This window comes from Schistocerca gregaria, chromosome 2 (assembly GCF_023897955.1).
Source record: "Schistocerca gregaria isolate iqSchGreg1 chromosome 2, iqSchGreg1.2, whole genome shotgun sequence".
NCBI classification, from domain to species: domain Eukaryota; kingdom Metazoa; phylum Arthropoda; class Insecta; order Orthoptera; family Acrididae; genus Schistocerca; species Schistocerca gregaria.
The window spans coordinates 262822539-263110896 of record NC_064921.1 but is presented as its reverse complement, the minus strand read 5'-3'; the positions used below and the strand labels follow the sequence as shown (position 1 = coordinate 263110896).

Here is a 288358-nt window from a genome sequence, read left to right as displayed (position 1 = left end):
ACCCACCGATTCCATATTCTGGTAACAGTCATTGGATCTCGACCAAAGCGAGCAGCAGTGTCGCGATACGTTAAACCGCAATCGCGATAGGCTACAATCCGACCTTTATCAAAGTCGAAACGTGACGGTACACATTCCTCCTCCTTACACTAGGAATCACAACAACGTTTCATCAGGCAACGGCGGTTAACTGCTGTTTGTGTATGAGAAATCGGTTGGAAACTTTCCTCATGTCAGCACGTTGTAGGTGTCACCACCGGCGCAAACCTTGTGTGAATGCTCTGAAAAGCTAATCATTTGCATCTTCATCCTGTCGGTTAAATTTCGCGTCTGTAGCACGTCATCTTCGTGGTATATCAATTTTAGTGGCCAGTAGTGTACATAGCTGGCAGTTTGCCAAGCTGTAATTGAATATCACTACAACTACTAAGGGTTGCTTTCCTATCCAGTAAGATATTAATGTCTAATGTGACATTATTTCTGCGTCTATAGATAACCTGATGCATTCTGCCTGTAAATAACTTTTCAGTGCAATCGCAAAAAAAAAAAAAAGTAATTGTCTCTTATGAACGTATTTTGTAACATAAATGACTTCGGTATGATACCCAACTAAAGCCTTTGAAAATCTAGAAAGACCGAGTTTATCAGATAAAGTGACAGAGTGCAAGTGTACATTTTGAGTTCTAACGTTCCAGCTTCTAATCGTTATATCAAAGACGGTTCCTTATGTAACACCTTCTGTCGCGGTGTTCTAGTTGCAACACCAAGTCTCACCCATCGCTCCGATCACTGGACTACGCTACAAATGGCGTCATGGCAGCACTGAGTCTGTTTAGCACCGCCTGCTTCGTATATGTTGGCACCGATGAGAAGAAGTCAGGACACTGGGCCCCTGTTGCAATCCTTTATAGCTACCGTAGCCTAGTCGTGCGTTATAAAACTTTTAAGCATTTAAACAAGTCACGACTTTGGTTAGTGTCGGTAAAAAATGTCAACGTCATTGGGGTCAACAAGTCGCACGCTCGCATTCCCAGTCGGGTCTCATGATAAGGATCGTAACGGATCTGCTTATAAGAAGTATCCGTAGTGGCTGACTAAATAAGTAGCTGTTCTCTAAGACTAAATTATTGCAGAACTCATAATAAGGAGCAGCATCTAAAAGCGAATGGCTATTGAAACTATAGTTACAACCAAATTACAACTATTTACACACATAATCGCCTTCAGTATTATTCCATTAAAATAAATATAATATAACTGCCCTTTGAATAACGTAATTCTTTTTAGTCAGGATTCTTCTGATGGTCTGTTGCGACCCGCCAAGAAATCCTCTCCTGTGCCAACCTCTTCATCTCAGTGTAGCACCTGCAACCCACATCCTCAATTATTTGCTTGACGTATACCAGTCTGTGTCATACTTTACAGTTTTACTCTCTACACCTTCTTCTAGTATCAAGGACTTTATTCCTTGGCGTCTTGACACATATTTCCCTTCTTCTTGTTACTGTTTTCCATGTGGTCCTTTCTTCGACGACTTTGCGTAGATGCATCTCATTCCTTCTCTGTGCATCTGCTTTTCAGTATCTATAGCACCACAGAACAAACGCCTTGACTCTCTTCCGTTCTGGTTTTTCCTCAGTCGATGATTCGTTATCATAGAATGCTGTGCTCCAAAAGTACACTCTCAGAATTTTCTTCCTGCAATTAAAGTCTATATTTGCTACTAGTAGAGTTTTTCGGCCATGAACGTTCTTTTTGCATGTGCTAGTCTGTTTTTATCTCATTCTTGCTTCGACATCATATGTTGTTTTGCTGCCAAGGTGGCAGAATAGTTTAATTTCGTCTACTTTACGATCACTAATTCCAGTGTTACGGTTATAGCTAATGTAGCTTCTGCTACTGCTTAGCAGATGTAATTGAAATGGTAAGTGCATGGATCTGGAAGTGGTATGGTGCTCAGCAAAACTTTTTAAAAATTAATAATTCTTATTTGATTCATCGGCGTTTTAACATCGGCAGAAAACAAGTCCCAAGGGGCGTTATAACAGGCACTATAAAATCGTTAATAATTCCAACCATGCAAATAACAACATGTGCCAAATCTGTAAAGCCTTAGACACGACTTACAGATACTATAAACAGTCACAAGTTTGCGAAAACTAAGTCAGAAAAGAGCTGAAAACAAATTGTGCGCTAACATCAGGCTGCCAGCTTGAGCTTGCTCAGACACCACTCGGTGCCTTCAAATCTAAAACCCGTACACAGCGTAAAAATTAAAATAACATAACCACAAATCACGCCAGAAGATATTCCAAGGCCCAAACAATTTTAAGTAAATAATACGAGTTTACCCACCAAAGCACAGACTGTTTTTATTTGATTGACGGCTAGTTTCGGATTTTAGTCCATTATCAGGCCATCCACGTAAGTTCTACCATAACACCATGCGTGTACGCCGGCCACATTACTTATATGAGAGATTAAGTGCAAGGTACTACTTGCGTACGACAGTCCAAGCCTGAATGCAGGAAAACAATCAAGGATATTTAGCTGAGAAACCGACGAGGTGTTGTTTTGCAACCAAACTGGAAATACTTTTCTTATTCTTGCGTAATGGCAGCCTCGAAAGGTGTCGGCCTTGTATCTTACGTGTATCTGTGCTTTGTAAATGGCTGTGTTGACTAAATGCAGTTTAGTTCTTTTCTGCAGGGCAAATTGACTTTGGAAATAAACTAGTAAGATTTAATTATCTCTATATTTAAGGAGGTAATTTAAAAAAAAAACGAAGTTTAAACAACGAGACTGTGACGAAATTTTATACACTGAAGAGCCAAACATTATTGCTACCTGCTTAACTGGTTGTTAGCCAAAATTTGCAAAGCAATACAGAAGCGATTCTGCCTTGGCATGGATCCGACAAATCCTTGCTAGATTTCCAGAGGTATGTGGCACCAGATGTACACATATAGGTCACACAATTCTAACATTCTGCGTGGTGTCTGTTTGTTCTAAGTAGTGTCTCCCTCCCACTTTCGCGCAACGACGCTCTGAGCGTGTTTTTTAGGGAATTGACTAGTTTGAACCTGGGACCTGTTGCTGGTAAGGAGACGCCAGACCACACATGACACGTAGAGTTCAAAAGAGTTCAGTGAGACTGGCGATGATATAATCAAATACTTAGTTATTTCAACGTCAGCTCCATTGCACTCCCTGTAAAAGAATCTTAACACTAATTACATTTAGTGGAAGGGGTTCAAGACTTTCCTATTTTTAGTTAGCTGGTAAAACAACGTCCAAAAAACAGTTAAGTTTACCTTTGGAATTTTTATTCTACTCACAAAACATTGTTTATAAATTGTACTGTTGATAAAAGGAAATATTTTTATACAGGGTGATAAAAAACAACTGCGATCAACAAAAATGTGAATGAAAATTTCCTGAATGGGTTTCCAAGTTCTATAATGCATCTAAGGATGACCTACGCCATATCACACCTATAATCTAGGTTTAAATTAAGTTTCATAAAAGAGAAAACTATCAAAAATGGTCTACAGAGACCCTCAATTATTTTTAATTACTTAATTAACTTGCCGTAAATTACAGTGGCTGATGTGGCTTCTCAATAATTATATAACAGAAAAATCATCGCATTTCAGATTTTAGCTTCAAGTAGCAAATGTGAATACCACGAAGTTTAATTGACGATCGACACTAGTATTCCATAAAAAGGGGATGTAGCAGATGAGACTTCTGCAGTTCTGAGTGAGGCCGTATGCACTCTTATGTGGCATCGCGTGCGTTCATTACCTTGTCGGTGATTAGGCAGCGTCAGGGGCGGCTGGCGGCGCAGCTCCACACACTTTGCCATCTTGGTAGCAACTCTCTCGAACTTATCCTTACTACTGTTTACTGATGTTGGTTTAAGAAAAAGGTATCTGCCTGTATTTTCAACTCACCAGTCAGCATCTCAGTGTTAACCTTAAGTCCCGTCTACAAAAATTCTGTTTATCCAATAATAAACGTTATACTTTTCATGCTGGAGCAATGTTTTAAATGTTTGCTATGTAACAGAGACACGTATAGTCTCACGTTAAAACTTGTAGCTGTTGTGGCCCTTTTAGTGTTATCGTAAGATCTATACTGTTCTTCTGGAGGGCTCCATCTTTTAATATGGGCTGGGGGATGGACCTCTTGGCGGTCGGCCAGTGATGCCGGTGTCTCATTGTCCCGCTCTTATCATAGGGCCTTCTAGCCTACACAACTCTGCTCTCGGCTTCTGTTCTCGTTTCTGCCCTCGGAACTGCGTCTGTTTCATGGTGGGAAGGTATGACATGCATTTAGACATTCTTGTGTTAGTCTGTGGTATTTCGTTTTCTCACACGTTGATCGTATTACTTTGGTTAATTTCATGTCATGATTTATTCGGAGCTAAGTGATATGTTGCCGGATTTCCTATCATGTCAGGGTTTTCTTGGAAGGTGTTGGATTTGCCTGACACCTTACACATTTAAAATAAGGGCCGATGGTTTGTGGCTGCAGATATGGCAAGTGACAGATTCCAGATGTCTTCCGTCTGGTAAATATCAGGCGAATGTGATGGTCAAGACATCAACGTGAATTCACCAAACGCTCTCCAAGCTACTGACTTTGTGACGCGGACAGTTTTAGTGCTGGAAGATCACATCGCGGATGGGGAAGACATCAAACATACAGGTGGTCCTCAATATTGTTGACGTAGTGCAGCGGTGTCACAATACCTTCAATTACTATCACAGGTTCTACGGAAGCCATCAGTGCCGCCCTTGCATTATGTTGCCCCACCGGGCTGCAGATGTGACACAGTGCGTGTTTCTGGTAGCCATTCGCTTGGATGGCATTGCATTCGCACGCGACCATCGACCTGGCGTAAAATGAAGCGTGATTCAAGCGATCAGGCGACACGCTTCTATTTATATACGGCCCAGTCGCGATGATACTGTGGCCACTACGAGGCATTTGACGATGTCGTTCGGTCAGCATGAGGACACACAGGAGTCGCCTGCTGTGGAACTGCACTCTACATTGCTGAACGGTGAGCTCTGAAACATTTGTGTTTGCACCAAGATTGTACTCTGTCTACCACGGATCACCAGATGTCCTACTTTACAGAGCGGACAGTACCCTCCTTCACGTTCTATGACGTGGACGTCCAAGACCTTGTTGCCTGGTCATACTTCCACTGTCCTCCCACCACTTCCCGTAGGTGTTCGCAACAGAAGAATGCGGTGATCCGACTAGTTTCATCAAGGTGCCTGTTCCCGAGCCCCAGGCCACCACTCTTTGCTCTTTGTCACAGCCACTTGTATCAGCAGATTTCCAACATCTGCTGCTCAATGCTGGAATGACACCTTATTTGGCGCTGCTCCCCTTATATACACTGCCCGGCAAACACAATGAAGTACCGTAAAGACATGGTCGGAAGCCAGAGTAACTTCTCTATTAGAGGTAGAATGTGCACCGGAGTGCGGTATGGTTGTTCGTGTTTAGTGTTTACCAGTCCTCATAGAGTATATAAGCAGCATAAAAACGCCTAGACTTGTGGGGTATTTAGATAGGAGAGTGGCCAGATGTAGAATTGTATGGGTTCGTGATGGCAAGCATGCTAGTCGCCAAGGTTCTGGTCGATTACGTCTGACCACCACAGTGGAACGCCGCCATATTGAAGAAATACCGGCTGATCAAAAAGTCAGTATAAATTTGAAAACTTAATAAACCACGGAATAATGTAGACAGAGAGGTATAAATTGACACACATGCTTGGAATGACATGGGGTTTTATTAGAACAAAAAAAAAGTTTGCGGGCCTTTTTCCTTCTAGGAAATGCGTGATTCTGGTTTAGTAGGCTTTGTAACTGCTACAAAGGGTGAGAGGTACGCCGATATGTTACAGAATCGCATCATCCCCATCCTGGCTGATATACACCTGCTGGAACGCACGATGTTTGTGCAGGATGGCGCTTCACCCCATATTGCTAGACGCGTGAAAGATATCTTGCGCGCGTCGTTTGGTGACGATCTTGTGCTCAGCCGCCACTTCCGTCATGCTTAGTCTCCCAGGTACCCATACCTCAGTCCGTGCGCGTATTGGCTTTGGGGTTACCTGAAGTCGCAATTGTATCGTGATCGACCGACATCTCTAGGGATGCTTAAAGACAACATCCAACGCCAATGCCCCACCATAACTCCGGACATGCTTTACAGTGCTGTTCACAACATTATTTCTCGACTATTGTTGAGGGATGATGATGGACATATTGAGCATTTCCTGTAAAGAACATCATCTTTGTTTTGTCTTACTTTGTTACGCCAATTATTGCTATTCTGATCAGATGAAGCACCAGCTGTCGGACATTTTTTGAACTTTTGTATTTTTTTGGTTCTAATAAAATCCCATGTCATTCCAAGCTTCTGCGTCGATTTGTACCTCTGTATCTACATTGTTTCGTGATTTATTCAGTTTTCAAATTTATACTGACTTTTTGATCACCGGGTAGACTCCCTGCAACATTCTGTCTCGTTGCTTGGAGACTAGCAGCAACCAGACTATGGAACGAGCATCCCAATACCAGCATAAACGGTGCATTTAAATGGCGTAGTGACCGGGAATCACAGACTGCTGATGTATGGCGTCGCATTGTGTTTAGCGATGAATCGTGGTTCTGCACTATCCCAGATAATCATGTCGGCCAGGATGACGGTGACCTAGGGAGAGGCACAATGCTATTGCTTCTGACATGATACGAAGAGCCATCAAGTATGACTTGAACTGTTAGCGATTACGGGAGCACTGAAAGTACAGCGGTATATCACTGACCGACTGCATCCTCGTGTGACAGCATCATGGTGCTATTTTTCAGCAGAACAATGCTCGTGATCACGTGTCTCTGAGAATATTGCGCACTCCCGTGGCCAGCAGGATACCCAGATCTATCATCAACAGAACATGTGTGGGACAGTTTGGACATCGTCTCCATACCAGTGCCTCTATTAAAATATCAAGGACCAGTCACAACAGTTGTGGGACAGCTATCCTCAGGAGAGGATTCAATGGCTTTATCACACCCCTCGAAACCGAATCAATGCATGAACCCAAGCCAAATGGGTTGCAAAATCATATAGATAAATGGGCTCATACGAGGTGCGAAAAACAAATATTGCTTACCGTTTTAGTCAAGTTTAGTGTTGTGTCCTTCAAAGTAGTTCCCTTCTGATTGCACACACTTTTTCCAGCGCTTCTGGCGTTGATGGTAACATTTCTGGAACTCATCTTCTGTAATATCCTCCAAGACCCTCGTCACAGCTTTTTGGACATCTTGTGTTGTTTGAAAATGATGTCCCTTGACCGCCGTTTTGACTCTTGCAAATAGAAAAAGTCGCAGGGAGCGATATCTGGTGAATAAGGTGGCTGTGGTAGTACTGAAATCTGTTTTGAGATTAAAAATTGCTGTACTGACAGAGCAGTACAGGATGGCGCATTATCGTGATGCAAATCCAATTATCAGCTATGATGGCACGGACACGAAGAACTCTTTTATGAAGTCTTCCTAAAAATTTTTTTGTAGTAGTATTGGTTAACTATTTGTTCACGAGGCATCCACTGTTTATGAACAATTCCCTTGGAATCAAAGAAGCATACAAGCATGCATTTCACTTTTGACTTTGACATGTGAGCTTATTTTGGTCTGTGTGGTCCCTTTGAGGACCATTGCGAACTTTGGCGTTTTGTCTCCGGATCGCACTGAAAAAAAAAAACAAAAAAAAAAACAACTTTCATCACCAGTGACAACAGGGCTCAACAATTATGGATTGATTTCCGTTTGCTCCAAGAGATCGGCTGCCACATTTTTCCGTGTTTCTCGCTGTTGTAGTGTGAGATTTTTGAGGACCATTTTGCACAAATCTTTCTCATACCAAGATCTTCAGTTATTATTAGACGAATAGTTTCTCGACTGATGCTCAGTTCTTCTGCAATCATTTTCACGGATAATCTTCGATGAGATCGTACGAGTTCACGCACCCTGGCCAAGTTGACATCCGTCCATGAGGTTGATGGTCGTCAACTGCGGTCTTCATCTTCAACATTCGTTCTGCCTTCACTAAACGTTTTAAGCCCACGAAAAACTTGAGCCCTTAACATAACCTCCTCTCCAAAAACCTTCTAAAGCTGCCGGCCGCGGTGGCCGTGGAGTTCTAGGCGCTGCAGTCCGGAACCGCGGGACTGCTACGGTCGTAGGTTCGAATCCTACCTCGGGCATGGATGTGTGTGATGTACTTAGGTTAGTTAGGTTTAAGTAGTTCTAAGTTCTAGGGGACTGATGACCTAAGATGTTAAGTCCCCTCGTGCTCAGAGCCCTTTAAACCTTCTGAAGCTTACCATAAGTCGTCGTCGCGTTTTCATCCAATTTAACGCAAAAAGAAATGGCATACTGCTGCGGAATATTATGCGGTTCCATTTCCGTAACGAGAGACACAAACACGTGTTAACTTATTACAGCACAAGTCACAACTGAGCAGTTGCATCGATATGCCGTTTGACTAGAAGCAACTTACAGACCAAGGTCAAAGATATTGTGCGTACGCAAGCCTGCAGGGTTGCCACATCTTGCAAAGAAAATCAGCCTCATACTTTATTGTCGCACCTCGTGCTACCAAACTTCTTTCTAAATTTCACTAGATAACGTAATCATTGAAATAACGTCACATTCTATCTCAGTCCCATGAGCTTTCATTTCGTTTCCTCCTCCCCAAGTGGGCGATGCACTTTTTTTGTAAGGAAGTGTAATTTCTTCATCGTGTGACATGACCAACAAACAACCAGGCGGCACTCAGAATCGCAGTGGATGGTGATTATAATATTTGGCTCAGCAGTGTAAAATCGTTATCACTCCTGCTTTGTTGTACGGTAGTAAAGCAAGGACTCAGAAGAAAAATGCAGAATTTGAAGGTAGCAAAAATGTTTCTTAAGAAGAACGGCGGGCTATACAAGAAGCAATAGGAAAAAGAATAGAGAAATGGGGGTGGGGCTACAAATACAAAATGCAAACGAACTCATGAAGAATGAAATGGACAAATCAGTTAGATAGATCTGCAAAATTGTTATTCGGGGATAAAATGCACAGTTACTGTAGTTCAATTCTTTTACCTTGGTGGCTCGCGCATGCCCGCCCACACGCGGGAGATTGCTGCGTTGCCAGTTGCACACGACGCACGCGCCAAGAGAAGCAGCGCCACAGTATAGCATAGTACGCAAGCTTACATTTAGTGGGGGAGGCGCAGTTTATGAAGTAAAGCCACCACGGACGCATTAATCCTTTCGCTGCTACAGAGACTTGCTCCCCGCATTCGGCGCTTTGCGCGATTTTGTCAACATTGAGCTGCTCGCCTGTGCAGACACATGTTGTTCCAACTACTTTGACACTCTTATTATTCGATTTCACAAAAACTATTTGGTCCAAAAATTTGATTTTTACACATCTCCTTAACTGATACCTCCCCCACCCCCACCCCCACCCCACCCGCCATAAATGGCTTAATTTTGTTTCGCTGTTCAACGCAGTTACTGTGCAGCATTAAGTGTAGTAAACCATTGCACGAAATTTTGAAGAGCTTGTAGTGGTAAAAGTCCGTTGCGTATACTTCCCGTATGGTCGATTTTAGTTGCCACAATGTTGAAAATGAAATGTGGACAATATACCTAAATTTCATATAAAATTTTCTGTATAACAATATCTCATTTAATTTAAGTACCAGATAGGAGTCATATGTAATATTGAGAAATATTCCGTCTTTCGCGACTGTAATAAAAATTTTATTTATACCAGAGTCACTTCGCTTCTTTTTTCCCTAAAAAGTTCTGATTAAAACAAAATTGGCGATGTACACAAAACTGAATTGTGGACGTAATAATACATAGAAACTAAAATATATTGTCAGTGAGGCGCAGCACGCAAACAATCTCTGTTTGTCACAACGGACAGCAAATGCTTGCCAAAACATAGATCAGTCGACGAAAACATTGAATATGATGATGTTGCTAAAGCAGCGAAGCAAAGTATTGCGTCAGACAATCAAGTAGCTTGGCAATGTATTCTGCTCTAAATGATACTTTTAATACTGTCGCAAAAGAATATATCTCAATATGAATAGTAAAACAGCGATTGCGGAAGAGAAGATGTACAAACAAACAGACAACATGAATATTGTATGTGTGCCTTTTCATTGTTTTTAATTGCTCTGAAAAGAAATATTGGAGTACAAAATTAGAAAAACCGAAAACTTTTATGATTATAGTGAAAAGACAAAGAACTGGAAATTTCAAAAAAATTACATTAAAACGAATAAAATTTATGAAGTAAGACATTTTGATATTTTTTTAAATAAAGAAATTATTTAGCACTGGGCAAGATTTGAACTCAGAACATCTTGCTTAGCAGCCAAACACGTTAACCATTACACTAACACAGCTTGTCGTCCAATAACATACCTGGAGGACTCTAAAATACCACCCAAAATACTGACAAACACTGTTGGTATGATTATGAATTACTCACATTTCGTCGAAGTACAATAGGAAATAAACAATTACCACTGTTCTTTATTGCGAGAAAGTGGTTCGTGAGAATGATAGAAACACCTTTCCTTGCTATTGCCTGAATTAGGAGGTTTACTGCTTGTTTGGTTTAATTAATTAATAGAATATGAAGCAGTTGGTATAAAGAATGCTTTTTCCAAACTTTTCTATAAAAGAAAGTCTGCTATCAAGACAGTGCTTTTGTTCAATTACTTTATTTATTACTGAACGTTTCTAACACTGAAGCCATTCGTCCGTGCTCTGCACTGCAGTCGAGGTCTGTCAACGTCGTTCTCTGTCCATTGGCTGATTGTGTTTAGTAACGTCAGATGCGCAGAACGAACCTAAACTCGGTCGCCATCGTAAATGACGCGCACTATAGCCAAAGAGTCGAAGGCTACTAGGAAAGGCAATGGAAAAATGGAAAGACCAAAACACGACGTTAGAAATTTTGCGTCAAGCTGCACAGCCTAAAGCGGGAAGAAAGAAGAAGAAGAAGAAGAAGAAGAAGAAAATTTTATTTTAAGGTGCGATCTTTCGTAAAGCGTGTTGTGTAATACGCGATTCGGCTGCGGTTCTGAGAATCGAAATTTGCCGCCCTGACAAATAACTTTTTACGGGGAAACAGAGAGTCGTTGCATAAAGCGGTCGCTTCTCTCTCGCCGATAAGTATGGAAAAAGGGATGGCAGCGGGAAGTGGTGGCGGAACGTGGTGGTTGCTTTCGCCGCAGCCGCAGAGAAGACGGGGGAGGGTGTAAGCGGTTCGGGCGGCGCGCTGCTGCTGCGGCTGCGGCTGCGGCTGCGGCTCCTGCCGACACGGTTCCTGGGTTTACCATCAGAGCACAACGGCCCAGTCAGGCGGCGCGGCGGCTGGCCACGCTCGGGCTGCGTAGCTGCTACAAGTTTTGTGACGAGAGGAATTACGCACTGATTTTTAAAAGAACAGAAACCCTAATACAGCACATACGCTATCAGATCCAAAGGAACAATATTTAATGCGGAATTGAACACTAGACGTCACGGCCGGCCAGGGTGGCCGAGCGGTTCTAGGCGCTACAGTCTGGAACCGCGCGACCGCTACGGTCGCAGGTTCGAATCCTGCTCGGGCATGGATGTGTGTGATGTCCTTAGGTTAGCTAGGTTTAAGTAGTTCTAAGTTCTAGGGGACTGATGACCTCAGAAGTTAAGTCTCATAGTGCTCACAGCCATCTGAACTAGACGTCACGAGACATAGATTCGCCATTATAGACGCAGCTGGCGGTACTGTGTTGTCAGCAGACAAGGCGTAACTATAGAATGGGTTGGTCAGGATTGCTTAGTGACATCGACCTGAGATGTTAAGTCCCATAGTGCTTAGAGCCATTTGAACCATTTTTTGAACACAGTATGTTGTTCTCAATGGAGAGACGTCTACAGACGTTAAAGTAACCTCTGGCGTGCCGCAGGGGAGTGTTATGGGACCATTGCTTTTCACAATCTATATAAATGACCTAGTAGATAGTGTCGGAAGTTCCATGCGGCTTTTCGCGGATGATGCCGTAGTATACAGAGAAGTTGTAGCATTAGAAAATTGCAGCGGAATGCAGGAAGATCTCCAGCGGATAGGCAAATGCGGCTTTTCGCGGATGATGCCGTAGTATACAGAGAAGTTGTATCATTAGAAAATTGTAGCGAAATGCAGGAAGATCTCCAGCGGATAGGCACTTGGTGGAGGGAGTGGCAACTGACCCTTAACATAGACAAATGTAATGTATTGCGAATACATAGAAAGAGACATCCTTTATTGTATGATTATATGATAGCGGGAAAAAAACTGGTAGCAGTTACTTCTCTAAAATATCTGGGAGTATGCATACGGAATGATTTGAAGTGAAATGATCATATAAAATGAATTGTTGGTAAGGCGGGTGTCAGGTTGAGATTCATTGACAGAGTCCTTAGAAAATGTAGTCCATCAACAAAGGAGGTGGCTTATGAAACACTTGTTCGACCTATACTTGAGTATTGCTCATCAGTGTGGGATCCGTACCAGGTCGAGTTGACAGAGGAGATAGAGAAGATCCATAGAAGAGCGGCGCGTTTTGTCACAGCGTTATTTGGTAACCGTGTTAGCGTTACGGAGATACTTAACAAACTCAAGTGGCAGACTCTGCAAGAGAGGCGCTCTGCATCGCTGTGTAGTTTGCTGTCCAGGTTTCGAATATATTGCTTCCCCCTACTTATACCTTACATCACGAATGTAAAATTAGAGAGATTACAGCGCGCACGGAGGCTTTCCGGCAGTCGTTCTTCCCGCGAACCATACGCGACTGGAACAGGAAAGGGAGGTAATGACAGTAGCACGTAAAGTGCCCACTGCCACACACCGTTGGGTGGCTTTCGGAGTATAAATGTAGATGTAGATGTAGATTTCACCTGTTGGTGACGTGATTGTGAAGTGGAAACTCGAAGGAACGACCACAGCTATAACAGTAGCAGGCAGACCTTATCTGCCGTCGGGCAGGGACATTCGAGTATGGAGGAGGGTGGTTGTAAAAAAATCGGCTGAAATCGATGGAAGGAGTCACTCGCAAATTCCAAAGTGCTACCACCAATCAATCTGGCGCAAAGCCTATGCGTAGGGTGTGAACCTGTGGCCTAAGGAAAACGCCAGTGGCAGTGGCCAAGTAAAACTCCAGTTGCACCATTTCTTGAAGCAAAATTCTTTTAGCTGAAATAGCGCACGCAATATACGAAGTTACACTCCTGGAAATTGAAATAAGAACACCGTGAATTCATTGTCCCAGGAAGGGGAAACTTTATTGACACATTCCTGGGGTCAGATACATCACATGATCACACTGACAGAACCACAGGCACATAGACACAGGCAACAGAGCATGCACAATGTCGGCACTAGTACAGTGTATATCCACCTTTCGCAGCAATGCAGGCTGCTATTCTCCCATGGAGACGATCGTAGAGATGCTGGATGTAGTTCTGTGGAACGGCTTGCCATGCCATTTCCACCTGGCGCCTCAGTTGGACCAGCGTTCGTGCTGGACGTGCAGACCGCGTGAGACGACGCTTCATCCAGTCCCAAACATGCTCAATGGGGGACAGATCCGGAGATCTTGCTGGCCAGGGTAGCTGACTTACACCTTCTAGAGCACGTTGGGTGGCACGGGATACATGCGGACGTGCATTGTCCTGTTGGAACAGCAAGTTCCCTTGCCGGTCTAGGAATGGTAGAACGATGGGTTCGATGACGGTTTGGATGTACCGTGCACTATTCAGTGTCCCCTCGACGATCACCAGAGGTGTACGGCCAGTGTAGGAGAGCGCTCCCCACACCATGATGCTGGGTGTTGGCTCTGTGTGCCTCGGTCGTATACAGTCCTGATTGTGGCGCTCACCTGCACGGCGCCAAACACGCATACGACCAACATTGGCACCAAGGCAGAAGCGACTCTCATCGCTGAAGACGACACGTCTCCATTCGTCCCTCCATTCACGCCTGTCACGACACCACTGGAGGCGGGCTGCGCGATGTTGGGGTGTGAGCGGAAGACGGCCTAACGGTGTGCGGGACCGTAGCCCAGCTTCATGGAGACGGTTGCGAATGGTCCTCGCCGATACCCCACGAGCAACAATGTCCCTAATTTGCTTGGAAGTGGCGGTGCGGTCCCCTACGGCACTGCGTGGGATCCTACGGTCTTGGTGTGCATCCGTGCGTCGCTGCGGTCCGGTCCCAGGTCGACGGGCACGTGCACCTTCCGCCGACCACTGGCGACAACATCGATGTACTGTGGAGACGTCACGCCCCACGTGTTGAGCAATTCGGCGGTACGTCGACCCGGCCTCCCGCATGCCCACTATACGCCCTCGCTCAAAGTCCGTCAACTGCACATACGGTTCACGTCCACGCTGTCGCGGCATGCTACCAGTGTTAAAGACTGCGATGGAGCTCCGTATGCCACGGCAAACTGGCTGACACTGACGGCGGCGGTGCACAAATGCTGCGCAGCTAGCGCCATTCGACGGCCAACACCGCGGTACCTGGTGTGTCCGCTGTGCCGTGCGTGTGATCATTGCTTGTACAGCCCTCTCGCAGTGTCCGGAGCAAGTATGGTGGGTCTGACACACCGGTGTCAATATGTTCTTTTTTCCATTTCCAGGAGTGTATTTTAGTTTACACCTTGACTCATAATTTTATTTAACTTTCTCTTTTACAGAATTTCATTTGTATTCATTTACCATTAACAATCATGTAATCAATAAATAAACAAAACATATTGTAGACCCGTCGAGCCTATCACCTTGGAAGAATTTTTCTGAGTAGTTGGGGGCAACTCCTGAACAGGGATAGTTCATTATTTTATGGTAGGGTTAAAGTGGCGGTGCCAAAAGGGGGTAGATTTGATTTTGCTTTCTCTTTTAGAGATTAAACTTAGCTTAGATACGGAGATCTCAAAAGGGGTAGTGTATTTCATTAGTATTAGTCCCTCGGTCCCGGTATCGAACCGTGCTACCTCTAAACTTTTGAATAGAAAGCATCAGCATTGGCGGCCGAAGACTTCCGGCGTAAGTCACCCTCATTCAGCCAGCGACCATGTCAAAGAGTGACCAGGAGCGGACACGGGTTCAGCGCATTCTATTACTCTTGGGGTAGGAAACTACCCCTTAACGTTTGAAAAATCACCAATGATCAACGGCATGAGGATGCAGAAGGCAATGGAAACCACTGCATTAAAGTGAGCGTGTAACGACAGGACATGTGGCCTGTAATGGAAAACAGTATCAGATGATCTCTCAATTGCCAAAAGATCCTGGACTAGCTCCACTATCGTATCTCCAGGAGGTAACTGCCGAGGGGTAGGTGATCCCGAGGAAAAGGTTGAATAATGAATAATGAACGAAAGAGTAACGTGCTAGGAATCGGGGCATGGAATGTCAGAAGACTGAATGTGGCAGAGAAGCGAGAAAATCTGAAAAGAAAAATGCTAAGGCTCAGTCTAGTTATAGTGAGCGTCAGTGAAGTGAAATGGAAAGAAGAAAAGAACTTCTCATCAGATAAGAATAAGCAGTACAAAATGTTATAACGGGAGTATGGATCGTTAGGAATAGGAAGGTAGTGAACAGTTCGGTGATACGTTGTTCTCATCAGGACCGACAGCAAGCCAATACCGACAAAGATAGTTCAGGTACACATGCCGACGTCGCTAGCACATTATGAAGAGACAGAGAAATTATATGATGACATTAAACGGATAATTCAGCAAGTAAAGGAAGATTAAAATCAAATTGTCGTGGGGGAGTGGAATGCGGTTGTAGGGGAAGAAGCAGAAGAAACGGTTATGAGAGAATATGCGCTTAGGCTTAGTACTAGGAATGAGAGAGGGGAAAGAGTAATTGAGTTCTGCAGTAAATTTGAGCTAATAGAAACCAGTATTAGAATCATAATTTAAAAGAGCTTTGGAGGACTTAAGATTAAATAAGACGGATGGGATCGATAACATTTGCATCAGAATTTCTAAAATACGAGTTGCAACAAAACGACTATTCACGTTGGTGTGTAGAATCTATGAGTCTGGCGACATACCATCTGATACTCGGAAAAGCATCATCCACACAATTCCGAGGACAGCAAGAGCTGAAAAGAGCGAGAATTACCGGACAATCAGCTTAACAGTTAATACATCCAAATCGCTCACAAGAACAATATACAGAAGGATGGAAAAGAAAATTGAGGATGCGCTAGCTGACGATCAGTTTGGCTTTAGGAAAAGTAAAGGCACGAGAGAGGCAATTATGACGTTGCGGTTAATAATGGAAGCAAGACTAAAGAAAAATCAAGCCACATTCGTAGGATTTGTCGACCTGGAAAAAGCGTTCGACATTGTAAAGTGGTGCAAGATGTTCGAAATACTGGGGAAAGTAGGCGTAAGCTATGTAAGCTATAGGGGAGACGAGTCATACACAATATGTACAAGAGCCAAGAGGGAATAATAAGAGTGGATGACTAAGAACGAAGTGCTCGTTTTAAAAAGGGTGTAGACAAGTATGTCGCCTTTCTCCTCTACTGTTCAAGCTGTACATAGAGGAAGCAATGGTGGAAATAAAAGAAAGGTTCAGAAGTGGAATTAAAATTCAAGATGAAAGGACATCGCTGAGCGGAATGAATAGTCTAATGAGTACAAAATATTTATCGAGAGAAAATCGAAGAATGACGAAAGTAATGGGAAGCAGCAGAAATAAGAACAGCGAGAAACTTAACATCGTCATTGGTGATCACGAAGTAGATGAAGTTATGGAATTCTGCTATATAAGCAGCAAAATAACCAATGGCGGATGGAGCAAGGAGGATATCGAAGGAGAATAGCACTGGCAAGAAGTTCATTCCTGGTCAAGAGAAGTCCACTACTATCAAACATAGGTCTTAATACGAGGATGAAATTTCTGAAAATGTACGTTTGGAACACAACTTTTTACGACAGTGAGATACGGACGGTGGGAAAATCGGAAAAGAGGAGAATAGAAGTATGTGAGATACAGTGCTGCAGAAGAACGTTGAAAATCAGGAGGACTGATAAGATGAGGAGGTTCTCCGCAGAATCGACGAGGAAAGCAATGCACGGAAAAAGGTACAGGACGAAACGACATCTGTTAAGACAACATTGGACAACTTCAGTGGCACTATAGGGAGCTGTGAAGAGTAAAACTTGTAGAGGAATACAGAGATTGGAATATATCTGGCAAAAAATGGAGAACGTAAGTTGCAAGTGCTACTCTGAGACGAAAAGATTGGCACAGGGGAGAATTTCGTGGCGGTCCGCATCAAACCAGTCACATGACTGATGACACCCCCCCCCAAAAAGAACTCTCAATTTTTTTAAAAAAAAATCCTTTAACACTGTTCCAGAACACACATTGTACGCAACATATACTAGTGTTTGATCAGGCATTGGCGTCATGGTAATAAATGAAAAAAGGAGGATCACACTCTTCAGCTTCAGTTAAAATGGTTAACACATCCCCATAATCTTTATTAAGATAAAATAATAATTACTGAATGGATGTCATGATGGTGATGTGATTCCTTTCTATTCTATGACGGTAATGGTTGTTGGGGTTCCTGGTAGCACTAGTAGGGAGGATGTGGATATCTGACGACCTCGTTCATGGAACAGAATGATGATCAGAAGAAGTGACAGGAAACGAGAACATGGACGCGCTATCATTGTTCCGAAAAAGTAAGAGCATCTCTGACGTTTGCTGGCTTCCTTTTGGGGCATGTTTGACTCACGATCAAGACACACGTGTGAAAGGGAACCGGATATTTGTATAACAGTGTCATCTCTGCTGCAGGCGTCTGGACTGCAGAGCGCTACCGCGAATTAGCCAGCGCATGGTGTCGAGTGCCTTCTAGATTAGCCGAGCAAATTGACCTGCGCAGTGCCTAGAAAAGTGATGCCCTCTCCGGACGCATCTGCCACGCGCGCGGACTTCGGCAGCCGCATTGCTACTAACAGATGGTCTAGGTCCTCAGTAAAAAAGAACTGAATAACGCAAGTCTCAGTTTTCAGCCAGCCTAAATACGCTCTCGGTTTCATTTATCACTGACTCAAACTAATTACTTCCTGTGACGTCCTCCGTCTTCCTTCAGTGCCAGACTGGCCGTCACCAGATACCGCAGTTAACAGTTCTGCCGTTCCGAGAGTGACAGTTGTGTCACGGTCTTCTGATTAACTGCTAACTTCGAAGTTACTCATCATACATATTCGTCACAAGAGACAACCGATGATTATTAAATTACTACTAAGCGTGCGAAGAATCTGTTACAATAAGTTGCTAAAATCGTTTCGGACGTTGTCGCTTTCAATTTGCGAACATTCTGGAATAATTGAAATCATAATTACCTTTATCATACACTCATGGTCAAAAGTTAAGTATAACACAGATACATGGTGAAAAAACGATCTGGTGGGCGGTTTGCGTGTTTAAATCACCTCAGGGTACGACCACGCGGTGCATTTGACATGCGGTCGTCGCACGGCGGCACTGGCAGCAGTCCACATACGCAGAGGTGTGTTGGTGATGTCAGAGTACGGTGCAGCGACTAAGTGTGCGTGCAGAAGTTTTCAGACGTGCTAATGGTGACTGTGTGTTGAAAATGGCTCAAAGAACACCTATTGATGACGTTATGAGGGGTAGAATTCTAGGGCGACTGGTGGTTGGTCAAACACAGCAGATCGCATCACGGGCCCTCTGTGCGCCACAAAGTGTGATCTCAAGATCATGGCAACGATTCCAACAGATAGGAAACGTGTCCAGACGCTAGAGTACGGGACGTCCACAGTGTACAACACCACAAGAAGACCGATATGTCATCGTCAGTGACCGCAGACTGCCACGGAGTACTGCACGTAGCACGGGACCTTACTGCAGCCACTGAAACAGTTGTCTCCAAACACACAGTCTACAGACGACTGAACAGACATGGTTCCCGGAGATCTGCAAGGTACATTCCACTAACCCCTGGTCACAGCAGAGCCTGTAAAGCCTGGTGTCGAGAACACAGTACATGGTCATTGAAGAGTGGTACCAGGTTATGTTCACAGATGAGTCCAGGTATAGTCTGAACAGTAATTCTCCCCGGGTTTTCATCTGGCGTGAACCAGGGACCAGATACCAACCATTCACGAGCGAGTCCAGGTATAGTGTGGACAGTGATTCTCACCGGGTTTTCATCTGGCGTGAACCAGGAACCAGATACCAACCCCTTAATGCCTCGAAAGGTACCTGTATGGAGGTCGTCGTTTGATGGTGTGGGGTGGGATTATGATTGATGCACGTACACCTCTGCATGTCTTTGACAGAGGAACTGTAACAGGTCAGGTGTATCGGGACGTTATTTTGCACCAGGATGTCCGACTTTTCAGGGTGCAGTGGGTCCCACCTACCTCCTGATGGATGATAACGCACGGCCCCAGCTAGCTACCATCGTGAAGGAGTACCTTGAACCAGAAGATATCAGGCGAATGGAGTGACCTGCATGTTCTCCAGACCTAAACCCCATCCAGCAAGTCTGGGATGCTCTCGGTTGACGTATCGCTGCACTTCTTCAAACCCCAACGACACTTCAGGAGCCCCGACATGCATCGGTGCAAGAATGGGAGGCTATACCCCTGCAGTTGCTCGACTCCCTGGTCCAGAGTAGGCCAAACCCGTTGCGCGGCCTGTGTACGTGTGCATGGTGATCATATCCTATATTGATGTCGGACTACATGCGCAGGAAACAGGGTCGTTTTGTAGCACATGTGTTTCGGGACATTTTTCTCAATTTATCAGCAATACCGTGGACTTACAGGTCTGTGCAGTGTGTGTTTCCTATGTCCCTATGCTATTAGCGCCAGTTTTGTGTAGTGCCACGTTGTGATGTGTACTAATTAGAAGGCATCTGTGACAAAATCGGATTTCCTCGACAAGGGAACTAATGGGTAAACATAGATACTAAGGCATTGTTCTCTAACTTCACAACATCTTTCCTAAGGTTCCTCACAGAAAACCTTCCGCCTAATCCCTATCATTTATCAATGCATCTTGAGAGTATTATTTACAACGTATAAAAAAGTTTCGCAGTTTTCATCAATTTCTTAATTCCGATTTATCTATCGGTTCGCGCACGACAGTGGACGGTACTAATATGTTTGCATATGTTCCAAAAATGCGATTTGTCAGGGCACCATATCCCTCGTTCTATTGATTACGAAATATGGTGTTAAATGTTTTGGCCGGCCGGAATGGCCGAGCGGTTCTAGGTATTACAGTCTGGAACCGTGCGACCGCTACGATCGCAGGTTCGAATCCTGCCTCGGGCATGGATGTGTGTGATGTCCTTAGGTTAGTTAGGTTTAAGTAGTTCTAAGTTCTAGGGGACTGATGACCTCAGAAGTTGAGTCCCATAGTGCTCAGAGCCATTTGAACCATAAGTGTTTTGGATAACATTTCGCCTAGCGACCATATTTACAGGAAGAACGGGCGTGCTATAGGAATCTTAAAGTACACGGTCAAAATTTAAAAATTGCATAATTTCCCTAATCTAATCAACGAGCAGATCGGTTGGTTTATTTGCATTAGATGTGGGCGAGGCTCGACCTTAGGCGGCTTGTAAAAGCACCTCTTTGTTCATAGGTAAAAACTGTGAGCGCTGGTTTCGCGACCAGTGTTATTGCCTCTCTGGTTATCGATGATTGTCCGTGGTTTAATCCTCCGATCAGAAGCGCTGATCTGAGGGACCGACGAGAGTACTGCACTAGACTCTGAGGGGCCAATTTGCACTGGTCTTCACAAACAGCAGTGACCGATTAGGGTTTAGTGGCTAAATGGCTGTTTAAGCCATAAGTGTGTCCAACAGCCTGCTTACAGTAGGAGTATAGTTACGGTACTGTGTGTTATTCTATGACTGTAGTGCACTACTCAGCATATATGTTATGAAACTGTTTGGTCTAAGTGATTTAATATTATTAATTTGCCCACGTTTCATTGTTCAAGTTTCTTTCCTCCGTTAAGAAATGTCTGAACTTCAGTTGGCTGTAATTTAATACGCTGTTTATATTTAAGGAAATGTCATGTGCTGTTGTTGACCGCCCGCTGTTTCGCCCGGTTCTAGGTGCTTCAGTCCGGAACCACGAGGCTGCTACGGTCGCAGGTTCGAATCCTGCCTCGGGCATGGATGTGTGTGATGTCCTTAGGTTTAAGTAGTTCTAAGTTGTAAGGAACTGTGAACTATCTGTTGACTTACTGAGTGTGTGTGTGTGTGTGGAATACGAGTAACTGGCTTAAACTGTTTGCACTGCTTTTGATGCGGAACTGTTTCATAAAGTCAAGTGCTCTTTCTTGCATTGGTTAAATAACTACTTCCTACTTGAAGTGTCTGAAAGTCACTCAAGTTTTCTCTGTGTGTGTTGTGTGTGTGTGTGTGTGTGTGTGTGTGTGTGTGTGTGTGTGTGTGTGTGTGTGTGCACGCGCGCTTGTGTGTGTGTGTGTGTGTGTGTGTGTGTGCGCGCGCGCGCGCACTGCGCTTGTGTGTGTGTGTGTGTGTGTGTGTGTGTGTGTGTGTGTGTGTGTGTCCATGGGATTAAGTACGTTTGTTGCCGTTATCAAACATCTTAATTAAGCGCTCTGAGTTCTTGTCTGGTGCTGACAGATTTATGTTACAGGTATCATACGTTATTCTAACCATAAGGGCAAAGACGTGGTCTATTGTAAAGAGATAGACGAGAAAGTGCACGGAAGACCCTACCATTTGTAAAACTAAAAACTAATGCCTATATTGCGTTGCATAAACTCCATCCCTCCCCACAAGTTAGGTACTGTTGTTTATCCCTTGGTTGTCAATGGATTAGCATGGACAGTATCTGTTGTTTAATTGATTGTTTTGATTTATTTCTCGAGTCAGCCGTTTGTGAAATTATGATTGTAATTATCTGTCTTGGGAAATAAGGTCATACTTGAAGATTATTGGGATTCTTTGTACATATTGTTTATTGTCAGTATTATTTTACCATCAGTAATCATAGCTGCCGCAGCAGTAACATCTGTTCCCGTCAGGTCACCTTAGTTAAGCGCTGTTGGGCTGGGCTACTATTTGGATGGGTGACCATCCAGTCTGCCGAGCGCTGTTGGCAAGCGGAGTGCACTCAGGCCTCTGTGAGGCAAACTGAGGAGCTACTTGAGAAGTAGCGGCTCCGGTCTCTTAAACGGACATACGGCCGGTAGAGCGGTGTGCTGACCACGTCCCCTCCATATGCGCACACAGTGACGCCTGTGGGCTGAGGACGACACACCGGCCGTTAGTTTAGTTTAGTTTAAACATAGTTCTAAAGTTAATAATGTTCCTTAATGCTGGTTAGCAGAGTTTGTTTAAAGTTTTCTGAACTGACCGTCTGTGTTCAGGTGTTTAAAGTTTTGAAGAGACTACAATAAATGTGTTTTTAAGATATGTTTGTAAAGTGCTTTGGCACCTTACCACTCCCCTCCCACTCCTACTGTTTCACTGGTAGCGGAGCATGATTCTAGGAGGTTGGTAGGGCTTCTGATCCAGAGCTACGGTAGGACCAAGTTGTGACTGATATTTGTCCTTGATAACCCTGGTGTATGTTTCACGAGTTATCTGGGAGAAATTTGGAGGCCAGGAATCTGCTGGGAATATCATATTTGAGCAAACTCCACCTGGAATATGAACTTGCAATCAGAGGTGAAAAACGGGAAGGCAGTACAGCTGAATTGAAGCAACGCTTGCGCGGAGTGCTGCGGTGTTGCCTTGTGAGCAACAGCGACACCGTGGCCCAGGTGAGTGACACCTACGCTTGTTGCTGTAGCCTTCTCGACGATGTGCAGGCTGGTTTAAAACTGTTGCAGGGTAGCGTTCCAAGCCGAGCGCAAGTAAATTATGTTCAGGATCTAAACACTGATTATTGATGTTAAACAGTAGGATAGTATTAACGAACGGCGCGATAAGGTAATGGAATTACAGTTGGATAGTAGTCTACTAAATTGGCAGGTTAGTGAACGCGGGGAAAGTATTCACGTATCTGAGCACACAAGGGAAGCATCAGATATGTCAAGCATACTGGAAGGAATTTCTAAGTCTTGCGACCAAGTAGTCTAACTGTTCTGGTTGAATGTGCGATTGCAAAACTCCAGTCAGGTACTGAGAGTATCGGATGGCGGAATACTGCAGATTTTGTACTCGGTTGCTGGAGGCAAACTTAGGAGAATAATCACAGAAGGCATTAATGAGAACTTGTCCTTGAGTGGATTATCAATTAAACTTTACAGAGACAGCTCTCAGAACGGTGCAGTTCTGAATTCGGAAAGTCTTGTGCAGTACACTGAAGACGTTCGTGTAGCCACATCAGCGTTATATTTAGTGATTTCTGAAGGAGATGCCGTGAAGAATACAGTGCAAGACATTAGCGCGCAAGCCGGTCACGGGCTGTGTTTTTTCCTAAAACTCAATCGTCTGCAGAGTTGGAAGAGTTGCTTTCGCCTATTGAGCAATTTAGGTTTAGTGATGAAAAACATGATGTAGGGGAGGAATGAGCTAATTGCAACTGGGTAGAAGAGCCAATGAGTAAACAACCTGATCAAAAACTGGTCTTGCAAGCAACCCGGTCTGTTTTCGATGTAATAAAGAAGGCCATATCATGCGTGACTGTGACAATGTGCCGGCTACCAGAGAAAATCGGTCTGAGAACCGCTTCAGATGCTTGAGTGTAATCGGGAAGAACATTCCACGTGCGAAAGGGACGGAATGGAACTAGTGGAAGTTGACTCCAGAGGAAACGGAGGTGGTGAAATAATATTTCTCTTATTGAATTTCGCCGGCCGGTGTGGCCGAACGGTTTTAGGCGCTACAGTCTGGAACCGCGCGGCCGCTAGGTCGCAGGTTCGAATCCTGCCTGGGGCATGGGTGTGTGTGATGTCCTTAGGTTAGTTAGGTTTACGTAATTCTACGTTCTAGAGGACTGATGACTTCAGACGTTAAGTCCCATAGTGCTCAGAGCCATTTAACCCATTTTTTTATTGAATTTCCCTCCCCTGCTCTGCAGCCTACCGAACAGATTAAAAACATAACGAGTAGAGAACAAACAATAAAAACAGGTGATAAAACGGTGACTGGTTAAAGCTGGAACAGGGCGAAAAGTTGCAGAAGTTAAAATATAAAAATAAAGGATTAGTTATGCTGATTAAAACACTTACTAATTAGGCACAATATAAAAAACTATGGTGACAGTCTGGCTTCTGTGCGTTAGAGTTAAAAAACACTCCTAGTGACAGGATGGTGTATGTTCACAACACATAAAAAACGGGACGCACAACACTGACATATCACTTCAACACTGCACTGTAAAGTAGACACGAAGGCAGATCGCATATGGCGCGGGGGGGGGGGGGGGGGGCGCACAGGAGAGGGGGCAGGTGGTGTAATAATATTAATGCCATAGTTAAAAAAAAACGCGTAAAGTTAGACCAGGTTCGTGCACCATCCTGCCTTTTATCTGTGCTACTAGTCATGGCGAGCTCGTTTGTCCGCTGTTAGACTCTGGTGGTACGATTTCTCTTATTGACGAATAATGGTACACTGTGTGGTCAAAAGTATTCGGACACCCCCAAAAACATAGGTTTTTCATATTAGGTGCACTGTGCTGCCATCTACTGCCAGGTACTCCATATCAACGATCTCAATAATCATTAGAGATCGTGAGACAGCAGAATGGAGGGCTCCGCGGAACTCACGGTCTTCGAACGTGGTCAGGTGATCGGGTGTCACTTGTGTCATATCCCCGTACGCGAGATTTCCACACTCATAAACATCTCTAGGTCCACTGTTTCCGATGTGGTAGTGAAGTGGAAACTGAAGGGGCACGTACAGCACAAAAGCGTACAGGCCGACTTCGTCTGTTGACTGACAGAGACCGACGACAGTTGCAGAGGGTCGCAATGTTTGATAGGCAGACATCTATCCAGACCATCACACAGGAATTCCAAACTGCTTCAGGATCCACTGCAAGTACTGTGACAGTTAGGCGGGAGGTGAGAAAATTTGGATTTTATATTCGACCGGCTGCTCATAAGCGACACATGATGCCGGTAAATGCCAAACGACGTCTCGGTTGGTGTAAGGAGCGTAAACACTGAACAGTGGAAAAACGTTCTGTGGAGTGACGAATCACGGTACACAACGTGAGGATCCTATGGCAGGGCGTGGGTGTGGAGAATGCCCGGTGAACGTTATCTACCAGCGTGTGTAATACCAACAGTAAAATTCGGAGGCGATGGTGTTGTGATCTGGTCGTGTTTTTCATGGAGGGGGCTTGCACCCCTTGTTGTTTCGCGTGGCACTATCACAGCACAGGCCCTTCTTGCTTCTCACTGTTTAAGAGCAATTCGGGGATGGCGATTGCATCTTTCGATACGATCAAGCACCTGTTCACAATGTACATCCTGTGGCGGAGCAGTTACACGACAATCCCTGGTCTGCACAGAATTCTGACCTGAATCCTATAGAAGACCTTTGCGATGTTTTGGAACGCCGATTTCGTGCCAGGCCTCATCGACCGACATCGATACCTCTCCTCAGTGCAGCACTCCGTGAAGAATGGGTTGCCATTCCCCAAGAAACCTTCCAGCACCTCATTGAATGTATGCTGCAAGAGTGGAGGCTGTCATCAAGGCTAAGGGTGGGCCAACACCATATCGAACATATTGAATTCGAGTATTGCCGATGGAGGGCGCCACGAACTTGTAAGTCACTTTCAGCCAGGTGTCCGGATACTTTTAGTCACATAGTGTATCAACATCTGCCCGTGTTGAAGACTCCGTGGGTTCAGACGTCTGGTTTACTTTGTTGTAGAGTGAATGAGGAGATCATGCCAGTGTTGGCACGGTGTTTTTTCTTCATGTTAAGATTGAGGAACTGGATTGGCCCATTGAGTTTACTGTAGTAAAGGTGTTAGTTATGCATGCCATTCTCGGCAGTGATTTCCTTAAGAACACCGGCTGCTTGTCATATTACGCAAACTCTGCTGTTCAGTTTCAGTTTCAGTTTCGTCAGGGGTTAAGTTTTTGTGGTGTCAACATCAGTGTCCATCGAGAAAATGTAGCTTTCAAGCTAGCAATCCCAAGTTTGTAACTTCACATTTAGATCTGAGGCAAGGTAAGGTCTTATTAAGGGTATTAGAACGTTTTCCTGAGATACTTACGGACAAGTTGGAATATACCATTCAGCTGACTGTCAAGGTTTCTGTACTTTAGCCTCCGTATCGGCTGTCTCCTCCTAGAATGCGAGGAGTAAGAATGCTGGTGGATAAGATGCTTTATGAAGGGGTAATTAGACCATCTGTATCTCCTTATGTATCACCTATCCACAGGGATAAGGCTATCGACCAGTACTGGACTACACAGGCGCTTCAGTCTGAAACCGCGCGACCGCTACGGTTGTAGGTTCGAATCCTGCCTCGGGCATGGATGTGTGTGATGTCCTTAGGTTAGTTAGGTTTAAGTAGTTCTAAGTTCTAGGGGACTGATTACCTCAGATGTTTAGTCCCATAGTGCTCAGAGCCATTTGATTAATTTGTAGTTTGTAAACAGACAGAAAAATTCGGCAGAAATACTTTCTTAGTGTAGAAAGTAAGTCAATTGCAGTAGGTTTTGAGTATTTCCTGTGGTACAGTGAGGGGAGAAGGGGGCAAATTAAAATATTTAAGATAGGCAACCCAACAACTAGGCAACCCCTTCTGGGAGCGGATGACGAAAGTTGTGATGACTGTCTTACGGTGTGTGAAATAATTTTAGGCACTGTTTTCTTTTATCCATCCTGCTATCCTCACTGGAGCTGAGGAAGTATTATAGGACCTGTTCAGTCTAATGGGTGAATAATATAGAGTGAGAGTAAACCGAACAAAGACGAGAGTAATGAGAAGTACCAGAGATGACAATAGCGATAAACATCAAAATTGGTAATCACCAAGTAGATTAAGTTAAGTAATTTTGGTTCATCGGAAGCAAAATAATGCATGTCGGACGAAGCAAAGAGGACATCAAGTAAAGACTGGCAGAGGCAAAGAGGGAATTCCTGACAAAGAGATGTCTGACATTATTATAAAAGGGTCTTAATTTGAGGAGGAAATTTCTGAGAAACAGCGTTTGGGGTATGGTAATCAATCATGAAATTTTGAAAAACGGAAAATAAGAGCATCAAAATGTCTGAGATGTGGTGCTATGGAAGGTTGTTGAAAATTACGTAGGCTGGAAAAATAAGGAATGGGGAAGTTCTCCAGAGAATACATGAAGAAAGTAACATATGGAAAACACTGACAAGAAGAGGAGAAAAGATGATAAGAGATGCGTGAAGACATCAAGGAATAACTTTAATGGTAATAGAGGGAACTGCAGAGGGAAAAGGCTGTAGGCGAAGGCAAAGCTTCACGTACATCCAACAAATAATTGAAGACGTAGTGTGCAAGTGCTGCTCTGAGAGGTTGGAACAGAAGAGGAATTCATGGTGGGACGCGCATCAAACCAGTTACGAGTCTCATCTAAATAAATAATTGCAGAGCGCTGCAACACAAGAAACACAGAACCTGTTGCGCTTATCAACTACTCTCCTTCCTCTTCCGTAGCTGCCGGATTACAGAGAAGCCGAAAAATAATGATAACATTCCTACATTTAGTAGCTTTTCAGGCGGTAAATTTACAAATTCGTGAATTTTTGCTACACAGAAAGACAGTACGAAATGGTTTAACACTTAAGGTTTTGTAGTTCAACGTAACGTCAGACAAACGTACAGCATTGCAGCGCCAGTATATGTACAAGATCAGAATTACGCAGATTCTTTGAGTTTATAGAAACCGTCCATGTCAATAAATACAAGAACAACATATGAGAGAGAAGTGAACGGAATGTGTTTGTCAGTCATGGGTTCATCTGAGAGTCTTTCTGGTCTTAGCAAACTGGAAAGACCACAGGACACAAGTTGTAGTAGAAGCACATGCAAGACTGAGAGTATCTGGAAAAATTCTAAGGAAATGTAATTCACCCGCGAAGGATATGTCTCATAAAACCCACGTTCGACCGATTCATGTGTGTTTCTTGTTATCCTGCAACTCTAACCAGGCGGATTAGTAGAGGAGATAACAAGATCCGAAGCAGGGCGGCGCGTTTTGTCATTCGTTCAATTGACAAGTGCGAGGATGTGACGTAGACGCTCATCAAATGTCACTAGATAGAGCAGCAAGACCACTTTAATTCATAGAAATTCCACGTTTTGATGACTAATGTGTTAAAAAAGCTGCTACAGTATTTTATGTTTTGACGAGGACAGGTGCACGTTCGAAACTTCTAACAATGTGAAACTACTTGATGATAACGTGAGTGAATAAAGTGTTTTCAAAATTTATCACTCGCGGTAGTCTACAGTGAGAGACTGTATCGTACTACGTAAAAAATAATTTCTTCTCGGTGTCGATTAGTAAGTGGATCAACCAACTTGTCATAGCCTCTTCATTTTGTATTCGTTCTACGTTGTCCCAACCAATTAAGAGTGCTTCTTACGATAGTTAGCTCAGACAACGCTAATTTAACACAGAACTTTCTACTGGTTTATGAGTAACACGAATTACTGCCTGTTTGCTCATATTATCTCCACTATTTATAAATAAGATACGTAATGTTGTTGACAGAGTGGTGGCCACGACTGGCACCTCCTTTTTATACACGCACGCCTTACATGTCGTCGTATCCAGAGATAAAACCGCGCAGTCGTAATTGTGAGTCTGAGTCTCCCTCGCTTACATAAGGGGATTGAACGACAGCGTGAGTCACACCTGCTGTCACGCTGAGCCGTCTCAGCCGCTGTTTTCACTATGCTCTCACATTTCCTTAGAACACGGGAGACGGCTGTAGAAATCTGACAGACAGGGAAACGACGCTGATACTATCTTCCTCGTACCTCGTACTTTTCAGGAAGAATTAGTCTTGAAATTTGACTGTTTCTTTCGCAGCATTCATTTCGCATATCAGTCAGTGCAGGTTACAGCAAACATTCTGTAGCTAGTTACTGATCGCCAAGAACATAGTTATCTGTGTGTCGAAAGTTCCGGTTAGCGAACAGATCAGGTCCCATCCCAGCCTCTCGATGAACTGTGGGCAGAGAGGTTCTGGCGTGCTTACCGTGAGGTCTTATTTTATTCTCTGATCATTTGCTGTTTGCAGTTCAACTGTGCAGCAAGACATGTGACAGTGTGGGAGCTGAAAATATGTGAAATACGAGGCTGTTAATCGATCACAGAGTTCGTGTAGTTCGCGCATAATTTTTTTCTTTATTGGCATGGCGAAGTAAAGGCAGTTGATTTCACTGTAACTTTCATGAGTTGGAAGTGGGATTTCCTCGTGAAGGTCAGGTCTTGCTGCCTTTGTGAAGAGAGTGGCTTTCAATGTTTGATACAGAATCTGTTTGCTATTAACTCACTCGAATGGTAGAATATTATATCTCCTGACACTTCAAACCAATGGACATTTGTCAACGCTTTATCTGATGTATTGACTTTTTTCAGAATAAAATTCAGTAGTCAGATGCAGATATACACTGAAGCGCCAATGAAGCTGGTACATTCATTCGTATTCAAATACAGAGATATGTAAACAAACATCATACGACTCAGTGGGCGGCAACGCCTGTATGAGACAAAAGTGTCTGGCGCAGTTGTTAGATCGGTTGCTGCTGCTACAATAGGAAGTTATCAACATTTAAATGAGTTTGAACCTGATGTTATAGTCGGTGCACGAGCGATGGGAGACAACATCTCAGAGGAAGCAACGTAGTGGGAATTTTCCCGTACGACATTTTCACTAGTATAGTGTGAATATAATGAATCCGGGAAAGCATCAAATGTCCGACATCGCTGCGACCGGAAAAAATCCTGCAAGGACGGAACTAACGACGTCTAAAGAGAGACTCTTTCAACGTGACGACAGGGGAACCCTGAAGCAAATTGCTGCAGATTTCAAAGCTGGGCCATCAACAGGTGTCAGCGTGTCACCCATTCAACGAAATATAATCGATATGTGCTTTCGGAGCCGAAGGCTCACTCGTGTATCCTTGATGACTGCACAACACAATGCCTTACGGCTTGCCTGGGTCCGTCAACACCAACATTGGACTGTTGATGACTGGAAACATTATGCCTGGTCGGACGAGTCTCATTTCAAATTGTATTGAGCGGATGGACGTGTACAGGCATGGAGACAACTTCATGAATCCATCGACCCTGCATGTCAGCAGGGGACTGCTCAAGCTGGTGGAGGCTCTGTAATGGTGTGGGTCGTATGTAGTTGGAGTGACATTGGACCCCTGATACGTCTAGATACGACTCTGACAGGTGACACGTACGTAAGCATCCTGTCTGGTTACCTGCATCCATTCATGTCCATCACGTTTTCACACGGAATTGGGCAATTCCACAGGACAATGCGACACCCCACACGTCCCAAATTGCTACAGAGTGGCTCCAGGAATAGTCTTCTGAGTTTAAACACTTCAGCTTGCCCCCAGACTCCCCAGATATGAATATTATTGAACATATCTGGGATGCCTTTACAACGTGCTGTTCAAAAGAGATCTGCACCCCTCGTATTCTTATGGATTTATGAACAGCCCTGCAGGATTCATGGTGACAGTTCCCTCCAGCACTACATCAGACATAAGTGAGTCCATGCCACGTCGTGTGGCAGCACTTCTGTGTGCTCGCGGGGGCCCTACATAATATTAGGCGAATGTAAAAGTTTCTTTGGCTCTTCAATGTATTTTTATCACGCTTTACTGATTTCGACAAAATAATTTGTCATCTTCAGAAATAACAAAAACATACAATATTTACTGAAAATTACTACTAGCCATTAAAATTGCTACACCACGAAGATGACGTGCTACAGAAGCGAATTTTAAACGATAGAATGACATGAAGAAAGTTTCCAACCGATCTCTCATACACAAACAGCAGTTGACCATCTTTGTCTGGTCAAACGTTGTTGTGATGACTCGTGTAAGGAGGAGAAATGCGTACCATCACGTTTCCGACTTCGATAAGCGTCGGATTGTAGCCTATTGCGATTGCTGTTTATCGTATCGCGACAATGCTGCTCATGTTGGTCGAGATCCAATGCTTGTTAGCAGAATATGGAATCGGTCGGTTCAGGAGGGTAATACGAAACGCCGTGCTGGATCCAAACGGCCTCGTATCACTAGCAGTCGAGATGACAGGCATCTTATATGCATGGCTTTAACGGATCGTGCAGCCTCGTCTCGATCGCTGAGTCAACAGATGCAAGACAACAACCATCTGCACGAACAGTTCGACGACGTTTGCAGGAGCATGGTCTATCAGCTCGGAGACCATGGCTGAGGTTACCCTTGACGCTCCATCACAGACAAGAGCGCCTGCGATTGTGTACTCAACAGCGAACGAATGGCAAAATGTCATTTTTTGGGATGAATCTAGGTTCTGTTTACAGCATCATGATGATCGCATCCGTGTTTGGCTACATCGCGGTGAACGCACATTGGAAGCGTGTATTCGCCATCCCCAAACTAGCGTATCACCCGGCGTGATGGTATGGGGTGCCCTTGGTTACACGTCCCGGTCATCTCTTGTTCGTACTGTCGGCACTTTGAACAGTGGACGCTACATTTCAGATGTGTTATGACCTGTGGCTCTACCCTACATTCGATCCCTGTGAAACCCTAGATTTCAGCAGGATAATGCACGACCGCATGTTGCAGGTCCTATAAGGGTCTTTCTGGATACAAAAACTGTTCGACTGCTGCCCTGGCCAGCACATTCTCCAGATTTCTCACCAATTCAAAACGTCTGGTCAATGGTGGCCGAGCAACTGGCTCGTCACAATACGCCAGTCACTACTCTTGATTAACTGTGGTATTGTGTTGAAGCTGCATGGGCAGCTGTACCTGTACACGCCATCCAAGCTCTGTTTGATTCAATGCCCAGGCGTATCAAGGCCGTTATATACGGCCAGAGGTGGTTGTTCTGGGTACTAATTTCTCAGGATCTATGCACCCACATTGGGTGCAAATGTAATCACATGTCAATTCTCGTATAATATAATTGTCCAATGAATACCCGTTGTCATCTGCATTTCTTCTTGATGTAGAATTTTAATGGTGAGTAGTGTACGTCCATAAATAAAATAATGTATATACTTTGGGAGACAATGAAATGGATTGATATTCAAATATCTTTTAAATAAATTACATTTCATTTTTATTACTTTCCTATTTAAACGAGTTTATACGTTGTGGCACTTAGCAGTTAGCAGAGGCTCACTCAAGTTGTCTTCAAAAAGGGTAGTAATTTTCTAGAATCTTGCAATGGTTAATCTCAGCGTTAGAGCCGAACTGTGAACGCTATCCATGTTTGTTCTGCGCATGATTTTTTCAACATAAAAGGTAGGTGTCGGAGACTGAGACAACAGAGTCTCAGTTTCTTCATTGGATACACAGTTTCATTATTTGTGTTTGCATTTGTGTGGTATCATAACAGACTGAGTTCAAAAGTACATCGTGCAGTACGTGGCTATAAGCCGCGTTGCTAATGCGTTTTTACGCAAAGTGAGATGTTTGTTACAACTCCTTTGCTCCATGTAATTTCAACTTGAGTTTACTATGTCCGATACCAATCGTTGTGAAAAGTAAACATTCTCTGTCTGGGTAACGTTCTACAAATTTTGCACTCAGATCGCGTTATTAGTTAATTCATCGGGCTGAACACAGCCCATATGAGGGCATTTTCAGTTAAGGTATATTCTGTACAAGTAATCCGTATTCAAAATCTGGCAGGAACTTTACAATCTCGAACATTTGTATACCGGCATCAGAGACATTCTGTGCCTATGTTTACAATTATATTTGGCCTGAATCACTGTGAAGAGCGTGGAAGACAACACTTTTTATTTTCCCATAGTTTAAAGTTTCTTCTCTTTCCATGCACGACTGGAACGTGTAATAACGCTCCGTCTACACTTCCGTGTATCTGAATAATTTCTACAGCTGAATAATGTTCATAGTTACTGCCCCGAAGGACTGTTTTTAAAGGATGGATGGTTTAATGTCTGGTCAACGATGAAGACATCGGAGAGTAGTGCCGTTTGTACGGCAAGCGAAAGAGAGAAAGAGAGAGAGAGAGAGAGAGAGAGATAGCGATTTATATGTGTATGTTGAGTCCCTTCCCTTGAAAATTTTCTTACTTCATACCTCCTTTGTGTCAGCAGAGATGACGTGAAATTGATCTTATTTGTACTAAGACTGCAGCACACACGATGTGCCTAGTTGCCACCTCCGCCCTGAGTGGAATGCATGAGTTATGTATAACGTTCACAAACTTGCAGTCTTCTATACTTGTCCCCTGCGCGGAAAATAGCACATAGATCGTGAATCCGTTATCTTGAGGCTGCAATAAACTGTTAGCGAGGAAGTGGTATTGTACAAATAATTAAATTTTGAATTGGTTAGTTTTAACGGGATGCCACTCGCCTTTTATTACCAGATTGCGAGAAACTGCAAATGGTTCAAATGGCTCTGAGCACTATGGGACTTAACATCTGAGGTCATCAGTCCCCTAGACTTAGAACTACTTAAATCTAACTAACCTAAGGACGTCACACACATCCATGCCCGAGGCAGGATTCGAACCTGCGACCGTAGCACCAGCGCCGGTCCAGACTGAAGCGCCTAGAATCACTCGCCCACAACGACTGGCGAGAAACTGAAGCCGGCCGGGTTCTAGACGCTACAGTCTGGAGCCGCGCGACCGCCACGGTCGCAGGTTCGGATGCTGCCTCGGGCATTAATGTGTGTGATGTCCTTAGGTTAGTTAGGTTTAAGTAGTTCTAAGTTCTAGGGGACTGATGACCTCAGAAGTTACGTCCCATAGTGCTCAGAGCCATTTTGAGAAACTGCACAATTATAGTCTACTTTATAGATCGCTAGTGACTTCCATTCTTGGCACCTTCACAGAGAATAAACAAAATGATGAATTGTGTGTCTGCTTAATAATCATTAAATTAGTTCCCAAATTAGTTCTCAGTTACAAGTTCAAAAACCAGACATTGCTTATAACAGCGGCAGACAACACGCTTGTCCTCCGACAATGCCGAACCAGCTCTGATTTGACAGCCGAAGCACCTCGCCCGTCATCCAAGTTAGGTGCGACCCAAAGATCTCCATAGTGCTTCATTCGCCTTTTCATTTTGCAATTGTTATTATTTTGGTGATAATTAACAGTTTTGAAATAATGGAATGATAGCCTGCTACTGAAATACGCTTTTATGTGAAATGCAAGTAAAGTCACTGTTGGGTTTTTCTTATATTAATAACGGAAATTTATCAGTTTGGGGAGCTAGTTCCGAACACGGCGGCCAGTCGAGGAGGGGGACCAACATTTAGGCGGTCTTTCTCACGATTCCCCGACCGAAAGAACCATCTGTCACACGCGCCTCACATCACGTTACGTCATCTTCCTACTGTTGCCTTCTCAACTGCTCTAACAAGAGCATCGTGTAACCTAAAAACGATTGCTGCAAAGCCAGAAATATTACACTTTATTGACACATTCCTGGGGTCAGATACATCACATGATCACACTGACAGAACCACAGGCACATAGGCACAGGCAACAGAGCATGCACAATGTCGGCACTAGTACAGTGTATATTCACCTTTCGCAGCAATGCAGGCTGCTATTCTCCCATGGAGACGATCGTAGAGATGCTGGATGTAGTCCTGTGGAACGGCTTGCCATGCCATTTCCACCTGGCGCCTCAGTTGGACCAGCGTTCGTGCTGGACGTGCAGACCGCGTGAGACGACGCTTCATCCAGTCCCAAACATGCTCAATGGGGGACAGATCCGGAGATCTTGCTGGCCAGGGTAGTTGACTTACACCTTTTAGAGCACGTTGGGTGGCACGGGATACATGCGGACGTGCATTGTCCTGTTGGAACAGCAAGTTCCCTTGCCGGTCTAGGAATGGTAGAACGATGGGTTCGATGACGGTTTGGATGTACCGTGCACTATTCAGTGTCCCCTCGACGATCACCAGAGGTGTACGGCCAGTGTAGGAGATCGCTCCCCACACCATGATGCCGGGTGTTGGCCCTGTGTGCCTCGGTCGTATGCAGTCCTGATTGTGGCGCTCACCTGCACGGCACCAAACACGCATACGATCATCATTGGCACCAAGGCAGAAGCGACTCTCATCGCTGAAGACGACACGTCTCCATTCGTCCCTCCATTCACGCCTGTCACGACACCACTGGAGGCGGGCTGCACGATGTTGGGGCGTGAGCGGAAGACGGCCTAACGGTGTGCGGGACCGTAGCCAAGCTTCATGGAGACGGTAGCGAATGGTCCTCGCCGATACCCCAGGAGCAACAGTGTCCCTAATTTGCTGGGAAGTGGCGTTGCGGTCCCCTACGGCACTGCTTAGGATCCTACGGTCTTGGCGTGCATCCGTGCGTCGCTCTAGTCCGGTCCCAGGTCGACGGGCACGTGCACCTTCCGCCGACCACTGGCGACAACATCGATGTACTGTGGAGACCTCACGCCCCACGTGTTGAGCAATTCGGCGGTACGTCCACCCGGCCTCCCGCATGCCCACTATACGCCCTCGCTCAAAGTCCGTCAACTGCACATACGGTTCACGTCCACGCTGTCGCGGCATGCTACCAGTGTTAAAGACTGCAATGGAGCTCCGTATGTCACGGCAAACTGGCTGACATTGACGGCGGCGGTGCACAAATGCTGCGCAGCTAGCGCCATTCGACGGCCAACACCGCGGTTCCTGGTGTGTCCGCTGTGCCGTGCGTGGGATCATTGATTGTACAGCCCTCTCGCAGTGTCCGGAGCAAGTATGGTGGGTCTGATACACCGGTGTCAATGTGTTCTTTTTTCCATTTCCAGGAGTGTATATTGTTTCAGAAATCCAGAAACAGAGCTGTAACGTAAATGTTGCAAATGACATTCAAGCAAATATTCCTAGCACGTACAAACAGTCTTCGTGATTTGGTGGCGTCAAGAGTAGCAGGCACCCAGTGGGAATATAATCAGGCCTGAATCATAAAGTTGTGTACGGCCTTAGCGCTAGGCGACAATGTTGAATGATCCACGCAGGCTGTCTGCCAGGTACCTCTGGTGCAACAAGTGGCAATTCGTAGAGCATAATGTGGAGGCAATGTGTGGGAAGTTCGAATAAAAACGCCTTCAGTGATAAATTTTTTCGTGTTTCCTTAAATTAACTGTGCATTTTGGATATTGTGGATTCATCGTCAGGTGTAAATTGTCTAATACAAACATTCGCTCCAGAGAGAGGTGAAATGCTTTTTCCTGTTGTGAACCACTTTGGTATTAGGTTTTGTATTTCGCTGGGTGACTAATGTGAAGGACACAGGAATGCCACTTACTCAGGTGAGACAGCGTTACTGTCCTCGCAAACTAAGTTGGCACTCCCATTTACGGTCGCTCCCATCAGCCAGCGCAGCGATGATGATTATGTTTGCTTTTGTGGGGCGCTCAACTGCGCTGTCTTCAGCGCCCATACAGAGTCCCAATTTTTTAACAGTACAGTTTTTTACACAGACCAGTCTAGCCACTGTAACGAATGATGATGATCTACATCTACATTTACATCTACATCGATTATCTGCAATTCGCATTTAAGTGCCTGGCAGAGGGTTCATTGAACCAACTTCACAATTCCCTATTATTTCAATCTCGTATAGCGCGCAGAAAGAGTGAACATCTATATCTTCCCGTACGAGTTCTGATTTCCCTTATTTTATCGTGGTGATCGTTCCTACCTATGTAGGTCGGTGTCAACAAACTACTTTCGCATTCGGAGGAGAAAGTTGGTTATCGGAATATCGTGAGAAGATTCCGTCCCAAAGAGAAACGCCTTTCTTTTAATAATGTCCAGCCCAAACCCTGTATCATTTCTGTAACACTCTCTCCCGTATTTCGCGACAATACAAAACGTCCTGCCCTTCTTTGAACGTTTCCGATGTGCTCCGTCAGTCCTATCTGGTAAGGATCCCACACCGCGCAGCAGTATTCTAAAAGAGGACGGACAAGGGTAGAGTAGACAGTCTTCTTAGTAGATCTGTTACATTTTCTAAGTGTCCTGACAATAAAACGCAGTCTTTGGTTAGCCTTCCCCACAACATTTTATATGTGTTCCTCCCAATTTAAGTTGTTCGTAATTTTGTAATAACTAGTATTTAGTTGAATTTACGGATTTTTATATTAGACTGATTTATCGTGTAACCGAAGTTTAACGCGTTCCTTTTAGCACTCATGTGGATGACCTCAAACTTTTCGTTATTTAGGGTCAACTGCCACTTTTCGCACCATTCAGACATCTTTTCTAAATCGTTTTGCAGTTTGTTTTGATCTTCTGATGACTTTATTAGTCAATAAACGACAGCGTCATCTGAAAACAACCGAAGACGGCTGCTCGGATTGTCTCCAAAATCGTTTATATAGATAAAGAAAAGCAAAGGGCCTATAAAACTACCTTGGGGAACGCTAGAAATCACTTCTGTTTTACTCAATGACTTTCCGTCAGTTACAACGAACTGTGACCTCTCTGACAGTAAATCACAAATCCAGTCACATAACTGAGACGATATTCCGTAAGCACGCAATTTCACTTCGAGCCGCTTGTGTGGTACAGTGTCAAAAACCTTCCGGAAATCCAGAAATACGGAATCGATCTGAAATCCCTTGTCAAAAGCACACTCAACACTTCATGTGAATAAAGAGCTAGTTGTGTTTCACAGGATCTATGCTTTCTAAACCCATGTCGACTGTGTGATGATGAAATGATGAGAACATCACAAATACCCTGTCGCTGGGCAAAGAAAATCCCCAACCCGGCCGGCAATCGAACACGGAACCCCGTGATCCAGAGGCAGCAATGCTAGCCACTACACCACTAGCTGCGGACAGCCAGCGGCCGAAAGTTAACTTAGTTTGCCACTGCAGTATCAGTATTTGACAGAGTATGAAATGAGTGTCACTGTGGGTCACCATTTGGCTGGCTCGTCGAATGGTACAGTATTCAGACTTGTGGGGTATTCGGATGTGACAGTGGACCGATGTTGGGCTGCATGGGATCGAGACGGCAGGCACACTCGTCTCTAGAATTCTGGTCGGCCACGTCTGGTCATCACATGGTAGGATCGTCGTATTGCGTACAAAGCACATCGTAACCTCTTCACATCTCCGCCAGTCATCCGACACGAAGTAATGGACTCACTGCAAAACTTTGTGTCTAAGCACTCCGTTGGTTGCAGACTAGCAGTAGCCACCTTAGAGAATTACCGTCCCATGTGTAGGCTGCCATTAACACCAAATCACAAAGGGCTGTGTTTGGAGTAGCGCCTGACTGGGAAGTATGGAGTGCTAATCAAATCAAATGGTTCAAATGGCTCTGAGCACTAAGGGACTTAACTTCTGAGGTCATCAGTCCCCTAGAACTCAGAACTACTTAAACCTAACTAACCTAAGGACATTACACGCATCCACGCCCGAGGCAGGATTCGAACCTGCGACCGTAGCGGTCGCGCGGTTCCAGACTGTAGCAATTAGAACCGCTCGACCGTCCCGGCCGGCCGAAATGCTAATCAATGGCGTCGCATTGTGTTCAGCGATGGATCGCTATTCTGCAATACCCCGGATGGCCACCGTTCGCCAGAGCGGATGTCAGTTCCGTCCTAGAGCCAGTATAAAGTATAACGGACCTGTTACAAAAACTGTGGCCAGCTTGCCTCAGGAGAGGACACAATGGTTTTATGAAGTGCTTCCCAGCCGAATCAGTGCAATAATCCAGGGCCGAGAGAAGTGCAACGTCAGACGTGCAAGTTCTTTTTAAATATGGCTATTTTACAATCACCGAAATAACTTCACACATCTTTTTAATCTATCAAGTTTTATTTCGTTCCCTCCTTCCCTTCCGCGTGCTTCACTTCTCTTGTCAGGCAGTGTAATTTTACGCACGCATCTACAAGGAGAAAAGCACTTCTTCCAATGTGGTTCAGTCATTGTAAATGAATATGAAATCAATGTTCTAACCATTGGATCACGTTGCACGGAAGTATCTGTTACTGTAGAGTCCAGTAAGTTCTCCCTTAAAACGCAAAATTCCTATGACGAATACAAATACATAACACTACTAAAGGTGCATTCTGGACTGGTGAAAATTTGTGACTACGTAGGCTTTCCTAGCGTAATAAGGCTTGAAAGTCTCTTCGGGTTGGCTGCCCGATCGTAAAATCAACTTAACTCGATATTTCGTCGATCTAAGTGGTCGCCATCTTCACCAGAATGCTGCTTCTGCTGATGAGTCCCACTGAAAATTTTCTTCCGAAATGGGAAGAGCAGCTGTGTACACGCTTCCTCTGAAGAGAACACTAAACACCACGAGGACACCATAAGAAATAAATGATGCTTAGTACAGTAATGTATTTTAACGGTCAAAACTGACCGATAAAACATACCCGAGTATTTGATGAAGGTGCTACACGCAATGGTAAGAGTCTTCATATTTTTGTGGTATCCAATCTAAGCGATGTTTATTATGTCTCAGAGGAATGGCAGTCGATGTACACTCTATTCCCGCACGACATTTAATGGCATTGCGTATTGGAGGACCGTTAGGTTAAGCCGTCGTTTGACAAAATCACAAGCATGTGCAGTGGCTTGCGGTCTACAGATGTACGTGCAGGTATGTGAAATTAATACGTATCTGTCGTAAAGGCAAGATGAACTAAATGTTCTTTGCCACAACATAATTAGAAATATTTTACTCGTATACGGCTTAGGTAATGTATCGAATAAGAATGTTATTACATCCACAGCAGCATCACTGATGAAATGGTAGCTGTTGATAGTACGCGCAATTCGTGGCATCTGGCAATTTTCACAGTAATCGCACTTTGGATAGTGACACAAAAGGGTTCATCTCTTGTGGCGCTAAATAAATTGCTCCGAAAAAAAGAATTGATCCTTATAGGATCACTTGAAGACAGCTCGGATCAAACCGAACTGATATTCCCTGCAGAAGCTATGGGCATGCCAGCAGTCAGTGTCGGTTATTTTGAGTGTGCATGGTACCCTCTGCGATGGACCGTGTGCACGTAATACACGCCTCGCCAGATGCCTCCACAAGTGGGTGGGGGGGGGGGGGGGCAGTCAACTGCGCGCTAGCTCCAGTAATCCATCAGTGTGCTGATACTCGAAAAGAACTTATGACTATGTCACTAATTTATTTTGCTGTACCGTTTCGTTCCTCTGTTGTCCACGCCTTTGACCTAAACGACTATGTAGGAATATTATTAGCCGCGCTCTCCATATTCTGTACTTAGGACCGTCAAGACCGAGGCCTGGAACCAAAGAGGGACTGGATAACAAAGCAGGCTGCTCGAACAAGAAGAGCAATAAAGGCGATCAGACGTATCCCAAATATGTTCGATGATCGACCAGTCAAATATTCAGACTAGAGAAGCAGTGGAACCCGTCATAATGCAAGGAATGTTTACATACTCCTCTTCACATATGGCCTCCGTTGTCGAGCTAAAATATGGTGTATGAGGGAGAGGCAATACCTCGGAATCCAAAACCTCATAGAGGTAGTGGCAAATTGTCCAATGCATACAGGTGCCGAGATCGCATGAGGCAGCCACTGCAATTTCAAACTGTCGAACTTGACGTCCTTATAACAACACTTAAAACGTGATATCGTGCTTCAGACACCTGCAACCTCACTGAAATAACGTCTGATGTTCGGAATGCCATCATCAAGTAGACTTTCAGATCGCAGGATGCATCCACTGAAATATCTAACCATCAAACATGACCTCTGTGTAACGACGCTCAACAACGCGATATGCATCTGACATGAATGCGGCTCTCACTGTGGGCGAAGTTGGAGCGGTTCTCTTCCGAAATCATTTCATTTGTCCATTCAGCACGCCAGTGACGGCTTGCAGTTCAGTGCCGCGGATTTCGCCCACCGATGCAGAGCTGAGCTCACCGGATAAAAAATTAGTTACCCCAATTTGCACGCCCCATCTCTAGGTGAACATAAGGCAGTAGCAATCAGCGAGGCATTTGAATTTCAAGCGTACATTTTAGGCACACATGAGTAAATGTAAGGACGTCACAGAGTGACAAAAAGGGACATACAGTGTGTGAAGTGGCTGGACTTGTTAGAGTTTTGCTGCGAGCTGTTCAACGTGTCTGCGAGAACTGGTGTAACACTTGTGGCCATGAAACACTACGTCAGAACTGTGGCCGCAAAAAGACTCTGATTTAGAGGGACCAGAGAAGTGTTTCACAGCTTGTGAATCAAAATCGCTTCCAAAGCAAGTGCTGAAGGTCCATCCCAACATGTTAGAGAGAGAACATTGCCGCGAGAACCGCATGGGAACCGCAAGCAGTAAACAGTTGGAGGTGGTCACATCGCAAGAGGCCATAGCTCACACTGGCACATAAGTACAACAGCAAAGCTCATCGAGGTGGAAGAATAAGTGACTAGGTTTCTCAACACTCCCCCACCTCATTACATCTCGACTGACCTGCAAAACTGCCTGACTTGAACCACATAGAAAGTCAATGGGACGTGTTGGAACAGAGGATAAAATGTCTACATCAGCATTTTCGCAATTTGGTGGAACTGCCCGAAGAAATCGTCAGCAAGAGGCTTATCCTGGATGCGACGTACCTGTGCATCCTTGTGGATTCACTTGCTAACCAAATCCAGGTGGATATCAATTCATGAGGAGAAATGACACGGAATTAAATGACGCTCCTAATGCGTTCTCTAGGGCTGACTAGTTTTTAGTCAGATGACCTTATCTACACCAGTGCTTCGCCTTCAATTCAACACAGTGGATGAAGCTGTTAAGGGCACTTACACCCATGCTGGTTAGACCCACCAGGGTTGCCGAGGCCGCTATCGCGCTGCTTCCTGGATTTAGGTAGGCGCGCCGGGCCCGGATCGAATCCGCCCGGCAAATTAACGACGCGAGCTGGTGTGCTGGACAGCCTGGATGTGATTTTTAGGCGGTTTTCCAAATCCCACTAGGGGAATACCGGGCTGGTCCCCACGTTCCGCCTCATTTACCCGGCTCGCAGACGTCTGAAGACATTCGCACTCTTCCACAGCTTGCAATAAGATGCAGACAATTGGTGTACACTAGTTCTGTCCCGGGGGGGGGGGGGGGGGGGGGGGGTACGGGGTGGCGACGGGAAGGGCATCGAGCCACCCCTTCAATTAACATGCCACATCCGATTAACCATGGCCGACCCTCCATAACCATGGGACAAGGCTCAGGAAAGAGAGAGAGGCGCCCATGCTGGTTAAATATAGGGCATCATGTGCTCTTATCCAGTAAACTATGCTAGGAATGATTCACCTTTATACAGGGTAATGCATATAACAACCCAATTTACGAAGGCAAATTATTCATCGTTATTATAACTCTCTCATTTGCTAATACAACGCCATTCGCCGATGACATATACACTCCTGGAAATTGAAATAAGAACACCGTGAATTCATTGTCCCAGGAAGAGGAAACTTTATTGACACATTCCTGGGGTCAGATACATCACATGATCACACTGACAGAACCACAGGCACATAGACACAGGCAACAGAGCATGCACAAAGTCGGCACTAGTACAGTGTATATCCACCTTTCGCAGCAATGCAGGCTGCTATTCTCCCATGGAGACGATCGTAGAGATGCTGGATGTAGTCCTATGGAACGGCTTGCCATGCCATTTCCACCTGGCGCCTCAGCTGGCCCAGCGTTCGTGCTGGACGTGCAGACCGTGTGAGACGACGCTTCATCCAGTCCCAAACATGCTCAATGGGGGACAGACCCGGAGATCTTGCTGGCCAGGGTAGTTGACTTACACCTTTTAGAGCACGTTGGGTGGCACGGGATACATGCGGACGTGCATTGTCCTGTTGGAACAGCAAGTTCCCTTGCCGGTCTAGGAATGGTAGAACGATGGGTTCGATGACGGTTTGGATGTACTGTACACTATTCAGTGTCCCCTCGACGATCACCAGAGGTGTACGGCCAGTGTAGGATATCGCTCCCCACACCATGATGCCTGGTGCTGGCCCTGTGTGCCTCGGTCGTATGCAGTCCTGATTGTGGCGCTCACCTACACAGCGCCAAACACGCATACGACCATCATTGGCACCAAGGCAGAAGCGACTCTCATCGCTGAAGACGACACGTCTCCATTCGTCCCTCCATTCACGCCTGTCGCGACACCACTGGAGGCGGGCTGCACGATGTTGTGGCGTGAGCGGAAGACGGCTTAACGGTGTGCGGGACCGTAGCCCAGCTTCATGGAGACGGTTGCGAATGGTCCTCGCCGATACCCCAGGAGCAACAGTGTTCCTAATTTGCTGGGAAGTGGCGGTGCGGTACCCTACGGAACTGCTTAGGATCCTACGGTCTTGGCATGCATCCGTGCGTCGCTCTAGTCCGGTCCCAGGTCGACGGGCACGTACACCTTCCGCCGACCACTGGCGACAACATCGATGTACTGTGGAGACCTCACGCTCCACGTGTTGAGCAATTCGGCGGTACGTCCACCCGGCCGCCCGCATGCCCACTATACGCCCTCGCTCAAAGTCCGTCAACTGCACATACGGTTCACGTCCACGCTGTTACGGCATGCTACCAGTGTTAAAGACTACGATGGAGCTCCGTATGCCACGGCAAACTGGCTGACACTGACGGCACGGTGCACAAATGCTGCGCAGCTAGCGCCATTCGACGGCCAACACCGCGGTTCCTGGTGTGTCCGCTGTGCTGTGCGTGTGATCATTGCTTGTACAGCCCTCTCGCAGTGTCCGGAGCAAGTATGGTGGGTCTGACACACCGGTGTCAATGTGTTCTTTTTTTCCATTTCCAGGAGTGTACTTCTACCTGCTCTCACTTTTCCTCTCTATTTAGCAGCCGTTCTCTGGGCAAACATGGCGTAACTGACCTTTCCGGCAACACAAAAGAGGGTGTCGCTTAGCCTGCTTTGTCTCCATCTCTCTCTAGTTATATCGTTCACGACAAGTACACCTTTCTACATACGTTTCAAGTACCCTTCAAATTGGACTCTTCCATTTGTTCTATCTCGATGAAATTTTCACGAACGCAAGTGTATTATCGCCTAACAAGGGCGTATGGAAGTCGCTGTACTGCACACGTATGTACTATCGCTTTATAATTCTAATTATTTGCATTACGAACTTTTATTTCTGTTACGTGGTACTGGTATCATTTGCATGCTTCCTGCCTTCACTATTTAACAATTTTAATCGTTACTTGTACGTACTACAACAACAAATCTTGTAGAAACAGCTTTAGCAACCAATGACTACGAAACTAATTTTTTTGTCTGTAAACATATAGACAAATCATTGTACGTATTGTAAAAACACATGTTGTATGGATATGTTGTTTCTTGTGATTGAACAGCTGCAGTTGTCCTACAAATAGAAGTGGTGCATATCTTTTTCCAACCAGATAAGGGTAACTGTATCGTATGGGACCTCTCTGTTACGTAAAGAAAGTTCCTTCCTTGGGTTTCGATGTCTTCCAAGTTCAAAGATGGACCGGTTGTCAAGAATGTAAAAACATTGTATAATAAACTGTAGAGTTCACGTTGACTTGCGACTTACATTTACCAAAGCTCTACTTCGTCTCATCATTCCAGAGCTAAACAGAATAAAGCAATAAGCTATAGACTATTAGGGTCTAATAACGTTATATTTTCGTCACATGTGGAAGCTATTTCAGAGGATACGGACATCTTGCAAGACTCGTCTGAAACCTTGCATTACGACATCGCTCGAGATTTTTCGTCGCCTGAGCGCATCTTGCTGCCATCGCTGGTTGTTTCGTTGTTTATTTGCATTTGTCCTTCAAAACTAGCAAGAAGGACCAGCTGCTGAACGAAACGGTGGAAGACGTGGTTGTTTAGTCTGCTGGCGCCTGACGGAGCAACATGTCACATACGCCCGGAATCCTGCACGTACCCAAAATAAATTGGGACAAAACGTACGTGCTAGACGGCCTTCTGGGTGGCTATGAAAGCAATGCGTCTACCGAATCTCCTGGCACAGTTTAACTGCAACATGATTTCTTTAAAGCAGACGAAGGGAAAAAATGGTTAGGTGTCGTAATCCAGGACGCCACTCCAAAATCCACTCCTGCATAAGACACAGAAACCGATTCCTCTGAACTTTTTTTATTTTCAAGTACTTGGCTGAACAAAGAATTAATTCTCATATTGGTACTAAAACCAATTCGTAGTCGAACAGGTACTATTTAGTAATTTAGAAAATGTTAGTCTTTCTTATCTTTCATTTGTTGCTTAAATAATGAATCTATATTTATGCGTGCATTTCCTTAGCCTCTTTCACACATGTATGTTGTAATACATTTTGCGAGTCAGGATTCATCGGTTCAGCTTCGGTAAACGTAAATTGAGACTCGAAAAGATAGTGTTAAAATGCTAAGTACTGCTTCACAAATAAGAGTGGAAAGTAACATATATCGTCCTTTCCTCAAATATATACACTACTGGCCATTAAAATTGCTACACCACGAAGGTGACATGCTACAGACGCGAAATTTAACCGACAGGAAGAAGGTGCTGTGATATGCAAATGATTAGCTTTTCAGAGCACATTCATACAAGGTTGGCGCCGCCGGTGGCGACACCTACAAAGTGCTGACAAGAGGAAAGTTTCCTACCGATTTCTCATACACAAACAGCAGTTGACCGACGTTGCCTGGTGAAACGTTGTTGTGATGCCTCGTGTAAGGAGAAGAAATGCGTACCATCATGTTTCCGACTTTGATAAAGGCCGGATTATAGCCTATCGCGATTGCGGTTTCTCGTATCGCGACATTGCTGCTCGCGTTCGTCGAGATCCAATGACTGTTAGCATAATATGGAATCGGTGGGTTCAGGAGGGTAATATGGAACGCCGTGCTGCATCCCAACGGCCTCGTATCACTGGCAGTCGAGATGACAGGCATCTCATCCGCTTGGTTGTAACGGATCGTGCAGCCACGTCTCGATCCCTGGAACGTTTGCAAGACAACAACCATCTCCACGAACAGTTCGACGACGTTTGCAGCAGCGTGGACTATGAGCTCGGAGACAATGGCTGCGGTTACCCTTGGCACTGCACCACAGACCGGAGCCCCTGCGACGGTGTACTCAACGACGAACCTGGGTGCACGAATGGCAAAACGTCATTTTTTCGGATGAATCCAGGTTCTGTTTACAGCATCATGATGGTCGCATCTGTGTTTGGTGACGCACATTGGAAGCGTGTATTCGTCATCGCCATACTGGCGTATCAACCAGCGTGATGGTATGGGGTGCCGTTGGTTACACGTCTCGGTCACCTCTTGTTCCCATTGACGGCAGTTTGAACAGTGGACGTTACATTTCAGATCTGTTACGATCCGTGGCGCTACCCTTCATTCGATTCGTGCGTAACCCTACATTTCAGCAGGATAATGCACGATCGCCTGTTGCAGGTCCTATACGGGCCTTTCTGGATACAGAAAATGTTCCACTGCTGCCCTGGCCAGCACATTCTCCACATCTCTCACCAACTGAAATCGTCTGGTCAATGGTGGCCGAGCAACTGACTCGTCACAATACGCCAGTAACTACTCTTGATGAACCATGGTATCGTGTTGAAGCTGCATGGGCAGCTGTACCTGTACACGTCATCCAAGCTCTGTTTGACTCAATGCCCAGGCGTATCAAGGCCATTATTACGGCCAGAGGTGTTTGTTCTGGGTACTGATTTCTCAGGATATATGCACCCAAATTGCGTGAAAATGTAATCATATGTCAGTTCTAGTATAATATATTCTTTCAATGAATAGCCGTTTATCATCTGCATTTCTTCTTGGTGTAGCAATTTTAATGGCCAATAGTGTATATATAGTTGCCCGATCATTCCTTGCACAACTATCAGGTATTCTGGGACCTCATAAGTACATTACCACTGATGGAGAGGGAACAGTGAATAAGATACTTGAATTTAATCTGATAACAGCAAGCATCAGATTTTCATTCGCTCATTCACATTTAAGTTCGCAATAGTTCCCTTAATTACTGCAGTCGAACGCCGCTATGGTTCCTTTGAAGAAGGTAAACCTGATTTCCTCCCGCACTTTTAAATACGTAATCCAATTCTCCGTCTGTAATTACCTCAGTTACGAAGAGACGTTAAACTCCAACCTTTATTCACTGTATAAAATTCTAGAATTTGTATATCAGTTGGGCTTAATTCGAAGACCTGAGTTTATAGATTAAGCATGTGAAGGGCGTTCAATAAGTAATAAGTTCAATAAGTGCTTTCTGAAAGCAGCTTGGCTTTATTCAGAATTCCAATGTACCAATTTATTCTCCATTCTTTTGGCTACAAAATACTACTTTTCAACATAATCTCCTTTCAGTGCAACGGCCTTACGCCACCTTACTGGGAAAGCCTCTATGCCCGCATGGAACCACGCTACTGGTCAACGTTGGAGCCAACGTTTCGCTGCATCAATAACTGCCCCATCGTTCACGTACCATTCGACAAAAAAACGTCACGATAAGCCTCATACAGCTCAAGAAATTCCGCACAGATGGTCCTCTGTTGCTCTTATGCTAGGCGTCGAGTAACGCTGCCGGCACACACCTTTGAGTACCTCAACTGGTGGATGAGTGTGTCAGCACTGCCAACAGAAACGTCCAGCAGTGCAGCGAAGGGTCGTATTATGATCCGTCCATCACCTCGAATGAGACTGTCCGTAAGTTCCAACATCGCAGGAATCACAGCTGTGTGCAGCAACCCTGCACCAGCAAGGTCGGACAGGTTTGTGCGAAGTTGTTGCCACGATAACAGATGCTTTTGTTCACTGCCATGTCTCCGTAGACATTCCTTAGCGCCTATGAATATCTGCGATGCTCTGTGTTCGCACCAAAAGAAACAAAATGACAGCTCTCAGCTCTTAACGCACCTCCGTTACAGACGCCATTTAGAAAGCTAAATAAACAGCTGACAAAAGTATGGAATGCCTCCTAATATCATGTCGGCCCTTCGAAATGCCTTCACAAAAGAAGACGAAGTAAACATTCCAGAATTCAAATCGAGAACAGCTGACAACATGAGTAACGTAGAAGTAAATATCCTCGGTATAGTAAAGCAACTTAAATTACTTAATAAAAGCAAGTCTGCTGGTCCAGACTGTATACCAATTAGGTTCCTTTCGGAGTATGTTGATGCATTAGCTCCATACTTAACAATCATATACAACCGTTCGCTCGACGAAAGATCCGTACCCAAAGACTGGAAAGTTGCATAAGTGACACCAATATTATAATGAACTACCTCGAAGAAAATGGGCTATTGAGACACAGTCAACATGGGTTTAGAAAATATCGTTCCTGTGAAACACAACTAGCTCTTTATTCGCATGAAGTGTTGAATGCTATTGACAAGGGATTTCGGATCGATTCCGTATTTCTGGATTTCTGGAAAGCTTTTGACACTGTACCACACAAGCGGCTCGTAGTGAAATTGCATGCTTATGGAATATCGTCTCAGTTAAGTGACTGGATATGTGATATCCTGTCAGAGAGGTCACACTTCGTAGTAAGTGACGGAAAGTCATCGAGTAAAACAGAAGTGATTTCTGGCGTTCCCCAAGGTAGTGTTATAGGCCCTTTGCTGTTCCTTATCTACATAAACGATTTGGGAGACAATCTGAGCAGCCGTCTTCCGTTGTTTGCACATGACGCTGTCGTTTATGGACTAAAAAAGTGTGAGGTCATCCACATTACTGCAAAAAGGAACTCGTTAAACTTCAGTTACACGATCGATCAGTCTAACCCAAAAGCTGTAAATTCAACTAAATACCTAGGCAATACAATTACGAGCAACTTAATTTGGAAGGAACACATATAAAATGTTGTGGGGAAAGCTAACCAAAGACTGCGTTTTATTGGCAGGACACTTAAAAAATGTAACAGATCTACTAAGGAGACTGATTACACTACCGTTGTCCGTCCTCTTTTAGAATACTGCTGCGCGGTGTGGGATCCTTACCAGATAGGACTGACGGAGCACATCGTAAACTTTCAAAGGAAACCAGCATGTTTTGTATTATCACGAAATACGGGAGAGAGTGTCACAGAAATGATACAGGATTTGAGCTGGACATCATTAAAAGAAAGGCGTTTTTCGTTGCGACGGAATCTTCTCACGAAATTCCAATCACCAACTTTCACCACCGAATGCGAAAATATTTTGTTGACACCGACCTACAGAGGGAGGAACGATCACCACGATAAAATAAGGGAAATCAGAGCTCGTGCGGAAAGATATAGCTGTTCATTCTTCCCGCGCGCTATACGAGATTGGAATAATTAGAGAATTGTGAAGGTGGTTCGATGAACCCTCTGCCAGGCACTTAAATGTGATTTGCAGAGTATCCATGTAGATGTAGATGAAGAAGTGGATCTCCTTTTTCCCGGCGTACCGCAACAACTCGACGTGTGGCATGGACACAACAAGTCTTTGGAAGTCCTGTGCAGAAATATTGAGTCGTGCTGCGTCTATAGCCGTCCATAATTCCGGAAGTGTTGCCGGTACAGGATTTTGTGCAGGAATTGACCTGTCAATTATGTTGCATAAATGTTCGATGGGATTCATGTCGGGCGATCTGGGTAGCCAAATCATTCGTTCGAACTGTCCAGAATGTTCTTCAAACCAATGACAAAAACTGTGGCTCAGTGACCTGCCCCATCGTTATTAGGGAATATGAAGTACGTGAATAGCTGCAAATAGTCAATAATACGTTCAGTTGGTCTAGTGGACTGCATCCATTCCATGTAAACACAGCCCACAACATTAAGGAGCCAACACCAGCTTGAACAGTGGCTTCATCTACTTCTATATCTACATGATTACTCTGCAATTCACATTTAAGTGCTTGGCAGAGGGTTCATCGAAACACAATCATACTATCTCTCTACCATTCCACTCCCGAACAGCGCGCGAGAAGAACTAACACCTAAACCTTTGTGTTCGAGCTCTGATTTCTCTTATTTTATTTTGATGATCGTTCCTATCTATGTAGGTTTCGCTGAACAAAATATTTTCGCATTCGGAAGAGAAAGTTGGTGACTGAAATTTCGTAAATAGATCTCGCCACGACGAAAAACGTCTTTGCTTTAATGGCTTCCATCCCAACTCACGTATCATATCTGCCACACTTTCTCCCCTATTATGTGATAATACAAAACGAGCTGCCCTTTTTTGCATCCTTTCCGTCAATCCCACCTGGTAAGGATCCCACACCGCGCAGCAATATTCTAACAGAGGACGAACGAGTGTAGTGCAAGCTGTCTCTTTAGTGGACTTGTTACATCTTCTAAGTGTCCTTCCAATGAAACGCAACCTTTGGCTCGCCTTCCCCACAATATTTTCTATGTGGTCTTTCCAACTGAAGTTGTTCGTAAATTTAATACCCAGGTACTTAGTTTGTAAGTAGGCTGTTTAGGATTTTTTATTGGTAACGCCGCCGCCACGTAGCGCTCTGTATGAAAATCACTGGCTGTGCTGTGCGCAGTCTGTGTTTAGTTTGCATTGTTGTCTGCCATTGTAGTGTTGGGTAGCGGCAGCTGGATGCTAACAGCGCGTAGCATTGCGCAGTTGGAGGTGAGCCGCCAGCAGTGGTGGACGTGGGGAGAGAGATGGTGGAGTTTTGAAATTTGTAAGAATTGGTGTCATGAACTGCTATATATATTATGACTAGTGAGGTAAATACATTGTTTGTTCTCTATTAAAATCTTTCATTTGCTAACTATGCCTATCAGTAGTTAGTGCCTTCAGTAGTTTGAATCTTTTATTTAGCTGGCAGTAGTGGCGTTCGCTGTATTGCAGTAGCTTGAGTAACGAAGATTTTTGTGAGGTAAGTGATTTGTGAAACGTATAGGTTATTGTTAGTCAGGGCCATTCTTTCGTAGGAATTTTTGAAAGTCAGATTGCGTTGCGCTAAAAGAATTGTGTGTCAGTTTAAGCACAGTCTTGTATAAATGGTTCTAAGGGGACGTTTCAAGTTGAATTGACAGCCTTGAGAATTTTACTATTTATCGAGTAATCGAATTCCAACGGATTTCTTTTGGAACTCATGTGGATCACCTCACACTTTTCGTTACTTAGCGTCAACTGCAACCTGCCACACCATAGAGCAATATTTTCTAAATCGCTTTGCAACTGATACTGGTCTTCGGATGACCTTACTAGACGGTAAATTACAGCATCATCTGCGAACAACCTAATAGAACTGCTCAGATTGTCACCCAGGTCATTTATATAGACAACATGGGTCCATGGCTTCGTGGGGTGTGCACCACACTCGAAATCTACCATCAGCTCTTACCAACTGAAATCTGGACTCATCTAGTCAGACCAGTGTCTTCCAGTCGCTTAAGGTGCAAACGATATGGTTAGGACCCCAGGAGAGGCGCTGCAGGCGATGTCGTGCACTCGCGTCGGTCATCTGCTGCCATAGACCATTAACGCCATTAACAGATACATAAGTCGTACGTCTCTCATTGATTTCTGTGTTTGTTTGTTTCATGCAGTTTTGCTTGTCTGTTAGCACTGACAACTATACACAAACACCGCTGCTATCGGTCGTTAAACGAAGGCCGTCGGCCACTGCGTGCTGAGAGGTAATGCTTGAAGTTTGGTTCTCTCAGCACACTCTCGACTCTGTGGACCTCGGAATACTGAATTCCCTAACGATTTCCGAAACGGAATGTCCCATGCGTCTAGCTCCAAAGTCTGTTAAGTCCAGTCGGGCGTCCATAATCACGTCGGAAGTCTTTCCACATGAATCACCTGGGTTCAAATGACGGCTCCACTTCCCTGTTGGACCATGTGTACGCGCTACCAGCACCGTCTGCCTATGTGCAAATCACTACCCATGATTTTTGTCACGTCAGTACATAGCACCGCCTACTGGCGCTGTAGGGGCTGAAGCTGGAATATTCGTATTCCATGATCACCCACAATAAATCCCACATATTTAAACCGAAATAGGGCGAGAAAAAATGTGTTCTATTACATATTGAACGCCCATAGTATTTTACAAATTAGATTACAAAGTGTTTGCACGTAAGTATTCATCCAATTAACATGTATAAGCAATTCTCTCTTACAGTTTTTATTGTTGTAGGACAAACACAGTAACGTCACATCTGAGTCCCACACCTGCACCTATTGTAGTATTCCAATCCAGGACCTCCGATTTAAGAGGCGGTGTTAACTTGAAGTGCAGAGATACCTTCCATATTTAATCAAGAATCAGAGACTGTGGCTGAATGTGAGCAGGGGAATATACGGCTTGCGGATGATCTCCTCCTAAGTAGCGAGTGGTCAATATCTGGCAGGCTCGGACTCTATATTAATTCGTTTGTGGAACAACTGACAGAAAATGCACAACTGTTTGGACCTTTTCAGCAGGTTGTAGCAATAGTACTCACCGCACAAGCAATCTTAGCAAGTGTTTATGAGTTATTCGGCGAGGAGAAAACTGTCAGCAAAGTTAGAAAATTTGTGGACTTCACGATCACCTTATCTTCCTCCCAATGATTTTTACATTGTGAAATGTGCTTAAGGGTCAGATTTACTTAAATAATCCCCACACACAGGAAGAGCTTACGGCAGGTCGTTGGAAACGCTACTGATGCCAAACACGAGCAGAGATGCTATGCATGTCTTAGTGCTTCATAAATCACTCATACTGCTTCTTTGAACTCAACAGTGGCCATGTCCAACATCTTCTGAATACAAGTTCTCTGCTTCCGCGTCTAGGGTGACTTATTTCGCAACAAAAACATAAACATTTTCCGGCCAGTATTATTCGACCATTCAGTATAAAGAACACCGACGTTGACGATACCACCTTCAAATACAGTGCGAATCACTCCATCGTCGTGGATTTGGACGCATTATTCTTCGATTTTACAGAACTATCACAGATCGTGTTACGCGAATCCTTGTGTGTTCAGCGTACGGACCTTCTAAATGGATCCAGTTATGTATATGTAGAGAGAAGAAACAATGGTCGCCTAATAGGTCTGATTTTATTCCTTCTACCTTTAGGTTACAATTGCTGCGACGAAAATTTGCCAGTAAGCTAACACTAATCTGCAACTGGTTACTTGGTAATTTGTGGTAAGGTCTTACGGGATCAAACTCCTGAGGTCATCGGTCCCTAAGCTTATACACTACTTAATCTAACTTTAACTTATGGTAAAGACGACGCACACACCCATGCCCGAGGGAGGACTCGAACCTTCAACGGGGTGAGCCACGCAGACCGTGACAAGACGCCTAAGACCGCGCGGCACTGGTTACTTCCAGTGTAATTTGCCAAGCAATATTGAAGATCTCTATAGTGAAACCACCATGCCATAAGTACAATGGGGTCTATCGGCGCTTGTTCAGTGTTTGATTCTTAGGTGCTGTGACTATTGGCGATTGTTCTAGTGTAAAACATAACGTTGGTTTAAGACTTCACCGTCATTCAGTTTTGTTACTAAAATAAATTCCGAATTTAGACTCTGACGCTACACTGAACTGCTTTAGTAGAAAGAATGCTTTTACTTTCGCCCTTTTTTAGCCACACTTCTGACACAATTACACAAGAAAAATCCTGAAGTAACAAACTTCACCTATGGAGTGGCTAACTGCCTTGTAAATTTCATTCCTTAGGACCGAGAGTGTCTCAATAGAAACAGGCAAACGTGGGGGCAGGTTCCGTATACAGAAATAAGAAATAAGTAAAGAATTCTAGTAAACGTGGCTCAAAGTGTTCATCTTCGAAACTATGAAACATCTCTTCTACTGCAAGCAAAAAGGCTAGTAAACATGGGGTCTAAAATGCATACGTTAAGAGCTATGAGCACTTTTTCATCTTCGCTAGGGTGAAACGTCTTTTCTGCTGAGCAAGTGTTCATAGGTCTAAAGGCATGTATTTCAGAGCAATGTTTACAAGACTCTTTTCTTGTTTTGGTCCATACTACCTTCCCCAAAAACACGCAAAGCAAAGACATGCATTAAAAGAGATCTGTTCCATAGTATCGAAGATGAACAAGTGCTCATACCTCTTACGCTACGCGCTTTAGAGCCCTTGTTTATTATACATTTCTCTCTTGTTTTTGTGTAAGCAACCTAACCCTACAGCTTGTCGGTGTTTTTTTTTTTTTTGGGGGGAGGGGGGAGTGCACCTTGTATATTTCATTGCAACGTGCTGCAGTTTTTTCAGTGCCTTGAAGGACACATTCCGAATGCCTCAGGCTGCCGCAACATCGTTAGCAGTGTATTTAAGTATCCGTCCACGTGCATGGAGTAAATGTTTACTGAAGATTTTTTATATTCACACGAGTAGAGCCACTGTAACTGAATACAGCACTCCGCTCGTTAAAGGGAAAGTTTGCGTGTAAAAAGAATAAGTGGAAATAAACCTCATGAGCAAGATAAAGATGTGTATTAAACACACCATTTTGTCTAGTCGTAGCGCAAAAAGGACAGAACTGAAGCGTTTACGTTGTGCTGTTATAAAAAGATGTTGAATACTAAATTAATTGATAATATAAGAAACGAGGAAGTTCTACACAGAATCCTCAAGGAGAGGAATATGTTGGAATCACGAGGTATAAGAAGGGACCGGATAGTAGTACAAGTATTAATATATCAAAATACAGGTTCCATAGTAGCAGAGGTAGACGCAGAGCGTAAAAACTGAAGGGAAAACAGAATATACTACTTGCCTCCTGGAACAGACACTTGTGCGATAAACTTCCGTGAAAGTAGACCTCATTTACAACGAGAAACTTCGTTACGGGTTATAAAGTGTCAAAAACTGGTAACAACGAACTTTCATTACAAAAATATAATGTAAAATATTAATTAAATGTGACATGACCTACAAAGAACTGTTATGCGGGAAATTAATATATTCTTAGAACAAATGCTCGTTTTCTGATGTTGTATCTTGAGCGTGCTGGAGGCCAGACGTGATTTCTGCAAGTGTTATTTGGTCATTTCAAACAACAGATGAAATTTTACCTAATTTTGTACTCTCTTATTGTAGCATTTGCTAATCCCACCAGCCCACGCTATAGGAAATGTCTGAATATTTTAAATAACTCTTGAGAGGCGAAGATGTTATTCATATTGATGTCGGCCATCTTAGGACCGATAACGTTATTTCACCATATTTCTGAACTGATTAATAATATTCAACTCAAACTTGTTAAAAAAATACTAATAATACTCCTTCAGAGTGGATAGATATTTTTCTTAATTTCAAGGAATGCTGATAGAATCTGAGGCAAAGACGATGTTTTATTTATACTTAAAAAAGGCAAATATTTATCGACAGAAGTTTCAAATATTACGAGTTGGTACATACAGTTGTTCATGCTAGGATGTAACCTACGATAGCTGGATATTTTATTAATGAACAGTGTTTGGTATTTAATAAAACGATGGCCCTGAGAGCTTACTAGCCTGAACTTATGGCTATATCCACCAAGACAGTTTAATACCGTGTGGTTGTGGTTTGTGCGTGTTAGTGTGATGTGATTTCTGATAAAGCAAATAAACAGTTAATAGAATCTTACCACCAAAGACAACTGCTATTACGTATGTGTATGCTGTTTTATCTGCATTTTAATACATTCAAGATCCTCGCAGACTGTTTTCAGTGTATATTTTGAAAGTTTCACGTAACGTATTATTGCGCAGTCAATATTAAACTAGGCCCACATCCAAGGATTTACTATACACAAACAAGTTTCATCAGATTCAAAAATGGTTCAAATGGCTCTGAGCATAATGGGACTTAACATCTGAGGACATCAGTCCCTAGAACTTAGAACTCATTAAACCTAACCAACCTAAGGACATCACACACATCCATGCCCGAGGCAGGATTCGAACGTGCGATTGTAGCGGACGCGCGGTTCCAGAATGAAGCGCCTAGAACCGCTCGGCCAAAACGGCCGGCTTCATCGGATTCGTACGATACATTTCACAATGTGTGGATGTCTTTACAATACGTTAATACAGTAACACGATTCATACATACATTCTACACGCCAAGACACGAAAAATACCACACTACATAAACTGATAATATAAGAAACGAAGCAGTTCTACACAGAATCGTCGAGGAAAGGAATAAGCGGGCATCACGAAGTATAAGAACGGACTGGATGATAGTTCACTGTTTAATATACCAAGGTATGGGTTCCATTGTAGTAGAAGGAGACGAAGAGGGCAAAAACTGAATGGAAAACAGAGACTGGAATACATCCAAGAAATAATTGTGAACATAGGGCGAAAGTGCTACTCTGAGATGACGAGGTTCGTGGGGGGGGGGGGGGGGGGGGGGGGTTGTATCAAACCAGCCAGAACAGAAGACTAATGATCCAAAAAAAAGGAAGAAAAGAAAATCACACATTTTCATCGGTTGCAATAGTACAAACTCTAAGTTATCTATAGATATGCAGGCATTAACTCTGTTAATACGGATTTAATGAGAAGAGAAGAGTCCACGTCTCCAGAGAAGTTTCAGAAATCCAAGGTAGAGAAATTAGTGATCCCTATAGTAGCACAGACGTTTGTTAGACTTATCTAGCTACGTGCATAGTGACCTGGAGATGAGGCACGGAAACTGGAAGTCAAAGAAATAATTCATAAAATTACGGCTGTCGGTATTTATTTTCTCTAGTCTTTGACCACCTGCAGTCCTATTTCATTTAGACAAGATGGAACTACAGAAATAATAATAGGGCAGGCTCTTGGCAAAATGTTTAACACATATTACAATTGTTAAATCGTCTTATATTATCTGCTTTCGTCCAACTGTGTCTTATGCAAGAACCCTACTCGGTTCTGATAGGTACTCTCCAAAGGTGTGTAACAGTCGGAATGCGCATGAGACTTGCAACGCCAAGAGAATGTTTCTGCTCCAGTGGTGTGTGTGTGTGTGTGTGTGTGTGTGTGTGTGTGTGTGTGTGTGTGTGTGTTTTGATCGTGTAGAGTATTTTCTTGACGCTGTTAACATCCTTGTGCTGGTAGTTTTCTGTAAAGATATGCTCTGTTGGTGTCGAGTGTCCAGGTTCGTGTCTAAGTGCTCTCATGTGTTATGCATCGTGTGATACAGCTCCTGACGGGACAGTGCTCTCTGTGCCTGTGGAATTCGATTGGGCGTACATGCCCCTCTCACTACCTCAGACAAGTCGACCAGTCTAGACTGATACGTGGCTGGCGAAGGGAGGAAACTAAACTGCAAAATGTACACAGTAGTACAACTCATTTGCAGCATCATCAGTTTTCAACTGTGCTACAAGTGACAGTGACGTCTGAGAAGTTGTTATTTTCTTCTATACACGAGGGTTATGAACAGTAGTTGGAGACATCAAATCTAAACAAGACTTAGTTATGACTCTATTCTAACTGAGACATCAAGAACTCCAACAATGGCTATATCAGTGAATAACAATGAGATTCAGAACAAACGATCACAAGACGTTGTTACGTGGGTCAGAAATTTAATGAAAAGTAAGAATGGGAAGCTGGAGAGAACTATGACCTTTATATAAGAAAAAAACCCTTGATTAAAACCCTTGATTTATGTGTATTACCAGAATACTCCGATGAGCTAAAACTTAATGACCCACATGACTAATGGAGGGCATTAATGCACTGCCTTCGGAACTCGGGAACATAATCGTGCCCCAGTTTCACGATGAGGGCTGGTGGGCCGATCCGCCCAGATGTGGTTCGAAGACGGTCGATTTCCCACAGCCTACGAGGTGAATACCGGGCCAGTACCCACATTTAGAGAAACGTTCTCACACTTGCGCCTCGGATTAACTCTGGATGCAGAAAAAGGAGGTACACAGACTCCGTCCTTGGAGATTAATACCGGAGTAATGACCTTAGTTGTTTAGTCTCTTCAAACCTTTAATTATTAGCAACGGACAAAACATTATGACTTCCGCCCATTGAGAGACAATGGGATCTGGTGGTGTTGCGAACACGTGAGGCAGTAATGAAACTATATAACTGAAGCAGATACGAATGGTGAATCATTCTAGTGGTGATATGGACCGCCAATGGGAGCGTTCATTGACGTAGGCGACTCAAAGGGCAGACTGTTGCGATCCAGAGCCCGGATAAGAGCATCTCGGTAGCGAAGAATCTGATCGGCTGTTTGAGGGCTACCGATCGGAGAATGGTGACAGCGTGTAGAGTCTGGTGGTACTGTTTTTACGCGTTACATATTACTCGTTCTGGCCCGCGTAGCTTCTAACACACAGCCGTGTTAAACGTAAAATCATACAGTCTCCACACTTAAGTGTAAGAAAAAGTATAAGCAACAATGGAAATGCACCCCCGGAAGAATACTGTGAAACTGGAATTCGCCAAGGATAACGAACCGCCAATAACTCTCGAAATTCAGAAATGGGTGACTAACAAGAGATAAAGTAGACAGTGTGCAACTCAATGCTAACAAGTCAGCTTAGTATTTCAAACTTTGCTCTGACCTTTTGTACGAGCGAGTAATCTCCTGGGAACTTTGAAGTAATATTAAGAACAGGCTTTGTCTTGAAGTTTACCATTAGCCCAGTCGAAGGCAACTTGACAAATGTGAAGATGTCAAACATTCCCGTAGAAATTCTAAACTAACCAGTACAACTAAAATTGCAGACTTATGGAAACGTCTATCCATTTTGTGTCAGGACTGGGCAGATTTTTATCGTTAGCCGTCCCAAATGGAAGAAGCTCTATAAAAATGGAGGTTAAAAACACGATTCCCTCCGTAATGAGGACTGGGAGATATCAAGCATACATGACAAATATGGGGCATCTACCAGGATGCTTCACACATGTAATCAAACATACCATGTTATACGGGACTGTCCAAGACAAAAATTTTCTCTTGAAGTCAAGCTGCTGAATGTAATACCGTTGCTGTTAATGATGCCAACTTTGAAGCGAGTAGTGATGTATGAAGTGCTTTAAACCAACGTGCATGTACACCTTTGGTCTACATGGAGAGTGTCATGACGATTTAGGACGAAGAATACTGATCCCTTAGCCAATAGTCAAGCCCAGGCGAGCAGGATAACCGAATATAATCTAAATCTGTATACAAATTCCACAACCACAGCAGACGGTATCACGTTCCACTTACTAGTCAATACACTTCCTGTTGCACTCGCAAACAGAGCGCTAATTTTACGCATCTAATTTTCGTGGTCCTTACGTGAAACGTTTGTTGTTGGCTGTAGAATCGTTCTGCTGTTGGCCTCAAATGCTGCTCTCTAAATTTCCGCAATAATGCCTTGAAAAAAAGAGCCTGTCCTCCCTCCAAGGATTCCCATTTGAACTCACGAAGCTTCTCCGTAATACTCGCATGCTGTTCGAATAGCACAGTTGCAATTTCGAGTTAACAAACTGTAAACTACATGATCGTCAAATTTGCAATCACGGTCGGATAGGAAACAAGCAACTCAAAACGTCTGAGTTTACGTTCGTTCACTGAGATGTGAAGAGCGGTGCTCCGGAGACAGGTCTTGAAGCGAGATCGATATTACATCCAGCAGCAGCAGCAGCAGCAGCAGATTCACCATCTGAAAGAACAGAAAAATCGCAAATGGGCACAAGTCAGTCTGTTGGTACAGAAAATAAGAGCCAAATTTTGACGGAGGAGTCAGAGACGAAAATTTCTGCAAGTAGCAACGAAGTGCGGCAAAACGTTGTAAACAAAAGTCCTCAGCAATTTGCAACAGTGATCAAGGGGATAGGGAGACTGAAGATACAGCAAAATCTGTATAGGAGGCGATCTCCCATACCGACTGTCGGCGGATAATGGTAAAGGTGTAAGGAAATTCCAAAGAATGTGGACTGTAGGGTCAAATGAAAGCAAGCGGCATTACAGACACACGGGGCATAACCTCTATCCATAATCCACACCTGTTAATAACAAGTGTAGATACTGGAACTAAAAGAAGTGATGTTCAACCATAAAGGACGATAATTACATATAAAAATCATAAAATCTATACTTTAAATATGTAACTTGTGCACTTGATTGTAATGGTAGTTCAATAAGAAATAATTACCACAACGTAGAGAATGAAAAAGTGATTAAATTTCGACACAATATCGGAATACTTTGTACTGAGAAAAAAGTATAAATTTAAATTTTGAAGTAAAGAAAGAGACACAAGGGATTTCCGAAGAAGAAGAAAGTGCTTTAAATTTTCCAAATGAAGGACCGTATGAATTCTCAATTAAATGTGCTGCTAACTGCTACGCACAGGGATCCGAATTCAGTTTCCTGTACTAGTAGGGAATTTTCCTTGTTGTAAAGACTGTAAGTGCATACACTCAGCATTTTAAGACTAATTGAGGGGCTACCTTGGTGACGGAGAGCGCTGTGCTTGCTGCATGTTCCTTCACACCGTGTCCATATAGCGTATCATGACACGTTGGCCGGTCGTCGTCTCCTGGTTCTTGTCCTCACCGCGGAGCTACAACGTTTCTTCCATATATTTTGCAAACTAGATGGAACAGCTCTACCATTTTGTGTTCAAGCCCGTTCTTTCACCCTCCTGGTATTAAGTGCGAAATAGACAATGAATAGCAGGCAGGCTTTAAACACTGTAGATTACATTGACAGACATCGAGGACCTGACAGATTAGCACAGCGTGCTGGTCCTCGAGAGGGATATTTATCTTTTGTCGGCACGCATCAGCACGTCTCATTGCTTCAGTCGACAGCAATTTTCCCTGTTGTTCCTAACTTCACTGCTAGCAAAATATTTTAAACAGTAAGATGGATTAACGTCGACAAATTATATACCAAATAGTCTTATGTTTATTTCCGGAACTTTTACGCTTCATATGAACTTGCCTCCGTCTACTCTTTCTCAGGCTATCGTGACAACAACGTGCAGGAGCAAAAGCAGAAGCTTCAACAGAAAAAACACTGACGGAATGAAGATGTGACACAAGGAGGAAGAATTTTTCTGATGGCTCAGTTGATAGAGAGCTTTCCGCTATAGCAAATCTTCATGTTTGACACAGAGGAAGGTCGCATAGGTATTAGCAAACTGAACTCGATTTCGTGAGGACAGCAGTTTAAATATCCGTCCGGCCGTCCACATTCAGGTCTTCTTGGTTCTCTCAGTCTCTTACGGCACGCTTCCTACGTAAACGACACGTTCTATTCCCTTTCCCATTTTTTTCACCAATCCGAGTTTGTACTCCGTCTCCAACGACCTCTACGTCGACTGGACGTTAAACACAGTCTTCCTCCTCCTTTTCTCCTCTCAATTTCCTCTCTGGCCCAAGCGTTTATTCTTAGAACTGGCAAACGGTCTACCAATGGTCTGAAGTTTCAGACGCGAAACATTTTGGTAATTTCAGGCGAACGGAAAGAGGTAAAATTTTGCTTCCTAATGTAGGCTGAGGAGTTTTCGCATCGTCAGGAAGAAGACGCAACCACAGAAACCGCTACCGCAGATTGTCGTAGTAGGAGGTTTCGCCGCACAAGCCGAATAAGGGAAAATGGAACGAGAAGACATCTTGGGCGTGTTCTCTCGTGGGGAAGTCAAGGGAAGTTCTGTGCATGAACAGGTCACCAACAAACTAACTTACTAACAACCGGTGCAGAAGCACTGAGTTACCTGACTCATTTCGGGTAGGACTGCACGGTGACATTTCTGAGTCTTACCAATTGCTACAAAGTTCTTTGGATTTCTTGTAAGAAATTAAGGTACCATTCTTACATTAGGCAAGAGAAGAAAAGCTCTGAGATATGGGATTTTAGTAAGAAGTATTATTTTAATTTCATATGCGTTGAGTAAATGATACTTTTGCTCTATAGCGTAACGTGTTGTGTTCTAACCTGCGAGACAGAGGGCTCCGGTGGGTCTGCATAGCATTTATCTAATAAGTACAGAATACGGATTAGAGTAAACCGATGAAAGATGAATGTAATGAAAAGCAGCAGAAATGAGAACTACGAGAAACATCAGGATTGGTGTCCACGAAGTTGGTGAAGTTAGGGAATTCTGCTACCTAGGCAGCAAAATAACCTACGACCGACGGAGCAAGGAGGGCATGAAAAACAGACTAGTACTGGCAAAAAGGGCATTGCTGGCCAAGAGAATTCCACTAGTGTCAAACATAGGCCTTAATTTGAGGAAGAAATTTCGGAGAATGTACATTTGCAGCACAGCATTGTATGGTTGGGAAACATAGACTGTGAATAAACGAGAACAGAAGAGAATCTAAGTTTTGAGATGTGGTGCTACAGAACACTGCTGAAAATTAGATGGACTGATAAGGTACAGAATGAGGAGGTTATCGTGAGAATTAGCGAGGAAAGGAATATTTGGAAAACATTCACAAGAAGAAGGGACAGGATGATAGGACATATGTTGAGATATGACAGTATAACTTCTGTGGTACGAGGGGGACCTGTAGAGGGGTAATAATGCAGAGAACGACAGAGACTGGAATTCATAATTGGAATAATTGAGGACGTAGGTTGCAAGTGCTACTCCGAGATGAAGGAGTTGGCACCGGAGAGGAACTGGCGGGAGGTAACATCAAACCAGACAGCCTTTTGAATTATACAGATCTCAACACTTCACTGGGCGTGGGATGTGAGATGACAGATGAAGCTAGTGATGAGTCGCTGTCTCCCACGATGGAGTTCAGTTCTTGAGCATCAATTCTGCGATAAATGCTATACAAGCTCTCATGGAGTGAGAACATGTGACAGTTGGTGATAAGTTGTCCATCGAATGAGCGCCTCCCTATGCGCTGTTATAGAGTAATGGAATACGTGCAAACGCTATGCTACATTTCTTTCTGATCGACAACAACCCAAACACTATAGTAGAACAAAAACGCGCATTATTAACGCACTGGGTACAGACACACATTTTCGCAGATAGTGGGCTAGGCCAAGTGGCCCTGCATCTGTACGTGTCCGTGAAAACGGATCGGAGCTGATCACCAAGCAGCCGGCAATTGCTCCTTATTTGGACCTATTTCTTTTCCTATGATTAAATAATCCCTCCCAGTTTGGATTGCTGCCAGAAAATAGTTCCCAGAGTGTTCACCAGAGTGGTTCCCCTCTGGCAGTCTTCTCGAAGGAAGTGGGTGCGATAGGTGCGTCTGCTGGCTGACGCGACACCGTGCCCATTTTCCGCTGACTCACTCAGCAAGTTGGACAGCATCTTCTTTTTCTCAATGAATTCCTACCACCGACTCATTTCCTGTTTATTTTGGTGCGCCGTGCAGGGTGCACATATCAAAGTTGTCAATTGCTGGAGCGTTCGTATCGGCCTACGCCGGAAGTCCGATGATTCACGTGCGAGACTCGATGTCTCTCCACTCGCTTTGCTAAATATTTGCCAGACAGCGTGGCTCGGAAGGAGTGACGCATTGTACAGAGCCCGGCTGACATTGGAGTAACAACATGAACACATAAGCGGGAAGCTACCTAGTGAATGGACTTGTAGGGTAGGTTACGGTAGGGACTCACATCTTGGAGCCATCTTTGTTTCAGACTCTGTGTGTCGTTTATCTACATCTACATGGATACTCTGCAGATCACATTTAAGTGCCTGGCAGAGGGTTCATCGAACCAGCTTCACAATTCTCTATTATTCCAATCTCGTATAGCGGGCGGAAAGAACGAACAACTATATCTTTCCGTACGAGCTCTGGTTTCCCTTATTTTATCGTGGTGATCATTTCTCCCTATGTAGGTCGGTGTCAACAAAATATTTTCGCATTCGGAGGAGAAAGTTGGTGATTGGAATTTCGTGAGAAGATGCCGTCGCAGCGAAAAACGCCTTTCTTTTAATGATTTCCAGCCCAAACCCTGTATAATTTCTGTGACACTCTCTCCCATATTTCGTGATAATACAAAAAACGTGCTGCCTTTCTCTGAACTTTTTCGATGTACTCCGTCAGTCCTACCTGGTAAGGATCCCACACCGCGCAGCAGTATTCTAAAAGAGAACGGACAAAGGTAGTGTAGGCAGTCTCCTTAGTAGGTCTGTTACATATTCTAAGTGTCCTGCAAATAAAACCCAGCCTTTGGTTAGCCTTCCCCACAACATTTTCTATGTGTTTTTTTCCAATTTAAGTTGCTCGTGATTGTAATACCTAGGTATTTAGTTGAATTTACTGCTTTTAGATTAGACTGATTTATCGTGTAACCGAAGTTTAACGAGTTCCTTTTAATACTCACATGGATCACCTCACACTTTTCGTAATTTGTACTGCCACTTTTAGCACCATTCAAATATCTTTTTTAAATCTTTTTGCAGAGTGTTTTGATCTTCTGATGATTTTATTAGTCGATAAACGACAGTGTCATCTGCAAACAAGAGAAGACGGCTGCTCAGATTGTCTGCCAAATCGTTAATATAGATAAGGAACAGAAAGGGCCTATAACACTACCTTGGGGAACGCCTGAAATCACTTCTGTTTTACTCGATGACTTTCCGTCAATTACTACGAACTGTGACCTCTCTGACAGGAAGTCGCAAATCCAGTCACATAACTGAGACGTTATTCCATAAGCACGCAATTTTGCTACGAGCCGCTTGTGTGGTACAGTGTCAAAAGACTTCCGTAAATCCAGGAATACGGAAACGATCTGAAATCCCCTGTCAATAGCATTCAGCACTTCATGTGAATAATGAGCTAGTTGTGTTTCACATGAACGATGTTTTCTAAATCCATGTTGACTGTGTGTCAATAGACCGTTTATCAATATGCATTGGACCACCAGTGCGTCCAAGGATGTGTACCACAATAACTTTTCTGTGCAACGTGACAGTAGAATTTTATGGATAATGGACATGAGTGCATAACAAAAAGTAATCAACGTGGTTGTCACATTTTAAGATTTAGCCATTACATACTTATGATGCTTACAGACCTACGTAAGGTGAAACGAGAAATAATTTTAACACAAATATCGATTTTTCTTATGCAATAGCCTCACATAGGGGCGTCTACAAAACAAGGCTAGTAGTAATGAAATAATCCATAGTATTTTAACCATAAGAAGAAATTATTGCTCACGTTCACAGCGATATTCCATTAACTAAGTTCTGTGTATGAGAAAATATTGCTTTTTTCCGCACATAAGCATAGTCTTGGGCAGATTTACTTATTGCCAAATACTTAAACATATGGTAGCTTCAAATCTGCATGAAATGTCTATAATACTTATCGGTAACTAGGTTTATCGTACAGAATACATTTAGAGTTGCTCTTAGAATTTACTCCACCCCAGAAGTAAATAGCCCACATCAGCTTTTCTTCCTGGTGGTCTTCACAGTACGGACAGCTTGCCACTAAAATTCTGAACAAGTGCATCGCGTACACCCCGTGCCGCAGTCGAAATCTTAGGAAGGAAGTGATCGCAACTGCGGCATATGACGCTGAATACCTATTGTCGCGAATTGAACAAAGATCTGAAAATAGAATAAATTTCCTTTCCTTCACTACTACAGGAAACTTATTCTGTGGCTTAAACAAATGATGAAGCCAACGTTGGCTCTTGACACTGTGCATGTATTCTTTCTAACAAACAATAAATGCTTCGGTTATGGTCTACAGCTTCGTTTGGCAGTATGCCTATAAGAGCATTACACCAATGCAGGACAATAGTTCTGTCAAGTGATTTTGTTTTCTCTATTAGCTTCTGATATGAACAACTTACACCATACAGCTACATCTTAGGCTCTTACCAGCTGCTCAAAGTGAAGATTGGCAGTCTCGACACACTCATTACAACGGCGCATAAAATACTGCAGCACTGTCTCATGCACCCAGTTTGTGTGTCGTACAGCGGCAGTTAGGATATCACCAATCAGTTCCTCTTCAGTTTCTCCTGGGCTTTCACACGTTGACGACTACATGTAATCTTATGTAAAATATCGTTGGAAGTGGGCGCCAATGATTGTGGTGGACCTCGAACATGATCTCCCATCCTATACAGCGATGAAGGGAATTGTTGTCGATTTGGTCATTGACACTGATATGGAAGTGGGGTTGTTCAACAGTGTTGTTGAAAACCACAGCCTGTTATGGACAACAAGAGGTGTATTCTGCAACAACAGTGGCAATAAATCTCAAACGAACTTCAGGTTACGTGCACTTTTCAAACTATGTGGTCACTAAAAAGGTTCTATTAGTTGAAACAGTACAACCCAGGATTCCTGTCCGATAGAAAAACGGTGCTGGCGATTATGAGATGAACGTGTAGAACTGATTTTCATCAAGCCAGACATAGCTTTACATGATGTATCGTTAATGGATTTCACTTCCGCCTATTATGCAGAAACTGCTTTTTATATAAACTCAAATATGTTTCAGGACTTTTGTGCCATATTCAGTAGGTACTTTTATTCAGTTCTGTAAAATGTAAACAAGTTTCAGGTAACAATTAGTCTAACGATATTGGGCCTGAAAAACAGTTTTTGTCAGTTGTTGTTATTACCTTAATGTTTTCTAAATTGTAGGATTATTTACGACCCTCTTTACGTTACTTTTACTTGATAGCTTGTCACCTGAAAATCATTAATGTTACTGTGTTAATGGATGACGAGTTCACTAACCACTTTGTCTATATATATTATTTTGTTATGCGAAAATATTCCGCGATTACTTAAAGTTAGTTTCGAAATATCCGTTGCAGTTTGCATTCTCATCGGTTCCGCAAATGCACACACAGACAAGATGCATGTTTTTCAGGAACTCCACTCGCAAGTTACACTGTGCCACTTTTCAAAACACTGTGTTTATACTGCTGCTGTATCCAGTCCCTACTGACGTTCACTTGATCTGATATCAGTTCGATGCCAAATTTTTATTTTGTTTACTCTCTCTCTCTCTCTCTCTCTCTCTCTCTCTCTCTCTCTCTCTCTGTGTGTGTGTGTGTGTGTGTGTGTGTGTGTGTGTGTGTGTGTGTTTGTGTGTGTGCCTGCGCTTGCGACCGTATATTTATCTGTTTGCATCGCCTTTTCCATAGAGCTCCTTTCAAGTGTTAAATAGTGCAGTGAGATCGTCTATAATCTTTTATCCTTCTGCATGCGGAAGTTTTCTTCCGTTGTAAGTCTAGGTTTATAGTGTAAGCTTAGACTTGATTTTCTTTGATTGATGGTTATGGGCTATCAAATGATCAACAAATTAGCTATGGGAGCTTTCACTTATTAGATTTCTAAATATCCTTTTCTAAAGTTCCTGCGTCTTTGTCCTACGTATGCTGAATGACAAAGGTTACATGTAAATTTGTGTATGCCTGATCTGTTGCATTTATGTGTGGATTTTTCCTGTGTTCTGCGTTTTCTCTGTGTTGTCTTGTCTGTGCTGTAACCTATTTGAAGTCCCTGACATTTAAATCTTGCCCATTCCATGAACTATTTTACTGTTGTATGTAAGTATGTGTCATTTTGTTTTCTGTGTGGGTTCTGTCTCTGTTAGCCAACGGCCTTACCGCAGTGGCAACATCAGTTTCCGTCAGGTCACCAAAGTTAAGCGCTGTTGGGCTTGGCTAGCACTTGGATGGGTTACCGTCCGTGTCTGCCGAGTGCTGTTGGCCAGGGGGGTGCACTCAGCTCTTGTGTGGCCAATTGAGGAGCTACTTGATTGAGTATAGGCAACGGTCACGAAAACTGACAACGGCCGGGAAAGCGGTGTAATGGCCACATGTGTCTCTATATCCGCATCCGGTGACGCGTAAGCCGGCCGCGGTGGTCTCGCGGTTCTAGGCGCGCAGTCCGAAACCGTGCGTCTGCTACGGTCGCAGGTTCGAATCCTGCCTCGGGCACGGATGTGTGTGATGTCCTTCGGTTAGTTAGGTTTAAGTAGCTCTAAGTTCTAGGGGACTAATGACCACAGCAGTTGAGTCCCAAAGTGCTCAGAGCCATTTGAACCATTTGACGCCTAATGGCTGAGTATGACACGGTGGCCGGTCTGTACCATTGGGCCTTCAGGTCCCGTCCGGACTGTGTTTCTTTGTTCGTCCTCTGTGACGCCCTATGGGTCGTCATTGTCTGTGTGTTCAGTACTTCTCTGTTGTTATGCAAGGTCTTGTTTGCATGTGTCCCTTTATGCCTTGACTGTTTATGTAGGCCCTATTTTTGGTTTAGTTTCTCAGTTATATAGGTAGCCTGTCATAACCATTCTCTGCTGCTATTTATTTTATTGTATCTAACTCCTATCTGTAGTTCTGTTTGTTTATGGGTATTCTATACTGAAGCGTCAAGGAAACTGGTATAGGCATGCGTATTCAAATAAAGAGGTACGGCAGATTATAGCGCTCCGGTCGGCAAAGCTAGGCGTTGCGCCTGGCGTAGTTGTTAGATCGGTAACTGCTGGTACAATGGCAGGTTATCAAGATTTAGGTGTGTTTGAACATGGTGTTATAGTCGGCGCACGAGCGATGGGACACAACATCTCCGAGGTAGCGATGAAGTGGGGGTTTTACCGCACGACCATTTCACAAGTGTACCGTGATCATCAGGAATACGGTAAAACATCAAATCTCCGACATCGCTGGGGCCGGAAAAAGACCCTGCAAGAAGAGGGCAAACGACGACTCAAGATACTCGACCAATGTAACAAAAGTGCAGCACTTCCGCAAATTGCTGCATATTTCAATGCTGGACCATCAACAGGTATCAGCGTACTAACTATTCAACGGAACACCATCGATTTGGGCTTTCGGAGCCGAAGGCCCACTCGTGTATCCTTGATGACTGCAGGACACAAAGCTTTACGCCACACCTGGGCCCGTGAACACCGTCACTGGACTGTTGATGACTGGAAACATGTTGCCTGGTCGGACGAGTATCGTTTCAAATTGTATCGAACGGATGGGGGTGTACGGGCATGGAGACAAAACTCATGAATCCATGGACCCTGAATGTCAGCGGGGGACTGTTCATCCTGGTGAAAGCTCTGTAACGGTGTGAGGCGGGTGCAGTGATATGGGACCCCTCATACGTCCACAAACGACTCTGACAGGTGACATATACGTAAGCATCCTGTCAGATCACCTGCACCCATTCATGTCCATTGTACATTCCGACGGGCTTGGGCAATTCCAGCAGGACAATGCGATGCCCCACACGTCCAGAATTGCTACAGAGTGGCTGCAGGAACAGTCTTCTGAGTTTGAACGCTTCCACTGGCCACAAAACACCCCAAATGTGAACATTATTGAGTGTATCTGCAACGTGCTGTTCGGAGAGATCTCCACCCGCCCCCTTCCCCCCCCCCCCCACCCCCCTCGCAACCTTTTGGATTAATGGACAACCCTGCAAGGTTCACTGTGTCAGTTCCCTCCAGCACTATTTCAGTCATTAGTCGAGTCCATGCCACGTCGCGTTGTGGTACTTCGATATGCTCGTGTGGGCCCTACACAGGTGTCCCAGTTACTTTGCCTCTTTAGTGTATTTTATCTGTAACACATGAATCTGAGCGTTGCTTGTTTATGCATCAATCGGTGGTTTGATTGATTGTGAATGGTGGTGCTTGTGGTTGTGGATTCGTGTATATATCTTCGTACAGCGAAGGCCAGAAAATTTTCGATTTAGTACTACACGTAAATTGTTAATTGTAAAACTGAGAACCATTCACAAGTAGTTCAGTGAATTTCTCTTCACAGTAACACAAGAAACGTACATATATGTGGTAATCAATGTTTTGTTTGCAATAATTCTCTTTGGTTCTAATCTGACTGACAATAAATTCCACCTTCTTTGCTATACAAACACAATATTGTGTGAAGAATACTTTAAAAAGCATAAAACGCGAATTTAAGTTGCTGAATGCTACACATGTTCTGTTCTTCTTACAATGTATGTACCTTTCATACCTTCCAAACATCTGATGTGTGTATCTATAACTTCTGTTGCTAACTCATATAATAATTAACAATGCAAGTCTCAGCCCAACTTCTGTGGCTGTGCATCTGCAAGAAATCTCAGACGAATACTTAATTTCTCTATCTTTCACCTATATTTAAGTCAGCATCCTTCTTTAGCGCAAAAAGAATATTTGAATCGTTATTTTACTGTCTTCTTCAGTGTCATTGTTATTTAAAGTAACATCCTTCGCAGATGCCCAAATTCTACCGACATACAAACTATCTACTGGTAAAATTATTATAAACCTCTTTTCTCCATAATATGGATGAAGACACTGACAGTTGGCTCAAGGTACAGTTTCGCGACCTTGGAACGTCAGCAGAGATAATGAAAGGACGACAAACGTTCTGAAGGAGGGAGTGTGTAATTACAATTCCGGTGGCGCAGGGGCTTCTGTATGCAACACAAACCCAGGACTCTGGCGGCTCGCTCATGAATTATTCAATTCTCGCTGATCAATTCACTTTTTCTGCTCAAGCGACAAACAGCGGGCGAGTCCTTCTCCGTAGCGTGTATTCGTCCGCGAACGGCCGACTAGGCCGCCGGAATCATGGGAACACGTGCTAACGTCCGGCCTTCTATTTATTCTCTGTATTGGCCTTTACGTCACTAGTCCTACAGTCATCTACACACTGTTTATAAGCCTTAATAATGAACTCCTGAAATTCCTCAACAACTTTATTTATTGCTTTTAGTAGGTCGTATGCAACATCTTTTGCTTCACTAGGTGGAGAGGCATAATGAGTTAGATCGAAGGTTCAGCATTAGAGTTTATGTGCTATCACGTTAAGTCAGTTAAAACTGTGAGAGACTGAAAGTAATCTAAGTTGCACAAAGCGATAGTTTATAGCCGGCCGCTGTGGCCGAGTGGTTCTAGGCGCTTCAGTATGGAACCGCGCGACCGCTACGGTCGCAGGTTCGAATCCTGCCTCGGGCATGGATGTGTATGATGTCCTTAGTTTAGTTAGGTTTAAGTAGTTCTACGTTCTAGGGGACTGATGACCTGAGATGTCCCATCGTGCTCAGAGCCATTTGAACCATTTGATAGTTAATTGATTTATGTCCGTGACGAAAGTACCTACAGCATACATGCTCCATACATTCAGTATGAGTCATCTGTAGTTTCCGTATTAAATAGTGTAAATTAAGACGTAAATTCAAATTTACATGTTACTTTTAGTTCCATCGGATCGCATATTTGTATTTCACGCATTTACTTTTTCTTCATACAGGACGGTAAAAAGTTCCTTGTGCATACTGAAGCCTCTAAGCCTCTTGTCGCCATAAGAATCAACAGACGTGTTGGAAGATGATGTCTGACTGCCACGAGGCGTCGAATTAAGGTTGGGGATTCTTTTCATCGATTGTCGCATCCAAAGAACAAGTGGTTTCCTTCGAAAGAAAGTTCTTGGAATTGCGATTCTATAATTTTCTAGATGACTTTCTTTACTTTGTGAAAGTTCTGATTTTCCACCATTTCCATGACAGTCTCGGTTGAGTCAGACAAGCTGGTGATCATTCACGTAGCCCTTCTCCGAAGGCACCTCTAGTTGTCTCATCGTCCAGCTTCACACTGAGCCTACACACGTAGCATATCAAATGTTTTGTAGACGACTGATTTCTTAGAAACGCTGGAGTTTCGCAATATCCGTGCAACGCCAGTGAATCGAATTCTTCCCCCTTCTCTCTTCCCCATGTGCATTAGCTATTGAGCCTTTGTGACGACTCACTTATCCTATCCTCAAACATTATTACTAAGTAGCTACTTATGTGTTATTATTGACAGCAGCTGCAATCCGTTAACAATGTAACAGAATTCTAATACTTGATTTACCTTTTAAGTTACTGAGGCGTATAACTTTAATTTTACTACGAGTGCTTACCTTTATTTATCAGTCACTGCACTCTATTAAATTTGTGTCACGATGAGCCTGGATGTCATTACATTTTTGTAGGGTACTTCTTTCTCATTGATCACTGCATCATATTAGATTCCAGTTAACAAAATACGGTACCTTTCTGGACGTTCCCTTTACAGCAGCTGACCAGTAAAGATGATTCTGGTTGTTTACTTCTCATGCACACAAAAATTTACCTCGTCACTGAACAACACCTGCCATATGAAGTTTCGATTCGTGTTACACTGATCCAGAGCCCAGTCTGCAAACAGCACTCGCCGATCAGTGTAATCCTCTGAGAGATGATGTTGCAACTGTAACTTGTACGGATGCAAGATTGAACGCTGACTGACACTGGGTATTGCTGATGACAGGCGCGTAGTACGATGCGGACTTTCATAAGCGATGTCACAAATGCTGTTGCAGTCTCCTCGTCGGTGGCTGTTCTTGGATGTCTACTGCGTGGCTTGTCCACCACAGAATGTCACCCGAAATTTGTCCAATAACTTGGGTACTGTCATATGTGATATGTCGTTTCTCTCAGGATGCCGGGTACTGAAGTCAGATGCAATCACTCTGGTACTTTGCCCACCACTCATTAAAAAAATTTCAATTCGTTCCTGCTGTGTAAGTGTCATCTTTTATCAGCTGCAACAGTAAACAGAATTGATCACCTCCTTGCAATTTCAACTTTAACAGGTCACAACTCCTTCACAAATAAAGATATCTTAAAATACATTTCACATGTGTATCCCTGAGAAAAAGACAGTTCAAAATGACAACCCACATAATCCCCTTCCCATATGGAACATATAGCTCATATCCAAGATGGGGGATTCAAGATGGGCGCTTCTGTCGCCACAGCTTTTGTAAGATGCGCCCCACTTACAGATACCCCATGGCAGACGCAATTGTGATTTCTCACAGCGTTCGACTTTTGTAGGGGTGCATCCAGGCTTTTGCCTCACCCTGTATAACGCCGTCACTGTTTTTGTTTTGTTTTTTGTGGGTTTTTTTTTTTACTTGTTTGATGCGGTCCGCCACGAATTTCTCTCCTGTACCAACCTCTTCATCTCAGAGTAGTACTTGCAACCTACGTCCTCAATAACCCGCTGGATGTATTGCAATCTCAGTCTTCCTCAACAGTTTTTACCCTCTACAGCTCCCTCTAGTACCATGGAAGTCAGTCCCTGATGTCTTAACAGATGTCCTGTCATCCTGTCACTTCTCCTTTTCAGTGTTTTCCACGTATTCCTTTCCTCTCCGATTCTGCGCAGAAACTCCTCATTTCTTACCTTATAAGTCCACCAAATTTTTATCATTCGTCTGTAGTACCACACCCCAAGTGCTTCGATTCTCTTCTGTTCTGGTTTCCCCACAGTCCATGTTCCAGAACCATACAATGCTGTGCTTCAAACGTGTATTCTCAGAAATTTCTTCCTCAAATTAAGGCCTATGTTTGATGCTAGGAGACTTCTCTTGGCCAGGAATGCCCTTTTTGCCAGTGCTGGTCTGCTTTTGATATCCTCCTTGCTGTCTCCGTTATGGGATAGTTTGCTCCCAAGGTAGCAGGATTCCATAACCTCATCTACTTCGTGACCATCAATCCTGATGTTAAGTTTCTTGCTGTTCTCATTTCTGCTACGTCTCATTACTTTCGTCTTTTTTCGATTTACCCTCAGTCCATATTCTGTACTCATTAGACGGTTAATTCCTTTCAGCAGATCTTGAAATTCTTCTTCACTTTCATTCAGGAGAGCAATGTCGTCAGCGAATCGTATCATTGATATCCTTTCATCTTGAATTTTAATTCCACTCCTGAACCATTCTTTTATTTCCGCCATTGCTTCTTCGATGTACAGATTGAACAGTAGTTGCGAAAGACTACATACCTGTCTTACACCCTTTTTAAGCCGAGCATTTCGTTGATGATCGTCCACTCCCAATATTCCCTTTTGGTTGTTGTACATATTGTATATTACCCGTCTCTCCCTATACCTTACCCCAATCTTTCTCAGAATTTCGAACATCTTGCACCATTTTACATTGTCAAACGCTTGTTCCAGGTCGACAAATCCTATGAACGTGTCTTGATTTTTCTTTAGTCTTGCTTCCATTTTCAACCGCAACGTCAGAATTTCCTCTCTGGTTCCTTTGTCTTTCCTAAAGCCAAACTGATTGTCGTCTAACACATCCTCAATTTTCTTTTCCATTCTTCTATATATATTATTCTTGTCAGCAACTTGGATGCATGAGCTGTTAAGCTGATTGTGTGATAGTTTTCTCAGCTTGTCAGCTCTTGCGCTCTTCGGAATTGTGTGGATGATATTTCTCCGAAAGTCAGACGGTAGATTGCCAGACTCGTACAATCTACACACCAACGCGAATAGTCGTTTTGTTGCCACTTCCTCTAATGATTTTAGAAATTCTGATGGAATGTTATCGATCGATCACTTCTACCTTAGTTGAACTTAAGTCCTCCACTACAGCCTGGGAATGTTGTCTGGGGATATTACAGCTACACTCATTGCAGCCAAAAGTTCTGCGACATTGCCAGCTACTGTTGCCCGGTAACAGTTGCGGCGATACATTTCCGGGCCAGAAATGTTTACGCAGGGCACTACTATTGCCGGGAAAAAAGTTAGCACGAAAACAGAAATCCCGGTTTGTGGTCGTGTCCGTCTTTAAATAAGCGAACTGCTTTAGTTCGTGAGCTGTTGCTGGATGCATACAATTCCCAGAATGCTGAAGCATGAATTTAAATACATCGTTTAAAAGCAATTGGTCCAAGAACTGGCAAGACTAATTCGAATTGAAAGAAGTGTCACTATATCCGCAAGCACTCTTCAATTTTGGCTACTGGCGATTATTCAAAAAATGTTCAAATGTGTGTGAAATCGTATGGGACTTAACTGCTAAGGTCATCAGACCCTAAGCTTACACGCTACTTAATCTAAATTACGTTAAGGACAAACACGCACACCCATGCCCAAGGGAGGACTCGAACTTCCGCCAGGACCTACTGGTGATTATTACAAAAGTTTGGTGTACCTCTTTAAAGTATAGGAATAATTCTCATCGATATGCCTCTTGGTACCAGAAGTTTGCAACTCTTCCGTGGAAGGACAGAAGGAAATCACTATAGTTGTCTGAACTAACAATAAAATGACTAAGTCAATATTTTTTGTGATTCATCAGTGCAGTGGTAGAGCTACGAATTTCATAAATGCGTTACATCAACGATTATAGCCAAGGGACGTGAAAAATAATGTTTACAAAGACTGTAATAATAATAAAAGAAAAAAACGGAAGGCAAATTGACGCCCATGAACACGTGACGAAGCTTCAATATACTTTAGAAGTCTTAAGAAACTATGTCGAATAAAATTATGGCTCGGCACTGCAAATTTCGATCTTTGTTTGTATTACTTTCTGTGTTTCGTTACTCTGATCGTTGATGTATGCATCACATTTATGGAATCACGGTTGTCTCGTTTGTCCACTTATTCCTCTAGACAACAAATAGAGTTCCCCTCAACATCCCATCTTTTGAATTGAAGCGCAGTAACGTTGTTTTAGCCCTCGATTACTTGTAGTTTGACCTGGAGTTGCAGTGGCGTGGGCGTGAGAAAGAGGAAGCAATGCTGTGACTGATAGGGAAGCATTTACAGACCTTGCCACAGATATATATAGCCCTGCAAGACGAAATGTTCTCCACCCTTGGTGCACAACACCGGCAAAAACTCGCCAGTATCTCAGCAGCTACCTTCAGCAGTCTGATCCATAAGGAAAACTGTCCGGTTATCCCACAATATTGCCGAGTATTGTAGCCACATTGCAGCTATATTGAGGGCAACACCATTGCGGCCACACATTAAGGTAAAATATGGCCCATTTAAATGTGATTTACGCTGTGAAAGATTCAGTGCCATAGTCTCCACTAGATTCAGTTGTAACTGAATTGCACCTGGTGAAACAGAGAGTGCACAACGCCTTTTGTTACCTTATTACCTCTATCTCGACGCACTTTGGGTAATAGATGAGCGCTCGATCAAAATAGCTGCACCGGGGAGACGCCTATCGGCTGTCAAGTGAACGGCAATTAACAATTGGCGCCAAGGTATTCTTTTAGTTACGATACGCACGTTCAAACTTACCCCTCTGCTATCTTCATTCGTGTACATGGTACAATAGTGTGGAATTGGATGAATATTCTTGCAACACACTGTGGATAATCAAAGCATTTAATCCAGTGTGACAAGGTTGGTTTACTGAAGGAACTGAGCAGGAGTACCTTATTTCATAACTCGGTGTCGTGCAGCTCCCAGAGGGGACTCCAAGCCCCGGCAGTTCGGTCGCTCTACAGTCGGTTTGTTGCGGCAGTTGCTACCTCGAAACGAAGCGATTTTTAGCCAAGAGGCGTGAAACACGCTGGCGGTTCCGGTTCGCCGGCACCGTTTTTCGGTCACGGATCTGATGCGACATTCCTCCAGACACAAACTTTCGCCACTGTTGGTAAGCTTCTCTGACATTGTGAGGCGATACACATCCAATTGCTGTTACTTTTTTCGCAATGTGGCCTTTTGGTGATCACCAATTGCTCCGATTATTCCGATTAATTTCTCAGTAGCGTCTGCACCGCCCATTTTCATACAGATAAACAAGAGGGATTCAAAAGACATGGCATTAAAATGAGCTACTGCTCAAACAATAAGACAAAGTAATTCTCACTTACGATTAAAACAAAGTTAAAGACAAATTGCTTAATATTTACATACGTGTGACAGGTACATCGGTTGGCATAATACTCAATAAACACATGTAAATTCTCTTCTAGATGTATGCTAGGAATATGCAACGGTAACTTACCTTCAAGACAGTAAACATAGCCTAGTGAACATAGCCTACCATATATCATTAAATACCCCAAATTCCGTCATAGATAATTGTCAAGTACAAAACACATACGAGACGCACTAGAAACACATAGACAACATTTGCTGAACGAACAAGAAAACATTTAAGATAACAGAACACTTTTCTTATTCACTAATGTCTAACAATACAAGAGCTTCAGATAATCTATATACATCATTCCCTTCTCTTGTACATACATCAGTTCAAACCTCTTCTCCAGCTTTGTCTCGCTCTCGCCCACCATGTCACATCACAGAACACCCTTCTTTCCACACTCGCCTGAAGAAATTCTGTCGGTAAAGTCATAGACACAAATAAACTGAGCAAATTACGCTAATGAAGTATTGGCGAAACAAACAACAGAAGTATTATTCCATTTTATTATACGCAACTTGTACATGGAAGAAGCAATAAAAAAAGTTAGGAAAAGTTTCGCAAGAGGAGATAAAAATATGATGAGGGGTCCACAGAAAATGCAGTCCTTTTGAGCGGATCCAAGAAGGACTTAGGTCTAGTGAAAAGATTGGACAACATACATAGCACGAAATACCACTCAAGAATAAACGGAACAAAGGCGAAGGTGATGAAGTGTAGTAGAAAGATGAATAACGAGTTGCTTAAAGACGATAGAAGTAGATTGGGCATATGGGAAGAAAGCTTTCTTAGGTGCAACCGCCCTTTGGCATCAGATTTTGAAACGGGAGTGAGAAAGAAGTTCGTCAGAGTTGTTGTATTTCGAGGATAGCGTTCCTACGAACATAGGATGTTTCCTGGTAGTTGTTTCAGTTTAGAGAATCACATTAAGGAACGCGCTCTAGAAACCGCCACAAGTAGTTTCCGGAATTTTGTACTGTTTTTGTGGCTGTGAGACATTAAGTTGTGTTTTGTGCAGTGTTTGTAAATACTAGGAGTCCTACGTATTTAAACGCTGTACGACATTATAAAAGTATCTGAAGGCTATTGTTGATTCTTCAGGTACATAGTTTTATGGTCAGTAAAATTATGTTACTTTTAAAACACACGTCCGTTGATGAGCGAAGGGGTAGTGCTATGTAAACCAGAGATCTTCGGACACTGTTTATTTAATATTGGCACCTATTATTACTGCAGACGATATTTAATTCCTCCCAATGTCTGAAGACGATGTAATGGAACGCCAATACTGGTTGCTTAAATAAATTAAATGCAAAAGAGACGGCTGCAGGTGTTTTAATATTCATTTCAGTTACATAACGTGTGGACGGCTAAGCCATCCTTCGTCAATCGTGCACCACATCGTACCTTGAAACGGAAGGAAGTCTTCTACCATGGAACATCTGAACGATCAGAGCTTCTTTGGTGCGTTAGCCTTTTTCCCGTCCTGAAAATAGAAATTTGTGTTTTTTGCCAAGTGCTTCTAATTCAAAATGTTTTAAGTTGTAACTGGTTTTTGATAATGCTTCTTCTTAATTTGATTTCACCTGCTGATTACCGGTATGTAGTAGAATAATAATGTAACAAATAGGCTATTAAATACATTACTGACAAGATTTTCTTGACTGCAAAACTTTTAAATTTCAACGGAATATTTGTTCCTAGGGACATGACCACGTTGTGCCTTGGAACATTTTTTCAAATTTGAAAAACCTTAGTTTATCGGGGAAATTTTTGTAATTTTAGAAAAAGAATATAACACACGAAATGAAAGAAGAAAATATATTAAATTTTTATGCAAAGCTGGCAAGAGGTTAAGGTCTGAAAAGTGTTCCAAAAAACAACTCTCTTCTCGCTAGTTCGGAGAAGAACAGGCTGGCAGCATTTGAAATGTGCCGCTATAGGAGAATGTTAAAAATTAAGTGGACTGTTAAAGTGCGAAATGAAGAAGCGCTAAAAAGAATGTGTGAGAAGTCTATGGAAGATCCCTACCTGAAGAAAGAACAAGGTAGCGGGACATCTGTTACGGCATTCAGCAATAAATAATCAGCTACTGGAAAGAGTAGAAGAGGCAGATCAAGACTAGAATACACGAAACAAGTTACAGAGGATGTTGGCTGCAGCAGTTACGTAGAGACAGGAAGATTAAGACAAGATACAGTAGGAAAGATAGAGAACAACATGAGACAAGTCGAAAGACTGATGGCTGAAAAAAAAAAATCAGGAGGCTCCCCAAATGTTATTGTGACACTGGTTAGGAACGTCACAACGTATAGTGCTGTGATATTTCCGAAAATTATTAACCAATTTTGTTACCTAATATTTCAACGACACATATTAAGTACCTAAATGCCTCCTTAATCAATATTCATTCTTAGAAATATCTGAGCATCAGATTTGATTATACTGACAGTTCCTCACCTACAGTATGTCCTTGTTACGTCCCACGTAATACATTTATCCTTCTTATTCTATTAGATTATACAGTTTCAGTTATGGTACTTCCCTAACCGTGCTACTTCGACTGGTACGACCATGAAATTTAGTTTCTGCAATTGAAGCCGATAATTTCGTGCACATACCTCGGTGACAAACAAAATCTCTGGTGGTCAGTGACGCACACAGGAAACCTGAACATGCTTCAGACCAATAGGGTCCATCAAACAGCTGTCGAAAAGAACTTACATCTGATGTATGGAGCTAACTGCCGAATACTCCTGGCGTATCATAAATGATACGGCGCAGACTTTAATACAACATCTCCTTTCTAGGCTGGTAATAAATGATTCATGAATTCATCTCGTTTCTGACGTTTCGAATGTAGCTGCCCCGAGCAGCGGCAAAAGTGTGGTGATCCTCTATCGTCACACAGCTGACTGTAGAAGCACCAACGATACGAAGATTTGAGGCGCAGCATCATTCAAACCATTGTGAGCATGATGCAGCAGGCGAGTAGAATCACAGCCTGTCAACTAGGAAAGCATCCGGTGTGTTATTGACGCCCATCGTGAAAACGTTAGTACATACATGACGTAAATAGTTCTGTTTCATCACATACCTATGAACGGCAAAGTATTCAGTGGTGCCACTTACACCTGATTATACTACAACTCCTTATCCGCCAGATGCGTTAAATTTGTTGTGTAACGGTATTCCGCAGTTTAGACGTCGTATATTGTTCTCCAAAAGCTATCATACGATCAGTTGTCGTTGCAGTTATAACGAACGCAGTCTGGTTGATTGGTTTTACAAAGAGGATTGAGAAATTCAGTACCTTTAGTAACGCGACAAGTGAATTCAGTAACGAACGTTTTATTACTGTGAAAAGGAGTGAGGCTTAGTACGACGTGCTGAACCTCGCCAACAGATACCTGTTACTGTTTCTCGGAATCTGAGCGTGTATCGCTACATAGGTGACATCATGCAGGCAGAGAATACAAAGTTATTAGCTAATCACGATTTAGAGTCATTCTTCTTTCGAACTTCTGCTGTGAGGGTGAGATTTTAATTGCGATAGTAGTACTGAAAAACGACCAAGGATTCATCTTCGCAACGATATTTCTCTCGTCGCCTGTGACTGATGTCACTTCCAATATTTGCGAGAGTAGGTGTCTATCAAACAGAAAAACGTATGGAGATGGGAAGCACTGTCCTTTATTCAACGTTAGTATTTCGATACCATGATGAAATGTTGTAAATATGGCCAACCGCTGAGACAGAGCAGTTTTAGGCTCTTCAGTCTAAAACAACGTGGCTGCTACGGTTGCAGGTTCGAATCCTGTCTCGGTCATTGATGTATGTGATGTCCTTAGGTTAGTTAGGTTTACATAGTTCTAAGTTTAAGGGACTAATGACCTCAGATGTTGTGTCCAATAGTGCCTAGAGCCATTTGAACCATTTTTTGTTGTTGTAAATATGGCTGTGCTCACACTACGATCATTGAGGATAGTGACTGGGTGAACCAACGATGTCTCGTTTAAAGGTTATGTGCAGAGGATGATGCATCCTCGATTATGCTGATAGCAATGTTACAGATAATTCATCCAAGGAAAGCAACAGCAGAAAGTGACAAATGATCTCAGCACAGCTGACAACCATTTCACACGGCGATGGAATGTAAACCATTTCCGATATGGACAGCGCAGTACACTATGTCGTCTACAGTAAGCTATAGTTACATGTTCTGATGTCTGGCAGAAATTGAGCAGTGGTCCTGATGAATCAAGAGTTTTCATAATTCGAATACATGAGCCTCTTTTCTCCAAAGAATGGATGCTTGCTGTCCGATGTGCCACCTCTTAGGTACCTCTTCAAGGGATCTACGCTCCCTGCTAAGAGGCGGCGCACGTCCTAGATGGAAGGATCTTAATTGTGGTTCCTCTCTTTTGAACCCAACCCGTCGGATACCTATGGTAGATCGGGGAAAACCACCGTTCAGGTCGTGTTGTCGGAGGGACCGGGAGGTGCTTGCGCCTGATGTACTCTACTAGGAGCGTTGTAGGCTCAATACAAACCGTTAGCGTCATTACCCTATTACTTTTACCACAAGTACCCTTTCATTAGCAACTCTGAGCCAAGCACAAAATCAGTTACCTCTCTATTGTATATCGTAAATAGTTTAGCAGTCTGGACATGGAGGTCTTAGTCTTAGTTTCTAGCTTTAACGTACCCTAATCTCTTCTAGTTAAGTTAGTTTTTAGGATGGTAGATGATAAAGGCGTGGTGAGCAACGGCCAGCATCTTGAGGGTCATTCCGAGACCTGGGCCGCCGCGCACAACCAGATGACGGGCAATATTATACCTATCCCTTCTCTATTCAGTTCTCTTCCTTTCTTCTCTCTAAATATTTAATTTCGTTTTGTTTATTAATATCTTACTTGATTTTGTATTAGTTATAAGTTTTTCTAATGCTGCACAAAAAAGATATCAAATGGATCTAAACAGAGCCCGCCTCCACGTGGCAGGACACGGGCAATTGTGTGAATGGGGACGGGAGCCGGTGTGGTGTTACTTTCAGTCACTCCGGACCCCGGACCCAGACACAGCGGCTAAGTGACAACACACGACCCACCATAAGAAATTAGACAGTGGGTCATGAAATATAAGCAGCTAGTGAAAAAAAAGTGTCCGATGTATATCTATTTCTACTGGCTACTTTGAGGAGTGAATACAGAGTGTAGGTTAGTGTAAGTTTTGTTGATGATGAAGGTGGCAAAGATACAGGATGTAACTTGGTGGCAGACACAGTACGCTTATCTAAAACACCAAGTTGGGTGTCAAACTCAGCCTTCGCATCCAATAGACGTTCATTTCGCAGGCAAAATTTCAGTTTTTAAAATCCTCTACTTGTGTGATCTTGTTTTCTTTCATAGCCCATGTCCTTCAATACATTCAAATAAGGGTACGGGGCTGGTGACATGGAAAAATCTTGGACACCACACCACATTCGGAACTGAACTAAAGTAAACGCTTCGTTAGATATCATTTATCGGTCAGTTATATTCTTCCGTCTATCATGAATGGAGACAATAGTAGCAACTTATTCATGTCGGTTCTATAAAAATCACTTGGCCAGTTCTGAAGCCATGTAGGAAAAATTCGATCAGCTAAAGTCAAAATATCAGCAAATTGATTGGAGTGAGTGGCCTCACAAATCTTGTTCCGGCTCTAAAATTCCGCCTGATATCCCTTGTTTTGCAGCAAATGTAAATATTTACGCACTTTTACATAAGAGAAGAAAAGAAGGGAATAGTATGAAATATAATCTCAGTTTGGAAAACAGAAACGGCAAAGGTAAAGTCTTAGCCTTCTCGAAGATTGTATCCCAGCATTCACCTAAATGATTAGGGAAACCTCGTTACAATTAAAACGGGTTGAGAGTATGGGGATTTGAATATTGGTCCTCCAAAGAATGAACCTAGTGTCCCAATGTCATCGCCATTTCATTCTGGGCCTCCCAAATGAGTGTCATCTACAGATTGGTTTCATTGGCCGAGGTGTCTCATCATCGTAGTATTTTACTAGAAAGTAACTGTTTAAATAGGTTGTTGGTTGAAAAGAAATAATTCACACGTTGTGAACAGTTGGGATAATTTGTGAGAGGAGTTAAACTGTGACCGACCTCATATATCATAGCCCCGATACCGTACGATCTCTTATCAACGCCAGCTGCTTGAATGCCTTGCGTAGGTTGTAAAACAAAAAATATATCGATTAATTGTAGCGTTTTCTAGGGTACCGTCATTACTGAGGTATCACGATGTTAGAAATGCCTGAACGCACGTGGGTCATGTTGAAGACGCGGTTCATCGTGTAAACTGTCCTGCGTGGCTCTGAATTACTATCTACCGCTACGTGTGAAAATGAGTCTCACATAGAGAAAGGCTTCTGTACATTCATTGCCCTAGCCATCCACTCGTCTGGTAGCGGCACTTCCTTCGGTTGCTGCTGGAACTCTGATTTCAAGATAAGCGAGAAGAAGGACTCGACATCAGTGGGGAAAACACGGCGTCTCCTCTCGCCGGCTGCTGTGGATTAAGAAACGCGTCGCTGTGGGCGCCATACAGTGTCATGGAATTTCCAGTAGGCAAAAAATTAGATGAAAGAGCGTCAGTCATGTACTCCAGTTGACTCAGAGCTGTGGTACAATTTCCATCGGAGTAGATACGCTCCCATCTTGAAGTACATATTCTGCACAAATTTCGCCGCTTCGGGTGGTAAGACTGTTAGATGTACACTGTGCTAAAGCGTGTAATCGTGACCTCGGGCGGCTAACTGTTCCGAGTTCTGTAAGATTTTTTTTTTTTCAGTGAAGCTTATAGGCAAAAGCGTCTGACTTCAGTTTGTATTCCAGCAGCGTGGACTCGCTTAAAAATTTTCACTGTTGAGATAAACGGTGGCGCCGTTCGAATTTCGACAGTGGTATCGTGCTTTACGATTTCGATGAAGGTGCCTGCGAATGTGATTTGGAGACAACTTTCTCAAATTGTAGATTCATCCTATATTACGCACAAGGCGATCTCATGATGACCTTGGTAAAGGTTGCATATAAACTCTAATTTTATTTCTTGTGGTTGTAATTCAATATCGATATGAAAAGTAGTTTTGAGTACGTAGCGCAATGTTAAGGGCCCGCAGGAATAGATGTAGCTGAGATGGAATTCAATCAATCGTCAATCACTGACGTCAAGCGATACAACCTAGGAATACGGCATTCGACTAATTATATTGAGGCATAAATTTTTTGGTGGACACAGGGCACCAGAAAGTGCTCACATCCTGCCTGATACCGGAGACGAGTACTCCTTACAGAGTTTCGGATGTCTTCCCACAAGGCGTTACTGCAGACCAGTGGTTCAGGAAGAATATAACAAACAAAGGGCTTATCTGAAACTTCCTGGCAGATTAAAACTGTGTGCCGGACCGAGACTCGAACTCGAGAGATTTGCCTTTCGCGGGCAAGTGCTCTATCAACTGAGCTCCCCAAGCACGACTTACGCCCCGTCCTCACAGCTTTACCTCTGCCAGTATCTCGTCTCCTACCTTCCAAACTTTACAGAAGCTCTCCTGCGGACCTAGCAAAACTAGCACTCCTGGAAGAAGAATTTCCTTAATTTGACTCGACTGTACGATTGTCTTAGTTATAAAGAATGAATACATGATGCGGTATTTTTCAAGCATTTCAGCATTTATGACGTCGTCTGTCTTGAACTATGTATCACGCAATGATTCATTTGTATAGGTACGTTCAGCGGCATAAGTGGGTACTGGAAATATTTTGCGAATAGACTCAGCAGCAGAGGAGTAATAAATCGACATACAAGATGCAGTAGTCTTTCACGCATCTCATTGGTCATGGCGACGTAAGTCCTGAACTGCCGCCTGCCTGCGTTAGAATAAAGTAACATGAATATTATGAAACGTCCCCTTAGAAAAATATATACACGACTGGTCTATGTGAAACGTCCTCTTTGAACAATTATACACGAATGTGCTTAAACTGACACACAATAGTTTTTAGCGCAACGCAATCTGACTTTCAAAAATCCCTACGACGAATGGCCCTGACTAACATTAACCTATACCTTTCACAAATCACTTACCTCACCAAAAATCTTCGTTACTCGAACTACTGCAATACAACGAGCGCCGCTACTGCCAGCTAACTAAAAGATTCAAACTACGGAAGTCACTAACTACTGATAGGCACAGTTAGCAAATGAAAGATTTTAATACAGAACAAACAATGTATTTACCTTAGTAGTCATAATATATATATATATATATATATATATATATATATATATATATATATATCACTTCATGACAATTCTTACAAATTTCAAAACTCCGCCATCTCTCTACCCACGTCCACCACTGCTGGCGGCTCACCTCCAACTGCGCAACGCTACGCGCTGTTAGCATCCAGCTGCCGCTGCCCAACACTACAATGGCAGACAACAATGCAAACCAGCCACAGACTGCACACGGCACAGCCAGTGATTTTTATACAGAGCGCTATGTGGCGGCGGCGTTACCAATAAAAAAACCTAAACAGCCTACTTACAATTAAGTGTTTTGAAAATGGCAAGGAATTCTAGAAGTTATAAGCTTTATTTAACATATGACAAATTTAATCTGTATGCGGGGGGCGTGCTATAGGATATGCTAGAGGTGTGACAGCTAACATTTCAGCCATCCGCCGCGGTACCTGCGTGCGAAAGGGCTTGGTTTCCACTCCCGACCGGCTCGGAGGTTTTCTCCGCTTGGGCAGTGTATGTTGCATTGTCCTGACGTTCGTATCGTCAGAACTGAAATCCCCTATTGAGGTGGCTGAACGAGTACCTCCCGAAAGCCAATACGTTGAAGGAAAACAAATCAGCCAGGTAAGGGCACACATTCACAGGCTGACTGTACCTGGTACCGACTGTAAGTAGGCTGTTTAGATTTTTATGTTGGTAACATAACAGCTGCAAAATACTAACACGAATTCTTTACAGACGAATGGAAAAACTAGTAGAAGCCGACCTCGGGGAAGATCAGTTTGGTTTCCGTAGAAATACAGGAACACGTGAGGCAATACTGGCTTTACGACTTATCTTATAAGCTGGATTAAGGAAGGTCAAGCCTACGTTTCTAGCATTTGTAGACTTAGAGAAAGCTTTTGACAATGTTGACTGGAATACTCTTTTTCAAATTCTAAAGGTGGCAGGGGTAAAATACAGGGAGCGAAAAGCTATTTACAATTTGTACAGAAACCAGATGGCAGTTATAAGAGTCGAGGGACATGAAAGGGAAGCAGTGGTTGGGAAGGGAGTAAGACAGGGTTGTAGCCTCTCCCCGATGATACTCAATCTGTATATTAGGCAAGCAGTAAAGGAAACAAAAGAAAAATTCGGAGTAGGTATTAAACTCCATGGAGAAGAAATAAAAACTTCGAGGTTCGCCGATGACATTGTAATTCTGTCAGAGACACCAAAGGACTTGGAAGAGCAGTTGAATGGAATGGACAGTGTCTTGAAAGGAGGATATAAGATGAACATCAACAAAAGCAAAACGAGGATAATGGAATGTAGCCGAGTTAAGTCGGATGATGCTGAGGGAATTAGGTTAGGAAATGAGACACTAAAGTTGTAAAGGTGTTTTGCTATTTGGGGAGCAAAATAACTGATGATGGTCGAAGTAGAGAGGATATAAAATGTAGACTGGCAATGGCAAGGAAAGCGTTTCTGAAGAAGAGAAATTTGTTAACATCGAGTATAGATTTAAGTGTCAGGAAGAATTTTCTGAAAGTATTTGTATGGAGTGTAGCCGTGTATGGAAGTGAAACATGGACGATTAATAGTTTGGACAAGAAGAGAATAGAAGCTTTCGAAACGTGGTGCTACAGAAGAATGCTGAAGATTAGATGGGTAGATTACATAACTAATGAGGAGGTATTGAATAGAATTGGGGAGAAGAGGAGTTTATGGCACAACTTGACTAGAAGAAGGGATCGGTTAGTAGGACATGTTCTGAGGCATCAAGGGATCACCAATTTGGTACTGGACGGCAGCGTGGAGGGTAAAAATCGTAGAGGGAAACCAACAGATGAATACATTACGCAGATTCAGAAGGATGTAAGTTGCGGTAGGTACTGGGAGATGAAGAAGCTTGCACAGGATAGAGTAGCATGGAGAGCTGCATCAAACCAGTCTCAGGACTGAAGACCACAACAACAACAACAACGACATGTAGCGCTCTGTATGAAAATCACTGGCTGTACTTTGTGCAGTCTGTGGCTGGTTGGCATTGTTGGAATGTTCGCTTGTGGAGTGTTGGGCAGTTGGATGTGAACAGCGCGTATCGTTGGGCTGTTGGAGGTGAGCCGCCATCAGGGGTGGATGTAGGGAGAGAGATGCCAGAGTTTTGAGAGCGGACGATACGGACGTGTGTTCGTCAGAAAGAAGAAATTTTATTAAGGTAAATACGTTGTTTGGTCTTCACCAAAATCTTTGATTTGCTAACTATGTCTATCCGTAGTTAGTGCCTTCAGTAGTTAGAATCCTTTATTTATTTGGCAGTATTGGCGCTCGCTGTATTGCAGTACTTCGAGTAACGAAGATTTTTGTGAGGTGAGTGATTCATGAAAGGTATACGTTATCGTTAGTCAGGACCATTCTTTTGTAAGGTTATTCAAAGTCAGATTGCGTTGCTCAAAAAATATTGTGTGTCAGTTTAGTGATGATCAGAATAAGTAAAGAGAGAAATGTTTGAGTGCGTTCAGTTTTGCTCAGCTGTTTGAAAATCAAATAACGTAAGAGTTTTACCAGCACAGTAATTATAATTTTTCAAAGGGGAAGTTACATACAACAACAAATCCGACACGGTTAGTGAATCCAGAAAGCAAACCAAAGTCTGGGTTTTATTGGCAGAACGCTCAGAAGATGTAACACGTCTACTAAAGAGCCTGCATACATTTCGATTGTCCGTCCTCTGTTAGAGTATTGCTGTGTGGTATGCGATCCTTACCAGATAGTGTTGACGAAAGGCATCGAAAAAGGTTCAAAGAAGGGCGGCTCGTTTCCTATTATCGCGAAATAGAGGAGCGAGTGTCGCGGATACGATACGCGAATTGGGGTGGCAATCCTTACATCAAAGATGTTTTTCGTTTGCGGCGAGATCCTGTCAATAAATTTCAATCACCAGCTTTCTCCTATAAATGCGAAAATATATTACTGTCGCCAACCTACTTAGGGAGAAATGATCATCGCAATAAAATAAGAGAAACAGAAGGACCCGTGCGAAACTTTTGCACTTTTATAGTTTAAATAATGACAGTATTAGAAATAAGTATAGTAGTTGGATAAGGGGACTTGTGGGATGAAGAGAAAACATCATTAAAAATGAAGCAAACAACGTAAAATAATAATCATGAATTTATTATACATCCTTATATGTATATTTCCGTGCTTTAGTGCTTGTAATGTCTAACTTTCCACCGTAACATTTACATTTATTTGTTGCTGAAGAGAAGTTTAGTGAGGAATACAAAATACAAAGAAGTAAACAAATGCGAGACGTATAGGTTGGAACGTACAGTGCGCTTCTTGCCCAGTGCATCACTAAGGGCGCAGTAACCTCTAACTGTATTTTGAGATTTTGATTGTATATCGTAATTATGTAAGCACGTTACCTCTAGCAGGAATAGGTAAATCAAAATTCAAGGGGACAATGACAAATATGTTTGTTGTTTCGGAAAGTATATTCGCTGAGAAATGTCACCTTGTACGAGGTGCAGAGGTAATGGACTACCGCAGTGGTTAATGTTGTATACAGATAATGCAGTTAATAAATACTTTAAAACAATTAAAATTATATTTGTTATAAGATAATATGAAAAGGGAGTCTGTTATGCATGACTAATAAGTTAGTTTTGTAAAATATAGGTGTGATTAGTTCAAAGCAAATTCAAATGATTCAAATTACTCTGAGCACTATGGGACTTAACATCTAAGGTCATCAGTCCCCTAGAACTTAGAACTACTTAAACCTAACTAACCTAAGAACATCACACACATCCATGTCCGAAGCATGGTTCGAACCTGCGACAGTAGCGGTCGCGCGGTTCCAGACGGAAGCGCCTAGAACCGCTCGGCCACAACGGCCGGCAATGTAGGTATGATGCTGAGCATCCATGACGCCCATTTGCCTATCATAGTCAAGTCTCTTCTACGTTAAAATTTTCCATATGTAGTTTTAGCGCAAATCGGTCTGCAATGCTAGAAACCGGTTAAAAAACCTTCTAACAATACCTCATTATTTCCTCTGCGGTTTGTATGTGTTGGGAGAAAGGGATGCTGACAGAATTAGAAATAATGTATATGATGAGAGCTCGAACGGAAAGATTTAAGTGTACATTTTTTTCCCACGAGCTGTTAGAGTGTGGAACGATATATAAATAGTCTGAAGGTGATTCGAAGAACACTCTGCCACGAACGTACGTATGAATTTTAGTCATGTAGGTGTTGAGCCAGAAAACCATAGAAATTTGAGTAAGACAATACACAAGAGGAAATACCCTTGAAAATTTATTTTTCATGCGGAAGAGGAAATAATTGAAAGAAACATCATTTCTCTGTTAAAGGGTCGTGTAGTCGTGGAGACTAATTTCACTGTTTTACTGCTTAGCGAAATAACGATAGTTGCGAGTGCACACTGAGATTCCTTGCTGTGTAAATTATGACCTTATCAAAGTACTGAGAGTTCGCTGCTTATATTCTTGAAGTAATTGTATGACACAGGTACTTTTCAAATAATCGGGTGTACGCTTTCCAGATCTTGTGCTTCTTCCTGAATTGGAGTTTCTCGGATGTCATTCTAGAGGGCCGTTGGTGGCCGAGCGGTTCTAGGCGCTTCAGTCTGGAACCGCCCGACCGCTACGGTCGCAGGCTCGAATCCAGCCTCAGGCATGGATGTGTGTGATGTCCTTAGGTTAGTTAGATTTAAGTAGTTCTAAGTTGTAGGGGACTGATGACCTGAGATGTTATGTCCCATAATGCTCAGGGCCATTTGAACCATTTTTAAATGTCATGCTAAAGCAATGTACTGTTAAATTATACTATGTGCTTTATGGGAGTATAACACTTTATTGCTATTACTTATATTACATTATTGCATAACTTTATTGTTATTAATATTGAAGTCGTACCCTTATGTGGCACCTCAAGTTATATTTGAGGTGGTGGAGGGGGCGACACAGAAGCAAATTCTGTTTCGCTCTAGAACTGAACCCTGGATGCGCACCTGGCTCAAACCCTCTACAACAAGGGTGCTCAACCTTTTAGCCTACCTGGGCCACAATGGAAGAAGACGATTATTTTTCAGTCAGAAACAACATACTTCACACGGCTAAAAATAACTGCTGAGAGGTGGAAAAAATTCGGGATGGCGCAACGAGAGAATAGCATCGTGTGGCGGGGTTCCAGATCGAAAATATTCAATTTATCGTAACAATACATAAACCGAATTTTATGGAATTTCTATTTTTTTCTGGCGGTGGGATAGATGCTCACTTCATGAGCCGGGTTGGTACATGCTTTAGGACACAAGCGACCCGCGGGTTGGACGCCCCTGCTCTAAACCAAGGGGTTCATGTGCGAAGAACTCGGTTATGCTTATGATGATTTGCGATTGTCGAATCTGTTACTAAAATGACAAAGAAAGGACAAACGTAACCAAATGTCGTGTGACGTGAAATTTTGAAAGAACAGGAAAGCTGAAGGGCGTTGTAAGGCCTGAAGATGCAGTGCACGAGTGTCCCTATGTGTTCAACGAATGCATTCGGAAGCTACGGAGCCAAGTTCGAGGACGGAGTTGCGGCGGCGGTCGCCAGGCGGCAGCACGCTCAGCAGCCACGTGATTGGCGGCCGCTCGCCCCCACCCGCGCGCCGTTCTGGGAAGCGGGACTTATGCCCGCAATAAAACGCGCGGGCGCGCGCGCCGTCACACCACTGTTGGGTTCGCGCCGCGGACAGTCGGCAGGTAGGGTCTGGGAACTGACAGGCAGCTGGTCCACGGTAGCTTGGTAGTGGTACAAGAGCTAGGCGAGATTGCCGTGGACGACGCGTCTCGAGTGACCAGGACACACAGACACACGAGTGTTGCGGCAACCAGCATGTGGACCGCAGCGGCAGCGATCTCTGTGCTGGCGTGCGCCCTCCTTTGCGGAGCGGGACACGCCTTCCCCGTGGGAGGAGACATCTCGGACACAAACGCAATGGTGAGTACGCGAGCAGCTGCCGTATCCGTATGCAGGGCACTACGAAACTTTTCTCCGACGCACTGGCAGGTTGCCTTACTTCTTATTTTCGCGCTACTCGTAAAGTATCACTTTAAATACGAGACAAACAGTTTACATGGGAAGGGTGCGGGAGTAGTTCTTACGCACATTTAGGATACTTCCATCGCAGCACTTGTAATGCATTGCAGTTTCTTCCATAAAAACTGTACTTGTTATGAGTAGCTTTAATTTTATTTGAGCTGTCTTGGGTAAACTTTAACAAGATAAGTCGACAACCTTCCGTTATACAGAACATTTCCTACAAAGATTACGTAACTATCTAGCCACTATTGTTTACTTTTTTTCAAAACACTTTCAAAAAAGTAAAGGCAGACGTATATTTTCACATGTTTGTTGTTTTATCTTCTTGATACAAAAACGTGATATTTGCAAATAAAAAAGTATAAAAACATGAATTCCCCACAGTATATATTGTACACCACTCGCCACTTTGTGCTTTTCGTTTATAAGTGCGTTTTTAACTTGCTCTTACAGTTCTCCACTCACTACTACCACTAATTACTACCGTAGAATGCTGAAAGAATCCCTCGAAACATCCATAAATCATTATTTTTACAGATTCTTGTTCGAAGACAAACAGTAGGTCGATCCCGCAGCAGCAAGAACGTAAAAGAAAAGGGATTGATCATCTCAATATGTGTTTTATCTGCTAATGCACTACATGTTGGTAAAATTTTCTTCAGGGCGCAAATATTTCGGACATTTTTTTCGTGTTCTTTTTGGTAGGAAATACAGTTCTTGATTTGGAAACAGCGGACTGTGGTTGGGGAAATACATCGAAACATTTACTGTCAAAAATGAAAACTGTCAGCTGTCTTTTTTTCTTGGCAGAATACCTCTAAATTCGTTGACAGTAACGCATATTTAAACATTCGGCCCGATACTAATAATAATAATAATATCTCTTATACGTGTATTTGCACTATCATTTGGAGGTATTTCACACGACAGGATGAACTTTGTTGAGTGATGGATTCGCACGAAAGCGTCATATACGCATATGTTAATATAAAAGGTTTTCGCCTTCGCGCACATTACATAGTTGTTTTGAAACCTGGTGACTATGAAAAACTTTATATATATATATTAGTTATTGTTTTGAGTATAAATTAAAATGAGGACTGAATTAGATATCTTATTGTCATGGAATAGCGTGAGATGGTGTGACTTTTTAGAAGAGTGGTATTGTTGAACAGGGCGTTATTCTGATGTAAGACGAAAGTAGTTAAACTGCAGTAAGTAGTCATTAACAACGTTTTGTTGGACGTGCGATTTTTTTTTTTATGAACACTGACCGCTGATTCAGCCCCCGAGGTACATTTTGCAAGATTGAGCCCGGAGAAAACGTGCAAAGAATTTCACTTTTCTATTACGTGACCCTCGATTGCTAACGAGTATAAGAAAATAAGGATACCTTTAAAGATTACTTGTGTATGCATCTGTCACATGAGTTTTGGTATGCCGTCCAATAGCAAAGTTGCTAACAGACTGAGGGTAGCAGGTACCCGCCCACTTTTGGGCACCGCTGATGGCGCGATATCTGCATACAATGTGGCAAGGACATGTCGGGGCTGGGAGCCAGTCATGAACGAGCGGTCCCTAGCTGCGGTGAGATGACAGCCGACCTGCCTTTCCGCAGCTGCTGCTGGCGCTCACGACGTGTCGCAAGCCGCCAACGATGACGCACAGCCCACCACACGCAACGCGAGCCGGAACACACGCTTCCGTTTGTCAGCGCACGGAGATCGTTCCGGCTTCAATGGTCTAAGGCATGACTCACCTCCTACTCGTAAACGGAATCTGAACTTCCGCGCAAATCTCGCTCGGAATTTTCTCGGTCTCTGACGCTCATTGTCATTACTTTAGAATTCGCTGTACGGAAGATACCACTCGTCGAAATCGGTATCATTAACGGCACACCTGAAAACCATAATATCAACTTTCTTCCTTGAGTTGAATGGCTCTGAGTATTATGGGACTTAACTTCTGAGGTCATCAGTCCCCTAGAAGTGAGAACTACTTAAACCTATCTAACCCAAGAACATCACACACATCCATGCCCGAGGCAGGATTCGAACTTGCGACCGTAGCGACAGTAGCGCCTAGAACCGCTCGGCCACCCCGGCCGGCTTCCCTGAGTTGAGATCACTTTCATAACGAAAGCGTTGACTAGCTCGGTACCAAAATATAGAACACAAAACACACGTGTTCCTTAGTCAAACAGGTGTTCGCTAAGATCATGACATCATACGTTCGCAAATAATAATTTTGTTAACTCGATATGGTAACAGATTACCTTAATTTCCATTACGTAAAGGTGAAGTGCCCTCTCCAATGACCTGACGTGTTACCTGAGCATCGCTAGTAAAGTGATAATTGTTGCTTTTCATTTGTTCATTAATCATTTCTTTGAGCACAGAAGTCTTAACGACAATATGCAAGACTGGCATTAAAAAAACCATGATAAAAGTTTTTATACAAGAGAATAAAAACCAGTATGTTTCGCAGCCGCTCACGAGGACCCACGATGGCAGGTCTCAAAAGATGCAACGATGATCCGTAAGAAAACAATGAATAAATGTTATCGATCTCCTAAACATAGCATTGAATTGGTAAGATGTATAGTTGCCGACGACAGGCTTTGGCATCAGGAAAACATGCCGGATGCATATAACGTGTTTAAATTATTAATAGTTCAAATGGCTCTGTGCACTATGGCACTTAACATCGGAAGTCATCAGCCCCCCAGAACTTAGAACCAGTTAAACCTAACTAACCTAAGGACATAACACACATCCATGCCCGAGGCAGGATTCGAACCTGCAACCGTAGCGGTCGCGCGGTTCCAAATTGAAGCGCCTCGAACCGCTCGGCCACACCGGCCGGCCTTAGATTATTAAATACTAATTAATTATTAATGTTATGAACAAAGCTTAAGCTTTGACTTAAAACGATTTACTTCGTTTGCCTACCGGTTTCAAGATTTTCAGTATTACCTCGAATTCATGGGTGACCTACGACGAAATGACATTCGAATCCGTGCTTTGTCAGTAATCATCAATACGGTAACGATTTTTCCGAATCGATTTTTCATTTCTCACTTTCCTGAAATGCTCCTATGATTTTTCTTCATCTTTCGGGTTCTCATAGTATTTTATTTCCGGGAACTACGCCCCGAAATTTCGAAGTAAATGTTCCTGTATACCGGTGTATACGAAAATACAAACTTTCTTCTATTTGTCACTCCCTTCAAATAGGAGATATAATTCATGCGAATAAATTTCAAATTATTCGCTTCAAGACACATGAATGCATGATACCGTTTTTCGTCACGCTAAAAGCTTTCTTTATCCTGGCAGAACCTCTACAGTACACGACAGATATCGTCGTGATCCATTGGTAACTAGGCGGTAGTTCAATCCCACGTGACGCACGCTACTACTTCAGTGTTAACTGTTGTTCCTTCTAAAAAAATAGTTTCCTTACTTCTTTTGCTGTAGTCAGATGCGGATACGTAGCCAAAAATATAGTTGTTTAAAGCAAACCCTTGTCTTCTCACCATTTTTATTAATGAACAATACAAATATGTATTGAACTCTAACACTTTACTAGAGGTTTCTGATAGTTGCTCCTGTGTATAGGTTTTGCTTCACAGGATGACGTCTATTTCACTGGGGACACTTTGTGAAAAACCTTGAGCAAAGGTGTTCAGGTTGCGTCCGTTGGTAGCAATATTGGAGAATGCTCTCTAGTGCCAGCAGCCCGTTGAGCGTTCTCAATTGACGCCCAATAAATCTGCGTCACAGCTCCGTTGTCGAAGCTGTCTGCCTTTTCTGCTCATTGGGAACAGATTTCTCAGGCGCCGTTACATCACACTGGTCAAAGCGCTTCTCAATCGGACAGCTCAACAAGACCGCAAGTCTGTTAATGTCCTTCCAAGGTGGAACACATGAGCGGAAGGCCGATTCATGAGCGACGTACGAATTATTGCTTATCCACACTGCACCAACTCGAACATGAAATTTTCTTTATCTTATCGAATGACGTGGTAGCAAATCAGAAGGTTACGATATGCGTTTGTATTGCGTGACAGGTTTCGTGGAATTGCATTACTTTTATTTTCGAAACTCATACCGTCGAACACAGCAATGTTTAATAGCAGGACATGTTTCCTTTTCGTGACTTGCTCCACAGACACACAGACATGCAAATACACACACACACACACACACACACACACACACACACACACACACAACACGTTACATAAAGCCTAGTAAATATGGGATTTAATTGCATTCTTTCAGAGCTATGAGCACTTCAATTCTTCTACTGAACAAGTGCTCATAGCTTCAAGGTATGGAGTTTAGAGTCCATGTTTACTACACTTTTTAGCTTCGAATGATTTTTCCTGCCATATCCCTGAATACTGACCATTCCTCTAGCGACACCTTGTAATCCAGAAAGATTCAGCTTCCTCTACCGCTGTCTTTTATGTAACACGCAATTTTATAGCTCGAATTCATAAACCACGCGCAAGGTGTTTCATATTCTCTCGCTCGCTCCTTGCGAACTGTTAGTCCTACAGAAAAAATTGAACAGGATCTTCCTGTACAAAATTTAAAGTAGTGAAATATTGTACTGAGATACGCTTTCACTAGAGGCCGTAGCTTTCGAGTTATTCAAGAAAAACGTAGGAAAGTGACCTTCAGACACACCCCCACTCCCACACTCGGATCACACCTGTCAGGATTTCTAATGTGTTGTTCATGGCACTCCCTCTTGCCATTGTTAAAATGTTTCCCATCTTCTAATTTTTTGGTTTTCATTGGGTTGCCTTATTACGCCACTGGCTTAGGCGGGAACTTAGAACTTGTAAAACTGTCTTTTGTGTAAATTTTATGTAACAGTTTTGTCAGTTTTAACACCACTGCATCGTTGTATTCGTCCATCCTCCTGTCTATGAAACTACTGTGCTTTTAGGGGTTAAGTTTAGACGAGCTGGCAACGTTATTAGTTTTATCAAGACGTTAACAAAAGTCGTTTTACGTTCATCGCATTCAAGAGCACGGTTGATTTAATAATGTTAACGAAGTGGTCGAATGCTGGCAGAGTAGTAGCCCAATCGACAGAAACGAAAGGAGCTCGAATATCGGGAATACTTCGTGTAGTCGGAAATTCTTGTACAGTGCTAGGAGGGAGTGCCACGAACAACGTACGAGAAATCCTGACTAGTTCAGTGTAAACTGGAGGTGAGTTTGAGGGTCATTTTCGTATGCTTTTCTCGAATAACTCGAAAACTGATGTCTCCAGCGGAAATGTATCCAAGTACAAAATTGAACTACGTTAAATTTCCTACAAAAAGGTCCTGCTCATTTTTTTTCTGTGGGACCAATAGTTTGCGCCAGAGAATATGAAAATCTCGCCCGTGTTTTACGAATGCCAGCTATAACATTGCGACCGAGCGAGGTGGCGCAGTGGTTACACACTGGACTCGCATTCGGGAGGACGACGGTTCAATCCCGCGTCCGGCCATCCTGATTTAGGTTTTCCGTGATTTCCAAAATCGCTCCAGGCAGGTGCCGGGATGGTTCCTTTGAAAGGGCACGGCTGACTTACTTCCCCCTCCTTCCCTAATCCGATGAAACCGATGACCTCGCTATCTGGTCTCCTTCCCCAAACAACTCAACCCAACCAAGCCAGTTATAACATTGCGGGCTGCATAAAGCTATATCGGTAGGGGCAACTGAAACACCCTATAGTTGTATTATAGTAGGTAGCGTTAAAGAAATGTTAATTTCAGTGTACTGCTTGCCCAGCGAGAAAAAGGAGAGGCTTTTTTACCCTGCACCTCTCTTCCCAACGGAGCAGTCCATTTACTAGGCTGAGCTGCCTGCTTACGCTACCATAATCCCCAGCTTAGTTGTACTGTGGTTGTAGTTGAGACCGCCTCGACTGCCGCTGACTGGTGTGCAGCAGGTCCCTCACAGAGCTGCTGGGGAAGGGCCGCGAGCGCAACACGTGCTGGACGGGCTCGGTGCGTGATGTACGCGTCTTTTTGCTGCGTGACGTGGGATTGCGTTCGGGCGCGGCGCCAGCACTGGCGCGGCTTGTGTTGCCGCTGGCTCGGCTCACATCTGCAGCGTACGGGCTGGGCAGGAACTGTGCTCTCTCTGTCTCTCTCTCTCTCTGTATCCTCACTCTGGTGGTAGGGCAACTGGCCTTTCAGAGAGATATAAAGCCACAGGTTGCAGCTGCGCTATTGTGACAGCCACACTTGGCGTCCAAAGAGAAAACGCTGTCCAAACTGGTAAGAAAACTCCCGGGTCAACACGAGACGAAACTCTGTCGACGCCTGAAGGAGGAGTGTAAATCAAGGTGGCAAATTAAGTGGGTAATGAATCTTTCACATCACTGGGCTGTGTTGAAACTTATTTATATTAAAATTGTCAGCCGGATCTGTAACCCTCTTGCCCTTAGTGGGAAATACCCACAACAACGTTGCCTGATGTAGGCAAGAATCTGTATTGACACACAGTTTGTCTGCCAGAGATTTCAACTTAAAACGTATTGGTGAATCGTAACTGGGACCAGGATCTGAGCAAATCACCTTCTTTACGAAGCCACAATCTTCTATCTGCGCCTGTCCTTCTGCCAGAGCGTGAACATGCACAGTGTAGCTTTTTCAATCGACATTACTTCGTCCTGCAAATCATACAAGACGGAGAGCTATCTTTCTTGGTCAAAGATGTGGCATGGAATAACCCGTTGTGTTGGAAGAAACAACCTGGCATTCGTCAGGACGTATGAAATGAAATAATCGTATGGCATTGTTGACTGGATGTCCCAGTCGGGTTCGGCCGCCAAGTGCAAGTCTTGTTTCATTCGGCGCCACATGTGGTGACATGCGGCTGGTTATGAGGATGAAATGATGTTGAGGACAACACAACACGCAGTGCCCGACCGAAGAAAATCCCTAACCCGGCAGGGAATCGAAAAAAAAAAATCAAATGTGTGTGAAGTCTTATGGGACTTAACTGCTAAGGTCATCAGTCCCTAAGCTTACACACTACTTGATCTAAATTAGCCTAAGGACAAACACACACACCCATGCCCGAGGGAGGAATCGAAACCGGGCCCAGTGCATGGGAGCACGTTACCACCCAGTTAAGCAGGAGGACGTCAGGACATATGGCAGGACACTTGAAACACATAAAAACTTTTAATTTATCTTGTGGAAAGTATTTCCGTCACAGTGTCCTGATAAATCTAATAACAATGTGCAAAACTTTTCTTCAAAATTCTGAATTGTCAACACTTTCCGCTTGAAATCATTGTTTATTTTCCAGTATTTGCCATTTTATAGCCTTAGCAGACATTTATGAGAGGAAGCTGCATAGCCGTCAAGCCATCAGCATATGACGGAGAAATACTTGTAAGTTTCATGTATGCCCACCGTATGCTGGTGGCTTGCACTTAATCAAGGCAGCTATTGGTTAATGGTGGAAAATAATGATTACAAGTGGAAAAGGTTGTAATTTCAGAAATTTTTTACGAGTGTGGTACCTGCCCGAAAGCTAACTTTACGAATACAATTCGTACCTGTGTGTGTAGGCTGCTGCGGCTGTTGTCACCTTCAGTAAAACTTCTCCGCCTCATGTATCATAAACCAACGTTTCGGCGATTCTTTGCAAGTGGTCATCATCCGGTTCGTTAACATAAATCGAAATGCAACAGAGATTGAACAGTTCATCTGTTTAACGACATGAGGAAGCATTCATATTTTCGGAATAGCATGATTAGACAATCTGCATCCGCTGTTACTCAGTCTACAATTCTCTGCTTATCATATCTCTAGAAAACGTGATGAAATTCTATGAATTCCATTCTCAAGAAAATGTATGAAGCACAGAGTACCTGCGTGCAGGGGCAGACCAACAAGATACTACCGTGAGACGGAATACTTGACGTTTTCCCGCTGTAATGACTATTCCGTAGAGTTTTAGAACTGTTTAAGGGTTATACTGACATCTTGCCGCATTATTTCGACTGAAAATGAGGCAGCCATGTTCAGGAGAGAAACTGGTCTGGCCAAGTTGTCAGCCGAACCGAAGTATTGTGGAAAGATATCGACGTCATCCGCCTGCAGCGGAGAAGCCTTACATAACAAGACACAATACTAGCAAAAAACAGACGCAAACTGACGTGGCTCCGTGCTTAAATACCAGGACGCTTGGTTTAAGCCTCTTTCCACCCGACCTAGTTGAAACGTCCCCTTAGAAAAAATTATTAATTACTGTGCTCATAAACCTCTTACGTTATTTGATTTTCAAACAGCTGAACAGAATTGAACGTACTCAGACATTTCTCTCTTTACTTATTCTGATCGACACTAAACTGACACACAATATTTTTAGCGCAACGCAGTCTGATTTTCAATAATCCCTACAAAAGAATAGCCCTGACTAACAATAACCTATACCTTTCATGAATCACTTACCTCACAAAAATATTCGTTACTCGAACTGCTGCAATACTTCCGGCTAAATAAAAGATTCTAACTACTGAAGGCACTAACTACTGATAGGCATAGTTAGCAAATGAAAGATTTTAATAGAGAACAAACAATGTATTTACCTTAATAATGTTCAAAAGTCATATGTATATATATAATACTGGATATCAGTTCATGATATCCAGTATTACAAATTTACTCTTTCTGATGGACACACGTCCAGATCATCCGCTCTCAAAGCTCCGCCATCTCACTCCCCACATCCACCACTGCTGGCGGCTCACCTCCAACTGCGCAACACTACGCTCTGTTTACATCCAATTGCCCAACACTACAATAGCGAATATTCCAACAATTCCAACCAGCCACAGACTGCACACAGCACAGCCAGTGATTTTCATACAGAGCGCTACGTGGCGTTACCAACATAAAAATCTAAACAGCCTACTTACACAGTCTAAAGTAAATAATACAGTATTCTGGTTGACGATCCTACAGCTGTCGAAATATTTTTCGAAACAGATTCGCTTCGTTGCGAATTATTGTAGCATAGTCTGTATTGGGTATGGCTAGAATATCCATTGGTAACATATGAAAATTTATGCCTGGCCGGGAGTCGAAGCCAGATATCCCGCTTATTGCCTTACCTTTAGGCTATCGGTGCACGCTCTTCGAACCCACCCTAGCTTCCATACGTGACGTTTTCTACTTGAGGATGTAGACAACACAACACATGGAAGTTCAGGTGCTTGGATAGCGTAAATTGTAAGGCAACCGCTCGCGATAAACGAGAAATCCAGCTTAGACTCCCGGTGTAGGACAAATTTTCATGTCACCAGCGGGTAGTGTAGCCGTACTCAATAGAGCTGATGACAGAAGAATTCCCACTTCAGCGAATGTGTTTCGCACACACACACTTGCTTTAATCACTTCACGTTGGTCCTGGGATACCGTGTCTAATGACCTCTATATCGACAGAACGTTTCTCTCAAAACCTCCCACTCCTGTCGTAACTCGATCTCGGATTTGCACGATTCTGCGCTTTTGGCCGAATCGAGAAAACGGATTTGCTGGAAGACCGAAGGTCTTCCCGCCCTCCCCTCCGGAGGTTGGAGGGTGGCGTCACGCCCCATCGGACAGCACCAGCGCCTTGCCGACCTTCGCAGCTCGGCCCTCTTTACAAAATCCGACGGCCGGCTTTCGTTTTGCAGCCGACCGTTTCCCCGCGATTACAGCCGCCGGCTTTTCTCTTTGCCGCCGGACCACTGCTTTCCGTTTTAGCCTTCACGGCTGTCAGCGCTCTGCTCGTGCATCGGGCAGGTGTTGACAAACTTCGCGCGGGAGAAAACGTCCCACACAGCCCTCGCTCACCGCTGCAGTGCCGCCGCGCCTGGGAGGGAATCGTTTCCGAAGAAGAGACGAGGTGGGCCGCTGGAGACAGAAGCCAGATCGAGAGAAATGTATCTGGCGTTACTATCTAATCGGGTCAGATAGGTGCTTATCTGCTGCTGGCTCCGACATTAACGGTGGAACAATCGGGACGTAGGATTCGTCGCTCACCTGCGCTTCAATGCTACCGCTGCAGCGTGTGGCAATACGTAATACACTTGCAGAGGTTTGCAAGTAGTTAGTGATGTATCTGACTTCTTCATCTTAATCCCGTCTAGTATGGGGTCGCCTGTACTCAGGACAAGGGACATTTATTTTTCACTTAAAAAAAAAAAGGTCCCTCCGCGAAGGTATTATCCGAATGGGACGGAAATCAGTAAATTAGATGTACGTGTACAGACAACCAATGATTACAGTTTCAGAAAAATTAGATGATTTATTCAAAAGAAAGAGCTTCACAAATTCAGTAAGGCAATAACGCGTTGACAAACTGCCTGTTGGCTTCTGTATCCGGTTGTTCGACCGACGCTCGTCTGATGATTTTTCTGATGTTTTGCCAGCACGAGTGGCTGGAGGTTAAAACTTTGACAATGCCAGCCACTCGCGCTGGCGAAACGTCAGAAAAATCATCAGACGAACGTCGGTCGAACAACCCGAGACGGAAGACAACAGACAGTTTGTCAACAAGTGGCTGGCTGGCTCTGAGCACTATGGGACTTAACTGCTGTGGTCACCAGTCCCCTAGAACGTAGAACTACTTAAACCCAACTAACCTAAGGACAGCACACACATCCACGCCCGAGGCAGGATTCGAACCTGCGACCGTAGTGGTCGCGCGGCTCCAGACTGAAGCGCCTAGAACCGCTCGGTCACACTGGCCAGCCAACAAGTGGCCACGAAAGCCTTAACAGTTTTGTAACAACGCATTGGTCCACCTCTGCACCGAGAGTCAGTTTCCAGTCCGCGCACGAAAGGAATGTTTCGTCCAGATGTAACTAGATTTTACTGCAATATTTGTCGGACTGGATTTCTTAGAACGTCACTCTATCAGCACAGCAGGAGCAAAACGAAATAAGAGATTTGATACGTGGTAGGGAACGCAGGTAGTGGCTGCGGAGCGTGACACGGGCTGTTGAGTCAGTGGAGCCGGCGCTCTGCAGTTGGCAGTGGCGCCGTCCCTTCGTTGCCAAGTCTTCTTCATTACGGAGGTTCCCCTTGAAAAAGATGTTGGCCGAGTCCCAGCGTCGACGCAGCGCGACTGGCAATGAATGAGACACCGCGCGGTGCTCACAGCTGAGTCCGCACCAGGCTTCGACGCTTTCTACAAGGGCGTACGGCGATGACGACGATCATGATGGTGATGATATAGGTATCAGGGCGCACAGCGGCTTGGTTAGCAGCGCTCTTGCAGAATATGAAATGAATGCTTAGTTAGTCTTCCCTCGCAAACAATATTCTTGGGAGTTAAACTAAACTAAACTCCGTCGAACAGGCCTCGTGAGGTCCAACGGTACCTATCGATCGCAGTGTCAGCCTCTGCCCTGGAAGCGGATATGAAGGGACATGTGGTCAGCACACCGGTCTCGCGGCAATTGTCAGTTTTCGTGACCAGACCCGCTACTTCTCAATCAAGAATCTCCTCCATTGGCCTCACGAGGGCTGAGTGCACGCTGCTTGGCTTCAGCGCTCGGCAGACCCGGACAGTGTTCCATCTGACAATGGAAGTCAAGTCTAACAGCGCTTCACTTAGGTGATCTGACGGAAAGTGGGATTACCACTGCGCCCAGGCCGTTGGCATTTTGGGACAGTGGACACATACTAGAGATTTGGCAATGACAATACATTCAGTGACTGATTATCAATATCTTAATATGAACTATAAAAATTTAACATGGGTGGGTGCATGTCTACGTTCACCTTCATACCCCTTCCTCGCCCTAATAAATAAATAAATAAATAAATAAATACATAAATAAACTAAACATCGACCTGCGATCGACCATAATACACAAAATGAAACGAGAATTAACGGGGAAAATGTGCTACAGGTTATTCCCTGATCCGCGTGGCTGTTTGACCGCTAAAACCGGGCAACAGCCACCTGCCGTGAGAATAAATACTTAGGTTTCCTAATCAACAGATGGATCACTACAATAGTGTGACAACCTCACTACATATACTCTAACGCAAAAAAAAAAAAAAAAAATATACGCACCACGAAGGAATTACGCGTATACGAATGGAACGGAAATAGGTAGATGTGATGTACATGTACACACGAATAAATAATTACAACTTCAGAAAACAGGGCGGTTTGTTCAGGAGAAAGAGTTTCGCAAATTGAGCAAGTCAATAACGCGTAGCTCCACCTCTTGCCCATGTGCTTGCACTGATTGATAGAATGCTGTGGGTCGTCAGCAGACACTTGTTCGCTAGTCAGCGGTACTCTGTCTGAAGCGAGACTCAGCACTGAAGACAATTCTACTCCAGTCAGTGAGATTCCAGGCCGAAGACGTTCTCTGGAGACGACATGGACGTCAATGGGACACCAAACCTGACTGTCTGCCTTACAGTCCAGCAACAACCAGCGATGGTGTGGAGTTCCATTTAATTTCATAGCAGGACCCCTTTGGTCGTCACCTGGAACACGCTTACAGCACATTGCTTGACGATACCCTACTCCCCCTTTTGTTGCCCTTCATGACAAGCTATCCTGAGCTTACATTTCAACAAGATAATGCCCGCCCGCACACGATGAGTTTCTACTGCGTTTCTTTATGCTTGCCTTTGCCAGCAAGGTCGACGGATTTGTCCCCAATTGAGAAAGTTTGGAGCGTCATGGGCAGGGCCGTCTAACCATCTCGGGGTTTTGACGATCTAACGTGCCAATTGGACTGATCCATGTTTTTTTCTTGCTCAATTTTTGATGCTCTTTCTCTTGAATAAATCACATACAATATTTCTGAAATTTTAATCATTTGTTTGTCTGTACATGTATATGACATCGTCGGCGACTGGTGGCCGAGCGGTTCTAGGCGCTTCAGTTCGGGACCGCGCGACTGCTACAGTCGCAGGTTCGAATCCTGCCTCGGACATGGATGTGTTTGATGTCCTTAGGTTAGTTAGGTTTAAGTAGTTCTAAGTTCTAGGGACTGATGACCACGGATGTTAATTTCCATAGTGCTCAGAGCCATTTGAACCATTTTTTATATCACATCTACCGATTTACGTCCCATTCGGATAATTCCTTCGAGATGTGTCGACTTTTTTTGTTTTTTGTAGAGTGTATAACACGTCGCAGAGATCTGAGATTAAACTCAGGCATTTTACCCCACAATATCTCGACCTCTTTCCGATCAAATTGTGTCGACAAAATTTTATTTTTTTCCCATCGTGATTGGAAACTCGGTTGTGGTATGATATTTTCGCTTCCCTCCTTACTTCTAACACATACTACGTATGTTTTAAACCGGGTTGGATCTTTTTCACAAACAGCGGAGGGACTGAAAACTGTGAAGGTGAGACGCGTTCTTCTTTCTTTCTGTCTCAACACCCAAATATGTTATGTCGTAATGGAAAATGAAGGAACGTCTCACTTAGCATGACACAGGCCTAAAACGAGGAGGCATTCAGCGAGAGTAATGTACAGCAGGAAGTGAGGTCAGCCCGCAAACTACGCTTTTAACTGACTGCTACATTGTCCGCAACTTTCTCAACCGATAACAGTGAGCGCCAGCGGTAGTGAATCACGCGTGTAGCTCGCAACAGGCGGTAGATAAGACGGGGAAATTGGACTGACGCGACCAGGAACTTTAGCACAACACCTCGTAACTTTGACAAGGACATGCCTTGCAGATCCCGAGCTTAGAGGGTAGCGGTAAGGGCTTCCGTGGGTAGGACTTAGAGGTGGGCGAGTGAAACTGGCGCATGATCTTCGTTGTCGAGGCACGCATCATTTCCGGAAGCAGAGTCTGCGCCCAAGGCAGGGTCGAAGGCCGACGTTCTGTGTCCTTCCGGGATTGCCATCGGCCCACGCGTCTCGGACGCGTCCCGAATCGCTCAGCCGAGCCCGATATAGCGTCGCGGCCGCTATGTGAACTCTGCGTTTTGATTAAGAATGAGGTATTGTTCTGCAACAAGATCGCTCAATAATCAAGCTCTGTGTGATCAAAATGGACGATTTAAGTCGACAGAAACACTACCTTCAAAATTTTGCTTTCTACATGTAATATAGAAACTTTGACATTAGTTTTTAGGAGTTTTAGAAATGATTACTATGTCGCATGAAATAAAAATAGTCACAGCCTGTAGATGTGTAACTGTACTTCACAGTTACAATGGGTGTAAAGGCAAAAAAATCCTCAGCAGGCTTGACTGGTACATGCTTCACGTTATTCTTCTAATTGTTTACATAACCTTCACGAATAGATGTCATGCACCAGTTGTATACAAAGACTTTGTCGAAGATGCCGATACGATACTGATTCATTATTTTTTCAATTACTTGTCGCCTGCACCCTTTTAACTGTTGATGTGTATCAAAAAGTTTAGCATAGCATAGAGACACCGGACTCACAACACGCCACGCTGCATACGGTTGACGTACTGAGCGGATGTAGGTCGCTCAGTTGCATGGTTACTGACGTGAAGTGAGTCACATCATTTCTGCCCCGCAGAGCCTCTACAGGCAACTTACGTGAACTGAGTCACATCATTTCTGCCCCGCAGAGTCTCTCCAGGCAACTTACTTCGATCTCTTATAATTTGTCACTCAAAGTCTAGGGCACGCTTTGACTTCATCCTTTCGACTTTCTCGTTCCTCGTTACTCCAAATCCTTCTCATATTCTTACTTTCCACTTTTCGCAGCATGGTTTGTTTCAACATTAACATATTGCGACAAAATTTTAACTGTTGTGGTTGGTGTTAGACTGGTAGTTGTTTTATTTGCTTTAAAGATGGAAGGACATATCCGCTTTCGGTAGCCGATAGGGACTTAATTTGTAATGCAATAGGCCTATGCATTTCGGGCTTGAGGTATTCACATCTGTATTTCGTCACTGTTTGTTGGTTGCAGCTTTTTCGGTGGCGTTTATTATAACCTGAAGTGATAATTTCATATGTAGCCATGAGGCCTCTTCTGAAAGTATTTGCATCTGCGCTAGAAGATATCAGGAACAACACAGGTAAACGGCAAAAGGCTCTAACTAAATCCACGGAAATAATCGAACAGATAAATAAATATAAAAAAATGCGTCACAGTCGTGACAGGATCAAAGTAAATCAAACGAGTAACACAGGCATGTCATAACAAGCAGCAGGATGAGGAAATGATACCAAAGTCAGCGTCTGGTAGTAAGATTATCGTTAAAGGTAGTTGTAGTGCCTTGACGCGTTTTCTAGTAAACGAGGATGTGAAATCGACTATCGCAAACCAGTGGATTCGCGCTGACTTCGTACACACTCTTAGAATAAACAACGAGAGGGGCCTTGTCTGAACAAGGTCAGGCGATAAAGTCTCAAGTTACAGCATATATATCGTTGTCTCTCAAAATAACAACCACCAACTGCTGGGTTTTTCTGTGACACTAATCGAGGCTGGATGTAATTAAGGGTTCTTATTATCGCCATAAGATTTGTCTTCTTCGAAGAAATCATTCTCGCAAGACATTGTCGTTAAAAGTTTACATCCAACATATTTGTGATTTAGGTGTTTACATTCGGATGTAATACAGAGGGGAAGCCAACCTTTTTCAGTGAGAACTTCTCTCACGCTGCTTCTTTTGTTGGAAAGTAGCTCCGTCACTGGGAATCGAGTGATACCAAGTAAAGACACTCGTGTCACTGTGTTATTGCTTCCAGAATACTTGTCGCAGATAGTGGCGAACTGCCCGCAGTACTGGCTTTCCTACTGCTTGTGAAAAACATACCCAGCTCAAGATACAGTTTGACATCTTTCTGAGACAGGGATAGAACGAATAATCTTTTTTTTTATTGTGAGAATTTTTTCTTGGAAATAAGGTGATACAAAAGAAAGGAAAGAAGGAAGGTTGGGTTTAACATCACGACGACATAGATGTCATTAAAGGCGGAGCAGAAGCTCGGGTGGCATCAAGGATTGGGAAGGAAATCGGTCGCGTCCTTGTCAAAGGAACCATCCCGGAATTTGCCTGGAGAGATTTAGGGAATTCACGAATACCTAAATCTGGGTTGCCGGACGCGGGTTTGAACCGTCGTCCTCCCGAATGCGAGTCCAGTATGCTAACCACTGCGACACCTCGGCCGGTATAATGAGGTGATTACACCTACTTTTGGTTTCATGCTAAATATTCCTTCCATTTCTTTAGCATATAGGACAAATTTGGGGAGCCACTTTTTTTTTTTCAGGGCAGCCAGTCTAACGCTGTAGTTGATATTGTCTGAGTGCATAGGAGTTCTTGTTGTCTGCTGTCGAAGAAGTTGTGTGGTCGATTTGCAAGCGCCAACCAGTTTTCTGAGTATTATCTTCTGAGACATCACTGGCATTAGGGACAAACTGCGAATCTTGCACAGCGATCTTGGAAATTGGAGGTAATCTGTAGTTGCTTTCAGCATATCTGTGGATAATACCAGATTCGTACTTGTATCGAGTTGATGAGAGTGACTGTATGGCATAATGGTGTGCTCATAATTGTTGTGGATGGGTGGTGTATAGGAAGATGGGGCAGTAGAAAATCCGAAGCCGGTTCTTTCAAAGCAGCAAAGGAGCGGCAAATTTAAGGTACCATATGTACGGCTGTATAGCACTTGTACCTGATGCTTTCTCTGCCACAGTATTTGAGTCGACCAGTTCCGTCCCCACAGTGAATCGCCGACCTCAGCCACGGAGGGAAGTCGCTGCCCTTGACGAAAACTCCGCTTTGTGGACACCAGGGCAGTAGCAAGTGCACTGGGAAACGGCGTGCTGTACCACAGGCGATCGGGCGGTCCGCAGCTTCCGATCCAGCCTCAGGTGGCTGTCGCAACATCCTGTCGCCATCCGCTGTCCCGGCACGCCTGTTGCAATTGGCCTCGTGGGGCAGGTGGCGATTTCACCCACCCGAAAGCGCCGGCGATCCTAGAGAACAGGCGTATGTCGAATCCGCTGCAGCGCGAAACCGACCACCTACCGGCGAGTCGCTCGTACAGCGAGTGAACACCCGAAACAAAGGAAACAAAAGGACTTAAGTACTCGAGCCGGCACCAAGCAGCAAAAAAGCGCCTCTCAGCTTATATCTCACTTTTCCCGCTGCTGTCCGTCTAAACCACAACGATTTCTCTTAAAACAAGGAAGCGTTGAAGACGAGGAGTCGCGAATTCGACAAATGTTTAACGGCAACGTATGACGAAGTTGAGCGCTCGCCTGGGGGAGTAACCATTCTTCATTTGACCTTAACCGCTGCGAGAATAATCGTAACTAGAGCATTTTTTTAGGCTCGACACTGGGTTTAAAAGCGTCTCGATAAAGGGCCCGTGGCTTTGTCGTCACAGATGACTGGAGCAACATAACTTTCAACACTTCCGGCTTTTCTTGTGCGTTTGTCGGTATACAGAAAAATCCTTTGAAACCGCGGAGAGTGATGCCTGTGGTTAAAAGCGACAACCCGTTCTTATGTCGTCGCAGGCACAACGCAAGCCGATTGCTTCCATGGCGGAGAAAAGTGAGCTCTAATTTCAGGAATTAGATTAGTAGGCTTAATATCGACCATATTCACATGTTACTTAATGTACCTCAACTGTATGGGAATGAATACAGATTACATGAACATGGAAAAATTCACTCGAATCCTTCGCGAGTTGAGATATTCTCTACGTTTGACCGCAAATGTTTACAGTGTTCTGGATTAGGCAAAACTGGGAAATAAACATAACATACGTTAACGAGGATAGATGAAAATGTGTGCCCCGACCGGGACTCGAACCCGGAATCTCCTGCTTACATGGCAGACGTTCTATCCATCTTTTTTTTCTTTTTTTTACTCATTTTGTTCAATATAGTTCGCTGCGTTTGGTCGGGGCGGACGTCGCAAGACATCCTTTCAAATTATTCGTTGGTTCCTTGACTCAGTTTTTTTTTATTACAGAAAGCGCACAGCCCTCTGACCGAACACGCTGTGCTACCGTGCCGGCTAAATCCATCTGAGCCACCGAGAACACAGAGGATAGCGCGACTGCAGGGATTTATCTCTGGCACGCCTCCCGCGAAACCCACATTCTCAACGTATTGTCCCACACAACATACGCAGTGCCCCCGCCTATTACACTCGTTACTCGCGGCGCTTTGCCGATTCCCGTGACAGTTCGGACACTGTTTGTGTATTCGCACAGAAGAAGATGATGGTCAAGTGGCCGGTGAGCCTTAACTATATATATACTAAGATGGTATCTGTTCTTTCGGACATGTCCGAAAGAACAGATACGGTATTATTATATATAAAGCTGGGAAAGTTCCAGGTTACGGAGTTGGCTTGCACTTATCATGTGTATTATATCAATCTACTCTGGCATCGTGATCTCTTATTGTAACGAAAACTGCAAATGTATCAATATAACCATTCACAGAAGGTTTTGCCCTACTGTAATATGGAACATATATATATGAGTCAATATGTACTCAATATAGATCTTTCGTTGATCAAAACTGTCTCCGATTGCCGCCTTACGCTTCTTTCCAAATTGTTTGGAAACTTAAAGATGACATTCCAGAACGAGATTTTCACTCTGCAGCGGAGTGTGCACTGATATGAAACTTTCTCGGACCGAGAGTCGAACTCGGGACCTTTGGCTTTCGCGGGCAAGTGTTCTAACCGACTGAGCTACCCAAGCACGAATCACGATCCGTCCTCACAACTTCAATTTTGCTAGTACCTCGCCTCCTACCTTCCAAACTTCACAGAAGCTCTTCTGGGAGCCTTGCAGCACTTTCTCGCGAAAGGCAAAGGTGTCTAGTTCAACTCTCGGTCCGGCACACAGTTTTAATCCGCCAGGAAGTTTCATAGAGATGACATGCGACGTTTCTTCCAGCTGGAATAATTACATCGCTTCCGCATATTAGTATTGGCAACTCTTCGTCTCATATTTTTAATACTCTTTTAGAATCTTCTTCATGCCGTCCGTCACGTCTTCGATATACGATATTGTTTTTACACAGTTGTTACTCAGTTGTCATTAGACTGCGAATCAACCACTTCTTCAGTTCCGCCATGCACTCTTGAAGGATTAGCATTATATTAGCATGTTTCCGTATACTTTTCTCCTGTTAGCAATTTCTACACCATCAGTACCATTTTCTACAGGTCTACAGGACTCTATCGAAGCTGAATGCAAGTTTCAAACCCGCGATTTCACTTTCCATGCCAACAAAGGCACCGACCAATGCGCCCCAGTGGTTAAGTCCTCTCGTTCGAGAGGACAGCCGTTCCCGTTCTACCATCCAGATTTAGGTTCTTCGTATCTTCTCTACACAGCTTAAGGCCGACGCCAGGATGGTGCATTCGAAAAGAATGCAGGTGAATTCATTTCTCTTCCTTCCATCAATTCGAGCTTGTGATCTGTCTCCAACGACGGCATTGTAGACACGGAGTAAAAGACTGCTCTATCTTGCTTCCTTTCTGCGTCCACATCTGTACGTCTCTGGTCGCCTTATTGTGTGTGGCTGAGTGTATTATGTATACCACTGTCCCCTCCCCCCTTTCCCGTTCCAGCCTCGAATGGTGCACGGGAAGAACGATCAGTGTGGCGTCGAGTCTCTCTAACTTTACCTTCATGTTCTTTTCATGAGATATATGTAGGAGAAAGCGACATACAGGGTGTAACGGGTGTAAATGCAGATATTTGTATGTGTGGTTCTTTAACACGTACATAAATCAGTGTGCTGGCTGATTTTTTCTCTGCATCTAACAGTCTTAGCACAAAAATGTCACAAACTTTACGACCCAATGTTTTCTACACGGTCGTAACTGCACCTGTCAATATAGACTAACAGTTTTGCGTCCATGTACCACACTTCAACACCTGACCTGGTGCCCAGGGGAAAATAAGCATTAATGGCTTGCTCTTGCCACGTGTAATCTAAAAACGTGCTACTCCAAGTAGCTATAATTGTTAGTCTGCAGATGAAGCAATGTTGTTCAGTGCCCTGTCTTCAGTCACTATAGAAACGTCTGCACTGCACTACACCTGTTGCACCCTGTACTGGTTAGTGCTTCTAGAAATGTGCGCTATGGGAATTTTAACAGTAACGCACACCGTGGTGCACAATGCCTCTGCCGTAGCGCCTTTGTGACGCTTTTGTCCTTATCAGATGAACCTGTATCTGTTCCATCTCGTAAGGTACCCAACTGACGAGCAATTCTCAAGAAACAGTAGAACGAGAGTTTAGGGAGCTACTTGACTGGGGTCGTGAAGATTCTTCTAATGAATCTGCCAGGCACCTGCATTACCTACAGTTAGTTTTATGTGGTTGTTCCGCTTTAAATCCTCTGTGCGCTTGATCGTTAGCACTGGACTCGCATTCGGGAGGACGACGTTTGAATCCCGTGTCCTGCCATCCTGATATAGGTTTTCCGTGATTTCCCTAAATCGCTCCAGGGAAATGCCGGGAGGGTTCCTTTGAAAGGGCACGGCCGACTTCCTTCCATAATCCGATGAGACCGGGGTCTGGTCTCTTCCCCCAAACGACGCCACCCAACCCCATAATCCCTGGCGTTTGGCAAATGTGACAGATTCCAGTGGTTGTTCGGCAATCGTGTAATCGTCCTATACCGTGGGACTTCCGCCTAGTTGCACAAAGAAGTACTTCTGTACGTAGCCTTCCCCACCAGTTCGCGGTGATTGTGATTCCGCGCGATTTGTGGCGGGCGGCTCAGTATAGGTGGTGCGTGCGTCACGCGCGGAGCGGCACCGGCTATCAGGCATGCTCGGCGGACGCACGGGGTCCTTGGCTGAAGGCAGAGGCCACCCGCGGCGGGCGGCATACAGATGTCCGCCCGCCACGGCCACCGGCTGCCGGAAGGCGCGGTTGGCTACCACAACACCACCAGCCTTCCAGGGCACTTTTCGGACTGGAATCGCAAACAGCTGACCGCCAAGAAACACGCGGTATCGTGCTGTCCTTGATGCTATCCTTTCCGACTTTTTCTTCCCAGTTTTATTGGAGTTGACCTGCGCTATGCAATATTAACAGGACCACTATTCCAACGTCCAAGAACCTCACTGGAGAATAAAGCCATTCCCCCTCTGTTTACTTAATCTCTTGGGGGTATTAATGGGGTAGACGCGGAGAAAAATGAAGTTATGTAATTGATATTATTTTTCAGGTATATGTCTGCAATCCTGGGGCGCACGGAAATGAAGTATCCCTTTTTCTGTTTACGTATAGGCATAGCACTGTTAGAGGTCAACAAACGTACATTTGCCTATAGAGTAAAATATTCTCACAGTCAGACTACCGAATTTGAAAATATTATTTGCTCTAAACTTCCTAAATAAACGCTATTCATGTATTCAGCAACTCAGCACCATTTAACGTAATGTCACTCTTACGTTTTAGTATGTCAGTAATTATCTTGAGGTTTGTCTGACTTTCGTTCCGGGGCTCTATGACAATAGAAAATGTACGAAGTAAGACGCTGCACTTTGTAGTGAAACTGTTTATATTAAATGTCAACACAAGTAAGATGCGTTTATTGACGAAAGAAAATATCCTCTGGAACTTACGAATGTTTGACTACTCGCCTTTCATTTTCTCGTATTTCACACATAATGTAGGTAGCATTTAACAGAAGGTTTTGGCAATTGCCCTTACATCGGTCTTAGTTTGTACCTTTGTACTTCAAAAGTACTACGTAAGATCGACTTGTAATAGATCTTCGTAACGCGAGAGACTGGTGCACGCGTGTCGTGAAAACTGGTGTGACCATTATGTATTTGAATCGAGATTTAAGTCGTCAAGAAAAAAAAATACAGGTTTCCCTTTGAAATTTACGAAAAAATAACGTGGCCGAAAAGAACTTGAAGTTTTATAGCCGGGACTAGGTAGCAACATGACACTGTTTCGAGCTATATTTCCAGGTGTGTTATCTTTGCGATAAGGAGATAAGTACTGCTCCAACCATCGAAAGCGCACTGAGTCACAAATCAAACATTTCATCCCACGAGCCCACTTATGACTAAATAGCCAGATAAATGAACTGTTCCTGCAGAATTTCATGCTCTAGGCCTATTGTACGAAACATGAGTGAGCGTGAAGATGAAGCAGCGTACACAAGGAAGACCACAGTTACGTCTGCTATTCTGTTCTCAACAAAATGTGATAAACGTAAAGAAGTGTCTGGTAAATGACTAGGGAATCCAGGGTCATAACGTGTTATCTCTCGGACCTCTCTCAGCAAGGCGAAACAGATTCTTCGGAAACAGTATCTCGATTGTGAGTGTAGCTCTTTTCTGCACATAAATTCAGTCTGTTAGCGTTGTTTAAGCTACAAAATACCTCCATCTGTTTTATTTAATGTCAAAGTGGAATTTTAGGGTGTGCTGTGACGGTATGAATTGTTATTAGCAAAATATTCTGACTCTTAATTATTGTACATTGCAAAAACGCTTCACACGAAGAACGTCTTGCGGTAGAATGCAAAAAGATACGAAGTTATATTTTATCTTCGCTGTGTGCAAATCATGAGCTGTTAAATATCACGTACCTACCCATGGATTGGCGTATATTTTGCGCCATAACTGATAGACTCGCATCACAGAAACTCTGCATTCTTCATTAACCTCATGCAATGAAATCTACTACCAAATACCTTAGCTAACAGGGATCTTTTTTTTTGTGGTCTGAAGACTGATTTGATGCAGCTTTCCACGCTAGTCTGTTCCGTGCAAATCCATTCATTCCTTTATAACTACTGCAAGCCACGTCCATTCCAGTCTGCTTACTATATTTTTCCTTCCTCTGCAGTTTTACCCCTCCCCCGTATGACGTCCCATTTCCAGTTTGACTTACCACTTACCACAGGCTGTGTCCCATCAACCCATCCCTCCTTTTAGCCAAGATGCGCCATAAAGCTCTTTTCTCTCCGATACGATTCACTACTTCTTCATTAGTTATACGATTCATTCACTTAATCTTCAGCATTCCTCTGTAGCACAATAGATTATACGAGCAATAATATAACGTCGGAAGTAGCAATAGTTAACGTGCTTCAAATAATAACTAGATGTGCATGGATAAAGCAGCAGCAATTACTCAACGGTAGCCGTGAAAAATAGCCTGGGCAACATGCTAGCATAACAAACAAAAAAAAAAAAAAAAAAAAAAAAAAAACAAAAAAAAAAACAGAAGAAAATCTCAGGCTATTTGCTGCTAAGGCGAAGATGTAAGAGTTAATCTCGGCCCGTTCATCCTACACTCTGAAGGCAGCGGCGATGTTTAATTACAGATGGCATCTGCAGCGGGAAGCAGCTCGTAAAACGGAGTCCATTGACCTGGAAATGAGCAAGGTTTTTATCGAGGGGCAAGTTGAGTTGCCCTCCTACTTATAAACGTCGGAAACACGTTAACAGGTTTTGGTCAGTAAGTGCACGTTAATTTACTGCTGGCAGTGATGAAGTTTTCGAAATGGAGAAGGACGAGTGCGAACTATGTCATTCACAAGCAAGGAATTAGCCTACAATTGAAGGTAAAGAAATTGCTTCAGAGACGGAAGGACGGTAACAGTTCAAACATTCTTCCTGTGTCATTATGGGCGGCGTATTAGCTCGGTAGGGAAAGGATGGCTAAAGGAATTCGGAAGTTCTTCAAGAACCACTTCCTTTAAACCCATTCGAGTCTCATACAACTATTACGAAATCAATGCCTGATGCTGCCCGAGAGCGTTTATTTCATCAGCTATTACACGATCAGAAAGTTCGTCCAACAACTGATTGCAGCGCCAGACTCAAATAATCTTATTCTAAAAGTCTAATGATGTTCTCCCATATAATTTTCCCAGAGCTCCATTAAATTTGAATAGCTTATATTTGGCAAGATAACAGTTTTAATATCCAGAATAACCGGCGCTAAAATACGTGCGAGGGACGTTTCACAACAGAGCAGTGTGGCGCTCGCATGCTGTACTGACATATTTTCGATACCTCCACCTCTCCGGTGGGCGGTGACGTCAGAAGCTGAGAGACAGCAAGTCGGTGTCAAGGCCTTCGCCTCTCCCAGTTTCTCCCCGTGGCGCTGTTTACTCTTCCGTTCCGGTAACCGCGGGTACAGCGAATTCGGAAAGTCGGCTACACAGAACTAGCGACTTGCCCGCGTAATTGCAGACCTAGCGAACTCGCGAAGTGGGACCACCATTTCACGGGCCGTTTCATAGTACCTCGTGATTCGCAGTTAGCAACGAAATTGCAGGGTAAGTTGGTATTCGGTAGATCTGTGCGTCCACAGAGATGAGACAGCAGTGCTGCACCTAACACAGAGCTACACCTTACTTTCCAAGGCAAAGTCGGCAATTGAGATTACACACCAGGGTGAAAGAGCAAGCATACAGCTAAAATTTCGTAAGTGTCCTAAATGAAAAGTCTTTCAAAATCGAGCAGCCCTCGGTTCCAGCGCCAGTTCTCCTGTATTATCACTGATTTTCCTGTGATCTTGCATGAGGTGCAGTATTTGTGGGACGTTTATTCATTTGTTTAGAGTAAGCTCTGAATCTCCTCTAAAGAAGTGTTTTGTTGAGAGACTTGTAATTCATTATCGCCGGAATACGTATGCATCGTTACATGTTTTTGTATTCCAGTATGGAAAGAGGTACGTGCCTGCCGCAGGGGCCGAGCGATTCTAGGCGCTTCAGTCTGGAGTAGTCCTGTTGGGAAAGGAAATCGGTTGTGTCCTTTTCAAATGAATTCCCCTAAGCTATTTAGGAAAACGACAGGAAAACTAAATACGGATGGTCGGATGGGCACTACATCATTTCGCCCGGTAATGCGAGTGGAATTCCGTAAGCAATGCAACACAATTTTTTTTCTCGAAGCAGGTAGATTTTATTCTGGTTTTCAGAACACCATGCTATTCCCATTTCCTTTCGTTACAAAGCCTTATTTTTCAGCATAATATCCGTTCAAAGCGACGGCCTTACGCCACCTTGCTGGGAGAGCCTATATACCACCCTACCGGTCAAAGTCAGGGTCAACGTGATGCTGCACCAGTAACCTCCCCATCATCCAAGTATTGCTTTCCACAGAGTACATCCTCCATTGGCCCGAATAGATGGAAGTCGGAAGGTGCGAGATCCGTGCTTTAGGGTGGGTGTGGAAGAACAGTCCAATGAAGTTTTGTGAATTCCTCTCAGGTGCGCAGACAAATAATTGTGACGATCAGCCTCGTAATGCGCAAGCAGCTTCGCACAGTTGGTCCTTCTTTGGTCTGTACAGTCTTCTGTGAAGCGAGGAGGAACACAAAGCTGTGAGTACCCCACCTGGTGGGCGTGTATGTCAGCCCCACAAAAAGACACGTCCAACTGGGGCAGGGAGGAGGTTGATTGTGAGCCGTCGGTCACCACGAATGAGAGTGTCCGCACGTTCCAACATTGCAGGAGTCACAGCTGTGTGCCGCCGGCCGGCGCGCTGGAGATCAGACAGGTTTGAGCGACATTGTTGCAATGATAACAGACGCCTCGCCCAACGACTCACCGTGCTTTTTTTCGCTCCCAGGCCTCCGTAGACATTCTGCAAGAGCTATGAATATCTATGGTGCTGTGGTTTTCCGACTAAAGAAACTCTGCTCTCTGCTTGGAACGCACCTCCATCACAGATGACATTTTGAAGGATAAGAATAGCTTCGCCACCTATCGAAACTTCACGAAACTGTGAGGTATGAAGCGAGAATATTCGACGATGTCCGACAACAAATTCCATTTTTTTTTCAGTCTACACTGGCCGAGAAAAAGTTTGCGTTACTTATTGAATGCCCCTCGTATTTCATGGACTGCGATTCGAAAACTGCCATTTTTCCTTCCGGGAACAGAACATTTACCACGGAGCCGCTCGATTGTTGTTCGTGGTTTTGAAAGTGTCGCCATTTCTCTTCTTCTCCAAGCACCGCATATTTCTGCATGAAGGCCATTACGTCTCTCCTAGAAGATGGTGAAAGAAAGTTGAGGAAAGCTAAGTCCGTGCCTCCTGCAACACGTAAAAGACTGTTTCCAAACATAGATGTGCCAAATCGTTGATTCTATTAGCATTTCTCAACAACCACGCTATGACGTTTTCCATCCTTCCAGTTTAGAAGAGACCCAAGCTTCTTCTTTGTACCTGTCCTCACATTCCTGCAGTTGTGTTAAAGAGGACACTATCCTTTCTCAACTCTAAGAGGCGTGAAAATTTCGCTTCGTGATGTTTTCGTGACATGTCAGTTCTACGGCACTCACGAATACTGATGAGGAGGAGACGGCCATGTAAAGAATCTTCTCCGGTGAATAGAAGTGTCTTTGCAGTATGACTGTCCGCTAGAGAAACAACAAAGAGACGGGAAAAACAAGGCGAGATAAGCTACTCTGATAAGAGTATCTCGGCGTGCTCTCACCAGCAATCGGGCCAAAGTGTTGACGGCAGAAAGCACTCAGGTGCGGCGGGTACCGTTGCTCCTTTGTCACCCTCGCTGGCTTGCAGGCCGCGGACACTGGTCGGAAGCAGCTGGAGCTCCGGAAACGAGAACAAAGACCCCAGTGTTTCGGTGAACAACCTTGGATAATAGATATTACGACTGAATAATGATCCTGCAAACTCGCAGAGAAAACGTTGCCTTTGATAGTGCTTCAGTAATAACTATAGAGAACATTATACCTAAGAGACCCCAGCTTTCTTTGTTTGGGTCATATTTATTTAATTTTTACGCCATAGATCTTAATACGTGACATAAATTTCAACTTGATGCTTCTACCAGTTCCTTAGTAAAAGGGGTCGTAACAGATGGATGGACCGAGAGGCAGTCAGATAACGAATGACAGAAATTTTTTTTCGTCTGATTTACCTACAGATTCACACAATTTTAGGATTTTTGCGTTACATGTACAGTGTAACCTTGCTTCTTGCCAAATTTCAAGATCCCAGACCAATGGGAAGCACCTCACACAGAGGGATCCAAAAAAATGTATCCACTGTTTTAAAGTCCATAACTTGCAAACTAATTGACGGACTTCTCTCATTTTTGGTGAAAGTGAAGCTTAAAGTCCAACTTAAAGACATCACTGCAGGTGTTCGAAATGGTCACCATTAACACCCACACACAAACGATGCCGCCGAACTGCAGCACGAACTATTGACTGCAACGTGTTCATTTGGATATTTGCACATGAATGAACGACGTATAATCGAAGTTCATCCAATTTGCGTGGGTCTTGTCGACAAACGACGTCCTTTAGTGTTTTGAAGACAGCGAAGTGGAAGTGCTACATCCCACGGTTGCTACACACAATGAACGAGGACGACCCAGATCGTAGAATGGAGTACTGTGAGTGGGTTCCTAACATGGTGCGTAACGATGAAGAGTTTGCAGAGATAATTGTGTGGTCTGATGAAGCACAGTTCAAACTCAATGGTGCAGTAAATCGCCACAATTGCATCTACTGGGCCGCCGAAAATCCGAACGTCCACTTAGACAAAGCCGTGAATTTGCCAGGAGTAAATGTGTGGTGTGGGTTGTCTTACCGGGGCTTGATTGGGTCATTCGTCTTTGACGGTGAGGTGTACCTTCAGAAGCTTCAGACATCCATTTTACCTGCCATCCGAGACTTGTATATGTAGACGGAAGAATTTACTTTCAACAAGATGATGCCCCAGCCCACTACCAAAGTCGTGTTAGGGCGTGTCTCGACGAAAATCTACCAGGAAGATGGATAGCCCGTAGAGGTGCTGTGGACTATCCACCACGTTCCCCAGACCTAACTCCTCTGGACTTTTACCTGTGGGGAACACCAAAGGACGTCGTTTATCGACAAAAGCCACCCACATTGGATGAACTTCGGGAATCCATCGTAGATACATGTGCAAATATCCAACTGAACACGTTGCAGTCAGTAGTTCGTGTTGCAGTTCGGCGGCATCGTTTGTGTGTGGATGTTAATGGTGACCATTTCGAACACCTACAGTCATATCTTTAGGTTGGACTTTAAGCTACAATTTCACCAAAAGTGAGATAAGTCCGTCAATTAGTTTGCAAGTTATGGACTTTTAAACAGTGGATACATGTTTTTGGACCCCTCTGTATGTACTGATGTGTGAGTTTGCAAGTATTGAAATGTGTGACATAAATGGGCCTATCTTTCGATTGCGTTCACTTAGAAGCTTCAGATTTTTGCATAGCCAAGGTTCTAGCGTAACTTAACATGTGACGTAAATTTTAGTTTGAGCCATCTGCCAGTTCCAGAGGGAAAGGGTTTTGAAGAGTGAGACAGACACGCGGACAACAAAGTTGTCCTATAAGTGATCCATTTCTGTCGCTTGATGTACGGAACCTTAATTGAGAGTAGTTTTTTTTTGACATTATGGAGGTCTATATTATACCTGAATTTCGGACTCTTTAGGTAGTTCTGTAGGTGACAGAGACTGTAAGGCGAGTTTCTATCGCCAGCGGCGTCTGTTTGCAGACAGTATTTTTTGTGGCATAATCGCAACTTTGAACCTTAAATGTCAGATGCTAAGTAATTTAAATCAGATTGTAGGTGACCGTGGCAGTTTACCTGCCCGCCCCGGGGTCGGTGTTGCGCGTTCTCCATACACAGCCGACGCTGCCACGTATCGGAGCGGTAGGAACGGTGCGCTCCGATCTCGGAGCGCCGCACAGTAGCGGCGTTATCGCGACCCGTCGCCACGGTAACGCCAGAACCTGGTCTTTGTGTGGCGGCTGATGCTGCAGGATGCTCGCTTCCTGTGACCCCGAAACAGGTCGCACGAAACCAAAAACTGGCCAGCGCATCCGCCGCGCCGACCCGCGCACCGACAGACAACGCGACGCTCCGCCGCCGCGTGCAGTTCGTCTTCGGCGCCCGCGTGAATCACGGAGCGCAAAAAACCGCAGAGCTTGCCGCCGGCCGGCCTTCGTGACAGTTCCGCGTGCTCGCCTTCTGCAGCCCGTCCCGTCACACACACACACACACACACACACACACACACACACACACACACACACACGCACGCAGTGTTTGTGTTTACGTCGCTGGGTGCCGGCCGCCGCAAACACGCCTGCCTGTGGCAAGAAATTTACGGACGTGGCCATATTTTTGTTCATTTTCCGCTCCTCTTCCTAGACCGCGAACTGCACACCGCCTCCCGCCACGCTTTCCCTTTTTTTTTTCGCCTCCTCTCTTCTGTAGGTTTTCAAAATATTTGTTCTGTGACTGGTAGCTCTCTGCTTCCGCGACGGCGCTTTTGTTTTTGCTCGGTGTGTGTGAGTGTGAGTGAGTATGTGTGTGTGTGTATGTGTGTGTGTGTGTGTGTGTGTGTTTCTTCTGCACGGATGGCGACCGGCGCTCGGTGGACAAAATAGGGCGAGAGGCAAAATTTAGCGGTAGGGCGTAGCTGCTAATGATCTGACCCAGTTTCTGCACTGACTGCGCAGCACAGCTGCTGGTATCAACCTGTTAGCGCGGAAGATACAGAAAGCGCGACGAATTAGGACGCGATAGAGCCAGTTAAGGATAGCGACAAATACATCTAAGGCGTAAAGAGTACAATAAAAATAAAAGACCGACAAGTTAGTGAATAGTTAGTAAGTTAGTAAGACTTTTTTGTAGAACAATTCTTATTTTTTCCCTTTTTAGGGTTCCGCACCTCAGCCATTAAAAACGGAACCCTTATAGGATCACATGTCCGTCTGTCCGACTGTTAAACCCTTTTTCTCAGCAATGTGTTGAAGTATCAAGTTGAAATTTATACCGCATACTAAGGTTCACCGTACCTTAGCGGTGTAGAAAAATCAAGCTTCTAAGTTAACGAAATCGATATATATGGCCATTCATATCGCGTGGTTTGATACTCGCAAACTCTCTCATCAAAATCTATAGGGTACTTCCCGTTGACCTGGAATCACGAAATTTGGCAAGATTCAAGGTTTCACAGTGCAGCCGAAGGGAAAAAACTCTGCAAAAATTGTTAATTGGTCATTATATCACACGATTTTTTTAAAAATTTTTTTTGTCGACTGTGTGTCAATTCAGGCAAAGGGTACAGCTATTTATGTCACATGTTTTGATATTCGCAGACCCACTCATTAAAACCTATATACCACTTCACTTTTACGTACAATCATGAAATTTGGTAAGGAGCGAGGTTTCGCAGTACAAGTAAAGGAAACAATAAAAAAATGTTAATTTGTAATTATATCTCACAAAATACTCTTTTTGTCATTTGTTACCCGACTTCAGACATAAACGTTCTAGAAAGTCTTGGAATTCCTGGAACCAACATCCTGTCAGCATTAGTCTCGATAACAGGCGAAAATCGTCGAGTTTCTCGACAACCAGGATGTTGAACTGTTTACATACGTAACCAGATTTTTGCGTAACCTACAGAGCGCGAGTGCTACTAGTGCTTAGATCCACTACACAAAAAAAAGTAGTTCCAGCAGCTGTTTTAAATTCTGCTCAGCGGTTTTTGTCAATCACAGTGCTAAGCAACAATTTGAAATCAATTCGTCGGATCAATAAGTTCAACATGGACTTGTTCTCGTGGTGCATCTGCTCCGGCCCATACGCTAATTAATCTGTACTACCTACTCCAAACTCCTGACTACCGAATGAGTTAGTGCAGGAGATTCAGCGCTCCTTTGGTTTGTAAATATTTCATTCGCACTGTAATTACCAATAATTTCATCTTTTCGCACGGAAAAGTGACTGTTTCCAATATTCTTGTGCATCACTGGGTCCCGGGAGCTACTATATTCCTGATTCCTGCGTTTTTCATTGTCTGTATTTCACTATGTGATACTATATTCGGAAATAAATTATCAGACACCTCTCTCTAATTGCTGTTTTAGAATGATATTCGAGAATGGTTTTAGGAACATGGCTTCGCCTCGGTTGTCTGCTACACTACTTAACTTGTCCGTTTTCTGCACCTTTACTTTACCAGATGGATGAAATCCCTTACTTCTCGTACCGCCTGCAAACCCGTTCAGAATCTAAAAATGAAGTGTGTTGAATCCTCCTGCTGATAAAAAGTGCGTGCCACACCACGACTCGAACCAGGGATGTTCGCCTTTTGTAGGCAAGTATTCTACTGACTCAGCTATCCAAGCTTGATCCCCCTCAAATCTCTACTTCCTACGAAAACTTCACAGAAGATCAGTTGGCAGAGCACTTTCCTGCGAAAGGCAAAAGTTCCAGGTTCGAATTCCAGCCCGGCACACAGCTTTAATCTGCCAGGAAGTTTTAAATCAGCGCACACTGCACTGAGAGATACACAGAGATGACACAAGTCATGGGATACCTCCTTTTGCCCCTCGTAATGCAGCAACTACACGTGACATCGACCCAACAAGTCGTTAGAAGTCCCCTTCAGAAATGCTGCCTCATTAGCCGTCCGTGTTTGCGAAAGTGTTGCCGCTGCAGGATTTTGTACGTGATCTGACCTCTCGATTATGATCCATAAACGTCCGATGGGATTCAGGTCGGGTGATCTGAGTGACCAAACCATTCGCTCGAATTGTCCAAAATGTTCTTCAAACCAATTGCGAACCTGTGGCCCAGTGAGATGGAGCATAGACATCTATAAAAATTCGTTCGTTTTTTGGGAGCATGAATGGCTCCAAATTGTGTCCAAGTAGGCGAACATACAGAGGTCCAATCCATTCGATGTAAACGCAGCCTATAACATTATGGAGCTACCATCAACTTGCTTGGGTCCATGTCTTCGCGGGTTCTATGCCACACTCGAACCATCAGCTCTTACCAACTGAAATCGGTACTCATCTGACCAGGCCACGGTTTTCCAGTCGTCTAGGGTGCAAACGATATGGTCACGAGCGCAGGAGAGGCGCTGCAGGCGATGTCGTGCTCTTCGCAAACACATTCGTGTTGGTCGTCTTCAGCGATAAACGATTCACGCCAGACGTCGCCATACTGTCCTGACGGATACGATCGTCGTACGTCTCACACTGATTTCTTCGGTTATTTCACGTAGTGTTGCTTGTCTGTTAGCACTGATAACTCTACGCAAACGCCGCTTCTCTCGGTCGTTAGCTGAGGGGCCGCCACAGCTTTGTCTGTGGTTAGAGGGAATGCCTGAAATGTGGTATTCTCGGCACGCTCTTGAAACAGTAGATCTCGGAATATTGTTCCCTAACGATTTCCGAAATGCAATGTCCCGTGCGTCTAACTCCAACTACCGTTTCGCTTTGGAAGTCCATTAATTCCCGTCGTGCGGCCAGAATCACGACCGAAACCTTTCCACATGAATCACCTGAGCACAAATGACAGCTCCGTTATTGTACTGCCGTTTCATATTTTGCGTACGCTATAATACCGCCTTCTGTATATGTGCAAAGCGCTGTCCTATGACTTTTGTCACCTCAGAGTAAACGATGGGAGTTAGTACGATCTCAATATATATTATCCTCGTCCTATTGCAATGCTGTAAATCGTTTTTCAAAGAACATAGGACAAGCTGACGTTCGAGTGGACTAGATGCGTCTCGATTATTTTGTTTGGGGACCCGTCTTACACAATCTGAAAGGGAGCGCGGACGGTAATTGACGCCAAGCAAGAGCAATGCAGACGGATTCCTGTTCGATCTGTTAAGACGTTGGAGATGATACACACCACTCGATGTTCCCGTTTAATTACGCTCTGTGGAGCAGACGAAGACGAAAACAAATTGAGATGAAAGTAGGTAGAGCAAACAGCGGCCGCGAGCCTTGTTCTGACCAAGTTTGAGGGACAAGTGTTTGCTTTTCCTGCAGTATTTCTGGTCGGACGCATTCTTCGCGTTTCTGCGGGACGCAGTGTTTGCGAAATCCAAGCGGCCGACGTATCTCCTTCCGCGCGGCGACTTTTGGTAGTTGCGTCCGCATGATTGTCGCAGAGCGGATACTCAGCTGATTTATCGGTGGCTGATGTCACTGAAACGAGCGTCAAACCACGTTTGGTGCACTTTAGACGCAATTCATTGTCCGCGATAACGCGGTGACTAATACTGTCTGACGCTGGACTCATTCATTATTTTGAGAAAGGGAACGTTGTTTGCATTAGATTCTGCGAAGATGCTTTTTGTACACGTGCTATGTTTGTGTTTCTTGCATCAGTGAGCATCGTATGCGTCATCAAATGATAAACAAAAGTTCCTGCGTAAGTCACAAAATACCTGACCTTACTACCTTATCTTCAGGGGAGCAATAGTTTCTTTATTACTGAAGCTATGGCAAGCAGATGTGAATTTGGAGAAAAAAAGAGGCTGCAAATATAACAATGATATTGCTAAAAAGTGTTTATTCAACAGCAAAATTCTTGATAGTATAACTAAACAATAATTATGTTGTGATCTGTGGCTTTCCCGGGGTATACGCTGTTTTCATGGTTCTCGGATGCATTGTCGGATCCGATCGTCCGAAATCGGCCACAGAATTCCATCAGCACCAACTGAAGGTGACGGAACGGTTGCCCACCGAAATATCCTGGATCGTCGACGATCGAATCCGGTAGTACACTCGAAAACCACAGAAGCAATATATTTGTTACACCCCCGAAGATGCGTTAATAAGCATCAAGGAAAGAAATAATTTCAAGTGTGATCGATATTTAAATTATTAGCAACGGAAACCTAGTTGAACTGCGCATGACTAGAAAGGAAATAAACGGTGCCTCATTTGATGCAGTCAGTCCCCCTGTGGTGGCGCAGGAAAATTAAGGAAAAGTGTAGGTCTACCGGATGAAGGCTGTGAAATGGTTCAAATGGCTCTAAGCACTAAGGGACTTAACATCTGAGGTCATCAGTCCCCTAGATTCAGAACTAAACTAAGGACATCACACACATCCATGCCCGAGGCAGGATTCGCACCTACGAACGTAGCAGCAGGACGGTTCCGGGCTGAAGCGCCTAGAACCGCTCGGCCACAACAGGCCGGAATGAAGGCTGTAACACTGCTGTTCCCAGTACAACTCCTGAGCCACTGCGCCATCTCGCTCGGTTTCACACAGGATATGAGTAATTTTAATCGACGTTTGCAGCCACTACCGTAACAGCCTTTATGCAGTGATGTTGGCTACAAACAGACTTTCCCACTGGCACAATGATAACATTTTTCATAACTTTTACTGAAGCTCTTCGTTTCGATATCTTTTCCCATGACAAACCAACACCGAAAATATGAATAATTGTAAGAAGATATAAAAGGTGAAAGCCAGTTCCTTAAAAGAGGTTGGTGCCTGAGGTCATGTATTACTTATAAGTATCTCGCACCACGACACGCCATAAGAAGTCCGTGTTCCTGCTTTTTTTTTTTTTTTTTTTTTTTTTCATCAGTTACTGGCCTGGTTTAACGCAGCCTTCCCCAACATCCTTTCCTGCGCCAACCTCTGCATCTCCAACTAACATTTCCATATAGCGTCCTAGATTATTTTCTGGATATATTTCAAAAACTGTCTTTCCCCAGAGATTTTTCTCTCTATGTCTCCCTGTAGTGTCATGGACGATATTCCCTGGCGTCTTAACAATGGTTATAAAGTTCTAAACTGCATTCTAGTCAGTATTTTCTAAATATTCTTTTCCTTGCCTATTCTCTACAGGACCCATTCGTGTCTTATTAGTCAACGTAATTTTCAGCACCCCTTCGCAGCACTACATCTGAAACTCTTTGATTCTCTTCTTTTCGTTTTGCCACAGTTCATGATTCTCTGAAATTCAATGCAGCGCTACAGACATTCTGTCGCATTTCTTCCTCAAGTTAAGGCCAATATTTGGCATTAGCAAATTTCTTCTAGCGAAGAACGCCTCCTTTTTCTTTGCTCGTCTACTTTTTACGTCCTCTTTTTTTCGTTCTGCCTTGCGTTATTTTGATTGAAATCCAGCACTATTATCTTTCGTCTACTACGTGTCCCCCATTTTGATGTTACGAGTATTCGAAATTTTATTTATGGTACTCCTCAATAATTCGTCTTCTTTTCGGTTCCTTTAAATTCATGTTGCGTGTTTATTATACTGCACTTTCCACTCAACAGGACCTCTAGTTCTATGTTATCTCCCTCACTTTCAATATCGATGTAACCAGCTAACCTTTCACAAATGCTACTCCTGAGCCTTTATTTACTTCTGTCATACGTTCTTCGATGTACGTGATGAACGATAGCTGAGAATTACTGTTTCCCCTCTTACAAGGAACTAATCCTCCTCCATGTCTAGTGAGAGTGTGTTGGTCACTCGAAGAAGTCAGTTAGCACAGTGTAGCCCTGACGATCCCGACGGTATGTGGCTATCTGAGAAATACAGGCGTTGAGCTACTCTCCTCACGTAGCCTGTACAAGTTCGACGGTTCTACGGAAGTCACGTCTCCTTTCTGATAGCCTTCTCCGGTGGAGGCTGCTCGCTTTATCTGCAGGTAATGAGAGCACTGACCCACAAGAAAAACTACCTTCGATACCCCCTGTACTGTAGATGGCTTAGGAACTCCATTGTATCCTCTGGCTCTCGAAATTTAACTTGGAGTCACAGTAAATTACACGAGTCACATCCAGTCTGTATGGTATCCACTAACTACCGAAGCAGAGTAATCGTTGACTTGGTGGACTCTCATTCGGGATGCGGAGATCTTTGTCTGCCCTTCTTAATATCCTTCGATTGGACTTTACTGTCTATAGCAATCACCACCTTTTCATTTCCTTCTTATGTGATGATTTTCTTGACTTCCGAGAGTTCTCAGCCACTCAACGAGAATGCTTCCTCCTTTGTTGTTACGCAGATCTCAAGTCACATTTCTCTTATTTGCTGATTACTTCGTCTTCAGTCGATTCTCACTGAAAGATGAAACTCATTCACGCTTCAGTGGCTTCTTCTTCCAGACTGAGAGCTTCCAAAGCTTTACCATTCCTGGTTTCCTCGAAACAAAACTTTCAATTCAATAAGGAATTGATTTTTTGCTCTGAGAGATTTATGCAGCTACACTGATCCTGAACGACGTATTGAAAATGCATAAACCCAATACTCCCATCAGGTACACTGTAAATTTAATGAAATCTGCATTACAGCACCTACCAAGATCTATACACATACCGTACAACAGAATCGTCATGCATTGCATAACGTAAAAGTTTCAAGACTTCCAATGCCACATAGTGGTCCAGGAACTTAGAAAAGCATTAAAAATGTATTTTTTAAAGCGGATAAATAATTCCAAACATTTTTATCACTTTCTTTACAGTTCCTCTGCTTGAAAAAGAATTATATTACTGGAAAAAACTGCTTGCGCTGTAGCAACCTTCGGCTGTAAATTAGCCACAAAGTATTACACTCTTAGCAGAGGGGTACCAGTGTTTATTGTCGCATAAGCGGAACACCTGAGCTTTAGCCAGCACGCAGATGACCTTTTTTTCGCAGACAGTGCTGCGTGCAGGCACTTACGTAAATTGCTAAACGGCCGTGCTAGAGCAAACAGAACGTTTTCAGTGCGCTCGTCGGCTCTGGAGAGAGCAACGCAAAGTGTGTGTCGCTACCCACCCGCTTCTCACAGACTTCCGCTGGACTGCAGCCACTTAGGAGAGCCGATTCATCTTGCTGTGATTCGCTTTGGGGATGCAGACGGTTACTGCGACGCGTGCTGAGAACGCATTTCGCCTCAGTTTCACTGGGGAAATAGTATTGAAACGGTTTATTTAATTTGCAAAATTTGAATCTCCATTCGTTTCAAGCTATGCACTTGCAGAGAAGTCGATACCCTGGTTATGAAACTGAGTTATTGCCACAGACTATTACTTAGAAGAACCTCTTATAGATTAGACGCATGAGTGTGGTTAGCAACAGCAGGTTACTTCTCGAAGGGAAAAACAACTTTCGGTGAAGAGCTCTTACCGTGCGTACGTCTGATACGAGATAGAGAGCAATTCTTTATCTGAAAACAAAGTCTTTGTCATGATGTAGGTTGCTATTTAACAGACTAAATGTTACCTATAAGTTACGTTTGTGGGTAGTTGTGCTCAAAAACTACTCCACATTCAAGCGAACGACGTAAATCAAATGGGAACATTTAACAATATTCCGAAATCTATCATCTTGCGCTATTTTCATGATTAATTCATTACCTCTTGGTACGTATTACTAGATGGAATAACGACCTAAAATCAGTAATGATTCATTGAATTACAAATAGCCACAATAAGGTACAGCCTGAAATCTCTTAGCCTTATACTGGACAGTTTCGATTACCGTGACCTGTTCAAAAATTTAATGCGGTCTCCCTTCGGAAGTGTTCAACCGAGAAAAATTGCCGTTTAAAATTTTTTTTAACTGGAGTTCTCAGTCTGAAACTGACACAGTGCCGAAATGGCAACAGCATATTATAACATGTAAACAGCCATTAGCTGTGAAATTGGGAGGAATTCCTGTGTGAGGCTAGCAGCGTAGCATTTACAGGCGAGAGTTAATTCGTCGTCGTGTCTTCTCGAGAATTCTTTACCTCGGTGGGCTGTAGGTTGAAACAGCGTCGCTGATATTTCTATTTCTTTCTTGGTTTAATGGCTGTGGCACATCTCTTGTGGTTTGGTCTTCTCTTCACATTACCAGGTGAATTAAACAGGAAAGCAGTTCAAATAGTTCCACACTAATCGTCGTGGCTTACGGTTTTTGTGCGGATATCAAGATGGTTCCTTTCATGTCTCGAAAAATACCTACCACAGTCTTTATTAACATTGTCACTACCACATTAATGACTGTAATAAAATTAATTATACGTAAAAACAGTATACAATGTGTGTCATTAATTTGGTTACATTTAAGGAAGGCCTCAGAATACGGAAGTTCAGTGGAGTGTGCATCGTTGAAAGTACCGCAATACGACTCGCGCAGTGCGAGACTTACTAGAATGACAGGAAGGCTACATCCGACTTTGTAGAATTAGGCAGTTTCTAAGTATTAAAAGCAAAACAGTACGCTAGCTTACGACGTTAACAAACATTGATCTGGTACGGTGGCAATCTGAGGATGGTTTTCAGACGGTTTTCCACTCTCGTTTAAGCAAATTGCTAGGCTAGTCCTCAAAAATGGTTCATATGGCTCTAAGTACTATGGGACATAACATCGGAGGTCATCAGTCCCCTAGAACTTAGAACTACTTAAACTTAACTAACCTAAGGACATCACACACATCCATGCCCGAGGCAGGATTCGAACCTGCGACCGTAGCGGTCGCGCGGTTCCGGCCTGAAGCGCCTAGAACCGCTCGGTCACCGAGGCCGGTCAGGAAAGCAGTATTGAACCTTGTGTCGGGTCAGAATATTGTATCGCATTAATAGTAGCGAAACAGTGGAGGTGCGATGTCTTTACCCAGTCCTCGACGGGCGTTCCCGGTCCTTCAGTCATGGCGTTGGGAGGCCACAGGACCCACATTGTAACTGGGACGATGACGTAGTTCGGAGGTTGTCAGTTACACAAATAATCACTACACATAAAAGTCACACCGGGGGTGTTCAGTTAAGATCCCAAGTGAAACACCCACCCACTGGGCCACTAAGCTGGAGATGGCTCTAGGCGCTGGGAGAGACGCGGCAGTGAGACCCCTAGACCGTGACCTCAGCCGACGGCGCGCTTAGTGTGTCCGCAGCCCCCACAGCGCTGATGCCAGCAGGTGAATCAGCGACACCCGGCGCCCAGCAAGTGGGACGGCCTATGCGTGACTCAAGCTATGCAGATATGCAGATACAAGGCGCCGGCGGCGAGCTGTACCACCGTCGCAATGGCTAGTCCCCAGTCAGTTCAGCACTAATGAATGTGGGAAGCCGGTTCCAGCCTTACTCATTTATGTCTTCCGTGGCTCCATTTTATCCTTCAGTTAGTCCACGGCGGACATCGTCTCTAATAGGCTCAGCGAAAACTTGACGTTATACCAGCGCTTTACTTTGGAAGTGAGGTCCTTTGGGTAGTTGCCGCCTGTAAGATATACCCTTGCATATTTTATTTAATGCTTACTCTTTTCTACCAGCTATCCCTGGTGCAGAATCCACTATATTCGTGATTCGGTTGATTTGTTTAATTTTGTGCTGGATGCCATTCTTTTCAACACCGACTTCAGTTAAACCTAAGGAAAAGAAGTTCCGTGCGCCGTCGTACTGTGGTTAGCGCAAACATTATTGTGTCTACTATGGGATTGACGACTAGCGCCGGCCGGTGTGGCCGTGCGGCTCTAGGCGCTTCAGTCTGGAATCACGTGACCGCTACGGTCGCAGGTTCGAATCCTGCCTCGGTCATGGATGTGTGTGATGTCCTTAGGTTAGTTAGGTTTAAGTAGTTCTAAGTTCTAGGGGCCTGATGACCACAGATGTTAAGTCCCATAGTGCTCAGAGCCATTTTGTTGAGGACTAGCCCAGCAATTTTCTTAAACGAATGTGGAAAACCATCAGAAAACCATCCTCAGATTACCGCCGTACCAGATCAACGTTCGTCGATCTCGTAAGCTGGCGTATTTTTTGTTTTTCAAATGGTTCAAATGGCTCTGAGCAGTATGGGACTTAACATTTGAGGTCATCAGTCTCCTACAACTTAGAACTACTTAAACTTAACTAATCTAAGGATATCAAACACATCCATGCCCGAGGCAGGATTCGAACCTGCGACCGTAACGGTGGCGCGGTTCCCGACTGAAGCGCCTACAACCACTCGGCCACACAGGCAGGCTGTTTGGTTTGTAATGCTTAGAGATTGCCTAATTCTACAAAGTCGGATGTAGCCTTCCTGTCATTCTAGTAAGTCTCGAACAGTGCGAGTCGTATTGGGGTACTTTCAACGATGCATCCACCGCCGAACTTCCGTATTCTGAGGGCTTCTGAAAATGTAACCACATTAATGACACTCATTGTATACTGTTTATACGGATGAGTTAATTTTATTACGGTCAATAATGTGCTAGTGACAATGTTAATGAAGACTATGCTACGTATTTTTCGTGACATGAATGGAGCCGGCCGCGCTGGTCTAGCGGTTATAGGCGCGCAGTCAGGAACCGCGCGACTGCTACGGTCGCAGGTTCGAATTCTGCCTCCGGCATGGATGTGTGTGATGTCCTTAGGTTAGTTAGGTTTAAGAAGTTCTAAGTTCTAGGGGACTGATGACCAGAGTAGTTAAGTCCAATAGTGCTCAGAGCCGTTTGAACCACATGAATGGAACCATCTTGATATCCGCACAAAAACCGTAACCGACGACGATTAGTGTGGAATTCAAACCTCAGCTGCTCTCGAAAAGCGTTTCGCAAGGTCGATTGGTGTGGATGACAATGCATGTGGGTGACAGTGAAATATTGTTTGGCTATTATCGCAGTTTTAATCAATCACTATTCCACACTGAAGAGGTGAGATGTACAAAGTTATCGCGATCTTTCAGACTGTTAGGACGAGGAAACAGTGTTTTCAAAAACTACTTTCGCTGTCTCTATGGGTTAAGGATCAGTATTTCTGTAGCAGGGGAGTACTGTATGGGGATACATAGCTTCTCAGGTTGCCTGGCGACACGTGGTAAAAACTCCTCAGAGACAAACCGGCTGCTATCTGTTTATCTTTACAATTCCCGTCACTCGTTCTGCGTCACCCTGGTACACTTCCGGCCATGATTTATTGCGTGTCCTGACTCAATGTTTGTTTCAGATCTTTAACAGCATTCCAGCACTTTTTTCGAAGAGCTTTTAGAAATTGTTACACTTCCTGTGAACTGCTGGAACGAATGGCAATGCCGGATTTTTATCTGTGTGGCACTGCACGTAGCGTATTTCTCGCTACTAGTGCGTTGTTGCAGAGGGACACACACGTCTGACAGGAACCTCAGGAAGCTGTCGAACAGCTCTGCTAAGCCGTACCAGGAGGATCTGTTTGGCTACTATTTGGCCGATACCTGGTAATTGTATCGCGAATATTTATCGCTGTTAGCGGCGCACAAGGCGACTCGCGTGCGAAACAGCAAACCTGTCTTGGAGCTCTTAGGAAGGCGTCCTCGCTTAAGCTTCAGTGCAGCTGTTTACAATTCCGGCAGCAATGTTCGCAATCTCCTATGTTCTTGGAGGCAATGAAGTTTCCCCGAATATATCAGGAAACTCCTTCCGTTGTGGGAACGACAGCAGTTGGGCCTATGTTAACTGCTTTAACGCCATGCAAGTAATGGCTATTCACTTCGCTTATAAATTATATGGGCTCCATGCGTACTTGCGTACTACAAATTAAGACTGTTTCTATTTCTACATTAGTTATATTTGCGACGTACATTTTACGATCCAAAAAGCTCTTTTAAGTTAGAGACTAACGTCTATAGGAGATTCAGATCTGCAGGAATTAGAATCACCTTTCGTTCCTCAATTTCCCACGGATATCAGAACACAGTCAACCGGTTATGGTTGGTGGACTCCATAGACGGCATTTGCAGTACAGTTCTAGAAGCAGATTTTTAAACATTAAATAAACAGGTAGCTTATAAACGATAATAGCATATTTTCCAACACAGGCCTATTTATTTCACTTTCTGTACATCGCCCATAGAAAATTCCTAAACTGGTTTTATCCCTCCATATAAGCGACTTTAGAGCAGCAACTACGGCGACAGTTTGAACTAGCAGCTGTAAATAACAGATGTTCATCGACCAGTCAGTTGTGAACATGCAGTGTTAATCGGTAGACGTGGGATTGTAGTGTGTCAAGTTTGTTGTGCCATAAATCGCAGTGGAGCCACATCTCTAAATCAGTCGTTCAAGGAATCCTCGATCATGTAGGGGGGAAGCGAAAAGCATTTGCAAAGTCTGTCCCGCACGCCTCAATTCCTGAACAGAAACAATGACGCCTGGACGCCTGTCCCAACTTCACTGAAATGCTAAACACGGACAATTATTTTCTGCAAAAAATCATCACGGTCGATGAGACTTAGTGTTGTCACTATTAACATACCACAAAACCAGTAACTATAGAAATTCAAATAAAGGCGAACGCTTCGACGACATAAACGGCATTCAAGCCAATGTGACGCGCAAGTTGAAGACATCCTAATGGTTCAAATGGCTCTGAACACTATGGGATTCAACTGCTGTGGTCATTAGTCCCCTAGAACTTAGAACTACTTAAACCTAACTAACCTAAGGACATCAAACACATCCATGCCCGAGGCAGCATTCGAACCTGCGACCATAGCAGTCGCACGGTTCCGGACTGCGCGCCTAGAACCGCGAGACCACCGCGGCCGGCGAAGACATCCTAATGACGGATTTTTCTGACAGTTTCAGACGGTTGTATGAACATTCTGTGCATTGCATTCAAATGACAGGAGACTATCTAGTGAACTTGAAGCAATAAAACCACCATCTCAACTTTTCTCTGTTTTTTAACTGATCCAGTCCCAAAACGTTTTGGACTGACGGGGTGTTGTCCACAACAGTAACTCTAGATCTTCTCGTTAAAAAAAAAGGTCATGAAGTCCGTTTTTCTTTTCTGTCTGCCGGCGTCTTGGCACATTATCCAACTAGGACAAATACATCTTCACCAGCACAAGTCTCGTTTTTCTTTTCCGACATTTTTTTGTAATGTAGTGAGACTAATTTCCGCGTGAAGCCACCCTTAAGAAGGCCAATGGCACGCCCAATTTTCAATTTTTTTCAGCATTTCTCGTACCGTGATATACTCTTCGGTATCGACAAACAGCAGAACCCTCACCCTTTAATGTGGTCTTGAGAATAGTGCTAACATCTGGTGTAAACAAATATCAGGAACTGCTCTGTTTGGTATTTTTGTTGACTATGAAGGAAGTCGACCTGAACTGGGAACCAACTAAGGTTGAAGTTACTGCTCTGGGCAATCTAAGGCGGTTTAAAGCCCCAGGAGTAAAGTCTTCTGAAAACACCGGATAAATGTTATGTAACAAATCTACTGTCAGCACTTTAGAAAAATTAGATCACAGCATTTCCGGCTACTTTATTTCAATTTAACGTGACGTAGTAGTTGATGCTGCGGCAAAATGATAGGCAGAGCTCTGATTGTTTGCAGTACACCCTGCACTAAAATCTCTGTACGGAAGAGGTACTAGGGAGGAATCGAAAGAGTTGTGCCCTGGCTTGTGTCCAGTGCAGAGTTGAGCGAATAACTAAGATTAGCAGGGAAAACGGCGAAAATCGAAGACGAGGCAGCTGCAGCTGTTACTGCATCAGTAGTGGCATTAACGATAAATAGTTTAGACAACAAGGGAACAGAAGCTTACCTCGTCATTAGTTATGTGATCTACCCATATAATCTTCAGCATTCTTCTTAGCACCACATTGATGCTAAGAAGAATGCTGAATATTAGATGGGTAGATCACATAACTGATGAGGAGGTATTGAATAGAATTGGAGAGAAGAGAAATTTGTGGCACAACTTGACTAGAAGAAGGAATTGGTTGGTAGGTCATATTCTGAGGCATCAACGGATTACCAATTTAGTACTGGAGGACAGCGTGGAGGGTAAAAGTCGTAGAGGGAGACTAAGAGATGAATACACTAAACAGATTCAGAAGGATGTAAGTTGCAGTACGTACTGGGAGATAAAGAAGCTAGCACAGGATAGAGTAGCATGGAGAGCTGCATCAAAGCAGTCTCAGGACTGAGGACCACAACAACAACATAGTGTTATTAGTACTGGCGAGGGAAGGTTGGGAAGTCGCGTGGCCGTGCGAGCAGCCCACGCGCCCGCGCGGCTGAGGTGGGCTTGGCGACAGCGGTCACGCGTAGAGGAGCAAGTGCGCGTGCGATCGCCATGCGAGGCGTGGGCGGCTGAGTCACGGCGGGGCGGGGGAGCAACGTCTGCCCAGGAATGCAAGCAGCGAGCCGCCGCTACCGCACGGGGTGCCGCGCTCCCTGAGACGCCACCTGCACAGAGCTGCATCCGCCAGTTCAGCACTCCCTTTTCTTCGGAGAGACTGGTTCCTGAAGATGTGTCTCACCACCAGGCTCCCATTTTCGTTCTTCCTAACTATGGATTACAGTTCCCCATGCAGTAGATGGTTCAAATGGCTCTGATCACTATGGGACTTAACATCTATGGTCATCAGTCCCCTAGAACTTAGAACTACTTAAACCTAAGTAACCTAAGGACATCACACAACACCCAGTCATCACGAGGCAGAGAAAATCCCTGACCCCGCCAGGAATCGAATCCGAGAACCCGGCGTGGGAAGCGAGAACTCTACTGCATGACCAAGAACTGAGGACCCCATGTAGTTGAGAAACCTTCAATAACTACTAACATCAGTTCTTTTCCTGTTTGCATTTTCCCGCTTCTCTACGTGGTCGGCATTGTCATGTCGGATTTTGCTGTGTTACCCCCCACCCCCACGCCGGTAAGGAATCTGTGACTGCGTCTGGAATAGATCTCGTCTTCAAGTGTGATCGCGGGCATTAACCACGAGTGACACTGTCGACGACAAAATACAACGACATATATTGCGGCAAATATTCCCACTCCAAGGCCTAAGCGTTATCTTCCTGCATATAATTTCAAAAGAATTTCCTTTCCTTTTTTTTCACAAGAATTATAATCCTTGACGGAATGATTTAGCTCTACTGCACATAGAACACGCCTGAAATTCCATGGACATATAGCATCAAAGAACGACTTAACATTAACCAAGAACATCTTCAAATCGTAAACTAGTCGACATCCAAATGTTTGCTTCTTTTCCTTTAGCCTTACGCCGTATCATCATGTGGTCGGCTTCGTGACTCAGGATTTGGCATTTTTAGCGGAATAGGGGGCCGGATGCCTTTCTTGTCACTGGCTCCTTCAAACTGCATCGTCTGTAGCTGTTATCAAGCGGCTGCATTCTGCTAGATGCTGTTCGTCATTTAGCTTCTTCAGACGTGTGCGCTGTCGTCACGGTTATCCCATATAAAGAGCAAAGCAATTTTTAATAGTATTTAGAAACACAGTCTGGATCTCAGTCCAAAGGCGAACCATCCTTAGACCGTGCTCCAGCTGACTTCTACAGTTCTTTCTCCGTGGATCCTGTGGTATCGATAGCTACGAAGCCACAACGTAGGTGCAAGTTCTTAGGTTGGCTCTACAACACCAACACAAACGACAGCGCCCTCTAGCCGGCGCTGTGCAACTCTACGAGGCGCCGCTCCAGATTCACCCCGTTTGATTCCGAGTAGATGGCCAAGCAACATTGTTTCTATTTCATAGTGGGCGGGCCACTACAGATTTTGCCTTTGTACCTTGTAGCCTATGTTGATGCATGTACAGCTTCGCACCTACGTGCTCATCCCAGCCAAAGTTAAATTACAATATGTGTACGCAATTATCGTGTTGTCATATAGTAAAATCACTTTTAATTGCAGTACCAAGCGTTCTAACTCACCTGCTCCTCCTAGCTTCCTACCGAGCGAAGTGGCGCAGTGGTTAGCACACTGGATTCGCATTCGGGAGGACGACGGTTCAATCCCCCGTCCGGCCATTCTGATTTAGATTTTCCGTAATTTCCCTAAATAGCTCCAGGCAAATGCTGGGCTGGTTCCTTTGAAAGGGCACGGCCGCATTCCTTCCCCGTCCTTCCCTAATCTGATGAGACTTATTACATCGCTGTTTGGTCTCTTCCCCAAAACAATCCAATCCAATCCAATCCTAGTTTCCTACCTTCGGCCTACCCTTCAGTATACAAGAGCAGACCCACACGCCGCCTTCCAGGCGGAATAGAAAAGATCCGTCTCCACACATCAACTCTGCAGTACGGTCTGAAGAAGGTCGCTTTTGGGCTGAGACTGGTCACCAACAACTCTGATTTGTATATTGTAGACTGTTTTCTTCTAAGTACGATTGTGAAACTCGTCGCCGTTTTCCCAAAACGTTTTTGGAAATATTTAGTCGGTAGGTTCGGTGATGGTAGACTCTTGATTCACCATCAGTACCCTGGATCTGTGCAGGATAAAGATAAGGTCCTCGAACAACATCACTCGCCACCGTAATGGCTCTATCTCGATTCACTGGTGGCGTGCCGTGCTGGGCGGGGCACTGACACCATCCCGGTGACCTGAATCAGCGACTGATTCACTGACGCGGAGGCTGGCGGCAAGGGCCGAGCCCATTCACGCCTCCTTCCCACCTGCAGTTACTACGGCGCTGCGCTCCGCGAATAACTGCGGTGTGGTGCGCTGAGGCCCTGAGTCACAGCGCTGAGTCAGGGAGCGTCGTTTCCTTCCGGGCCTGGAGGCTCTCAGCACTGGGACTGTTAGCGTGGTCGTCTGCCGCTGACTCAGCCACTCACTCAAGGTTGAGGGGTGATCCACTTGTCAACCTGCTACATGCACGGAGCACCCAGACCGCGTAGAAAGCAGGCCACAGAATGAGCAGGTGGATTTGAGTACAGAGAGCTCGATATCCGAGGCATTAACGGGCATAATGTTTTTTTTCTATTCTGCGGGTACCATATCTATTATTTCTTAAGTCAGCATCCCCTTTTCTCAACACACACTAATCGTACAGGGATGAATGAGCTGTCGTTAGAAAGGTTTTTTTGTAGTATCATTGCCACAGATACTACTACAACGCCGCGCCAACACAAGGTTGGCAGCCCGTCGTCTGCCGAGCACAGCTCACTCCAGCGGGCTGTGCAGCTCAACGGAACTGGAGTGTGTCTCGTTCACTTCTTAGCTAGATTTCAACCTAGGCAGACGCACTTTCATAATCGGCCCCCAGCCAGTTCTGCTTGCATTCATTCTCTGGGGAGGGCCCATCAGGCTTAGTCCCTATGCCGTGTTAGTTATAGCCGTAGCTGCAGTCCTATAAACTACTGAAGATAAGTAATTTCATTATACTATGTGTTTCTTGAATAATAATCCTTCTCTCTAACACTGTGTCGTACCGCATGTTATTGCAACCTGGACTCCTTCAGCTCCTATCAACTCGGCCTCCTACTTATTTGCATTTAGTAACGAGTTGAAAACACCCACTCGTTTTGTGCCTCTAACAGTGAGACACAATATTTTTAACCGACTTTTGACAATGCGTACCCGTTTTGCGCTAAAACGTACTATTTGTGGAAAATTTTAACATAAAAGAGACTTTTAACTATCATAGGCAAAAGGGAACCATGGATGCCCAGCTTCATAGCCATATTTTACGAAGCTAACTTATTACTCGCTAATAAGAGAGTTCCTTTTCATATTACACAAGAGTTCAAGAACACATGAGACTTACGCGGAAAAGCTTCTAAGTTATGCTGGATAGGACGCAGTGAACAGCGACGAGAGCAACTTGTTGAGTAGTGTACACGGCCTGTGATCTCGTTATTAAGATGTCTGACTCTACTCTGCCTGCATCTTTATTGGTCAATTGAGACGCCAGATACAGTACATATGTATGACGTCCGCCTACTGTATCATTCACTGTATCTTCTAAACCGGAGTAAAAAAGCGAAGCTAATGTCTTGTAGATGTCGTTACAGGCTGGGATCAGAATCTGTTCGATACTTGAGAGATACCATAAGCGCAGGTTTAATCTGAGTTTCCAGAACTCTCTTATCAAGGAAAGATAAAGCTGATGAATGACATACTTTCTAATACGCCGTATCCGTTTCGTATGCGCCGTCGAGTTAGGACATTATTGTTTCGTGGTTTGTCTCGGTGTTAATCTTTTTGGTGAGATGTTTAATAAAGTTATGGAAGCATGGGAGGAGGCGTTGTAGTCTGTTCGCCAGGGTTACTGTAGGCCTATAATTGCGACAGCTATGCCGATTCGTATTGATTACATACAAACTTTTTCCGATATCGCGCAGTATCGGATTCGTGTTACAGGATCTTAATAGCTTTTACATCTTTTCTGTGCATATTCACTGCCAGCTTCAGAAACTCTTGCGTAAAATCAATATGCTGCACGCAGAAATACAGCACACAAAAAAGTGAATGATAGCACTTAACAATACCAGCTGCAAACGTCGACCCCAGCTGCTTGTGGTAGCGGACACCAGAGGTTCCCGAGCCATATAAGAACGGCAACGGAACAGAAACCATGATCCAAGCTCTTTTTGTGATAGTTTGTTACTGTTGTAATAGCCATGTAAAACATTATTTCAGTACTATGCTTTTATGTGCTCTGCCGAGTTGTTGATCCAGTTATTCTGCACACTATTTCGACGATCGACCTATTAGTTTTCTTCAGGTGTTCCGAGCTGCCCAGGCTCCTATCAGATTGTGAAATGCTGTTAGTGCAGTGACGCTGTTTATAGCCGAGCTGAACTGCCGTTGTCCGCCTTGCCCTTTAATATTCATTGTTGCTGATTTGTTTTTAAAAGGCCGCACTGTTATTCCGTAAAATACTCATTCTCTAATAAATCTCTAATAAACCTCCATAGCCCTCATCTCGTGGTCGTGCGGTAGCGTTCTCGCTTCCCTCGCCCGGGTTCCCGGGTTCGATTCCCTGCGGGGTCAGGGATTTTCTCTGCCTCGTGATGGCTGGGTGTTGTGTGATGTCCTTAGGTTAGTTAGGTTTAAGGAATCTGAAGTTCCTTTGCTCTTGGTATGTTAATCTTATTCTCACATATCTCTGATACTTGACAAAGTGTCTATACATTTCTCTTCATGGCTATGTACTGGAATATGATAATCTTATTAGGCGCAGACTGAAATTTGACTATAGACTAATGCAGACTGACTACTCGGAGGTCTGTACACTCATTATAATACCTCGTGCGTTCGTGTATCACTGCGCGAGTGTGATCCGCGAGGAGAAAAGGTTGTACGTTAGCAGCAATCTCATTGGCTGCGTTACATGTTAATACGCGGATCGGCGGAAACAGAATTTGGTCCGTCTCTAAGGCAGCGCCATCTCGTAGTGCGGAGACGGACGAGCGCTGCGCCTGCGCTGTTGTGCTTAGCGGGGCGCGCTCTAGTATGAAAGTTGTGTACGCGCTGACTACGCGGAACTATGTACACAACAGATACTTTAACTGGCTGGGTGGTTTCGGAAAGCAGCCTTATGCAAACACAATCTAGTGTGTTTGCATAAGGCTGATTTCCAAAACCACCCAGTTTTTAAATCGCAAACACGGAAGAAACAAAAGAGGAGCTTCAAACCTTAGTAAAATGAGTAACTTAAAACCTAGTAAGTTTTACTAAATGGTCATTCAATCCAAATCAATACAGGGAGCAAGTCATAAAAGCCGTAACTGTGGTACTGTGAGATTGAAGGTGGAAGACAACGACCGTTTCCGTTCTTCCGCGAAGACTCGCCCGTTGTTTGGTAATGCAGCTGGACTCATCTGAGAAGCTCCTGGAAGCGGATGAAAACGGTTCCAGGTCCCGTGTGTGATGGTGCACACAGCAGAAACCGGGGCGCCGCATGAGTGATTCACTGGTTCGCCGGCGCACTGGCAATTAGGCGGTGTTAGTCAGGCCGCGAGTTCAACACGCCTAGTATTTCCTGGGGTCTCAGTCACACACGCCGGGACAGGTGACCTTCGCTCCTCGTATGACGGGGCATTTTCTAGCGTTACGTAATCCTCTGCTCGCCGGAAGCTACCAGGGCGACATTGCTGACACTCCTGTGTGCAACAGCTGTTTCTAATTCTGCGAATTGTGGCCACTATTTCTGCAGAGTCAACTTGTGCACTCTCAGGGCTGTTGTGGTATAAACGACTGAGCACAGAGACCACCCACAATGTAGGATAATCTCGTTTAAAGGTACAGTCTCTTAATACTTATTCCTTCTATTAGACTATCAGGATAAAAATATTAAAAACGTAAATAGAAAAAGGAGAACAGATCTCAGAGCAAGAAGTGCGAAAACCTTTATTTCATTGCGCGGATCATGAGGAAGAGCACAAAGTTTTTTTCAGAGTTTATACAGGGTGTTACAAAAAGGTACGGCCAAACTTTCAGGAAACATTCCTCGCACACAAATAAATAAAAGATGTTATGTGGACATGTGTCCGGAAACGCTTAATTTCGATGTTAGAGCTCATTTTAGTTTCTTCCACCTACGGTCACTGGAGCAGGCTATCATGATTTCATACGAGATACTCTACCTGTACTGCTAGAACATGTGCCTTTACAAGTAGACACAACATGTGGTTCACGCGCGATGGAGCTACTGCACATTTCAGTCGAAGTGTTCGTACGCTTCTCAACAACAGATTCGGTGACCGATGTATTGGTAGAGGCGGACCAATTCCATAGGCTCCATGCTCTCCTGACCTTAACCCTCTTGACTTTCATTTATGGGGGCATTTGAAAGCTCTTGTCTACGCAACCCCGGTACCAAATGTAGAGACTTCGTGCTCGTATTGTGGACGGCTGTGATACAGTACGCCATTCTCCAGGGCTGCACCAGCGCATCAGGGATTCTATGCGACGAATGGTGGATGCGTGTATCCTCAATAACGGAGGACATTTTGAAAATTTCCTGTAACAAAGTGTTTGAAGTCACGCTGGTACGTTCTGTTGCTGTGCGTTTCCATTCCATGATTAATGTGATTTGAAGAGAAGTAATAAAATGATCTCTAACATGGAAAGTAAGACTTTCCGGACACATGTTCACATAACATATTTTCTTTCTTTGTGTGTGAGGAATGTTTCCTGAAAGTTTGGCCGTACCTTTTTGTAACTCCCTGTATTGTTTATAATGGGTATAAGACCAGATATTACTATTGGTGACTGAAGGCGGTGTACAGAACAACATTACATCAGTATTAACATTCGTAGACTAATAATTATAGCCATTACAAGTCGTACGTTTTTAGGTTGGTTAGTACCTCCACTTACATGTGGCAAGAGCAAACCACGTTTGGTTTATACTGCGAGGCGTAGTACGACCCTGCAGAAAACATCAGGTCGTAAAGTTTGTGCCTTGTTTGTGGGAAGACTGTTTGCCACAGAGAAAAAAAACTACCGACACACTGATGTATATCCATATTAAGGTATCACATATAACTATATCTATACTTACACCTGTTACAGCCAGTATGCATAGCAGCGAATTCCACGATCTCTGGCCTAGTGAATGAGTGTGTATCACACAGGACCACAAATAATGCTCACATGTTAGCGAATGGGCAGATGATACAAGTAAAATATTAGACAAATGTGCGAAGAATATGTGTAAGGTGGTTGTTACTACAAGTACTGGTGGAAAGAGTACAAATTCCAATTGGAAAAGATAACCGCTGTAGAATAGACGTAGGCACAGATTGATATTTAAAGCACATTGGAACGCTGTACAGGTCTCCGAAGCAAATGATTCTGTATAGGACAGTGGTGGGCACAGGCGCTGAGGAATACCTTAAACTTGTTTAGGGAGGGCCGGTCGGGGTGGCCGTGCGGTTCTGGGCGCTACAGTCTGGAGCCGAGCGACCGCTACGGTCGCAGGTTCGAATCCTACCTCGGGCATGGATGTGTGTGATGTCCTTAGGTTAGTTAGGTTTAATTACTTCTAAGTTCTAGGCGACTGATGACCTCAGAAGTTAAGTCGCATAGTTCTCAGAGCCATTTGAACCATTTGTTTAGGGAGGAATAGCGCTTGCTACGTATCTGGAGGATAATTTCAGTTTTGACTGACCAACTGCTGGTATAGCACTGTTCATTGGAAAACGTCGTTCCTCTCCCAACAATAATGTCACTATATGGTGGTATTCACTCTTCATTCAAACAACTTTTCCGTACGTTTTGTGAGTGTTACGGGCAGTCGTCACATTACAGTCCAACGTACACACTGAAAAAACGTAATCTAGTAATAAAAATAAATTCCGATGGTATGTAAAAAGCTGTATCCATATCCGTTACCTCACAATGCTGTAGTTTCTAAGACGGCATTTATCTATGACAGATGGCGCTCATTAATGTCTGGGATTACATGACAGAGTAGGACAAATTTATCGACGACCGTTTGCACAAAGCACGCACGTAGCTCTATAGGTCCTTCTCTTCAACGAAGTATGTGACGCTTAGCCGATGATCCTGTCGACCGATTTCACCACTCCAGAACACCTTATCGCACCCTGGGGCCTACGCCCGCTATGAGGCAACGACTCTTTAACAAATACGCTGGGATTTGGGTCAGAGCAAACTGTCGTTTATCATTTGACCTGTGCCAGAATCCACGGAGCCAGTCTGCGCGTATAGATCGCACAGGCACAATGGGACGGTTTCCATTGAAAGGTGCCCGAAATACCACTTACAGCTGATTTTCTATGTTCCAGTACAGTCTGTTCTCTAGCTTAAAACCTGTAAAACTTAAGTCCTGCTTCACTGCGACATGTTCAGAATGGGTAGCACTGCAGTAAGTCACTATAGTTTAGGAGGGACCGGGTTCAAGCATGGTGTTCATGATTTAGATTTTAGTTAGTTTTCACGAAACACTATGAAAATTATGTAGAGTAGTGCGTACAGAAACGCCATGTCCTCCGTCCAGCTCGAAGCTAATCACTGTTCTCATATTCAGAAAGAGCCGGCCCCATACATCCGTCCGACCATTCAAGTTTTAACGTGCTTTATTTGGTGAATGACGAGGAGGTTCCCTTAACGCCGGCACTATAGATTCCGTGGTCCATTGATCTCAAGCATAATTAGCGCGCCATCTCTAATGGCTTCAGCGATGACGAGACCTTAACTCTACCCTTTCTTCTTTTTCGCCCTTTACCGAACGAAGTGGCGCACTGGTAAGACAATGGACTTGTATTTGGGAAGATGGCGACTCAAATCCTAATCCCGTCACGAAGATTTAGGCCTTCCGTGATTTCCGTAAATAACTAAAGGCAGATGTCGGGATGGTTCCTATGAAGGGGTGCGAACGATTTCCTTCCGCATCGTTTCGCGATACGACGTCGTCGACGGAACGTTAAGCGTGAATCTCCCTTCATTTTTCTTTGCCCATTAGACTCTGTAAGATTCAAGCTGAATAGGTGGTCAGATATGGTCTTAAGGTGGTGGGTTGTAAAGCGCCAGCGACTGCTGAAATTTCATTGCCCTGGAAGAGCGGCGACGTTTTGAGCGGTACTTAACAGTGCCGCGAAGAGCAGCCTTCCCAGACAGCGCGTAAAATTTTACGCGCTCAACCGCGACGCGCGTCATATAGGCCGCATGTAGGTGTTAACCTCCAGCCAAGTAGCTCTAAAGGCAGTCGTCGCCGAGGCGCAACCGCCAGTAACGATGCAAATGGCGCCGGATTTACGGCTCACGTTCTCTCTCTCTCTCTCTCTCCCTCTCCCCCTGTGCCTCGGCAGAGCTCAATTAGCAGGCTCTCTGTTCTAAAGAACAAGGAGCTGGTCTGTAGGGCCGCTTGCTGCCGAAGACGCTCTTTCTCTGGAATTCGCTACCTACTGCGAGTGAACGCGAGCTCATTTCCTGTAGGACAAAGAGTTGTATAGAAAGGACCGTAAATGGGAAACGAATTGAAGACATATAGCAGTACTTAGGCGGGTGATTTACACCACTTTCTGTTTCTCGCAGCCGACACGCCACCAATCAATGCTTCTGTTCTGTCGCCCTCCACCTACCCGTTGTCTCCGACAAATCCGCCTCAGTCTTTCCCTACATCTACCTGGTGGCTTTCAATTTCACATTTTTATGAGCCTCCGTCCTAGTTCAACAGTTTTTTTTATTCTGTTATTGTCTGTATCGATAAATGAACGAATGGAGAGGGTGAGCAACAGTCTGCTGTCTATGCTGATAATGCTGTGTTGCACGACAAAGTGCCGTCGTTGAGTGACCCTACCAGGATGCAAGAACTTACACAGAATTTCCAACTGGTGTAATAAGTAACAGCTTGCTTTAAATGTAGAATAATGTAAGTTAATGGAGATGAGTGGGACAGTCTAGTTCACACACGAGGGTCACTCCAAAAGAAATGCATACTGTTTTCTTAAAAAAATCCATCTTTTATTCTACATGTTTGAAAGTTTTACACTATGTAGATACATCCTGTAGGAACAATATTTTCATTCTTCCACATAATGTCCATCCCTCTCAACTACCTTACGCCATCTAGGAACCAACGCCTGTATACCCACACGGAAAAATTCTAGACCTACCGGTTGGAGCCACTGTTTGGCAGAGTGCACAAGAGAGTCATCATCTTCAAACCTTGTTCCACGAAGAGAGTCGTTCAGTTCCCCAAAGAGATGATAGTGACATCGAGCCAAGTCAGGACTGCAAGGCGGGTGTTTCAGTGTTGTTCATCCGAGTTTTGTGATCGCTTGCATGGTTTTTTGACTAACATGTCCTTCCCCTATCCCAACGTAGCGTGACAATTTGTTCATTGTGATGCGTCTGTCAGCAGTCACCAATTCGTTAACTCTCTGCACATTGGAGTGTGTGCAGTACGAGGCCTGCCGCTGCGAAGACAATTCTCAATATTGCCGTGCCCGCTTTCATCACGTAACCTGCTTGCCCACCGACTAACTGTACTGCGATCGACAGCAGCATCTCCATACACCTTTTTCAACCTCTTGTGGATGCTTCCCACTGTCTCGTTTTCACAGCACAGAAATTCTATGACAGCACGTTGCTTTTGACGAACGTCAAGTGTAGCAGCCATGTTGAAGAGATGCTGTGACGGCGCCACTCACGGCAACAGGTTGAACTAAGTTTGAAATCAAGCGGGAAAGATGTATCTACACACTGTACAACTTTTACACACGCTGAATTAAAACTGTATTTTTACAAAAAATAGTGTGCATTTATTTTGGAGTGACCCTCGTATAAAAGAGACCTTCTGCAAAACACTAGTGCTACCGATTCTTGAGTCCTGCTGAGTGTTTCGTATAAGCAACAGGTCGCATTAAAAGAAGACATTGAGGCAGTTCAGAGCCGGGCTGCTAGGTTTGCTAGCCGGAGGTTCGATCACCATGCAAATAGTACGAAGATGCTTCGTGAACTCAAATGGGAGTCCCTGGAGCGAAGACGATATTCTTTTCGCGAAACACTATTGAGAAAATTTAGAAACAGCACTTGAAGTTGACTGCAGAACGATTCTGTTGCCGTCACGCGTATGGACCACGAAGATAAGATGCGAGGAATTAGGGCTCGTACCGAGATATAAAACAGTCGTTCATCCCTTCCTCTCTTTGCGAGTTGTTGAGTACAAGGTACCTTCCACTACGCAGCATACTGTAGCTTGCGGAATATCTGTGTAGATGCAGATGTAGACAGCTTACTATGATGTTCATTTTCAATTTGCCGGCTGAGAGGGAACACCACATAAATTATTGGAACAGTTGAAGGAAATAGGGGGGTAGGGGGGGGGGGGGTAAAGGGCTAAGGGGTGTGAGTGTGTGTATGTGTGGAGAGGATGAGTGGCACAAGACGTCAGCAGTCTACTGGAGGCTAGAAAGTTATAGGAGTGGAATCATTTATCAACTGTTCTGCAGGAGCAAGATTCCGCACAGCGGTCACAAAAGGTACACAGTTGACAAGGTTTTGCGTTTAGCGGTTATTTCCCGATATGTTTGCCAAGTTATTCTGAGGCCCTCCTGCTTTCGCACTAGTCCAGGGATTTGGATTCGATTCCACCTAATAATTTCAAACAAACATTTTTTAATGACAACCTGTTAAAGAATAGAAAAATGTCAGCCCAGCCCACCTTAAACATCAAGATGTTAGGGGCTGCTGTTCTGCGCCGGTGAAACAGCACTTGCTGGCCTGTTGTGCGTGATGAGAAAAAAAGAAAAGGCGAAGCAGCAAGGTTCGCCTTTCCCGCAAAGACAGGATAAGAGAAGTGGAGGTCCCGGCGAGGAAAAAAATTTCCGTCCTTGACCGTCGACAGTTTCCTAGCGCAAGCCGGGCTCTGGACAGCCGCCAAGGAGCGACAGATCGCATTGCTCTGGAGAGATCCCACACAACTTCCAGTAGCTTCTTTTTACGGTGACTTTATCCGTCGTAAAAAGAAAACAGTTCTGGACTGCGGAAAAATTGATTGCTTTGCAGCGGATTTCAGTTGATCTACTGACGTTTATTATTACGTAATCACATCTTAAGCGACATATTCCGGAAAAGAAGTTGCAGTTACAACTGGATGTCAAAGAGACAAATAATGAAAAAGCAGACATACATAAATCTCAAATACAGCAAAAACCTAAGAAATATGTACAATTTTTCATTTGAAATGACTCGATTTCTGGTTGCAGCAGAAAAATGGTAAACTAAGCCGTTAAGTGACGTGTATTGCGTGTTGCATTCCAGCTCGCACTGGCACACAGCTCACGAATCATTTAGTGAAACAGTTCACGAATAAGCTACTCTCGACGCTAGGTATTGTCACTTATAACATGTCTTCTTTTTTAAGGTTGTTGTTGTCTGTTGTTGTTGTTGTTGTTGTTGTTGTTGTGGTCTTGAATCCGAAGACTGGTTTGACGCTGCTCTCCACGCTAGTGCATCGTGTACGGGCCTCTTCATATCTGCCTAGCTACTGTAACCTACCTCCGTTTCTAGTCGAAGCTCCACCTCCCTCCACATTTTTTTTTTTTACCCTCACACTTCCGTCTAGTGCTAAATTGTTGATCCTTTCATGTCTCAGGCTGTGTCGTATCAACCAATCCTTTCCTTTAATCAAGTCACGCCATACATTTCTTTTCTCTTCAGTTCTGTTCTGTACTTCTTCATTACTTATCCCACCTACCAATCTAACCTTCAACATTATTCTGTTTCCCAACATTTCAAAAGCTCCATTCGCTTCTTTTCTGTTCTGTTTGTCGTCCACGTTTCACTCATATAAAAGGCTAAACTCTAGACAAACACCTTTAGAAAACACTTCCAAACCAACAATAGATTTCAATACGATTTTGTTTTTCAGAAAACCTCTTGCTGCTATTGGAAGTCTGCATTTTACGTCCTCTTTTTTTCTGCATCGCCAGCAAAAATCGTCTTCTATTTCCAGTCTAATTTTCCAACATAATTCCCTCAACATAGCCTGATTTAATTAAGCTATTCTTCCTTACTTTGTTTTATGTTTGTTAATGAAGGTGGCAGGGGTAAAATACAGCGAGTGAAAGGCTATTTACAATTTGTACAGAAGCCAGAAGGTAGTTATAAGATTCGAGGGGCCTGAAAGGGAAGCAGTGGTTCGGAAGGGAGTGAGACAGGGTTGTAGCCTATCCCCGATCTTATTCAATCTTAAATTGAGCAAGCAGTAAAGGAGACAAAAGAAAATTTCGGAGTAGGAATTAAAATCCATGGAGAAGAAATAAAAACTTTGAGGTTTGCCGATGACATTGTAATTCTGTCAGAGGCAGCAAAGGACCGGGAAGAGCAGCTGAACGGAATGGACAGTGTCTTGAAAGGAGGATATAGGTTGAACATCAACAGGCGCAACAGGAAGATAATCGAATGTAGTCGAATTAAATCGGGTGATGCTGCGGGAATTAGTTTAGCACATGAAAGGCTTAAAGTAGTAAATGAGCATTGCTATTTGGGGAGCAAAATAACTGATGATGGTCGAAGTAGAGAGGATATAAAATGTAGACTGGCAATGGCCAGGAAAGCGTTTCTGAAGAAGAGAAATTTGTTAATATCGAGTATAGATTTGTCAGGAAGTCGTTTCTGAAAGTATTTGTATGGAGTGAGCCATGCATGGAAGTGAAACATGGACGATAAATAGTTTAGAGAAGAAGAGAATAGAAGCTTTTGAAATGTGGTGCTACAGAAGAATGCTGAAGATTAGATGGGTAGATCACATAAGTAATAGAATTGGGGAGAAGAGGCTCCCCAGTTGAGGCAGAAGGGTGTCGGTAACCGTGATGAGGAAGGATTCTTTTTTCCTTTTTCCTTTTAAAACGCGACTGCAAAGGCGGTTACGTAATGGGGGAAGGGCTATGCGGTGATGAAGCGGTGCGCCCCGAGCGGGAGGTTCGTCGCAGACTGAGCCCCTGTGCCCGCGGCGCGCCTCCAGGACGCCGCGGTATGTGGTGGTGGGTGCGTGGCACGCGGCTCCCGCCTCAGACTGCTTGCCAAGAACAATCGGCCGTAATCGGGGCCTTCCTTCCACTTGTGGCGGCCGCCGCTCCGGGCTGGCTGCCTCCTTTGTTTCCTTCAGGCCGAGACCGGGCAGCGACTCTACTCAAAAGCAACCATTTTATCGCTAACAGTGCCATTCGTTTCTAAATCTACACCTGCGCTCCCCAGGCCGTCTTACTGTGTGGTGGTGAAGGGTTCTTCTTGTACCACCATCATTTCCTCCTTTCCCTGTACCAATCGCGAATAGTGCGATGGAAGAACGGTACTCGAAAAAAATGGCTCTGAGCACTATGGGACTTAACTTCTGATGTCATCAGTCCCCTAGAGGCACGATTCGAACCTGCGACCGTATTGGTCGCGTGGTTACAGACTGTAGCGCCTAGAACCGCTCGGTCACTCCAGCCGGCAGAACGGCCCCCGGTTTGCTTGCGTGTGACCCCTAATTTGAATTTCACTTCGTCGTAATTTTGCTTCAAAGTAATACGTAGCCCGACTTTTCCTGGAATGTACGCTCTCCTGACCGTGATGCACAATGCATACAGTAACGTCTGCCATTGGAGTTTGTTGAACATCTGCTTAACTTTTTGGCGCCGACTAAACGACCCCGTGTCGAAACGCGCCACTCTTCGTCCATCTTTTCTATTTCTTCGACCTGGTACGTGTATCAGGCTGGCGAGCAGGACAAGTCGATAAGCAGATAATATTGCAACTGCGGCAAGAGATAATACGTTTAAATAAATGTGCGATATAATGCAATCAGAAGGAGAAAAAGCCGGACGGGGTGGCCGAGCGGTTCTAGGCGCTACAGTCCGGGACCGCGTGACTGCCACGGTCGCAGATTCGAATCCTGCCTCGGGCATGGATGTGTGTGATGTCCTTAGGTTTGTTAGGTTTAAGTAGTTCTAAGTTCAAGGGGACTGATGACCTCAGATCGCGTAGTGCTCAGACACATTTTTTGAAGGAGCAAAAAGCTGGACTTAATGTAAACAGAAACAAGGAAACGTTCATGATAATGTCCATTTCTAAGGCTAAAAGGGTTGTGAAAGTCGCTAATAAAGGTTTTGATGCTGTCAATTGTGTCCTTTTAACCGGGTGGATCAGTCGGTAGAGCACTTGCCCACGAAAGGCAAAGGTCCCGAGTTCGAGTCTCGGTCCGGTACACAGTTTTAATCGGCCAGGAATTTTCATCTAACAATGTGTCAGAGAACAGATAGAAGCAGGAAATAACCCCTATTACGCGAACTTATTTTTGAAGAACTCTCCAATACAAACAGAACCACGTTAAGAATATACTATTTCCTTGTTACATATAGATTAGACCTGTGTTGATGACAGAAGCGGACATGAACAACATAAGCGCATCTGACAGAAAAAAATCCTTTGAAAAATTTATGAACCTTTGAGAGCTGCAGAGACATGGAGAGTAAGGGACAATAAGGAAACACAAGAGCTTATACAAAGTAAAGGTACAGTGAAGTTTATTAAATCTCAAAGAATACACTGGTTAGGACATATGGAGAAGATGGCAGGTTATGGTATGCCCAAATGAATAGTAAAAGGCAGATCGTATTACACCAGAAGGAAGGGCCGACCAACAGCTAGATGGCTCGATAATGTGTTGGCGGACCTTACCAAGATCCGAGGGCGGAAGAGAAAAGCAGGGAACAGAGAAGTCTGGAGGTAGATTGAAAAGGGTGCCAAGGCCGCAATGACTGTAGTGTCAAAGAAGAAGAAGAAGAACTTGTTTTGTAAGTCACTTCTTTCGTGGATGAATTACATTTCTTTAAGATTCTCCCAGTGAAGGCCTGGTGTCTGCTTTTCCTATAACTGGCATCACGTAATCATTCCTCTTCAGGTCGCTCGAAATGGCTAGTCCTACGAATTTGAGGCAATTACTGCTTCCAACTATTATTCGCCAGTAGTGTAAGCAAACAGTAGCTGATCGTTTATGTATGCGCAATACGTCACATTTATTTACGTTCAGGGTCAACTACCCGTCCGGGCATCAATCGTCGATCCTCCATAGATCTTCCTGCGTTCCACTGCGATCTTCTGGTGTTGTAACTTCCTATAGCCAACAGCATCGTTGGGGAATAGCTTCACGGTGCCTCTAACACTTATTCAATAGATCGTTAATGTTTAATGTATACTTAAAACAGTAATAGCTCTATAGCACTCCTTGTGATATTCCCGAAATTAACTTTGCATCTCTCGATTGTGTTCCATTAAGAACGGCGTGTGGAATACAAAAAGCAAGAAAATCCTGAATCCACTCATAAATCTGTACCGAAACTCACTAACCTCTGATTTTGTTCAGTGCAGAATATCATCCCTGATAACATAAGGTGAATCGAACGTCTATGTTCTACAATTTACTGTAGAACAAGAGTGTGGATTGCCCTCCGTAGGCGCTCGTTATTCGCTTCCTAACTTCTGCCTCCATTTCGTGCCGTGATGTGTCACGGCAACCAAAGAAGAAGGATCGCTAATTCGTGTACCTATTTTGAGACTGTTTCCGTCGGTGGCTTATTGACATCTGTTCCTGAAGTTTATTTGAGACTTCTAACGAGCGGCGCCGTTCTCGTGAGGCAAATCTGACATTCGGACCAGTAGGTCGCGTTTGTTATCGATCGCTGGTATTTGCGGCCGGCCGTTTCGGCCAGTGCGCCGCTAGACACAGCTCGTGTTCTGCCACGTCGACTTGAGGTTTCTGTAATGCGCTTCACGGTGCAGGGGATGGGCAGATAACTTGATAAGAGCCGGCCGGATGTATCTCCCGCCTCAATTCATCGCGCGGCTTTCAAGGAGGCCGACAAGCGCTGCATCCAACCTCTTGTGAGGTCCGTCTCTGTTTACAAGGGGCCTTTTATCCTCTACGTTCAGTCTGAGATATCATGTGGCCCGGTTACAGCCGACCGATAGCTGTGGTACTTGAGAAGCCGATCCTGCACGTTCCCCCACTGGTTCTTTCAGTTGTCTGAGAGGGGCGCTCAACTGCTGCTTCCATCCTTTCTTTTTCTTTTTTTTTTTTCAACACTGCCCTGATTCTCTCTCCCCCCACCCATCTCTCTCTCTCTCTCTCTCTCTCTCTCTCTCTCTCTCTCTCTCTCTCTCTCTCTGTGTGTGTGTGTGTGTGTGTGTGTGTGTGTGTGTATGTGTGTGTGTGTGTGTGTTGTTTTCTGTATGACATGGCATGCACGACGCTGGCCCTCACCAATACTAACCTCACATTTAGTACTATTTTCCTTTCACCAGAAACTGCTCCTGTTGCACTTTGTAAAGTAAACTGGGGCAGAATGTCGCGTACGATGTCTGTTATCAAGCTACATAAAATTTTCTCTCTTTCTTTTCGTATTTTTAACGGCTTTCGTGTCGTGTCTCTGACGCCGAGACGAGCTGTTACTCGAACAGGTGTGGAAAATCGCCTAAAATTACATTCAAGGCGGTCGGCGTACCAGATGTACGGTTGTTAATCCTACGTGCGGAATAGATCTGTGGTTTGTTCAGATTCCCGTCGTCACGTGTAGAGCAGATCACACGGTGCTCATTCGGGTCCGGTCTGTACTGTACCAGCGAGCAACCACGATTACCATTGCAAAGCTTTCTGGATGCAGATCGCCGGCCGGAGTGGCCGAGCGATTCTAGGCAACCATTTGGATGCACATCATTACAATATATATGTTTGGCAGAGAAAAAGGGGTTCAACAAGGGTATTGCGAAACTATTTGAATTCGCTTTCCCGAAGTATTAAGCAAAGAAGAAGCAGATTTGAATGTCCGTACATCCATCTTCAGACAGGTCACGGGACGACAGATGTTACTGTATCTTTATTTAGCAGTGATGACATTTCCAGCTGTATTTATACGCCTTATTGTATTTGCAAGCAATTTTGCTGTCACCTGATATCACAGAGGAGTAGAGGGGTCTGAAGATGGTGTAATATAATCGGTTTCAAATAGAATAAAACCTATAAATGTACATGAAAGTGTCATCGCTACTGCCTAAAGAATGGGTTCTCTCGTCAGGTACGGAAAGTTGTTACTGTTACAGTTATATTCGTTTTATTTTGTGTTTTGTATATAGCTATATTTTCAAGATTCTGTTTAGTTTCTTCATTATAAAAAATATGGTTCAAATGGCTCTAACCACTATGAGACTCAACATCTGAGGTCATCAGTCCCCTTAGAACTACTTAAACCTAACTAACGTAAGGACATCACACGCATTCATGCCCAAGGCACGATTCGAACCTGCCACCGTATCAGCAGCGCAGTTCCGGACTGGAGAGCTTAGAACCCTTCGGCCACAAGGGCCGGCTCCCCATTATATATTAACAACAGTTGCTATTAACATAGTTTATCAGTTTATATGTATTACAAAGTATTGTATGTTTTAGTGATTATTGGGTATGTTACTGCCACTGTTACGTCCACAAGATGAAGACCAGTTGCGACAGCGATAGGAAAGTTGGAACTTCTGTTACATCACGTCGTTAGACAACAAGGAAAAACGTATCTCTTTAAAAATAAAGAATACCGTTCTTCCAAGATATGAAGGTCTCAGAGCACCGAGTGTATGCGCTACTATAGAAAGCCAGAGGTTGTGTCGATGACGACATTGACTAAAGATATTCATCTAGGAACCTTAGTACCTGCAACGCTACGCCCTGTAAAACAAAGTGCGTGACCTGACATGGCGATGGCGTGTATGCATTTTGTCACCCTACACAATGCTAAGCCATTACCTTGTCTGTCGTTAGATTACCTGCATCATCTAGGTACAGCGATACTTACTCTAGTTTTTTAACGCTCCGATACTGGTCTTAATACTGGCCTGCTGTTACAAAGCGCAGAAAATGGCTCTGAGCACTATGGGACTCAACTGCTGTGGTTATCAGTCCCCTAGAACTTAGAACTACTTAAACATAACTAACCTAAGGACATCACACACATCCATGCCCGAGGCAGGATTCGAACCTGCGACCGTAGCAGTCGCACGGTTCCGGACTGCGCGCCTAGAACCGCGAGACCATCGCGGCCGGCCAAAGCGCAGAATTCGGATATTTACATGTGGCGTAGATGTCAACAAGAACAGCGTATTTCCTTACGGGGTCACGTTACCCTGACCGCACTGTGACTGAATTTTCCCGCTTATTGCTACAACGTACATTTCGCAGAATACGGAAGGACGAGGCAGAGCGGAGGCTATTCAGGGACGCGATCAGTGCTGAACTTCCGCAGTGCTGGTGTCTGGCGTCGGTAGGCGTCCAGTGTGGTGCTCAGACAGCAGCGCCCCGAGGCCGATTCGATAGCGGCTATCCACGGCTCGCCACCAAAGGTCAAGAGTTCGCGGCGTGGAAATTTTCTGCTCTGTGAACAGCCTCCGGCCTCTTGCGCTGTATAATGTTTGCCCTAAGCAGGCTTCAGGAACAGGAAGAAGGCAGATAAACAATATCTACCATCCACTCCAATGGTCTCGTGTTCTATCCCCAGTCAATCCTAGGCTTTTTATCTGTCACTTATAACTCGTTTCACCGTTGACAATGTTTGTTGATGTGAAAAGTGCCGAGTTTCGCCGTGATTCGGAAACCACGTTAAACTGTAGGTCCACTATAACAGGCTGGGTCAGTCAACTGAAGCGTCAGAGAAAGAAAGCGCTATACCATAGCTAATAGTTATTATGCCTAATAAACTGCGTTCTAAACAACCTTCAATCGATGACTGCTTTACATTTTATCACCACAATGTTAAAAACAAGTTCACTACGTGCCAGATAAAAACTGTCACACACCGGGCCTGGAACCTGAAGCCTTTTCATAAACCTGTGACTGCAGGTTGTGGCTCGTCGATAAAACGTCTGTCCGTGAAAGGCAAAGGTTCTAGGTTCGAGTCCCGATGCAGCAAACAGTTTTAAACTGCCAGAAGGTTTCAAAATAGCTCATAGTCCGCTGGAGAGAGAAAATCCATTCTGAATAAGTTCGCTTAAATCGATTTCCAGCATTTATCTTTTTTTTTTCCTGCATTTATCTTTACCAGCGTCTTCGTTTACAGCGTTATGTTTTCAAGATTTGGGGCGGCAAAGTTGTATTACGGTGTATTTTAAGTATCACGTGTAGCCGGCCGCGGTGGTCTCGCGGTTCTAGGCGCGCAGTCCGGAACCGTGCGATTGCTAAGGTCGCAGGTTCGAATCCTGCCTCGGGCATGGATGTGTGTGATGTCCTTAGGTTAGTTAGGTTTAAGTAGTTCTAAGTTCTAGGGGACTGATGACCACAGCAGTTGAGTCCCATAGTGCTCAGAGCCATTTTTTTTTATCACGTGTAACGGCTCTTTAAGCTTAAATTATCGAATGCTGCATAATTGTGTAACTGAAATGTAAACGGCAGCTTCAGTGAAGACGGAAACACTTAAAAAATAAATGTGAGACATCATGGCTGGTGCCTGTTATTTAAATCCTGTGTTCAAACTGTCACCCAGTCCAACGCCCTATTTATAACAACATCGCTGTAATCAAATGTGCAGGGCTCCACTGTAAGTGTCCTTAAAAGTAAAACTATCCTGAACCAGTACGTTAAAAACAGCAAAACTTCAAAGGGAAAGGTCCTACCGGAGGTGGTACACGTTAGGTTTTCTCCGATCTCTGAACTGATTTTCCCAGCCACTTACAGGGGCGTATGGTTTGACGTGGACAGAAACTATGGTTGCGACGTGGCATTTTCCATGTGCACAAATCCTTCCCAGTGACAAAAGAAAAAAATAATCTTAGTGCTGAGTGAGCACTGGATGGCGTACTATGAGTTGTAATCCCGAAACACAGTGATAGAGCTAATAACACACAAAGCACTCCGTCTTCTGGCCACAAGTGGCCCATCGTGACCATCCGACCGCCGTGTCATCCGAAGCTGAGGATGTGGATAGGAGGGGCGTATGCTCAGCGCACCGCTCTTCCGGCCGTTATGATGGTTTTCTTTGACCGAAGCCGCTGCTATTCGGTCGAGTAGCTCCTCAGTTGGCATCACGAGGCTGAGTGCACCCCGAAAAATAGCGCATGGCGGCCCGGATGGTCAGCCATCCAAGTGGCGGCCAAGCCCGACAGCGCTGAACTTTGGTGATCTGACGGGAACCAGTGTACCCACTTTTTAATCATTTTGTTCGCTGTTGTTCGGTGTATTTGGTCGTAGCGGACGTCACATGACATTCACTGAAGTTCGTTGTTGATCCCTTCTCTCAGGTTTTTTGTTACAGAGACCAGCCTGGTCTCTGACCGAACACGCTGAGCTACCGTGCCGGCAATCTCATTTTGTTCGCTTTTGTTCGTTTCATCTGATCAGAGCGGACGTCGTAAGACATCCGCTTAAGTTCGTTGTTGACCGATTAACTCAGTTTTCTTTATTACAGAGGGCAGCTAACACTCTGACCGAACACGCTGAGCTACCGTGCCGGCGTCCGCCGGGATGGAGCTAATAATTCGGTAGAATAACGTAGCAGAGTGTACCTCGCCTTCAGCGATAATAGTCATGAGAGTAGAGAAACATCCAGAACATTTGGTTAAAACTAGGCAGAGAAACGCTGCTTATGTCACCAGTGCTAGTCATGGCTGTGACTGATAATTGCCACGGGAGAAGAAAAAGCGACTTTAGAGTGTAGCTCCTTGCCCACTGACATCTCGGGAGTTCGAAGCCGTCCAGTCGATAACGACATCGAAGGTGCTTACGATGCAATAGCCGTAGACTTCGGTGAATGTCCACTCAACTTAATCTGTCAGGAAGCTTCAACTCAGACGTTGTTGTGGATAAAAAATTCTTGTGGTACTATACTCTGATGTGTGTTAGTTAATAGATAAAGGAAGAAGTGAACGCCAAGCACACGTAGAGTGTCAGATCCTAGTGTAGAGTGTGCTGCGCGGCAGTAACGCAGGCTCTGAATTGGCCGCGCAGTGGCTGTCGCGCTGCCTCAGCGGCCTGTGTTCCGGTGTACTGTGTAGCGGCCAATGTTGGTCACGGCCCCTGCGCCCACGTGGTCACCGCCCAGTGGCAGCGGGACTACCGTGGCAGCTGCTGCCTGCTGCTGCCATTGTGTGGCCACGGAGTAATGCCTGTTCTTCGACTGGCTCCTAAATCTATTACTCTTGCAGAAAACGCCACCTCATGCTTCTACTTCACACTAAATGATTTACTACCCTACAGTGTGGGGGAAAAAGCAATAGCTAGTTCGCTGTGTAGTTGGCATCCTGTATCGGAGTGGTGTATACGCTTCCTACTGTCCCATTCTCCGTAAATGGCTTGAACGGGGTACACATATAATCCAATCCGACCATTGTGAGGTGCAGTAACGATCACGGATGTGGCCGTTACAATAGTATGCCAGGACAAAGAAATGATACATAGTCAGCTAATTCAGTTGGTGCACCGTTGCCCGTGAAATAAGAAATCGCGGTCCGAATACACGCACGACACGAACTTCTAACCCATGAGGAACTTCAGCAAAAATTCGTCAGAGTAAGAAATTTCATTCCGAAAGGATCACCTACCCCCAGCGACACTTCATCTTCTCTCATCTGTTTTGCATTTTAAATACGGGTCTGCACGAACTATTACCCCGTCTACTGCTCCTTCTTGCGCAAGATCAACCACACCCTCATGAAGAATAGTCACGTAATGGGAACAATGGGTGCCTTGGAGTTGGAAAACATAAAGATATGTACAGATGTCGATGCATCTGGTGCGTGCATATAGCTCAATTACAAGAGAATTCTCCGTTAGATATACAGATGTCCGTTACTAATTCCTGCCCACCACCTTTTACACATTACAATAATAGAATAGTTGTCAAGGAGAAAAGTTTTCAGGTTTTTTCTTCTTTTTCTTGAAATTTTACTTTGCTGCCTGTCTGACATTTTATATCACTGGGTAAATTAGCAAAAATTTTAGTTGCAGCGTCGTGCAGCCCTTCTCGTGCTAAGTAAAACCTTAATGTGGAGTAACCAACGCCATTTTTCCTACTTATACTGCAATTATGAACATCATTGCTCCTCTTCAACTGTAGTGGATTATTTACGACGAACTTCATGAGCGAAACAATACACTGCGAAACAGTATTCAGAATCCTCAACTCCTTAAACAGATATCCATAAGATGACCGCGGGTGAGCACCACATATTATTCTTGCAGCACTTTCTTGACCAATGAATAATTTCTCTTAAAGATGAGTTACTCTGGAACATTACTCCGAGCCGGCCGGAGTGGCCGTGCGGTTCTAGGCGTTACAGTCTGGAACCGCGTGACCCATACGGTCGCAGTTTCGAATCCTGCCTCGGACATGGATGTGTGTGATGTCCTTAGGTTAGTTAGGTTTAAGTAGTTCTAAGTTCTAGGGGACTGATGACCTCAGAAGTTAAGTCCCATAGTGCTCAGAGCCATTTGAACCATTTTTGAACATTAGTCCGAGTGACGTTATTGAATGAAAATGTGCAGAATACGTCAGCTTACTGCTTTGTCTCTTCCAAAGATTTGCAATAATTCTAAGTGCAAATATGGCCGAACTAAGTTGTTTTAGGAGTTCCAAAATGCGCGTTTTTCAGTTTAAATTTTCATCGACATGGACACCTAAAAATTTTGAAGTTTCTATACTACTTATTATTTTTCATACCATGTGTAACGCTTATCATTGATGTAGTACCCATAGATGTGCAGAAATTAATATGTCGTGTCTTTTAAAGCTAGGGATGTGATGAATCGCAGCAAACCAGTCAATAACACTTTTAAGTTGTTTATGTTCAAATGTGTGTGAGATCTTATGGGACTTAACTGCTAAGGTCATCAGTCGCTAAGCTTACACACTACTTGACCTAAATTATCCTAAGCACGAACACACACATCCATGCACGAGGGAGGACTCGAACCTCTGCCGGACCAGTCGCACAGTCCATGAGTGCAGCGCCCGAGACCGCTCGGCTAATATCGCGCGGCGAACATTGTTCGTCATTTCTTCTGTTTCTGTATGTATGCTTGGATTGATTAGGCAAAAAAAGATTGGAAGAAAGCTTAGGGATAAAATGGAGTGGGAGGTGACGTACTGCAGTTGGAGCGGATTTACTTGTTTGGTCCCAGGTGGAAGTTATGACGCGTCTGGGGAATGGAGCTAACGTCTGGAACAAGCGCTCGCGCGCGCCAAGGTTCGCCACTGGCAGTGCACAGCCTTGCCACGGGCGAGGACGCTCTGGGTGAACGGGGCCGCGCTTCGAGGAAACCCTTGGCTCGCCCTTACATGGCCGGCTGCCGGGAGATACCGAAGTACGGCTACTGAATGGAGCGGAGGCTGTGCGCCGCGCACGACGTGCCGCCGGCTCGATCCCTCCTCACTAGTGACTCAGAAATTGAGTCAGCAGACTGCGACATTGACTCACTGAGGCCGCGCTGATTCACTCAAATGACAGCGTCGGAGGAGGTCAGGAAAAACGATCGGTGGGCCTGGAAAAGAGCACCAGCAGTAGCAGAAGAAGGCGGGCCGAGGAGGTCCTCAGGAGCGACGGCGCACACGTGGTGTGCAGATGGTAGGGGCGCCGAGGGTATTGGCCCCGCCGGCGAGGGCCGGCACCCCCGCCAGGGCAACAGCCACTCATTCAGCAGTAATCCAACACCCATCTCAGTGCGGCGGGGCGGAGCGCACCCTTCTCAAAGGCGCTCTTGGAGGGCGATTTATTACAGAGATTTTTCTGCGTCGTTGGGACTGGTGCCCGTTCGTCACCGCGCCATCCGTCCGCGCCCTACCGCAGGCTGCGAGTCTACAGGCCGATGAACTCCGGTCGCTCCAATTAATTTTCGTGTTCCTCTCCTGCAGACGGGTTCGGGACACACTTCCTGAGTGGCCTGCTGTAATGAACACAAGCATTATCTCCGGAAGTCGTAAAACAATCTGATATCTCCGTTGCTTGGCTGAGGTGGTATTAAAAGGTCATGTCCCGTCAGAAAGGGGTATGCTAAGGTTGAGTGGTTGCTTGTTTTAATACAAATCTCTTGATGAATTCGATCGTGAAGGAAGAGGAATCGGCTGGAATTTAATGTATCGTGTGGACGTCGAGGCCGATAGACTTGGAACACAAGCTTAGATGACTAAAAAAGTGAGGGTAGTTGCCCTTGCCTTGACTTTTCTTGTAAACAATCCAAGTTTTGCCTGAAATGATCCAGGAGGCCCACAGAAAACCTAACTCAGGGGAGACAGGAAGGGCATTTCGTTCCTCCCGAACCTGAGGCAATTTGGCAGGTTGCTACAGGGCTACTTCATTAGAATTAAGACCATCCGGCGGTGTGGGAGCTAATTTAGAAGAATTTGCAACGTCAGAGAGAGTGGCGTGTGATATCACAGCAACAGATGGCAGTCACGCGCGTATTTTATTGCTTGCTGTATCTTTCTAACCATAACTTTCTGTATAAGCAGAATAGGTTATGAACTGGCGACATCGAATATATGACGGTTATTGTGAAATGAATAGAAACTTTACCACGCAGATACTAAATATGTTTATGCTGCAGACTCGTTTCAGAGCGTTATAGCTTCATTACATGAGCACGTATGAATATGCAAATACACATATTTAGCAGCTGTATGGAGAAATTTGTTTTTCGTATATAGTGAACTCTGCAGTTGCGGGACAGAGAGAACTCCATTGTAATGTGGAAAAGCCTTAATTTCGTCTTGCTTTAATTTGCTTCAGATCGTGAATAGAGATCGAAACATCCTCAGTAGTACAGTAGGGTCTATGCCAGACTCCTCGATTCTTCGAGTCCAGACGGACTGTATAAATTGGTCGAAGTTTCGTATCGTGGTTACAAATTAACCGCCTTTCTCCTCACTTCCGTCCATTCCAGTTGTTTTTGGTTTGTTGCTGCCACCTTTAACACCTATCACTACCACCATTTCTTTTCTTCAGAAGGCACGAGGCATAGGTCTTATAGAAAATATCAAGGAGCATTTCGAACAAAGGATGAACGTAGCAATCAACACCCCTGAATGACATTTCTGGAGGCCAAATATCTCTTTTTGTAGGAATCAACAAGGATTCGGAAAACCGTGATCGTGTGAAACCAGTTCTTCTTCGTTTGCGAGACCCGGAAAGCAATAGATATTGGCTCTCAGGTTGCTAACTTGTTCCAAACAGCTTTCGATACGGTTCCGTGCTGCCTAATGAATATAATACAAGCGTACGGAATATCACAGCAGCTGTGCGAGTGGACTGAGAAGTTCCTGGCAAATATAACACAGCATGTCATTGCCAACGGAGTGAAATGTCCACTCGTTAAAGGGACTTGGGGCGTACCCAAAGGGAGAGTTGTAGATTCATTACTTGTTACGTCCGCCCCGATAGCTAAATGGTCAGCGTGACGGACTGCCATCCGCAGGGGCCCGGTTTCGATTCCCGACTGGGTCGGGGATTGTCTCCGCTCAGTGGCTGAGTGTTGTGTTGTCTTCATCATCTCATCCCCATCCGGCGCACAGGTCGCCCAATGTGGCGTCGAATGTAGTAAGACCTGCACCGAGGCGGCCGGAGGCCGGACCTGCCCGTGAGGGGCCTCCTGGCCAATGACGCCAAAAGCTCATATCCCTTTCCATTATTTTTTACAATAGATAGAAAGGAGCCAGTAGATAAGTTTGGAAGTTCCATGACGCTTTTCGCGGATGATGCTGTTATAAAGAAAAAAGCTCAAACGCTAGAAAATTATAGCAGAGATACGGGGTACCAAAGCTTTGTACAGAAATTGGCAGTCGACCCTCAACATAAAAAAATGTAACGTATTGCATATACTTGGAAAGACCCATTACTGTATGATTAACAATTACAGAACAATCTAGAAGTACCTAGGAGTACATCTTGTGAACCCGTTTAAAGTGGAACGACCGCATAAAACTAATCTTCCATAAGGCAGATAACAGACTGATATTTATTGGAGAATAGCTGAGAAAATGCAGTTCACCCATTTTTTTTAGTCGGTGACTAGTACCAGATAGGACTGATAGAGAACAGCAGCGCGTTTCGTTACAGTTCGTTTAGTCCGCGCAAAAGCACCGCGGATATTCTCAACCGCGTCCAGCGGCAGACCCTGGAAGAGAGGCGTTAGAATCATGTTCCTAGAAGAGCAAACCACTATACTGCTTTCTCCTACGTATATGTGGCGAACAGGTCGTAAGCGATTCGGAGACTTACCAATAATGGTCGTTCCTGCGAAGCATTCGCTAGTGGATCAGTTAGAGGGGAACTGACAATGGCACACGAAGTACCCGTCCTGACACACCATAGAGTGACTTGTGCAGTATAAATGAAGATATAGTAGATGTAGAAATGTGGTAACTGTACGACGTCTAATCATCAATGAGTGGCCTGGAGAACGTTGTAGACCAGGGGTTCCCAACAAAATTTCCTCGACGACCCCCTCATCGAGCATGATTGGTACCTTGTCATATCACAGTATCAAGTACCTAAAAAAGCCAAATTAAGTGTCCTTTTATACGTTTTCTATTTTTGGTGCTTAGAAAAAACATTGACATATTCGTTACTGAAAAAATGTTGAGCGGTCAAAACAAAAATCTGTTAGCATACGAAATACATTTAATATATTTTTTTTATTCTAATAGCATCTTGTGGACCCCTCTGACATAGCTCGCGGACCACCTGTTGGGAACCACTGTTGTAGACTATTCCTCGTCGAACTGAAACCACTTGCAAGGCTAGAGGCGGCGTCCGGTGTAGTTATAAACCCTACAGCATACGGCCCATCCTCCAAGGTACGAAGCTACTGACGTCACTGCTAAAGCGTTCGCACACTGCCGGGGCTCGACATGCGGCAGTCTATTACGGTCCGCTGGGCGACGGCAGCGGCACGGGAGCTGCCGGGATCTGCGCATACTCAGGGTCGAGGACCCGGCGCGCGTCTATCGTCGGGGCGACGGCAGTTTATCTGGGCCGACCCCAGTAACAAATTGGGCGTGGAGCGCAGGCGGAGCGGCATGTTGACGTCTGCGATGACACCCGCCGCCCCCTCCTCCGCCCCCGCGGCCTTGGCCCTGCGGCCCCTGACTCAGAAGGCCGCCGTCTCGGGTTTCGCCCAGTGCCGGCGGCGGCGGACGAAAAACAGCTCCCGGCGCCGCCTCCCCGCTGCCCCTGCGACACTCTGCAGCGGCCATTTTCGTACGTGCTGTGTGAACTCGACCTAGGCCGGGGCCCGTGTGGACGGACGAAAACCGTGCCGCCGACTTGACACGTTTTTTTCTCTCGATGCGAGACAAAGTAGTTGGGTTATTCGTGGCGCCGGCGGCGGCTGCTGTGCTGGTGGTTTATTTCCCAGACGACGGCTCGAGAGCGGGCGCTGCGATTATCGAAGGCTAATGGACAGGAAGATGGGTTTCACGTTCATCGCACCCCTCGTCGAGATGAGGTATTTTTAATGCGCTCACAAGTGCCTACCGCGACGTAAAGGAAACGCCCTTCAACGCATTAGCTCGGCCTCGTCGATCACGTGTACTTGGCAAGAAATCGCGGGCAGAAAGCGGGGCGAACGGAGGGAGAGAGACTAGATGTTAACGCTCTACCTACATCGAGGTGGGAGGAAACGGCTAGAGGGTGTATCGCATAAGTAGCCTCGGTCTTCCTGCAATTGTTACAGATACCGACAGAAAGTTTAGACGAGCAACAGTGTAACTAACGGCTTATTACGTTATTATTGCGTTCAAAATGGTTCAAACGGCTCTGAGACTATGGGACATCTGAGGTCATCAGTCCCCTAGAATTTTTTTTTTTTTTTTTTTTTTTTTTTTTGTCATCAGTCTACGGACTGGTTTGATGCGGCCCGCCACGAATTCCTTCCCTGTGCTAACCTAGAACTTAGAACCACTTAAACCTAACTAACCTAAGGACATCACACACGTCCATGCCCGAGGCAGGATTCGAACCTGCGACCGTAACGGTCTCGCGGTTCCAGACTGTAGCGCCTAGAACCGCTCGGCCACCCCGGCCGGCTATTATTGGGAATGGAATTGCTTATTGATTGTGATATTAACGTGAGAAGATTAGGGTCGCCACCGCCTCTAACCATGCAACTAATCAAAGGTTTGGTCGCGTCGGAAAATAAATTAATTGGATCACAGACCAAAAACTCATAAAAATGCATACGATGTGATGTAGCTCATAGGGGATGCGATTTAATTAATAGTATTGCCCGTGCTCTGTTCACGAGAATCAAACATGTGGATTTCTCACAAGTAGCGCAAACCTCGTTGCCTACTTGACCACTACGAGAGTTGACTATTCCGTACAACTGGTGCTGAATCTGTATGACTATAAGCAGACTTTCTACAGCAAACTGCGCCACCGTCTAGCAACGTAACACACAACCACATTCATTAAATCACACCACAGTGAGAGTTATGAGAAAAGAGAAACAAGGAAAAGAAAGAGAAATATTAGTGAAAATGGGCTACCCGACTAATGAAAGGCGGCTACAGGACCCTTTCAGAAGTATGGGACTGAACATTTCTGACATAGTCGTACGCCTAGGTACTGTAATAAATGCGTTTTTTTTTTAAACCGGAACATTCAGTTTTCATAACTAGCTTTCGATAGTTTTTGGAAAAAAGGGGTGCAATGATAGGATAATTATTGCAGTGTGCAACGAAAATATTTCTCAAAGCAAGGAGGAGGACGTGCTGAATACTCATATGCGAACGAGGACTGCCAGTACACCGTACTTCCATCTATCGCCTCACATAACCGTAGAACAGCAAGTGGGAACCCCCATTACATCTGCACTATGCACAGCCGTTTTATGGTGTATGGCGGAGGATACTTTCTGTGCTACTGTCACATTGCCTTTTTCCTGCTCCAGTCTGTAACGGTCCGCGGAAAGAACTAATGTAGGTAAGCGTCCAACTGAAATCGAATCTGTGTAATTTAAGTTCGTAGCTTCTTACGCGTGAGATACGTAGCAGAAAGCAACTGGTTAGTCGACTCTTCCAGGAATGTGCCCTATCGAAACTAACAGTTACCCACACCGCGATACACAACGCCTCTCTAGCAGCGTCTGTCACTGGATTTGGATGAGTATCTCTGTGATGCTTTAGCTCTCGCTGGATTGACTTGTGACGAAACATGCTGCCCTTCTTTGAATGGGAATTCCTGCGGCCATTGGAGAAATATATTCCAGCAATTTTATTCGCGACCATAGTATAAAGATCTGTGATAGTATTCAGGAGAACATAGACAACCTTGAAAATTATATACAGGCAGTTCTTATTACTCTATTTTTATTATTGTTTTCTTGTTGTTTCTGTTCTCATGCTGTTAGAAACATGATTTAAATGATACTAAACAACTTCCAAATAACTTTTTTTTCTGGATGGGCTGTCTGTAAAGAGTAACCAAGTAAGCTTCCTCAAGAAAGTAAACGTAAATATTATAGCTACAGCATATAAATTTATCAAAACTTCTGAATACTGGAAACGATAACCATCATTACCATACTTTCTACTGTGTTTTAAGAAGAACACTGTATCAGCGCAACAAAATATTCCTCATTCTCTCACAGCATACAGCTGTTGATATGCGGCAAAGAAATAAGGTACTTCCTTACGTTTTAGCGTGCTATGTTAGTAAAGCAAACATAAAAATACTGTTGACGAATTACGTATCTCTGTTTATTTACGATCCATTTCTTTCTTTCATTTCAGATATACTTATCGCAGTTCGGGTACATCAACAAGAGTCTTAGCCAATTCAGCTCTGGCTACTTCAACAGGGATCAACTCTCTACGGCCATCGCAGACTTCCAGTCATTCGCTGGACTGAACATAACTGGTGAGTCCGCGACGTTCACTGTGTTGACGGTCAGAGTAGCATGTGCCACTTTCATTCATCGTTACTAGATTAGCCACATACGAAGTTGCGTTGCTGATGCGCTTATTCATCACTTAGTAACGAAAATTGTATTAACCCAATCGGTTCAACAGGATTGTGCGAGAGTTAAAGAAATTACAGTCGTGTTAACATGCACGTAAGGGTTACTACACTCCTGGAAATGGAAAAAAGAACACATTGACACCGGTGTGTCAGACCCACCATACTTGCTCCGGACACTGCGAGAGGGCTGTATAAGCAATGATCACACGCACGGCACAGCGGACACACCAGGAACCGCGGTGTTGGCCGTCGAATGGCGCTAGCTGCGCAGCATTTGTGCACCGCCGCCGTCAGTGTCAGCCAGTTTGACGTGGCATACGGAGCTCCATCGCAGTCTTTAACACTGGTAGCATGCCGCGACAGCGTGGACGTGAACCGTATGTGCAGTTGACGGACTTTGAGCGAGGGCGTATAGTGGGCATGCGGGAGGCCGGGTGGACGTACAGCCGAATTGCTCAACACGTGGGGCGTGAGGTCTCCACAGTACATCGATGTTGTCGCCAGTGGTCGGCGGAAGGTGCACGTGCCCGTCGACCTGGACCCGGACCGCAGCGACGCACGGATGCACGCCAAGACCGTACGATCCTACGCAGTGCCGTAGGGGACCGCACCGCCACTTCCCAGCAAATTAGGGACACCGTTGCTCCTGGGGTATCGGCGAGGACCATTCGCAACCGTCTCCATGAAGCTGGGCTACGGTCCCGCACACCGTTAGGCCGTCTTCCGCTCACGCCCCAACATCGTGCAGCCCGCCTCCAGTGGTGTCGCGACAGGCGTGAATGGAGGGACGAATGGAGACGTGTCGTCTTCAGCGATGAGAGTCGCTTCTGCCTTGGTGTCAATGATGGTCGTATGCGTGTTTGGCGCCGTGCAGGTGAGCGCCACAATCAGGACTGCATATGACCGAGGCACACAGGGCCAACACCCGGCATCATGGTGTGGGGAGCGATCTCCTACACTGGCCGTACACCTCTGGTGATCGTCGAGGGGACACTGAATAGTGCACGGTACATCCAAACCGTCATCGAACCCATCGTTCTACCATTCCTAGACCGGCAAGGGAACTTGCTGTTCCAACAGGACAATGCACGTCCGCATGTATCCCGTGCCACCCAACGTGCTCTAGAAGGTGTAAGTCAACTACCCTGGCCAGCAAGATCTCGGGATCTGTCCCCCATTGAGCATGTTTGGGACTGGATGAAGCGTCGTCTCACGCGGTCTGGACGTCCAGCACGAACGCTGGTCCAACTGAGGCGCCAGTTGGAAATGGCATGGCAAGCCGTTCCACAGAACTACATCCAGCATCTCTACGATCGTCTCCATGGGAGAATAGCAGCCTGCATTGCTGCGAAATGTGGATATACACTGTACTAGTGCCGACATTGTGCATGCTCTGTTGCCTGTGTCTATGTGCCTGTGGTTCTGTCAGTGTGATCATGTGATGTACCTGACCCCAGGAATGTGTCAATAAAGTTTCCCCTTCCTGGGACAATGAATTCACGTTCTTATTTCAATTTCCAGGAGTGTATAATTATTCTGCCCAGTAATTGCTGTATTGGTAAGCGCAAATCAGACCATAAACAGAGTAGCTAGATAAGCGCACGTTCCCTAGATGACTTTAACCAGTGATGTCTGGGAAACAGTCTCATATTCAGCAAAGTTTGAATCATAACTATTATTTGCGTACACCGAAGAAAGATTTTGTGTTAGTGTAGACGGCTTCTGCTCGTTTAAATACCATAAAGTGCCTCCGGTGATAAAGTGGAATTCATAATTAATTAAAGTTAAATATGTTAAACACGACTGAGGTGGTTTGCAACTGCTTTCTCTTGAACCAAGTGAGGATTAATAATACTGGAGTGCATCACCTCATTAAATGTAAAGAACTATATATTTCAGCAACTAGTATAAAAAGAACACCGGTGTTTCAGACAGGTTTAAATGTGCTGGAGATCTTATCCACTGACTGAACAAATATGAAATTGAAAAATAACTCCCTTAAAGTGCTACATACCATTGCTGATATAAGCGAAGGCGATCAATAAACGAGATGCAACAGTAATCGCTAGCAATGGGTTTCACATTCCAGTCTTGCCATTCCGATTTAGACTCCCCGCGGTGTTCCTGTATACTGAAAATACGTGAAGATAAATGTCAAGTTACACACGTCAAAAGATGTGCACTTGAAGTGGGCTACGCACAACATCCTCGATACTTTTGTTTAGGAAGTACTAAGAGTCAAGCTATGAGACTACGCGCCGCAAAACTGATCATAGACTTTGGAACGTAAATAAATATATCTGGATGGCTCCTCTGCAAAGGTCACGGCCGGTTACATGCTCTTTTCGTGTCCAGTTTGTGCTTGTATTCTGGCTCTAAAGACCCGGCCGCTGACGGGACGCTACACCTTAGTCTTCCTTCTGTACTTCAGTAAAACGTTGGTCAATGGCTTCAGTTGTAGGTCTAGATATATAATGTCGCAATAAGTGCTGTGTTCGAGTAAGAGCCAAATTTGACACAAGTTAGCTACTACGCAATACGGTGGACTTACCAAAGGATTTATGTTCAGGGAACTCTTTCGAATAACGTACGTGCACTGTTTTATCATTGTTAGAACTTCTTTCTTTATAACAGCACATTTCTTCATCTCCAGCGTGTAGTTTACGTTATCATCTTTATCGCTCCTCGTGGGATTATATGTACTCAAGCTTATAGCCGAAGATAAATTTCGGGTTTCACAAGAAACGACAGCTTAGAGTGAACCGCGCCTCTTAGCTCTGTGTCAAGAGTTACATCTCTCTTTGTTTTATAGGAATCCTATTAACTTGGAACCAATTTTTTGTGATAATAGTTGTTACAGAGCTAGAGGGTCTACATGTGACTAGCATACTAAAAAGATCCATGCTAGAAGTACTAAGAAACAGACTGTGATTCTGTTGGCCACAGTGACGGATTACAGACTTTGAAACGTAACACGTTGATGCAATGTTTATTACGTACTAGTAAAGAGAAACTATGTGCTGCTCTAACACTTTCAGCACAAAAAGAAAAGGAAAACTGAGCGACGTAAGGAAGGCAAATATATTTAGCCGATTAAATTGAGTCATCCGCAGTTACGCAAAAGGTTATCTTTCAGTGACGAACGAGAATAAACGTACTGTATTAACAGTCTGGCGGCTCTTGTTTTCGATCTGGTATTCAGATGCCGCAGTGGAAATAACATTTTTTCTTCTTCCAGTTAGAGTTTAACGTCCAGATGTCCGAGAGACACAAACTTAATCTAAAGGAAAGAATGTAACAATAGTTTCCGGAAGTCTGTAAATTCAGTTTTAATATTAGTTGCGGCACACGTACTGCCGCAAATTATAAGGATAAATTTTATAGCAAGGTCAAAATGCTGTGATGACTTTCCTGATTGGTTTTATGCCAGTGGCACTGAGGCAGCAACCTTGTTTCCAATAATTATTCCTGTACGTCGACTCCGGTCAGTTAAAGTGACATGTCGACCGCAGTCAGCACAGTCAGAACCTAGTCATGCTTGTTTTAATGACATTTCCCCGTAGTCCTGACTTATTCTGTTGACGTATAAAAGCAGTTACACCTCTTGAGCACAAATAACTAATGATATGCTACTGTTATTTCAGGTGAAAAAAGAAAAGAAAAACATGATGAAACAAAGCAGTTCCGGATGCTGAGTAGTGCAGTCTAACAGGGCACTTCTGAGCACAGATAGAAATAGGAAGTAAATGCAGTTGTAGATTGGAGTTACATTTCTTTTCAGTGAGTGGAAGGTTGTTTGTCATTTTCTTTCTAATTATATGCACACAGGCTTGTTCATTCCATCACAATAAAAACTGAACTCCGTTCGAACAGGCCTCGAAAGACCGGACGGCACCGACCGACCGCCACGTCAGCCTGAGTCGATAGGCGTCACAGGCCGTGTGGTCATCAAAAAAATGTTTCAAATGGCTCTGAGCACTATGGGACTTAACTTCTGAGGTCATCAGTCCCCTAAAACTTAGAACGAGTTAAACATAACTAACCTAAGAACATCACACACATCCATGCTGGAGACTGGATTCTAACCTGTGATCGTAGCAGCAGCGCGGTTCCGGACTGCAGCGCCTAGAACCGTTCGGCCACAGCGGCAAGCAGTAGAAAGTCTTGCCGTGTGCAGGCGGTCGTTATCTTGCTCAAATGTAAGCCCGGCAACAAAATGAGCCGTGGAATATCGCCGACATACAGCTGTGCCGTAAGGATGCTTTAGATGACAACTAAAATGGTCCTGCTCTGAATATAAAAAGCACCCTACACCATCAGTCGTAGTTCTCGGTGAGTAGGGCGGGCGATAGTTTCGTGTCCCACCGCTGTACGTAGCGTCTCCAGAGACATCTTCGCTGATAAACAGGCCTCATTTCGAAGTGAGGCTCATCACTGAAGACAACTGACTGCAGCCAATGAGATTCCGGGCCGAAGAGATGTCTTCCCTTCATGGCAAGCCATCCTGGCTTACATTTCGGCAAGATAATGCCCGTCCGCCCACGGCGAGAGTTTCTACTGCTTGTGTTCGCGCTTGCCGAACCCTACCTTAGCCCTCAAGCTCTCCGGATTTGTCCCCAGTTGGGAACGTTTGGAGCATTATGAGCAAGGCCCTCCAACCATTCTGGGATTTTGACGATCTGTTGCGCCCGTCAGACAGAATTCTGCACCATATCCCTCAGAAGGACATTATACGCGCCAGGTTAGCCGAGAGCGCTGATGCGCTGCTTCCTGGACTCGGGAAGACGCGCTGGCCCCAGTTCGAATCGGGCCGGCGGATTAATGGAAGTGGTTTTTAGGCGGTTTTCCACATCCCACTAGGTGAATATCGGGCTGGTCCTCACGTCCCGCCTCAGTTACACGGCTCGCAGGCATCTGAACACATTCGCACTATTCCATGGATTACACTAGACACAGACAGTTGGGGTACACTAATTCCTTCCCAGGGGGATACGGGGTGGCGGCAGGAAGGGCATCCGGCCACTCCACTTAAATTAACCTTGCCAAATCTGATTAACCATGACGACCGTGCGGGAAAAAGGCACAAGCAACAGAAAAAAGAAATATCCCTCAGAAGGACATCGAACAACTTGTAACGTTCCCTCTTTCTGTTTATTTAGGTTTGATTTGTTTGATTGTTATTCTTTATTTCTATTATTCGGAATCTTTTTTTTTTTAATTGAGCCTGAAACTTACGTAATAAATACTTCGCGTGAAGTACGATTTGCAGCATAAACAAAAATTTATTTTCGGAAATGTAATCCACTGAATATTAAAAGTAAAGCTTTTGAACAACGCGCGTGACTGACTAGATACATTCAGAGGGTACGTACATTCGCGTGCGAGTGGTTGCGGTCTGATGAGAAATTTTCATTGTGAAATAATTTCGTCGTAACACACTCGGAGATTGCGAACGTACATTCAGAGTAGAGGCACGTACGTTCTATCATTCCCCGTGGCCTGGGTAAAAGAATGGCAATTATTTAAATCTAAGAGTATTTCTTTTGCATCGGACTAGTATTTTTATAAGAAAAAGAAGACTGCAGGTTCTGAATGTCTCGGCAAAACGAATCGGAAGTAATTTTAGCGGACACGAAAGGAAAGTAGAGAGCACAATCACGTACCTCTATTGTTGAGCAGCGCCGTTTTGAAGATCTTCGGTTCCATCTAAAACTCGCCTTCTCTGCTTAACATAAATACTCCATAGGCATGGGAATAAGGCTTGTTGTGAGATGAAAATAATATAAAACACATCTTGCGTCTTTTAACTCATTCATTTACCACACACACATACACTAGTAATTAGACAGTACGACATCCCACCAGCCCATCAGAATAAAAAGTAGTCGTTCATACAAGAAATAAAAAACGAAGGGCGAAATTGTTCCTATGTCTCTCAAAGATAAAAGGTTTACCAGATATTTCTCTGGTGTGTCACTGGAACAATTTTTCAGCACCTCTGCGATTAAATCACAATATTTTCAGTTCCTTTACAAACTCTATCAATCAGTGCCAAGCAGAATAACTGCTCGTGTAAGGACAAGAGGTGGACCGAGACGTTCTTGACTTGCTCAATTTGTGAAGCTCTTTCTCTGGAAAAAAAAGTCATCCAGTTTTCTCAATTTGTAATCATTTGTTTGTCTACACATGTACATCACATCTACCGATTTCTGTCCCATTCGGATAATTCCTTCGTGGAGCGTCAGTTTTTCTCTTTCTTTTCCTTTGTCTTACAGTATTTTTTATTGATCCCAATCTACATAGGAGGAAATGACAATCGTAATAAAAAAACAGAAAGATTTAAGTGTTCACTTTTCCAACGCGCTGTTGGATTGGAGTGGTTCGATGAACCATCTGCTAGGCATTTGAGTGTGAAGTGCAGAGTTGTCATGTAGATGTCTGCGGGGATTGCTTCCTTGCCGTTGAAAAGGAGGGGTGAGCCGGCCAGGGTGCTCGCGCCGCCAACTCCGGCAGCGGAGTCCGCCAGCGTGTGTGCGCAGACCCGCGAGGCCGCCCGCGGTCTGATTATGCCGGCTGCGCCGCGCCGCTGAGGGCACGCCGCCCGGCCTTGCGCGTCGAGCATCGCCAAGTGCGCGCGTGTGCTCGTGTGTGCGTGCGCGCAGCTTCCTCCTGGAAACACGCGTGTGCCTCCCCCGCCCGCCCGCTCCTTTGTGTGGCTGCATTGTGCGCCGGCCGCGGCCTTCGCGCGCGCCGTCTGCTCTGCTTGCCGGGCCCCGCGGCGAAGCCTGCGCGAACAATAACTCCTCCGCCTTCTTTGTCACCGTTCCCTGTTGCGTAATTGCCGTCGCTGCAAATTCCGGAAACACCGTATAGCTAGTCTGCTCGGAAACGCAGCGACGCCGCGGGAAATAACTACTTTTTAAACGGTCGGGATACAGAGCTCCTTGCAAAGATCCCAGGATACTATGCAGCACATAGACCCGTTTAAGAATAATCGTGAACACAAAATATGTCAACTAGCTTGTTGCTGTGGCCATTTCAAAAATGGTTCAAATGGCTCTGAGCACTATGGCACTTAACATCTGACGTCATCAGTCCCCTAGAACTTAGAACTACTTAAACCTAACTAACCTAAGGACATCACACACATCCATGCCCGAGACAGGATTCGAACCTACGACCGTACCGTGACATCTGACGTCATCAGTCCCCTAGAACTTAGAACTACTTAAACCTAACTAACCTAAGGACATCACACACATCCATGCCCGAGACAGGATTCGAACCTACGACCGTACCGTGTAGCCATTTCTCCAGAAAGTATACGAATACTCGTTTCGTAACTTCAGACACCTTTTTCTGCTGCAGTATAATATTTATTAACGTTACATAGACCCGTTTCGCTTCTTATGAAGTCATCTACAGTGGATTGTTGTTGATGATGATGAAGTCCCATCCTCCTTGACAGAGCGTAGAGGAACGATGCAGGAGACCAGCACCGCCGTACTAGGCAAGGTCCTAGTGGAGATGGTTTGCCATTGCCTTCCTCCGACCGTAATGAGGATGAATGATGATGATGAAGACGACACAACACCCAATCATCCCGGGACCCCGTGCTCGGGAATTATGGAATGTTATGAAATAATAATAAAAATGTTCTATTTACATTTATGAATTCGAAACAACTCACCAACTACATGAATAAGCCACAAGGATGATATTCACATCTGTTTTCTTTCGTACCAAACTCTGCGTTTCCTCTCATCTGTTGATAAATTAGAGGGCGTACTTCCACCATTTTTTTGAAAAATCGGAACATATTCACGTCGATGTCTTTTTTTCATACTTCATTTTTCCTTAGCTAAATCATGTGCAACACTTCACTGCTGGTCTTACAATAATTTGAGACCTATCTTACGTGGGCTATGAACTATTATTGTTCTCTATTATTCCATTATTCCCTTCTTTTCTCGTCAGTCGTCTACATTTTTTTTATAGAAATTCGTTTTCCGGTACTTTAAGATCTTTTTCTTTGCTGTCGGAAATTCCCTGTTTGATTTTCCTATCTAGAGTTTCGTGTCTTTTTACACCAGAATCATAATATTGTGGAATGACTGCTAAGTTCATATAATATTCCTCTCCTAATGACTGGATAATGGATAAATCCATATGTATAGTAGATACGAGAACTGTGAAGATTTTTGTCGTAACACTGTCTGTCCAACGTTGCTAAAAATTCTCACAGTTCTTATACTATAAATCTGAGGTTCTTTACTGCTCACTGAAGTGGTTCACATCACTCAGCTAAGAACAAACGAAATATCAAAACAAAAAGACCAAAAGATCTTGACGCGAATATGTGAACTGTTTGGAATCTATAAGTAAGAGACGTAAAAACATACCTCTTTTATTCCTGAAAAACATTCACCTAAGATATTCTTAATACACAAGGCGAAACGTGTCTGGAACGTGTGTAAATATTACACCGCAGCAAGAAAAAGGCGATTGAACTTACAAAACGAATACAAATTGTAGTCCAAACATGATTGTCGTACAGGACAGATAATTTAACAATTTTGACTTGGTTTGCCCTATTCCTAACTACTACGTGCATTATGCTGGTCAGAGCAAGCGTGTTGCCTTTTTAATATCGTGTATTTATGACCTGTCAGTCCATAATAGTAGTAACTTTAAATCTTTCGCAGCACTGTCTGAAAAAAGCTGCACGCGTATTCAGGCAGATCTTGATAGCATTTGAAAATGGTGCAAAGAGTGGCAGTTTGCTTTAAATATTCAGAAATTTAAAACTGCGTACTAAAAAAAAAAACGAAAGAAAGCATACTAATTACTACAATGTAGGTTGGACTCCACAATTTCACAACTGGAATCCGTCAAATCACATAAATACCAGGTTGTAAGAATTTCTCGAGACATGAAGTGGAACGATCACATAGGTTCAGTAGTAGGTGAGGCAGTCGGCAGACTGCAGTTCAGTGGTTTGTTTACGAAACACTCGAGACACAGTTCCTAGAATAAGGTTCAAGTGTATGGGACTCCTACCGAACAGGACTTACAGAGGGTGCTGAACGTATACAAATAAGGACAGCACGATGGTGGCAGATATATATATATATATTTTTCACGCGGAAGAGCGTCATGGAGATGAGTGAAAAGCTGAACTAGCAAATGCTGATTACTCCCGTGACAATATGTTTTTCCATTATAACATTTATTGTCAGAATACACCGATATCATAGAGCAGTTCATTGTCAGTCCTGTAAATCGTCGGTGTAAATGTCACTAATGGCAAAGTATTAACTGAAGTACCAGGACATGAGTCTATGTTTAAGAGATTTTCAACGGTTGAGACGTATATTCCAAACCATAAGTTTTTTAAGTCGCAAGCAGTGTACTACAGTACAACAGGTTCACTAGTTGCAGCACATGACATTCCAGACTCGCTAAAGCTTGCTGCATTTCGAAACAACCGAAGCTGTAGATCTGATTGCTGCCTTGGACGAAGTAAACGTTGTACAGCTATTTAGATACACGATAGCACGTTGATACACGCTTCAGATACGAGATCGGCATCTCTCTCTCTCTCTCTCTCTCTCTCTCTCTCTCTCTCTCTCTCTTTCTTTCTCTCCTGACCTCTCTGTCGTTAATACTACTGTGGAGGGAGAAAGACATAAATTTCTCAAACGATGTCACGGCTACGTATTTTTTAAGAGAAATACTTTGGTACTAACGGCGAATTGCGCAAATGGTAGAAGCTGCGATCACAGCAGAATGAGTGGACGCCAGCCGCCGCTGCTGTATGCGGGTACACTCGTGTCCTCGCGATAGTAAGTCCGTCCTTCACCCCGCTGCCTCGGGCGACCCCGGGGAACAGACACAACCTCTCGCCGCTTACTATGGGCGTATCTCTCCACGTGCGATGCCCGCTTCTTGTTTCGACTTCTGTTGCTGTTTAAGACGTATCAATTCCTCTGATCTTCTCGCAGAGGATGTTATCCCCATCTACGATATTGCACTAAACTCTTACGTATCTTTTTGTCCCAGCAAAGAAACCAAAATTGTTAGGAAAACTGATATGTTTAGTAAATCTAAAACGCTGTCTTCAAATTCTCTGGAACAGTGTGCTACATTTTCCACTGCAGGTCCCGTAGGCTGCAGAATGACGTTAAGGGAATAGTCCTCACATTTTAATTAGTAAATTAAACCTTAAATGAACGCTAATATTCCCAAGAGAAAATCTCTGCAGTTTTCTATCAAAATTCGATCATGTCACTGGTTTAGCTCAGTGCTAATGATATGACTTCTTAGGAACAGATAGGAGAGTAACATCATACCTTAGAAGCAACAGCTATGACAAAACGGTTCAAATGGCTCTGAGCACTGTGGGACTTAAGATCTGAGGTCATCAGTCCCCTAGAACTTAGATGTACTTAAACCTAACTAACCCAAGGACATCACACACATCCATGCCCCAGGCAACCATAGCGGTTGCGCGGTTCCAGACTGTAGCGCCTAGAAAAGCTCGGCCACACCGGCCGGCAACAGCTATGACAGTTTCTGTAAATACAACATAATAAATGTGAAGCCCACTGCTCCCAGAAATAACTACGAATGTATCTGAGAATACTTTCAGTACGCACTTGGCACGACCGCTTAGAATTAAGGAAACGAATTTCACCATAAGAAAATCTCAGTTCCTTGGACGTGGTAACAGCTTCTCTGGAACGGCAATAATAACTACCTTCAATTAACATAGTCACCATGTTAGCTGATGATCGAAAACTGCCAACTCAACGTTGAGAAACGCAACAAATTTCTTGAAACTTCCTAACAGATTAAAACTGTGTGCCGGACGGTAACTCTAACTCGGAACCTTTGCCTCTCGCGGGCAAGTGCTCTACCAGATGAGCTACCCAAGTACGACTCACGACCTCTCCTCACAGTTTACTTACGCCACTACCCCGCCTCGCTTCCTACCTTGTAACAAAGTTCTTGTCTGGAAGAAAATATTAGTGTCACAGCTAGGAGTTACGTTACTGAGTTTGATGGCGTACACATTAGAACGATACCACTAGCAAATTGTGAGGAAATAAGTGCTTTTGGTGTCTGTGAAATTATTAATAGTCAGCCGGCCGCGGTGGTCTCGCGGTTCTAGGCGCGCAGTCCGGAACCGTGCGACTGCTACCGTCGCAGGTTCGAATCCTGCCTCGGGCATGGATGTGTGTGATGTCTTTAGGTTGGTTAGGTTTAAGTAGTTCTAAGTTCTAGGGGACTGATGACCACAGCAGTTGAGTCCTATAGTGCTCAGAGCTATTTGAACCATTAATAGTCATACTTACAGTTAATTAAGTACACAGTCAATCAGTAGCCACTTTGAAGGCAGTGACACACTGAAGATCCAACGAAAACGCATTGTTCTTGGTACAATTTGTTTTAATTAAATTTCAATTAGTAACATATCAACGATTAAGGTTTTCAGCAAGGGGTAACATAATATGATTACTTGTCAGCGGAGTGATACTGGTTTTTAGACTGGACCCAGGTTTCGGTACCGCTATGGGTATCTTCTTCAGAAGAACAACTAATTACTTGGACTACGTTATTCATCTTGAGCTGAGGTGCTCGAGCCACATACAGACAGTATGATTAAAATCCATTAAACCTGTAAGATATGGCTATTGAATAGACAAATGTCAAACTAAACAATTGTCATATTATGGATATTACGATCTGGTATCCGCTATTATCACTTTAGACAGCGTTCTGGCCCTGAAGATTGATCTGAAAGAAACTAAAAGAGATTACCGTTTTCATATCAAAATAATATTTTGACTGTAAATGGAGGTACTGTTTTATACAACAGATTCATCTTGCAGAAGCCGTTCTTCAACAAGCTGGCGGGTCTGTATTTGGACAGAAACTGAAAACGCCGTCTTCTACACTGATATATTCTTCACTATAAAAACATAGAAAGTGTATAATATTATATGAAATGTTTTTACAGTTGCGAATACGAACTACCATTAGATGTTTAAGGGCTCGTCGACAGCGAAAATTAGTGCCGGGCCGGGACTCGAACCCAGTATTCCCGTTTTACGGGTACGCCCGCACTGGCACTACAATATTGTACTTATTCGTCGATAACAGGCAGTGATTTTCACTTAAAATCTCCTCTCCTGTACTGAAATTATATAATGTGTGTACGACTACAGGTTGTGACACATCAACGATGAGTTATCGAAGTTTGTGCTGGCAGTCAATCGTGCACGGATAGCGAAAGCGGTTAAGATGATCGCTAGCGTAAAGCAGGAAATACGGATTCGAGTACCTCTCCGGCACAAGTTTTCACTGTCGTCACTCCCTTGTATACCTAATAGTGGTTCATATTCGCAATCGCGAATACATTTCGTGTATTCCATAACGGCTGTAGTAGCCGCAGTGCCTATTCCTTCGGAGATGCATGCATATCGGTATTCTCAACAACACCGGCACTGCAATGTGGTATAACATTATGTTTGACTCATGGGTAAACCCTTTCTAGGGTAGAAGGTACCCGATGACGACCGTCTAACAAAGAATGATACGTGGAACGTAATTAATCATGCGTTACTGTAGAGCGTTCCGTACGCTTATGAGCGTGAGGCGTATAACTGGAAAAAAATTCTAGGTGACCGCTATACTACGCCATTATGTGGCTCAGACTGAACAGATTTCGGGTAACAATAATTGTACCCGAATTTCCAACAAATCGGTCGGACAATCATGTCACGGACTTCACTAATGAGTTTCAGGCGAAAAGATCGACGGCCACGCCAGGTATTCGGAAATCCGTTCGTGTAGACTGCTGATGCAAGACAGATCACGTAAGCCTGAAAAAAAAAGGAAAAAGAGCTAGGACATTCCGCAATGTGTGGTGATGGAATGAAGACTCACGCTACGGGCATTTGCGTGAGAGGCGCCGCATCGCTTCTGAGAAAGCCGGCCGCCGTAACTGGCGGAGTCAGCCGTGAGCTTAGTCGATCGCTGTCCGCACACGTACCCCGACCTCGGCAATTGTGCCCACCTGCTACTCTTTCCTTGATCTGAGGGCTCCAAACGGCGTTTACTAACTACGCAGTACTTCCAAAACTTCTCGCTGAAGAGGAGATTTGATGGGCTGGCTTTGGAAATACATTGCGACGCGCCCAGAACGCTACCGGCGTAGTACGCGAATGGACACCGAGTACGTAAGCGAAGGTCGTGAAACAGGACGGTCGGGAGCTCTGCTTAATACGAACGTGTTCCTTTGTCTGAGACTGGCCTTATGCTGCAAATTTATTCAGTGCAGGCGGGAGCTCAGTCAGGCTGAAAACTCGCATAATTAGTGGGAAAAGGGTATCCTCCTGCCAGGACACCTGTTGTACGAGGTCTGTTTTTTGTTTCAACCTCCGGTCAATCGCGAAATGGAAATTACAGTGAAAATCAGAAAAGTTTTATTTGAAGCACGTTTCCACTCAGACATGGAGATGGTCATTAACGACCAGAATTAATAGCCTGATTATAAATAATCGTTGTGATCCTCGACTGGAAATACAACGACGCAAAAATTTTGCTGCGTCTTCCAGCTACTTCTCTACGTGATGGCCACTGCGGCTTAGACATTTGTCGTAACGTGGTACCAACTTTCCAATATCCCGCGATTTCTGCCAATTCTATATGCTGGTCTGCAGCTCGTCGTCTGCGCTAAAATACGGTCCTCGTAGCCAGCAGTTAAAGAGGGAGCCAAGTCCGAGCTGTATGGAGGGTAATCAAAGATTTCCCATCGAAAATGCCGCAGGTGCGTCTTCGTCGCATCTGCAGTATGAGGGCGAGAATTGTAATGAAGAAGAAAATGTATGGCAGTTATGTTATGTGAGCTGCATTACATAAGGCGAAGCCCTTTGGTAGGACTTCGCACTTGGGGGGAGGGGAGGGGGGGGGGGGGAAGACACTACGTTCCAACTTTCCAGACATCTTTACGTGTTCACTGCGTGCTCAGAACTGTGAAGGGGGACGTGACGAGATGGACGCTTACTTGTGACACTGCGCCACACATCTGCACAAAGCCCTCCGGGTTTTCACTGTGGTTTTAATTTCGCGACCCATTGGAAGTTTAAAATAATGGCCATCATGTTGGTAGTATTTCATGTATAGAACTGACTGAACTATAGTTGCATTAATGTGAGGGAGACACTGAGAAATAGCATGGTTGCTTAAAATTAATGTGAAAACATGAAATTCTTGACAAGAAACAGGATAAAAATACTGACAGATTGAAGGGTTGGATTGAAAGCGTGGGGCGTTTTAAACTATCCATCGCTGTCATGTACATCACTGCAAGTAGAACAATTCTGAGAACTGGTAAAGCGTGAGTAGACTCGAACCTGCAATGGAACTCGAGAAGTCTCTTCACCCACTTCAGATTAAGAAAAGGGAACCCCGTTCAGTGGACAGCACAATGCATTCCGTAACAGCTGTCACAATTTCTTGCTAACGTTTCCGGCCCGATAAACCATGCAGAAAAAACCCGACTTCTACCGGTGTCTTACGCAGTCACGGTTCTAAACAAGCCCTACCTAAAACTGCCTGTTAATAGGTCCATACTACCGTGACACCGTATCTACTGTACATGAAATCTAGATGCCAAAATATTCTATATAAAAATGGAATAGTCAACGAAATGTGACTCTCGAAGAATGTATGTATAGGGTAAAGTATTTGTGTCGTAACTGTGATGTGAGCCAAGCCGCAAGGAACATGGTGGTGGGGCTAGCGCGAGGCAGTTGCGCTGTGTCGCAGGGGCGTGCGAACAGATGTGCCGATGTCAGGGTTATGCAAGGAAGCCAGAGGCTCACTTAGTCGCCGTCTTACGTCAACCTGTAAACACGGGCTCCGCCTCTGAATGCGGGAAAGCCTGTTCGTGGACACGCATACAGGACGCCGTGCGGGTACCAAACAAGTAGTTGTCAGCGCCGACAAAGATCTAGTAATGACCGACACCGTGCCGGGAAACACCGGCTGACGTGCTGCAGCTGCTAAGGCGCTGGCCCCTGTTCTAGAGGACAGTGGTTCAGATACTACCACCGGTAAACCGACTTACATTATTCGTGGTTGCCATATAAATACCTTCAGAATAAACACTGAGAAAAGTCTAACAAGACCACAAGAAGATCTTCACATCCTAGCTCTAAAAATTACTCCTAAATTTGGTTGCTGAACACGTCATAACCTGAACAAAAGCACTATACGAACGTTCCAGCTTACGTACTAGGTCTCGAAACCGAACTCCTTGCCTTTGGCGGTCAACATTCTTATCAAAATCAATTCTCAGTGTAGGAGATCTTATGTTTGGAAGGAAGGCATCGAATATCGTTGCTTTTGAGTCAGGCTGCGCATGAACGAGGAAGATCAAAAACACTTGTTGATATCTTTATGGCGGCCGGGGTGGCCGAGCGGTTCTAGGCGTTACAGTCTGGTACCGCGCCCCCGCTACGGTCGCAGGTTCGAATCCTGCCTCTGGCATGGATGTGTGTGATGTCCTTAGGTTGGTTAGGTTTAAGTAGTTCTAAGTTCTAGGGGACTGATGACCACAGATGTTACGTCCCATAGTGCTCAGAGCCATTTGAACCAATATCTTTATTCTGACCCGATGCTGTTTTCAAATACAATTTTCATCAACGCAGTAGTGAACAAGCATACTGGAGTGCATTTTAGTTATCGGGAAAGCTGAAAATGATAGGATTTTTACTAACTATTTACTGTTTCCCGTTATACAATGTTGACAGTCTGCAAGCTACGCAAGTCAATGACGTCCTGACGCAACTGCATTCGTTCACCGTCCTCACACAACGCAGCGTAAGATGTACCATGCATGTCCACAAAAATGAATCGAATCCACGAATTTTTGATTCCAGTCCACCTCCTAAGCGGGCGCTAATATGCTGGCCCGCGTAACTGGAAATTTTTCTAATCACTTTGTCTTTCTTTGCACTAATCTGCTTACATGACAAAGGTCATTCTCTCGTGATGATATAAAGATGTTTCAATTGCCAGTGGTGAAGCAAGTTTCCAGCACAAATTTTTAACTTGCAAAGAAAGGAGTGGCGATTGTTTAGTACATTACTTGTCTTTGTTCTGGATTATTTTCACGGTAGAGACTAGTATTAGTGACGCCATATCTCTTCCGCTAGTCTGACTATTTGTCAAACTCGGGAGCCCGCGTAATGCTATTCGAGAGGAGTAGATTATGTAGTCTAACCAGAGCTAATCGTCCTTCATCTTTATATTTTCGTATTCACTCGTAACATGGCAAATACGAAACCGAAAGGGACCAAACGAGGTGACGCAAGGGTTAATGAACTCGTATTCGATAAGAGCCCATCGCGATTTTCCAGCGATTCCTACATTGCCTATGAGGAATTCCAGTGTGGTTCCTTTAAAATCTCCCGGCTGACTCCCTGCCCCCTTCGTTCCACAATTCGAGTTTGCGCACTATTTCTAATGGTTGTGTCACCGATGGCGTTCGTTACCCCTTAATCTCGCCGGTCGGAGTGGCCGTGCGGTTCTAGGCGCTACAGTCTGGAGCCGAGCGACCGCTACGGTCGCAGGTTCGAATCCTGCCTCGGGCATGGATGTGTGTGATGTCCTTAGGTTAGTTAGGTTTAATTAGGTCTAAGTTCTAGGCGACTGATGACCTCAAAAGCTAAGTCGCAAAGTGCTCAGAGCCATTTGAACCCTTAATCTCTTCTCCTTTGTTAACTCCTATGGACGTGGCAGTATGCTTGAGGCAACCGACTCGAGTTCAGGATAAGTGTGGTACAACTACCATTCTGGCAGCCCTGAGTTAGGTTCTCCGTGATTTTCTTTACCAACCGCAGGCCAAGAAGATTCTCCCAACAAGGCCATGGATGATTCCTACCGCCCTCTTTATCCAAATGAAAGTATTTCTACCTGTTTAAAATCAATGATGCTTAACTGATGTTAAACCCTAAGCTCAGCCCCTTCGTTCCTTGCGAGCGCAACATAACGTTACTCTTTGTTCAGGGAGTATGTTCTGAGAGCAATGTAGACCCCTTTGCGGCAGCAAGATGCTGGGCTCGTACTGGACACTACTAACGCCGAAATCCCATCTTGGTATAAGCTTTCCGAGATTTCCATATCTGCTGCAGGAGAATGCAGGGTTCATTTTGAATAAGACCTCGTGTCCGGAAACGTACTGTTTACGTTCTGCAACGGTTTCAGTTCTAACTCACCCACTTCTGCTTGAGGAACTGAATTAGGCATGACGCAGTACAATTATCAGGTAACAATTCGAAAGGAAACAAAACGAAACATCTATCACTTAAGCACATTTGTTTGTGTTTACACTTAAAATTTACGTGTTTACGTTATTCCAGAACAAAAAAGAATCCACCACACTGTACGCACAGAACAGTACTGATGTGTTACAACAGCGGCTCCATGTGGCGACCAGCGACATTGTCATAGTCATTCTATGTATGTCATCCTGTCTGCCCTATTGCATACGAGGACAAGCAACTTTGAGATTTTTCTCCTACAGTCAGCAGGAGTGGACGCGTTACACATCTGAACTGAAACCGTCGTAGAATGGAAACGGTACATTCCCGGACATGGGTTCCTATTCAAAAATGTTATGTACTCAGTCTGCTCTTCAAGTCATAGAAGTTTGTAACGGAAATTTCCAAACCCTGTATTTCCACACCGCTCTGAATCTATACTACTGCCTTGCTTCTGATGATCTCCACGTCGACGGCACGCCAAGATCTGTCCTTATGTTTGTTGCCACTATTATGTTCCTACACTGTCAGTAGATTCAATCGCTTAATCTGTGGAATTCACTTCCAGCGGTTTCCCGCATTTTCTTACTGTTTCATAAGATACAAAGATGTGAGCGAGGAGGTGTCAGCAAAATCTGTTCTGACGAAAGACAGCTCTATTACAGGAGATGAGCACACGTAAATTGTCTAACCAATGAGTCGAGTGCTTGATGTACGTTCTTGAGTTGTACAACGCTTGCTTAGCTCTGCCACAAGGTCCAAGGGCGAATTCCGTTCAAGGTGAGCAAGAAAGTATACGCCGGCGCGAAACCAAGATTCGTACCATCTAAGTGCGGTATTTCTACCAGTTACTAATGATGAAAACAAATCCAGATTTCAAACAAAGTGCGGATTGGCAGTCACAGTATGCGTATGAGGCTGACTTCAGTAAAAAAGTTATTACGTGTACAGCCTGAGGTTGTAGTCTGGCGGAATGTTAGACAAACATACCAGTCGATGACGTGCGCTCTGCTTCACGTGCACCAGAGGGGGTTATCTCGGAATCTGTGCGCCCTTTCCGTACCAGCCTTGTGCCGTTTTCCGAGACTATTCCCCGAAGGCGGTGAAGGAACAGGTTTGGTAGAAAGCGGACTCCCAGCACGCACGCTTCGCTTCGATGACGTCAGTTGACGGGTTATTTATACCAGTTGCACAACCCACACGGGCTTCCATCGCTGTCATGGAGGTATTATTCAGCCAGGCCGCAGAATCATCGACCATTACTGCCAAAGTATCACGGAGTCCTTATGCGGCCTTTCTGACACAGCTCCTCGAAGTCGTAAGTCGCATCTTGACTAGCAGCAACATGAAAGTCATCCGTTTCGCGTGTCGACATTCCGTCATTTCAAGAACGTCGCCCGTATCAGATCCTATCGTGCAAGGTCCTCGTTAGCAAACGTACGAATTTATTTATTTATTTTATTTTTTTTTGGAATATGAAGATACGAGTTTAATAAGAAAAGGTAAAATTGTCAATTTTTCTCAAGAACATCTATTTCCTTTATTTCCTGCATGTCATGTCAAAGTCCGTTTGATCTAGGCTGACGCTGCCTTGTTTTTGAAAGTCAGTTGAATGTCGATTTCAAATGCTTCGTTCGCAGCGAAACGCGAATTTTCTGGACATTATTGTGACGGGCGGAGAAAGGTGCTAGTTCACAATATGCTTTAGAATATCCGACATGAATGGACTACTGCGAGACACAGAAATTCGCCATCAAAACAAAACTATGATATACTAACACTGAGGACGAAGAATTATCCTTTTGTTTTAAATATAAAGGAAAACTATTACGAGACACTGTGAAAGCAACAGCTGGCTATTCAAAACAAAGCGTGAAGAATGTTTTTACAAGTGACTTGTTTACAGCGCGATGCATCCATCTTCACACTATGCATGGAACATAGGCGCTGTTTATAGCCCAACTTATCGTACAATTTGGTGGCAGTTTTTCTACCTCGGTAGCTGCGAGGTCAGCACAGAAGACTGTTCACAGGAGACCGTGTTCGATTCCCAACCGGCTCGGAGATTTTTTCTGGTCGGCGATTGGGTGTTGTGCTTTCCTTTCATTCATATGGTCATTACTGACACGAAAGTCGTCTCAGACACATTGTCGCATCGCCTTTCCACTGTTGAAATGGCTGCATGGGCACACAACAAAAGTCAGTACCTTGAAATAAAAAAAAAATGGGACTTTCAGTCAGCGCTATCTTCAACATGAATTTGTTTTTCATTGATATTCGAAGTTACTTTAGACGTGACCATTCCTGTCCGCATTCTTGTTTGTATTGAACCAGTTACGTGCCGGTCTGAATTCAGTGTCAACAGGACATATGTCTTCCGCCCACCGCTGCCTTCATTCCTACGGGAAAGATTGATAGTGGCATGAATTTGCTCTAAGGGTCGTGGTGTAAGCAATCACAAGTTTCCACCTTGAAAATTACGTCAGGTGGTTCGAAAATTCTTTGTTGACAGAAATATATTCTTACAGTGTCTTAATTTCACGGTCCCCATTGTACCAGGTGAGTGATGTTTCATAAGGACATTTCAAGACTGTACTTTCAATGTATAAAACCAGCAGCATCAGACTTCAAAAACTGAAGTATGCCTCAGGTTGAAAACTGGAGAAGATGATTATACAGTTGATTTCAATGGACACAAAAACCATACCTTTGCACCCTCTAAACTAGACTACGATAAAGATAACGCAATAGCGGCCTTCACGCATATCCGGTGATTTTTTTGAGGAAAGAATGTACCGCGTTAATCACTGTATAATCTTGTACGTATCCTAGAAAGCAACTGATACTCGACAGATTGTGATTTCGTGAGAAGTATTAGAGGGTAGCATCGTGGAACCTTGGGGAACTTTGCAATAGAATGCAGTATTACAGTAAAGAGGGGGGTATATAGATGTACTTATAGAGATATCGCTATCATTAATGTTCCATCGGAGCAATTATGGGAGAATTTATCGGAGAGACGCTACCATTCTACAACAGTCACAATAAACATTCGCTGCACGTGAGGACAGATCCCACGTAGGACACCATAGTCTTGCGGACACACAGAGAATGGTGCATTGTCCCCCGCCTAATTACAAACACGAACGGAAATCCATTGTTCGCAGCGTAACGCCCTGGTTGTGAACCAGGCGGAAGTAGCGCGAGTCATTTTAGTTTCGGAGGTCCAGATCGACTACAGTATTTCAGTACAAGCAGTCACATATCGTGGTATACAAATGCTGTTTGCAAAGTGGTGACAAAGCTTTTGCTGAGTGCCCTTGTTATTCCTGGTAACATAGCCAATAGAATTAAAAGATAAATTATATTTTCACTTCTAGGAAAAGGGGTAAATTCGATTAATACAGCAGTGCTTACAATAATCGTGTAGTTTTTAAGTATATTAAATAGTACGGCAGCTAGAGACCCAGTAAAAACAGAAATATGATACAACTTTCTTGATGCACCGTTTCCTTCCAGCAACCTTGCTTTCGACAAACACTCAGATTTTAAAAAAGACTGATAAGAAAGTATTACTCAGCTGTTCCGATCCGCAGAATCTCACATATTATCCATAAACAGTATATATTACCTTACTGTAACAGTAAGATAATTCTTACATGTACGGTTATTTTGGTAGTATTTGCCTTCTTCAAAGTAAGGTACCTGCAAAATACTGAACTACTCTAGAAAGAAGTTCGAGTTCGGCAAGGAAAACGTCGTGCACATTTTCAATGTGTATAGTGTATAGCGTGTGACAACAGACTTTTCCCAAAAGACTCTAACCGATGTAGTGCGTTCCTTAAGTCAGCTAACAATTCATGTCGCCAATCCGTGATAATTTTGCTATGTATATATCTTCGCCTAAAAAAATGAGAGCTTTCGAAATAACATCCGAAGAACAACAATTCTGTTGCTTTGCCAAAAAAAAGTCGAAGACTGTGAGGAGATATTTATTACGTGCATGTATTCCATAATTCTTTCAAATACATTGAACTCTCATTCGGCCCTCTTATGTTCAGTTACACATGTAAGAGAACTGTCGCACAAAGCTCCAGATAATTGTGGGAATGTTTGTAGGTTTTGTGCACTGAAAACGAAACAATTACCGCTGGTCTTTTGTGGGAGCGGTGGAATTCATTCGGTTGGCCCGGAAACACTAATGTCACGGATTTCCGGTGGTCAAGTGCGCAACCATTCTGGCATTGTCACTGCGAGAACGTAAATTACGTCGCCCTGTAAGCACGCCATATACGTTTGCATAATTATATAAGTGCAGATGAAGTGTATAAATGGACTAGGAACGTTTACTCACTGAGCGGAATATAAAAAATAAAAAAGTAATGAATAGCGCATGACCGAGTACTTAAAGGAGGTTACACTTCAAGAGAAGGTCTAGCGTAATACGAACAAGATGAAATGAAATGTGACTAGGGCCTGCCGTCGGGTAGACCGTTCGCCTGGTGCAGGTCTTTCCATTTGACGCCACTTCGGCGACCTGCGCGTCGGTGGGGATGAAAATCTCCGATCCAGCCAGGAATCGAACCCGGGCCCTTAGGATTGACAGTCTGTCACGCTGACCACTCAGCTACCGGGGCATACAAACAAGATAGGAATCCAGATAGAAGACGTGGCTCTTGATCACATTTCAAAGAGGAATAAACGAGTGTTCGCCTTGATTCGGTGAATTGTGTTAGCCCTGAGGATATTACAATTGTGTCAGCGTTGTATCTTAGTTGAGGGCGATGGGGTGGGGGTACGAGAGACTCATCAAACCACATCCCTTTTCAGAATGCTGGCAGGGACAAGTGAGAAAGCAGTTCTCTCTAGGTAATATAGTTTCACTTCAGTTGTTTTACCATGGATTGCTGCTGTTGATTGTCTCGATATAACACTGTATCAACTATTTTTTTCCGTTGTCGAAACTAACGACATGGACATACTTGTTTTGTTTTTTTCTTTTTTATTGGTGAAGTAGCCGGTCATGCTCCTTGAGTTGGTCGGTTGAAGCTCGAAACGTCAGTGTTCAGTGCAAAAAGTCACATATGCCCCAAATGACACCTTAGCAGTGTAGCTTTGCGTAGAGGTTACTCTGACGAACAGAGCTCCTCCAGACAACAGGAAAGCTTTAACAGCTGTTGTTTACATGGCCATGGCAACTTGCAGGAAAACACGTGACTGCACATTATACTATAGTCAGCTAATACGTATGTTTCAGTGCAGGTGAGTCACATCGAAAACTTTCACAGACTTACCGTTCTAGAAATCAAGACATGAAACGTTAACTTTTAACCACGTTAATCTTTCTGCACTCCGCCAGTATTTAGATGACTGATGGGCGTACCGTAAAATACGCCATTGAATATTAATGAGTACCAAATTGCAGCGTTTCTGGTTAATAATCGGTCTGCAAGTCTTTTTTATTGCAATTATTATTTGATGTGTGAAAGTGTGTCCGAGCGAACCAGTTTAAGAGCAGATGACCGCGTTTCTCGCGCACATAGGCTATTAGCCTAAATACGTACTTATGGGAGAAAGAACACCTTAACGATCAGCGCAAACATTTTTAAAAATTATGTCACCATCGTCTTCATCAGCCCATCATGAATTTGGAACTCTTGACCATTCGAGTTCCTTGTCCCAACTTTCTCAGGACCTATCTAACTGCTCTTTCCTTGTGACTGTCGCTAGAGAGCTAGGATTAGCAAACTCTCGTAAAATATGTAAATACAATCCACGTCAAAGAACTTCAGTTACTCTCGTATTCTGCCGTTTCGTACGCAATACAACCTCGTATGTGCCGTAACTCCCGCAAAAATTTCATTTCAGCCGCTTGAACTGTACTTTCGACTTCAGGTTTTATTAATCAAATTTCACGGCAATACATAATTGGACACAGTTTTTCTTAAAATTTCATAAGTGTTTTTTTCGTTTGTTTCTTCCCGTTGTTTCATACATTGTTGACAAGTAACTCAGTTCGATTTGAATATGTTTACTGCAAAAGGTGTGGAAGATAGCAGCCGAGTATAAAAATGTTACCCTTGTTGTATGATGACGTCATTCAGATAGTTTTGAGCTAATATTCTTGTTGCCGTAGAATGCCAAGCTGAAATTTTGATAATCGGGAATGTTGCTTATGAAGACCCTTCTGGACAGGGGATGAACTCAGTAGGTTACGTTCAGTTTTGCTTTGTTTTATTTTTCTTTTGGCTTCATCCCCAGTTCCGGGGATGGTGACTGCGGAAACTCCAGTTCAGCCTTTTCTTCTTGTCCTCCGTGCTGTAGTAGAGACACTACTGCACATTTATCTGCCATTGTCACTATTTTTGCCCAGAATGGATTCGTTCTCACGTTACCTCGGTGTCTGAGGTCGCAATAACGCAACGCTGGCCTGACGTAACCCTGCTACGAGGCTCTTCCTGGTTTCCGCGCGGCATCAAGTGTCATATCGTCTCCGTGCATCGGAATACAAACGACCTCAACACGAGGGACACCTGTTCTTAGCGCACGTGATTCGCATAGCATATTCCTCTGTGCTGTGATGACAGCTGTCCTTAACTTCTGGTGCAGCGAGTATCGACTTCACGTGTTAGCCGCCTCACACTAGGAGGAATATATCCGGTGCAGTGAGAGTAACTATTGCGTGGTGTTACTCACGTCATACAGCACAACGGGTTTCATATCCGGCGTACTGAGTACAGGTTTACGGTGAAACCATTTAGCTATGCAGGTTTTATGTCTACAGTATGATTCAGCTTCCCTCCCGGAATCGACAAACACTGATTAGCATCCGTGGCGTAATGGGCCTTAGCATTTCGAATCCTGTTGACGCGATCCTTTGTAACTACATTAATAATTTAACTTTGACTTTAAGTTTGTGCGACGTTAATATATCCGATTGTCTCGTCTCTTCAATCCACTGATACTTCCCGAACACTATCGATCAATTTCTCCATTTGTGTCCAGATGATATCAGTAACAGCTGCGTCTACAGTTAATAATACTGGTACTGTCTATGCAGCTACTCAAATGCGTTTTTCATTACCACACACGGTTAGTTTTGTTCAGTTAAAAAGTAACCAGTGGCTGAGTTTTCTCGTACGTTTCCTGCTTACAATGGAAATACGGTCTCAGCCTGCATGCTTCACAGGAATTTTTCTCTTTGGTACTTATGCTGTCGATAGAAACAATGGAAATGGGAGCCATAAACGGTGAACAATGAAACAAGGCTAACAATGACGCAATATTTCACAGACGGCCAATAACAAGAAACCATAGGCAGGTGCGGGCAGGAAGGGAACAAGCGGAAGCACTGTTTTCCCGCTTCTAGTAAAGGCCGCTGTAAACGATCAGACTTGTTTTTGAAATTCGCCGTTTGCTATCCACTCGTTTGTCAAACAAGCACGCAGACCAACCAAGTTAATTTAACCACGGGCCCCGCGGTTCTAAGCGCGTCAGTCTGTAGCCGCGTGACCGCTACGGTCGCAGGTTCGAATCCTGCCTAGGGCATGGGTGTGTGTGATGTCCTTAGGTTAGTTAGGTTTAAGTAGTTCTAAGTTCTAGGGGACTGGTGACCAAAGATGTTGAGTCCCATAATGCTCAGAGCCATTTATTTAACCACGTTTTTGAAGCAGCTGTCACATGCGGCGTGTAAATGTCGAGAAATTTTTGAAAATTTTTGACATCAGTGGCCAGTGCAAGATGAAAGTTTTAAATCTTCGGAATCTGCTCCAGTTGCGAGGTCTCAGAATTGCAGATAATAGTCCGACAATCCATCGGCGGTTGTTTGACGGCCATACTAGTTTTTGAAATCGGTAGTCTATCAAAATTTTTCTCAAACACCTATGTTTGATGAAAACGTAGAAAAAAGCAGCACACTTTCAAATAATTTGACAAAACTCTTGAAAACACCGAGCGGCGCCGTCACCAGCTTAGCGACTGGTTCATTCTCGAGTTCAGTTGGCAACGACTGTTAATATCGCTGGTCGCAAATGCTGTGTAGTTGTGTTATGCATCTATATGTGCGCAAACTGGTTTTGCTTCGCTTGTTAATTGTAATCACTGTAAGTTTTAGAGTTGGACTCACGAACGGGGCGGTTCAGTTTAGGCTTGTTCTGCGCACTATAAATAAATGTCGTGTGACTAGGGCCTCCCTTTGGGTAGACCGTTCGCCGGGTGCAAGTCTTTCGATTTGACGCCACTTTGGCGACTTGCACTTCGATGGGGATGGGATTGAACTGATGATGATTAGAACAACACAACACCCAGTCCCTGAGAGGAGAAAATCTCCGACCCAGCCGGGAATCGAACCCGGGCCCTTTGGATTGACATTCTGTCGCGCCGACCACTCAGCTACCGGGGGCGGACTTAACGCCACACACACACTCCGACAGTCAATGAGCGGTCAATAGTGTTCTAAAGCGCTCTGCCGTGAATGTTGTAGTCAATGCGAGCATTAAAAGCAATCGTATCAAGTTACTTCGAAATTTTTAACCGATTTGTTGTTAATTGCCGACTGGCGTGGCCGTGCGGTTCTAGGCGCTTCAGTCTGGAACCACGTGACCACTACGGTCGCAGGTTCGAATCCTGCCTCGGGCATGGATGTGTGTAATGTCCTTAGGTTAATTAGGTTTTTGTAGTTCTAAGTTCTAGGGGACTGATGACCACAGATGTTAAGTCCCATAGTGCTCAGAGCCATTTGAACCATTTTTGTTGTTGTTAATTATCATCGCTGGTGGCGGTAAGCGACGACGTCTACATAAGCAAGTGGGAGGCGTCATTTGCAGGATACATGTTTTCTTCAGGCGCAAGGCAAGTGAATGCGCGAACTGCAACTATCCCTTAGAACCGGCAACATTGCAATCCCATTTCGCGTCTCGACCTTTGCGAACGGCCATCGTTCGTGAACCGGACTACAAAATAAAATGACTCTGAGCACTGTGGGACTTAACATCTGAGGTCATCAGTCCCCTAGAAATTAGAACTACTTAAACCTAACCAACCTAAGGACATCACACACACACACACATGCCGGAGGGAGGATTCGAACCTGCGACCGTAGCGGTCGCGCGGTTCCAGATTGAAGCGTCTAGAACCGGACTACAGCTATTATTGTTTTTTGAAGAAGGTAGACTATCTTTCTATGATATATGTTTCTTTCAAGCAATTACATTACTGTTTTAGTTTTTGTAGTATAGAATCGCAATTTTTTTGGGCGACGGAAAAAATATGGAACCCAAAGACGTCGACAGTCCTAAACAAAAGAGAATTGGCTGTTGGGAAAAAGGGGCGCCGAAAGGCCTCCGGTGCGTAGGGCGCCAGTCCTGTTCGGGAGCCGCGTCAAGTACTGGTGTACCGGAAGACTGGCTGTCTTGTCACAACCCAGTTCCCCAGCTCACAGTCGTTGCAAAACCCGGAGAAGTCATGTTGTCGTTGTGTCGCTGACGGCTGCCAGCGAGCTGGAGATGGACGACCGGGAGCGAAGGCCGGTGGTGGCCACGTGCTGGAATGGGAGGTCCGCCCGGCTGACCGGAAGTGCGTCACGCGGCACCGGCTGCAGCAGGCGGCTGGGCTGCGTTGGCGTGCCGGTCACACACAGCAGGTGCCTTGACCTCGCCCCCCGTGGGCCGCGACACCCGCAACCTCTGCCGGTACCGTTACGGGGGGCTCGTGCTGCGCGGGGGCGACCCCTGCCAACAGTTCGGCCCACCTTCTTCTCCAACTGCCGCCACAAGTTGACCGCTGGGGAGACAAGTGTATTTGTGCTCGGCTTTTTCTTTTTTGCCATCTGAGGACCACGTTAATTCAGATCAGCTTTGTTACCTCTCGTATTTATCCTTGTCCAACATTCTTTCATTCTCACACTTCGCATTCTTCTTCGCTCTTCTGTTCATAATGACCTCGTCCTCGATCTAGTTCCCCTTGTAGAAAACTACACCGAGGTGACAAAAAGTCATGGGATATTTATTTTATTTATTTATTTAACCTGATCAGATTAGGGCCATCAGGCCCTCTCTCACATCGGACAAGTGTCTCACACATGCAGCATTTCACACGTCAGAGTTACATCATGACAATAGTTTAAATAAGAAAATTAGATTACTCTAGTCACAATATGAATAAAGAGTAATGACTAAGACCTAATAAAGTAAGTACTGGCAGTACTTTTACAACAGGTGCTATGCATACAAATTATGATAAAAGCAATAATAGTAACAGTAAAAAAAATTAAATAATAATGATAAACATGAGAAAAATTGGCAATAGTAATGAAGATTTGTGCAGATGTACATTAATATCTTGGTGTGTAAAGTAGATGTTTACTAGTATAGCGAGTTTTGGGGAAGACAGATTTAAGGAGGGGGAAAGAGGGAAGTAATGAGGTGAAGTGCATTCATGTACAGAGGAAGACATTACTGTTGCTTAAGTAGATACGTCATTAACTGTTTTTTGAAGCCGGGCATGTTTTTAAGTTCTCTAACATAACGAGGGAGGTTATTCCAGAGTCTGGTTCCCGCTGCTGTAAAGGACTTGGAGAAGGTGACTTGGAGAAGGTGACTGAGCGATGCAGTGGAACGGAGAGGATTTTATTATGATGGGAACGTGTGTTTCTGTCATGTTGTTCCGACATAAGCGTTAAGGACGAGGAGAGATATGAGTGACAGTGTACATTTATAAGGCAGTAAATGAGACGGAGTGTATGGAAATCTCTGCGTTTGTCTGCATGCAGCCAGGACAATTTTGCATATGCTGGTGAAATGTGATCAAAAAGTCGAACGTCACAGATATGTCGGACGCAGGCATTCGTGACCAGTTCCAGGCGTCGCGAGTTTTCCTGAGAGAGGCCTTGTAGGATAATATCGCTGTAGTCAATGATTGAGAGTATAAGCGTTTGTACTAGTTTCTTTTTCAGATCGACGGGGAAGAGTTTTTTATATTTTTGTAGGATATGAAGGGATGCTGATGCTTTTTTGCACACTGCAGTTACCTGCTCTGTCCAATTTAGATTTTCATCTGTTATTACTCCCAAACTTTTTGCTGAGAGAGAGAAGTTAATATTTGTTCCATTTAGGATAAGAGACGGCACGGATTCCCAATGTTTTGGGCTAATGAGCTTACAGTGACCAACAAGTACCGCTTGGGTTTTAGATGGGTTTAGTTTCTTACCTTCTAATATCGTGTCCGACCTCCTTTTTCATGGCGCATTGCAGCAACTGGACATGGCATGGACTCAAAAAGTGTTTAGAAGCCTCTCTGCAGAAACACTTAGCGATGCTGTCTCTGTAGTCGTCCATAATTACGAAAGTGTTGCCGATGCAGGATTTTGTGCACAAACTGACCTCGTGATTATGTCCCAAAGATGTTCGATGCGAGTCATGTCGGGCGATCTGGGTGGCGAAATCATTCGCTCGAATTATCCAGAATATTCTTGATACTAGTCTCTAACCATCGTGGCCCAGTGACACGGTGTATTGTCATCCATAAAAATTCCATCGTTCTGTGGGAACATGAAGTCCAGGCATTGCTGCAAAGGTCTCCAAGCAGCCGAACATAACCAGTCGATTACATGTAAACACAGGCCACACCAATATGGAGCCACCGCCAGCTTGCACAGTACTTTGTTGACAATTGGGTCCATGGCTTCGTGGGACCTGCGCCACACTCGTATCTGCCATCAGATCGTACCAATTGAAATCGGGAGTCATTTGACCAGACCACGATTTTCCAGTCGTCTAGGGACCATCCTATATGGTCACGAGAGACGCTTCAGGCGATGAACAACACAAAGGCATTCGCGCCGGTCTTCTGCTGCCATAGCCCATTAACCCCAAATTTCACTGCACTAGGCTAATGGATATGTTCGTCGTGTCTCCCACATTGATTTCTGCGGTTATTTCACTCAGTGTTGATTGACTCTTAGCACTTAAAAATGGATCAAATGGCTCTGAGCACTATGGGACTTAACATTTGAGGTCATCAGTCCCCTAGAACTTAGAACTACTTAAACCTAGCCAATCTTAAGACATCACACACATCCATGCCCGAGGCAGGATTCGAACCTGCGACCGTAGCGGTCGTGCCGTTTCAGACTGAAGCGCCTAGAACCGTTCGGTCACACCGCCCGGCTCTTAGCACTTAAAACTCTACGCAAAAGCCGCTGCACTAGGTCGTTACGTCAAGACTGTCGGACCACTGCACTATCCATGGTGTGTGGTAATACCTGAAGTCTGATATTCTCGGTACACTTTTTACACTGTTGATCGCGGAACACTCAATTCCCTATCGATTCCCGAAATAGAAAGTCCCATGCGCCTAGCTCCACATACCATTCCATGTTGTAAGTTTGTTAATTCCCGCCGAGCGGCCATAATAACATCGAAAACGTTTTCATATGAATGATCTGAGTGCAAATGGCAGCTCTGCCAATGCACTGACCTCTATACCGTGTATACACGAGACTACAGCAATCTGTTTATATGCGTATCGCTATCCCATTACTTTGTCAGCTCACTGTATAAGGCTTTCGGGCGGATCAGTCTGCTAATGTCTTAATTTTACATAGATAGAAAGATTCTTCTTTTTGTAGACATACATAGTGGGTTAATACGTTGAATTCATGTTGTTTACTGGGGATCCCGTAGTGCCTTTTTTTTCTCTCCGAGCAGTTTCTATACATTTTTCTAAGCATTTTGTTATGTTTACCTTCTGAATTTTCTCTCCTGCTGCCATCCATTTAGGAGCTATCTTGATGTTCGACATATAATGCGTCTTCTCGATAGAGACGAGATGTAATAACAATGAATAAAAAGTCACACAGGCCAAAGCCGTAGGAATCTGCCGTTGTTTTGCGTGACGTAGAAGCTGACTGGAAAGAACTTCAACCGAAGCCCTTCAAAGCAAAACGCTACATTTACGCTTCGTCAACCCCTGTAGCACATCAGGGGGCAGTCTTATTATATATTAAGTCTCCCCCCCCCCCCACCCTAATACCACTAAAAGATATTGGTTGCTCTACGCCTCCGCGTGTGCTGTTGGTAGTCTTCACGGTCTCCACGGTCTCCACAGGAGCAGTATCGTGTATAGTGCTTATAGAAACTGACGCGCTGTTCTCGTAGCTGGAGCGGTTATAATATTGGAAATATATACATTCTAGATAAAAACTAAAACTTATTTCTTTGCATGGCTTCTATCGTTATACTTGTGAAATCTTGCTACATGGACTTTTGTTTCAGGCACTTGTTGAGACCATTTCATAACCAGGTCTCACTTTTAGTGATACGTATATAAACATATGGAAATAAATTATTGATTGTATATTGTATCAGACAACCTGAAGCTATCGCTTCTTTATATCTGTAATACATCTGGTTATAGATGAGACCATTTTTATCCTCTGACTGCTTACGCTTTTATCTGTCACTAAAGTACAAAATGCACAAGGCAACTTCAAAAGACTGTTACACACAACATGAGGAATAAAGAGAGAAGAATATGCACTAAAAGAGACGACATTTTCTTGTATTACCTGGAATCGTTAACAGGTTTTCATTTCCAACCAGTTGTGTTCGAGTCCTGAGGAAGCGGTGGTTTATGTAAGGCGTCGTTAAGAGGCGAGAGTAACAGGCGGCGTGTTCTTTTGTTGCAGGCGAGCTGGACGAGGAGACGAAGGCGACGATGAGCCTGCCGCGGTGCGGAGTCAAGGACCGCATCGGATACGGCGCCAGCTCGCGCAGCAAGCGCTACGCCCTCCAAGGTAAGCCGGCGGCGGCGGCGGCGGCGCTCGGAGCATTCCAACCAGCGAGCAGGAAGCTCCGCACCCCAGCGGCGTCTGGTGTGTGCCGAACGAAGGCACACGTACGCCTATAGTATTTGTAGATTTAGAGAAAGTTCTTGGCAATAGTGCTTGGAACACACTCTTTGAAATTATGAAGATACGAGGTGTAAAATACAGGAAGATAAAAGGCTGTCTACAACTTGCGCAGAAACCAGATTGCAATTGTTAAGGCTCAAAAGACATGAAAGGGAAGCAGTATTTGAGAAGGTAGTTAGAGAGGACTATGGCTCGTGATACTGAATCTTTAATTTGAGCAAGCAAGTAAAGGAAATCAAGAAGATATTTGGAAAGGAAATTAGGTTGAGGGAGAGGAAATAAAAGGTTTGAAGTCTGCCGATGACACTGTAATTCAGTCACAGATTGAAAATGAATCGGAAGAAAAGCTGAACGGACTGGGTAGTGTATTGAAAAGAGGTTATAAGATGAACATAAACAAAAGCAAAACAAGGGTAATTGTATGTAGTCAATTTATAACAAGCGATCCTGAGGGAAATAGAGTATGAGGTTAGACTCTGAAGGCAGTTTGCTACTTGGGCTGCAAAGTAACTGTTTATGGTCGAACTAGAGACGGTAGAAAATGCGGAATGGCAAAAGCAAGAAAGAGCCCTCCTGAAAAAGAGAAATTTGTTAATGTCTAATATACGCTTTAGAGCGAAGAAATCTTTTCATTAATTTCTTGCGTGGTAGCCCTGCACGGTAGTGAAACGTCTACGATAAACTGTTCAGACAAGAACAGAAGAGCATTTTTTCAAACGTGGCGTTATAGCAGATTGCCGGGGATTGGATGGCTGCACTGAATAATTAATGAAGAGTACTGAATGGAATGGGGGAGAATATAAATTTATGGCACAACTTGACTAGAATAAGGCATCGGTTGACAGGACACAACCTCAGGCAACAAGGAGTAGTCTGTTTGGTAATGTAGGGAAGTCTGCTGGGGGGTGGAGTGTGGGGGGGGGGGGGGGGGGGGGGGGTAGTCGCAGAGGACGACTAAATCGAGACTGCAGTAAGAGTATTCAACGGGCTGTAGGCTGCAGCAGTTATATACATGTGAAGTGGCTTGTACAGGATAGTTTAGCGTTGACAGCTCATCAAGCCAGTCTAAGAACTGAAAATCGCACAACAATAAGCTGTCGCAATCGGGACTAACTTAATAACAATTATTGGTCGTGGAAAAATGCCTGCACCATGGTGCTTGACGTACGTTTTTCTGTCCACTCGAAAATATTTCGAGGCTGAATTAGAGTTCGTCAGTAAATACAGCTAAGGCAGAAATAAATTGTTCTTTGATCAAAACAATAAAGATAATAAAATATCTGATCAAATCTGAAATACGAATTTGGTATGAAGAAGAGTACTATGTAATTAATACAAGGTCTGAAGAAACTGAAGTGGTAAGTTAAAGATCAGGGAAATATGAACTGGATACTGCTCGAATTTTGGTTGGTTCTCGAAAAGAAATGAAGATGAATAAGAGCAGGTGCAGCCGACGGTTGGGTCTCGGGGTATTTCTGTAGAACGGGAGTATTAATTTCAGGCCGGAGAGTGGAAGTTTACGGCATGAAGTGCTCTGATTCCAATCACGCGGTCAGCAGCGGGAAACTCCGGTGTTTCGCTGCTGACGCCGAGACGTGGCCGCCACGGGTGCAGGAGTAAGCGTCACATGCGCAGGGAGAAACTCCCAGGCGCCTTCGGAAAATATGGGAAAAAACCTTGCTCGGGAATGGAATGAAAACCCGTTCTGCCGCTTCAGGTTTCACAAGGTCACTGTTGGCGCTACTGCGACAACAGCTGCCGAGTGTCAGCCTGGCTCCCCTCGTACGGTTCTGTATCTAAAGTCTTCCTCGGGTCTTTTCCTAACTCTCATGGTTTGCAAATGAAACTCGGGAGATTTTTGTGGAGATACAACCCTCTCTCACTGTCTTCTCAACCACTGCTTCCGTTTCATATCCTTCGATTCTTATAACTGCAGTCTGGTTTCTAAACAATGTGCAAATAATCTCTTGACTTTCGCATTTTACACGGCTACTTTCAAAATTTCAAAGAGTGTACTCCAGTCAGCGTTGTCGAAAGTTTTCTCTGAATCTACACACGATACAAAAGTAGGTTGCTTTTCTGCAGTCTGTTCATAAGACGTAGGGTCATTATTGATAGTTCACGATAAAATAAGTCGGCTGTGAATATTGGTAACGAGCCCTTAATGTTGAGAATGCGAAGTTGTCCACTTTATGAAACATAAGAGCATGGTAGTAGGACAGTTGTAGTGGTCCTCATTTCGACGAATAGTCTGATTCAGTTCTACTACAAGACTAATAAGCAACAATTAAAGTTAGAGGCATCAAACAGATATTTGGGAATAACAATGTGCACAGATTCGATCTACATTGGCTTCGTAAACTCAGTTGTACGTAAAGCGAATCACAGGCTACGATTTATTGGTAGAATACTTGTAAACTGCAATTTGTCCACAAGAGAGACTGCATACAAAAGACTTGTAGGCACGAATCTGACGCGCTCAACTGGATTTCCCCACATCACGTCGGACTGACTGGAGAAATCGAGCACATTCAAAGGCGGTTCGAGTGGTCAGAGACTGGTTTCACCGGCGGGAAAATCCGGCAGGAATGGTTAAAAATTTCTGTTGACAACACTGGAAGAAATTGCCTTGCGTCTGTCGATACTCACTTTCGTTAACGTCCTAGAGTAGAGGGCGAAGCAACAGGCTACTCGCAACGTCAGTCTCAGTCCCTTAGTCCTGATGGCTGAGCTAGGTAGAACTAATCAACAGTTTATTTACTAGTGTTATTCTTGCTTATCACATTTGGCACACTGGTACCTAATACCAGCTTGTTGCTGTGTCGGTACGCTGATGCTAGCAAATTGCTCACAGTTCTACGGGCTAATGGATGGCTGTTCCTCTTGCTTACACAATACATTAATGCAGTGTGCGCACTAAATTCATCCGTTACGTTAAACACCAGACAGTCAAGGAGCTTTCTTCAGAGTAGAAGATTTATGTAGCTTATCATGTTATGTAATGACTGTAGCGCTTGAAAGATCATGGCAGTATTTATATTCAGATGTAGAAGACGCGAAGAAAAGAGTAGAAAATATGAATGAAGCTGTCAATATGGAGAGCATGAGCGTACCCGTCAACTGAGCTTTCCTTTAAGTTACATCATTTAACAAGCAAATATCTACAAGTCAGCTGTGCTGTCTTTTCTTAATTGTGCTTCTGTTGCTGACAAGTTGTGCACAAGACGATCTCTGAACTTTTCCATTATTCCACGCTTCCGAGAACTTGAGTCACACCACTTGAAGCTGCCACCAGAATTACGCAGTTCTCGAGAATTCCAGTCTGCACTGCAGCGTCAGCGCCGCGTTTGTATGTGCTAGATGTGGTTTCAGTCTTTTCAGTCTACTCGCCTTCGGTATAAAACCTGATAATTGTGCACTTCACTTTTTCGTGAAAAATACAAGAGCACTGACCTCGTCCACGGAATTAGATAAAAGTCGAGCATTGTGTAAGAATTAGCTTCGACTTTTTGCAGATTAATGGTCTGGCCTTCTGCGATATCAAGAGCATCGTATTCAAGGAAGACAACTTGGACATGGCATTTAGTTGTCTAGAGCGTGTCACCGTTCACCACACCAAGCACTTGCAAGAAGTGAATGTGAGTGTAACAGTCTGGAGAGTGGAAGCACGGTTCTTGCTACTTGCGAGAGATACTGTATATAGCACAGAAACTTGGTTCTGCTCACACCACACGTTTATTCCGCCGTCGCGATGTGCACACCTGTCATGCAAATAGCAAAAAATGAGTACTTTGAAAAGGAGGCCGTAAGAATAAATAGAACCATTGCAATAGTAGTACCAACATACAACATGCAACTTGTCATTACAGGACGCATCCTACATTTATGTTTCAGCATCTTGAATGTTCTCAGCCCATTTCAACGATGACTGTACAAGCGCGAAACGTGTTACGAATCGTACATAGATGGACACAGAAAAAGAAGAAGTTTTCTGATGTCGGAAATAGTTACTCTCTGCGCGTACTTCAGCCAGTGCTATAAATTTACTCTCTTCAAACGGGTCTGAGCTGGTGTAATGATTATTGGCAGGTGAGGTTTCTCTGGAAAAGGCAAAAGGCAATGAGAGAGAATTAATTTTGAAGTGTTGTATATGAGCTGTGATGTCTACATTTAGCGAATCGCAAGCATCACAGCCGTTCAAATTCTTAGATGTAGTAATTTGTAGAAGAGTCGAGAAACTGATACACGTAGCAAATGGACAGTTTATTGTTGCATGGCTTCCTGAGGCTACTTTACTGACGATCTGCATATCCAAACAGGGCCGACAACTCACTGAACAGGACAAGAGGTGTCTGAGGGCTCTTGTACGAACGTTTGTATACAGGGCACCTAAATGCAACACCACACATCAGATCATTGACAATCTTGTATTTTGATTTATTTGACTAGTAAACGCACTGTAACCTTTGCTCGGCTCTGTACTGTAAAATTATATAAAAATATGCAGCTCTACTAACACCTTAAAGTAGAGAACGCGAAATTTATAAAACTATTGTACGAGATACGAACTTAGATACATTCCGGTAAGCATCCCTAAATTTCCTGGGTGATGTACTATATGCTTCTTCTATATTCTCAGTTATTTCCTACAAGCGTATGTAAAAAATGTGTTTTTTTATAAGACACTAGCAAGTACGTAAAAGAAACAGAGAGAGTTTCTGTTTTGAGATTCGAAACATTCCAGGAATATCGGAAAGGCTACGGCAGAATCTCCTATGTCGATGTCCTGTACACCTTGAGGTTGCGGGGTAAGAAATGATATGGTGTTATCTCAGGATTCTGAATGGTGTGACAGGAATTTCCATTTGTTTATGTGTTCAGTAATGAAGTTATAAATGGAAAAATGGTGATAATAAGGCGAGTAATCGACGGTACCTCGAGACCACATTTTATCTGTCTCACAAATCTTCCAGATGCCATGTTGCTCCTCACCAGATTCAGCATGACATTACCTAAGCACAGGTTAATTTATTACAGAATTTGAGGAATATGATACGAAAGGGAGTAAATTCAAGGTAGTGATGAGGCTTACAGCGTAGCAAGATGATGGTAAACTTGAAAGAGTAGAGTATTGAAAGTAATTTGAGTAAGTGTTAATTCTAGTAAAAGATGTAAACCAATGAATAAATGTAGAGTGAGTTGCAGAAAAAAAATGAAAATAAAAAAGGAAGGAAGAAGAAAAAGAGCCAAAGTAACAGTGCGGAAGAAATGGAAAGCTCATGTTTCACTTTAGGGTGGGATTATTGTACTAAGGCTGGTCTTTGGTAGCTGCGAATGGCTACTGTGTGGAGTACAACAGAGGAAGGGCAGCGATGACACGTGGAGGCAGCAGCCAGTGGCGGATGCTTAGGAGCTGTGGAGCGCGATTCCGGGCTGTCCACAACAGATGTAATGAGGACTCTCCCCTTCTCGTCACACGCCAGCACGCTAACGTGGCCACTCGCTGCTGTATACTGTATTTCGTCTCTACTGTCTAACAGGGTCGGTAATTTAGTCGGCAAACAGACTTTTGAGTTAGCAACAATATGATTAATAACGTCTAGCAATGGAATTGGAAGATGTTTCACTCATCAAAGAGTAGTAATTCAATAATGTATTTCTGTAAACAAACCCGCTAGTATCCTTACATCGTCACGTACCTATATGTTTCGAAAGGCACTGCACAGTGCATCGTCGAGAGCGCACCATATCAACATTGTATATTTTCTTTCCAGTTTTTATCGCATTCTTAGAAAGGAAAAAAATGACTGTCAATGTGCCTCTATACGGTATAGCTTACTACTGTGATCCCTACGTGACATAACAATGATGGCAGCACAAGGGCCGATCTTAGAAATTATTTTCTCTAAATTTTCCCAGTAGGGTTTCGCGTATACTATGTTGCTTTTCTTTCAGGGATTCCCATTTAAATTTACAGAGAATTTCTGTTAGACCTTCGTGTAGAGTATACCTAGCTGTTATCATTCTAGCAGCGTGTCAGTGGATTCGTTGCATGTCTGTTGTTCTGCCTGCTTGTTAAAGATGCGAAATTCTGCAACAGTACCCTTGAACTGACTGTCCTAGCATCTTGTATGCACTTTCCTTTCCCAACAAATATAACTCTTCCATTCGCCTCCTCGGAAACCGATTTTACGTGATGATTCCTTTTCAAGTCACCTCTTAGTGAAACATCCCCTTCGAAAAAATTAAAAATGACTCTGCTGGTAAACCTCTTACGTTATTTGATTTTCAAACAGCTGAGCAAAACTAAACGTACTCAGACATTTCTCTCTTTACTTATTCTGATCAACAGTAAACTGACGCAAAGCAATCTGACTTTCAATAATCCCTACAAAAGAATGGACCCGACTACCAATAACCTAAACCTTTCGAATCACTTACCACACAAAAATCTTCGTTACTCAAACTACTGCAACACAGTGTGCGCCAATACTGACAGCTAAATAAAAGATTCAAACTACTGAAGCCACTACCTACTGATAGGCATAGTTAGCGAATGAAAGATTTTGGTAGAGAACAAAAATTGCATCTACCTTATTAATGTTCACAAGTCATCTCATATATATATATATATATATATATATATATATATATATATAGAGAGAGAGAGAGAGAGAGAGAGAGAGAGAGGAGGGGGGGGGGGGGAACATTCCACATGGGAAAAATATATCTAAAAACAAAGATGATGTAATTTACCAAACGAAAGCGTTGGTATGTTGATAGACACACAATCACCACAATCACCGTGTGCGGATGGATATGTGTGTGTGTGTGTGTGTGTGTGTGTGTGTGTGTGTATGTGTGTGCGAGCAATACCTATCCTTTTTTCCCTGTAAGGTAAGTCTTTCCGCTCCCGGGATTGGAATGACTCCTTACCCTCTCCCTTAAAACTCACATCCTTTCGTCTTTCCCTCTCCTTCCCTCTTTCCTGATGAAGCAACCGTGGGTTGCGAAAGCTTGAATTTTGTGTGTGTGTTTGGGTGTCTATCAACATACCAACGCTTTCGTTTGGTTAAGTTACATCATCATTCATGACATCCATCTTTACAAATTTCCTTTTTCTGGCGGACACACGTCCAGATCATCCGCTCTCAAAACCCCGCCATCTCTCTCCCCCACATCCACCACTGTTGGCGGCTCACCTCCGACTGCGCAACACTACGCACTGTTCACACCCAACTGCCCAACACTACACTAGCAAATATTCCAACAATGCAGACCAGCCACAGACTGCACACAGCACAGTCGGTGATTTTCATACAGAGCGCTACGTGGCGTTACCAACATAAACACTTAAAAGCCTACTTACATTAGTATTACAACTACATACTTAAAAGATTTCACATGCTCAAGATGGTCACCACTAATCTCGTAATAAGATACGGAACCACCAGTTTCTTTGTCGCTCTTTTATTAGTTACTTGTAGACTAACTCGCGGACGCGGCAGCGCTGAGCTGAGTGCAGAGTGCTAAGTTACTGACGACGTGTTTCCCGTTCGCCTCTGCAGGAAGCCGGTGGCGTGTCAAGAGCCTGAAGTACCGCATCTCCAAGTACCCGAGCAACCTGAACCACGGCAAGGTTGACCGCGAGCTGGCCAGGGCGTTCGGCGTGTGGTCCGACTACACCGACCTGACCTTCACGCAGGTGAAGAGCGGCTCGGAACAGGTGCACATCGACATCCGCTTCGAGAAGGGCGAGCACGGTGACGGAGACCCGTTCGATGGGCCCGGAGGCACCCTGGCCCACGCCTACTTCCCCGTCTACGGCGGAGACGCGCACTTCGACGACGCCGAGCACTGGACCATCGACAGCTACAGAGGTCAGTGGACTTCCGCCTCACATCCAGTCCCTCCAGCCTGCCTTGCTGGCTCACCGCCACTTACAGCCGCTGTTGTAAAATTCCTTGACTCCCCTCACCCACCCCTCTCCCTACGGCGCAGTTGCTAACCGGAAAACTCCAGTCCCCTCATGTAGTTGACCGCTGTCTCAGAGTAACATATCTTTGTCTGTGCCCCTGTGCACCTGTGTCGGTCGACTAGAGCCCATGATCCGTTAAGAACAACACATAATGAATAAATGAGAGAGCATGTCTGTGCTTTAAAATGTCGGCACCCAAAAGAAAATAGTCCACATACAAAAATGTTGTTACTCTTTACAACCAACGGAACTATGTATTTGCACCACTTCTGGAAGGATCTGTCTGGGATTTTTACTTTCCAATTACCGGCCGCTTCTAACGACCAAATTCATCTTGCATCTTTCCCCTTGTGGATCACAAACACTTGGTTTTAATAGTAAGCGTCATCTCAGCCATGACTAGTAACTTTTTAATCGACTCCTAAAAATCAAGGAAAAATAACTCTACACCTGTCCATGGTGTTCCAGGAGTGGTCAATATTCAGGGATACGACAGGAACGATCACACGAACCAAAACACGCCTAATAAAAGCGGGGTCTCAAATGCACATTTTATGAGCTGTAAGCACTACTTCATCTTTGCAACTGTGAAATACATCTCTTCTACTGAATAAGTGCTCATAGCTCTTTGGGAATCCATTTCAGAGCCCATGGTTACTAGACAATTTTTTTCTTGTTTTGGTCCACACTACCTCCTTCCAGAATATGGAAAGCAAAGAGTTAGAGCAATAAAAGACAATTGTTTCACAATATCTATGATGAAATAGTGCTCACAGCTCTTAAGGTATTCATTTCAGAGCCTACATTTGCTTCGAATGATCGTTTCTGTCATATCCCTAATTAATGACCATTCCTCCTAGAGCACCCTCTAAATCATCGTTATTTATATATATCATCTCTCACTCACACTCAGGTCAAACATAAAACTCATATGCGAATTTTCCCACTCATTAATTACTGAAGTTTCTGAACTAATTTTTAGCCTCAAGTGCTTCATTTTCTCTGGCCTAAATAATTCTATTCCTTTGTTGCCATCACTTGAGAATGTGGCATCGCAGAATCAGAAAACGAGAGAAGAAATCCAGTAACTGCGCAATGCACTGTTGACCAACAAGCATGCAGGTGCACAACTATACGTGCTCTAATTGGCCAATTTACAACCCTGGCCTGCTACGCTGCAACGATATCTGGTCACTCGTAAGGGATGGGATTTACCAGCCACCTGCGGCTTGTTCACCAAGAGTTTATAAATCACAGCTAAGTTATTACACGTTTTTTTTTCTTCCACTTGCACTTTCAATCATACCAACATCCATCAGAAATGCTAGGGTGGGGGGGGGGGAGGGGGGAGGGGGGAGGGAGAGGACACCCTACACTTGTTTCAGACAGGAGTTTTGCAACTTGATTTCAAACTACAGCTTTGTTATTCCGAGCATTTGAGCACAGGAAGCATTAAGACCTCCCTCGCCCTTGATTCTTCTGAGCCCATCTTCTACCTGCTATTGTGTTCGTTCATTGTGGAACAATAGGTTTACTGAATCGCTACAAAAATGCGTTTCGCGTACCCTTGCTCCAAAACAACCACTGCCTCACCACTCCAGACTCAGAGCGGTAATGTTATTCTTGTGTGACGAAGGCCTTTTAATGTGAAAACATCATTTTCTTCATACGATTTGCTGCCAGCTTTTTTTTCCTTGGAATGGACAGTCCCTATTCCCCTTAGTGTCATCTCTCTTTCTCAGATCATCAGCTCAAATCATGGTACCAGTACTAGAAAACGAATGGTTTTCGTAAATATTTGCAGATACGTACTTTAGTCCAGAAATGTGTGTCAGTTATGCAGGAACCAGTAAACATAAAACATTAAAAAAAGTAATAAACATAAGAAAAGTGTTAACAAAAATTTTAACTTTTGCATATCTTCATTGAAGAAAAATAAACGAACTAAAAAAAATGCCGTAGCTCGATTTTCTGTGTGTGTGTGTGTGTGTGTGTGTGTGTGTGTGTGTGTGTGTGTGTTTGTTTTGGGAAGATATGACAAGTATCTGTTCATTGCAGGCACTAACCTTTTCCAAGTGGCGGCCCACGAATTCGGCCATTCCTTGGGGCTGTCGCATTCGGACGTCAAGACCGCCCTGATGGCACCTTTCTACCGAGGATACGAGCCATCATTTACGTTGGACGCTGATGACATCTTGGGTATCCAGGTGAGCATCTCACAACCATTCAGCGAGGAGTTGCGCATCGACCTTTGTGCGCACAGCAAAATAAAATTAGATTGCAACTTTGCCTGTATAAAAGGGCACAAACTAGAAAACATACCGACAAACTCTTTGTTAAACGATTTTCCTCACTTTCATGTCCCATTGGGTGATACAGTTTTCTTAACAGCGTGAATAATCGACTACGTTATGAAGCAATACTGTTTAAACGACAATGTCTTTGTTCTTTTGCGAATTTCAATATTTTCTACAGTACTATTAATGGATAAGTTTTGCTCTGGTTATTCTCGTTTACTATCGTTCAGCAGACTTATTTACTTTTCGTATACTTAAAAACTGTTGTGCGTAAAATTATGGAATCATGCGTACGACAATTCTATAGCAAGTGCTGCAGTCTACGTTCTCAACAGGAAACGACCACGCTTGTTTTTGAAGTTCTGTCACTCCTTTTACTATCTCTTGTTTGGCGTTGTCGTTTTATACGTGATACTGGTTCTGATGGCAAGCTGATATTTCACTAGGTGGCGCATGACGACACATTACTTCTGATTTCTTTGTTTCTTATATTAAAATGAGGTGTAGAAACAACAAACGCTGCTGTGTGACTCTTTACCGCCACAGGCTTGTTTATCTCGAAACAAGTGTTTTGCAAAACAGCGCTTCTTCTATTTCGCACAATTCGTAAGTAATGTACCCAAACCCTACACACCTACATTACGAAGGCTCCTGCCTTTTCTTATGCTATGAAAAAAAGTTGATAGGACATCTGCTAAGACATGAGGGAATGACTTCCATGGTACTAGAGGGAACTGTAGAGGGCAAAAACTGTAGAGGACGACAGAGATTGGAATACGTCAAGCAAATAATTGAGGACGTAGGTTGCAAGTGCTACTCTGAGATGAAGAGGTTAGCACAGGAAAGGAATTCGTGGCGGGCCGCATCAAACCAGTCAGTAGAATGATGAAAAAAAAAAATCCTCTGCAATAAATACGAACATTTTTCCGCTGTGACAAAGGGAAATTCGTATTAAAATGAACTAAGTTGAAGAGACTGTAGGCATATTCGTTGGTCATTTCCTATTCCCATTTATAAAACTTTTGCAAGGCGCTGCTTTCTGGCAGCAGTTTTAGACATATCGCTGCCACCGATGTCGGGATATAACGGCCGTCACGGGGAAAATACTCAGCCTTAAAATCAGTCTAGGCGGTTCGGACCACCACTCATTTAGGAGGATTAAGGAAAGACCAGACCATCACCGTTTATTGCTCTGGTGCTTCTAAGAAAGTCTGTTAATTTACGAATATGTATTCATTTAAGCCCACTTTCTTGACGACAGCAATGTACCGTTACATATAAATGTACAGTTACGTAAACCAAAAACCCTACCTACTGCAAACTAGGCTAAGGCAATTAAAATAGCGAACAGGGCGCCCACGAAATCATATGTACCAGTTTCTCCTGCTCAATATTAGACACAAATACGGTCTCCAACGCAAGTCTGGCAGTCAGCAGTCCTGTCAGTTTTTCTTGTCATTAAATGGAATCCTTTAGCCAACGGCCTTGCTGCAGTGCTAACACCAGTTCTCGTCAGATCACCGAAGTTAAGCGTTATCGACCTTGGCTAGCACTTCGATGGGTGACCTCCCGGGTCTGCCGAGTGCTGTTGGCAAGCGGGTGCACTCAGCCATATCCGTTAAAGCTCTAATATCCGTATCCAGTGACGCTTATCGCGTGAGGGTGACACGGCGTTCAATCGGTACCGTTGGCCCTGTTCGGATATGGTTTAGTTTTTAGTTTAATTGGAATCGCTTGCTATAACATCTCGGCTAGGCGTAGGAGCGTACGTAAAGGTTTTCAGAATCATATTGAGCGACACTCGTATTTACTGGCCAGGATAGCCGAGAGCGGTAAGGCGCTGCTTCCTGGATTCGGGATATCGCGCCGACCCCGGATCGAATCCGCCCGGCGGATTAACGACGACGGCTGGAATACTTCCTCGTGTAGAGACACATTTCGTTGCAGGAGCTTTGAAAGGAAAAATATACGCTCAGGCACAGATTTTGTTTCAGTTTGAAGATAAGTCATGAAAGTACTGTGAACTGATTAATTATATGGTAAATATAAGAGTACATTTAGGCATTCTAAGCGCGTTTAAATTCCTGTTCATTCTCTCTCAAGTACAAAATGGTATGCAAGATGCCACTGTATTCAAATCCTGCTTTCTTTTGTTCGTTTTAAGAGGTGCAGAATCATACACGGGAGATATGGACACACTCCAAACTGACTGTGGAGGTGTGACACGGTGAGATCTGGTACCGTGGAAGCATTTTAATTTTGCGTGTGGTTGATGGACGGCTGCAATATTTCCACGCACATCAGAACTTTAACTGACCTGTTCACATTCAAACTAAAATAGGTGTGTGTGTAATGTAACGAAACAAACGTTAAGAACTGTTTTACTTTGAGAAATGAAATAAAGGTCATATACTGTAGCTGTAAGTAAGACCCGCCAGGCTAGCCGAACGCGCTAACGCGCTGCTTCCCGGACTCGGATAGGCGCGCCGGCGCCGGATCGAATCCGCCCGGCGGATTAACGACGACGGCCGGCGAGCCGGCCAGCCTGGATGTGGTTTTTAGGCGGTTTTCCGCATCCTACTTGGGGAATACCGGGCTGGTCCCGACATTCCGCCGCAGTTACACGACTCGCAGACATTTGAAACACATTCACGCTATTTCACGATTTACACTAGACGCAGACAGCTGGGGTGCACTAATTCCGTCCCGGGGGGTACGGGGTGGCGGCAAGAAGGGCATCCGGCCACCCCTTAAAATTCACCGTGCCAAATCCGTACTTAACCCTGCCGACCCTGCGCACAATGCCGGATTAAGGTAGTAGTAAAAGAAAGAAAGACTGAGCGAGTCTCGCATTTGTGCAGAAACTGTACGGCAAGAAGACTCGCAGCTCCGGAGGCAGCAGCGGTGACGGCAGCAGCAGCGGCTCGGACAACACCCCCAAGCTGCCCAAGGTGCCCACCGCCCCCGGCAGCGGCGGCACGCTCTGCAAGAACGCCTCCGTGGACACCATCTTCCGCGCCGAGGAGGACACGCACTACGTCTTCAAGGGCGACCTCTACTGGAAGCTGACGGACGACGGCGTCGCGGCGGGCTACCCGCGCAAGATCTCCGACTCGTGGCAGGGGCTGCCCGGGGACATTGACGCCGCCTTCACCTACCGCAACGGCAAGACGTACTTCTTCAAGGGGCCCCACTACTGGCGCTACGTGGGCAAGCGGATGGACGGCGACTACCCCAAGCTCATCTCGGAGGGCTTCACCGGCATCCCCGACAACATCGATGCCGCCGTCGTCTGGACCGGCAACGGCAAGATCTACTTCTACAAGGGTGAGTGCGGGCCAGCGTCTGCTCGGGCTGCGAGCTAAGCGTCAGCGAGCTACAGATTATTCCTGCACCACTAACGGTTACATGTTTCTTACTGACATGTGTCGTCATTAAACACTTCTTCCAACTCCGCCTGATACTGTGCCCAAAACATTAATACTTCAAATGGGTAAGGAAATGAAACTGCTGCTACATACTTTACTTCTTTTCCTTTAAGTTTATTGCTCTAATCCTTCCAAGAGACAACATTTTATCTATTTGCGAATATTTATTCATTCAGCTCCAATTTGTTCAAATGTGTGAGAAATATTATGGGACTTAACTGCTAACGTCACCAGTCCCTACGCTTACACACTACTTAACCCAAATTATCCTAAGCACAAACACACACATCCATACCCGAGGGAGGACTCGAACCTCCGCCGGGACCAGCCGCACAGTCCATGTCTGCAGCGCCATAGACCGCTCGGTTAAACCCGCCTGGCTTCCAATTTGTTGACGACAGCAATGGTCCATTACATATAAATTTACATATATGTGAATCTTTATGATAATCTGTTTCTTTTTTCTCTTATAAATATTGAACTAAGTCCGCAGCTCGTGGTCTCGCGGTAGCGTTTTCGCTTCCCGAGCACGGGTTCGATTCCCCGCGGGGACAGGGATTTTCACCTGCCTCGAGATGACTGGGTGTTGTCTTCATCATCATCATTCCTCCCCATTACGGTCGGAGGAAGGCAAGTGCAAACCACCTCCACTAGGACCTTGCCTAGTACGGCGGTGCGGGTCTCCCGAATCGTCCCCTACGCTCTGTCAAAGAGTATGGGACTTCATCATCATCAAGCCTACAGAGTCTATCACGCTAATCTTCCTTATCTCTGTTCGTTTCTGCTATTATAGCTCAATCATTCAGGCGGCCACATGCATGTTACCCTGCCTGTAGTTGTCCTACGGCACCTTTTTCCACTTTCATTCAGGTGTTTCTCTACTGTGAGAAAAAACAGCCACGGGTTTTCGTTATTTCAGTCTATTTTCACTAATTTTGTAGTTATTCTTATCACCTACTGATATCAGTTCTATTACGACGCTATATACCACTACTACAATAACAAACAACCTTAGTGTTACAAGTGGCAACGGCCTTGCCGCAGTGGATACACCGGTTCCCGTGAGATCACCGAAGTTAAGCGCTGTTGGGAGTGGCCGGCATTTGGATGGGTGACCATCCAGCCGCCATGTGCTGTTGCCATTTTTCGGGCTCACTCGGCCTCGTGATGTCAATTGATGAGCTACTCGACTGAATAGTAGCGGCTCGGGTCGAAGAAAACCATCATAACGACCGGGAGAGCTGTGTGCTGACCCCACGCCCCTCCTATCCGCATCCTCAATGAGGATGACACGGCGGTCGGATGGTCCCAGTAGGCCACTCGTGGCCTCAAGACGGAGTGCTTTTATTATTACAAGTATAAAGGGCCTACTTCTACTGCTATGACAACCTTGGTTTTTCTGCAGTAACTTCTGTTCCTTATACTTTAGTTACTAAACCTAAAACTTCTACTTCGATCATTTACTGTAATATTAGGGTCGCTGATCATCAGAGAACAGTTAAGAAGTGTAGCCCCTCTACTGTTTCTCTTCCCTATAGTCTGGCATGGTAACACCCCCCCCCCCCTCCACACATTCTCACACACACACTTTCCTATTCTTAAAATTTATCTAATTTCAAATTTCCACGAAAGTATTCCACTGTAGTGTGAGATACTGTGTATGCTTGGAAAACCTAATAACAAAATCCGTCTGTTGCCTTACTAATAACACTTTCACTTTGCCAGTGTAGATTTCGAATTAGAGTTTCACTGCCAGGGCTTCAGTTCTTAAGTAAAGATTTTCACTGCGGTGTTAACACTCGAGAGAAGCCCATCTGCGAATTTTGCTGATTTTTGCTGTGTTTGACATTAAAATGACGTAACTTCCACATATTTGTTACACTATTATCCGAATGAAGCCCTGGTGATGAGTTTGTGGTTAGAAATACGAATTGGCGAAACAAAAATGCAGTTAACAGTACAGCAGATGGATTCTGTTACGAAGTTTTCCATTCATTCACAGTGCCGATTTTCCAAAAATGATCACTGTGGCTACCATGAAATCTGTGTGTGATATTGATATTCTTGTTGCAATGGCAATTCACGCTTCATTACTTGTAACGATGCCCACCAGTTCCACAGAATGACAGGCGAGACTACAGTGATAAACATAATCTTCTCATTGATAAGCATAACTCAGAGCATTTGATAATCAGGCTAAGTAGAGTTAGTTCTACTAGATTCTTGTGATCTGTCTCTAGGCCAAAGGTGGTAGATATACAGGAAGACGGCAAGCTTGTACCTCACGATCCCTAGACCTTTCCCGCCTCAGGTACTGAACCGCGCGTGTGGCTGTTCCAGGAACCAAGTTCTGGAAGTTCGACCCGGCCCAGAGGCCCCCCGTGAAGAGCATCTACCCAAAGCCCATCTCCAACTGGGAGGGCATCCCCAACAACATCGACACCGCCACCGTCTACCACGGATACACCTATTTCTTCAAGAACGGACAGTACTGGCGGTTTGACGACAGATCCTTTGCGGTAAGTTGGAACCAGTTTTACTCAATTAATACAAGGCGTATGTCCAAGTTTACTTATGTTTTGCCAGAATAAATCTCATGAAATGAATTTCGCGAAGTAGGGGTTTTTAAAATGGGTCAGTAAGTCCCAATCTTTTGCCCATTTTGGACTTTTTTAAACTTGCTGTAATGAAGGGCGCAGTTCAGATCGACACACTGTGATTTATATAAACGTTATGATGTTGTAATGGGTTTCCTCACTGTAGTAGTTACAAAGATAACTGAGATAAAAAAGGTCAACTAATTACTCTCAGCAATGGAGACCAAAGGTTACTTTTATTGAAACACTCACCAATCAGTTCTGATCAACATTCGAAAGAATGTGAGCAGACTCTAGACCCAATTTGCATATATTGTTGTGGGCTACACGTAAAACGGTGAGTTCTGTGGCGATGCACAGCGGCAATGGACCGTACACCACATGACACTCCAGCCAATTGAATTATTCTGCTGTGTCTGACTGTAGCGTGCATGTAGAACATTTAGCGTTGATTTTAATACAGTTTGGGTATGGAAGGTACTTAGCCACTGTAGCGTTCACTGTGGATGACATTAAGCAACACAAGTATTACTTTAAGAAACGACAGCGATAGTTTATCGAGCATTTACATTTGTCTGTGGAGGGTCACTAACAGAAACAGTGGTCGAATGTGGTGCTTAAACCATGGCGTGGGACGGAGTTAGAGAGCACATTGGAGATGCCTTATTACTTGCACATCAGTATAAAATAGGGAAACTATTATAAGAAAACATTCTTTGCTAAGTGTAGAGATCATGAAAAATAGTGTAGTCTTAGGACTGGTAACGATAACATGTTTAATGAGCTTTAAGTTTGTCATAATTCATACTTATTTACATAATGAAACATCTGTAGTTTCAATGAACCCACTGTTACAATAACGCACTTGGTTTCAGTTAAGTTTTTGGCACAGTCGGAGTGCACGTTATTTACTATTCCGTCTTGCTTACGAGCGACTAGCGACTGAGATAATTCATTGTGGATGTGTTGTTTTAATGTAATCGCTACGGCTTTTTGTTTCACGGTAAACTGTAGCTTCCCAGTGACTGCCTTGATGAGCTAGTATACAATTCGTGGAGAGCATCACCGACAGTAGCAATTCCTGGCTACGTTCAACCCCAGCGAAAACAAACACAGAGTCCGCGATTCGTCGTCAGCTGGACCGTGGGATATTTCAGCTTCGCTTTAACCGAGCCTTCACCTGTCAATGATGTGAAGATTGACCAAGTGCAACAAGTGGTTCGGGCTCCAGGATCCACGTTAACCTGCAGTCCCTCTTTCCCCGATGCGATTACTGATTTGTGTCCGTTAGGGATACACATGACGCCCAAGTGCCGTCCGACTGAAATACTTTAACCAAGCCACTGATCTACACGGAATTATTATTATCGTTATTATAACAATAATAATGGCGTGTGACGAGGGCCTCCCTTCGGGTAGACCGCTCGGCTGGTGCAAATCTTTCGATGTGACGCCACTTCGGCGACTTGCGCGTCGCTGGGGGTGAAATGATGATTAGGACAACGCAACACCCAGTTTCTGAGCGGAGAAAATGTCCGACCCAGCCGGGAATCGAACCAGGGCCCTTATGATTGACAGTCTGTCGCGCTGACCATGTTTTTGTTTCTTTTTTTTAAATCTCATTTTGTTCGCAATTTTTCGTTGCATCTGCTTGGGGGCGGACGTCGTAAGACATCCGTTCAAGTTCGTTGTTGATCGATTGACTAAGTTTTTTTATTACAGAGGGCAGCTAACCCTCTGGCCGTACACGCTGAGCTATCGTGCCGGCTGACCACTCAGCTACCGGGGGCGGATTATTGTTATAGAATAAATGTATCCTTACGTTACATCTTACAAAGTCTAGTGAGATGGAAACAGAGGAGGGGGGATACACAGCGTAACATTCAACGTATGATGGACAGGATATAGTACGATAATGTGTTTCTTCTTTTGCAGGTGGACAACGCCAACCCCAAGTTCCCGAGGCCGACGTCGAAGTGGTGGTTCGGCTGCAAAGGTGAATTAGTAGATGGGAACAACAGAGTGGGGGGTGAGGAGCGGCCGCAGTCGGAGCGCGACAGCGAAGTGGGGGACAGCGACTTAGACGCAGGTGAGCCCAGGTGCTGGTGGCGCCTCTACTGGCCGCGCGCCTGCGCAGTCGTGCACTACCGCGGCTGACAGGTGGCGGGCGCGCCCGCTGGCCGCCAGTAGTAACCGTTAACTGTCACGTGGGAGGTGGGACCGCGCGCTTCTGTGTCGGTGATTGCGTTTAACAGGGTCTGGTGCTCATTACAGTACTATGCGCAGGCTCCACCTCCTGTAACAATCAAATAGGACGATGTCGTTGCCGATGCGAACTTTCTCTTAAGTGGTGCTACAGACTCGCAGATACTAGAGAATCCCACTACAGTTTTATCAGTCGTTATTTCTCAACTAACAACTCACCGCGTCGGCAGTGGGTACTACCGACACTCGCCTGGTTGTTTTTTTTTTTTTTTTTTTTTTTTTTTGCATCTCGAGACCTGGAGGACTATTTCCGACGCCCCTTACTACCACACGATACGAACCACATAAGCATCACTAGCGCAATAATAAAAGACGTTTTGAAGAAAAAAAAGACATTCACAACGTCTGACTTTACGATCCGAGACGCTACTATCTTCACGTAAATTTTAAATAAATTTGTAATTTATTCAAAAAACCATTGCAAGTTTCAGTCCAGGGCACGATAGCAAAATTAGTAAATATACGCGAAAATTTTATAGTTAGCCTACGACCAGAAGACTGTAAGACTAACATAGTAAGTTGTTTGGCGAAGTGTAGCTGTTTTATGAAACAAAAACGTAGTGCCTTATGTCAGTGGAGGAGCAGACATAACAACGATTTTGTTTTCCGACTACTGGAATTGTACGACAGGCGCCTGGCTGGACTTCCAACTACTGCTGCCCTTTCTGGAATAGATCCCGAACTACCAACTGCACCGTGAACGGTAGTTTAGATGACGTAATCCCAACGACGACTCAGAAACCGAACACTGAATCCATCTTCTGTATTCTGTCAGTAATTTTCAGTGTAATCTCCTCATGCTGCAGTTCACCTCTTACGCAGACAACAAATGACGTTTTGGGGACCCGTTTTAGAATTTTCTTACTGCTTGTAGAACTACTCGGTAGGACCATTGTTTCGGAAAACCACTCACGGTGAAAATACATTTCAGTATCAAAGGAAAAAATGACAATCATTTCATCCACCACAAAAAAGCCCGGTGTTGCCGATAAAGATAGTTACAGGATCCAATCACTAGTGTATAACTTCTTTTTACTAGTCGCGAATGTTTTCACTTTACGAAAGGTATACATTTATTTGGCACGCACACGGAAGACATTCGAAACAGGTAAGGGAATAACGTGAATTTCAAAATCTAAATAGTGACCTGTTGCTATAAATGATCCGAATAATATACTAGGCGTTACAGACACTGGTTTCGACACACCCATCACGCAGGAAAATAAAATGCTGTTGTTGAACCCTTGACCTAACTAATCATGCCCCTTCAATACGATGCAACATTCAGCATTAAACAGGAATTATTTCTCTTTGTTTACGGGTCCTTTTCTGCAGCATTAGGAGACCTTTTTAAGCATGACGGTTTACGTAACAGGATGATGACTTATCAACGATAACGACAACAATAATCTAAGGAGAACTAACAATTAAAAAAAATGTGTTTGGTAAAAGGCTAACAGAGAGCTAACATAAACGTAGTTTTGCCGCTCCTCGCTCATCCCTCTTAATAGTATTAATATTACTAATAATATAATACTTCCGTATTACTAGTGTATACCAATTGTTAATTCTTCCTGAAGTCCAAACTGAAGTCAAATGCTCATTTAGCTGAATTCTCAGTAGTACTTTCTCATATGTTAAAACTTGATGTCTATTCTAGAAACTAAGTTAACGGTGTGCAAGGTTGATGTGCAAATGCTATTTCTCAGTATGCATATGTGGTTAAATACGAAAAACAAAACTTTTCGAATTCTAGAGCACAAGATATTTTCAAATGCCCAGAGTCGTAACTTTGCTTTTCAACCATGCACACACTATAAACAAACTGCTCCCTTCGTTTTGGACTTCTTAACTAATAATTAAACATGCATGATGCAACTTTCTCAACAGCATGTAGAGTTTGACTGCTAACACGGCAGATATTAACATTATTTACTTACAGTTACTTAACACATAACTAAGCATGTGTTCTAAAAGTGTGGCTGGCATCCTGCATGTAGCAACATATTCGTGCTTGGAATGCTGAACAGTTTAAGTCTGAAGTCGACGGCCTCCTTTCTTGAAAGTCTCTCTCTGTCTGACCCAATGGCAGGACGGAAATGAAACAAGACCTCGTTGGAGACGAAACTGTAGATCATTTGTATGTTCAGTTTTTCGATGCCTAACTTTGATACATCTCTTACCATGACATTTGATACGCAGATACACAAACAGACCATACGTAATAATGAAACACAAACCATGATGTTCTATTTCAAAATTTACATTATCACACACTTCACAGTTCCAGTAACATCTTTGATCATATTTAGCAAAAATCGAATAAATGAATTACTTGTGGTTTTTCCACAGTTCCTTGACTGTGTTTCATTTTTTTCTATAACCAGAATAAACGTTAGTGTTCATAGAAATGATAATAAGAAAAAATAGTTCTTTGAATTGAAAATCGTTTTTAAGCAGCATCTCACCAGTATTTTTACTGCCGAAGTCAGCATTCGAATTTGACTGCAGAATAGAGGTTGAAAATCGAAACGGTTTACTCGTTACAATAACCTCGAAATGTTGCCATACTGGTTATTCATTTTCTAAAGCCAAATGCCACGAATCTCTCATGGACTCGATGTGTCCCACGAGGTCTGTGGATTCTTGTGCATGTTGCTGTAAACTGTTCTGTGCTCGTGATTCTTGGGATGCTGTCTCCAAAACTGCGCTTCCAGAGTTTGAGACGGATTAAAGTCTGACACAAGCACACTATTATTAGCACAAAGTCTTTCTTCTGAATCTTTCTTATGTCGCACTATTTTCATGCATGCAATCACTTTTTGTGGAAATTATCTTCTTGTGTGACTTTCTTTCATCATGACGAAAGGGTAATAATCAGATATACTGCCATCGCATGAACAATATATATAAAAAAAATGATGAACTACCTATATGTTTGTAGCATTTTCTTTCATTTCGAGCAGTCAGTCTAAGTAACACAATGTTGGGCGATACATTCCATAACATTAGTGAATTTCAGTTTTCGGCTGGTATAATGGCATAACAATGCCCAGGCATCTCCGTCATAAAAAGATAGTGTTAATAATAAACCATGTCACCACGCAAGAAAGTGAACAAGTGTCTGTAAAACTGAAAATATGGAAGGATTCTGCAGCTAATATTTGCCAGAAGAATCCTTTATTATTTAATAAAACACAAATTACCCAATGAAGTGAGAGAATTTTCATTTCATTCCTGCAAAAGGTTTTAATATTAATTGTGCAGATGCGTGTGGGGAGCATATGTAGTTTATCAGAATCATCTGTTCCCTTAAAGTCGTGAATTTTCACGGAAATTTTCGTATTCTTATGATTGGGTCTACACAGTCGACAATAACGACCATTGCAATCGTAGGTAACGTAACCCGTTCGAAACAAGTAGTAGCAATGGATTAATCAGACATCACTTGGCGGCGAACACTCAGTATATCATCTTTTTCTTGACAAAGAATGAGGATCTTTTTTCCGATATTGTAGTGGAGATGACTGTCCAGCCAATAAGTAAATACTGGCCTCTCTTAGAAGCACGAGTGTGTTTTACTTAACAATTTTCCCGTTAGTACTAACACTGGTTCTACTCAGAGGGATAGACGTATTACTTACTCTTTAAATGTTGTGTATATACTAATTTCCTTTTATTTGTTGTATGTTTTGTGTTCCTTGTGTGTATAATGCAATAACAGGTTGAATTATGCACTTGGGACCGAAATAGAAATCATGCTCTACAGAAATATGGAAGGTAGGAGTTTGCTGTTTGCGAAAATTTTGCTTTCACATTAGTTAACTGTTTTCACATTAGCTAACGTCAGTTATTCGTTGAAAATAATTCAGAAATGCTTTACTAGGAGGGAGGAGAGGTAGGCGATTTCGAGAGGCTTTACAGGGAATGATATTAGAATTATTCGGTAGTGTATAATGTTTTTGTTTCAAACCTTATAAGAGTTTTATAAATGCTGTGAAACTAGTGTGTTTACGTTTCGTGTGCAGGGGAGATTTATTTAATACTTACGATGAAACTTTTTGTTACATTTAATTTCATATTCTACAGTCATACCAGATCCTAAATGGAAAATTTTCTTATGTCATTAATCGGCCCCAAATGCATGGTTTCACAATTCTGTTATGTGTTTAGTTTCATGTACGTTATTTGTTCGTGCATCTGAACATAGTCTGTTGCACATTCTTTTCGTCTTATTCTTTCTTTGTGTCACCTGCACATAAACAAATCAAACACTAGTCGCACTTACACACCAGTAGCAGAACTTCATACTCGGAGGAATGCTCCGGAACAACTAGAACAAAAAACAACAACAAAACAGAAAAAAAACCACGGGCAGTAACTCGTACACATAAAACAGGCTCATTTTTCTAATTTCCAGACGCAACTTATGCAGGACTGGAACGCCCTGTTGTTAAGTAAAGAAATTCTCAGTGCCATGAAAATAACATCGACTGAACATTTGCAAGCGTTTGGCGCTAACAAAGAGATGCAAAACGGGAAGTGAGAGACAGAGACAGACAGACAGAGAGGGGGTTGTTCGAGAGGACCGCTGGCGGTCCTTTCGCTTTTAATGAGAGTCACGAGTCATGTGTTGTGATCGTGTGTCATACGCAGACGATAGCAACGTGGAGCCACCACGGGACACCAGGGCCAACCTTGGTAACCAGGCAGCGACGAAGGCGCCCCTGCCGGTCTTTGTGGCAATCACGGCGACGGCAGCGCTCCTCGCGGCGATGCCCGGACATCTGCTGACGCACTAGCACACCTCGGCTGCACATTGCCAGTTGCACAGACGTCACGGATTGCACGACAACTGTCTCTCTACCACTGCACCATCACCACCACACGATACCCTCCCTCTCCTCTCACTAGTCTGTAAGTTAATTTATTTACAACATCTTTCTTGCGCCAACAAGAAGTCGGCTGTGAACTACGAAGTTTGTTCTCAGTTCAGCATGACGAAGGATCGTCATGCTTTGAGATGGCCACGACTGAAGATAAAGACTTGGTAACCCTCTCGGGGTAAGGTGTAAAGAGTCACTGATTTTGTAAGTGTAAAAGGCGTCGAGCATGTTGTGTCGGTTCTGAGCACGTTATGTAACTATCACAATGCACCTGGAGTGGATCTGGATACTTAGTAGATGGGCGATGAAGTGAGTCGAGGAGTTAAACGAACAGCTTCCGAACAGAGAGGCAACAAACATTTATTTTACTAGATAAATATGACAATATTTCAATACAAACTGCTTCATTTTATATTAACATGGATGTAGATGATATTCGGCACTAATTATTCCAATGCATATCATGGAAGGCTCCTCGACTTACTTGATTCGCTGCAGATTTTTCAAGTTGTTGCCCATAAAAGATGAAAATAATGCACTGACCCGTCACATCTGTAAATGATCACAACTGAAACTACTAACGCATGCTGGAGACAAGACTAAGTACAAAATTCTCCGTCCCAGAAAAATCCTGTGCCTCATAACTATCACTTTTGTAATATACTGAATGGATCCTTACTTATTTCAGACACGGATCAGGAGATTACTCATCTCATAAGTCTGCTGCTGCGGACGTTACAGAGTTAGAAAAGTCAAATCCGGTAAATGTAGAGAAGAAGGACCATTTCGAAATTCTCAGGAAGATTTTTAATACTACAGTGGTTATTGTAAACTTTGTATGAGTTAAGTAATTTCGAGAAAAAAATATATAAACTGGTTTCTGAATATTTAAGTTCTGCGGAACAGAAAATCTTCACAGTTGTGCCTTAATCATTCCATGACGCTTTGTAGCGCGAGAATTCATGTTTATAGTCCAGCAATGTCTGTTCAAGCTAGTCACGAAGCGAATAGCGTGAAGGATCAGTGCAAACACAAATGTTTACTTTATGTTTTTCCCAAAGAACAGTATATTATATATATTTCAACAGTATGAGCAGAGCTCGCGCGCTGTCTGGTTTTAATATGTTTGAAGTTGTTGTAGGGAATATGAAAAATGCTTACTCAGTGAGGAAGACAGCGTAAGTACGTGTATGAAGAGTGCTCAGTTCCATACCGGTAATTCTCAGTCGGATTCTAAGAAGCACAACATGCTCCTATAAGGGACGATGAAGGGGTTTTTAAGTGCGCTACTCAGGATTGAGGTAGCAGTGCCTCTGGAAACTCAGGGGGAAACATATTAACTTGGGAGAATAGCCAGATGTGCCTTTGCTTGTCTCCTCTTCAGAGAGAGGCGAAAGCGGTCGTTGAATAATGGAGAGTGTTTGTAGTTATGTCGCCTCTATGTTTCAATGCAGCTCGTCGGCCAACAATGTTCACATAGTCACCAGGATACTCCACGCAACAGTTTTAAATCAATAGGGCAGCATATAAAATATTTTGCTCTCAAGTGCAAAAGCTTTGCGCATCTCTGGAGAACGTATTCTTATGTCTAAGGCGATTAAATCAGTGGTAACCTTACAGAACAAATAACATAAAATTAACAATAGGGACTTCCATAATTTTGTCCCTTCTGAGACAATAAAAAGTGGGGAAAACATGCCTGGTGAGAAAGTGGACAAAGTTTGCTCTGCATTCCATCCAAACATATGAAATGAAATATACCACGAACTGTGATTATTTTTGTATATATATATATATTATGTATATGTTTGTGTGAATGTGTTTTGTATATTGTAATGTTATGATTGGGCAGGGTCGGACAGTGACATAGTGTTTGGACTAGATCTCGGGGGCGGTAACTAAGGCAATGTCTCCAGATGGACGTTTTCTGAGGAGTCCTCTTACAGGGAGATTCCAGATGTTGAACATTGTTCTTGTGACAGGCCATAGTCCCACTTCGCCAGCCGGGGTTTGCAGCTCTGCCACTGTCCAGCCCTGCATTTGAGAGCATTGTTTATGTATATGTTCATGTGTATAACCTCTGTGCTGAATGCACATGTTCCTAGAAGTTGCGCCGACAACATGTCCTGTGTGCATCTGACACTACCACTCCACCAGCGCGTGTGGGCTCTGGACTGCAACAACGCCGTTGCCAACAAAGCAACATTTGCCAACAAAGCAATATTTACGAATAGGGCGGCAAATGAATAAATCTGACTGTATGTAATGTCTGTAAAGTTGGTAGTAGAGCACAAAAGTTGAAAAGCAATAGTAAACCCATGTTTAAAAACAGTGTTTTAGATTTCATTTTTAGCGAACAGCTGTACACCGAACATGTTGTCTGAAACACAATAAACCAAGGTACAGTATTATCACTGTGCCAGATTATGCCTGACACAATAATGCGATGAACGTTTTTATTGTGAAAATGTCATTCATTAAAAAGTTATGTACATTATAAAATATAATAAAATATTTTGTTAAAAATTTTAATAAGTATCTATTTTTCTTATTACCTTTGCAGATTCATTTTCTCATAGCGCTTAATGTCACACAGTAATTTAGAAATACAGTGTAGAACCAATAAACAGATATCTGCATTTTACATCAACTGATGATTGTGCTGTAGAAAGTCAAACAGTTTATAATTGTGCTACTTATATTACAGTAATGAAAACCTATTTGTATAGTACAGGTTGTCACACCTACCTAACTTGCTTGTTGTAGCTCATTGTACAGTATTCTAGAGTATGCATGAAAAACTGTGAAAAAGAATCACAGAGCTAGTTTTCTGATAGTGCTCCTTGAACTAAGTTACTAACCATCAAAAAATAGACCCAGCGATCTAATTCAGACATTACACACTTGACACTGATTTACATCTTGCTCATTTTAGTTGTTCAAACATGAACTGTTTAACTTTTCAAGGCTTTCAGTAATAACGCCCTACAGTTGTCTTAAGAAGGATTTGAGAGATGGAAGGTAAAAATGTCAATAGTGATGAATCAATCAAACACAAAAAATTGTGTTTAGAAAGTATACAACGTTTTTAATTTAGTAATACATGTTTTCTTTATACCAGTGTTGCATGTTCAATGTATTAATGCAGATAACAAAGAACCTAACATACAAAATTAATCAGTTTGGAGTACATTGTAGGTCAAGCAACTGAAATAATTTTGAGGACAGATTGAAAATCTGAAAAATTGCTACTGAAACAAAAATAAAGATAAAGAAACACAATGAAATAAGTTATGTACCTGTGTTGTGGATGCATTTTGTATACTTAAAAATTCAGTGTATTAATGTAGATAACACAGCACGTAATACACTGTTTCTTTCAAGGTAAATAATTTTTCCACAGAAGTACTGTATCACAGTGGTATTTGATAAGTCGACTTGATTTACGAAGTGTAAAGACTGATACATAATGCATACATATAAGGTGTCTATATACGGACACTGGGGCTACAAAAAAAGAGTACTGAGCACAGATTTGTGTGTATATGTATTTAACTTAATAATTTTATATACGAAAATACACCAAAGAATAAGGATCTTTTCCAACAGAATAAAACACTCTCTTTGAGATGTTGCTAAGAAGGGAAAACATTTTCGAAACCCATCTTACTTGTATATGAGCACTATTTGTATGCTAACCAATGGATAAAGTTTACATAGCACAGTACAAAGAACATGAAATGTGACACTGCTACTGAAGGAACAACAACAATTTTAGTTTTCTTTCACATGCTTTTCAAACTAATTTTGAAATGTCTGTTTAGGGAGACACATGATGCTAGCGTACAAACTGTCACAAACATGCACTACAAATCTTAGCAAACCTCAATTAAATGGTAAATCATAGGGGAAATTATACTTAAGTGTTCGACACTACTACTGGCACATCACTGAAGACAAAAACAAAAATGTACGAGAAAAGTTGGCTGAAGTTCATGAAGAGCACTTTTCTGTCAACCATTCTTTCGTAATAGTCACCTTAGTGACTGCTGCTTCAGAATATTATTCAGACCATATCTAGCAAGCAATAAACCTTTCTTGAGCATGTGCCAGGCAAAGCTGAAAAGTTGCCTGGAATAGAAGCAGCAAGCACAGGGCACAATTCTGCACAAGAAGAACTAAAAGACATAATAGTAAGGGCTTGAATTCACAGCAACCAAATGACTGACCAAGGTGGTCTCACATTTGGAAAGAATGTCACTCAGCTTTCCACATGCTCATATTTCTGCATGGCCATCCTGTTTTCATTTTCTGTTATTTCCTTGAATCAGTTCAGGCAACATTGCTAACATACCTTGACCAACCGATATGAGATTCGTTTGTAATGACCTTGATGTTGAACACAATGTTTAGTTGTTCTCCTTAACTAAGAGGAGAGACATTTTCCTCTTAAGATTAGATGAACACAAGGGAAGTAGCTAGGGTAATAAATATACAGGAAGTGAGAAAGAAAGTGCTGTAAATTATTGAGTGCTCTACATAGGCGTAGATATATCCCAGATGATTAGCTGGCTGACAGGCTTGTCCACATTTGACTTAGAACATACTGCCTTGTTGGGTGCACTATAGTTCTGATATTGCTCTGATGCCAGAACATTTCTGGAACAGCACCTAAAATGGTCACATATCAGTACTTTTATCATTCAGTATGTCCAAACATCAGTGTTATAACATAACAATTTCTCTTTAATTATTACATGCCTCAATCTTGTTTTTTTGACTGAAGAGCATTTAAGCAGCATCGTTTAACACTATACCTTCATTGTACATAACACAAGCAGATAAATATTAGATATGCTCTAGAAAGAGTACACCATAGAGTACATAGTGAACAAGCAACACAGAAAAGAATATATTATAGATCAGTAATTAACAGCTCAGGTTGTAAATTAGAATGTACAATGATCTATTATAATTATGGAAGTAGTACTCCAACAAAAAATAAATAATGATCACTAGGACACTGTATATACACAACATACTACATAACATTCTTAGAGGAAGCATGTTTAACAGGTTTGATTCCCAGAGTTGGACTTCATTTAAAGAAGGAGAATGTGAAACTAACTGTGAAATGTTATTAAGCAGCATGATAACATCGGAAAGTTAATGGTGTTTGCATGTTGTACTGAAATCTGCTTGCATTACCTCTCTTATAGTTTATATACAAAAGAACATTTCAGTCACTTTTGTGACACAGGCTGATGGGTTACCTTTAGGGTGAAACTTTGAAATTAATACATGACTTACACCTAGCGTCTTGAGAAGAGTTTGAAAATTTTTGCTAGTAACTTTATGGTTTCCACACCTGTGGAAAGACTCATTCTGAAGGATGTTTATTACGATTTCACTTGTTGCTTTAACTACAAAATACAGTATCAGTAACTTTGAATGTGTCTTGCATCCTGAAAATATCTATTGTGCACCAGACCATATAACTCTAAAGCAAAGAACACCAGATTTTTTTAGGTGCATCTGCTTATTGAGTGAATTTTACCCAATGACTATTACATTTATCCTTCTAACATAAATTACAAACCTTTCTCACTTGTCAAACAATGAAAGCCTCAAAAGTAGTAATACTTATGTTAAGTGACTCATATATTCCTTTGACCCATAATGACTATTCAGTACGTACACAAACTCAATGTGTATACCTTATATAAGAGTATTATATAAGATATTCAGTGATTTCTTGTAGTGAACAGTACAGGCTCATTCACCGCAAACATTTCTTTCAGAAACCAGATTCCAGTGCTTGCCAGAAACTTCTACAAACAGTTATTCTAACCTGTGCGCCAACCCCCCGTTTTTCTTTAATTTTAAGCACCAGTTCTTTCAGTTCTTTGATTTACTCAACTACTTTCAGAAAACTATACCCAAATTTCATGTATCGAAACATTAGTACTACTTTCTGTCTCTGTAGGCAATTTAAATAATGTATAAGCTACTTTATAGATTTCACTACTTGTATGTACCATGTGAATGTTAAACTGTTGTAACAATTACATTCATAAGTTAAGCAACTATTTTGTAATGGGCTGTGCATGACTATAGTCTGAGTGAACTACCATTTAGTGTCTAACTAACAAATTTGGAATTTCTTCAAAACTCAGGTCATTGTGAACATTTCTTTTTCTGTCAGCAAATAGGTACATTCACAATGCTAGACCAAACGATTAGTGAATGCTATTATGTCCATCTACTGGATTTTCAACCTTTTCAAGCTGATATCCTCAGGTTCAGTCCCATATCCCAAGGCACCTGTTACTGTTTGTAATCCCTTGGTGAATTCAGGTTGGCCAAAATGTTCGAGTCTCAAATCATTTATTTTATTGTCTAGAATTACTCCTTACACTCTTCAGTCTATTTCCATTTCTAAACATATTTCAGTAGTTGATTCATTGGTACACAAAATCTGACCAGCTTGGGAAATAATTTAAATGTTTTCTATGCCTAGATTGTGCACATTTCATGACAGCATCTATTTTTTTAGGATTCAGGCTAATACCATCATTACTGATTAAGTGGCCCATAAATATTAATTCAACACAACGAAAATTCGCCTGTTTTTGTGTCAATCAAAATACCACCCACATACACTGAGGTGCCTAAGAAACTGATACAGGCAAGCGTATTTATGCGCATTTAAATACAGGGATATGTAAACAGGCAGAATACGGCACTGCGGTCAGCAACGCCTATATAAGAGAACAAGAGTCTGACGTAGTTGTTAGATCGGTTACTGCTGCTACAATGGCAGGTTATCAAGATTTAAGTGAGTTTGAACGTGGTGTTATAGTCTGTGTACGAGCGATAGGGGCACAGCATCTCCAAGGTAGCGATGATGTGGGGATTTTCCCATTCGAACATTTCACGAATATAGTGTGATTATCAGAAATCCGGTAAGACATCAAATTTCCGACATCGCTGCGGCTGGAGAAAGATACTGCAAGACCGGGACCAACGACGACTGAAGAGAAGCGTCCAACGTGACAGAAGCGCGACCTTTCCGTAAAATACTGCAGATTACATTGCTGTGCCATCAACAAGTGTCAGAGTGCAAACCATCGAACGAAACATCATCGATATGGGCTTCCAGAGCCGACGGCCCACTGTTGCACCCTTGATGACTGCACAACACAAAGATTTACGCCTCGTCTGAGCTCGTCAGTACCGACATTAGACTGTTGATGACTGGAAAGATGTTGCCTGGTCAGACCAGTCTCGGTTACAGTTGTATCGAGAAGATGGACGTGAATGGGTATGGAGACAACCTTATAAATCCATGGATCCAGCATATCAGCAGGGGACTGTTCAAGCTGGTGGAGCCTCTTTAATGGCGTGGGGCGTGTGCAGTTGGAGTGATATGGTACCACTGATATGTCTATATACGACTCTGACATGTGACACGTACGCAAGCATCCTTTCTGATCACCTGTATCCATTCACGTCCATTGTGCATTCCGCTGGACTTGGACAATTTCAACACGACAATGTGACACCCCAAACGTCCAGAATTGCTACTCTTCTGTGTTTAAACACTTTCGCTAGTCCCAAACTCTCCAGACATGAATATTATTTAGCAAAACTGGGGTGCCTTGCTACGTGCTGTTCAGAAGAGTTCTCCACGCCCTCATACTCTTAGAGATTTATGGACAGCCCTGCAAGATTGATGGTGTCAGTTCCCTCTAGCACTATTTCATACATTAGTCGAGTCCATGCCACATCGTATTACGGCATTTCTGCGTGCTCGCGGGGCCCTACACGATATTAGGCAGGTGTACCAGTTTCTTTGGCTCTTCAGTGTATAATACCAACTTTGACTGTACCTCCTCACCTAAAGTTGTGTCAAGTACTCTGATAAATTTAGCGTGATAAATGTTGGGCCTGGAAGGTAAAACTTTAGATTTATAACTTTTACCATTAAACAGGACCACTTTACACTTCTATGAGTCTTAGGCAAGTGGAACCTGCCAGTAGAAAGCAGTATAGTACATACAGCTAAAATATATCACGCTTTGGTGTTGAGTAGGATATCTCTCTCTGACTCACTTTAGTGATTCAGAGTCGTTCTCTCTAGCACTAAATAAACATCGTCACTGGGCTTTCTTACAAGAACCGCTGGGTTGTTAAATAAACAGTCGCCTTTCAGTAATATTCCACTCTAGCGTTTGATATATCTTGTCTTCAATAATCTCTCCAATACTCAAGGTTACTAATTAGAAAAAGTTCGCCTTTTATTTCATTTCAGTTTACGTATGCACACTACTAGAAAAGAAATGAGAGCCCTAAAGGGCAAAGTCATTTTATAGAAGACGAAATGACGTGTAAAAGGAGGATGTGATAAAATCAGAGCAAATGAGACGCAAGTGTTACACTAAAAAGTTCACAAGCAGTCTCATCATTACACAACGTATCCACCTCTGGTGGCAATGCTGTTGTGTATTCTTAATGCAAACGACCATAAAGGTGCCAAGCGGTTTCCTGTGATAGACTGGGCCAAGCATCTTGCGTCTTTTGCTGCGATTCAGTAATGGTTCTTGCAGGCTCTGGGAAACGAGTGAGTTCCCATTGAATCATGAAATCATGTCCCATAAATGTTCAATAGGCGAGACATCTTCTTGATCAGGGCAGCTGTTATACACCAGGAAGAGGAGGTTGCATGGCAGCAGATGAATGGAGAAGTGCTTTGTCCTGCCGGCAAAAGTATATCACCTTCCTGTCGAAGAAATGGCTGTAGCATGAGGATAACAGACTCAGTAATGTAGTGGACACTGGTTTCTTTGACCAGCAGAAACACTAAACGTGACCGTGAGTTGTAACTGATGGCCCCCCTCATGCCATGAAACGTGGGCTGGGACCTGTGTGTCGTGGGCGAATGCATTCTGGAATAGACATGTCGCAACACGCGTTTGTCCAGTACTCACATACAGACAGAACCTACTCTCGTTGCTGAAGACAACAGAGCGCCATTCCACTTTTCAATCAACTCTTTCATGATACCAGAGACGCTATATTTGGTGGTGTTGTGGTGATAGTGGTAGCCTGGCCTGAGGAACATGTGATCTCAGTCCTACTGCAATCACACAGTTTCCGGCGATCATGACGATACACCAAATGCAACATGTGCTCAGACTTCGTCCCTGGATGATGTTCAGTCGGCCACTGCTGCTCGCACAGTGCGTGTGAAATCTTCTGGGACTTAACTGCTAAGATCATCAGTCCCTAAGCTTACACACTACTTAACCTAAATTATCCTAAGGACAAACACACACACCCATGCCCGAGGGAGGACTCGAACCTCCGCCGGGACCAGCCGCGCAGTCCATGACTGTAGCGACCTAGACCACTCAGCTAATGCCGCGCTGCGCTCGCATGGTGCGTCGATCTTGGCATATGTCTGAACCTGGTCTGCATGTGAAGAAATTTTCCACACACCACCACTGAAATCAGCGACACATTACTGGTACACAGCAACCATCACGTTCAACAATCCGTGGATACACCCGTCCACTTTCACGCTAGCTCACAATGTCACTCAGTTTGAATGACTGAAGATATTCAGAAGGAGTACATACTCGTCGGGGAACATGGTTTTAGCCTAGAATGAACGTTGCAAACACAGTTCATCTCTAAACTTAGCACAGTTACTGCTTTCAGAGTCGAAACAGAAGGTGCACAGGCTGGCCTCCCGAGTGCCATTTGAACGCCAGTGAACGCGACAAATGAAACACTAACACTAAACCCCTCAGTGCACACATATTGTACCCTGGCGCCACTAAACTGTGGCTACTAATAACTAACAACTATTGACCTCTCGAGGACACATGTCGATACTGATGCAGTAGCCGCTGAAGCAGCTTCATCTTTTTGTCTCTCTAATGGAAAACAAATCCTCAATTATTTGCTAGACGTATTCCAGTCTCTGTCTTCCCCTTCAGTTTTTCCCCTCTACAGCTCCCTCCAGTCTCATGGAAATCATTTCCTATTGTCTTAACATATGTCCTACTATCTTATTCCGCCGGCCGTCGTGGCCGAGCGGTTCTGGGCGCTTCAGTCTGGAACCGCGCGACCGCTACGATCGCAGGTTCGAATCCAGCCTCGGGCATGGATGTGTGTGATGTCCTTAGGTTAGTTTGGTTTAAGTAGTTCTAAGTTCTAGGGGACTGATGACCTCAGATGTTAAGTCCCATAGTGCTCAGAGCCATTTGAACCATTTATAATTTATTCCTGCTTCTTGTCAGTGTTTCCCTTATATCCTTTCCTCGCCGATTCCTTTCAGATCCTTCTGATTCCTTACTTTAGCAGTCCACATAATTTTCAACATTCTCCTGTAGCACCACATCTCAAATGCTTCGATTCCCTTTTTGTCTGGCTTTCCCACAGTGCATGTTTCACTACCATACAATGCAGTACTCCGAAGGTACAGTCTCAGAAATTTCTTCCTTAAATTAAGGCGTATATTTGATAGTAGCAGACGTCCCTCGGCCAGGAATGCCCCTTTTTGCCAGTGCTAGTCTGCTTTTTATGCCCTTGTTCCGTCTGCCATGGGTTATTTTACAGCCTACGTAGTAGAATTCCTTAACCTCATCTACTTCGTGATCACCAATCCTGATGTTAAGTTTCTCGCTGTTCTCATTCCTGATACTTCTCACTATTCTTCACTTTCACTGGGACAGCTATGTCATCAGCGAATCTTATCTGTGATATACACTCCTGGAAACTGAAATAAGAACACCGTGAATTCATTGTCCCAGGAAGGGGAAACTTTATTGACACATTCCTGGGGTCAGATACATCACATGATCACACTGACAGAACCACAGGCACATAGACACAGGCAACAGAGCATGCACAATGCTGGCACTAGTACAGTGTATATCCACCTTTCGCAGCAATGCAGGCTGCTATTCTCCCATGGAGACGATCGTAGAGATGCTGGAAGTAGTCCTGCGGAACGGCTTTCCATGCCATTTCCACCTGGCGCCTCAGTTGGACCAGCGTTCGTGCTGGACGTGCAGACCGCGTGAGACGACGCTTCATCCAGTCCCAAACATGCTCAATGGGGGACAGATCCGGAGATCTTGCTGGCCAGGGTAGTTAACTTACACCTTCTAGAGCATGTTGGGTGGCACGGGATACATGAGGACGTGCATTGTCCTGTTGGAACAGCAAGTTCCCTGCCGGTCTAGGAATGGTAGAACGATGGGTTCGATGACGGTTTGGATGTACCGTGCACTATTCACTGTCCCCTCGACGATCACCAGAGGTGTACGGCCAGTGTAGGAGATCGCTCCCCACACCATGATGCCGGGTGTTGGCCCTGTGTGCCTCGGTCATATGCAGTCCTGATTGTGGCGCTCACCTGCATGGCGCCAAACACGCATACGACCATCATTGGCACCAAGGCAGAAGCGACTCTCATCGCTGAAGACGACACGTCTCCATTCGTCCCTCCATTCACGCCTGTCGCGACACCACTGGAGGCGGGCTGCACGATGTTGGGGCGTGAGCGGAAGACGGCCTAACGGTGTGCGGGACCGTAGCCCAGCTTCATGGAGACGGTTGCGAATGGTCCTCGCCGATACCCCAGGAGCAACAGTGTCCCTAATTTGCTGGGAAGTGGCGGTCCGGTCGCCTACGGCACTGCGTAGGATCCTACGGTCTTGGTGTGCATCCGTGCGTCGCTGTGGTCCGGTCCCAGGTCGACGGGCACGTGCACCTTCCGCCGACCACTGGCGAAAACATCGATGTACTGTGGAGACCTCACGCCCCACGTTTTGAGCAATTCGGCGGTACGTCCACCCGGCCTCCCGCATGCCCACTATACGCGCTCGCTCAAAGTCCGTCAACTGCACATACGGTTCACGTCCACGCTGTCGCGGCATGCTACCAGTGTTAAAGACTGCGATGGAGCTCCGTATGCCACGGCAAACTGGCTGACACTGACGGCGGCGGTGCACAAATGCTGCGCAGCTAGCGCCATTCGACGGCCAACACCGCGGTTCCTGGTGTGTCCGCTGTGCCGTGCGTGTGATCATTGCTTGTACAGCCCTCTCGCAGTGTCCGGAGCAAGTATGGTGGGTCTGACACACCGGTGGCAATGTGTTCTTTTTTCCATTTCCAGGAGTGTAGGTTGTTGGGATGTTTGGGGGAAGAGACCAAACTGCGAGGTCATCGGTCTCATCGGATTAGGGAAGGACGAGGAAGCAAGTCGGCCATGCCCTTTCAAAGGAACCATTCCGGCATTTGCCTGGAGCGATTAGGAAAAATCACGGAAAACCTAGATCAGGATGGCCGGACGCGGGATTGAACCGTCGTCCTCCCGAATGCGAGTCCAGTGTGCTAACCACTGCGCCACCTCGCTCGTATCTGTGATATGCTTTCACCTTGAATTTTAATCTCACTCTTGAACCTTTCTTTTATTTCCATCATAGCTTCTTCGAGGTAAAGATTAAACACTAGGGGTGAAAGACAACAACCCTGTCTTGCATCCTTTTTGCTCCGAGTACTTCGGTTTTTGTCTGCCAGTTTTGTTGTCACCTCTTGGTTCTTGCATGTATTGTGTAATACCTGTCTTTCTCTCTAGCTTGCCCCTATTCTTTTTAGAATTTCGAACATCTTTCACCATTTTACACATCCGAGTGCCTTTTCCAGGTCGACAGATCTTGCGAAGGTATCTTGATTTTTCTTCAGTTTTGCTTACATTATCAACTGCAACGTCAGGAGCGCCTCTCTGATGCCTTTCCTTTCCTAAACTGAAAGATATCGTCAACTACCAGATCCTCAGTTTTATTTTCTGCTCTTCTGTATATTATTCCTGTCAGCAACTTGTATGCATGAGCTGTTAATCTGATTGTGAGATAGTTCTCGCACTTGTCGGATCTGACTATCTTCAGAATTATGTGCGTGATATCCTCCCGAAAGTCTGATGGTATATCTCCAGTCTCATACATCCCATACCCTAATGTATTCACATTCGTTTTGTTGCCACTTCCCCTCTTGATTTTAGAAATTCTGCTCTAATGTTATCTGTCCCTTCCGCCTTATTTGATCTTAAGTTTTCAAAACCTCTCTTAATTTCCGAGTCTAATACTGTATCCCCTATTTCTGCTATATCGACTCCTGTTTCCTCTTCTATCACATTATGCAAATTCTCCCACTAATAGCTGCCTTCAGTGTACTCTTTCCACCTATCTACTCTCTCCTCTGCATTTAACAGCGGAATTCACTTTGCATTCTTGATGTTACCACCCTTGCTTTTAATTTCACCGAAGGTTGTTTTGCTTTTTCTGTGTGCTGACTTGGTCCTTCCGACAAACATTTCTTTTTCGATTTCATCACATTTTTCATGAACCCATTTAGACAGCCTCCCTGTATTTCCTATTTATTTCATTCCTAAGGGACTTATATTTCTTCATTCCTCAATTTCATTGAACACTTTTGTTCTTCCTTCTTTCGTCGATAAACTGAAGTGTTTCTTCTATTACCCATGTTTTCTTTGCACTTACCTTGCTGGTACCTATGCTTTTCTTTCCAACTTTTGTGATTGCTCTTTTTCGAGATGTCCATTTCTCTTCAACTGAACTGCCTATTAAGCTATTCATTATCGCAGTATCTATATCCACCAACTTCACGCGTATCGCTTCATTCCTTAACATCTTTTCGCATTGATTCTTCGTGACTAGTGTCTTTGAACTTCATCCTACTCTTCATCGTTACTAAACAGCGACGTGTGTTTATATCTGCTGCTGGGCGCACCTTACAGACAAATATTTGATATCGGAGTCTCTGCTTGACCATGATCTTCCGTATTTCCCCGCTTTTTTCAAGTGCACCTCCTCCTCTTGTAATTCTTGAACATAGTATTCGCTATTACTAGCTGAAATTTCTTGCAGAAGTTAATACGTCTTTCTCCCCTCTCATTCCTACTACCAAGCCCATATTGTCCTGTAACCTAATCTTCTACTCCTTCCCCTACAACAGCTTCCTCTAACTATCTTGTGAATTTTGGGACTCTATAAATTTCTCCTCTATATCTTCCGTCCACCACTATGTTAGTGTCATCATAACTAAGTTCCGCTGTAATTACCCGAATGTCTCAAATGGCTTTGAGCACTATGGGACTTAACTTCTGAGGTCATCAGTCCCCTATATTTAGAATTACTTAAACCTATCTAACCTAAGGACATCACACATATCCATGTCCGAGGCAGGATTCGAAGCTGCGACCGTAGCGGTCGTGCGGTTCCAGACTGAAGCGCCTAGAACCGCTCGGCCACATAGGTCGGCGTAATTATCCAGACACTATTTGCGATCAAGGGCGCCACGAACCTGTAAGTCTTTTTCAGCCAGGTGTTCGAATACTTTTATTCACATAGTGTACATTGTAATTTTTTGCATTTATGAAACTATTCATTTATGTGTTAATTATACATACAGGATTATTCAAAGTGATGTAGACACTTTCAAGTGATTGTAAAAAATGTTTGTATTAAGGTTAGATACTATATGATTATATGTGTGGAAGCAGCAACTCAAGAAGTTCCCCAGGCTCACTACTAAATTTTATTCCCGTTCTTCGTCTCCCATATTTTATACTCTTCTTTCATTTCACAATAGGCATACTCACTTCATTATTTCACAGGGAGTCTAAACCACGTCAAATATTTACATCTAGTTGTGAGAACACACTTGGAAATCCATGTACTCTGTTCGGAAATTCGTGTGGGCTAGCCCATATATATTTCTATCCACACTGTCAATTAATTATGTTATTCCCTTTACTGGGATCGTAACCTTCTCCTATTTTTCCATTATTGACTGCCATAAATTCTTACTAATGAAACTAACATCTGTTTAGAGTCGATAAACACAATACTGGATGCTTCTTGTCTTCTACCCTTCACTGTAGCCCTAGTCTGAATTACGTTTTTCATTTCCTTCTCCTCCATTAGTTCGTCTCTTAGTCCTGTCATCTTTGGTATCGAACAAATACGAAATTGCATACTTGTCGTTCTTTGCACTCCTCTTAAGTTAAGGTCTCTTCTTCATCTGCAGTACTTGTAAAATTGGAAATTTAGACCACTTTCGATATGGTAAACTACTACTGCGTCCCATTCTACTGGGGTATGGCACCTCTTCAACGTCCTCCCCAGTTTAGGCATTAACCCTGTTTTTTCACGAAAGTGGACTGTCCTGTCGCACGTATCTTTGGTTTTGTGGCTGACAATCTCGCCTGCATCATCTAAGATTGTTAACATATTTATGCACAACCCGTCCAAAATTCACCTAATGTATCCTGTTTCCCTTCTCATTTCGTATCATTTGCCTCCTGTTTACAGAATTTGGTTTTTATTTACTAACAGAATTCCCTTGAGACATGTATAGACAATCTGACTAAACTTTTTACTCATTCTTGGATATTGTCCCAGAATTTGCCAATTAAGTTTTTCCTAGCCACACAAGGCAATCGAATAATTAAGACCTCAAACAAGTGAGCTTCGTTAATCCTTACACACGGATGGTTTGCTTGATTTATGTTCCATTCTTTGGAATTCCTATTTGCGCCCCATGATTCACTATACAAATTTGGAACGAATGATTGTAATCTCAAATGTTGTTGAACTGTAATCTAAAATTATATTGTTCATCCGCCGACGAGAAGTTGACTATAAATTCTCGCTCGAGGTGAAAGTAGTAAGTCTTTTAATATTTATTGATCCCCACTGCAACACGCCAAAACGGGAAGTTCTTTTTTCATTCAATTGATGATAATTTCCCCTGAGAAGTTCATAAAAACAGTTCGGTACACGATGGTTCTTCCCATGGGGATCAAATCCAGTGAACTTTATAGTCACTCCTTCACGCACTTCAAATCTAAATTCCGCCCACCATTGGCTATTATGACACTGGCTTCTCCCAGCTTGAGCGAAATCATTTGACTCTCCTGTAATTATTGGGTTATTTCAGAAATTTCTTTCTAATTCTACATATGTTAGTGATGACTATTCACATCTGTACATCTGTAATGCCAGTAACTAATTTTTGTTGAAAAAAAATGCTCCAGTCGCCATCAGACAAATTGACTTTCAGTTATAGAATACTCGTTTCTTGATCTAACCCCTTTGATATTACTTTGTATTTTCTGTTTTATTTCGATTTTCTTCACAAACAGAAACATTGGTCTCACTTAAAAAGCAGTTAATTTGATGGGCCACTGTATATTATTATCTTTCTTTAGTGACTACTTAACTAGTGTACAACTTAGTATATGAGCAACTTTTTGCACATCATCCACATCTTCCTTCCGTCTACTTTCTGCGTCTTCGAGTTTCTCCTTTTTCTTACGACCTGCTCCTTGTCTTTCTGCTGTTCTTTAAGTACCATTTTCTCGCGTTTCTCCTCTTCCACCTCCTCCTCTGCTATTCACGGGTGAGGATGCTTTTCATCTAAGAGATAAACCAGATATAAATAAATGTTGTGCACTACAACATATATTTACTACAGTCAACAAATGATGCGATGTAATTTATGCAACGATCTGCCAAATGTGTGAACAGCCAATTTTCGCAGCTCGGATAGCTGCAAGACGTGCAGGAAGAGGTTCTGGAATGTACCGACAGGGACGTGAAGCCATGACAACTCCAGTGCTGTGGCTGGTTGCGCCCCATAGTGCGAATAGCCCACTCCAGCTAGCCACACAGATTCTCGACTGGGTTTAAATGAGGGGAGTCCAGTGGCCAAGGGAGAAAGGTAAAATGATCTTGGTGGTCTTAGAACCACACACGTACACTGCGAGTTGTGTAAGACCCTGCAATGACCTGTTGGTGAGACCGCTACGGTCGCAGGTTCGAATCCTGCCTCGGGCATGGATGTGTGTGCCGTCCTTAGGTTAGTTAGGTTTAAGTAGTTCTAAGTTCTAGGGGACTGATGAGCTGAGATGTTAAGTCCCATAGTGCTCAGAGCCATTTTTGAACGTGTTGGTGCCGAGGAAAAACAAACTGCATTTGGGAGTTGACATGGTCCCCAAAAGATAGGTCTATACTTATATCCATGGTGCCTTCCAGAATGACGAGGCCACACAGGAAATGCCTTGAAAACATTCCCTAGCCCATATCGCTCCCTCCTCCAGTTTGGACCCTTACGACGATTGTTACATGATGTTTGCTTTCAGCCATTTCACGCCGTACACACCAACATCAGTCTGCTCGATGGAGCATAAAAAGCGATTCATATGAAAAGGCCACTTGTTGCCACTCAGCGGACGTGGAATTGCGATATTGGAGTGCAAATCCCAGTCTTCGTCTGCCACCGTAGGTGTATGACCCACGTACCCCTTCGCAAAGCCCCATACGCAGCAAAGTTCGCTGAACAGTCGTTGACGAGACACTGTTGGTAGCCCCGTGGTTCATCTGGGCGCTCAGTTGCCCAACAGTTGCACGTTCATACGTCCGTGCACATTTCTGCAGCCGTCGTACACTCCTGCTAGTTATGGACCGTGTTGTGCCACAGTTGTCTTAGCGCCGATTTTAGACAGCAGCACTTTGCCATGTACAGTGTACTTTAATCACGGCGGATTGCGAACAGTTAGCAAACTTAGCCGCTTTGAAAATGCTTCTAAATGATTCAAATGGCTCTGAGTTCTATGGGACTTAACTTCTGAGGTCATCAGTCCCCTAGAACTTAGAACTACTTAAACCTAACTAACCTAAGGACAACAGACACATCCATGCCCGAGGCAGGATTCCAACCTGCGACCGTAGCAGCTGCAGGAGGGGGTTTGGAGGAATGGAATATGGCTTAACAAAAGAAGAGTTGAGGTCCTCTACAGACAAACTGGTAAAATTTGGTGTTGCTTAAAGTATTTTTTGGCAACTGTTTTGGAGTTCAGAGTAAAATATGTGTATTAATAAATAATAAGAAGCCTATTTTAAGTTAAATGACATTTATTGGTTTAGGCAGTAAGCTATTTGCCGTTCTTATTCTTTTGTTAAAATGTGTTTGAATACATTGCAAGCTATATCGCTACACAATCATTAAAAAATTATTGAATCTCTTGGAATAATATGTTCTCTGATTTCTGAAGTCATTTTATCCAGTTTAATATGATATTCCACGGGGGGAGGGCTATAGCCCCCATAGCCGCCCCCCACCCCTTGACACCGCCCCTAACTAAGCATCCAGTCTACTTTGATGCAGAGATTACCGGACATTACCTCTAGCCAGTCTCAGAGCAACATTTCATTTCCACAAATTCAAAAACAGTCTCCATAGATACTGTTTTACTTACAGCTACAGTTCTTTTCTTTCTTTTGCTTGTGCCATTTTCCCCCAGATACGCAGGATCGGCGTGGTTAATCGGATGTGGCAATGTTAGTTGAAAGGGTGGCCGGATGCCCTTCCTGCCGCCACCCCGTACCCCCTGGGAAGGAATGAGTGCACCCCAACTGTCTGCGACTGGTATAATCCATGGAATAGTGCGAAAGTGTTCAGATGTCAGCGAGCCGTGTAATTGTGGCGGGATGTGGGTACCAGCCCCGTATCACCTAGGGGGATGTGGAAAACCACCTAAAACCCACATCCAGCTGGCCGGCACACCGGCCCTCGTCCTTAATCCGACGGACGGATTGTATCCGGGGCCGGCGCGTACCCGAGTCCAGGAAGCAGCGCGTTAGCGCGCTCGGCTAACCTGGCGGATCTTACTTATAGCTACAGTATATGACCTTTATTTCATTTCTCAAAGTAAAACAGTTCTTAACGTTAGTTTCGTTACATTACACACACATCTATTTTTGGTTGAATGTGAACAGGTCAGTTAAAATTCTGATGTGGGTGGAAATATTGGAGCTGTCCATCAACCACAAACAGAATTAAAATGGTTCCAAGGTACCAGATCTCACGGTGTCACACCTCCACAGTCAGTTTGGAGTGTGCCCATCTCTCCCGTGTATGATTCTGCACCTCATAAAATGAACAGGGTTTGAATACAATGGCATCTTGCACACTACTTTGTACTTGAAAGAGAATGAACAGGTATTTAAAGGCGTTTAGAATGCCTAGATGCAGTCTCATATTTACCATATCATTCATCAGTTGACAGTACTTTCATGGCTTATCGTCAAACTGAAACAAAATCTGTGCCTGATGATGTATTTTTCATTTCAAGGCTCATGTAACGAAATGTGTCTCTACATCAGGGAATATTCCGTGCGGGTGTTTCATACAACAACCGTTCGAGGCTGCCTATCATAGGGACAGGTGACTTCTATTGTTCGTGTTAAGAAAGAACTTCAACGTTGATTGTTGATAAACCGCTAACGTCACAAACAACTGGAAGACATATTTTTGTCCGCAAATTATCTGTACCTTCTTCAGGCCATGTGTCTGCCTGCGCCGGAATATCACCCCATAGATAAATATTGCTATAAACGTTAACTCATTGTGAAAAAATCAGTAGACTGTATAACGTTCAAACCACATATTTTCTCACCTACAAGAGCAGGCATCAGGTAGTGACCCCAAAACGGGCAAATAGGTATTTTTTAGTAAAAGAAAAAGAAAAATCCTGGTTCGGCCAATGACAAATGTGTTTTTAATGAAACTGGCGTGTAATAGCGTCTACACAGTTAAGTTAGAAGCAGCAATAAAACAGGACCGTCTTGCACTTGTTCAGCACAACACTAACGTATAGAAAATAGTGTGGAAATCGTGTTGACTGTAGTCTCCACCACATACGCTTTGTGGTCGACAACGCAAGTGATTGTTTTGTTCAGATTTTAGCGTCGTCTCTGCATGGTCAGATTCTGTTTTTCATCAAGCCACTTCTGTTGTCCTTTGTCCTCAGACATAAGAACAAATACACTGAAGCGCCAAAGAAACTGGTACAGCCATGCATATTCAAATACAGAGTTGTGGAAACAGAATACGGTGCTACTGTCAGCAACGCCTATTTAAGCCAACACTTGTCTGGTGCGGTTGTTAGATCTGTTGCTGCCGCTACAATGGTAGGTTATTAAGATTTTAGTGAATTTGAACGTGGTGTTATAGTCGGCGCACGAGCGATGCGACACAGCATCTCCGAGGTAGCGATGAAGTGGGGATTTACCCTGCAACCATTTCACGAGTGTGCCGTGAATATCAGGAATCCGGTAAAACATCATATCTCCGACATCGCTGCAGCCGGAAGAAGATCCAGCAAGAACGGGACCAACGAACACTGAAGAGAACGCGTCAACGTGACACAAGCGCAAGCCTTCCGAAAACTGTCGCAGATTTGAATGCTGGGCCATCAACAAGTGTCAGCATGCCAACTGTCCAACGAAACATCATCGATATTGGCTTTAGGAGCCGAAGGCGCACTCGTGAAACCTTGACGACAGCACACAACAAAGCTTTACGCCTCGCCTGGGCCCATGAATACCGACATTGGACTGTTGGTGACTGGAAACATGTTACCTCGTCGGACGAGTGTCATTTCAAATTGTATCGAGCGGACGTGTACGGGTACGGAGACAGCCTTATGAATCCATGGACCCTGCATATCAGCAGGTGACTGTTCAAGCTGGTGGAGGCTCTGTAATGGTGTGGGGTGTTTGAAGTTGTAGTCATGTGGGACTTCTGATACGTCTAGATACGACTTTGACAGGTGACACATACGTAAGCATCTTGTCTGATCACCTGCATCCAGTCATGCCAAATTTGCATTCCAATGGACTTGGGCAATTCCAGCATGATAATGCGACACCCCACACTTCCAGAATCGCCACACAGTGGCTCCAGGAACATTCTTCTGAGCTTAAACACTTCCACTGGTCACCAAAATCCCAGACTTGAACATTATTGGCTGAATCCAGTCTCCTCGTGCGTGCTGACTCCATTGACTCACAACAAAGTTCTGAAGACACGGAGAAGATGAAATGCACGTCTGAGCAGTAAGACACTGCCTGCGAAAGTCAGAGATCTTGACTGGGGTCTCTGTACGCCACATAGACGTAACATCAGAACACTATCCGTCGAGACTAAAACAACTTATTCTTCAATCGAGCAAGAGATTACTAAACATCGTAGTTGACAGATGACATCGTAGGACCTAGTTAAGAATTTGTAACAGGTCCACGTAGCTTACACTTCTAAATGTGGTTCGTTATGTCGTGAACAAGCAATATATATAGGTAATAGTGTACCTACAGTTTTTCAGGCTGAGGAGAAATTGATCAACGAGAATTGAACCGATTGTAAATCTGCCAGTGTACCCGTAAATGCGGTTTCAGCAGGCGATGCCAGACACTCCACTCACCAGGCAGTGACAAATAGCAGGGCTTCAATCTCGATTATTGGAGGCGCTTTGCTGACTGGATTCGCATTCTGGAGGACAGTGAATAATACCCCTGTGGAGTCTAGATTTAGGTCTCCCGCGATTTCTATTCATCGCTTAAGTACGGATAATTTGAAAAGGCACAACTGATTTCTTTCCCCACCTTTGTCCAGTACAAAGTTTTATTCCATTTCTAATGATCCTGTCGTCGAGAGAACGTAAAACCCTAATCTAGCTTACTTGGAGCCTGCCTCGGGCATGGATGTGTGTGACGTCCTGAGGATAGTTAGGTTTAAGAAGTTCTAAGTTGTAGGGGACTGATGATCTAAGATGTTAAGTCCCATGGTGCTCAGAGCCATTTTTTTTTGTTGGTACCACATCTGATCATTGCTGTAGAAGCGTCTTTGCGTGCTAGCGCTCACTGAACGCAGGTGGTGAGGCGGTGGCCTGAAAGAATTTTTTCCTCTGCGGATCAGGACGTGACAGCACCGATCTCTTGTCCTGGAGCAATGATGACGTTTAATAGTACGTCGGTGGTCACACGATCGGACTGTGACAGTCTCATGAACATAGTCTACTCACTGTTTAAGTAGATGGGCGAACTGCTCTCTGACCGGATTGGTAGAGGATGGTTCCCCGGAAGATCGAGAAGTCGTTCCCCTGCGAATCTCGCAGTAGCCAACAATTCACCCCAAGCACACCTGTGTTGGTACAAGAAGTTCGGAGACCGGGCACACAAGTGAAATTTGCTGTGTGTCTTCCCCAGTAGTAAACGACAGGAGCAACTAATTGCTCCAAATATGCAGTCGTCGTTCTTGCGCCTCTCCATCACAGGCCGCAAGACAGGACCCAAGTTTTTGGTGGTCTGCGGTCCTGACCTACGTATTTTGCCGTGGGCCCGGTTACACAAATACCGACCGGCCACCTCCTTTTGTGTATACGCGGATAATAATTTAACTATCTCGACGTATGCAACTCAGCACAGCGAGTAGGACCTGCCTTGGCGTGGAATGAACAAATAATCGGAGCCAATTTTTTAGCGCATTATCGTCTGCTGCCAGACGTCACCAAAGCTCTTGCAATAGGCGACGTCAGCGGGCTATCTGTCTATGGATTACAATGTAGCGCGAGAGTACATTGCGCCAAAGGGCAATGGGTACGCTAAACTTCTAGAGTAGTTTTCTGGTATCACGATGCCTCCTTGGGCCCCACGAAAGGTATGTCACAACACTACACGTTACATCAAAACTATTACAGGCCCACTGACTTCATGAAGGCCCAGACGTCTTGTCCCTAATCGATACACCGTTTCCAAGGAGGAATTTAAGACTGTTTTGAATAAAGGCATCATTCGCCCAACTTCGTAGTCACGCCTACATGTAGAACCAAAGAAGAACGGTGCATGTTGACCACGTGGTGATTACCGTGCGCTGAATGATAGAACGCTACTTGGGCGCTACTCTGATCCTCTATTGAGGGATCATAATTTTGCATTATGTTGGGAAGAGTCTTTAGTGTACTAATCGCGCAATAGAACACACACAGATTGATGTAGCTGAAAGAGACATTCCGAAAAAGGACATTATAGCGCCGTTTATCGTATCTGATAGCCTGTGTATGATGTTCGTATTGAGAAATGCTGCCCTGACATGGCAAATGTTTATAGATTTAGTTTTATAAGGATTGCATTATTGCTTTGCGTATCTATCATTTTTTTCAGAAACCGCAGAGGAACACAAACAGCACCAGTTTGAGGTAAAGTGCCTTGACAAATAGAGGGTAATGAGGCCAGGCAGAGATTACCATTTTAGGCCACCTCGTATTATCATGCGGATCACTGCCATTACTGCAGCTAGTCGAAGCTATTTTTTGTTAAGCATCCCACGGTCAGAAAAGGCTAATAGACTGCGAAGATTCCTGCGAGTTATTAACTTTTATCTATGTCACCTACCTCATCCAGCAGAAGTCCAAGAGCCTCTTATCTCAGTTTTAGTTGGTCCTAAGGTTAAAGATAAAATGTCAAGCAGTGACCAGAGTCAATGGATAACACGTTCGAAGTAGCTAAGAAAATTATAGCATATGCAGCCCTTCTAGCACGACCGACTTTAGAAGCACCTCTCACGCTGATAGTACACTGAAGAGCCAAAGAAACTGGTACACCTGTCTGATATCGTGTAGAGTCCTTGCGAGCGCGCCGAAGTTCCGCAGCAAGATGTGGCATGGACTCGGCTAATGTCTGAAGTGGTGCTGGAGGGAAATGACACTATGAAGCATGCAGGGCAGTCCATAAATCCGTAAGAGTACGAGGGGTCTGGAGATATCTTCTGAACAGTACGTTGCAAGGCATCTCAGATATGCTCAATAATGTTCACGTCTGGGGACTTTGGTGGCCAGCGGAAATATTTAAACTCAGAATAGTGTTTCTGGATCCACTCTGTAGCAATTCTGGATTTCTGGAGTGTTGCATTGACCTGCTGGAATTGCGCAAGTCCGTCGGAATCCACAATGGACATGAATGGATGCAGGTGATCAGACAGGATGCATACGTTCGTGTCACCTGTCAGCACCGAATTTAGACGTATCAGGAGTCCCACATCACTACAACTGGACACGTTCCACACCATTATAGAGCCTCCACCAGCTTGAACAGTTCCCTGCTGACATGCAGGGTCCGTGGATTCACGAGGTTCTCTCCATACCCGTACACGTCCATCCGTTCGATACTATCTGAAACCAGACTCGTCCGACCAGGCAACATTCTCTTCAGTCGACATTGGTCCCGTTCTTGCACGATCTTTTTCCGGCAGCAGCGATGTCGGAGATTTGATGTTTTACCGGTTTCCTCATATTCACGGTACGCTCGTGAAATGGTCGTACGGCCAAATCCCCACTTCATCGCTACCTCGGAGATGCTGTGTCCCATTGGTCGTGTGCCGCATACAACACAAGTTCAGACTCACTTAAATCTTGATAACAGCCATTGTAGCAGCAGGAACCGGTCTAACAACTGCATCAGACACTTGTTGTCTTATATAGGCGTTGCCGACCCCAGCGCCGTATTCTGCCTGTTTGCATATCTCCATATTTGATTACGCATACCTATAACAGTTTCTTTGGCGCTTCAGTGTAGATACAAGCCAAACGGCAAACAGTGCTGCATTGAAACAGAATGTAGACGAAGCCTGACAGCGTATCGTGTTCTTTTCACTAAAATGCTCTTCCGCTAAGCAGCAAAGGAATGCTCGTGATCGCCGTGCGGGATTAGCCGAGTGGTCTAGGGCGTTGCAGTCATGGACTGTGCGGCTTGTCCCGGTGGAGGTTCGAGTCCTCCCTCGGGCATGGGTGTGCGTGTTTGTCCTTAGGATAGTTTAGGTTAAGTAGTGTGTAAGCTTAGGGACTGATGACCTTAGCAGTTAAGTCCCATAAGATTTCACACACATCTGAACATTTTTGAACAATGCTTGTGATCGAGAGTGGTTGGCGGTTTATGAGTCCATTAAATATTTTCGTACACTGTTCGAAGAGAGAGATTTAGTCATTTACACAGACCATAAACCTCTAACCTATGTCTTCCGACTAAATAACAAGCGTTCCCAGCAATACAATCAAATGCAATTCATAGCTCAATTCACCACTGATGTAAGGCACACATCAGTAACTGACAATGTAGAGACAGCCTGCCTGTTATCGTGAAGACAGCTGGCTTAACGCAGCTAGTGCAAGCGCAGGATTCTGACCGGTTAGGTCTTCAACTTAAACCTGCAGATGTTCCAGCCGCGAGCGGCAAAGTTGTACTGTGATATTTCGAATAGGAAAACTCGTCCGATCGTTACGTCGGCGCTACGCAAGAAAATCTTTAATAGCTTGCATGACGTATGCCACCCTGCCGTGAAAGCAACAGTTAAACCAATAGTCAGCCATTTTGAGAGGCCTGGAATACAAAAGGACATTCGAATATGGGTTCGCACATGCTTACGAATGAAGTGTAGCAAGATATGTCGCCTTGTTCATGCGTCGATAGGCAATTTCCCAGACACGACATCAAGATTCGTACATATTAATGCTGATGTCGTAGCTCCACTGCCTACTTCAGAAGGACAACGTTACCTGCTGACAGTAACACACTGTGTTACGTGCTGGCCAGAAGGCGTTCCGGCGGACAACAGTTACGCTGAGACGCCAGCCGCTGCATTTGCGTCATACAGTGTCATGCTCTAATTATAAGCTGTTGTTGTGGTTTTCAGTCCTGAGACTGGTTTGATACAGCTCTCCATGCTACTCTATCCTGTGCAAGCTTCTTCATCTCCCAGTACCTACTGCAGCCTACATCCTTCTGAATCTGCTTAGTGTATTCATCTCTTGGTCTCCCTCTACGATTTTTACCCTCCACGCTGCCCTCCAGTACCAAATTGGTGATCCCTTGATGCCTCAGAACATGTCCCACCAACCGATCCCTTCTTCTGGTCAAGTTGTGCCACAAACTTCTCTTCTCCCCAATCCTATTCAATACTTCCTCATTAGTTATGTGATCTACCCATTTAATCTTCAGCATTCTTCTGTAGCACCACATTTCGAAAGCTTCTTTCTCCTCTTATCCAAACTATTTATCGTCAATGTTTCACTTCCATACATGGCTACACTCCTTACAAATACTTTCAGAAATGACTTCCTGACACTTAAATCTATACTCGCTGTTAACAAATTTTTCTTCTTCAGAAACGCTTTCCTTGCCATTGCCAGTCTCCATTTTATATCCTCTCTACTTCGACCATCATCAGTTATTTTGCTCCCCAAATAGCAAAACTCCTTTACTACTTTCAGTGTCTCATTTCCTAATCTAATACCCTCAACATCACCCGACTTAATTCGACTATATTCCATTATCCTCGTTTTGCTTTTGTTGATGTTCATTTTACATCCTCCTTTCAAGACACTATCCATTCCGTTCAACTGCTCTTCCAAGTCCTTTGCTGTCTCAGACAGAATTACGATGTCATCGGCGAACCTCAAAGTTTTTATTTCTTCTCCATGGATTTTAATACCCACTTCGAATTTTTCTTTTGTTTCCTTTACTGCTTGCTCAATATACAGATTGAATAACATCGGGGAGAGGCTACAACCCTGTCTCACTCCCTTCCCAACCACTGCTTCCCTATCATGCCCCTCGACTCTTATAACTGCCATCTGGTTTCTGTACAAATTGTAAATAGCCTTTCACTCCCTGTATTTTACCCCTGCCACCTTCAGAATTTGAAGGAGAGTATTCCAGTCAACATTATCAAAAGCTTTCTCTAAGTCTACAAATGCTAGAAACGTAGGTTTGCCTTTCCTTAATCTTTCCTCTAAGATAAGTCGTAGGGTCAGTATTGCCTCACGTGTTCCAACATTTCTACGGAAGCCAAACTGATCTTCCCCGAGGTATATAAGCTATTTAGGTATAATAAAAATAAAACTACTAAATTAAATATTCAAAAAATAAAAGTTAAAAAACAAATTAAAATTTTGAGTTATATCATCCTTGGATGTAATTAAAAAAATAAGCTATATAAATCTTGACCATCTAATAATTCTAGTTTTGGTCGCCAGCTCCAAATAACGGTGGACAGATGATGGCATTTCGAATCCAACCTATTTGCGCAGCTAAGTAACTTTTGCGGCGTTGAGAAAACATTCGGCAAGATAAACAGAGCCGCTGTTTGTCGTAGAAAAACCTTCACAGCCGCCTCATCCACACAACCAGACGAAACCTCCGCCCGTCACGAAGCATCCTCCACGGATCTTTCGCCGGCTCTGATTCAACAGCAAACGCCTTCTCGACGACGGATACACTTTCCGGCACGATTCATGGACCGTGTTCCGAGCATCAATCGAGGACGACACTCCTATATCTCGAAGGGGGTTGTGTAGTGACGACAAGCGATCACCATGGCAGATGTCAGTTGATCCACTGATCGTTTGGAGGGCCTCAACAGGGTTCACGCACTACCCGCTAGGAGCGCTGTGAAACGCTTTCTTTTTGTTGCAGCGCGGAGTTCCATGACCTTAATTTTCTCGGTGCCTTTTGTTTTTGCCTTGTTTATTCTTTCGATTGGTAAGCGAGCAAAACTTGTGATTGCTTACGTTTCGTGTCAGTGAGTACATCGTATTTCCTTGTTAGGCTGAATGTGAAGGCATGCGATTTATCACGATAAAGTGTTTGTCCAAAACCACACATTCTTTCGTATCTTATTCCCAGTGAGACCAGAACACAATATCGAATTTCGAAGACTGAAACCCGTAGACATCCAACAACTACTTTATATAACCAACTTTAATACATTTTGACGATGATATCCTTTATAGAAGTGATCATGCGTAACTTGTAGGTAACACGATTTCAACAAATTTTTAAATTGAAAAAAAGTTTTTTTTATCCTAGATTGTATTGGTATAATGTTACTTACTTAGATTTGTCGCGTCTATATTTCTGAAATTAATAATCATATGCAATGAATTTTGTCCTTTGATGGCACTCAAAAAGGTTTTTTCATACCTTTTCCTAGGTTTTCAATATGCCCCTCTTGAGATGCACGGCTTATGTTAGTGCGATATTCAAATTGTTCCCACACTGGAGAGAGCATGTCTTGAGTTACACCTTCCACAGCTGCTGTTATGCGATGTTTCCGTTCATTCGTTGTTGTTGAAAACGGAGGCACATAAACAGAGTCATTTAGAAACCCCCACAAGAAAAAATCATATTCAGTTAGGCCCGGCGATCCCGGATGCCAGTAACGTAAGGCTGAATCTTTTGCTCCAGTGCGCCTGATCCAGCGTTCAGTATTCCATTAATTTCAAAATTCTCACAGTTCCAGATGCCTGTGTGGTAGTGCCCCTCCTATTGGTAAATGAAGTCTTCCGAATCAGTCTTCAGCTGTGGGAAAAGAAAGTTCTCAAGCATATTGAGATATGTGCTTCCTGTAACAGTGTTCTCAGCAAAGAAAAATGAACCATATACATTTTCCCATGTAACTACACAACACACATTCAATTTTGGAGAGTCGCTCTGTTGCGCTGTATGAGGATCCACACCGTACCTAGTACGAAAGTCACGCTGAGCAATTATTACTGATCCGCACCGCGCGAACCATACAACACAAAACACTCTCTGTTGTCCCACAGAACTGAAGTGGGCGCACACTGCTGCTACCTGGCGGGAACAATGTAAAAAGCGTGTGCTCTTTCCAGTAGTAGAGATAGGGGTATAAATGTGGAAACCCAGTTTGTTTTTGCTGTATAAAAGAAATGTTTACTTCTCTTTCAGCTTCAAAAATTAGCCAAAGCTAATTCATAATGTTTTAGCAGTGAACATAATATTATGAAACACAGAAACTAAATATGTTAAAAATTAAAAAGCATTTTCTGCTTGCACAACAACTCATTAATTATCCAAGAAGTGCGGGTAATGTGGAAGCGCCTTAAATTGTGGGAAAATGACTACTTCAAAGGAAAACTATTAAAAACGTTAGAAACTATTTTATTTTATACTAAATTTAAATTACACAAAAATATTTTTAAATGCAACTTTAATAGAAAAGTGCTTCAAAAGCGAAATTCACTTGAAAAAAATCGCATATGTTAATATCACCTTCATTTCTGGAACATAAAGAGTTACTCCAGTCCTCACACACTACACACTTAATCCACAATTCTTCCCGAACGTCTTTGGAAAATGCGCCTCCACAAGAAATAAAAATGGCATCTTCTTCAGTAGGTTTTTCTTCCCCAACTGGGAGATCCAAATCTGTGTTGTCTTAGAAAAACGTCAAACCAAGCTCTACCTGCAGCATTTGAAGTAAAAGGATGATTAATATTATTTCTTTCCGCTAGCTGATATGCCATTCTCTTGCCATCTAATCAGGTAAGGCCATAGAAGCAATTATCCATTTCAATGAAATACTGAACCAACTGTTTCTCAATAGCATGAAGTAGTACAGGCTTACGTCCAAGTCTCAAAGAAACACATTCTTATCACTCTGTACAAACCTTTGGAGTGTCGTCTGAGGTACACTGAAAGCTTTTACTGCTCTTCTTAACTCCATCTGCATTTCCCTTAAGGCTATTATAGCCACAATCATGTTTCCAACATCCCACTTCTTCACAATAGCTCTTGGTTTCCGGTCAGTTAGCTTTCGTGGCATCTAGAAAAAGACGCAAAACGTATTAGAAATAATATATTTGATGTTGGTATTGTGGAAACGTTTCCACAATGCCATCGTATGTACGCTTCCACATTACCTAGACAATGGCCATTTTAAATTTCGGTAGATTACAATAAGCAACTACCTATTTAAGGTTGACAAAGGACTGTTAAAACCTTCTATGCACGTCCTTTTATAAGCTATCAGACGTAAAGAAAGATAACTACAAAGTACATAGATAAATATAATACAACTTACATTGAAAAAGGTTTAGAAAATGCGCGAACGTAAATCGCATCACTGTCACAGCGTCTGTTGCTCAACTGACTGCTAATCCTCTACTGTGACTAATAGGAACTATTGCAACAATTTGTGGCTGCTCTGTTAGAGGGCAGCACTCTGCAGGCCAGATGCTAGACGTTACCACATTACCCACACGCTTCCACATTTACAACCCTACCTCTACGTTGTTCACGCACGTTTCTCAAATAGCGTAATAGTTATTATTTTTTAAAATAGGATGATTCGTTTTCATACTTTATTATTATTGTTGTTGTTTTTCCCTTAAAGAGCGCAGTTGGAGTAAACTACATGGCCAATTCCTTTTGCTGTCTTCCTTGCTCCCCAAACTTCCCTCATTCGCTCGTTGTTTTTTCGTTTTCGGTCCTCTGTCCATGCTTCTTGTCGGCTTCGTGTCTTTGGCTTCATCTTGACTGTCTTTTTGGTTATTTATATGTATATGGCCTTTTGGCGTTATGGCCTTTGGCCATTTTCAAGTACCACATTGAAAATGATTCAACAACAGAATAAACAACCTATACAGTCAAATGACGGAACATTCATTTAAACTGGTCGTATATGGGTTCCGCTTTTACCGTTTCAGGTACGGAACCCTAAAAACTAAACAAATTTTATTATTGTTTTCCTTCTTCATCGTAAAGTATCAGCGCTCATTAAAATAAGGGAATAGTAAACTGCTAGCTAGACAGGTACTGTGGATTGTATTACGTGCAATTAGTGGTATATTTGCATTCAGAGTTAGATGCCATAAATATGCAGGGTGTGTCTGCAGATATAGAGAGTACGATAAAGTTTTTGAATATGCATGCAAACCGCGCTACAGCCGCCCTCTTTCATTTGCAGCGAAGACAGCAGGGAGGAAGAAGCGGAGGAACAAGAACCGGCGAGCCAGGCGCCGCAGGAGGCGTCCGGTCCAGCGGCGACGAGGGAACGCCGGCCTGCTCTGCGCCTGCGATTAGCACACCAGCAGCCCGACTCCGGTACGTACCGCACCGAGCCGAGCCGCCGCCGGTAGGGTAGTGTCAAGCGAGGAAGAAGTAAGCAAGCACTCCGTACAGAAAACTAGTCGCTGTCAAAAAACATCACACTGATACCGTGCCACACAGCCTCTAGTCGGCGAACTAGACAGTCCGGAAGCTTCTTCACACATTGCCGTCCGCACGTCTCGTACAAATTTATTCGCTTTGCCCCGGCAGCGCTATTTCGTATTACTTGGCTTGTCGCCGGCCGCTTGTCACCTTTCCGATGATGACAAACTTCAAACACATTGAATTTTGTGCGTTTTCATTTTCTTAAAATCCTCTATTTTGCCGTATCGTTTCACAAACTCGAATTTTCTTTTCAAGTAACTTCTCTGCAAGTTCAACGCCGTTATAATAATTATCCACGCAGAGGTGATGCCACTTTCCGTCAGAAGATGTCAATAGTTCCATCACTATTTTTGCTAATGGATGTCCAGCGCCGGAATATATCTTGAATGAGGAAATGTATGCCGTACTCGAATCACAGCAACCGAATGAGTATGCCATATTTCGTAATTTTCGACGGATTGTACACGTTAAAATTTAACCGTCCACGCCACGGTATCATTCCTTCATCAGATGAGATGTTTTGACTTAGATTAAACGTTCCTTTAAAGAATGAGATTTCCACTCTGTAGGAGTGTGCGCTAATAGGAAACTTCCTGGCAGATTAAAACTGTGTGCCGGACCAATTTACTCTTAACGCTTCAGTGATCTCAACTTCCACATACGATTCCTCCTTCGTACATGTAGAGGCACTGGACACAATTTAGTCTGCTGGGTGAGGTTGATACTGTCCAGAAAGAAACTCGCACCTGTAGCCAACGTCACTCTTGCACGCTTTTCTCGGTTTGGAGGTATCCGGTTCGATTTGTGGTGGTGGAAGAAATTTTCACCACCAGCGTTCGACGGAATGTGAATTATCTGACTTTGAAACTATGCCGTCGATAAAATTCCAAAACTCTCTGTAGTCTCTCAAGAACAAAGGGCAGGAAACGCTTTTTGTGCTGTTAGAGAACATATTTTCACACAAGGACATATCATATGGCGCCCCTTCTCAATCAAACTAAAAACTAAACCACGTCCGAACAGGTCTCCGAAAGCGCAAAGGTAACGATCGACCGCCGTATCATCCTCTGCCGTTGGCGTCGTACCTCCCATAGCCAGATCTTAATACCATTGTGACTATTTGGTACAGTGGACCAAACGGAGCAGTCATCATACCCACGAGCTAGTTGCTGTGTGATTATCATTGAGTGGTTTCAGCTGTATATGGCATATATTAACACTATGCCGTCCGTCGACACCACAGTGCTGTCGTGAACGTAGTATCGCCCAGTGGCTGGCGACACCACAGTGGTGTCGTGAGCGTAGTATCGCCCAATAGCCGGCGACACCACAGTGGTGTCGTGAACGTAGTATCGCCCAGTGGCCGGCGACACCACAGTGGTGTCGTGAGCGTAGTATCGCCCAGTGGCCGACGACACCACAGTGGTGTCGTGAGCGTAGTATCGCCCAATGGCCGGCGACACCACAGTGGTGTCGTGAGCGTAGTATCGCCCAGTGGCCGGCGACACCACAGTGGTGTCGTGAGCGTAGTATCGCCCAGTGGCCGGCGACACCACAGTGGTGTCGTGAGCGTAGTATCGCCCAATGGCCGGCGACACCACAGTGGTGTCGTGAGCGTAGTATCGCCCAGTGGCCGGCGACACCACAGTGGTGTCGTGAGCGTAGTATCGCCCAGTGGCCGACGACACCACAGTGGTGTCGTGAGCGTAGTATCGCCCAGTGGCCGGCGACACCACAGTGGTGTCGTGAGCGTAGTATCGCCCAGTGGCCGGCGACACCACAGTGGTGTCGTGAGCGTAGTATCGCCCAGTGGCCGGCGACACCACAGTGGTGTCGTGAGCGTAGTATCGCCCAATGGCCGGCGACACCACAGTGGTGTCGTGAGCGTAGTATTGCCCAGTGGCCGGCGACACCACAGTGGTGTCATGAGCGTAGTATCGCCAAATGGCCGGCGACACCACAGTGGTGTCGTGAGCGTAGTGTCGCCCAGTGGCCGGCGACACCACAGTGGTGTCGTGAGCGAAACAGCGGTCAACAGCCGGCGACACCACAGTGGTGTCGTGAGCGTAGTATCGCCCAGTGGCCGGCGACAGCACTTTAGTATCTTCTGCATTCTGTAGCTGTTTTGCTTAGGTAACAATAAGTTACACACGACAGCAAGTTTTTTGTTTTTGTAAGTACTTGCGCCTTTTCATCATGGCGGACGAAAGAGACAATAGGATTTTTTACAACGAATGAGCAGACGTCTTGTGTGACGTTCCGGACGACTTGGCCGATTTGGAATAAGACATTGGATATAAAAAAAGGGAAGTTAAGCAGAATCGTAGGAAGATAGTAAAATACAACCAAGAAGAATTCGGCTCCTACCTTCCAAATTTTACAGAAGCTCTCCTGCGAACCTTGCAGAGACGAGGTGATGGCAGAAGTAAGGCTGTGAGAACGGTGCGTGAGTCGTTCTTGGGTAGCTCAGTTGATGCCGCCACGGTAGCTTAGCGTGCTCGGTCAGAGGGTTAGCTACCCTCTGTAATAAAAAACTGAGTGAACGGATCAACAAAAAACCTGCATGGCTATCATCAGCCGTCCGCAATGAACATACGCCGGCATGGTACCTCAGCGCCGCAACGACCAAACCCAATGATTAAAAAAAGGAAGTTGGCAGAGCACTTGCCCGCTAAAGGCAAAGGTCCCGAGTTCGAGTCTCTGTCGGGCACACACTTTTAATCTGCCAGGAAGTTTCGTTTCTTTAAACTTTTTGGAAAAATTATCAATTACAAATTCCAGTTTGACAAGCCGGTCGGCATTAGTCGGTTTATTGTTGCTGTCGGAAAAATGTAAAAATGCTAATATTTGTCTGAATCGGTTGCGGGATATCATTTTGCGAAATATCAGTGTGTCTATCAACGGACTCGTTGACAAAAATCATCGATTCGTGCTTTTTTACGATTCCCATAAGGATGGCAAGCCCAAACCATTTTCTAAGTTCGGGTCCCATAACGTTGACAAATTTTGCATTTTTTAATCCAGTTTCCTTCCATTGCAATTTTGACTCTAATACTTGTTAGTTTCGTTACTAATATATTCAATTAGATCGTTCCCAATATATAATTCTACGATATCCTCGACGTTCTGTTTATATTTGGGAAATATGTTTGGACCCAGGAATCCTTCAAATTTATTATTGGTCCTCAGTAAATCAAAGTCTGGCCACTGTGCACTGTCTTCTTCGTCTGATTTAGCCGAATCAGTTGGCAACCATAGCGTTCGCCGAATTCTTCTTGGCCGTATTTCACTATCTTTCTATGATTCTGCTTAACTCTCATTTTTTGATATCCAATGTCTTATTAAAAAACGGGCAAATCGTCCGAAACGTCACGCAAGACATCCGCGCATTCATTGTAAATAATCGTATTGTCTCTTTCGTCCGCCATGATGAAAGGGCAGAAGTACTTATAAAACAAAAAACTTGCTGTCGTGTGTAACTTATTGTTACCTAAGCAAAATAGCAACAGAATGCAAAAGACACTAAAATGCTGTCGTCGACCACTGAGCGATTCTATGCTTACGACACCACTGTGGTGTCGCCGGCCACTGCGAGATACTATGCTCACGACACCACTGTGGTGTCGCCGCCCACTGGGCGATACTATGCTCATGATACCACTGTGGTGTCGCCGGCCAGTGGGCGATACTTTGCTCACGACACCACTGTGGTGTCACCGGCCACTGGGCGATACTATGCTCATGACAGCACTGTGGTGTCGCCTGCCACTGGGCGACACTGTGCTCACGACACCATTGTGGTGTCGCCGGCCACTGTGCAATACTATGCTCACGACACCACTGTGGTGTCGCTGGCCACTGGGCGATACTTCGCTCACGACACCACTGTGGTGTCGCCGGCCACTGGGCTATACTACGCTCACTACACCACTGTGGTGTCGCCAGCCACTGGGCTATACTATGCTGTCGCCGGCCACTGGGCGATACTTCGCTCACGACACCACTGTGGTGTCGCCGGCCACTGGGCTATACTACGCTCACTACACCACTGTGGTGTCGCCAGCCACTGGGCTATACTATGCTCACGACACCACTGTGGTGTCGCCGGCCACTGGACGATACTAACCTCACAACACCACTGTGGTGTCGCCGGCCACTGGGCGATACTATGCTCACGACACCACTGTGGTGTCGCCGGCCAGTGGGCGACACTATGCTCACGACACCATTGTGGTGTCCCCGGCCACTGGGCGACACTATGCTCACGACACCACTGTGGCGTCGCCGGCCACTGGACGATACTATGCTCACAACACCACTGTGGTGTCGCTGGCCACTGGGCGATACTATGCTCACGACACCACTGTGGTGTCGCCGGCCACTGGGCGATACTATGCTCACGACACCACTGTGGTGTCGCCGGCCACTGCGAGATACTATGCTCACGACACCACTGTGGTGTCGCCGCCCACTGGGCGATACTATGCTCATGACACCACTGTGGTGTCGCCGGCCAGTGGGCGATACTATGCTCACGACATCACTGTGGTGTCGCCGGCCAGTGGGCGACACTATGCTCACGACACCATTGTGGTGTCGCCGGCCACTGGGCGATACTATGCTCACAACACCACTGTGGTGTCGCTGGCCACTGGGCGATACTATGCTCACGACACCACTGTGGTGTCGTCGGCCACAGCGCGATACTATGATCACGACACCACTATGGTGTCGCCGCCGTTGTCCACTGTTTCGCGCACAACACCATTGTGGTGTCACCGGACGGCATAGTGTTAATATATGGCATATGCAGGTGAGACCACTCAATGATAATTACACAGCTACCACCTTGTGGGTATTACGAGTGCTCGGTTTGATCCACTCTACCAAATAGTCACAATAGTATTAAGATTTGGCTTGGTGAGGTACGACACCAACGGCATTGCTGCAGCGGTAACTCCGTTCCCGTCAGATCAACGAAGGTAAGCGCATTTGGGCTTGTTTACTCGGCTGGGTGAACCCTTGGGTCTTTGAGCGCTGTTGGCAAGTGGGCTGCATTCAGTCCTTGTGAGGTCAAGTGCGAAACTACCTGAATGAGAAGTAGCGGTTCCGGTCACGAAAACTGACAACGGCCCTGAGAGCGGTGTGCTGACCACACGTCCCTCCATATTCGCATCCAGTGACGCCTGTCGGCAGAAGATGACACGGCGGTCGATCGGTACCTTTGGGCTTTCGGAGACCTGTTCGGACGTGGTTGAGTTTATAGTTTGATTGAGAAGGGGCGCCAAATGGTATGTCGCTTGTCTGAAAATACGTTCTCGAACAGCACAAACAGGGTCTCCTGCCATGAGTTCTTGAGAGACTGCAGAGAGTTTTGGAATTTTTCGACGACATAGTTTCAAAGTCCGATAATTAGCATTCCGCCAAACACTGGTGGGAAAATTTCTTCCACCACCATGAATCGAACCGGATACCTCTAAACCGAGAAAAGCGTGCATTAGCTAGAGGTGCGGGTTTCGTTCTGAACAGTATCAACGTTAACCAGCACACTAAATTGTGTCCAGTGCATCTACATCTACGAAAGAGAAATCGCATGCGGAAGTAAGTGATCACTGAAGCGTTAAGAGTAACCTGGTTTAAAATAATGGTATTTATGACTTGCTAGACGCATTTAACGCGGAGTTGTCTCCTAGATGAAGTCGCAATTAAATAGAAAGCGTTCAGAACCAGTCAGCATATTTCGATCTCTATCCATTCAGCTACTCCCGTCAGCTGCATCGTCGAGTCTTCTTGGAGTTCGTTTTAGTGGGCTAAGCGGATACCAATATCAGCGGATATTCGCAGTAATAGTTAACACGGTGAACAATAGCTTGCGAAGTTGCGGATATCGCAGGTGTCTCAGAAGATATCCGCAATGATTAACTGCTTTGTGAATAGAAGTTAAAGGACAGTGTCAATGTTTTTATACGAATTTCATCAACTGAAGAGCGGGAATGGAAATTGTTCTATGTGCAATATTTTCATAAAACACTTCTTCAGTGCTGTTGTGTTCTCAATACTGTGCGATACGTCCCTAGATTTGGTCCACGCGCTCTGGTAGATGACGTATGGTCATTGTGTCAAGCTGCGCTTCCTTCTGGAGTGTTGAAGTTTAAAAGACAGTAAGATCCAATTTTTGATGAGCCACAGTTTCAGTAGTTAGAAGCCTAATGTTGTATTTCTGTGCTTATATCGTCACAAATAGAACGTAGTGCCTCAGTATTAATGATACTTCGAATAAATACTTTCTTCCTACTATTTTGTCGAAAATTGCCATTTTTGAGATCGTGACTGTGTACAAAATACAAGGTGATTCTTGTAAAGGAGAAAACAGCAACTAGCAATTGTTAATAACGCTTTTGATTTGCACAAACAGCGCTGTTACCGGTTTCGAACCGACAAACTTAACTTGAACTAACTTATTCTAAGAACAACTCACTCACCCATGACCAAGGGAGGACTCGAACCTCCGGCGGAAGGGGCCGCGCAACGCGTGACATGGCGCCTCAAACCGCGCGGCCACACAGCGCGGCAAAATTTTGTTGACATTTGTTTGGTTGAGAGAGGGTAAGTGTTGTTTCTGTTGGTGCACATCCTCAAGAGGGATGCGAGAAGTCTACGGTGATCGTCTCTTCTAAACAAATACACAATAAAATGCAAATGCCAAACATGGAGCCGCGTGGGGTAGCCGTGCGGTCTTGAGACGCCTTGTGGCGGTTCGCACGGCTGCCCTCGTCGGAGGTTCGAGTCCTCCCTCGGGCAGGGGTGTGTGCTGTCCTTAGCGTAAGATAGTTTAATTTAGATTAAGTAGTGCGTAAGCCAAAAGACCGATGACCTCAGCAGTTTGGTCCCATAGGAACTTACCAAACATGGAAATAATAAAAGAAGCAACCCTTAGAACAGTAACTGATTAATCACGAGATAATTTCTGCTGTAACTCCTCACGCAGAGATGCTGATTGGATTTGTATTAATATGTAGAGTGGTCTAATTTAACAACGAAAGTTTCTGGTAATATATAGTATATTAAGTATTAAGTGCCCATCCATGAGAAGTTAGCTTGCGATTAGATTCTCTTACATGTAAGTCTACAGGTACACTATCTTACTAATTTTCAACATATCAAACAGACAAGACATCTTTAAAACTAAGAAATATGTCATGAGGGAAGGATCTTTGCAGAGAACACATGCACTGCAGACGATATGAGTACCGAATAAAATGTAAAAATAGAATGAAGTATAGGCTGTGAACATTGAATATATTGGGACAAACTGATTTTGAACACTTAAGAATGTAGGAAAATCATTCAATACACAAACACTTCGTTTTTGGTGTACTTTTTTCATTTTTCAGGATTGCACTCAGCAGGGATTTGTGGATGGAGAGCTGGCTATTCGACGAAAATAGAGAAATGGAGAAATAAAGCATCCCAGAGAAGCAAATTCAAGAGAACGAATGGCATGCTCAAGCACTGCACACACAAGTGGCGGAAACTGGACGGAAACGAATAGACCATGACGTTTACAGGCTGGTTATGTTACAGAGTTTGCCTGTAGCGACGGACCAAGATTGCCCCGAAAATATCTCAAGTTCATGTTGTGTTAAAAATTACATTTCTCAGCTCCAATCATGGAAGTGTATGTATGTTGTCATGAACGCTTTCTGTGACACAACTTTTGCAAATTGTTGTCTTGAGAGAGACTATTTGAACGGTGAGCAAAGTTTTAATTTTTTCGTCATAAAGAAGCCATAACGAAGGGAAATGCACTTGAAACGTGACATGAGCCCTACACAGATTCGAAACACTGTTGCTTTCTGTCAACGAAGGTATGCTGTGCAATGAGGTTGTTTATAACCAACCAATTTGTCCCAAAATTCTTTTGTATTACTTCAACGCTTAACAAAGTTGGTTCTAATAACATTGCGAGATTAAAAGATATAGTTTAATTAATCTTTGAGTTCATACATATGTCATGAGACAATACTTTTGTACGAGAGTAAGCTCGAATGATTGTTCACGGGTGCCATTAAGAATAAATTTTATTGACAATTGTACGACAACTTACTAGAGTCAGAGAATGGCTCAAACTATCTGTGTCGTAGTTCCTAATCTGTCTCCTCTTGTAGCTCTGATATTCAGAGCGATATTTGTGTTCATATAAAGATTTTATAACACTTTGTTCAACTGTACATAAACGTTGTGTGATGTACTGTGTATAAAGTTAATAAAAATAGCATTTCTCTGTATTTTAATGTAAACCCTTTTTTGCACTTTCATTTCGGAAGCATAATTAAGAATTTCTTTCGCAAAAGGATCGTTCATTGTGCACTTTGATTAAGGGGACGAACTAATTAATTTCGTTGCCATTTAAGAAAGTTGTTTCTGAGATGTTTCGATTTTTATTGTAGAATAGTACATTTACTAGCGTTTTTTCCCTTATGTGGTATTTCAAGGAACTATACAGTGCGTTCGAAAGTCGCTGTGCATTGGAGAGTTCGGACTACGAATGCAGATTACGCTGGCGGTCCGAAACGAAGTTTCCAGAACACCGGTTGCAAGAATTGTTTTTATACGCGATTGTTTTTTAATTAGTTCTGCTTTGCGTAACATGTAACTGTTTAGTTCAGTTGATGAAAGTTACTGAAAGCGATGTGTAGTGTGTAGATGTTTAATATGTTTACAAATTATGGTGATTTCAACTGAGAAACGTATTTTTCTTATTGAATATGTGTTTCGACGATGGGATAAATACACAGATTTATGTAGGAGGCATTTATTGAAAAAATCCCAGAACCGTTGTACATCATCTTAATGCTTTTCGTAGACTTGTTGAGAAATCTCGAGAGGCAGGCTCATTGTTAGAAGCCGAAAGAACTGGAAGACCACTTAAACTAAACGAAGAAAAGTTGTTGGATATTTTTGACTCTATATAGCAGAACCCAACAAAATCACTGTGCAAGTTGGCACAAGAAAAAGATATCGGGCTTGCAACCGCACATAAAGCGATTAAAACAAAACACTGACTTTATTCCCATATAAAGTGACGGCAGTGCAGGAACTGAAAGTTGAGGATCATGGAAAAGCAAATCAGTTGAGAGGAATACCACTGATATTCTTGATGTCACCTTCTATACAGACGGGGTCAGATCCCACCTCTCTGGTCATGTTGACAAAAAATACACACGATTATTATCAACGGAGAATCCTCGTGATGTGCTTGAAACGCCACTGGATGAGCAGAAAACTGGAGTGTGGGTAGCAAAATACGGCCGGTGCATTATTGGACCTTATTTTTTTTTTTTATGAAACCGTGACTAGTGAACGTTATTGTTTGATGAACTTCGATTTAAATGGGCCAGCTAAAGGAAGACGACATCACCTAATCATGATTTCAGCTAATAACGCTGTGCGTCTTCTGAAAAAGGTTCTTGAGTAACGAGTCATCTCAAAAAACCTATGGCCCCCTTGTTCGCCGGACCTTACTTACTACACCAGACCTCTTTCTTCGGGGAGCACGCTTTGTAAATTAGAAGCTGAAGTAACTGCGACTGGAGAAGCATATCGCAATCAGATCCGCAGAAAATATTTTATAGTAAAATTAAGATGATTCAGACTCGTATACCCGCCCATGGATGTCACTTCCCAGGTATGTTGTAACTGCACAGCAACTTTCCGAACACCCTGTATTTTGACACATCGAAGAAAAATGGCACCTGCTTGATTCTGCAGACTGGTTGCTGGCAAAACAGGTAAGTCCCGTGAAATATACCTACGAAGTTTTTCGCAAAGCAGTCCTTGCATAACAATTTTTCGATTCACTGGCAGCATCAAATTCGGATAAAATTCCGAGCTTTCGATGATATCCTCCATCATCTTCGTTATTATATCATCGAAAGCTTGGAATTTTATCCGAATTTGACGCTTCAAGTAAATTGAGAAATTTTTACACAAGTCCGTGAAAGCTCTGGAAAAATAGAGCAGCATAACTTACAAAATTATTACTAATAGTTTTGGACTTCTTTGGTGAGGATCACATTTATGTATACAGACTCGCTGCAAGTTGGGAAGATAATTGACTATTCGATCTAAAAGAGAACGATATACTTGCGAGACTGACAGTAAATGTGACAAAGGTTTTTGTTGACTTAAATAAACTTCAAGAGTTGGTTTTTATTTTCATAGTGAGTGATATTAATTAAAGGCCTGTATGTGACATGAGTTTCAAACACAAGTCGCTCCGCAGGAGGCCACGTCAATTGTTCCAGAAGACAGCTCAAACCCAAAATCAACGCTTCGGTATGCATCTACGGGTCTGCTCTGTATAAGACTGTAAACAGAGTGGCAGAGAGTATCTTTGGTTCTAGCATAGCATAATATTTTCTTTTTATTCTGTTCAGTACAAAAAGCTCACGTTGGAAGATAGGATGCTAGTCTCTCTTTGTTGTTCCAACGGATCCTACAGAAGCAGTATTTAAAATTCTGTTGAGAGATAATCGCTTGATGCTTTATAAGTATGTATACAAGCTTCTGGCGGTTCATTTATTTTGTCCTTAACAGACGCTGCTCCGTAAGTGAAACAAATCCACGATATTAGGCTTCTTTTTTCGAGTGCCATTATTTTTCATTGCTCTTCTCTTCACTGATTTATTTCCGGGGCGCATAGTTCCGTATTTGTCTAAATTTAGAGTCATATATCTAACTCTGGATGATGACAAAATCTTGTAGCCATCTAAATCAATGTTTACGCAAAAGGTATTATTTAGCACTTGTTCACGGCTTCGTTATCTGTTGCGTCTGATGTTGTAATTAAATCACGAGGACCCAGAGGTGCCGAATTGGGGCGTTTCCACACTGCTATACGGCACAAAGTAGCCCGCTGGTCATTAGGACATAACTACAGAATGAAGTGTATACAGAAAGGAAACAGCTGAGATCCATGCGCCAAAATTTAATGCTCATCACTGAAGTCTGCCATAATGAAATCTAGAAAACAGTCTGAAGCCAATGGTGAATATATGCGTTTCGTTTAGTTCGTGAATTGTGCACTTTAGCTGCAGGTAAATACTTGTTTGATGTATCGTAAAAATTAGAAACGTTGTAGTAAGAGAAAAGACCCCACAGGAAAGTAGCGAGCGATTCCCAAGAAGCGGGTGAGAGCAGTACAGGAGAAAATCGAAATTTCCCATTTTCTTGCTGTAAATAATTGGACCTATTTAGCTGGTCAAGCTAGAACACAACGGTTCTGGTGTAATGAACGGCTGAGCATAGTTGCAGAACACTTATAGGTTTAAATGATAATTAAATCAACACGCGTTGATATACATCAACGGGGACAGTTAAAAATGTGTGCCCAGACCGGGACTCTAACCTGAGATCTCGTGTTTTCATGGCAGATGCTCTATTCATCTGAGCCACAGAGGGCACATGAACTTAATGTCCACACACTACATTCGTAGTGCCCCTGCCCATTACACTCATTACTCACGGCAGGCAATCTTACCGAGTCCCGTAAGAGTTCGGGCAATGCGTGTGCATCCACACAGAAGAAGAAGGTCTATATGTCTGAAAGAACAGGCACCAGCTTAATATATTTATAGGTTTACTTACTTTACACAGACATACACAGGTATACAGAAAATTCATACTTTCTTTTTCTTAAAACATTAAAGCCAATAATCTTTAAAACACTAAAATCATGGAAATTTTTTAGAATGTGAGATCATTCAAAATACTTAAATGTCACTACTGAAATCTAATTCACAAAAATTTCCTTCCCCTTAACCATAAAACAACAACCGTTACGAAAGTATTTAGAAAAATCATGAAGTTCTAATTTGACATCACGTCTCTACAATATCATGCCCATAGTTCACGCTCCCCTACCCCCATGAACCATGGACCTTGCCGTTGGTCTGGAGGCTTGCGTGCCTCAGCGATACAGACAGCCGTACCATAAGTGCAACCACAACGGAGGGGTGTCTGTTGAGAGGCCAGACAAACGTGTGGTTCCTGAAGAGGGGCAGCAGCCTTTTCAGTAGTTGCCTCGCTGTGCTGCTATTGCGAACGGCTGAGAGCAACGGAAAACTACAGCCGTAATTTTTCCGTAGGGCATGCAGCTTTATTGTATGTTTAAATGATGATGGCATCTTCTTGGGTAAAATATTCCGGAGGTAAAATAGTCCCCCATTCGGATCTCCGGACGGGGACTACTCAAGAGGATGTCGTTATCAGGAGAAAGGAAACTGGCGTTCTAACGGAGCGTGGAATGTCAGATCCCTTAATCGGGCAGGTAGGCTAGAAAATTGTAAAAGGGAAATGGATAGGTTAAAATTAGGTATAGTGGGAATTAGTGAAGTTCGGTGGCAGGAGGAACAAGACTTCTGGCCAGGTGAGTACAGGGTTATAAATACAAAAACAAATAGGGGTAATGCAGCAGTAGATATAATAATGAATAAAAAAATAGGAGTGTGCGTAAGCTACTACAGACAGCAGAGTGAACGCATTATCATGTCCAAGATAGACACGAAGCCCAAGCCTACCACAGTAGTACAAGTTTATATGCCACCTAGCTCTGCAGATGACGAAGAAATTGATGAAATGTATGATCAAATCAAAGAAATTATTCAGATAGTGAAGGGAGACGAAAATTTGATAGTCATGGGTGACTGGAATTCGATAGTAGGAAAAGGAAGAGAAGGAAAAGTAGTAACTGAATATGGAATGGGGCTAATAAATTAAAGAGGAAGCCGCCTGGTAGAACTTTGCACGGAGCATAACTTAATCATAGGTAACACTTGGTTCAAGAATCATAAAAGAAGGTTGTATATATGGAAGAGGCCTGGAGATACTCGAAGGTTTCAGATAGATTATATAATGGTAAGACAGAGATTTAGGAACCAGGTTTTAAATTGTAAGACAATTCCAGGGGCAGATGTGGACTCTGACCACAATCTGTTGGTTATGAACTGTAGATTAAAACTGAAGAAACAGCAAAAAGGTGGGAATTTAAGGAGATGGGATCTGGGTAAACTGACAGAATCAGAGGTTGTAGAGAGTTTCAGGGGGAGAGCATTAAGGAATGATTGACATGGAAGGGGGAAAGAAATACAGTAGAAGAAGAATGGGTAGCTTTGAGAGATGAAATAGTGAAGGCAGCAGAGTATCAAGTAGGTAAAAAGACGAGGGCCAGTAGATGTCCTTGGGTAACACAAGAAATATTGAATTTAATTGATGACACGAGAGAAAATATAAAAATGCAATAAATGAAGCAGGCAAAAGGGAATACAAACATCTCAAAAATGAGATCGGTAGGAAGTGCAAAATGGCTAAGCAGGGATGGCTAGAAGACAAATGTAAGGATGAAGAGGTTTATCTCCCTAGGGATAAGATTGATACTGCCTACAGGAAAATGAAAGAGACTTTTGGAGAAAGGGTAACCACTTGTATCAATATCAAAAGCTCAGTTGGAAGCCTAGTTCTAAGCAAAGAAGCGAAAGTAGAAAGGTGGAAGGAGTATACAGAGGGTCTGTACAAGGGTGATGTACTTGAGGACAATATTATGGAAATAGAAGAGGATGTAGATGAAGATGAAATGGGAGATATGAGATTACGTGAAGAGTTTGACAGAGCACTGAAAGACCTAAGCCGAAACAAGGCCCCGGGAGTGGACAACATTCTGTTGGAACTACTGATGGCCTTGGGAGAGCCAGTCCTGACAAAACTCTACCATCTTGTGAGAAAGATGTATGAGACAGTCGAAATATCCTCAGACTTCAAGAAGAACATAATAATTGCAATCCCAAAGACAGCAGTAATTGACAGGTGTGAAAATTACCGAACTATCCGTTTAATAAGCCACGGCTGCAAAATACTAACACGAATTCTTTACAGACGAATGGAAAAATGGTTCCAATGGCTCTGAGCACTATGAGACTCAACTGCTGACGTTATAAGTCCCCTAGAACTTAGAACTACTTAAACCTAACTAACGTAAGGACAACACACACATCCATGCCCGAGGCAGGATTCGAACCTGCGTCCGTAGCGGTCACGCGGTTCCAGACTGTAGCGCCTGAAACCGCACGGCCACCCCGGCCGGTACGAATGAAAAAACTGGTAGAAGCCGACCGCGGGGAAGATCAGTTTGGCTTCCGTAGAAATGTTGGAACACGGGAGGCAATACTGACCCTACGACTTATCTTAGATTAAGGAAAGGCAAACCTACGTTCCTAGCATTTGCAGACTTAGAGAAAGCTTTTGACTACGTTGTCTAGCAACCTCTCTTTCAAATTCTGAAGGTGACAGGGGTAAAATACAGGGAGCGAAAGGCTATTTACAATTTGTACAGAAACCAGATGGTAATTATAAGAGTCGAGGGACACGAAAGGGAAGCAGTGGTTGGGAAGGGAGTGAGACAGGGTTGTAGCCTCTCCCCGATTTTATTCAATCTGAATATTGAGCAAGGAGTAAAGGAAACAAAAGAAAAATCCAAAGTAGGAATTAAAATCCATGGAGAAGAAATAAAAACTTTGAGGTTCGCCGATGACAATGTAATTATGTCACAGGCAGCGAAGGACCTGGAAGAGCAGCTGAACGGAATGGACAGTGTCTTGAAATGAGGATATATGATGATCATCATCAAAAGCAAAATGAAGATAATGGAATGTAGTGGAATTAAAGCGGATGATGCAATGGGTATTAGATTAGAAAATGAGACGCTTAAAGTTGTAAATGAGTTTTGCTATTAGGGGAGCAAAATAACTGATGATGGTCAAAGTAGAGAGGATATAAAATGTAGAATGACAATGGCAAGGAAAGCGTTTCTGAAGAAGAGAAATTTGTTAACATCGAGTATAGATTTAAGTGTCAGGAAGTCGTTTTTGAAAGTATATGTATGGAAGCGAAACGTGGACGATAATTAGTGTGGACAAGAAGAAAATAAATAGAAGCTTTCGAAATGTGGTGTTTGAAAATAATGCTGCAGATTAGATGGATGTATGACGTAACTAATGAGGAGGTACTGAATAGAGTTACGGAGAAGAGAAATTTGTGGCACACCTTGACTAGAAGGAGGGATCGGTTTAGTAGGGCATGTTGTGAGGCCTCAAGGGATCACCAATTTAGCACTGGAGGGCAGCTTGGAGGGTAAAAATCGTAGAGAGACCAAGAGATGAATACACTAAGAGTAGCATGGAGAGCTGCATCCAACCAGTCTCTGGACTGTAGACCATAACAACAACAGTTCACATTATTTACGCATCCACATGAGTTCCAAAAGAAATCCGTTGTAATTCGATTACTCGATAAATAGTACAATTCTCAAGGCTGTCAATTCAACTAAGTACCTGGGAGTTAAAATTACGAACAACTTCAGTTGGAAAGACCACATAGATAATATTGTGGGGAAGGCGAGCCAAAGGTTTCATTGGCAGGACACTTAGAAGATGCAACAAAGAGACAGCTTACACTACACTCGTTCGTCCTCTGTTAGAATATTGCTGCACGGTGTGGGATCCTTAGCAGGTGGGATTGACGGAGGACATCGAAAGGGAGCAAAAAATGCCAGCACGTTTTGTATTATTACGTAATAGGGGAGCGAGTGTGGCAGATATGATACGCGAATTGGGATGGTAGTCATTACAGCAAAGACGTTTTTCGTCGCGGCGAGATCTTTTTACGAAATTTCAGTCACCAACTTTCTCTTCCGAATGCGAAAATATTTTGTTGAGCCCAACCTACATAGGTAGGAATGATCATCAAAATAAAATACGAGAAATCAGAGCTCGAACAGAAAGGTTTAGGTGTTCGTTTTTCCCGCGCGCTGTTGGGAAGTGGAATGGTAGAGAGAGAGTATGATTGTGGCTCGATGAACCCTCTGCCAAGCACTTAAATGTGAATTGCAGAGTAGTCATGTAGATGTAGATCCCGGCAAGTATACAACTGAAAGGCATCTGATAAACCACACAGTCATTGAAATTTGCAGAACACTGCCAAGGTACAATTTCGTGGCACTACAGTCAATGATACGGCCAACTCACTCTTCGGCGCTACACCCAATGGTCGCGTGAAGTGGCCACGTGGTTCCAGATGCCATGTCACTGATTGCGCGGCTGCTCCTGCCGGAGTTTCGAATCCTCCCTCGGGTTTGGGTGTGTGTGTTCTTCTTAGCATAAATTAGTTTAAGTAGTGTGTAAGCCTAGGTAGCGATGACCTCAGCAGTTTGGTTCCTTATGAATTCACACACATTTAACAACATCCGATGTTATGTGTTCCAGAAGAAATAGGAAAAATGCTGCTGAGATCTGCTAACCGTAAACAGTTTAATTTACAGACTGAATATGCACGCGACCGGAGTCGATCACAGACGTACGAAATACAGTTCCAGTCAAGACAAATGACTCAATTCAAATTCCAAACTGAATGCCGACGCTCACCAAAATCAGTAGGAGTACGAGACACTGTTACCGATGTGACGCGCTCCCCACCATCCGCGCGTCTGACAAGTCACTCGGGCGACGCTGTAGCACTTCCCACGCTTGGTTCACATCTCGAATGGGCCCGGCACTCGCTAGACTGCTTACTCCGCCGTCTGTCTGCAAGTAAGCCAGTCACCACAGGCTCGCCCGGCCGCGCTTAAAACTGCTATCCAAGCCTGGCATGTCTGACCACTGAATAATTTTTGTTTGAGTAAAGGTGAGCTGACGTCAGAAATCGATACAGCCGCTTCTACGCATCGCAGAAGTAGGAAGCGATAATCATACGACGGCATCAATAATAAAAACTCGCTAAAAGTGTAAAAAGTATTGTATGCAAAAGAAGCAAATATATATCAACTCCTCTAGTTAGATTTTCGGTTTGCCTTTCCCTTTAAAAAATTAAAATCGATTTGTTTCGCATTTGCACTTCGTCTTCGCTATTGTATATAGTATCTCATTCGATCCCGCGGCGGTAGCCGCGAGGTCTGAGGCGCCTTGACTCAGATCGTGCGGCTCCCACCGTCGCAGGTTCAAGTCCTCCCTCGGACATGTGTGTGTGTGTGTGTGTGTGTGTGTGTGTGTGTGTGTTGTCCTTAGCGTAAGTTGGTTTAAGTAGCGTGTAAGCCTAAGGACCGATGAACTCAGTAGTGTGGCCCTATAGTAAATTACCACTAATTTCCAAAATTTGATCTCTCGGAATGTAATTGGTATATACAACTGATTTCTCTTCGTTCTTATACTTTCATATCACATTTTGTTAATCAGGTGCTTTTCGGTATGGGCGTTTCTCACCGCGATATTTTCGAAGTGCTCTATAGCTCAAAACTTGAAGGGTTTGCAGTGAAAAATATGGTAGCTAAGTACTTTACGTCTGGTTCATTTTAGGTGATACGTTAGTGTATAATAAATGTAGCTAACATTTCGTAATTGTTTTTAAAGCAGGAAGGAAAGCCACATCTAAATGTTTCAAATGGCTCTGAGCACTGTGGGACTTAACTGCTGAGGTTATCAGTCCCCTAGAACTTAGACCTACATAAACCTAACTAACCTAAGGACATCACACACATCCATGCCCGAGGCAGGACTCGAACCTGCGGCAGTAGGGGTCACGCGGCTCCAGACTGTAGCGCCTAGAACCGCTCGGCCACTAGGGCCGGCAAAAGCCACATCTCACTATGGTGTGCAGGAAATAGACTAAAGCGACAGAGAAACTGGTACACGCATGCGTATTCAAATACAGAGATACCTAAACAGGCAGAATACGGTGCTGCGGTCGGAAACGCCCATATGAGACAACTAGTGTCTCTCGCAGTTGCTAGATCGGTTACTGCTGCTACAGTGGCAGGATATCAAGATTTAAGTGAGTTTGAACGTGGTGTTATAGTCTCCGCACGAACGATGGGACACAGCATATCCGAGGTAGCGATGAAGTGGAGGTTTTCCAGTACAACCATTTCACGAGTGTACCGTGACTATCAGGAATCCGGTAAAACGTCAAATCTCCGACATCGCTGAGCCCGAGAAAAGAACCTCCAAGAACGGGACCAACGACGACTCAAGAGAATCGTTTAACGTGACAGACGTATAGCCGGCCGCTGTGGCTGAGCGGTTTTAGGCGCTTCAGTTCGGAACCGCGCTGCTGCTACAGTCGCACGTTGGAATCCTGCCTCTGGCATGGATGTATGTGATGTCCTTAGGTTAGTTAGGTTTAAGTAGTTCTAAGTGTAGGGGACTGATGACCTCAGATGTTAAATCCCATAGTGCTTCGGGCCATTTGAACCATTGTGAACATAAGTGCAACCCTTCCGAAATTGCTGTAGATTTCATTGCTGGGCCGTTAGCGTACGAACCATAAGCGATATGAGCTTTCTTAGCTGAAGGACCACTGGTATATCCTTGATGACTGCGCGACACAAAGCTTTACGCCTCAACAGGGCCCGTCAAAACCGACATTGGACTGTTGATGAATGGAAACGTGTTGCCTGGTCGGACGAGTCTCGTTTAAAATTTTCAAATTGTAACGAGCGGATGAACGTGTATGGATATGGTGAGAACCTCATGAATCCATGGACCCTAGACATAAACAGGGTACTGTTCAAGCTGGTGGAGGAGGCTCTATAATGACGTGGGGCGTGAGCAGTTGGAGCGATGTGGGACCACTGATACGTGTAGGTAAGACTCTGACATGTGACATGTACGTAAGCATTCTGTCTGATCGAGAAACGTTGTCGTATAATTATGGATTGTTTGTCCACCCCACGAGCCAGTTAACAGAAAAATTTGTTCATGAAAATATTGAAAAATAGAATATACTAAGTATAATTTCGTTTTATTTTGAATGTAAGTAACACAAAAACTGAAAATAAAAACAAAATAGTATCCGCATAGCTTCACGGTCCGCGTCCCACGGATTCCTGCTACGCACTCTTCCGCTGCGCCAACCGCTGCCTATAAACTACGTTACCATATAGTGAAGAGCCGAAGAAACTAGTACCCCTGCCTAATATCGTGTAGGGCCCCTGCGAGCACGCAGAAGTGCCGCAACACGATGTGGCATGGAATCGACTAATTTCTGAAGTAGTGCTGGAGAGAACTGGTACGATGAATACTGCCGGGATATCCATAAGTCTGTAAGAGTACGAGGAGGTGGAGATCTCTTCTGAACAGAACGTTGCAAGCATCCCAGATACGCTTAATAGTGTTCATGTCTGGGGTGTTTGGTGGCAAGGGGAAGTGTTTAAAGTCAGAAGGGTGTTCCTGGAGCCACTCTGTTGCAATACTGGACTTGTGGCGTGTCGTATTGTCCTGCTGGAATTGCCCCCCAAGTCCAACGGAATGCACAATGGACATTAGCGGATGCACGTGATCGGACAGGATGCTTTCGTACGTGTCACTTGTCAGAGTCGTATCTAGACATATCAGGAGTCCCATATTACTCCAACTGCACATGCTCTACACCTTTACATGAAGCCCCCGCCAATTTGAAAAGCCCCCTGCTGAGATGTGGAGTCCATGGATTCATGAAGTTGTCTACGTACCCGTACACGTCCATTCGCTCAGTACAATATGAAACGAACTCGCCCGACCAGGCAACATGTTCCCATTGATCAACAGTCCAATGTCGGTGTTGACGACCCTAGACGAGGCGTAAAGTTTTGTGTCGTAAAGTCATAAAGGGTACACGAGTGGGCCTTCGGCTCCAAAAGACCATATCGATGACGTTTCGATGAATGGTTCGAACGCCGGCACTTGTTGATGGCTCAGTGTTGAAATCTGCAACAATTCACGGAGGGGTTGCACTTCTGTCACGTTGAACGATTCTCTTCAGTTGTCCGTGGTCCCGTTCTTGCAGGTTCTTTTTCCGGCCGCAGCGATGTCGGGGAACTGTTGTTTTACCGGATTCCTGATATTGACGAAACACGCGTGAAGTGGTCGTACGGGAAAATCCCCACTTCATACCTCGGAGATGCTGTGTCCCATTGCTCGGGTGCCGACTACGACACATCGTTCAAACTCACTTATATCTTGATAACCTACCATTGTAGCAGCAGTAACCGATCTAACAACTGTGCCGGACACTTCTTTTCTTATATAGGAGTTGCCGACAGTAGCGCCTTATTCTTCCTGTTTACATATCTCTGTGCATCAATATGCATGCCTTTGGCGCTGAGTAAATGTCTCAAGTCTCGCCCGACCTGCTTGAAAAATGCTATTTTCACAAAACATTAGGAACCCCCCGTTCTGCGACACTCATTTCTGATCAAACCCTGCGTATGCTGGCCGGTGTGGCCGTGCGGTTCTAAGCGCTTTAGTCTGGAACCGCTTTAGTCTGGAACCGCGCATGATCGAATCCTGCCTCGGGCACGGATGTGTGTGATCTCCTTGATGTCCTTCGGTTAGTTAGGTTTAAGTAGTTCTAAGCTCTAGGGGACTGATGACCTCAGATGTTAAGTCCCATAGTGCTCAGAGCCATTTGTAACCCTGCGTATGCCACAAATTTGGAGGAAATCGGTAAAGAGGAGAAGGCGCGGTCCGAGAACAGTTTGTGAAAGTAAATGCGCATCTTTCAAACTAGTGATCGCGATTTGTTGTAGTGCATATTGCTGCAAGAAAATGATGAAGACATTCTAGAGCAACAGTTACATAATGGGAAAACTGAACACATCTCCTACGTAGAACGAAGTTGGACAAAAGTTTCTTTACCACACTTATCAACCGTGATTTAAAACCAGTATGATTCATATTTCGTAATGTATTAGAGTAAACTTTGAGGTCTGTGAATAATTCAAAACATTTGTGTAAATTAAATTTTAATCAGACTGCTAGCTTCATTTAAAGTAGTAACTATGCGTTACTTTTAGGTTGAAAACATGAGTGAAAATTCGAGCACTGATGAAATCGCTGAAGCCGCTGCAGAGGATTCAATAAGAGCTGTTTCAGTTGTATGTGAAATTGATATATTAGTTCACAGTCTCAGGGTATAAAAATTATAGAGTAAATCTGTTGCAAGGAAAGAGCCGATACTTACAAAACAAAATAGCTTCATTGTCATCTGAAGCTAAAAGCAGTGGCGGTTCACAGTTTGCAGTTGTGAACAGTAATTGATTTAAAGGCGCATGTAATCGCGTTCACTAGGTTTCCATATGGCGTCGAGCGCAATGCTAGGCTGCACACAAATTAAAGGAGCCGCCTCTGCTTTCCTTTCTGTACGCGCTCTAGCCTGTGACAGAACTACCACATTGTCCGGCGCCAGAACTATATGGAGAGTAAACTATGAAATCTACAAGATTATTGTAAGGTTCGTGCGCTCTTAAGCCTTATATTTCTATGTGGTATGGTATTTTTTTTTGTTTATTTGTGCTTAACTGTGGAGTCTTGGCTGGTTATCAACGACAGGTAAGTGACGTAAGGTTAGATAATATCCAACTACTGAAAGAACCAGAAACGCATGTCCATGGCCGCCTACAAAGGCCGTGGAGAAGCAGTGTTATTGGTGCCTGTGTTCGTAGTACTTCGATGTGAGCCGGGGCGCTATGTACTGGTGGAAATACGTTATTCTGATGATTCAATAAGCGTTTGAACAAAGCATGAGAGAATTAGATTTCAAAATTAAGTTGCACATCCGTGCCTGGAGCAGACGCACGTTCTATACTTTCAGTGTGAAACGTACCTCGTGGCACACACTATGTTGTGGTGCACAATAAATCTGAGTGTGTGTGTGTGTGGGGGGGGGGGGGGGGGGGGAGGGGAACCGATGACAAATGAAAAAATAAAATAAAGTTTGTTATCCTGGATTCCACTGCTCTCGTATTAGAACTTCATTACTCATTCATTCTGGGTCCGTGACTGATTTTATGGAGAGCAGCTGGGGGAAAAATACTAATTAACACTTAACACTGCTACGGACCGCAAGAGTCATCGTACGAGGGGATTTCAAGAGGTAAGTTACCCATTATTACGGCAGGAACAGTAACTTTTATTGAATTTGCACTGTGTTCCAAAGTGACACAAACACATTGAGCTATTTTTTAACGTAGTTAGCAAATTTCTTCAAACAATGGTCGGAACTTTCTACCAATCGTTCAATTACTCGACCACAGATATCCACTCTTTGGTCACGGAGGCATTCGAGAAGCGCTGTTTGAACGTCGTCATCGTTGAAAAATCTCTTTCCCCCTAGATGTTTCTCGACTCCTGGCCACTGATTTTTGTAGCTGATGTCGATGGCCTTCCTTCCCGATAAGCATCATCCGTGTCTGCCGGCCTTGGTCAAATTGTTGGCACCATTTAACTACGGCTGGACGTCATATCGTTTTTGGCCTATGACACTGTCAGAATTTCATAGTGAATCTGTGCGTAATTTAGATGTTTTGCCAATCTCACTGTCCCATGTACTTCAACTTTGGAGCACGTTTTCAATTGCCGCGTCATTTCCACTTCGACACTGTGATCCACTTGTTAACCGTACTGCAGGAGAACTGCGTGTACAGGAAACTAAGAAAACGTATTTTCTTCGGACAATGCGCCACTCTTGTTGCAACATGTGTAACATAACGTCCTGAAGTCCCTACCAACCACTGAAATTTAAATTTGTTTTTGGACACAGCCCATACAATTAAAAAGCAGTAGCGACCATTGAGGGTATAAAGGCACTATTCCAGCACATAAATTATTGTTAATGGAAAAAATACAGCAAGCTGAGTTCAGTAAAACGTGCTTTGTGCATAATTTGGCACCGTAATACGTTAGAGTGACATTAAAATTTCAGACAAAATTATGCAAAAAATAGCTGCAATGGCCAAAAAATGTATAAAAATCGCAATACAGTTGCCACATCAGAATAATTAGCTGATTACTATTAGCTTCGCCAGCTTCAGCTACACATCAGATCGTCGTCGTTGCCAATATGAACTCCTTAAGGCGTGCGTGCATGAACATTCCAATTTGCGTATTGCAGAAAACACAAGTCAGAAGGTCCATTTGGGAATATATCAGGTGAAGGAGCTACGGCCACTTATTGAGGAACACTACCAGATACGGCTGCCAGACAACAGTTACGCCAGTAAATTTCTGGGCCAAAAGTGTTTACCTAGGACACAGTAGATCTACGAAAATAGACAAGAGCGATGTTGTGGAAGCGGGTGCAGCTCTCCTACGATGACCACAACTATTCAGAAACGAGAGAGTCTTTCGTATGTGTTATTTCGTAAGCGAAGACGCTCTGAAAATTTAATTCATGAATGTAGACTAGATTTCCACACTTTCCTGAACTTCCCTAGAACGTCTAAACGTGATTTTGGAACTTCTCGTAAAGTGAAACTAGTCCAAGAAAATCAAATTTGCACAGCAGTTACAATCAGACTAGCTGTAACACTAATATTTATGATTACCGCTGATAATACAGTAATTAAACGCATTTCTTTTGAAGTGAGCGTCTCATCGATACACCCGTAGGAGCCAAAAGTGAAAAGACTGAAAGAATTGAGAAGTGTGACTTTTAAATAACGATCAAATAATAGATAATAATTAAAAAAATATTTAGTATGTATTTCATTTTAGAATTTTGAAGAGCCCAATAGTTTCAAGTAATGGTAACATCTGTAAATATTAAAGTAACACTACTGCACGTTCTCTCTTAATACAACTGTTGCAGTTACAAGGTCGTCAAATGTTTTCCTTTGTTGTTCATCTGATTGTTCGTAAGGATAGGTGATGGACCTGTACCTACTCTAATAAATTTTGTCAATATAAGCAAGGCAGTGAGCGGAAGTTGAAACTGGTGAACTGAAATCTGAATGAGTAGAAACAGAGGACTCTTGAAAATCATATATCTGATTTTGTACAATACTTCGTTTACTTGAAATGACTTCGTTTACTTGAACTGACAACAATTACCTAATCTATCAGAAATATGGCCAGGCAATTTGTACATATTTCGTCAGCATTTCCGTGTACCGCTGATACGGGACTACTTTAAATGCAACAAATTGCCGTAAAATAGGGTCTGCATGAATTCAGCGATGTGAAGAATAGAAAAGAAGATGGTTCAAATTGCTCTGAGCACTATGGGACTTAATATCTGAGGTAATCAGTCCCCAAGAACTTAGAACTACTTAAACCTAACTAACCTAAGGACATCACACACATCCATGCCCGAGACAGGATTCGAACCTGCGACCGTAGCAGTCCTCGGTTCCGGACTGAACCGCCTAGAACCTCTCGGCCACCGTGGCCGGCAGGAAAGAAGAGACTCAGTTCACATCACCTGAGTCACAAACAGATGCACTCCTACATAAGAATAAACTCGTAAATTCTGCACCTGCTGTAAAATATTTCAGAACAAATTAAAATTTGTGTCAGGACTGGACTTAAACCCGGATTTCCCGTGCTCGAGCCGCGGTTCGGCAATTATTTTTATTTGTTTTGGAATATTCTACAGCTGGTGTCGAACCATAATCTCAGTTTACGAGTTCATTCTTAACCCTAGATTACTAAACCCTTGTAAAATTTACGGTTGCAGCTGGTATCGATTTGCAGTTTCCGCCAATTCTATGTTATCAGTATAGAATATAGAATAGCACATTTTGTACTTATTCTGTATATGAAATGCCATTTTAAACCTTATAATTGTAATTGATTACTGAATAAACTATAAATTATGACTTGCTTTGAACAAAACATGGAGTAGTATAATTTATGATGGTTCGGTAACAATTTAACATTTCTCCCCCATCCCCCTTTGGTTTTCTATGGTTAATTGAATGCGACTGTTGACCCTCAACCCAGTGTCTCAGACAATGAACTGCAGACTCTCCGAGATAAGCGACTAGTAAGTTCACAGGTAAATTCTAGTTATCCCCCTTACAGAGCACAACGGTCACTTTGGCTCACTGTTATGGTACCTGGAGGTTAAGTACCGGCCCACATCTAACCGAAGTTATGGCAGCAGTCAAGTGGTCTGCATGTGCTAGTTGTATGGAAACAGCGCAATAAGAGATGTCTATGTGTAAACGTAACAGAACGCCAGAAAGGAGCTATCGTGTTTGGACCTGCTCATTACCATACCCTGAATGAAGTTGACCGACTTTTTGGTGTATCTTTGTGGATCGTCCAATGTGTCTACAAGGAATGGTTTGTTCTGCCCTTGCACAGCCGTAATTAAAGTTAAATAACAGCAACGAGTCGTCCTTTGCGAGGTTTCAATTGTTATTTACCACTACTGACCTCGAATCGCCCAGCACAAGCACGGGCAACTTTTGGTAACCCACAGGCCTGATTCACATAAAGCTCGCTGGAAGCTTCGTCACGTGACACGACGGCAGCGCTCCTACTGCAAAAAGGCCAAACTGTAGCGTACGAGTAGTCAAAGCTTGTGGCCTAACGCACAGAGTATGTATACCTATGGAGTAATCATAGTTTACTGCGCATGTTCTGAACATCAAACCGGTCTAGTCATGTGATTGTGGGACGACACTGCTTGTCTACAATTTGTGATAAACGTGAAACTTGAATATGACACGTATTTATCTTGCTTTACCTACGTTTCTGCATGTTTGAGTTTTAGTAACAGCTATGTGCAGGATTGTCGTTGCTATAGATGTAAAGATAAGTTTTTGAAGCGAGGAAAAGTTACTTTTCATAGTTATGTACGAGAAATGCATAATTGTAAATGTCATATTGATATGAGGCACTTTATATGTTGAAATTGTATTATAAAGTCTTCTGTTGTAGAGATAATGTTTACGATTTTATGGCACGTGTTTACGAGACAATTGCTGAATAAATTTGCAACTGTGTTTTTGTAAACTGACACTCAGTGTGTACATATCAGTGCTATGTTTATATGCAGATATAATTTATGCCGGTTCTCAAGCCCTTGTGTGTATCCTACAGGTAAGTATTTCAACATAGCACTATAGAATCATTGTAATGTAATTAATTATAAGGGATTCGACATTATGAATCAGTACAAAAGAAAAAAAAAGTTGTTCACTATCACTCCTTTTATTACTCCAAAATTCCAGCATTGATCCTGTATTCTTCTTATTTGTTGTGGTTAGAGTGTGGTTTTACTTTTCTGATCAGATTACGAAAAACTGTTATAGATATTTTACTTGTTTACTAAAAGCAGAAGAGTGAATAAAGAAAAACAGAAAATAATAATGGGACGAGCAGGTGGTGCAAATCGGTTATAGTGCATACTGTGACAATTTCATACTTCCAAATGCGACGTTTTTCCGTGACACATTGGTCCGTCTACAGGGTCATTCTAATGTAAGTATTTAAAACACAGATTCGACAATATGATATGAAAAAATTCAATAGAAAAAGTGAAAAAAAATCATTTTTGTTGGCTGCTACTTCTTACTCTATTACCGAAAGAACATAAAAAAGTGGAATCTGAGCTATGATACCATGGCGAAAGAGCAAAATACCAATGCTCTTCACATCTTTAAACCAACTTCAGTTCCTGGTAACAAACCGTTAAAGATGCCTGCAAAACGTGTGTTCAACGTTTCGCGGTGCTTCTGAAGGCGAATTATATTGCAGTGAAGTAGTAACACTCACAATAAGCTAAGCGTTATATGGGAATAAGATGTACCGTCCCAAAATCACGTGACTTGCACTGCAGGATATGTTGCGGGCAAAATTCTCGTTCTGCATATCCGAATACTGACTCCTTAAACATAGTATATTCTATAGCTCGCGGGTCGTCTCGTCACGTGAGCTCGCGGGTCGTCTCGTCACGTGACCTGACGTGACGCGACAGCAGCGCTCCTACAGCATAAAGTCCAAACTACAGAGTCCGTGCCTTTAATTTTTTTGGAGACAACGCAACGCTGAGAATGGCATTTACTCCCCGAAACGCGACTACAACAAATTACGTATCAAAAAAGCGTTTTTGAGGATACCTTAATTTTACGCGTACCTCATCTTAAGATGTATACATGTATTTACGCATCAGAGCAGTAATTATTTACTTACAACGTTTCAGAACAGTTCTCTTAAATTCTTCAATTGCAAAATTTTGCAAAGCAATTAGGAAGGAACAATATTCACGACACGTAAATATGTCACACGTCTGAAGGTGGGATGTCAGGCATTTGAGAAATGTAGTCATGGAAAAAATAAAGGCCTATAAAAGCAACGATTGCAGATACTTCATTATAAATTGCCTTCGGTTTCAACAGCTGCAGTTTTCTAACACGTTCACAAACAACTAGTATTATTTTCTAATGTTATAGAAACACAAGATACGGCAATGAGCTTGACAGACAATCCCAGTCAAAAAGCAATTAGGAGTAACTTTTGCGATTTTAGCACGAAATTTGAGTGATTGTAGTTTAATGTGTTAATATCCACAAATAATACCAACAAACATTTCTTAAATATTTATACTATTCTTGAAGAATCAAGTGTGCCAAAATCTTCTTTTTATTACTATTACCGTTTTCGACAAATTTTCGCTGTCATAATCGGATCTTGAAGCTTTTTTAGATGTAGATAATTTTTACAACACTGGAAGTCACCTAGTGATGTTGCGTCACATTGTAGTAAAACGTGGCGTGGAACATCAGCATATCACAAATAAAATACCACGCACTTGTAACATACAATATGTTGTGCTGACGTTCCAGCATTGACTAATCATTTGACACTACGATGTCGACTTCTTAAATATTTGTCCAAAAATACTTTTGCTGACTGACTGCACAGGCAAATGGTGTTTCTGCAACGTTATATTAATTAAACAATCATTTATTTGTTAATTTAAAAAAAGTTTAAATAGCTTCAGCAGCATAAATCAACTATATCATACAGAAGTCAAATGGAAAAAGCTGATCAACAGCATGAAGAGTTGTCAAACTGATAATGCTCACTCTCACACACTCATCACGCTTTCTTAATACAGAGAATATTTTGCATGGCATTGATACTGCTCACCAGTGTTTGTAGTACCGACAATGTGAAAAGTATTCGCTCTCAGATTGCCATTATACCAACGTATTGATAAAAATATTGAACGTATGAGGGCCAGCTAACTTCCATGTGTCACTTTTACCACTGCAGACGATAGGCACGAACTGTATGCGGTTAGCACTGCACGAAATGGCTGTAACTGGTCTAATAAATGACACCAAAGAAGAAGATGAGTCCTGGATAGACAACAATGCGAGCGCTTCTCCCTCTCTCCCACGAATTTCTTCCGCGGGCCAGTTGAACCTAACCGCACGTCGGGACCGGCCCGCAGGCTATCGCTTGCCCACCCGTCACCTAGCGACACACTTTTCATAAATATTTGGAGCACTGCGGTTGTATGTATAGCTTTGGCAAGGTCAAAAAACGAAACAAGTAAGCACTGGATATGGCGAGAACTGTCTGCGTTATAAGATCGGCTTAAAGGCTTTACTTACCTTCTTAGCATCCATCAGTTTATTCTTGGTGCACACATTACTTTGGAAAACATAATGTATGTTTTCCTGTTACGTCAAATCCGTGTTACTGCATAACTTTGTCACAGGCAGCAGCAACCCCCACGCGCTTCGCAGATTGCGAACAAACCAGAGAACGTGACTAACTTAAAGTTCAAAGCCTATGTGCTGCAACAGAGATTTTCTTTGGTCTATCGGAAACTGCACATCGTTGACAGTAAGTGTGTATATCGAGTTATATTACATTCATTATTACAATAGTAATATGTATTCATTATTGCAAAATCTACATGTGCTGTTTGCAAACTCTATCAAAACTCTAGGCACTTCCAAATCGGTCACGCTAAATGAAACTTGAAGCATCACAAAAGGCGACTGGTTGCAGTTATTTGTGGACGCTTTAATTCATCACATTCTCTATGTTCCACACCCGTAATGCAGAAATGTTTAATGCGGCAAGCCAGTATTTTCATGCGAAGCGCGTGTTTTTTTTCTCTCTTGGAGGTTGTTGAACGGCCTAGCAGCAGCTATGGATTATACTACTTCCATAATTATAAAGCATCTTCCATTCTTTTGCCGTTCTAACACTCCCTACTATTCCGTATATTTCATCAGAACGAAAAATGTCCCACCATAGCAGAAAAAGGCGATTATGTCCGCGGCAAATTTTGGTGTGTAAAAGAAGGGGACTAGCTTTTAAGGCTTCAAACAAATTAAAATAAAAATATCTTCACATATTCTCTTTTTTTTTACTTTTAGTGTTAGTACCCATGTCATGTAATATAATGTGTCCATCCCCAGAAACTTAAGCCTTGCACAAAAACTTTTTTAGGTATTGCATCTACGCTCTTCAGCCATATCAATTACATATTGTTTAATATGTCTGGCGAATCGTCTGGATTATGAGAGACTTAGCCTATAAATTGCAAGATGCAGGTCTGCCAGCACCTTGCAGCTAAGAGAGCTCACTGCGCAGGGGAAGTAGGCTTAACTCGTAAAAAAAGCGCAAATATGTCAAGATGTTTTGATTTAGATGCCTTTGAAGCTGCCAGATAAGTCGAAGAGCTAGTTGCCTTCTTCCACCGTTCTAACTCTGCCCAGATTTTTTTGTTCTGGTCCCCAACTTTTACTGTACCGTAATTTTGACATTAGACCGACAGAGCTTGGCATTTGATGTAGATTTTAAGTAACCCGGGCGACGTCTGGTCCAGTATGTGTTTCGTGTTGTCTTTGGAAACATGTTTCTTATACTGTATAGTGGCAATGAATAAAGCTTTCATGTAACTACAGGACGACCATTAACTACTAGTATTTCTCTGCTTTCTTACAAAATTTGAACAGATTCATGCTTGTTTGAAACGTAGCAGTGGCGTACGTTATAAAACTAAAAAACTTGGTTTTTGTACGTAAAATCCGAATAACGCTAGATTTTTGAAAGCGTTTTTAAATTTGATTAAGAATGCATCTTTTATTTATCTGATTCACGTTAAACCGTTTCCTCGCAATCAGTTCACTCAAGAACGAATTCTACACGCTGCATTTAGCTCTGCTAAATCATAATATCTCGACAATTATTGGATAAGAAACATTCTGTATTGACTTTATCCATTTATCTACCTTAATGGAAAGTCTGAACCGACTGGTACAAGTTTAAAGTATAGAAGTGGCGCCCTTCAGAAATCTCCCAGAAAACGCGTTGCATGTGAAATCCAAACGAAGTAAGATTTTTTGTGACTGTTAAAACCTATCTTAGATTAAAGTCCGTTATACCGATGGACCGAATTTGAACCATCAGTCTCGCTCCAGACCAATTCAGTTCAATTCAGTTCAGTTTTTTGCATTGAATTTTAGACCTATTGAAGGGGAATTGTAAACAAGTCGTACATATTCTTTAATCATGGTGACGTACAAAGATTTATATTATATCCGTAGTGCTAAATCATGTTAACAGCAACCATTTTAACAATTAATGTTGAAATAAAACAGAACATTTGAAAAGTAAGAATAAAATTAAAAACTCACGAAATAACGGGAATTACCTCAAGTTCCAAGTGAGAAAGTTCTATCTTACATTACGAAATATGTTTGTTACTGATAGTCTCGAAGGAACTATTCTATATCACCCATACTGGAATATACATACCTTGGTAATCCTTGGGTCTACGCGTATCCATTTGGGTGGCCATAGCATTCTTTCTTTTCTTTTTACTTACTTTTCCTTTATATAATTGGTCACTTACAATTGTTGGGAGCTTGCAGTCTAACTGTCAGCAGTCTCTCTATGCCCGAGAAAGGGGGCATCTGAGAACGATATGACCAGCGGTACCTCCCTCTCCACAACCACAGATTGGCGTGTTACTGTATCCCAGTCAATGTAGATGTTTTGGACCCGTTAATAGGTGCATTAATAGGTTCACCATACTGCGAGTAGGGGCAATGTCACGCAGTTTGAAACTGTTCCTGATGCGTTGTAATATGCTGTAAACATTCCTTGCAGTGCTCCTAGTGTCCCAGTCAGACTGCCATTCATGTAACTTCCAAGCTCGTAAATGTCTTCTATCAGTAATATACTTTCCTCTGATCTCGTACACACGATCAGATAGCTCACGTCCCAACCAATACAGTGCTACCCTGTAACGTACCACGATGTCCGTTGGAGATATCCGGAGGATCACCAGTACCTCTACAGGTGTAGTGCAAGGAAGTACGCTCCGCTGAATTCACTGCAATATTGTTTTGCAATTGCCTCGTCTAATGCGATGCGTCCAGACACTGACAGAGAATCGCACAATGGCGTTGAAGATAGCTTCGTGATACGACCGCACCACATGCAACGGTAATTTCCAACCAGCAGTGGCAGCACGGCCCATCTTATGCATAATTTTGGCCGTTTTCTGAGTAACAGATTTTGCGTGTCCAAGAAATTTCCGTCTAGAAGAATGCCTAAATATTTACAAACAGTGCTGCGTTTTACAGGTATTTCGCCAAGCGTCAGGGAAGGATTTCTGGCAAGAGAAAGTCTTCTCTTCAGAAGTATGTATGTGGTTTTATGAACAACTATAGCCACTCTGTTGCTCTTGCACCGACGCTGCATCTGAGCAAGCACATTATTCGCCTTTTCCTTTAGTCTTGCGCTGGAGTCTGCAGATGCAACTACTGGTATACAACAATCCCTTCAGTAACATCCCCATTAACAGGTATAATAGGGACTCATTACTAAGATTCCAGGACTGTGGACCGCTGACGGAGCCCTGACGACAGCTCTCGGTAACATTATTATCCCGCTCTGCCCCGAAAGTTAGTGGAGGCTACGTCTACTGTAATAACCTACAAAGCTCTTATACAGACATTTGGGGACGCTGAGATCTCGAAAGCGTGCAAACATCGCAGGCCACCGAATGAGCCTGCGATGTCAGTCGTGAGTGGGGCTGCATGTTTCGCTGTCGAATTTTCTGCAATTAACCGCATCATCCAGCCCTTTTGTGAATCCGTTTTGACGCTGGTTTAGACCCAAGAACTCCCTGCGCACCTGCAACCGATCACAGAGGTGACGTTCCTGAACTTTGGCCGTGACATTTAATAAGCAAATAGCTCTCTTGGTTTTCGGTGATGTCGGGTCTTCATCCTATTCCATTTCTAATCACTACTGCTCTAGATGTTTTTGATGTCGCCGGGGTCCTGCCTATGTGGATCGCCTCGTTTATTAATGCTGTTTAATATGGCACTACTAGTGGGCCTACCATCCGCACGACCTCAGGTTGGACGCCAAACGGACCAGATGCCTTCCCAGCTTTGAACTTGGAAATTACGACAGAAACTTCTTATTGAGCGAACGGTATCACCAACATCTAATTGTCGTATTCATTCACACTTCTAAATTGTGCGTGTACACTCCTGGAAATGGAAAAAAGAACACATTGACACCGGTGAGTCAGACCCACCATACTTGCTCCGGGCACTGCGAGAGGGCTGTACAAGCAATGACCACACGCACGGCACAGATAACACACCAGGAACCGCGGTGTTGGCCGTCGAATGGCGCTAGCTGCGCAGCATTTGTGCACCGCCGCCGTCAGTGTCAGCCAGTTTGCCGTGGCATACGGAGCTCCATCGCAGTCTTTAACACTGGTAGCATGCAGCGACAGCGTGGACGTGAACCGTATGTGCAGTTGACGGACTTTGAGCGAAGGCGTATAGTGGGCATGCGGGAGGCCGGGTGGACGTACCGCCGAATTGCTCAACACGTGGGGCGTGAGGTCTCCACAGTACATCGATGTTGTCGCCAGTGTTCGGCGGAAGGTGCACGTGCCCGTCGACCTGGGACCGCACCGCAGCGACGCACGGATGCACGCCAAGACAGTAGGATCCCACACAGTGCCGTAGGGGACCGGACCGCCACTTCCCAGCAAATTAGGGACACTGTTGCTCCTGGGGTATCGGCGAGGACCATTCGCAACCGTCTCCATGAAGCTGGGCTACGGTCCCGCACACCGTTAGGCCGTCTTCCGCTCACGCCCCAACATCGTGCAGCCCGCCTCCAGTGGTGTCGCGACAGGCGTGATTGGAGGGACGAATGGAGACGTGTCGTCTTCAGCGATGAGAGTCGCTTCTGCCTTGGTGCCAATGATGGTCGTATGCGTGTTTGGCGCCGTGCAGGTGAGCGCCACAATCAGGACTGCATACGACCGAGGCACACAGGGCCAACACCCGGCATCATGGTGTGGGGAGCGATCTCCTACACTGGCCGTACCCCTCGTCGAGGGGACACTGAATAGTGCACGATACATCCAAACCGTCATCGAACCCATCGTTCTACCATTCCTAGACCGGCAAGGGAACTTGCTGTTCCAACAGGACAATGCACGTCCGCATGTATCCCGTGCCACCCAACGTGCTCTAGAAGGTGTAAGTCAACTACCCTGGCCAGCAAGATCTTCGGATCTGTCCCCCATTGAGCATGTTTGGGACTGGATGAAGCGTCATCTCACGCGGTCTGCACGTCCAGCACGAACGCTGGTCCAACTGAGGCGCCAGGTGGAAATGGCATGGCAAACCGTTCCACAGGACTACATCCAGCATCTCTACGATCGTCTCCATGGGAGAATAGCAGCCTGCATTGCTGCGAAAGGTGGATATACACTGTACTAGTGGCGACGTTGTGCATGCTCTGTTGCCTGTGTCTATGTGCCTGTGGTTCTGTCAGTGTGATCATGTGATGTATCTGACCCCAGGAATGTGTCAATAAAGTTTCCCCTTCCTGGGACAATGAATTCACGGTGTTCTTATTTCAATTTCCAGGAGTGTATTTCAGTACCTGTGTCAGTGTTATCATCAGGAAGTAGGGCGCTTAGCAGATATTATGCTGAGTCCCTCCATCCAACCGTCATTGAGCCATCCTCCATACCAATTATTGTGAACATGACAGTACGTCCCTTAACCTTTTCAGTAAATAATTATACGATCTTCTCCATATATCAAATTGCAGTTGCCTTCGTGGAACTTTCTCCCGCTGTATTCTTTTATTTTCCTGAAGCAATGTTTTGTAGCGCATGTTAATTGCCCTGTATTCGTGGAGCCTAGCAGTGTGCTTTGATTGCCCTTGACCATGTAGATACAGGTAAGCTTTTATTCTTGATCTTACCCGTCGTCTTAGCGTAGAGGGTTCTTGGCTCCAAGGGATTTTAGCCTTACTGTGTACCTTTTTCCTAGGAATATAAATGTCCTGTGCTCTTAGAAAGAGTTCAGTATGCAGCTGCGCAGCCAAGTCGACAAGCACCGGAAGCGATTCCATTGGAAATGCTGCAAGGTAGGGAACTAAGCCATCCCAAGGCGTTTTCCTGATGTCTAATCCAGTCCTGCTTTCCTCTGCTTATATTCCTGTATTAGTTTCATTTCCTCCCCCGAAGACAATTGCATTATGATCACGATGTGTTAGATGCTGTAGCTCTTGTCAACTATTAATCTCAGCTGCTGCCATGGGGTTTGCTAAAGTGATTTCTATGTTAGTGGCTACACCAGTTCGTTCCTCGAATGTACTCGGCTGGACTTTTAGATTTTAAACAATGAGGTCCACTTCCTGTATTTTGTGCTCTAGTATCTCAGTATGCGTTCTGTGCCACGGAGAGGATTTTACATTTGTATCTGTTGTCACAAGGTTACACGCACCTCATTCAATAGAGTAGCCACCCTGAGTTGTCTACAAAAGGTAGGATAGGATCAGAATACTGCATGTATACGCTTACTATAATCTACTTCGTCAGCGCGTCCTTCACTTCTACTATGATCATGTACTTGTCATACAGCTGCGCTACCTTTGTCACAAAGAATTTCTTATTTCTAATGACAACGGTAGACATTGCCTCATCGTGACCCGTAACACTCACCATATACAGTACGGACTTCCAAACAGACTATATTAAGACTCAGCTCGGCAACTAGTTTTCGTATCACAGTCATTGTTAGGTTACTTAGTGTAGCATTTATCTGTAATATCTTTTTCCTTTTACGTGTTTCGAACGTGAACAAAGCACTTTGGAGAGGGGAGGGCTTCTCTTGAAGCGTTCCGAAGGAGGTCTCACTTCATGATTTAAACTCTGTTATTTACTCTCCAAAGGATTCTAACGCCCCAGGTGTAGCATATGTAACAGATTTTCCTCTAGGATGCCCAACTCTGATAATATGTCTAAAGAGCAACCTATAGTACACTGGGATCCTCCAAACGACTTAACTGGACACTAACTTCTAAATTATTATAAATTTTGTCAGCGTGCAATTAAAAGTAGAAGGAATTGATAAAAGCTCGAAATGTCAGATATATGTTTTCTGTTTGATACAAGGGCCTGATTTTCAATGCACTTCGCTGTTTTGCGATACTTATACTCGTAAGTATTATCACGGTCAACACAGTCTACTTCATGCGGAAATAAGGGAGGCTTTACGGATGACGTCGAAGTTGCGTGGGTGTCTACTGCTCTTGCAGATGCTGTATCGATATTACCATCATCATCACCATCTTCGTTATACCGTTTGGCAGGGTTCGATGTAGGTGCGACGTCGGACTCGATAGATTACAAGTAGGGAAACTTCCCGCCGCAGGCGTTCCTGCAAAAGGAACATCTCTCAGCAGCCCCCGCAGCTTGGGTTGACGCAGGTGTTGCCGTCGATGGTACTTGTGCTTCCGTTTCCTGTTCAATATATCATATGTTTCTTGATTTATGTAGATTTGATATGGAATTGACGACTATACGTTTATTTGCATTTTATAAGTACATGGACCCGTAGTCTGTTTTACCAATTTCATGTCCTAAAAGCATTGCATAATTTGCACACTCTTTTCCAGTCGTGTCACATTTCTGTTCCTATTGCGACAAAGGATGCAGACGTGTTTCTCATATATTTTTGAGCATGCACTTTTCTGGTGGCCCTCTGCTACACAGTGGGAGCACAACAGTTCCTTACACTTACAGATCTTCTTCTTGTGTCCTAATTCACAGCATTTATAACATTTTACTACGTCTACATAATAATTTATTCGTAGAGCATAGAAACCGACAAACATCTTTTCTTTCTCTAGCAAAAGCTTACGAACACGAGTAGTGACTTCAATTATGTGATTGACTTAACTTTTCTCTAGCGATCCGGTTCGGAATCTCAATCGTACCTTTTCTTCAGACTCCTTCCTTTGCATGTGCTCAGACAAGCTCATAAATACCTTCGAGAAGTTCATTGTCGTCCACTACCTTGGGGACTTCGTACACAATTAGAAGGGGCCTCTTCTTTTTCGTTGGTTCACATTTAATGCTATGTATCTGATTTACTTTCTCTTGTAGCTTTTTGCATTCATCGTCATTCTCCGTTTCCACTATGGCAGTTCTATTGGCTATCCGAATCGATT

The 288358-nt window shown here is 43.9% G+C and overlaps 1 protein-coding gene, 1 long non-coding RNA gene and 1 pseudogene across 6 annotated transcripts; 2 read left to right on the top strand and 1 right to left on the bottom strand.

The window, feature by feature from the left end:
• The first annotated feature begins 67880 nt into the window (after positions 1 to 67880).
• Positions 67881 to 67999, top strand: LOC126337173 (5S ribosomal RNA; annotated as a pseudogene).
• A 23005-nt stretch (positions 68000 to 91004) lies between these two features.
• LOC126336836 (matrix metalloproteinase-24) lies at positions 91005 to 260302 on the top strand. Of its 5 annotated transcripts, XM_050000913.1 has the most exons (10): positions 91021 to 91319; positions 166146 to 166272; positions 197392 to 197499; positions 205185 to 205496; positions 207653 to 207801; positions 210753 to 211218; positions 213660 to 213838; positions 215852 to 216005; positions 251767 to 251903; positions 259409 to 260302. In XM_050000913.1, the coding sequence occupies exons 1-9, from the start codon at positions 91215 to 91217 to the stop codon at positions 251880 to 251882; spliced, it is 1716 nt and encodes a 571-aa protein (XP_049856870.1). In that variant the 5' UTR covers positions 91021 to 91214; the 3' UTR covers positions 251883 to 251903; positions 259409 to 260302. The 5 variants fall into 5 exon arrangements, with proteins under 5 accessions (XP_049856872.1, XP_049856869.1, XP_049856870.1 ...); XM_050000915.1 differs by lacking the exons at positions 251767 to 251903; positions 259409 to 260302 and adding an exon at positions 220602 to 223602 and having other exon boundaries at positions 91005 to 91319; XM_050000912.1 differs by lacking the exons at positions 251767 to 251903; positions 259409 to 260302 and adding an exon at positions 220838 to 223602 and having other exon boundaries at positions 91009 to 91319.
• Positions 249944 to 250590, bottom strand: LOC126336837 (uncharacterized). The gene is made up of 2 exons (XR_007565016.1): positions 250469 to 250590; positions 249944 to 250263 (listed from the first exon to the last, which is right to left on the bottom strand). It is a non-coding gene; the product is annotated as an uncharacterized LOC126336837 (long non-coding RNA).
• Positions 260303 to 288358: the final 28056 nt, after the last annotated feature.

What these genes read in the sequence shown, in the direction of transcription:
- LOC126336836 (XM_050000912.1), top strand. Translation starts at nt 91,215, where the DNA reads ATGTGGACCGCAGCGGCAGCGATCTCTGTGCTGGCGTGCGCCCTCCTT. An exon ending in CGCTGGACTGAACATAACTG is followed by an intron (nt 166,273 to 197,391) that starts GTGAGTCCGCGA and finishes CTTTTGTTGCAG; the next exon opens with GCGAGCTGGACGAGGAGACG. An exon ending in GGACAGCGACTTAGACGCAG is followed by an intron (nt 216,006 to 220,837) that starts GTGAGCCCAGGT and finishes TGTCATACGCAG; the next exon opens with ACGATAGCAACGTGGAGCCA.